This window comes from Bicyclus anynana, chromosome 3 (genome assembly GCF_947172395.1).
Source record: "Bicyclus anynana chromosome 3, ilBicAnyn1.1, whole genome shotgun sequence".
In the NCBI taxonomy this organism is placed as follows: domain Eukaryota; kingdom Metazoa; phylum Arthropoda; class Insecta; order Lepidoptera; family Nymphalidae; genus Bicyclus; species Bicyclus anynana.
Window position 1 is genome coordinate 720,527 of NC_069085.1, and position 278,916 is coordinate 999,442.

At 36.7% G+C, this 278,916-nt stretch overlaps 9 protein-coding genes across 17 annotated transcripts; 3 read left to right on the forward strand and 6 right to left on the reverse strand.

The window, feature by feature from the left end:
• Positions 1–8,090: 8,090 nt before the first annotated feature.
• LOC112050882 (uncharacterized) lies at positions 8,091–20,875 on the reverse strand. The gene is made up of 5 exons (XM_024089283.2): positions 20,620–20,875; positions 16,494–16,694; positions 15,415–15,607; positions 13,718–13,951; positions 8,091–11,136 (listed from the first exon to the last, which is right to left on the reverse strand). Exons 1-5 carry the CDS (start codon positions 20,725–20,727, stop codon positions 11,009–11,011), a joined length of 864 nt encoding a protein of 287 aa, XP_023945051.2. The 5' UTR covers positions 20,728–20,875; the 3' UTR covers positions 8,091–11,008.
• A 245-nt stretch (positions 20,876–21,120) lies between these two features.
• LOC112050881 (importin subunit alpha-4) lies at positions 21,121–27,895 on the forward strand. The gene is made up of 6 exons (XM_024089282.2): positions 21,121–21,419; positions 21,510–22,208; positions 22,955–23,197; positions 23,666–23,938; positions 24,422–24,598; positions 25,609–27,895. Exons 1-6 carry the CDS (start codon positions 21,357–21,359, stop codon positions 25,696–25,698), a joined length of 1,545 nt encoding a protein of 514 aa, XP_023945050.1. The 5' UTR covers positions 21,121–21,356; the 3' UTR covers positions 25,699–27,895.
• Positions 27,581–31,486, reverse strand: LOC112050884 (uncharacterized). Its single transcript, XM_024089284.2, has 4 exons — positions 31,289–31,486; positions 30,402–30,598; positions 29,705–29,834; positions 27,581–28,096 (listed from the first exon to the last, which is right to left on the reverse strand). Exons 1-4 carry the CDS (start codon positions 31,358–31,360, stop codon positions 28,019–28,021), a joined length of 477 nt encoding a protein of 158 aa, XP_023945052.1. The 5' UTR covers positions 31,361–31,486; the 3' UTR covers positions 27,581–28,018.
• A 732-nt stretch (positions 31,487–32,218) lies between these two features.
• On the reverse strand, positions 32,219–49,937 carry LOC112050880 (cytoplasmic protein NCK1). 2 transcript variants are annotated; one of them, XM_052891393.1, is made up of 7 exons: positions 49,435–49,937; positions 46,317–46,510; positions 45,360–45,620; positions 44,614–44,701; positions 43,684–43,874; positions 42,692–42,869; positions 32,219–41,783 (listed from the first exon to the last, which is right to left on the reverse strand). In XM_052891393.1, exons 1-7 carry the CDS (start codon positions 49,537–49,539, stop codon positions 41,571–41,573), a joined length of 1,230 nt encoding a protein of 409 aa, XP_052747353.1. In that variant the 5' UTR covers positions 49,540–49,937; the 3' UTR covers positions 32,219–41,570. The 2 variants fall into 2 exon arrangements, with proteins under 2 accessions (XP_052747353.1, XP_052747352.1); XM_052891392.1 differs by having other exon boundaries at positions 44,608–44,701.
• A 933-nt stretch (positions 49,938–50,870) lies between these two features.
• Positions 50,871–59,735, forward strand: LOC112050876 (transcription elongation factor SPT5). Its single transcript, XM_024089263.2, has 5 exons — positions 50,871–51,494; positions 51,718–51,802; positions 54,771–54,902; positions 55,170–57,794; positions 58,135–59,735. The coding sequence occupies exons 1-5, from the start codon at positions 51,226–51,228 to the stop codon at positions 58,267–58,269; spliced, it is 3,246 nt and encodes a 1,081-aa protein (XP_023945031.2). The 5' UTR covers positions 50,871–51,225; the 3' UTR covers positions 58,270–59,735.
• Positions 59,736–60,270: 535 nt separating this feature from the next.
• LOC112050886 (long-chain-fatty-acid--CoA ligase 4) lies at positions 60,271–109,169 on the reverse strand. 3 transcript variants are annotated; one of them, XM_024089288.2, is made up of 14 exons: positions 109,032–109,169; positions 81,780–81,819; positions 73,025–73,160; positions 72,557–72,772; positions 71,670–71,847; positions 70,560–70,811; positions 69,888–70,106; positions 69,182–69,297; positions 68,483–68,626; positions 67,765–67,943; positions 67,184–67,283; positions 66,797–66,950; positions 65,709–65,984; positions 60,271–65,485 (listed from the first exon to the last, which is right to left on the reverse strand). In XM_024089288.2, the coding sequence occupies exons 2-14, from the start codon at positions 81,800–81,802 to the stop codon at positions 65,331–65,333; spliced, it is 2,148 nt and encodes a 715-aa protein (XP_023945056.2). In that variant the 5' UTR covers positions 81,803–81,819; positions 109,032–109,169; the 3' UTR covers positions 60,271–65,330. The 3 variants fall into 3 exon arrangements, with proteins under 3 accessions (XP_023945056.2, XP_023945055.2, XP_023945057.2); XM_024089287.2 differs by lacking the exon at positions 109,032–109,169 and adding an exon at positions 98,276–98,433; XM_024089289.2 differs by lacking the exons at positions 81,780–81,819; positions 109,032–109,169 and adding an exon at positions 81,102–81,190.
• Positions 109,170–111,305: 2,136 nt separating this feature from the next.
• On the reverse strand, positions 111,306–124,164 carry LOC112050875 (sentrin-specific protease 1). 2 transcript variants are annotated; one of them, XM_052891086.1, is made up of 8 exons: positions 123,941–124,164; positions 123,626–123,720; positions 121,409–121,641; positions 119,781–120,832; positions 119,400–119,586; positions 118,278–118,502; positions 116,984–117,647; positions 111,306–116,480 (listed from the first exon to the last, which is right to left on the reverse strand). In XM_052891086.1, the coding sequence occupies exons 1-7, from the start codon at positions 124,036–124,038 to the stop codon at positions 117,486–117,488; spliced, it is 2,052 nt and encodes a 683-aa protein (XP_052747046.1). In that variant the 5' UTR covers positions 124,039–124,164; the 3' UTR covers positions 111,306–116,480; positions 116,984–117,485. The 2 variants fall into 2 exon arrangements, with proteins under 2 accessions (XP_052747046.1, XP_052747047.1); XM_052891087.1 differs by lacking the exon at positions 123,941–124,164 and adding an exon at positions 123,796–123,931.
• Positions 124,165–162,732: 38,568 nt separating this feature from the next.
• LOC112050877 (uncharacterized) lies at positions 162,733–234,876 on the forward strand. Its single transcript, XM_024089264.2, has 5 exons — positions 162,733–162,939; positions 194,009–194,158; positions 229,143–229,399; positions 232,596–232,773; positions 233,085–234,876. The coding sequence occupies exons 2-5, from the start codon at positions 194,024–194,026 to the stop codon at positions 233,409–233,411; spliced, it is 897 nt and encodes a 298-aa protein (XP_023945032.1). The 5' UTR covers positions 162,733–162,939; positions 194,009–194,023; the 3' UTR covers positions 233,412–234,876.
• Positions 234,877–237,144: 2,268 nt separating this feature from the next.
• LOC112050878 (voltage-dependent L-type calcium channel subunit beta-2) lies at positions 237,145–261,361 on the reverse strand. Of its 5 annotated transcripts, none has more exons than XM_052890628.1 (11): positions 261,201–261,361; positions 256,651–256,767; positions 255,472–255,591; positions 254,412–254,595; positions 251,505–251,730; positions 250,494–250,617; positions 249,200–249,340; positions 247,852–248,019; positions 246,732–246,852; positions 245,959–246,024; positions 237,145–243,767 (listed from the first exon to the last, which is right to left on the reverse strand). In XM_052890628.1, exons 1-11 carry the CDS (start codon positions 261,219–261,221, stop codon positions 243,457–243,459), a joined length of 1,599 nt encoding a protein of 532 aa, XP_052746588.1. In that variant the 5' UTR covers positions 261,222–261,361; the 3' UTR covers positions 237,145–243,456. The 5 variants fall into 5 exon arrangements, with proteins under 5 accessions (XP_052746588.1, XP_052746595.1, XP_052746599.1 ...); XM_052890639.1 differs by lacking the exon at positions 245,959–246,024 and adding an exon at positions 244,361–244,462 and having other exon boundaries at positions 243,631–243,767; XM_052890642.1 differs by lacking the exon at positions 245,959–246,024 and adding an exon at positions 244,365–244,462 and having other exon boundaries at positions 243,643–243,767.
• Between the last annotated feature and the right edge of the window lie 17,555 nt (positions 261,362–278,916).

Genomic DNA, 278,916 nt, shown 5'->3' on the forward strand with positions numbered 1-278,916 from the left:
ATAGGTATCATCATCATCATCATCATTATCAACCCATATTCGGCTCAATGCTGAGCTCGAGTCTCCTCTCAGAATGAGAGGGGTTAGGCCAATAATCGACCACGGTGGCCCAATGCGGATTGGCAGACTTCACGCACGCAGAGAAATTTCTTAAAATGCACACAACTGAAAAGTTGTGTGCATTTTAAATAAAGTGCATGCCCCGGACCGGACTCGAACCTACGCTATTACGATAGGTATATTAAGTATCAATTCTCGGAATGCAGGAGTTTTATTTTTCAATTAATTTGAGTGTTACCCGTAATGATCGATCTGAGACTCAGAATGACCTATGTCAAATGATAATGATGATATGAGTAATTAAATCATCCGAGCTGTCAACAATCTTCCTGATACTCTGAGGCGGTTGTAGCAGCGCCGCAGAAGGTTTGATGCAATTTGCATATCTTAATCCCGCCGCCGGCCGGTGATTGACGATGGATCGGGCCGGGATTTCTGGGCCTTTCCGAGCGTCATTGCTTTGATTCTAGATCGTGAATTATTACTGTTCTGTATTACGTATTCTGTGGCGTCATATTTCAAAGTTTCTCTTTTACCTGCTTAAAGACCTTGGCCTCACTAGAACTGCAGCAAGTTCAATATTTAAACGGGTATACAAAGCTGCTTTAGTTGGATCTTACCAAATTTGACTGGGCACACAGAACAACATGTCATAAAAGAATTTCTTAACCCCATAAATACCCGAATCACAAACCCGGGCTTTGCTCAGCGTTATTCTCTCGGTTAATAGACCCGAAATCCGCTTGGTAAATCCATAGAATGCTCATGATATTCGCTGCATTTGACTGGTGGGAGGCTTCGGTCGTGGCTAGTTACCATCCTACCGACAGACGATTTAGCGTTCCGGTACGATGTCGTGTAGAAACCGAAAGGAGTGTGGATTTTATCCTACTCCTAACAATTTAGCCCGCTTCTATTTTAGATTGCATCGTCACTTACCATCAGGTGAGATTGTATTCTAGGGCTAACTTGTAGAGAATAAAAAAAAAGTCTCTTTAACGGCAAGTTCGACATTGCCTGCGATCTCACATGAGTAGGATTCAAAGCTTTCGTCTAGAAATCAAAGTCCAATCGTGGATCCATACAAAATTACCTAGTTTAATATATTTTGTTTCGAAAACATCAAAAGGTTCAAATAGAATACAAAAAAAAAGTGTATAAGATGAAAAATTCCAAAGATTATCCACCGAAGCTCTTGATTAAAAATCACTTTCGCCTCCGCTCGTCGATGCTCTTCATTAGACGGAGCACCTCACTGAGATTAGATGTTCAGCGGCTAATGATCGCGACTGCCGGTATCTCTCATCTCCGATACAATGGCTGCTGGAGGGGACTGAGATGTTTGAGCTGTGTATTAAGAACAGAAAGGACAACAAGCTTATTTTACAAAATTAAGAAAAACATCGCAAATATGTATTTTATTCATTATATTGACAATATTTATTTGATTTGTTTGTTTGTTTGACCAACAATTAGAGAAAAGAGCTGTTTACTTTGCATGTGGTCTATGGGCTATGACCAGATCTTATTTATTTTTTATAAAGCTGAAAGTTTGTCAGCCTATACTCCTACCAAAAGCTAATAGTAGGTCTAAGTAGAAATATAGTTTGTACATTTGTTGCTTTGAGAGGTAGCAGGTTACGTAAGTATTTCTTATATTCCAATTTTTTCTTATATTTCTTTGCGCAGAGCAGTAAACACATCTTGGAAATAATAAAAACATGTCTTGAGATTGTTCTCAATAGCCGCTCTGTTTTGAACATACAGTGTTAGTCGCAGCACTCGGTCGCCGATATCGCGCGCTTCTAATAACATTTGCATATCTTAATGCGAACTCAGCGCCTCTCAAACATCGCCGGATGCGTCTCAAACTGCGACGGTGCCCGATGAACACCAAATATCATCGCGGGAATAGTATTACGGATTAATTATAATGGATCGCGTTAATTGAGTGCGGCCGCGCGGGTGCCGGGGCGCGGAATTATCCGACGAAATCCGACAAATTAATGTTTATCGACGTAATAAATGCTATAATACGTTTATAAACATGATACCCTGTTATCGCCGATCATCGTTATATTATTATGAAGTGGAAAATTCTGATTAGTTACCTTGTTAAAATGTTTACGGCCGTATTCAGGTAGCAGATTCTTTTTAATAATTACCACCACAAAATTGACCGATTCACTTTCTGTCTTTTTGCTTCATTTATCAGTAAAGATATTTGAATGACGTACTGCGCATTTTAATCAGTAGGTTAGCTAATAAAAGATTTTTCATGGAAACTTTTATATACACACAAACCTGCACACTTATAAACTTTATATTTATAAATTACTAGCAGACGCCGCGTGATTTCACCCGCGTGGTTCCCGTTAGAATACGGGGATAAAATATAGCCTATAGCACTCAAGGTATGTGTAGCTTCCCAACAGTGAAAAAATTTTTCAAATCGGTTCATTAGTTTCGGAGCCTATTTAATGCATGCCAACAAATAAACAATCAACTCAATGCTCTTTATAATATTAGTATAAGCCTGAGGTCACGATAAATATAACTTAATTCGATTGTAATAAAATGTGTATATTGTGGAACTAAATTGGATACAAATACAAATTTCATAATAGTTCGTTTTCAGGATGATAATAATTTTACACTCGAATTCTAAATTTCGCGTTCGTTCTTGAGCTCGTAGTATATCAATTTCAATGCCCTTACCAAAACTAAGTACAAATGAATTATCGTTGAATCGCTCTGTTGTCTCTGCGCTTAGAGACTTTGCTTTTATTGAAACTTCTCCACGTATTGGTATTCATTAAGAATATGAATTATTCTAGTTTAAATTATTTTCTGTAGTTTCGGTTATCTTACCAACACCGTAGATGGTCTAAATTTTAACTTTATAATGTTTAGCTCTTCACCTCTACAGTAGGTGTAGCAAGTAGGCTCTAAGCTATAAATTACCTCTTCTACAGGGATGTAAGCCTGGCCCTATAGCGAGTTAAAAATACTGACAAAGACATTGATCACTTATTAAAACAGCTCAGTGGATCAAAATGATGATTAAGGTTCATTAATTGACAGCAATAAATATAATGGAAATTATAGTTATCGTGGATCAATTATAATGGATCGCGTTAGCTGGTAATTGTGTGCGGTTGCTGCGGACTCGGTGTAACGCGCGGAATTATCTAATTAAATCCTGTCAAATTTATCGACGTAATAAATGTGATTAATTTATGATAAATATATCATATGAATCACCAGCAGTAATAAATCACAGATAATACAATGTAATAATGTTTTAGAATAACAGATATATCGATTAAAACAAGAACAGACTTAGTAAACTGATCTGAGTTGCTAATAATGGAACTCGTGATCTCTCTGTTGAGAACCACAGCCAACGGTGCCAGAGTGTGTTGTAGTACCTACTTTGCTTCAATACAAAAGATTATTAGATTAGTCCATTAACATGAGGTGAGATGGAAGTGAAACGCTAATTATCTCACTGATTGGTTAAACTGTTCGCTCGTTGAACTGAGCAAATGATTTCATTGCAGAGTTGGCTCACTTATTGTAATTAGCAGTGATTGTGTCGCTCATACTTTCAAATGAGGAAATTTGCATTCGAATGAAATTAAACCGACCCGAGGGAAATTAAGGCGAGCGAATCTGTCAATACTGTGTGTTTCATCGGAGCGGAATTCCGAATTAGGGATAATAGTTGAGTAGAGATTATTTATTATTTACTAACTGTGCCCCGCGGTTTCACCTGCGTAAATCCCGTAAGTATTTCGGGATATAGTCAGACTATGTGCTTTAACAGAATCCGTGTGCTAAAACTTCATCTAGATTCTTACAGCCATTGAGCCTTTTTTGAGTAACAAAATGTCATCTAAATTGTTGTTTAGTTTTTAATTAAATAAACAATAACGATTGTTTTTTTTGTTTCTGTTTTTGTTTTGTCAATTGTTCCAACCGTTCACGTGATGCTGTGGCGAATAAAGAAGGGAATTCATGTTTATAAAATTTAAAATTTTACAAAATGTAACACATTATTTTGTTTTCTTTTTTGTTTTATAATTGAGTATTTACTAAAGGCACCTTACTGGAGCTGCTTCAGCGTAACTCTGGGATTACAATCTGTGCCAATGTCGAGCCCTAGGATTAAAAGAACGTAGTAAGAGGTTTTGACGGGCTCGTATGCATGGTGGATTTTCAAGACCCCTGGGTGCGATCCCCGACTGGGCCAATTGAGATTTTCTTAATTGGTTCAGGTCTATCTGGTGAGAGGCATCGGCCGTGGCAGGTTCACCCTGTCAGCAAAGATGTACCGCAAAGCGATTTAGTGTTCTACTACGGTGTCGTGTAGAAACCGAAAAAGGTGTGGATTTTTATCCTACTCATACAAGTTAGCCCGCTTTCTCAGTGGTGAGACTGTAGGGATAACTTGTAAAGAACAAAAAGGAAAAAAATATCACTCCTATCACAAATCAAACACGCAGGACTGAAACTCCACGGGCAGCCCCGAGACATGTGAATTCAGATGTAAGGTGAGACTTGAAAAAGAAAAACCCAATAATTGATAGCCTAATCCATGCCTCGAACCTAGGAGCTCCATACAGCATAGATTAACCATTACACCAACGAGGCATTTAACTTACTAGAACATGTAAAAAGTTATAAATATATTTTATGTAAATTGGTTTCTCCGTGCCCGCAGGGGCAGGTCGCGGGCGGACGGTGCGCTACGGAACACTACAACGTCCCATGAATTTCGATTCCAGAGGAGATTAGGCGAAGTTCCAAATGAAATACAACATCGTGCAGCCCACAATACAATTATTATTGTAATACAAAATGGGCTAGATGCCCTACGTACAGAACAATAAGTAATAACTTCTTAAGTAGTATTGTTTCAGTGCTTACAGGCATTTTTACAAGCTTATATGTGACTGACCTTGTTCGTTTTGTTCTTTTTAGAGCATAAATATAAAAGATGTAATATTTTACTGAAAACCATTATTTATTATCTCGTGTTTCTCATATATTGAGAGGGTCGCGACCACCTCCACCATTTTCAGTTTTATTGTGTCACGCCATCGTGTTCAATCTTCGGCCACCCGAAAGTTAATTGTTTTTAAGTTTTCGAATAATTATTATCACCATTATGACGTTTCGAAAGAGCTTGTAAACTAAGCCTATTTGAAAAAAAATAATTTTGACTTTGACTTTCGACTAATTATACAAATAAAATGAAATTTGTTTACAAAATAAAAGAAAATCTTTACAAAAAAAATCACGCAGCGCAGTCACCTGACGCGTGGATCATTCACCATATTAATATTTTTTGGTGTTTAATAACTAAGGGCCCAAAGTCACTGCGAACGCCACAAAAACATAGATAGAACTTAGATTTTATTTTTATAAAAGTATTTGCTATATCTTTTAAATATGACCAATACAACTGTTCCCTCCGATTAGTCGAAAAATACTGTTATGAGTGTGTACGACAATAGACCTGCGGGCGGGGATCGAACCACCACCTCTCGGTAACGAGCTTTACCACTGAGCTGTTGAAGCTACTAATATTATTAGATATCTTTGATAGTCACATCGTGCGGGGCCCACGAAATATAAATAAAGCGTATCCGCGTGCCATAGTTGTCACGGGCTACTTGCTAACTATTTTAATCTAAGTTGCAGGCCCTTTCCGTACGCGGGCATATCTGGAACTTGTTTCACGGTTAATAAGTTTACAAGGCACAGTTTGGCCTCCTTTTGTAACTCGGAGTTTTTTGGGGGAAAACTTTTTACGGAGCAGATTTTGTTCAGGCTGTTTAAACGCGAGAATCTCTGCCAAGCACAATAATACACAAAATCTTAGAAAGTCGCGTTCACAAGAACAAACGTACCTACTTAGATTTAAAAAAAAAACGGTTGTCTGTAAAGTCGGTTTACTGACGATAGTTGAACGTGGCAACGTCATAAGAAAATACTGATGGGATGGTTGCATTTTTCAAAAGAAAATGTTCGTTTTTCTAAAATACTGTTAAAAAATTTCATAGACCAGAATATACTTTATTTCTTGTAAAAAAGTTGGCAACCCCAGAGCGATTGAACGACGCATGATGTCACCTTTTTTCGAGTGTGCAGCCGGCTCCATCGAATTATAAGACGTTGTCACATCAAAAATGAAACGTAAAAAAATATATAAAGTCAAAGTCAAAATTCATTCATATCAATAAGGCTTACTTTACATTTTTTTCGAAACGTCAAGTAATAATATTATTAGATACTAATGATAATAATTGGACGAAAACTAAAAATTAAAATTACGTGGATTGCAAACGAGCCTTGGTCCGAGAAGAGCCCAGAACAAACTCAGCCATAAAATATTATGGTCTGAACTCTGAATTCATTTTATTTCTCATTATTTCATGACGTAGGTAGTAATGTAAAAACGTAAAGGGAACGAAAGTTTACCCCGAATTTTACGCGGGGCGAAGTCGCGAGAGAGCCTAAAGAATAAACCGGTATGCTCATTTACCTACAGTTTATTCTGTATTCAACTAACTACAGTGGATAGCGGTTTTATAACTGTATTTCATCAGAAAATTCACGTAGAAAATCAAAAAATAGGCATTCATACGACAACAATGCATGCATCGTGCATGCACGTCAATGGCGCTACGACGCAGTCAATGGAGCGCGCGCTTTATATAAATTCGAAAATGGAATGCATGTTGGCGAGAAGAAAGCCCGCGTTGTAGGTATATTCTGTAGATTCTATATTCCGCCATTTTGTCATGAGATTTACAATGGAGGCTTCCCGAACATAATATCTTTACAAAAACAGAGACATCGTAAGTATTAGCCACCTATTTACTATTTTCAATCTTACTAATATTATAAATGTTAAAGATGGTACCTATCTACATCGAACGTATATTGAATATATACAAACCATACATTAAACGTATCTACATGAAAACGTTCACATAGATCAGTTATTAGAATCTACTATAGCATACCTACCGTAAAAGTCAGTAACGCCAGTCACTCACGATCAAGTTTATAGTCAAGTCTGCAGGACGCTTAGATGTGTGGGCAGCGGACAAACATGCAGGTTTGTCCTATATACCTACTCTTTGGATTTGTTCGCGCATACCGCAAAGACAGATTAAACAAAATCCACCAAAAACTTTCACCAAATAAATTCAATAGTTTTAAATTATAGAGTTAGATAATATGTCACAACATGTCTAAAATTCTTAAATACCTAAATAATCTTATTCTTTTAAGTATATATAACGTAATTAAAAAATATAGCTAAACTTAAGTACTTTATACAAGGCTTAGAAAGGAGAAATGAAAATTAATTATGTTCAAACTATTTTGAGGTCGGCCAATAACTACGAGTACCAAGTGACAATATTTATTCAAAAAGATTTTTAATGCCTCCTGAAGAAGATGTTATCTTTTTATTACGTTTTATCTTGTTATATCTTTAATAAACAAGAATTACATTATATATAGTAAAGCCATACTCGAAGAGTACTGTTTACTAACAAACAAATTAGAAATGAGGGTAGACAACGCATGTCAGTTCATAACTTTTTTATTTTAAAATATGTATAGTTGTTTTATAAAATATTATTTGAAATATATTAACTATATGTTTTAAGCTTATTCATCAAATTTATTTTCAATAATTTAAGAACAAGTTAATAATTATAATTATTATTAGGTAAATGACTAGCGATTTATATTTCATTTGTTGGTATTTGTTACTGTGTGATTAATAAATAATTTTTATTTTTATTTTTTTTTAAATAGTACTTCTCATGTATGGCTTTAGTATAGTTCGTTGTGTTCTCTCTCAATCATATTAGGCACATATAAAGATGTCGTATTACAATAACTATGAAGATATTTTCTGTAGTTCTTTTATATTTTTTGTTGTATCTTTTATATCTTAATATTTTTGCAGGACAAAGGAGGTTCGTTTTAAAATAAAACAATAATTAATATTGATATTTTATTTTATTCGGTGAGAATGGATATCACAAATGAAATAGGACTGAAATACTTAAGCGATAGGTACAGATAGAATATCATTAGGTACCTAAAACTAAATAGAAATAATAAAAATAAATTTTACCTAAAATACGATTTTAATGAGATCACAGTATATAATATAGTTATAAAAACTATTATACAATTAGTAGTATAGTTTCTTTAATTTTAATAATACTTAAATATACATATTTTGTATGATATGAAATGGTTTTGTTTAAGTTAAAAATAAACCTTTAAAACAAAATGTTTAAATATTAGGGCACATCTCTCTTAGCGACTGATACAAACTGTCACTTGGGCCACAATCTAGTGATCAAGTTGCACTAATTCCGTAGAAAAGTCTCTAAATTGACAACATTTATGTCTATCGGTTTTTCTAACGATTTTGATTTTTCAATTAGATATTACTGTACAATTAAAACTGCGCAGATAAAATTGAAGGTCTGTAGCCCGACTTATGTAAAACTAGAATTATTTCTTTAAATACTTGCCGTAGCAATATTTTTTTTAATCAATTTAGTATACATTTGAGACGTTTGACTATAAAATTAGCACCATTGTCTAAAAATTAAAAAAAAAAACTTTTAAAGGTAGAATTAGAGAAACATGTGCGTCTACCTACTTACATTTATAATAATAGGAAAATAACATAATATTATAATTATTTTTTAAATATAAAGGAACTAATTAATAGCGTCTTCTTTATAAACTAAAATATTTTAAACTATAACTAATTAAATGCATAAAATGGCACTAATCAAAAATATGAGATTTTCATCGGAACATTTGAAAAATAATTTTCCAGTACTCTTTCGAAATAAGTCATTTTGCCTTTCAGACAAAGATTACGTTGAATTTCACTCTTAACGTATTGTCCAAGATTTCATTAAACGTAGTCATATTTATAAACTACAATTCATTAGTGTAATATATTTTTATATTACTTATTTCAAAATCATCTGAATTAACTCTGACTCTATAAACATTAGAGTGATTCTTGTGATTGAAAATATTTTTCTACTTGATCCTCTTCGCATTAGTTATCAGGCCAAGCCCCGTATTTATGCCAATTTTGTTGTACCTAAATCATTAATCTAAATTGATAGATCCAACAATCGTTGTAACTTTTGACAATGCAACGTGGATGCTATTAATTGTCGAAATGCTGACAAATAATCATGGAGATTTTGGTACAACAGCATTAGCACCAATATTGACATACAAAACCTAAATTGACAGAAATATGGACACCTTTTTCTTCATCATTATCAGCCTATTTTAACGGCCCACTTAGGGGCCTAACCTTCGTCTTTATAAAGTATAGTGGGGCTTAGACCCACCACGCTGCTCCGATGTGGGTTGGCGTCTAGCGGATATCACCGGGACCGACTGCTTAATGTGCTCTTCGAGACACGTGGGTGCAACAACAAAAGCTCAATATTCCATTACCCGACCCAGGATTCGAACCCAGGACCTCGGTTTTTGCTCAGCACGCGGCAGTTACCTTCACCTTTTTCTTAATATCATCGAAATGGGACGGCTCTATTTTGTTGTCTCTTTTATTCTTATGATATTTTTTATTCATTTTACTATAATTTTCTCAAAACTTCTGTGAAAAGACAACATCCTTTTTATACCTGTCAATTTAGATTAATTTATGCATATTTATATTTTTCTTTAAATGCATTCAACCAAACAAAATATTTTGATAGATATTTTTTTGTCAGATGTACGAATATCAAAAATGTACCTTAGATAAAATAGTTATTCTATTATGAACATAATATATGTATTTTATTGCAAAAAAAACATAGTCAAAAATACAGAGAAATCTAAATAAACAATAATTTATTTGCAACTAGGTTTATAGCTGTGGGTGTGAGCAGGAGTAGATCAGATTTGAACGGATTTTTTTTACATTTTTTTCTTTTTTTTTACTTTTGTCTGCATATTGTGTCTGTTTCTTCTGTTTGATCTTAATTTAAGCTTATATACTACGTGGCTTGGATATCGCCATAAATATATTGAAGTAAGGAAACAGATGTAGTGTGTTCGAACGCTGTCTACACTACCAAACTAATTTTAATCAATTTAATTAATTTTTTCATGATTTTTTTTTTGCCTGTTAAATCTAAGATAGTGCAAGCCATTTCCAAGCGATGCTTGGTGGCTCACTTTGCCCAATAAAACTAAAAATATTACCTCTTCGTCTTATAACTAACACTAATAGAATAAAAACTTTGCTCGCCAATTGGATGTAACGTAAATTACTCCAATGTATTTGACGAGAAAGTCAAAAATACACATATAGAATATATAATCTGTGCCACAAATGGGACGTGTTAACTTCTAAGTGGCAACGTTAGTATCTTGGCCAAGGAGGCAAACATTTTGCCTGTTACAAACAAATATGTCGCATTTACGTTAACCAAATCTGATATTCTGTATTCTTACTGTATACTTAATAAAGTTTACTTTAAAGCTAAAATTGATTAATCCATGAAACTGCTAACGATCCATCCGTAAGATGATATTTGTCGGATCTAGTAGCGTCACATTGGTTCATCGCCTTGGTATACGTAGTAACATAACATTAGTACACATGTCTGTATTTGATACTAAATACAGACACAAGGCGACACTTTGTAGGAAGTGTTCCATTTATGTCCTGCAAAGTTAATAAATAAATTAATAATAATAAAAAAAATAAATAACAAAATAAATTAATAATAATAATTATACTGTTCTTGATCGACGATGTAATGTTGCATAGCCTATTATGATCATAACTTAATGAAAAAAAAAAATATCATCAGAGAAGTGTTGGTTAACGTAAAGCTGGTATCGTACTCTCCGCTACCAATTACTTGGTGTTGTTCTTCTGCTCGAGCGCGAGCAGCTCGGCCAGGTTGTCGATCTTCAGCTCGAGCACATGTTTGCCGGAGAAGTGGATGTAGTCGGCGTCCGGCTCGTCCACTGATCGCTTGCGGACTGAAACAGAATTTAAAAATATGTATGTCTTAAACCCTAAACAAAAAAAATAAACCTTAGCTAAGATTGTTGTGGGCTCTTCTCGGGCCAAGGCGGTTTGGAACCCTCGTAAGTTTAATTTTAATTTTTCGACTATTATTACCAGCATCAGATTAATTTAAATTGTGACATAACTTGACTTTTCAAAAGTGCTTGTAAACTAAGCCTAATTGAAATAAATGAATTTTGAATTTTGAAATTTTAAAGCTCGACTGGGATGTGAAATAACTAAGCTTCATCCAGTTTGGCTAAAGCACTTGTGATATATAAATTTTGCATTAATTTTATAGACAAGAGAAAAAAGCACATTTCGGTTAAAGAAGTTGAGCAGTGAGTTATTTTAGTTGAATTAACTAGTATGGAAGACAAAGGTCGGAAACTGTCTTAGAAAACCAATAACCGTTTTTTTCGTATTCCGTAAAGCAAGAAGCTTTACGGTTAATAAAAATCATAATATACCTAATCTGAATTTTGATCATTAAACAAATAGTAAATACGAAACGTGACTAAAAATTACTAGCTAGTTGGTACATTTCGTATTATGTCCACTAACATACGTCAAAGTTAATGAATTGGCTTGCCCTTCCTTGGGTCTTTAAACAGGCTGATATTGAGAAAGACAACCCTTGATAAGAATGATATGTGAAAGTCCTTGGATAGTCGGAATCGGTTTTTACTCTAGCGATGTTGATAGCTATGGGTTCAACAGGTCCTGGGTTTGATTTCTAGTTCGGGTCAGTTCAGGATTTTATCATTTGCAAATCGGCTCAGGTCTGGTCTGGTGGTAGGCCATGGCTAGTCAGTAGTGGCCACCCTACTGGCAAATACCGCCAAGCGACTTAGCGTGTCGGTACGATACTATGTAGGTAGATACCGTCAGAGGTATGGATAGAACTAACGTATACTTATACTTCCAAATAAGCCCAGTTCCATGTTAGACTCACCTAACATCAAGTGAGAGTTAAGGGACTTTTCTTTGAATAATAAAAAAACGTGCGTCTTGTAGTCCACACAATTAAAGTAAATCTTCTTTCATAAATAAAATTAAAGCGCCATCTGTGAGCCTCAAGCATAACTGCATCGCAACAAGTTCGATGTACAAAAAGGGATAAAGATAAAGATAAATATACTTTATTTGCACACCACAAAGACAAAAACAAGTGAAATAAAAAACAAATTAGGAAGAGATCAGCATACAAAAGGCGGCCTTATCGCTAAGTAGCGATTTCTTCCAGGCAACCAGGGATTGTGTCAAAGTTCTACTAACGCCATCTACTGGTAGTTTGAAACAACAAACACTGTTCCACTGTGCCTGTAGATGATGCGAAATACCGGACGTAGCACCCTCGGCGCTGGATAGCGTAGGGCACTCAACAAGCAAACTTGACTCATAGACCTAAAAGTTCCCCCATGTCTAATACTCGGGCAAAGAGGCCAAGGCTCGATGCCCGCACCCCCTCATCGATATTTCCGGGAGGAGATAACCCCACTGCTGCTGCCTGCAGATAGCATCACGCCCGCCCGGTATTTTCGAAACAAAGTGTAAGCGTGCGTACAGAATAAAGATGATATAGAATGAGTATTTTCAAGCAGCGTGGCGAAGCCTGGTAAAATCCATAAAAAAAAGTCACGCGTCTCCGTGCCATCCCAATATGCAAACTTTTATCATAATTTGTATTTCAAAATTTAACACTAACAACAATTACGTAGATTATTATAATAATTAATAATTATCAATAAATGATACTCCATCTCATTTCTTTAGTACTATAAGACATTTAAAAACTTAAGACGCCATTTTTCTTGAATAGCATTGAAAGTTACTGATGCGACGCTTCATGTCGTACTGTCTCGAGGGTGTATTCGTTTTTGAATTTTGTATTTGGAGCGGCTACGACGTCGTGTTCCGTGCGCTCTATCTGCCCATTATGTTTAATCTGTGGCGTGCGTAAATTGTCAATTGTGCGTAAGTGTCGTTTAATTTTAATTAATATAATTTTAATTTTATTATTTAACAATTGTATGCCTAATAATGGTGAAACATTGTTACCTAATACACAAGAACATCTTAACATAACATCTGCGTGATGGGCACCAAGGGCGGTAAATTTTGATAAGTATTTTTAGGTATTAGTTTTAATTTTAATTTATTTTAATTTTATAGTTGTAGTTAATGATACTAGCTGAAGCCGCGCGGTTTCACCCGCGTGGTACCTGTTGCCGTAGAAATACGGGGATATATAGCCTATAGCCTTCCTCGATAAATGGGCTATCTAACACTGAAAAAATTTTTCAAATCGGACCAGTAGTTCATGAGATTAGCGCGTTCAGTCAAACAAACAAATAAACTCTTAAGCTTTATAATATTAGTATAGATTCCTTTTATTTTATTTTTATAATAAGTTTAGCCTAGTTAAGTTTTGTAATGTAAAAATATTCAGATTCGTCAAGCAGGATATTTATAATGATGTTGATTAAATTCTTTGTATAACTAAATTTAATGTTTCTTGCAAATAAATGATTCTGATTCTGAGCCACTCACTGCTGCCCGCCGTGTCGCGCAGCATGTAGGCGGGCTTGCCGCGGCAGCTGGCGAACAGGTCGCCAGCGAAGCGCAGCATCTCGTCGGCGTTGGGCGCGCGCGCCTGCACGTTGGCGCGCAGGCGCGACACGTCGAACAGCAGCCCCTCGTCCAGCGCCGACGCGAACAGCTCCGGGGGCATCACCACGTCGTAGTCCAGCGTCATCATGAAGCAGCGCTCGTCGTCCAGGATGCCTGGATACAAATCACTATGAGAATGAGATAGACGTATCCGTCAGCGGCGGAGAGCCCATAGAAGCCGATTCCAGCCGGTACCTTTTTTTTTTATATTCTTTACAAGTTAGCCCTTGACTACAATCTCACCTGATGGTAAGTGATGATGCAGTCTAAGATGGAAGCGGGCTAACTTGTTAGGAGGAGGATGAAAATCCACACCCCTTTCGGTTTCTACACGGCATCGTACCGGAACTCTAAATCGCTTGGCGGTAGGTCTCTGCCGGTAGAGTGGTAACTAGCCACGGCCGAAGCCTCCCACCAGCCAAAATACCTTTTAAAAATCCATATTTATTATATACTAGCTGACGCCGCCGGGTTTCACCCGCGTGCTTTGCGTTCCCGTAGGAGTACGGGGATAATATATAGCCTTCCTCGATGAATGGGCTATATAACACTGAAAGAATTTTTCAATACAGACCAGTAGTTCCAGAGATTAGCGCGTTCAGTCAAACAAACTAACGCTTTAGCTTTATATATTAAAAGTCCGAATCCGGTCCGGGGCATGCACCTCCAATATCTCAGTTATGTCATCATCATTACCAACCCACCGTTGTTCCTTTACTGTTTGAGACACGTGATATTTAATTTCTTGAAATGCTCATAACTTAAAAATTGGAGGTACATGCCCCGAACCGGATTCGTACCTACGGCCTTCAAATCGAAATCAGAGGTCATATGGGCTATCACGGCTTCAGTTATGTGCATTATATGAAATTAAATATCACGCGTCTCAAACGGTGAAGGAAAAAACATCGTGAGGAAACCAGCGTACCTGAGAATGTCTCTATGAGTGTGAAGTCTACCAATCCGCACTGGGCCTGTAGCATGGTGGATTATTGGCCTAGCCCCTCTCATTCTAAGAAGGAACTCGTGCTCAGCAGTGAGCCGAATATGGGTTGATAATGATGATGACGATGAGGAGGTAATCCCTGAATCTATTTATTTTTACAAAGAAAGAAAATTAGAAAAGTGAATTAATCTAGAGGTGAGACAGCCAGCACGATGGAATGCCGCGCAATTCCGTGTTGACTCTGATGACTTAATAAAATAAAAAATCTCTGGATGTACTAAACTGATTTTGAAAATCATTTCATCATTTCATTTAGTAAGAATCATATATTATTCGAAGAGAACTACGTGCGCGGTAAAAATAAATGCAATTGAGTAGCAGGAACTCGCGACATCGTTCTGTTTTTCACAAAACGCGCTGGAACCGCAGATATTTCCGGGATAAAAAGTATCTGCTCGAATGTTCAAATCGATTCTGTGGTGTACTGGTGTAGCTATCAAAATGTAAACAGACAGCCAGACTTACTTTTACGTTAAGAAGAACTTCGTTCCTGACGCATCCCCTGATATCCCCGACTGCACAATCTCAATGAGCACTCACCAGTGGTGTTATCGTCTCAATGAGCACTCACCAGTGGTGTTATCGTTGAAGTCGTGGATGAAGTCGACGCGGCGGCCGTGGTTGCTGACGGCTATCTTCTCCAGCGCCTGCCCCAGGTCCAGCTGCTCGGTGAGCGCGTTGATGTAGTTGTCGTGTCCAGGCATCGTGTCCACCAGCTGCAACTCCGGCGAGTCGATCCATTTCAGGGGCAGCACGCGGTAGCTCTGCAATACGTTGCGTGACATATTATTGTAATTTTTCTGATTGCTTCTTAATGGCGTCATCGAGGGTTTTGAGCGAGCGCACAAGCATCGCCTAGTGGGGCCCGACTGCAGAAGAAGATACGAGCAGAACTACACTTTTTTCATTACTGACAAGTTAGCCCTTGACTGCGACGAGTAAGTGACAATGCCATCTAAAAAGGAAACCAGCTTACTTGGAAGAGGTATAAGTTTATTAGGCCCATACATCTGACGGTTGCTATGCGCCATCGTACCGGAAAGCTACATCGCTTAGAGCCAAGTCAAAGCTACGACTGGCCACGGCCGATGCCTACCACCAGACCAGACCTAATCCAATTTAGAAATCATAAAATCCTAAACTGAGCGAAGCCAGGAATCGAACCCAGGAACTCTCTGTTGAGTGCCATAGAACTACCAACTGCGCCAGAGGTCATCAAAACTCTCTAAGGGCGTCTTCTCTGAGACTCGAAAATCAGCGCTGTATGCTTGGTCATGCACCACAATTCTGAGCTGGTACCTTTTTCAAAGTTGTGCCAAACATAACAAAGTGGTGTTTGTTGTATAGTACTACATAGACTTTTTATGCTCCGCGTACCTGTGTGGTAGAGACATCAGACACTAAACGTGCTTACACTTGTGCCACACATCACAATGCTAGGATGGCGCGTTGGTACAGCAAGACTGCGTCGCTGAACAACATCAGCAACAGCGGCATCAGCAAGTGCTGAGCAGCACAATATACTCACATCGGTCATGTCGTTGATCATCGGCACGGACGAGCGATATGCGCTGATACAGCAGCACTGCGTCGCTGAACAACATCAGCAACAGCGGCATCAGCAAGTGCTGAGCAGCACAATATACTCACATCGGTCATGTCGTTGATCATCGGCACGGACACGGAGCAGAAGCCATGCAAGCGGCTCGCGGGCATGAGTGGGATTCGCTGGTATATTGTCATGATGACTCCCATCAGTATCATCGCCATCGTAAAGCTCATAAAGAGCGCGAAGCACCAGAGTTTGATGCACTCCCTCTTCGCCCAATCAGATTCGATCTCAATCTTCTCCTGTAATCATGCATTCCAACCATTACCACAGTAGATTATACTGTGCCATTACCATCTTATGTTTTAAACAAGAATGCCTATGATTAGGTTGGGTATTTAAAAATGTTTATTTTTCGAACAGTTGTTGTTAACAATTTAGTAATGTGATTTAAGTTTGTTATTGTTTTGACTGATTTTAAGAAGGCTGTTACAATAACCATAGATGATACAGTTTATGAATATTACTTAAGCATATTCATAGTTATAAGTTATAATAATTTAAGTTTAGTCACATATGTTTTCTGTGGTTTAGTTAACGTTTTGATTGATTCTAACAAGACTGTTAATATTTAAAAAAACCGGACAAGTGCGAGTTGAACTCGAGTGACGAGGGTTCCGAACATAGATGATACATTATGTTCCGAACGTTGTTAATCTATCATGTTTTTACCCGACTACGGCGAAGCCAAAAGGAAGGGTATTGATTTTGGTAGTCTATGTATGTTTAATGTTTGTATGTATGTATGTTTGTTCCACCGTAGTGAAACTACTGAACCGATTTTAATAAATGAGGTGATAAAAGATTCGTAATCATTCAAATTGAGACATAGGATACAAAAAAAAGCGGCTTTTTTGCGTCTAAAAGACGCAAAAAAACCGCTAAAAGACGCTCCGCGGTTTCACCCACTTAGTTCCTGTTCCCAAAAGAACACAGAATAATAAAATTGCCTATGACACTCGCAAATAACGTAGCTTTCTATGGGTGAAAGAATTTTCAAAATCGGTTTTGTAGATCCAGAGATTACCCCCTAAAACCACACAAACTGTACCACTTACAATCTAAATATATAAAATTCAAAGGTGACTGACTGACATAGTGATCTATCAACGAGCACAACCCAAACCACTGGAAGGATCGGGCTGAAATTTGGCATGCAGGTAGATTTTATGACGTAGGCATCCGATAAGAAAGGATTTTGATCAATTCTATCCCCAAGGGATATAATAGGGGATGAAAGTTTGCATAAAACTTTGTTAATTTTAAACCGATTTAGCTGAAATTTGGAATAGAAGTAGATTTTACTCTGGATTAACACATAGGCTACTTTTCGTGCCGGCTGCATGGTTCCCGTGGGATTTGTGAAAACTAAATTTCACGCGGACGAAGTCCGTTTACCTATATGTATATATGTATATGTATATATAATGGGTGCGACTACGACTCTGCCATGACTATTTTTGTTTCTATGCATTTCTCTATACCAATCTGAAATATTTTCTTGTAAGACACCTTTTTACGTAGTCAGGTTATAGTTTTTATCATCATCATCATCATCATGATGATGATGATGATGTTTTTATACTTAATTGAAAACTGACCTGAAATTGTAATTGTAACTTTCTGTTACATTACATTCTTCTTGGCTTATTTGTTTTGTTAAATATTTATTTAAACCTTAAATTATTATAATAGTATAGTAGCATACTAAAAAAAAATTAGTATTTAACAAAACTTAACATTAGTTTTGATGAATAGGTTTATTATATGCAAGTAGGTACAATATTAGTTGATTTACCAAGTTAGTTGAAAAAATTTAGTTTTCAAAGTTTTCCACAAATTTTCAAGTAGAATGCTAACTTATGTATTTTTATTTCAAAATTTCAGGTTTGGTTGTTCCAAAAACTATTTACTGCAAAATTACAAAAAAATATATATTTAGGATCCTCTTGCCAAGTTCGTTTGTCTGATGTATCACACGATGCATTAAAAAAGTTTTTTATTTAAATTTTCATCTTGCCCCCTAGAAGTGACTTTTATATTCAAAAAATTTATATTTCTGAGGTTTTCCGGAAATTTCCAAGTAGAAAGCTAACTTCTGTTTTTTTTTTCAAAATTTAGGTAGTTTCGGAGAAAAGGGGGGGGGGATGGTCTATTTTCTTAGATAACTTGAAAACTATTTATTTAAAATTATAAAAAAACATATTTACAATCCTCTTACCGAGCTCGTTTGTTTGATGTATCACACGATGCAGTTTAAAAAAGCTTTTTATTTGTATTTTCCATCTTGCCCCCCAAAAGTGACCTTCATATTCAAAAATATGATACTTTCAAAATTTTCCGGAAACGTTCAAGTAGAAAGCTTATTTCTGTATTTTTCTCAAAATTTTAGATACTTTCGGAGAAAAATGGCGTGGTCAATTTTCGTTTATTTGTTTAAATAACTTGAGAGGTAATTTTTTTAGAATTCTAAAAAAAAAATTTTTATAATCCTCTTTTTTTTTTATTCTTTACAAATTAGCCCTTGACTACAATCTCACTTGATGGTAAGTGATGATGCAGTCTAAGATGGAAGCGGGCTAACTTGTTAGGAGGAGGATGAAAATCCACAATCCTCCCGGTTTCTACACGACATCGTACCGGAACGCTAAATCGCTTGGCGGTACGTCTTTGCCGGTAGGGTGGTAACTAGCCACGGCAATCTGCCCAGCCGGGGATCGAACCCAGGACCTCCGATTTGTAAATCCACCGCGCATACCACTGCGCCACGGAGGCCGTCTTATTTATAGCGCAGTGTTGGTCGACCCCCCACTAGGTGGACCGAGGATATCAAGCGGGTTGCAGGGAGCCCCTGTCGGCTCGAGATCGTTGTGCTTGGAGGTCCATGCAAGAGGAATAGGTCCAGGACTTCTATCGGCTGATAAGGTAAGATAAGATATCATAATATTCATCTGTGAAGGGCAGTTTGTATCCTCTGAGCTAGACTTCTGCAAGACCCACAGACAACGCACAGTCAGTCTAACGATACCATCGACAAAAATCTCAAACCAGCTAAGGTGCGACTCATCTCCATATTTATTTCCTCTTTAACACATATACATATTTATATTTATCTATTTATTTTTAAAAAAAAAACGAGAAATTCATATTATTTATATTTCTATAGTGAAGTTTAATGTTGTGACTAGGCTTATTTATTGGAGTTTACTCCTTAAGAATCGATTTTTTATATATAAGGCGCCCGGTATGAGAAAAATCCGAGGGGTAAAACCAACTGAACTAACGAAAAAGTGTCACGTTTTTGGTGCGCAACTTTCTAATTTATTTTAATGATTATATCATTGTAAGAGTAAAATATATAATGTGAAGTATATTATAAAGTCTATTAGTTATTTTACAATTCTATAAATTTAGTCTTCTTTAACATAAGCATTACTAAAGCCCTACTCGATGTGCACTGTTTACCAACAAAAAAAAGTGTGCATGTTAAAAAGAAACAAAAAGTTACCCCGAAGCACGTCTCAATACTCGCGCCTTAAAAGTGAAAGGTGCGCAACCGAGGTGCAGCAGGCCGTGCACATGGGTGCGCAGCGTGCACATGGGTGCGCACGTATGTGCACGCTGTTGGCGGCAGCGCACGGTGAAAGGTGCGCAGAATAGGTTGCGCACAAAAAACGTAACGCATGTCATTTCATAACTTATTGGAGTTCACTCCTTAAGAATAGATTTTTCATATATAGCCTCCGTTATGAAAAAAATATGGGCAGTAAAATTCGATGAACGCATAGCGTTACCTTTTTTGTGCGCAACCTATTCTGCGCACCTTTCACCGTGCGCTGCCGCCAACAGCGTTCACATGCCTAGCGCGTCCGCACGCACGTGCACGCTGTTGGTGGGCGCGCACGCAGCGCTGCACCTCGCTTGCGCACCTTTCACTTTTCAGGCGTTGCTATTGAAAAGAGTAAACTCCATCCGTGCGTCGGAGCTGACACACACTTTTTTTTAATTAATACCCAATAAAAAAAATATATATTTAGTATTGCTATTTCCTCAACTATTTCACAATGTTCATTTATATATTTAATTTATCAAGAACAATATTTTAAGGTAGAATTTCAAGACTTTTCTGAATATTTTTTTTTTTAAATAAGTACAATGGATACTGACCTCGAGTAAAGTTGGCTTTTCATCCGGTTCGTATTCGAGCTGCGGCGATTGAGATTTTATGAAAGTCTCCTTAGAAAGTATATTATTCGGCTTCGTCAAAGCTGTCATGGTTATTATTTTTATATCACTTGTGTAAGCGATGTTAAAATAAACCAGAGAATGTGCGTCGTTATTATTCCGTGATCAAACTATTGATCCCCCAAATATCAGACGCCCACTTTGTCCTCATTCCCCTCTTAAATCCTGCCACTTGCGGTTGCGCAGTTAGACAAAGGACAGAATCACACTATCAACAATTTGTTGGGACTTACACCACCCGACATTATATGTGTTTTATTGTTTATGATTACCGTATTATTTATTTTATATTTTTGTAATAATATTTTGTAAAGAATCATAATTTACCTTCACTCGTTTTTTTTTTTAATTATAACGTCGTGTGGTCGTGTGTGTTGCACATAATTGACCATAGACAAAACTTTGTTATCGAAAGAAAAAATAACCAGAGTGTCTATGTCACTCTAAAGAAAGAATTTAAGAAGTGCGAGTGAGGAAACGGACGGTATAATTTTGTAGAATATTCTGTGGAAATTGGAAAAGGTTAATGAATCAGCAGCGCATAAAGTCGTAATAAAACATGTTCGATTAGTTTTCTACAAAGTTATTTTAAGTTAACTCTTTATTTCATTGTGTAATACGTATATTCGTCTGACCACCACGACTACTACTACATTAAAATGGCGACGGACCCAGCGAAACACCGCATGCATGTTTTCAAGAATACGGGCAAGGATGTGGACGTAAGTATATCAATTATTCATTTAAAATATACGATTAGTTGATTAAATAAGCGAATGCTCTGCAACTTATATCTGGGCGATGTATTTTAGGAAATGCGCAGGCGGAGGAACGAAGTGACAGTTGAACTGAGAAAGAATAAAAGAGAGGAGACTTTACAAAAGCGTAGAAATGTGCCAGCCAGCTACTCTACAGACGAAGATGACTTGGATAGGAACCTGGCCCCGATCGATCTCGAGGACCTGGTTATGAAAGCGGCGAACATGGAAAATCCAGAGATGCAAATAACAGCCGTGCAGCAGTGTCGGAAACTGCTGTCGTCCGACAAGAACCCGCCTATCGATGACTTGATAAAGACTGGAATCCTCCCCATACTAGTTCAGTGCCTTTCAAGGGTGGACAACCCGACACTACAGTTCGAAGCTGCGTGGGCGCTCACCAACATCGCGTCTGGCACCTCGGCACAGACCAACAAAGTCGTTCACGCGGGTGCAGTACCTCTATTCCTCCAATTGTTGATGTCTCCACATGAAAATGTGTGTGAGCAAGCTGTGTGGGCACTCGGCAACATCATTGGTGATGGCCCAGTTCTGCGTGACTTAGTTGTAGAACTGGGAGTGGTGCGACCTCTGCTTAGCTTCATAAAACCTGAGATCCCTATATCGTTCTTGCGCAACGTTACGTGGGTGATCGTGAACCTGTGTAGGAGCAAGGACCCACCACCACCAGTTAAAACCATCCAGGAGATTCTGCCTGCGCTCAATGTACTCATCACTCATTCTGACCTAAATGTGAGTATTATTTTCTTTAATTTTCAATCACATATGCATTAAACAATAACAATAATTGAACACACCAAATGGGATATGTAAAAGCTCATCAAGATTATAAAAATACATGGTCTTTTCTTTTCCTGAATATACAAAATATTTAATCATTTTATCTTAAAGGCCTTAAATTTGACCTTCAGTTGACAGTTTACAAGCAAAGTGCTGCGTTGTGTTGTGTCAATCAAAAGAAAAGGAGCTTTGAATTCATTTCAATTTTCATCATCATCTTTTGAATACTTTCCCACTCACTATGTAGAATTGCCAGTTAAATGACTTTGTGACAAAGGTAATTAATTTGTAATACAACAAAAAATATGTTAATCACTACTTAATTATCATTTCTATTTGAATGGGAAAAATTTGAATTGATAAAGGTACTGTACTCTTATTAAAAGACATCTTACTGGCATGAATCATTGTTCATGATACTCAAAAGAGCTATCTATGATTTAATATCCATGTACTTTTTATAGTAACAAATTTTGTGTCTATCAGTCCAGTTCTCCCAGGGTCAGAATCTTTTACATAAAATTGCTAGAATAAAATTATGTTATCATGTATTTTCTACTTGTTTTGACACTTGTTTTTTATTGTATGACTTTTAATTTGTTATTTTATATTTAGTTTAGACTAAGAACAACTTCTTACTTGACAATGGAATCTGCACAATTTTTTTGTTCCTAACACATAAAATTTTCACATTTCAGATATTAGTAGACACAGTATGGGCAATAAGTTATTTAACAGATGGTGGCAATGAACAAATCCAAATGGTTATAGACTCAGGCATAGTTCCCAAGCTGATTCCCCTGCTCTCACACAAGGAGGTCAAGACACAGACGGCAGCCCTGAGGGCTGTGGGCAACATTGTGACAGGGACGGACGAACAGACCCAGGTGGTGCTCAACTGTGACGCACTGTCACACTTCCCAGCACTACTGTCGCATCCAGTAAGTAATGACTTACTATTTTATTCATATAATTACAATAATATTTCAGATAACTTTCACTAATGTGCTGTACCTTGTCTTTTATTACTTCCATTAATTCCTAGATTAATCCATACATACAGAAATTTGACAATAATTTTATAGACACTTGGTTGGTGTTAAAATGTTTTCTAGTAGCAAGCAAATGCAAAAAATAAAATCGGTCTCCCTATCACTCACTCGACAAAAGGCTACGCCCAAACTGGGTATCCATAACTTGCATTATGTAATAAAATGTAACTTGTAATTATTATTATTATATTGTATAATGTAATGTATGGTATTGCTTGATATTAAATAAATAAATAAATAAATAAATGAAATTTTATTTACACCATTGCTTGTAAACATCACCACCCAACAAAAATAGTTTGCGGTGTTGAATAAATTGATAAGAAATGCCAGATTGAGTGTTTATTTGGTTATCAGAAAGAGAAGATCTGCAAAGAAGCAGTCTGGTTCTTATCCAACATCACAGCGGGCAACAAGCAACAAGTGCAAGCAGTCATTGACGCGGGCCTGCTCCCCAAGATTGTGGAGAACCTCAGCAAGGGAGAGTTCCAGACGCAGAAAGAGGCCGCGTGGGCCGTCTCCAACCTCAGCATCAGTGGCACCAAGGATCAAGTGGCCACACTCATCAACTGTGGAGTCATCCCGCCATTCTGCAACCTCCTCGCATGCAAGGATACACAAGTTATCAATGTGAGTAGTTTAACCATTATTTTTGTGTTTGTTCTCATTTTTATCTCTTTTTTTATGCATTTCTTTATAATCTTGAATTGTTACACCTGAATATTACCTTACAAGAGTAACATGTCTTCCAAATCACTCTCTTGCCATCTGAGACATGCATATTCATGATTAATTAATATATTTTCAAATAAAATTAACCCAATACATTCAGACAGACAGAAAAAGACTACATAGGTTTCTGGCTGAAATTTGGAATTGAAATGGATTTTACTCTGAATTAACACACGCTACTTTTCATCCCGGAAAAATCCATGGTTCACTAAATTTCACGCAGACGAAGTGGAGGGCGTCCGCTAGTAGAGGCATAAATGTGCTGCCTACCCTTAAGACTCGATACACACCCTCAGTTGTAGAACGAATTTCTTATTTCATTTAATTTGTATGTATAGTGCCTACCCTAGTTAACAACCTTGTGCACGCCATTGCCCGCAGGTGGTGTTGGACGGGCTCAGCAACATGCTGAAGATGGCGGGCGACAATGTGGACCAGGTGGCCAACATGATTGAGCAGTGCGGCGGCATCGACAAGATAGAGGAGCTGCAGGGCCACGAGAAGGTGGAGATCTACAAGATGGCCTATGACATCATTGAGCAATACTTTGCTGATGAGGTAATTATTCTCCAAAATCATACAATTTTGTACCAAAAAGTAAGTTTTACAAGTATTAGAGCTGTCTGGGAAAGTATTGCCGCCATGCTTATTTCTGCTGTGAAGCTTATTTATGGCTGGTGGGAGGCTTTCAGCTATGGCTAGTTGCCACCCTACCGATATAGGTGTACCGCCAAGCGATTTAGCATTTGGGTACAATGTCGTGTACAATGTCATGTGAAAGGAGTGTGGATTTTCATCCTCCTCCTAACAAGTTAGCCCGCTTCCATCTTAGATTGCATCATCACTTACCATCAGGTACAATTGTAGTCAAGGGCTCACTTATAAAAAAAAACAAGAAAACTGTTTGGGCCTGAACAGCTTGTCTGTGAAGTTATTGAACTTTTGTGTCCGATTGTAAGAAAGCAATGCTTTCTATCTGAGTGGACAGTCATAGTTCAATGGGCGATGATCACACCTAAAATCTATATTGTTGGCTGCTCAACCCTAGGGCTTAAAATAATGGATATAATGGAATTACAGACAAATAGAATTGTTTCATTAAAATTAATGTATGTTACAAAGTAATTTTGTGTCATTCAGCTCAATACTAGATAGTCAGGGATCCCCAGAATATTTTGTACACCTGATTACTAACAAGCTAATTTTTCGTGAGTAGCTTCATCTCGATGAGACAATCAACTTTTTTATATGAAAATTCTTGATTCTGGTAGTTACCAGGAAATCAAAATTTCAGTGTTGGATCGAGACAGTGGGACATTGTGCCTGTTAAGTTGTATAACTATTAATTAATTAATAGTAAAAAAAAAATCTGGTCAGTAACAACTTTTGATAATCTAACCTCCTACATGTATCAATAACGAGGTTGTAATCAGGTGTACAAAATGTTCTAGGGATCCCTGACTACAAGCTATTATTAAGGCTTGAAATAACAGATGTAATGGACATGGAAGTAGAATTGTTACATTAAAATTAATGCATATTACAAAGTAATTTTGCGTCGTTCACAGGAAGAAGACGCGACGCTAGTGCCGGCCGCCGCCGACGCCGGGTTCCAGTTCGACCCCGCGGCCGCACAGCGCGACCCCTTCCGCTTCTGAGCCGCGACCCCCTGCCGCCACGCGCACCCCTACGCTCTGTGCTACTGAGCGACTCACTACACGGACCGACTGTTGGAAAACTGACTAGAGCCTTTCGCAAAACAAATTACTATGTGGACTATTCAGAGACTATTGAAGAACCGCTCGGCAGACTGGACTATGAAATAATGTTTGAATATCGAGGGGAAAGTTGACAAAATGTGGATTATTTGGAGAAACACTCGACTGACTGAACTATAAAATAGTGTTGCTTGAGTAAATATTGATACTGATGTTTAAATTAAAAAAATTTGGAATCTTGTCTTCTATGTGTGACTGCAAACTTGACAGATACTGAAGTAGAAATACACAAGCATGGACTTATCGAAAAGATCAAGTTTAGAGACTACAAATTACATATTTGCAACTGCAATAATATTAATCATAGGCCGCTAAGTTAAGAACCTTACATATTAACAATACTTATTTTTAATGAATACTACATTTCAGAAGATGGACATTTTATGGAGCTTCCAAATGTTTTCATTTCTTACAAATATATATGGAATATTGATCTTTAACAAAAGAATTGGTTATTGAAGTAATAATAGATAACTAACCAATTTAGTTTCATGAACAAGATTACACTGAGAGATTTCTTAACGCTCAAATCTTGTTTTTGGATTAAAAATTTTTGAATTTTGATCTGTCTGCTGAGACGTACAACTTGTACAATTATTTTATTGTAAAAAAAAATTGAATGAAACCGACGAAAAGTGTACCGAAGCTTAACTAGACTTTGGTAAAGCCCCGTGCCGACTGTGCGAACTATCGTTATGTATTGTCAATTCATGTTTGAATTTTCTTTTTATTAATATTGATTGCTCCATTGTACGGTTCGTGTACTCTGCACTCGGCTTGCGTTGTTGAATATTGTCCTTTGTTTCCTGTGACATCAATGGATAATGATTTGGTGTCAAATGTAATGTCACGATGCACAGTTTCCATGTCATGGAGTTTGATTGATTACGGTCGATGAACTATACAGGATTGTCAGTATTCATGCGTGAGGTTGTTGCATACAGATTGATTTTACAGTCTGTCCGTAAGTGTTTATCGTTAATGTGGTGGTGTTTAAGGAATCATTATGTTAGGACCCGATGGATTGACGAACGAGTCTTGTTTTAAAATGTAATTGATATTTATCATTTGATGTGAAGTGTTCACGTTTGTTGATCGTTCGTCGGTCGACGGGGGACGTTAAGCAAAAAGGCTGCAGCACTGACCATGGACTGGAACGAGTCTTCAGACACTGATCCGATGATGTGGATAGGTTTTATGAATAAAATAGTATCGAATAAGATATATAAATGTATTTAGAGTACGGAATGCGTACTCAGGCTAAATTGTGCGGATCAATGTATGTTGTGTACATAATGTATAGGTGCTGCGGTTTCGTTGTGATGCAACTCTATTGTGATGTTTGAATATTTCATTTGTTTTTCGATTTCGTATAATAATTATAACGGACGAAACAAAAATTTTATAGCTTTAAAGTTAAGTGCCGCGAAATACGTGACTAGTGTACTGGGGGCCTTATATCTCTTGTCGTTTGAAAATGATTTGCGACTTGTGACGTCAGTGACTAGAGTCTCTGGTGTGTCACGATGGTGTCACATTCGTGTGACGTCAGTAACTAGAGTCTCTGGTGTGTCACGATGGTGTCACATTCGTGTGACGTCAGTAACTAGAGTCTCTGGTGTGTCACGATGGTGTCACATTCGTGTGACGTCAGTAACTAGAGTCTCTGGTGTGTCACGATGGTGTCACATTCGTGTGACGTCAGTAACTAGAGTCTCTGGTGTGTCACGATGGTGTCACATTCGTGTGACGTCAGTGACTAGAGTCTCTGGTGTGTCATGATAGTGCCACATACGTGTGACGTCAGTGACTACAGTATCTGGTGTCACGATACGGTGTTACATTCGTGTGACGTCAGTAACTAGTCTCTGGCGTGTCACGATGATGTCAGAGACGAGGGCCCAGCTTTCGATTGAAATGCTTTTTGATATAACATAGTATTTATGTTTGATTTTAACCGAAAGCGTCCACCGCCTCGTGCGGCGGGCGCCATTTTAGGAAATTATGGTTTTCAATTAAACACAATGATTTATTATTATTATATCAGTAAACAATAAATTCTGTCCAAACATTACAATGTAATGGTATTTTATTTATTACTTATCGAGCCTTAAATGCCTTAGCCTTAGTAAACAAATTGGTAGTTTTCTGTCTACCTACCTACCTCAAAGATACTAAAAGAAATTCGTTTAAAACAATTTTAATACATGTTTATTGGTGGTAAATCTATCGCGCCGTCGTCGTTTTCGAATGCCAACTCGAAGGCTTGTTTGCTTTTCTGCAACAAGAAAAGTTATGGTTACTTTAGCAATCGAGAGTGCATCCCTACGAAGTCATGTTTCTAGTTACATCGGTACCGTCGACCGCATTGTTATTTAACATCGGCTAACATTGATCTTCTACTAAAAAGTGGATGCACAGTCAACAGTCAGTGACCAAAAAATGTCCCCACTCAAGGAGTGCCAAACACAACTTCTTGGCGCTCAATTCAAGTAGTCGCATTTACAAATTGAACCTTAAACTCATTGCTTACGGTTGAATTTACTCTGAATTTGGGATTTTATTGAATATTGGACTACATTTAAAGGCCTTGTATAATTTTCTTTATCAATAATCCTAAAACTGCCAAAGCAAAATTGGCCAGTTTTTAAGTGACGTTTTCTACATGATTGTGCGTCCTTTACTAAAAGAGGTCAATGCGGCGAACACATTTTTATGACGTTCGCGTGAAATTATTTTTTCCTGCGGGTATCGGGATAAAAAATAGCCTGTGCTCTGCTCCAATATCTCTGTACCTTATCCAAATCGGTTTAATGGTTTAGCCGTGAAATGCTAACAAACTTGCTTATGCACTTATGCCTAACTAGTAGACGCCACGCGGTTTCACCCGCGTGGTTCCCGTTTCCGCATGAATATGGGAATAAAATATAGCCTATAGCCTTCCTCGATAAATGGGCTATCTAATACTTAAAGATTTTTTCAAATCGGACCAGTAGTTCTTGAGATTAGCGCGTTCAAACAAACAAACTCTTCAGCTTTATAATATTACTATAGACTAGATAGGTAGGTACGTACCTATTAGTATGGAGTTGTAGTCGAATAGAATAAATAGCCCAATTAAAGGACTTGGGGCCTTTCACATAATATATAATAACTTAATGAGCATTTTTAATGGCCCACTACAGTGCATAGGCCTCGCCTACGTCGCATAGGATAATGTTAATAGTCAGTGGCGTATCTATAGGGTGGCCGGGTGGTAAATGCTACGGGCCCCCAGAAAACCAAGATTAAGTAGGTACCTACCTAATCTAACATTTAATAAAAATACTGACGATTTTTCTGGGGATGTAATGAATTCGCCGCGTGCCGTGTTGTAGTTACGCCAATGACAATAGTAGTAACTAGAACGATCGCTATCCGATGATAATGATCGGAACTGACTTCACATGTTCTCCTAGGCACCGCCATTATCAGTCATACTTTACTACTTTCTTCGAACGAAGAAAAGCCAAATAAATTCATAGGTCCGTGATATGACTACTGGACTCAGACCAATTATTGTATAGGACCTGCCTCGCTTGACGTTACTTTTCTGTCAAAGAATATGATCAACGATCTAATGCGATTATAAAAACTGTCTCTATAGTATCGATGTTAAATAGTTGTAATCGTGTTCGTCGGTTAAAGAGCTCCGTAAAAATACCTTTCTGTGTAGTTGAATGGTGTAAAAAACGGGCAAAAACTTCTAGTTTAGTATAAGATATGTACCAAATCTAAGCTCGTTTTCCTCAGAAAATGACAGACAATTTTGTTCGTGACTATGAGTGCGATACAGGTCCTTCTATAATTGGTCTGAGCTACTGGAGCATTCAGTCAAGGATCTCACCATCTTACGGTACTCGCACGCGTAGCACCTGACGCTGCCGAGGGTCTCCGGGGGGGACAGCGGGGAGCAGGGCGGCGGCAGGCGCTGCACGGAGTCGCAGTCGAAAAACTGTCCCACTTTCTTGTGGAAACTAGAAATATAACAAATCGAAGGCCAGTAAGAACCTAAGCATATACAGTGCGACTTAAAAGAGTATCAGTACAGAACTACAGACTCGTAAATGTATGGAGGACTTAATATATTTTTGGATCTAGGTCGTTCATAAAATAAATGAGGGCGCTGTAGTCAGTGACTCATTTATTTTGTACTCTTTTGTGTCGCACTATATTTCAAAGTTTAGAACCATGAAAACGAGATAGGTACAGGCAACTTGAAAATGTGAACTATTTAACCTGAAACACTCCGAATCTTCCTCCTCAGTCACCGTTCTGTCATTGAACTGTCTGAAATTCCTTGAACGCGTACCCACTGACTAAGCGGTTACATTCCTCACCTACTCCCTAGCCATGTTTTCTGTTCTGTGTTTGGGTAGCATATGATAGGTTAGGAAAGGACAGTTAGTCCCTTATTTTGTTTTTTTATTGGCACCACCAACTTTTACATGTAGATTACCTATCCTCTTAGGCCATTAATAATAATAAGTCCTGTTACTAATGGTCTAAGCCTATCCTAGACCTACGTATGACAATGAACGTACGTGGGCAAGGGTTTCCGCCAGTGGTTGTCGAGCCGGTTGACCTTCATGATGGCGCCGAGCCGCTGCAGCAGACTGAAGTTGTCGCTCTGGATCTTGTTCTTGCGGTCCAACTCCTTCTGACACTTCTTGAGCTTCAGCGCCACGTGCGGCCGGGCCGCGGGCGCGCGGTCGTCGATGCAGGGCAGAGCTGATTTTACCTATATTACGTTTAATGGGGCGGGATATATAAATTGATAACATTAGTTACGACCTTAGACCATTAATGGTCTAAGGTTTCGACACATGAAATAGGTATTTCATACCTACATTATTGATTTTGACCCAGGACGTTACGATCCAAAACATACCAGACCTCAAACCGACCTAATATTTAAGGGTACGATTTAGATACTTTAATACAGTGGCATAACTTACTACCTACCTAAATCAGATCAGAGGCCAGTGAAAAATTCATTTTGGATGAGGCCCCAGCCAGGTAGGTATTTTCTTAATATTACATTAGGTATCTACATCCGAGTTCACGACCTCGCGGTATGCCTTTGAGCCGGGAACGCCGCGACATTTTGCCAAATAATAGTTACGGTACCGAATAATAGACTGCTTATCTAGTAGGCACACGATAATGCCAATAAGTAAAACTGTATTCGGTAGCAGCCTACTACCCATAGATTTACGAGTCGGTACAAATACCTTTAATTCTATGCCTACTACCTAATCAGTTCTCTTCAGTCTAACGACGATCATTTAATTAACCCGGGATTGTAGCAAAGCAGTGCAAAACTTGCTAAGTTTGTCTGCGCTTAAAACATTTATGAAGTTTTCGAGGTTGAATTGGACAGGTAGGCAGGTAGGTACTTATCTATATCTACCTAGGAAACTCAACTTACCTTAGATCTATGATCCTTAAACCTGCGATCTTCCCATGGTTGAATGAGTAGCTTCTCTCTTCTCGACAACATATTATTAAAACTTAAAATTAATGTCCAATTCTATTCAATAGTAGACGCCGGTGAACACATAGAAACGCGTGGTATTTGACCAATCAATGCATTGCATAGCCGTTGCTACGTAGACTTGTTTTAAGCGTGTTTCTTATACCAACCTGTAATAGGAAGCATTATTTTCGTAGCAACAGAAATCTTTGTTTATACGATAGATACTTGGGTAATACAAAATTTTAAACGAAAGAATATATCTGAGCGTAGATACGACTATATTATAGCCATGCTGGATAAAATCGCCTTTACTTAGCAATACAGCAAAACAATATAATAACAATAGCAATAGGCATTTATATATTTAAATATCATTGATTTAATGTTCTATTTTTTGACAACTATTTGGTAAATGTAATAGCGTCATGATAGCGTATAAGTAATCTATACTAATATTATAAAGCTGAAGAGTTTGTTTGCTTGAACGCGCTAATCTCAGGAACTACTTGTCCTATTTGAAAAATTCTTTCAATGTTAGATAGCCCATTATCGAGGAAGGCTATATATTATCCCCGTATTCCTACGGGAACGGGAACCACGCGGCGTCAGCTAGTAATTTAATAAAGAGGTGTACGACATTGTTTCTACATTGCTGACGATCTTTCTGTTTCACACACCGACGCTATTAGACAAGCTTCTATCGGGGACCTGGTTATAAAAAAAGCTACTGCGATCTCACTATTTGAGCTCTACTCATACCTTTAAAGTTGCGTAAAAGGTAAATAAAGATATTTAAAAAAAATCATTTTTTTAAATTATCCTCAGTATCGACTAATATGGAGGTGTTTAAGAAAGGATTATGGATACAATTAAAAACACATGTTTGCAAATTAATAAATAAATTATAATGTTAAATATTATACACCGCCCTTACATTGGTATCATAATATGCTCGTTACATCAGATATATCTATAATTATAGTTATACACCAAAAACATACAAACACATTGATTATACAAACAAATATAAAATATACCTCGTTGAGCAATATAAAAAATAAAAACTCATAATCACTCTTTTATAAACTTAAAACCTATATTAAATGACATCGTGTTGCATCAATAACTGCGTAGCCTTTACTTCAAACTGGAAATTCACATAATTATAAAAAATATTAAAGGATGTAGGTACAGTCAGCATCATAATATAAATAATTAAAAATTATTCTATGCAATATGTATTATGAATTACAATTTGGGTTTCTTCACGAATTTATTATTATTATTTGCCTATTAAATGCTTTACAGGTATAAAATACATAACTAAAATATTATAACTTCAACTTACCTATATAACTAGTCGTGAATTTTCGATATGAGTCATTACGAGAAAACAAAATGTGAATTTAAAGCAGAAAAACTCTGCACCAATGCCAGTTCGAAGTTTTAGAAAAATAACTTGAGTTACTCATTAAGGAGATTTCCATTTTTTTAAAATAAATAATCACAAATTGATGTTGACTGCACATACAAAGCGTAGGAATGTTTAATCAGCGTTAATTTTTCATTACTTTAACAATATAGCAATGCTTCCAATAAAAAATGAAAGAAATTAGTAAATACAGTTCTTAGATCTTTCATAGCATAGTAATACTGGTAGTGAATACCCAGTGGCGTAACTAACACGTAATACTCGTAATGTGGTAAACAAATCCTAATAAAACGGTGCCATATCATTATAATATAACCACAGACAATACTGAAACTAATAATGATTACGTTATTTTCAATCATAGCTTTTACGCCACGGAATCTGTCTCACAAAGATAATAATGAGAAATATGCACTACCACCACGCAAGTCTTTATGAAATAAAGCTTTATTCGACTTCGTTCGTACACATAAATCTTTTAAACAACGCAAAATTCACACACACTCGAACGTATAATAATAATAATTATTAAACTATTTTTGTATAATTTCCAATTATTATAATATGTATATACACAAAACAAATACCTCATCCACTGACCTCTCATAAGGGTATGGGTATTATACAGCGGATATAAAAAAATATAAATTAAAAAAAAGGTAACGCCCGCAATCGAGGTAAAGTAACCTCTGCAGAAAGTGCTCGTTTTACGCAGTTTGTTAGCTTCATTTTGATAATTATTCATATTAAACGTTCTCTTTACCATAAGCTATCTATCGAAAAAGAACAAATGCAGTGTCTCTACACGGCACATAATAACTGACTTTGTTAAGTTTGAACACTCTGCTCGATATGAAATTGTACAAATGTTGCACACACAATGCTTTTAAATCAGAACCCAAACCAGACTATAATTTTATTACTTACTGATGGCGTAACTACATAAAATACGTCAGAACATTAAAATGCAAATGGCCGAACGCAGAGGTCAGTGGCCTTGTCCCACGTAAAATATTTTTTTATCTCACTACTATCATACCATTACATTGTTCTTTGTATTAAATTAAAAATCGACGCGACATTTTTTTACATTTAGTTAAATTTGTTAGTGAGATGAAAAGTAGTGTTTTGCTCACGGCTGAATAATTTAATCTCATAGTGTTGAAACCACCGCAACGCTCGGGATTCTGAATTTTAAAATTCAGAATCCTTCGCTTCCTTAGTATCAATGTTAGAATCCTTCGCTTCCGTGATATTCAATATGCGCGATATAAATCAATTTTAGAGCCTAGCACTACAAATAAGTATTATTACGAGTACGATTGGGAAGACTGTTTGAATGAGAAGCGGAAGCGATATAAAAGTTGCAACGGAAGATGTTCGCTTAAGACGCTACAGCGAAGGAGCGGTATCGGCGCGGCACTCAATATTCTTCGTAGAAAATTAATAGAATAGACTGAGATTATCAAACAGTTCTATTTTCCTGAAAAACTACCTAGAGAACTTTTGGTATATATATATATATATATATATTTACACACGTTTTAAAAACGTTGTCGTGTGAACATATTCTTGGGAATGCATTTGTTGTAGGTATCTGAACGCTTTTTTTTAACGTCCGTTAAAAAACTCTCCTGAGAATGGGGGCTTTTATTTGTAGTTCAAATTAAATGTATTATTACGCGAATAAAAAAAAGATAGCTGAACTTTCTAACCAACTTCCAAAAAGAGGTTTTATTAATGTGTTGTTATAATATGATTTTATTCGTATCTATCGGCGTTTTATCATCAAAATCAGTATTGATTTAAATATTACAATGGAAAATACATAAACACAATCATAAAATTAATATAATATGTTGTTAATAAAATTATAACCCTTATATGGATTTGTCATGATACAAGCCGTTCCGCTACCGCCCCGCGTGCAGTGTGGCCCCGCCTTTACGTGTATTTCACCCTATACTACTATTTTGTTCCTAGTATATGTCTAAATTACGTGAGTTTTTATCTTTAAGGTAATCGCACACTGTGACGGACCGCAACGCATTGTAATACAAATTCATCATATTGTATCTACTTACACCCATAAATCATCATCCTTATCGCCAACTGCAGGGCTTATTCCTATAGATATGACTTAGACCCACCACGCTACTCCAATGTGGGTAGCAACAACCCTTCCAAAATGTACTCAAAGCAAAATGATTCCTTCACGTGCTCCGCCGCCAGTGTGTGCTCACCTTTATTACAACACTAATTACAATATCGAGTATAAAACGTATTAAATACATCCAAAAGATCTAGTAACTTACGATCCCTCCGCTTTGGGATATGCCTTGCAAACTTCAGTGGGGCTAATTGCGCCACGTAATTGCAATCGACTTGACGATTCGCGATTTGTGACATACGATACACACTAAACAATCTATACAAGCAGTTTCTCGACATTACAAATCAGAAATAATATGTTAGAAGATGAACGTCATACAAATCATGACAAGACCATTATTATTCATTATGTAGGACTAGATTAATTAAACTAAAATATACAAGACTTTGTTTAGAAAGAGATCATTAGTAATTTTTTATGACTAACGATTTCTTTCCTCTTCCATAGGTGTAAGGTCTAATAGCTTAAATAGATATTGCAACTGAAAGCAATTAAATGAACGACACCTTTTATCCATTAAAGCTACAATAAAACTAGCGATAACGATATAACATAGCAAATATTGAATACGATTGTAATTATGTTGCGCAATTAACCCATGAACGTACGTAAACTCAAATGTATCACATTATAATAATAATTAAAGCCTCTCCCAGACAAATGCGGAATTTCGGTATACCCACTTTTTACATATTAATTTAAAAAATCATTAAAATCCATTCACAATAACCGAGTTCAATCATTTCTTATTTACCTAATTGCACTTGACTATAATCGACCGAATTTTCGCATACATCTGGAAAAGTATCGTCGATCGTCTAGATGACGCGAAAAAAAAATGTTTAAGAAAAATATAACTTTTTTGTATCTGTAAATGCTTGCCAGTTAACAATGCTCGTATCACAAAATAAATGGATAAACCTACACGCTATTGTACAGTGTTCCATCTTAATGCTATGTCGCATACACAACATCCATGCTGCATTGCTTCTTGGTATGTTCAGACATATCAGAGTTAGACATGGAATTAGGTGTTTTTGCATTTAACATTTGAGTCAATGGGATGCTACGAAAATAGCTTCGTCAGAGAATCAATTGATTATTATTCATTGATTTAAAGTACATATATTAATTTAAAGTGAATAAATCTAACTAAATAAAAAGAAATAAATGAAATTAAAACCCAAGTATTTGAGATAAATCAAGATGGCTTCCTTAAGCAACTATGGCATGACAATTGACAACAATTAACGTCAAATCGACTACTGCATTGAAAACGTCATCAATCCGCCATTCTTACCCAATATTATTGTTGCATTTCTTGGGAGAGAATGAATATTATTTCGAAAGAATGAAAGTAAATTCGTAATTAGTATAAACAAAAATAGTTAAAAAAAATATTTTATTTTCGCAAGGGTACATGACTGATCCAATACAATTTTGGACCATCTCCTTTACAACAAACACTAAAATCATATTAAAAACGAACAGGATGTAGTTAACAGGGACTGTTTTATAGGAAAAAGAATAAAACTTTGATGATGAAACTATGTAAAAAAATCAAGAATAAAATATAAATCCTATTTCTCGGATCACAATTGAAAAGCTCCTAAAATACTTCACTTCAAATACAAGCTCCGATAGCTCTGACTCCGATATATTTGAATACACCTTTAGGATAGCCACACACTAAACATTTCAATAATAACCAAAAAGCAAGTTAATATATATTCTACCTATATTCTAAACATATTTTTCAAAATAAAGTGACGTATCAAAAGTGCTTGTAAACTGAGCCTACTTGAAATAAATGAATTTTGGAAATTTTTGAATTTTTAAGTTACAATTGGAAATGTGTGTTGACTGTCTAATACATTAAAATGAAAATACTCACACTATAGTTTCAAAATACAAAATACTTAATAATAAACATCAAAGATGGCTATCCTAATCACAATTGTCTATAGCAATCACAAAAGAAGTCATTGTAGAAAAATAAATAGTCCCATTTTGATAATACTCTTGTTACAGGGTCTCAGTCGCTTTGTGTTTTTTTTTATTATTTGTGGACGAGTTCCTATTGTAATTTTTTGGAATCACTAAAAGGCAAATTATTTATTAGACGGTTTCTTATGTTCATAAAAACCTAGCTAAAGGGATCAGAGAACTCATGTTAAAAGAAACTAAAATAACACAACCTGTATAATCTAAGAGCTGACAAAGAATTTATTCAAGTGTATATACATTCTAAAATTATACTTTTATTAATTTATTAAAATGTATGAACATTGAACAAATATTTTTGTTTTCACCAACTCTTTCAAAAAGTAAATCTTTGAAGATATTACAAAAATAACAAAATACTGCATGATTTATGTAGTTTCGGACAAATATGGCGAAAATAATCCATTATAAAATAACTACGACAAACAAAAACAACCCAATAGCTGCCAAGGGTAAATTAAATGTAAATATTAAACACTTAATATCAAAGTAGAGTTGAATTCATAAAAGCAAGTTTACAATAAAATTATGTCTTAAATAAATCATATTAAATTATAGAACACATTGGAAGAATACGCATGTTAAAATAAAACATACTGATTAATTAAATTATGGCAGATTTAAAAATAAAACAATTTAAATATTGTGTGTGTAATATTATCAACATAGTGGATATTTTGCCACTAGCTCTTAAACAATCATTACGATTAAGAGATAGAAGATATACAAACTGTTACCAATCGCTTGTTTAGTTGTAATAGTGTACGTATTTGGATTATCATGAGGAAAATTATGAAGAGTTGATGGTATATTCTAGAGAAGTGTTTGATAACAATGCTATCCAGAGTTTGTAGGACTTTACCTTCTGTTGATTCAGTCTGTACATGAATTAATTTACCTGTTATGTTTCTTAAACTAAATACCTGTCTGCTATAATGTCAGACAAAGCCATCAAAAATACCGTGTAGCACCTTGTCCACAGGTTGACAAGTCTAAAATTTATTATGAAATGAGTTTTCCTATTAATTTATTGCAAAAAAAAATATATCAAACACCTACTCGAAATTTTCCAACAGCTCTCGAGATAACTAAACACGGATATAACGAAGGGAAGGTAGTTTTGGAAAAGCGAAGATTGTGATGCAGGCGTGTTGACTAGCATCAGTCACGTGTCGAGGCTGATCTGAGATTCCAACAGGACAACAACTTTAGACTACCAGCATTATATTAAAAATAAAAAAGTAAATACATACATAATTAAAAAAAATTATCTATGTGTCAACGAATAATAAACAATAGAAAAAGATTTATTTTCCAATTATAAATTTCTTGTTTATTTTAATGTCATAAGAAATTAAATATTGCAAGTTGTGATAAAAACATATAAAAATTCCCTAAAGTTACCTGTGACAAGTTATCATTATTTGACCTCTGTCCAAACGTGGGCGTTTACAGTAATAGATAATTTTGAACTTACGGCATACATTCATTGCCATATGGGATTAGCCAACTCATTGTAAGCCCACTACACACATGTACAAATCAAATTGTAAACTCATATAGTCAAATTACATTAATCACTGCTAAATGATTTAAAATTGTAGAACATAAAAAAGGGGTACAATCAAAAAACCCATCAAGGTAACTAAATTTCATAACAATAATATAGTACATTACTTTAAAAATGATGATATTTCGTGAAAATATAGCTTTCTTTGTAAAAATTATAATTGGATTTAATGTTTTGATAGACATAATAATGAAAAATACCATGTGCTGCAAAATAAATACATAATAATACACTAAAAGTATTAATAATGTATACAAAATGTGTGACCTATGCTCTAGATAGGTACTTTACTCAATCACATGAAAATGTGTGTGATTTTATTACCTATGACATCCCATACCTTTAATAATTTACTAATAATATGAAATCCTAGTCGATCTGTAAAAAAAAAACAATTGTAATAATTAAGGTGGTATTTATTGAAATTAATTAAAAAAAATATATGCACTTAGTATTTATGTTTTATCTTCATAAATCTGTATGTTTTTTTACACTCATTTTCATGTAACTTTCTGAATAGTTATACATGGGTGTATAAATCCATAAAAATGTTCAATTATTGTGACAAATGTGATATAAAATCACATTCAAAAGTCATCTATTGTTCCTTACCAATTCCCATTTCCCATCTATTTTGTCATTTCCTATCTGTTTTCATTGAGAGTGACTTTGAAATTGTAGTCAAACATCACATTGCATTTTCACAATTACCTGTATTTCGCTTTATTTGTCTAATTGTTGGAACAGAATCTTAAGAACTAAAGTCAAAGCGTTCATGATCAATCCAAAGGTTAATTTAAATGTTTCCAGAAAATACAGATTCAAGAATTTGACAGGTAAAAACATGTTCATTTTTACCTGTATATCTGTGACAGAAGTTATTTAGTTATGTATGTATAAAAAAACAAACTGCTTAAACATTTCTGTATTACTGCTAAATCAATTATTCAAATATTTATACAGCTAGATTATAAAATTGATAGTACTGTGCATCATTATATCTAGCTTTTGCACAACCTACCAAAGTCATTCAACGTTTAAGGATTTGTGGGAACTCAAAAGAGAAACACTATGCAGAATAAAATATGTATGGAAACACTATTTATGATCCCACTGAGGTAGCCAGCTGCTTTATTAAGCAGCTAACCTGAAAGCTATTACTACTAGCCCTAGTTATTATTAGTGCTACATAAAAAAGTATGAAAATCAGCTAGAGAATGTCGGCTTTATAAACTTTAATTGACACTTTTTATGAAATAGATCATGTACGCTTGGACCAAAACCAAAAAATTGTGATTGTGCATTTGAATACAAAAATGCAATCAAGATACATTGTGCTAATTCAGTTTGTACACCAATCATTATATTTACCATTCAATGTAAATTGAATAGCAATAATGGCAATAAAAAAATCACTTTAGGATTTGTGCAAATACTGAATTAGCACCTTTTTGATTGGACAATCAAAATCTGTGTACATTTTGTGAGCTTGCTATTACTTGTTTCGTAATATAGTAATTATACATTATATTCATTGTGTACATCAGCTAAATAATGGGACCATGAGTACATTACACAAAACGCACATTAACTATAAAAAATCATTTAAAAATTACACTATGTTACTTATCAAATTATATGATATATAGAAATTGCCCTTATTATTAATAATAATTATACAATAGAGAATGCAAAGCAGATTTTTGGTTTATTATTATTATAATTATTATATTTTCGGCATTGCATCAACACCATATTAAACTACGTACATAACTATACCGGGATGCCAGCTGACTATATCCCATTTGATGAACATTTTTTTAGTAACAACTTTAAATATTTTTCAATGTTACCTGCCAATTTAGAATATGTTACATTTTACCTTCACATATGACAAGTAACAACATGGTCATTGTTACCTGTCATATCATTCACTTTTACCTGTACCTTGCAATTTCAATGTCAAAATTTTCGTTTTTACTACAATGTTTCATGTAATATAATTGACACATATTAAGTGACAGGTAACAAGACAGTCATCATTATCTGTCACAATGTTCATAACCACATCATATGAATTTTTAACCATAACTTGCTTTTCGTTGTTCGTCAAGTTTATTTACCTAATGTTAAATCACTGGTTCTCTATACTGGTTATACAGTTTCTCATGACATGCACTATCATTTACTATGTATAACATTAATATTAGCAAATTATGTCTTCAACGTCGACATACATGTCAGTTTTGTTCATAAAGTTACAGTCCTGTGATAAAGTTTCCCTACAAAATCTAAGATTTATGGATTATCCATTTATTACCTGGCGGTGAACCACTCTAAGTTCTACAAAAGTAGCAAACTTAAATGGATAAAATGGAATGAATACATCGTTTCATATATTTAAATACGATTTCCTCAAAAATTGTAGGTATATTTAATTTTAACATTAGGCCTAACTAAATTTAAATTATATATTAATATTTATTACCTAACAGTAGTTTGATTGAGTATCATTTTAAACAGAAGTGTTATGTTTATACTTATCATCTAATTATATAAATTGTAAAAAAAAATACACAAAAGACTAGAAACAATGTATTCGATTCCATTAAACCAGCATTCACTATAATTTCTTGGACAAACTTAATAAGTACCTATTTCTATAGGAAACAAAGCGCTTACCTCTCGGCTCAATATTCTATTTCATTTCCAAGAAATTGGAGCAACTGCCTATTGAAGCCCTGACCGAGTCACACCTAGAGCGTGGAGTCAGGAACAGTACTGACAGCTGTCATCACCACTGTACCAACATGTGATAGCTCCCGGCTCTTGTCCAGACACACTCCACTAGAGGACACTTCTCCTTAGCTATAGACTAGACGCGCACTGGTGATATATTTTAACACTAAACATTTATTTATTCACTGTATCCACACATTTTGAGCTTCACATAATCACGCAAACGATGTGACCGTATCACGAGTGTGCGAGATGTCTAAGGCATCCGTTCGTCCGCGTGCAGGAGGTCGTATATAAAGCCTCGCACGGTTTCCGCTCAGCAGTTCGCCGCCGCGCGCGGCAGCGGACGCACGAGGTATAGTTTCTCTCCTTGTTTGTTTGTATAAATAGGTGCTCGTTGGTAATGTGCAACTAGCTGATCTAACGTTGTGAATTTCCGCTGGCCGATGCAGTATAGGTTGCCTTCAACTTGCACGCGGAAATGCTTGTTGCGGCCTGGAGCTTTCAGTGATACGGAGAAGTCGCCCACCTATAATTTTAGAGATGATAGTTACTTTTCTAAAAACATTATTTGTTAAAACTAAGTAGGTATCCAGTCATAATTGTGTATACTACAAAGCCAAACTCGATGAGGAATCAACAAACAAATTAAAGTTAACGCGCATGTAGCATGTAGAACCTAACAGGTATGGGGTTGATGAGGACTTTTTAAATTCCATTTCTAATAATGTTTTGAACATATATACCAATTTTCAGAGTTATGGGAATTAATGTAGCTGTGCATTAAAATGACTGGGCTATATGTGAAGGTAAAATGTAATATATTCTAAATTGGCAGGTAACATCCAAAACTACTGAATATATGGAGGATATTTCCAGTTTGGTCCGTTATTGGTCGATTAATCTTTACGAAATTGTTACGAGTTCCTCGATTATGGATGGTCTTACAATTAATTATTATTTATGTTATTGTGGAGGGGAGTTATATGCACGAAGTTTGTTAGGCAGCGTGCACACCGTCACGCTGCTGATCGCGTTAGTGACTTTATGCAATAGTGTTTTGTTGTAATTATTAATAATGTTTTGTGTTGTAAGAATTGATGTTTTAATGTTGTAATTATTGATCATAAATTATTTAATGTGGGAATGGAGAACATGTCGGGCAGGGAAGGTGAGTGTCAATGAATTCTAAACCTACACCCAAGGTCACAAGTCCTGGGATCTGCTCGAGGTGTTTCCTCTACCATAAAATGATGGTACAATCTCTGTCGCTGCTCCGTCATTTCACAATATTTCATTAAATTAAATTATGGCATAACTTGACAAATAAAGAAGAAGAAGAATTTGACGTTTCAAGCTTGGTAAGCAAGATTTGCCAAGCCTAATTGAAATAAATGAATTTTGAATTTCGTCAGACTCATGTACTGAAGCACATACGTTGGTCTCGGAGTCCCGTATGAGGAAGTCCCCGTCGTGGCCGTGCTGGTTGAGCAGCGCGTCGCAGTGCGTGCGCGTGATGGCGCCGTAGTACCACGCGCGCCCCACCGCGCCGCCCCCGCGCGCGCCCGCGCCGCCGCCCGCCGCCGCGCCGCCCGACCCGCCCTCCGTCGCCTCGCTGCAACATTTTTTTTAAGTAACACTCTTTTACGCACCCTTGACTTGGTGTGTAAGGTGGTGCATACGTCACAAAATGTATAATCGGCCGAAACTTATAAGATGCGTGCTGACATCTACAGACATAGTGAAACAGTGTTTGTTATTTTAAACCACCAGTAGATGGCGTTATTAGACAACTTTGAAACAGTCCCAAATTGCACTCTTCAAGAACCTGGCGGGATACAGTTACGAACGGACGAAAGAGAGCTAATGAATTTGTACTTCAGTCGTGTGGTACATTTAAGTGACCTTAGTCTTAATACTACGAATTTAGTAGTATTCCCCGACCTTCCTTGATTATATCGGGAAAAAACCTATGGAAAAATTATACTTCCCTTCCTCATGGTTAAAACTACGAGTAGGTACATAATGTTATTGGCAAATGACCTTAACAAAAACCATGTAGATATCTATTTGCTTATTATTATCGTCGATTTTGTTGAATTATGTGCAGTGTTCATAGCTGGAGTGGAGACCTGTAGGGCTGCGTGAGGTAGTCGGCCAGCTCCTGCAGGTAAATGCGCGGCACGAGCCCGATCTGTGCAGTGTTCAGGGTACATAGCTGGAGAGGAGACCTGTATGGCTGCGTGAGGTAGTCGGCCAGCTCCTGCAGGTAGTTGCGCGGCACGAGCCCGATCTGTGCAGTGTTCAGGGTACATATCTGGAGAGGAGACCTGTATGGCTGCGTGAGGTAGTCGGCCAGCTCCTGCAGGTAGTTGCGCGGCACGAGCCCGATCTGTGCAGTGTTCAGGGTACATAGCTGGAGAGGAGACCTGTAGGGCTGCGTGAGGTAGTCGGCCAGCTCCTGCAGGTAGTTGCGCGGCACGAGCCCGATCTGGCCGCGGTTGTCGCGCGCGCGGTACCACTCGGGGTCGGAGGGCGGGCGCTCGATGATCTCCAGCCGGTCGCCCTTCTCGAACGACAGCTCCTGCTCGTTGTTGGACGTGAACGAGTACAGCGCCACCTGCGGACAGCCGCGCTTGTAGCGTGACGTCAGCGCCACAGTGTGCGCGTGACGTCACAGGCACCACGCGCACACTGTGGCAGCTGCTCAATGATCTACAGTATCGATTTCATTTAATATTATGTATGTATTAGGTATAATCTGAATTACTTTACCTATGATCTATGAACAAGACAGATAAGGTATATACTCTATAGACCCATAAAACACTGTGTAACGGCATTTATGTCAGAAAAGTGCCCAATATTTTATGAATAAAATTAACTTTGTAAGATAAAATATAATAAAAAGCCATTTAATTTTTTAATTTTAACAATAATTTTGACAATAAATGTCAACCATTTATCTGTATCAGAATCACAAAAGTTTTTGGTACATTTGTCTAAAAAAAACAACTGGTGTGCGCACTTCGTTATCTGTGCAAAAATAACAAGCATATCAAAATGTCATTATATGGAAAACAGGCAAAGATGCAAATTAGTTATCAGAAAGTGTTTCCTCGCAAATGTGCTATAAAACGTCATATGATATACGTGTGCTTTGATATTTGATAATTACTTTGATTATTTGATAATTATGAGCGCTTCTGCTTCCTTACTATAGCTCTCGCCTTTGGCTCGAGCTGCAATATCGCCTCGGCTGTATTTTCAACTTAGCGCACGTATATCATAATGTACTATTAGATGTGCAGTGTGTTGCGTGTATCTGTATCAGTAGTAGACAAGTCACTCACACTCACCACAATGTCGAGAACGTTCTCCGCCATGGCGTACGTGTGCACGGTGTCCTCGCTGTCGCCCTCTTCACTGGTGTAGTTTGACGGGAACCTTGAATACGTCACATTTAGCTTACTATAAAAGCTATATAGAACTGACCGACTCAACTCGATCCAGGAAATTCTGTTTTTCCTGAATTTCTTACCATTCTTCAGAAGTTCTGGACTTATAAAACTGAGTAAAACTTCTCGTCAAAACTGCAATAAAATCCTTACAGTGGAACTTAATATTATTGTGAACGAATAAACAGACAGACAGAAAGTAATTTCAAAATTGTATTTTAGCTTAGAAACTCAATCTATCTATCGCCAAATTAAACTTTTATATTTTTAGCCTAAAATGCGACTCACGATATTATCTCGTGAAGACAAAACGAGACATGTTGAGCGCATGCCAGACCTACCTTAGGAGCGGTAGGAACTTACTGGGCGGGGAAGAAATTCATTATCTTTTAGCGCTATGTAAAAGCGAAAAGTATTTGGTAGGGAGGTAATTCATAGTAAGTCGATGTCCACTATAAACAGATTTTGCGAGAAGGCTGGATTTAGGTGCAAGGGCGGACGAATTCGCGAGCATCCCGCTAGTGTGCAAATACACTATGCAAAGTAACTAAGTATTTGTACAGCGAGATTTATTGGGGAACGTAAAAACCGTAACAAACCTAAAAAGAGCATAATACTTCTCCTTAAAATCTGCTGAGAATGCTCACCATCCGGTATGACCCTGGTACTGCCCCCGCCACCAGCCATCGTTGCTCTTCTCCAGGATGAGGATGCGGGTGCCCTTGGTCAGCGACAGCTCGTCGGGCTGCTGGGCCTGGTAGTTGTACTTCACCACGGCCGTGCCCAGCGCCTCGGTGGGCTCCACGCGCCGCGCGCCGGGGGACTCCGGCCCGGTGCCGCCGCGCACTGGAGAACTGTTCGACGGGAGCGTCTTCGAACCGGATCCCTTTTTCACCTTCTTCTTGATACTGGTGGACAAAATGAAAGGTGTTAACAGTTATAATTAATAATTATAAAGTATAAATAAAAAAGCGTTTGTTGATTTGAGTTCAATAGTTTGTTGATCAGCGTGCACACCGTCACGCTGCTTGTCAGCTTAGTAATTTCGTGCGATAATGTTCTGTGGTGTAATTGATGTCTGTGGGCATGGAAAAAATGTGGTACAGGCGAGGTGTGTTAATGTATATTGAAAGCAAAGTGTAGGACAAAAGGAGAACCTCATATTTCATGTCTGTTTCATAGGTCTGCCTCGTTTAAGGGGACTTTTAATTAAGCAGCCTGCAAAATTTGGAATGATTTGATAATATGTATATAATTTTATTATTTAAGTACAGACAGAGTAACTTAGTAATTTAAGTAGTATCTTTAAGTGCCTTGTAAGCTCTGTTAGTTTTAGTATTAGCTTGTGATTTCTTCTTGATTTTTAATTTGTTTTTTTTTTTAGCTGAATAAAGGATTTTATTATTATTAAAAGTACCTTTAAACCTACACCCAACACACAAGTCCTGGGACCTGCTCTAGATGTTTCCTCTACAAGATGATAATGCAATCCTTGTTGCTGCCACCAGTCGTGAGTCTGGGTCTGGCACGCACCACGCACGCTGCAGTGCACCACGTTCTGCAGGTGCAGCTTATTAAAAACATTCACTCATGCACAAACTCACCTGTCGAACAGAGACGGCTTCTCCTTCTTGACATAGTTGCTGGGCACGTAGCCGGACTGGCTGCGCGCGTTCTGCACGCGCCACCAGTGCTTCGAGTCGTCGAGCAGCAGGTACCGCTCGTTCTTGCGCAGGTCCAGCTCCTGCGCGCCCTGCGCCGCGTAGTCGTACTTCGCGACTACGTAGCAGACATCGTCCTGGTGAAGAAAAATCTGAACTTACTTTCATGTTCGTCGTCACCAACCCATATTCGGCTCACTGCTGAGCTCGAGTCTCCTCTCAGAATGAGAGGGGTTAGGCCAATAATCCACCACGCTGGCCCAATGCTGATTGGTAGACTTCACACACGCAGAGAATTAAGATAATTCTCTGGTATGCAGGTTTCCTCACGATGTTTTCCTTCACCGATTGAGACACGTGATATTTAATTTCTTAAAATGCACACAACTGAAAAGTTGGAGGTTGGGAGGACCGGATTCGAACCCACACCCTCCGGAATCGGAGGCAGAGGTCATATCCACTGGGCTATCACGGCTCTCACTTTCATGTTCAACTAAGATAAATTAATTGTATTTAAGGTAGAATGACTATCATCTACAAGTACATTCTACACTAGTATCATAAAGAGGAAAGATTTGTATTTTATTTTATGGAACAAATAAACTAGAAATATTCTTTCATCAATACAAAGCTAAAGGGGGGCAACATACACTATATTTTGTCCCCCTATTCTCACATGAATGGGAATTACGCGGGTGAAACCGCAACCTTCTGCTAGTAGTGCATAAAGCTGAATGACTGCCATATTCTAAGGCAATTCAGAAAACAATGATAAATACATGCAGGGTATGGTTTAGTGTCGCAGCTATGACCTACATATATCTATTTTAATTGCTTAATACCACCACTACCACAAGCTGTTACATCTCTTTTTATTCTTTAACACAACTAAAGCTGCAAGAACTCATAACCTAGTTAAAAACCCACAACAAACTAAGAATGAAATCAAAACAGAAAGCAAATCACTATGAAATGTTTCATCATATGAACAATGGTCTATTTATTATTATTAATATCATGGAATTATTAAATGCACATCAGTGGTAAAACCATAAATAATACCATATCACTAATTCATAACAAGTTATGACTAATTAGTAAAACAATAAATTAATTATTTAGTAAGTACTATGCAGAGTAACTTTTAACCCTCATTCATCATGTTGCCTTAATCATATTAATTAAATTAAAAGCAAACATCAACTATATATCACTAACTCAAGCAAACTTTTGAACTTAGTCTTGAGACTAAAATACCAAATTCATTCAAAATGTACTTCAGTATTTTATATATATCATACTGTAAATGTGGTGTACTTTAGAATTTTTTTAAAAGGCTAGTCCTAGCAAAATCTTTGAGAGGTTCAAATTTTGACCTGTTTTGTAAAATAATCAAATAAATATAAATTTAAATAAACACAATCATGGTTCCTGTACCAATCCATATATGCCTATTATGACACATTTATCCTGCCTACAGAAATAATTGCTTAAATAATTTATTTAAAATTTAACCCATCAATTTAAATAATGTTTTTCCATTAATGAGCGTTCAGTAACACAGGCATATATAAAAATATATTAAATTATTAAAACCTTCATACCCCACCCACTCCAATATACAGTTCTACACAGAGTGCAAGGAAGTAAGGAAGGTTACTACTAAGTGAGAGCAGAGGAAATGATGCCAATTAACATTAGCATTCATTGTGTAATTACACACATACATCTGTGTGTCTTGTCTGTTTAATACAACATTCATTCATTCTCATTAAACTGTAAACTGTGTAATTAATTAAAAGTATAGTGAATGCAATGGTGTAACTATACTTTTAGAACCTTGGCAAATTCATAGGATAGGGAATCTATTTGAATTTCAATATTGGCATTGATTTTATTAATTAAGTTAAGTTTATTAATTAGTTAATTCATAGAGCAGAAGCTCTATGAATTAACAACTAAAGTGATATTAATTAAATCCAACAATCATAATATTCCATAAGTGATTTCCCATAATATTTGGTTTAAAAAATTTTAATCAAAAAAACAATCCATTAAATTATTTAAAAAATTTATTATTTAAATTTATAATTTTGTATGAATAGACAAATTTTGTGCTTTGAAAAGAATAAATAGAACAAACTGATTTTAGCTAAGTATATTTAATATATCTTTGAACTGTATATTTGTATGAATTACCTGTGGTAATGTATTTGTGGCACTAAAATTTTAAAATAAACCGTTTGACTAATTTAAATTATTACTTTAACTTTGTATAAGCTACAGACTTCTGGATGAGTGCCAACAATGCTGACTGCATTTCTACCCTAAAACTGCTCATCTTTGGTGCATAAACCATGTACTATAACAGATTTTCAACTCATGCCAGGTTATCTTACCTGATTATATAGTGATTATTTTATGTACTTAAAATGTTTTCACAGCACAAGTACTTAATAATTGTTTTAATTAAGTAAGATTAATAAAGAACACCTAAGTAGCTGACCCATGAACATTGTTTTGTCTTATAAACATTTTCAGGTCAATTTTCATCACTCAGGGTATGAAAAAATAGATGATGGCTTTTTCTCAGACCTACCTTACATTCATTACATGACATTACAGTTCATGAAAATTGGTCCAGCCATTTCCGAGGATTTTTGTAACAAACACAGTGATACAAGAATTTTATATGCCTATTAGATTTTGATAAGAGACATGTTGGTTAATTTACTAATAGGAAAGTTAGTATTTTTTCCAATAAATAGATAAAGCATAAACTTACTACATTTTCTTCCTTTTCTCTTATCTGTTTTATCATCAGATAAAATTGGTTGGGTTTGTCTGTCTAGACTAGAATATATGAATAGGAATGCAAAGTGGAAGCTATCTTAATTCTACTGACTGAATTTCTAAACAACTTGAGTGCTCTACAGCAAGATGATATCTAGTTTTATTACATCTAACATTATTTGACTCAGATAAGAGACAAATTGGCTAGGATCCGCTGTCCATCGAGATCTAGGGAGGTATAGATATCCAGATGTACAGTAAACATTACCTGGGTGTTCTTTCCGTGCCTGGAGTTGGCCATCGCGTGCGGCGCCGGCAGCGGCTTGTTCGCCCACACCGAGTCAGCGGCGCGGACCGACCGCGTCTCCAACATGACCAAACCCTGGGGCCTGGCCTCACTGATACATGTCGCGACGAACCCCGCAGTCCGTACCGCACTGCAACAGCGCTGCAGTTGCCCACAAGTCGCAACACCCAGTGCACTTGCACAACAACACAGATCGACAATCCTGCAGCAAAAACTCCCTATTGTTTGTCTGCAGGACGTGCGAAAATACGATCGAAAGCTATTTCACATCCGACGAGAAACGATGGTTGTCACTCCATCGCGCCGTACGAATAAAATATCTTTGATAAAATGGGGAACTGTATAGAAACACTATTTTTACACGTTCTGCGATTTTTATGTAATATTCAGGCAATTTTATCACATTTGTAATTTTTACAAAAAAATCACATCAGTCGGTGGGGCAGCAACGAATCAATAGACAAAAGAAAGAATAGATTTATTTTTATTGGCTGTTCCTATCATAGACTATATGATAAAATTCATTAATTTATTATCTTTTTAAATTTCACAAATAATATGGAAATGGATTCGAATAACTTACGCGTAAGCGTAATCATTGATTTTAATTTTAAATCACATTTTCATTTTATAATTAAAAAAAGTTTATTTTACCTGTGGAGCGAATGATACAATCTGTGGTTTCTGCTAGTGTTGTGATTTAGGGTGCGACTTGTTCAAAATTGGAATCGGAATAGTTGAAGCTAAAAATTGGAATTAACTCGATTAGACCTGAAGTTAACATAGACAAATCGATGATTGACTAACTTTAACTTCAAAGTTGAATCGACTTGTCCCTTGACCGCGATCTTAACTGAAGTTAACAGATTTAATAGATAGAGTTTATGCAATGCAATCATAAACGGTTATGTGATAACTTGAGACTTAAAAAATGCATGTATTGATCTACCAATACTCCTGTAATTTTTAGTTTTGTAACTAAAAGTTTCATAAGAGAGATATGTCACTAGCGCATAAAAACTGAGGCAAACAAAAGCGGCTGATTAACCACATTTTATTGAGAACAACGAAAGTTATTATAACAATTAATACCTAAATATACAGATACAAATTACAATGTCGAGTTGTGTGTTTAGGAACTTTAATAACTGTATGTACCTACTTAAATATAGAATGGAATTTAACACAAAATTGTGCATGCGTGCACTTAGTGGAGTAGCTAAATTCAGCTAAATTTTGCGGTGACATGTAACATGTAGACATGTAGTATAAAATGTCATTGCTTGTGACCCTGTTAGTGTGTGAGGATGACGAGTGCATATTTATAAGTTTTAGTAGGGCGGCAACTAGCCACGTTCTATTTTTATAGGTCATTTCGACCCAGGCAGCAGGCTGCAAATTAAACTGACAATTTTAAATTATTTTTACTCGACGTTTTACTAAAATCAATTAACATTTGAATAAAAGAAGGAACTAACTTTATTATTAAAAAAATAGTTCGTCCTATTAAATTCATTTTGAAATTCGTACTAATTCGATTTTATATCGAGCTCCAATCGGATTTAATTTTAATTTCAAATTTTCAAGTTGTCAAGTCAAGTCATAAAAAAGAAAACACCTTGTGCACAACACTATTTGTCACGTTTGCTGATATCGACGTAAAGCGGATTTCGCTGAAAATATTAATTAGTTTTTAAATATTAATGCTTCTGTAATAAACACTTATGATATCTAAATTGCAGTGAATTGATCATGTCCGATTCAGAGGGCAGCGTGTATTCCGGCAGCGGCTCTGACGCTGGCAGTGTTGCATCGAATCGCTCGAGACGAAGCGCTGGTTCGAACCGCTCGAACCGATCGAACCGCTCGGTCAGGTCGGGCTCCCGTTCTCGGTCCCGTTCGCAGTCTGGTAGTCGCGGCAGCCGGAGCCGAAGCCCCTCAAAGTCACCCTCTAGGTCACGGTCCCCATCTCGATCGCGATCGCGATCTCCATCGAAATCTCGGTCGCGATCTCGTTCAAGGTATGAACTAATTAGTATCTTAAAATCATAGTGGTTTTGGTATTGTAAGTGAATATAAAATTATATGAATTCTAATTAAAGGCCATCATGCCATCTGAGTCCTGTGGCAATAGTCATTGAATATCATCCCAGATAATTGTCATGTTATAATTTAATTTGAATATAATAAGATAACTTTAATTGTTACATTAGTTGTACCTATATTGCAATTGGTTGTGATCAGGAGCCAGTCTGTTGCATCTGACGCCAGTCGCACCAATGGGAAGGATGACGAAGCAAAGGAAGCCTCCGGGGATGAAGAAGTTGAGGTATTTCCTTCTCTCTTATATTGTATTCATTAGAGTGCACTAACTGTGCAAATTGTTGCAGTGTCAGGTCACTGCTACATGACAATAAGGTTGTGATGCTTGATATCTATAGTCAGATCGGGTAGGTATTTTAAACAATGTAAATAAACAAAAACATATGATTCAGGGGTGCTCAACATTTTACTAAAGCATTTTTCACGAATATTGTCATGAAATAAAACTTCCTTTGATAGACAATTTTTTTTATATTTTATATTCCTATAAACTGTTATTTATCGAACAGATAATGTTTCACTTATATTTAGGGTTCCGTGGTCAATAAAGAACCCTTATAGTTTTGTTTTTTTATTATGTATAAGCAAGCACCGCTTAGCTGTACGCTAGATTGTAAGCTATGAGGCAGCCTTTGGTAGAACGCGCTTGCCTAGAAGATGCCTATTCACTCTTGACTTGAAGATACCCATACGTACGTCCGTCTGTCCTTCTATCTGTAACTCAATTACTAATAGAAAACTGTAGCTTGACTATGAAAATTATGTACGCGATTATAGGCGTCAATTAAAAACTTGACAAGTAGTTTTTACTCGTTTTCTCGTAGTGTGGGTTATTGTTAGATATACGTTTTTATGTAGAATTTGATGAGTTTGTTAGGACACTACTTTTCAATTTAGGCCTCTATTTGTAAAATATTAAGATTTAAAGTGCTAATTTAATTTCGTACTAAACTAAATAAAATTAAAAACAGTAAACGAACAACAAATAACAATAATAAACAATAACAACGAAACGAGAACAAAATGAAATAACAAAAATTATAAGGGAAGAAAATACGCACAACAAACTGGATTTAGTTAACGAATACTGTGAAGTAGAAGTATTAGTCACAGACAAAAAATAAAGTAGTGTTCTGTGCTGTGAAGTGTGAACTGTCAAATCTCAAATCTTCTTTCACTTAATACAAAATCAAAACATTAATCATAGTTTAAGGTAATTCTGCAATAAATGAAATATTTTATTCACATTATAATAAAAGAAAACATCATTTGAATCTTTCTTCTTTTGATATGATAATACGATAATACGATTTATAAAATTAATTAAAGCTCTTATTTAATTTTATAAATGCATATTAATACCCATAAAACTCAATCTTTGTTTTTCAAAATGGTTTGTGACTCATGTCTGCTTGGGGTATTTAAGGTTCTTTTTATGTCGTTTGTGTTGTGTTTCTGCAAACTCTATTTAATTAACATAGAGGAATTAGACATGGAAATGCATCGCACCCAAATGCAGCAACAAAATTGTCTGTCGTTTTTAGAGGGGGACGAGGTAAACTCACACATCAATAAAATTTAACAAGAATAAATAATAATTATAATCTGTACACAGAATATTCAATTAATGGATCAATGTTTTGCTGTTCGTTCGTTCGTTAGAAGAATAGAATCGATTTTTCTTTTATATATTGTTTTAATTTATTTTTAATTATAATTATGTTTTTGACGACCTCCGTGGCGCAGTGGTATGCGCGGTGGATTTACAAGACGGAGGTCCTGGGTTGGATTCCCGGCTGGGCCGATTAAGGTTTTCTTAATTGATTCAGGTCTGGCTGGTAGAAGGCTTCGACCGCGAAGGCGTACCGACAAGCGATTTAGCGTTCCGGTACGATGTCGTGTAGAAACTGAAAGGGGTGTGGATTTTCATCCTCCTCCTAACAAGTTAGCCTGCTTCGATCTTAGATTGCATCATCAGTTACTGACTGAACATCAGTTACTGAGTGAGACTGAAATCAAGGGCTACCATGTAAAGAATAACAAAAATAAAATAGAAATATTTTCAAATTAAACGTCACGTCATCTTTTAGTGAATTAGAAGTTGTTGACCGTTTTTCATGCCATTGACTGACTGACTACTTACTACACAAACCGGAATTATTAGGGAGCTTTTTAGACGACGAAACCGATTACAACAATGAAACATCGATACAATCGATAACGCGTTAGATCGTTGGTTGTTTGACAGAGAGGTAACGTCTTGCGGGGCAGGTCTTTCTATAATTGGTCCGTGATAATTAATTTGTTGTATGTGAATCCGGACTCAAAAGGGCTAGAACCCAGAGCCGTAAAGCTTATTATTAAAAATAAAATGTATGTGAATCGAAACGAAAAGTGTCGCTTAAAAGAACCTTTTTGAGTAGTATTATTGTTGTGTAAAAAACCTAAAGTTGTGGACTATAGTTGCAATGACTTCGTGTCTACACCAAAAAACAAGCAACCAAAATTTTCCACATAGCCTGTTGTAGGACTCTCTGACTTGAATGTCAGTATGGAAAATGTTTCGAGAATTACCACAGCGTCACCAAATCAACACAACAAATGGCCAAGTTTGTGCATTCTCTATAACATGTTGTAGGTTATATTTATCATCACATAGCTCATCATGTCTTTCCTATAGGAGAGACTACTTTACTTTTATAGAGCAAGGGCTAACAAACTTTCAGCATTTAATCAAATCAAATCAAAATTCATTTATTTCAAGTAGGCTCAATTTACAAGCACTTTTGACACGTCAGTTGACTATTTGTAAAGATTCTACCACAGGTTCGGAAGGCAGGTTCTGCTGAGAAGATACAGGCAAGAAACTCAATAGTTGCTCTTTTGAAATGAAAAAGTCATACAGTATTATAATTTACAATTGATAACAATTACAATTTCTTATAGTTTTACTTCCTGTGTGAAGGTGGAAGCTGATCCAATGGCCTCCAAGCACGTTAAGGAACTCATCAATAGTAGTAACCTAAGTAAATGTTTTTTAACACATTGCTTAAAGTTGCATTGGCCACCAGGCATCATTTATTATTGTAATTTTATTGCACAGAGACAATTTGTTAATTATATTGAACATTGAATATTGGAACTTTATGTTTACTTTATAAATATAGTAAATTAAAATTAAAGAAAATCTACAGGACGAACAGGAGCCAGAAGGTGAAGAGCTAGTGGACTCTGAGGAGTATGATGAAGATGAAGAAGAGGAACGCAGAAGAAAGAAGCGCAAGAAAGACAGCCGCTATGGAGGCTTTATTATTGACGAAGCTGAGGTAAGTTCATTTGTTTGAAACACAGTAAAAAATTATAGATACTTGTATTGTAGACAAATATCTATTAAAACTCCAATCATTTATATTGATAAAATATTTGGCTTATTTTTGTGTATCTACAAGCAGACGCCTGTACCTAGTATTGGTACTTTGTAATATTAGTATATGTAGATTAAACTGAAAATTTGATAAAAGTTTCTTTTTGGCTGGAGTTTCTAACTTCTAACTAGTAACAATACATTAATACTTTTATTTCTTTTTATCAAGGTTGATGATGAAGTTGACGAAGATGACGAATGGGAAGAAGGTGCCCAGGAGATGGGTATTGTGGGCAATGAGGTTGATGAAATTGGTCCTACGGCGCGAGAAATTGAGGGTCGCCGAAGAGGTACTAACTTGTGGGACTCGCAGAAAGAAGAAGAGATTGAGGAGTACCTCAGAAATAAGTATGCAGATGAATCTGCTGCACTGAGGCATTTCGGAGAGGGTGGGGAGGAAATGTCGGATGAAATCACCCAACAGACTCTCCTCCCAGGCATAAAAGACCCCAATCTGTGGATGGTCAAGTGCAGAATCGGAGAAGAGAAAGCCACTGTGCTGCTTCTTATGAGAAAGTTCATCACTTACCAGAATTCTGAGCAACCTTTTCAAATCAAATCCGTAGTAGCGCCGGAAGGAGTGAAAGGCTACATCTACATCGAAGCCTACAAACAGACACACGTCAAGAGCATTATAGAGAACGTTGGGAATTTAAGAATGGGAATTTGGAAACAAGAAATGGTGCCTATTAAAGAAATGACAGACGTTTTGAGGGTCGTCAAAGAACAATCAGGCTTGAAACCGAAGCAGTGGGTCAGATTAAAAAGGGGTCTCTACAAAGATGACATCGCCCAAGTCGACTACGTGGACTTGGCCCAAAACCAAGTGCATCTGAAGTTGTTACCGAGAATCGATTACACGAGACTGAGAGGGGCTTTGAGAACCGTCCAGAGCGAGAGCGAGGCCGCCAAACGGAAAAAGAAGCGCAGGCCGGCGGCCAAACCCTTCGACCCTGAAGCGATCAGAGCCATCGGCGGGGAAGTCACTTCTGACGGCGACTTCTTAATTTTCGAGGGTAACAGATACTCGAGAAAGGGTTTCCTGTACAAAAACTTTACGATGTCGGCCATTTTAGCCGAAGGAGTGAAGCCCACTCTGACGGAGTTGGAGAGGTTCGAGGAGCAGCCCGAGGGGATCGACATCGAGCTGGCCGCGCCCGCCAAGGACGACCCGACGAGTTTACACTCCTTCTCGATGGGAGACAACGTCGAGGTCTGTTCCGGCGATCTGGCGAACCTGCAGGCGAGGATCATCGCCATAGACGGCTCCATGATCACGGTGATGCCGAAGCACGACGCGCTGAAGGACGCGCTCGTGTTCAAACCGAACGAATTGCGAAAGTACTTCAAGCAAGGCGACCACGTCAAGGTGCTGGCGGGCCGGTACGAGGGCGACACCGGCCTCATCGTGCGCGTGGAGCCGCACCGCGTCGTGCTGGTGTCCGACCTCACCATGCACGAGCTGGAGGTGCTGCCGCGGGACCTGCAGCTGTGCTCCGACATGGCCACCGGCGTGGACTCGCTGGGGCAGTTCCAGTGGGGCGACATGGTGCAGCTGGATCCGCAGACGGTCGGCGTCATCGTGCGCCTGGAGAAGGAGAACTTCCACGTGCTCGGCATGCAGGGGAAGGTCATCGAGTGCAAGCCTCAAGCGCTGCAGAAGCGGCGCGAGAACCGCTTCACGATGGCGCTGGACTCCGAGCAGAACACCATCCAGAAGAAGGACATAGTGAAGGTGATCGACGGGCCGCACGCGGGCCGCGAGGGCGAGATCAAGCACCTGTACCGGAACTTCGCCTTCCTGCAGTCGAGGATGTACCTGGACAACGGCGGCATATTCGTGTGCAAGACGCGCCACCTGCAGCTGGCAGGCGGCGCCAAGAACGCCGCCGCCGCCAACGGGCTGGCGCTGGGCTTCATGTCGCCGCGCATCCAGTCGCCCGCGCACCCGTCGGCGCGCGGCGGCGCGCGGGGCCGCGGGCGGGGCGCGCGGGGCGGCGCCGCGGCGCGCGACCGCGACTTCATCGGGCAGACCATCAAGATCACGGGCGGCCCCTACAAGGGCAACGTGGGCATCGTGCGCGACGCCAACGTGAGCACGGCGCGCATCGAGCTGCACACGGCGTGCCAGACCATCTCCGTGGACCGCGGCCACATCGCGGCGGCGGGCGGCGCGGGCGCGGCGCGCGGCGGCGCCTCGGCCTACGGGCGCACGCCCACGGCGCGCGCGGGCGCGCACACGCCCACGTACCGCGACGCGGGCTTCAAGACGCCGCTGCAGGGCGTGGCCACGCCCGTGTACGAGGCGGGCAGCCGCACGCCGCACTACGGCGCCAGCACGCCGGCGCACGACGGCGGGCGCACGCCGGCGCACCCCGCGTGGGACGCCGCGGCGCACACGCCGCGCCCCGACCCCGATTTGGCGCTGGGCTCGCCCGCCTACGACGCGCCGTACGCGCAGGGCCCGTTCACGCCGCAGACGCCGGGCACCATGTACGGCTCGGACCACACGTACAGCCCGTACCGGCCCAGCCCCGGCTACTCGGGCTCGCCGTCGCCGGCGCCCTACTCGCCGCGCTCGCCCGGCGCCGACGAGGACGCCGACTGGCCGGCGCCCGAGCTGGAGGTGCGCGTGCGCGCCGACGCCGAGCCGGCGCTGCGCGGGCAGGTGGGCGCGCTGCGCGGCGTGTCGGGCGCCAGCTGCAGCGTGCTGCTGGCGCACGAGGACCGCGTGGTGACGGTGCCGGCGCACCTGCTGGAGCCCGTGCTGCCGCAGAGCGGCGACCGCGTCAAGGTGACGTACTTGAACATTCGTAACATTTCGTACCATTCAGTTTGAAGTAAAACTTTTTCTGCATGCTGGACTTGGGGAGGAAGCGTTACGAAAAGTGTAATAGGGCGAAACGAACGGACGTTGAGAGCTAAAGTGCTTTAGTTGTGTGGTCACAAAAAGTAAAGCACACTCCCTTTTTTTTATTTTTTTCATTTATGTAGCATACAAAATCTATGAGATGATAGCAATTAGCAAGTAATAATAAAATATTAAATATTGTATTATCTAACTATATATGTATATTGTCGAATGCCTTTGGTAATATTAATCATGTTACAATGTATTCCTCTCTGGTGGGCAGGTGATAGCGGGCGAGGACCGCGAGGCGGTGGGGCAGCTCATCTCCATCGAGAACCAGGAGGGGCTCGTCAAGTTCGGCACCGACGACATCAAGATCATGCAACTGCGACACCTGTGCAAGATGGCGGCCACCTAGTGCACGCGACCCCTCCACTACCCCACACCACCGCGAGACTAAAGCTGAGGACACACCAACGCGTCCGCGGCGACGTGCACGATGACGATCAGAGGGCCTAGCCACACACACTTACACATTAAATCTCTTTCTACAAACGCTAACGCTTCGAAAACTAAAAAATGTATGAAAATGGCATATCGAATATGATAGCTTGATCACGTAACACATCGATAAGGAATTTGTCATATCCATTTTTATTTTTAGTTTTCGACGCCGAAGTTTACAGAAACAGAATGTATGTGTAAGTTGGCTACAGAGCCAGATGTAGCGCACGAATTCGTAGCAACGTGTTCATATCGACGCGTTCTCAGATGTCATACATTGCACTAGACGTTGGTTTAGCCTTTCGGGGAAATATCGGTAACGCCGCGTTTGTATCGCCGTATGCACCGTTTAAGTGTAGGTATTTCTCTATCAAACGAGATCATATTAAACATGTGAAGCCCTAGCATGTGTCAACGACATCTCGCGAAGAGAAAAACACATATTGTCCACCAATAGCGGCGGCATCGAAAATATTGCCCTCTTTCTCTCGTTGCGATAGGACGAAAGAGATCTCGCCGATGTGTCTTTTTTCTTCATGTGATTTGTCGTGGCGCATATTGGCGTCTTAGTATTCACGCTTTCTTATCTATGATATTACATAAGTCAAAGGTCTACGTTTTGTTGTTATACTTGCTTACAATGATACCCAACTTGCCACTGGATTGTGCAACTTTTTTCATAATTTCGAATTTTAGGTATTTTTCTCCCAGTCAAACATCACAAAATCGTTTATAACCTAAAAAATTGTGATATAATATTGAAATGTAAAAACCCATGAATTTCCCGCAAATGGAGATGGAGGGGATGAAGGTAACCACCCCTCCCCTAGCTCTCTCCCGCTTATCGAGAATAGGTAATTCAAAACCTAACCCATAATTTGAAAGTATTAAACTAAATTGAGTCTAGAAGTAGTGTATTTTTTTATCCATTGTCCGTTGTAAAAGTAGGCACTATCACAGTATACACTATATTATTTCAAAACATTGCTATCTAGCATCATAACCTGGGGCTGTCTCTTTCTACAAATGCTAACGCTTCGAAAATTATGAGAATAATGAGAAAAAATATGAGAATGACATTTGCTATAGATAGGTCACGTGATCAAGTTATCGATCCGATCCGTCAATTTCATACATTTTTTAGCTTTCGTAACGTTAGCGTTTGTAGAAAGAGAATCGACGTGCCACTTACCTATTAGCCCGATTATTTTGAAAGTTATGGGCATGTAGGTATACCGTAGAGTGGTATAGTCATTTATTCGGTTCGAATTGTATGTAGTTTATTAAACCGCGCAATAGTTAACTTGCAGCGATATGACATGGTTTGATCACTGGATGACAAGTGTTCTTATTTACCTAAATAAAATATTTTATTTTACAGTATTTTGTATTATTTGTGAAACCTATTTTAACTCGCTTATATTAGCTTAACTTATATGTATGTAAGAAAATCTTGGAATCTTAAATTGACCCACTTCCCGGTCATTAGGACGAAATTTTGCACACGTTCTGAGTTCTGATGACAATACATTACTAGCTAAGAAACGTCATTACAAATCCAAGATGGCAGACTGGCTGTTTGATATCCACCCCCATGATATAGATATCAAATGAAAGGGTTTTCGTCAGGAATACGAAAAAAAATAGTTACGTGACTTAAATCCAATATGGCGGACAGGCTATTTGAAATGCATGCAACATGATATGGGTATCAAGCGTGTTATTTACTTTTTTATAGATTTACAGCCCTCACTTGTAGTTGTAATATTATGTTGTTTTAGAATTGGGTAATGTTAGATTTTCTTTTCTGGTAATTTCAGCTCTTTTTTTTAATGTTGGTTAATAATACAATACTTTTTGGAGTAGCCAGCTGAAATGAAAAAGTATGAAACCGCAGGTAGTATTAAAAACGTCATTCTGATTTTATTAACATTTATTGAATAAATAATACAAAAATGTTTATTTTTATCAGTTGAAATTTTTAAAAATTTCAAACACAAAACAAACTGAGCAATTAATGTCTCCTACTTACAATAATTATGATAATTATGAAACATTCAAATTGTATTCGATTTAAAATGTATTAACATCGAAAAATATGACGCTAACATCGAGTGACTCTTGTCTACTGACAGCGCCTGATCGACTCCTATTCGTCATTGTACGCCTGACATACGCCTGGCCTACGCTTGTCTGCGACCACAGTAACTGCAGTCGTAGTAACTACAAGATGTGAACTCATTGGTCATGGTCAAACAAATAAAATAATTTGCTGTTCGCGAGCATACAAGCGTACGTGAAGCGTAAAATGACGATTGTTTGAAGCGACCTTTAGTTACAGTAGCTCCAATACGCAAATATTATTTGATTTATTTTATTAATATCTAATATTACGAATGCGATGTCCATTGCTGTTATGTAGAAATAGAAACGTTATTATAGTCTAAGAGTTATTGGTTTTTATTATGGATACCGTTTTACCCATATGGAATGTCAGGAATTTAAAAATGTTTGAATACATGTCAAAACAACAAAGATTTGTATCAAGAAAGTATTATTGGTAAAATATTGTTACAATAAAAAAGTAACAAATTATAAATAAGGTATCTGGACAGCATATAGCAAGGTTTGCTCAAAATCACTTGTTACATTCACAAAAGAAATCAAGTAGTCTTAAGTTTAAATACATATTACTTAGTAGTTTATTTAGATATAGATTTCAATTTGATCAAATAAAAAGTACTTAAGACTGAGCTCCTTACCAAATTAAAAAAATAAACATCTTAAATTCATAACGTATTTTTGAGAGCTCAGTGAATGTTTACTGTCCAACACAACAGCAATGGAGTCGCCGACACAGTATAAGATTGCATGATAGTTATAATATATTACAATATACCTATGTAACGGATAATATCGGGGTTTAAATGCGCGGCCAAATGCGACAAGCGCCAGTTAAATGCCATACGACAGTCGACTGTCACTGCGCTGCGAATATATTGCCACCAGCTCCTGTACTATGAGTTAGAGTGATTGTTTGTTAATTTGAGTACAGAATACAATGTTTGATTACTTATATTTAATTTATTGAACTTAAAGACGGTATAATTTTCTCATACTGATATTTATCGCCATCCAAGACCAAAAGCTTTGTGTAATTTTATTACATTTCTCACTAGACAGATATTAAATTAAAGTCAAAATTACCGCAGTACAGGCAAATGGTAGTACTACAAACAGCGCAGTCGCATTACAACACCCAGTAGCTAGATTATAGACAAATAACAACTTCCTCTCACTCGCTCATCATTAAACACATCGCAACAAAACTAATTTTCTATCGTATTCTATAAGCGTCAACCTCGCTGTCAACGTTGAGCCGTCGGCAAACTCAAACATACTCGTATTTGTCACATTGAACTTTTTATAGCAGAAAACCGATCTAGTTTAATAAAGTGCGATGAAAAAGAATTTCAATTCTAAGAATAAAAACTATGAATATAAATTTATTTGTAGTGAAATTCAAATTCTGTTACGTCAAGTGTCGTTAAACAAATATTTAAAACAAATCTGTAATGTTTTTTATTTTAAGATTTCAATTTCAACTTGCGACTTCGGCGTTGACTTTAATTTATTTTTGAAAAGATATTGTCATAGCGTTAAATTATTAGTATTTCTCCAAACATCTTAGATTAATCAACATTACCGTAAAATCTTTTACTTTAATAACAGAGTTGTTAAATTAATTTTAATTGATTGAACCAAACGGTTCAATCAATTAAAATTTCCAAAAAAAAATGAGATGAGGGTCTAAATTGAATATAGCCCAATAATCCAATAATATTATGACAAATACGATTCGTCGACGAACGCAACAGCGAGCTTAGACGTTGAGAATACATAGACACGACAAATATAGATACGAACTAAAACAGTTTGGTTAACCGATTGCGCGAATCGCCACGTAAATACAATATAACATTATAATATAATAAAAGCATAATTGCGGAATAGTTTACAACAGTGGCTCCCCTCCCTCTAAGTACTAAAAACAATAACTTAGTCTAAACAATGTTCCAATTTGTTTCTCATGTTCGCGCTACGGAACTGACTTTTAGTCCTTATTTCAGCCAAACAATTCTAACAACTGGATAAGTTATACGTCGTCTCAAAAAGAATTAGGTGTAATTGGTTTAAATAACAAGTTGTACTCACTTATTAAGATTTTATTATCAAATATTTTACTGTACTTTTCATACTAAAAAATTAAATAGATGGAAAAGTACTGAAATATCTATAGTAAAACTAAATAATATTGAAAGATTATTTCCATATTCAGCTTTATATCACACTTTGTTTTTTCAAGACGGCATATAAGCCTCCAGTATAATTATATATTTCTTAAACTTTTACAATTATATACATCACAAACATGAAAATGTTAAATCCGTTCAAGGCTCAAACAAGCGTTCCGTAACGCGAACACCGCTGCCGTCCCTATCTACAGTGTGACATTCAATTCTACAAATAATATCTATTTGCATTTATAATTTAAACGAGTTTTATACAAAAATGTCCACGAATAATCATTATAATAATAAAAACATTGCGATTGCAATTTCTTAACGTGTATTAAGGGTGCCCGCACATTTGTAGGAAGTCGCTCGCGCTACTTGCTTAAAGTTAAATTACACAAGAAGAGTTTCTCGAATGCAAGCAACACAGTATATTCCAGGCAACAAACTGATAAAAATCAATTGAAGGAAAAATGCATGAGCGACAGATGTTGTTCTGATCTATTGAAATACATTGTTCAAAAAGGAATATTTCATCTCCAATTTCTACGTAAACGTAGTAGATACAATCATTAAATATTTTACAAACAATCATTTTAAAATTTTAACGAATTAAAATTTGGAGAATGAAGACTCCTTTTTGTAAAAGTTCTAGATAATCGCTTCGTGCATTATTGACTAGACTCAGCGACTAGCGACACTGTGTATGTGCGGTCAGCTTCAACACCAGTTCATACTGAATCGAACAAGTAGACAGCGTTATATTTTATACATAACGAGTAAAATGTCGCTCGAACGACCGATCGACATCAGATCTAATTAGTTTATATTCATTTAATCATAATTTCATTCTAATTTCTGACAAGATAAGCAATCTATCGACGTTACAAGGGTCCATGACTTGAAAAATTAATTATTAACTTTTTATAACATATTTTACACTATCGTGGTGTATAGGCCGTAAAATGCATTATCAGATATAAAATCACACAATATAAATATCTGTGTTTGTGATCTGCCTTATTTTTATTCAATCAAGATATTTTAAAAAATTAATATTGATTAAAAAACATCCATTTCAATTTATAAAAAAGGAGACGTAAAGTAAAGTTAAGATGTCTACTGTAAACCATGTAGTGCTAGTATTTTTTCAATATTAAGCATTTTGTCTTTTTTGATTTTTGTAATATTAGTCATGTACCCCGTAAAATTACACGTAAAATATGATACAGACTACAAATTTTAATATAAACATAAATAAATATGTACAAGACTTATCAAAAATTTAACAAATAGAAACTGTGGACCGAAAGTAAATCATGTTTAAATTTTTCATTATTTTATTTTTAAGTTTCAAACTAACAATTATTTAAAACTAAAGTTCCGCTAGTTATAATCAGGTTCAAAATTACGTGGAGAAACTATCTAACACCTGCTTTTTCCTTTAGTAGTAATTGTCTGTATGTTGGGAAATATTTTTTTATTCAAATCTTAAAAACACCTGGTTATGAAATTTTAAAACGAAAAACATAACAAAAAAAAACCTTTAAGCTAGACCTACTTGATTTATAGTATAAATAAATCTTGATTATAAAAATTAAAAGTTTTTATTAATTACGCTATAATTAGACTTTTTACTGTTTAGTTTTTATTTTGTCATTCCCCAAATTCACAATAATAAATTTCAAAACCATTATTTCACTCCACACCATTTTGAACCGGACTATATTCAATATTAAATCTAGGAATTCTCAAAGGTTGGCATGACAGGATATTCATTAATTTCTTTATTATACAATCTCCTATTAATGTGATGTGCTCAATATACAAATAACTCTAACGAAGTGTAAACTCAGTACAATCTCGACGTTTGGTTCGGAGAAGCTAAAATTTACAGAAACATCTATCTACACGAGTAACATGCAAAACAATTGCATATGCGAATGAAACTTCACTGCCAGTAAACACTTACTTATGTAAACAATTAACTGTTAACGCAAATACGTATGTCATTACGTAAGCAAACAATTATTCACGATCACAAGTGCAACAATGAAGTTTCAATCGCACTGCGTATAAATCAAGTCACGTAAAAAGAGTACATCGAACAGTGCATTGTACGACAACACTAATTTACGAGATCGTTAGTATTTTACGAAATGTGCCGTAAACTCATACATTTTTTTAAATGTATTTTTATAGATAAAAATATAATTTGAAGAGTTTAGTAATAAAATATACAAACTTAATTTAAAAAATCAAGTTAAATAACATTCTCACCCCACACTCATTACAAAAAACGCTACAATTTTAATTACAGATGTAATGACGTTTCAAAAACACCGTTTTCCAAATTTATGAATATTATTGAGGTATACTAGTTTCCAATAAATAAATTAATAATTTAAAAAATACCTATCACTATTCACCAAATTTAATACGTTAAATTGATTTTGGCAATTCAACTATCTCTACAAGTGCACTGAAAACGCCACATAATTGCTCATCACAACCTAAAACAAACAATAAAAAATTATTATAAAGAAGATGCTCTTTTTACGTGACTCGGCCTACACTAACACGTTCGCAACTTTTTTAATCTACCCAAAAAAAAAAATATTTTTTAGGGCGCGACCTCACGGAGGCGCGCGGTGGTGGTGGTGGTGGGGGGGAGGTCAGATCACGAGGCGTACATGCGCTTGATGTCCTCCTTGTACCGCTCCTGGATGTCCTTGCGCTTGATCTTGAAGGCGGCCGTGACCAGCCCCATGTCGGGCGACCACACCTCCGTGCACAGCTTCACCGCCGCCGGCACCTCGAATTTCTCCAGCCCACCTGCGTCATACAATTCATAAATACAAAATTCATTTCTTTGAAAGAAAGAAAGATCTTTATTTTCAAGTAATGCCACAAATAACATTATTAGATTCTAAAATATGTGGCTTAACTATCCATTTAAACAGTGGAGCAATAAAAGCCAGCCGCCAGCTCGGCCAGGTGGTGCGAGTCGGGCACCAGCAGCGCCCGGGGCTCCTGTGCTGCAACACTCGGCACTCACATTTGCGCGCGTGCTCGGCCAGCTCCTTGACGACGGCCTTCTCCACGACACTGTCCTGGCACAGCTCGTCAAAGTCGGCGGGCGGCCGGCCGACGCGCGCCGCCAGCTCGGCCAGGTGGCGCGGGTTGGGCACCAGCAGCGCCACGGTGTAGGTCTTGGAGCTGTCGCCGTACACGCAGATGTTCTCCACGATGGGGCACGTCTTCAGCTCGGCCTCCACCTTGCCCAGCGACACGTACTCGCCGGCCTGCAGCTTCACCAGGTCCTTCTTGCGGTCTGCGACACACAATTATTATTATTAAAATACTAGCAGAAGCCGCGCGGTTTCATCCGCGTGGTTCCCTGTCCCGTAGGAATACGGGGTTAAGTATAGCGTATTTTTAGCAGACTCAGAAGTGGATTACAAAAATAAGAAAACCAATGTGGAACAAAGGGTCTCAACATTTGTCAGGACAATTTAATTAACAAATCAAACTGTAACCAAAATAAGACCCTAAAATGGCAGAGACCTTGAATGGAATCACGTACTTGTGAACGTTGTGTGTAGGGTTAAGGGCGCCCTTGACAGTTACCAACACTCTGCTTTTCCACTCAAGTCACTCTCCCCGCCTATGCTAAGTAACCCATAAAAAATTACACAAGAAATATGGACGGCTTTACACAGCAAGAAAAATGCAAACGTTTGAGTGGAATCACGCCTGATGGTAAGCAATGATACAGTATATGGTGAAACGCGTAAATGATGCCAATTCACTTTTGATTTAAAGATACACGGTAGTAGGGAATAGAACCTGGAAGGACATTTCAAATTTTTGTAGTGCGTTTAAGGAATGATGAACCACACCGCTTAGTGTGCGTCCAGGGGTTATCTACAACGTAGCGGTGTAGAATACTGCGATGCCTGACAGTTTATAGTGAAAGCGGCAGCTCATCACGACATTTGGAAAACCACTTGACGTACCAAGACGAAATTTAACAGGAAAGTAGTTAGTCGCCATAAACGTCTTTTAAGAACGAATTTGCATCAGGGTCGGATTGAGGGGGTTTGAGGGTTAGTAACATATACGAGGGGTACTGTCGAGCCTCACCGATGATCTTGATGCAGCCGTCGTGATGCAGCTCGGCGATGTCGCCGGAGCGGAACCAGCGCCGGCCCGCCAGGTCCACGAACTCCTCGCGCGTCTTGTCCGGGTTCTTGTAGTAGCCCTCCGCCACGCTGTCGCCGCCTATCACCACCTCGCCCTGCGGACCGACACTCGCTACAGCTTACACTCATTGTGCCGAGGAGAGAGTGAGACAACTTTTGTGGCCACGTTACTCTCCTGCCGAGAAAAGATCAAATATTCGCGTGAGTAGGGCAGTGTCACCAGTGTGAGCTCTATAAGTCATCTGTCCCGGTCGTCCATCATGAACATCTGGTAATGGAGGTCGGCCTGGCCTGTGGTGATTCATCAATAGTCTGACAATTATAGTACCTGCGGGTAGGGCTTGTTGTTGACGCGGTAGTTGCCCTCCACCCAGTTCACCAGCTTGATGTCCGTGCCCGTGGCGGGCGCGCCCACGCGCCCCGTCGACCTGCGGAGACACTCGACGTTATTGACTGATAGACATGTCGCAATGACTGCCTGCATGATATTATCATATAAAACAAACAAATATTATATAGCAAATACCAGTTAATTTCATTAGGCGGCAAATCTCAGTGTACCAAGTTTTTTTTTTATTCTTTACAAGTTAGCCCTTGACTACAATCTCACCTGATGGTAAGCGATGATGCAGTCTAAGATGGAAACGGGCTAACTTGTTAGGAGGAGGATGAAAATCCACACTCCCTTTCGGTTTCTACACGACATCGTACCGGAACGCTAAATCGCGGTACGTCTTTGTCGGTAGGGTGGTAACTAGCCACGGCCTAAGTCTCCCACCAGCCAGACCTGGACCAATTAAGAAAACCTCAATCGGCCCAGCCGGGATCGAACCCAGGACCTCCGTCTTGTAAATCCACCGCGCATACCACTACGCCACGGAGGTCGTCGTAGCAAGCACTGGAGTGTACCTGTCCAGCGGGTCCATGACGGTGGCGCAGGAGGTGGTCTCGGTGAGGCCGTAGCCCGCCACCACGTCGCAGCACAGGCACAGGCGCACCTGCGTGTGCGTGTCGGGCGCCAGCGGCGCGCCGCCCGAGATCATGAGCCGCACGCGCCCGCCCAGCAGCGCGCGCACCTTCTTGAACACCTGGTGCACACCATAACAGTCACTAATCAACAAATCTACATTAATATCATACATCAGCCAACAGGTGTCCACTGCTGGACATAGATCTTTTGTAGGAACTTCCAAAAACCACAGCCTTCAGTCGTATCTAGGTATTGAGGCAAGCAGAGACCACTTCCTTACACTTGCTACGGTCCTAGTCCTAGCTCATATTTTCCTTAGTTCTTCCATTCTTATTCCGGTTCCTTTGATACAAGTTCGTCAGTTTAGGGTGCTCTTGACCTGGCCTTTATGTAGAAAGTCCTGGATTTGATCTATGAAATTCGTTTTGAACTTGTCCATTGATTCTTATCTTATGTTAATTAGTGTCTAATTTCATTTATTTTTTCTATTCTATTTATCTACTTACACATCAATTGTCTTTTTACAAACGCATAAAAATATATGGGGATGACATTCGGATTTGTCATTAAAACATAGTTTTCGAAGCATCAGCGTTTGTAGAAAGAGAATTGATGAGTAATTTGGCTGCAGGCCCTGGCTATAGAGTGTAGACCCACCACGCGGTTGAGCACGGGCGTGTCGTAGCCGCGCCGCATCCAGCCCTGCTTGTAGGCGTAGGCCCACTTGAAGAAGGCGCTGGCGAAGGGCCCGCTGCGAGACACTTTGTCCGTTATGCCCTTGCTGATACGGTCCATTATCAACTGCAAGGCGAAACTTTACATGAACAAAATGTTATATTTTGAGAAATATCGCTCGGCATTTTACCTTGAAAAAATTTGGTATCAAAAATTATGTGTTTTGTGAAGTGAAATATATAATTAATACAATATTATTTACTTGAAAAACACATTTGTTTGGACGCGATAATTTTTTTGAAGTTAAAACAATAGCCTCTAGTAAAATAGTGTTTTTAGAGATATCACGTTATTGAAGCAAAGAAGCGTTATATTAAAATTTATTTCATCAATATGTAGACGCAATGCAATACATAGTTATAAAATATAAACTCTTGAAACATTACTTTCTAACATAGTATTAGATGTTATTCCCGTATTCCTACGGGTATAATATATAGCGAGTGAAACCGCACGGCGTCAGCTACCTGCTTATAAAAAATGTTAATGAGCATAAAAAAATGTAAATGAGTTAATAATATTAATGCCTTTTATTTATAGACACAAACAGTCTGTCCTCTTACCACTACACCCAAAGTCAATCGGACTTCCCGGAATAGATTGACTAACACAGTAACTCACCGGCACAGTGGTGATGCAGGTGGGCCTCAGTATGGTGGCGTCGCCCATCGTGCCCTTCATGATCTTGCTGGACGAGTCCAACATGGTCAGCGGAGTGGAGTAGCCGATCGGGACGCCTGCAACATCAACATACATCTAACACTTGCAAACATATTTATTTGGTAGTTTTTTTTAACTTTATAAGAGATTAGCAAACGCCCACGCCTTCGTCCATCCTTAGACCTCCTTAATCCGACCCTGTCGCAAAATCCGTTCTATAGTCTTCCAACTACAAACTATCTCGAGTTTTCGATATTTCGAGTAGACTTTCGCTTTTAACGGGCGCCAGCGACTTTATTCGCGTAAAATTCGCGAATGGTTTTTACAATTCCCGAGGATACTAGATTTTTTGACAGGGTAGGCAGAGGTATTGACTTGATATGTGAAGTTGGTAAAACATTCACAAAATTGCTCTCCTTGCTGTAGGTAGAATAAAAGCAAAATGTTTCTCATGACAACATCTCAAAACCGCTGGTCGTACAAAGATGAAATTTTACTTTTGTGTGTGACTAATATTGGTACTAAATAAATTAAAAAAAAAAAAAGAAATTTGGCAGAAACTAAGATTATGGTTAGTAGACAATAAACATCCGCTAAGAATGGATTTTGCGACAGGATTATTGAGGTGTAGGGTAGCGTCCGCTAGTGCTGCACAGCCAGTACTGACCCCCGATGAGGCAGAGGCTCTCGGCCAGCAGCTCGAACACGTGCGCCAGCGGCAGGAAGCCCATGAGCACGTCGCCCTCGCAGATGGGCATGGCGTCGGCGAAGGCCTTGAGCGTGGCCACCATGTTGCGGTGCGACAGGATCACGCCCTTCGGCACGCCGGTGGAGCCCGACGTGTACATCACTATGGCCGTGTCGCTCGGCGCCGGCGGCACGCCCTCTGCGAACGACATAGCTTCATTATCATCGTGTTAAATGGCCAATTAAACTGGAATAAATAAATTCATTTATTTATTCCAGTTACATTTCCATTATAATATTTAACACATGTCACTAAATAATTATTACAATGTAACCCTGTAAAGGTGTTGTAACTATAACTAAAGTAAATTCAGTATCTCCAGCTGGCATATTCTCTAACTTTGATTAACTTTAGTGGATATAAACACGACATTCACCTATTGTTAGTCATTGTTAAGTGAAGTGATTTCGTATTCACTATTAATTTATTGTTTACTGTTCAAATATACTAACCAGTGTGTTTGACATTGGTATTTTTGTTAACAATGGGCTATACGCAATACTAAAAATGCTTGTTGACATCGATTTAACGTCAACCAGCAGTTAGCCAACAAAATATCATTCGACAACTGAAATTATAAACTTCACTCACCAATCTTGGATTGTTTCCCCAATTCCAGCACTTCCTTGTAAGCCACGATCCGGATGCCCTCCTTGAAGCCGTCCCTCGGCGTCTCCTTGAGCTGGTCTTCCATGAAGATGATGGTGTCCACGCGGGGCGTCCGCGCCAGGATCTTCTTGAACTTGGGCAGCAGCTCGTGCGTCGTGATGACGGTGGAGACTTCGGTCTCGTTGATGCCGTGCGCGATCGCCTCGTCCCCCAGCGTGGCGTAGATCGTCACCACTGGAACAGATCACTACTGTCAACTACTTCAGCTTATGATAAGAGACACACAACTACTTGTCAAACTGTGACATATATGCAGAATACAACCCTCGTTAATGTGATAAAGTCTAACCCTATTTATGAAAATGAATCAAATGTCAACATTTGAAAATGGATGGTTAGATTCAGTGGCTAGTACTCATTGTCAAATACACCGGTCTTGCACTACTTGTAACCAGCAGCTCCCTACGACACTTTTCATGACTTCCATTCACTTGGGGCATCTAGGATCGGGGGATCCTGGGGATTCCATCAAATGAGTTGCGCAGTATGGAGGCGGATCAAGGACCTAAGAGTTTGGAATTACAAGAGGCGTATATCTAGCAAAGAACGTGCTAAATAATGGTGATGAATGGTGTAATGGTAGACTTTAAAAAGAGGCCGCAACAGACTCAGCCAGTACGTCAAAGACATAATATCTCGAATTAACGACATATTGTCGACGACGAAAACCAACATATCTCTTTATCGTCCGTGCGATATTTCAGAATCCGATGTTATATGTCGACAATCCTCTGTGGTGTTTTTGACAGTCTCCGTGGCGCCAGGGTTCGATCCCCGGCTGGGCCGATTGAGGTTTTCTTAATTGGTCCAGGTCTGGCTGGTGGGAAGCTTTGACCGTGGCTAATTACCACTCTACCGGCAAAGACGTATCGCCAAATGATTTAGCGTTCCGGTGCGATGCCGCATAGAAACCGAATTTTCATCCTCCCCCTAACAAGTTAGCCCGCTTCCATCTTAGTCTGCATCATCACTTACCTACCATCAGGTGAGATTGCAGTCAAGGGCTAAATTATAAAAAAAAAGTCGTCTCACCGGGCACGCTCTGCGTGAAGCAGCCGTGCGCCGCCAGCATCCACTCGGCGCGCGTCTCGGCGAACATGACGACGTTGCGGCGCGGCGCGGCGCCCAGCGCGCGCAGCCCGGCGCCGAACTGCCGCGCCTCGCGCTCCACGTCCGTGTACGAGCGCCACACGTACTCGCCCATGCGGTACTGCAACACCACACACCCTATTCGTTTATACATGATCAAATCACTGACCAAGTCATTCTGTAACTTCGGATCACGAGGTCGGGCTGGAACTGGAATGTTGGTGGTTTTATACACCCCTGGCAGCTTTTGTCATACTTAAGCCGTTCGTTCCGGTCATTTGTTAACATGAGAATACATGTAACATAGTCATTACAGAATCAAACATTAAGCCTTTTTTTAAATTAAACCATTAAACTTTTAATCTACTCATCGTATCATCAGTCTTTTAACTGCCAAACGAGTCATGTTAGAAGCTGCCTAGTAGTCTCGTGTAGAATTCATAACCAAGGTTTATGTAAACTAAAAAGCTACTTCTAAGGTTGTGCTGAAGACAATTTGTATTATCTTAAAACAGTAAGAACATGGGAACATTAGGATGATGTCATTTTCCACGCCTACCATTATGAAGAAGGGGAAGGATCACAAGTGAAAACTCATAGGAAGTCAAAAAGACAGCCAGGGAAATACATCATGAGCAAGTCAAGTCAGCCCTTCTACGATCCGGCCAATATGCGCACCCAAGAACGCGTTTGACGCGACGACCGGGTCATCGAAGGTGGGTTAAATCTAAGCTTCATCTTCCCTGTAGGAAGCTCTTTAGCGAACCGTTGCAAGTATCTCCTCATGATCTAGACCATATGAGGTGGGCGGGATCATCAAAGCTGGGTACCTTTTTGAAGACGCGTCCATTTGGCTGCGGCTCGTCCTCCTCACTGAGCACCGTGCGCGTGCCGAGACAGCGCCGCTCCTGCCAGCGCGCGGCCGCAGCACGCAGCATGGACTCCATGCTGTTGACGCCGTCGCGCACCAGCCGCAGGTGCAGGTCGCACGGCGCGGAGATCGAGCGCACTGTGATGCTGTCCGCGTTAGACTCTATAATGCGCGCCTGGAATAGTGTTATTTGATAATTTATAACGGTTGATGTCTTGTTGCTGGATACTGACATTTTGTAACGATTTCTCTAGTGCAGAAGATTTTGGATCTACTTCAGTTCTGGCTGAAAGCTGGTCTTTTTTTGGTATAGAATTGGTAAAATGTGCCCTTAAGTTATAAAATGTCAAGATCAATAATCAAAGACGTAGTTTTCTTTCTAAGTAGCGTTCTTTGAGCACTTGTAGAATTAAACCCTTTAGTTTACCTTGATGCGGCGCGACTGGGCGCGTTTCCTCCATGGCCGCTGCACGAGCAGGTGCAGCGGGAAGGTGAGCACGTCGAACACCAGCACCACGGCGCGGATGGTGCGCAGCGCCGCCGACACCCACCACGCGTCCGGCCTGCGACAACGACAGACGATCTTATACTTTACTATGAATATGAATACAAATGGCAGTCAAGCAGTATTTCCATCTAAAAAACCCATGCTCTGCGTTTCGAGCATTGAGATATGCTCGAAAAACGCCCAACAAGGAGCTGTAAATTGATGTTATGCGCAGCTGCATCGCATGAATCCCTCCTTGTTCGACTGAAAAGACATAATCGACAAGGCAAAGTCATTTTGCTCCACGACAACGCGAGGCCGCATGTTACACAAGTCGGCAATAAAGCACACCAAAAGCTTAAATGGGGAGTCATTTAGCACCCGCAGTTATAACCAGACATGGCGCCAACCGATTTTTACCTATTCCGCTCCACGTCGAAGCAAATAAGAGGCATCACTTTCGACAACGAAGAGGACTTCAAGAAATGGCTCAACAACTAGTTTGCCACCAGACTGGGCGATTTTTGACGGAACAGCATCAACAAATTGTTGATAGGTGAGACGAAGTCATAAACAGCAACGGAGAATACACCATCGATTAATTTATTGTTATAATTATTGCTTTTTTTCTAATAAATGTTTTATGTAAGATCTCTAGGAACTTTCTTTACAACCCAATATTTACACTCACGGTGACCGTAAAGAGTTTATAGAAACGATAACAATTTTGCGTTTGCAATTGTTTACGCTAAGCGATAAGATTAATTCATAACAAGAACCGTCGCATTCATTCAGGCATGAGACGAGACACAATATTATAATTGTACCTACCAGGTAGAACTTCGAAGAGCATTGGAGGATGCATTGTATGAGACGTCTTCTAATGTGCAAGCCCAAGCGATATACTCGTAGTGCTCATTACGGCATATCATCTATGGTCTGGTGACTAATTTTTTTTTTAAATAACGTATGCCATAGACGGAGGTCGAGATTGAAAATAATGGGTATCTGCTTGTTCCATCGACTAGTAGTGCTTAAGACGTTTGTTATTAACTGTGTAACGCATTAACGGATCAACAACAGCAAAGTTCATTGATTTACGCAGTAAATGATTATTATAGGTAAGTATACAAAGTGTGATAGATGTAATCAGCCAAGTGTTATCGCCAATAGTCGTCGAGTGTGCATGTAACTGCGCGGTGTTCGACAACAAGCAGTGTGATTGAATGAGGATAGATAGCTTTATCAGTTGCACTTGTTAAAGCTAATTATTATCTGTCTATCTACATTCTACACTTTCATATCAATTTTTATTCACTTCTTTTAATTGGTTATTGAATAGAACCGGGGTTAGAAGAATTTGTTAATTATAATCAGTTAATTTTCATTTTATATGAGAGACTAGCGGACGCCCGCGACTACGTCCGCCCTTAGACTCCCTTAATCTGGCCCTATCTCTAAATCCTGTCTTAGCGGACACCTACTAACCAAAATCTACTTCCCTGCCATATAATATTTCGCATTTCTATTTCTATATTAAGATTTAGAAAATAAATATGTACTAGTCCAGAGGGACCTTGTACTATTAGACTACATCTTTGCTTTCCATCGGGCGTTATTAGACTGGCTTAGGTATCTATACTAATATTATAAAGCTGAAGAGTTTGTTTGTTTGATTGAACGCGCTAATCTCAGGAACTATTGGTTTGATTTGAAAAATTCTTTCATTGCCCTAGCCCATTTACCGAGGAAGGCTATAGGCTATATTTTATCCTTGTATTCCTTCAGGAACGAGAACCACGCGGGTGAAACCGCGCGAAGTCAGCTAGTATATAGTAAAAAAAAAACAAAAATTGAGACATTGCAAATTTATTGCAAACAATCTATATTTTAATAGGCAAATGTATTACAGTAGTCTGGCCCTAAATTGCCGAGGAAAGCTGATCTTAGACCTTCCAAGCTGCTCTAATGCATTGCATGAGATTTCATTTGTGTGGCGAATGATCGAGACCGACAGCGCAGCGTGTTCTCCAAGGCACAGTGTCTGTTTGCCATCTCATAGCTCTGTAAGCCGGCTTGCGGTTCAGTTTAAAAGGTGACAGATAGCTAAGTCACACTTCACAGTCCACCAGCGATCGATACCGTAGCATTGGATGCATCCGCTGAATCCCACGGGTGTCCGTGACCCATTTCACTCCTATTTTGCAAAATTGCACTAAGCATTACCAACTACAACCGAGATGCAGTCAAAAGCATTTTTCCATTCAATTGAATTTTGTCCTTTGAACGTGAATATTTTGTTGTAGTAGTTTGTTATAAAAATATTGCATGTTACTCGCTGATAAAGCTTACCATTGGTGGAAAAAAAATATTTTTCAAAGGCATTGGCAAGAGAGATATTTTGATGATTAAGTTCTATACTACAGCCTTTCTTGGCGAGTACTGTTTACCAACAAAGAAATTAGAAATGAAGGTAGTAAACGAATGTCATTTCATAACTTATTTATTTTAAAACGTGTATAGGTTTGTTTATAAAATGTTATATGAAATATATTAACCATTACGGATTGTTCTGAGCTTATTAATCAAATTTATTTTCATTAATTTAAGAACAAGTGAAATATAATTATTATTAGGTGTGAAATGACTAGTGATTTATACCCTCACTTTAAATTTGTTTGTTGGTAAAGAGTACTCATCAAGAAAGGCTGCAGTAGTAATAGTAATTGTACTTGTTAAAATGTCTTTACGTTATACATAGTTGTATGATCGCCGTATAATTAATAAAAACTAGGTTCGTTACATAGTCTTAGGTACGTTAAATGTTAAAGGCAGGTGCTCGTAAACATATGTCATACAAGGCTTATTTACTAGTTTGTAACTGTGTTTTCTTGTGGAAACATCTCATTAAATGCTTTATAAGGAACACTACATCTGCATCAGGTGTTATACTGTACCTACATCGACATAAAGACCTTTAAAATGTCAATTAAAGAACTTTTAATTTATTCTCTCAGAAATGTTTCATTCGACATACGACTCGATTCTGTAGCAAAAAAAAAAATAGCGACTCCTTAGATAACGCTTAATACAAATCGACTTAATTTTTTAATGATATTAACATCGTACGATTCTGTTGTTTACATATAAACTAGATTAAATCAGTAATTTAGTAATTTACAATTAGATAAAATTCACAATTATCCAGCGATTAATGGATTATTATTAGTCATAATCAAATAATCCAAAACGTATATTTCCAAGTAATACAGAAATCTGGCGGATATTGAAGGGGAAGGGGGGATAGATTAAGGTGGATAATTTAGGCCAGGCGTTCAAAAGAAAAGATAAATATGATTTAACAAAGGCAAAGGTTCATAAAATGATTGATTTAAGTAGTTTAATCTATTATTAGCGCTTAATTTAAATAGTTTAATCCTTTATTAGCTAGCAGACTGCTGCGGCTTGACACTATAAAATTCCGTTTTCTTTCCGATAACCTAATGAAGTAGACAGATAAACATAACGAGGTTAAAGTACCTATTATGTGATATAAGCCACGTGTAGGAATACACGGAAATACAATACAGAATTGTAATTTATGCCACTGTCACGGAATAAGAGCCTTAGTAGCACGAGTGATTTTTGTGCAATAAAGCGAAGCCAATTGCACAATAAACAGCACGAGTGCTACAATAGCTAATACCGTGCAGCGGCATACAATAGTTTTTCTACGACCATGATAAAAGAAATAAAAGTATTAACGAAACTTGGTAAATATCTATACTAATATTATAAAGCTGAAGAGTTTGTGTGTTTGATTGAACTCGCTAACCTCAGGTCCGATTTGAAAAATACTTTCAGTGATAGAGAGCCCATTTATCGAGGAAGGCTATATTATATTTTTTGGTTTGAAGTTTTTATCGAAATGGTAGTAGAAAAATAATTGGATACTTCTTAACACAGAACACTCTACTGCATAAATCTATATTCAGCCGTTTTATATGTTGGAGTATCAAATATCTCAATATTTACCCGTGTATTGTATGTATAAAAATTTCAATGTTCTGTGTGTGTATGTATGTCTATATTTATATAGTCAGTAGTAGAGTTATTGGTTGTTGCTGCTGTACAGAGCTTGTCAGGGGATGTACTACAGCTATGCTAATTTCCTGTTCCGGTCTGATGGGTATAATTGCCGGTGTAATCCGAACCGATCATATCAATGTGTCTGTTTTTTACAGACACATGATTATGATCGGACCAACATCTATGCCTCAGGTTGTCGACAGACTAAAAACAGCATTTTAGGACGTGTATCTTGTGTGGTTTGAGTTTTTCTGATTCACGTAGCACCTAATAGGTATTTATTTATTTATTTATTTGCTTGTACTGCAGTAAAAAATATATTTATATTCCATCATGGGGTTACAATACTTGACTGATTTTGATGACAGTTTATTTGAATGTATTTTTATATTCCTCATATTTGAGGAAAAGGAAAACTTGTACAGAATTAAACGCGCTATTACATACTACTAATACGTCACAAGCTATGTATTCACGGTGGGACTATGTAACAAACACGGTGATTACTCGGCCGTGGTTTTTGTCGTTACACAAATTATAGCATATCCAAGGTCGGCAATTTGTATCGCAGAAGCGGTCCTGAGGATATTAATATAGGGCAAAGTCCGTCTCGAGACCAAACCCGCAAGGTCTTTGTCGGTTTTATAATTTATACGCGTGCGGTAGGTAAACAATAATTATTGGATTTTGTTGTATTCGAGTAAATTACTACTTGGCTTGTCATAAATGTTAGTTGTACATGCTTATTATTACTGTCATTTCGAAGAGCAGTGTTGTTCGAAAATATAAAAAAAGTACAGAAAAATAGTAAGAATAAATAGTAGAGAAAAGTGTAATTTTTTGTTGCTGATTACTTGTCTCGAGTGAAATTGGTGCAAGCTATTGACTCGGGGAGATGTTCATCAGTAAAGTATTTTTCATGAAAGAAGTCTTCCAGACGCGGCGCTAATGTCACTTGTATAAATATTCATGATGATCTGTTGATAGACAAACATAATTCCGCATTTATAATATTAGTACGCTTTAATGTATTGATTTATTTTTAAGACCGGTTTGATATTCATTTTTATAGATATCGTGAGACTTAGGTGATACCATACTACACTATGTAGAACCGGTTCTTGCGATTTATATGATGCAAAAATTCAGGAAATGTTATAAATTATTGTATTATAGCATAATTCATAGTATTGTTGTTGTGTGTACATATTTTAAGAGTAGGTAACAGAACAATATTCTAGGCTAGAAAAATCTGTGGTAGAAGAACTGACAAACATTCGTTGTACAAAATGACGAAGATCTGGCGATCACAGGTTCTTAGACCATACAGGATGCTCGGGAGTATTTTGCGTAACTCTAGGATTATATTCTTTATGGAGTAAAAAATATTTCCTTTGTAAATAGTTCTTAAATTGTGTTCTTTATATAGCATTCTTATATTATGACCTAGCCAAATTTATTCATTGATAAATTTCATGAAATAGCTTACTACATTACATGAATTTCATGAAGTGCCGAATGCCAGTTGCAATATCTCGCCAATATCGACAGTCCTCTACGATTAAGTATTTTAAAATGCAAGGATACATAAAGGCATGTGTTATATGGATAGTTGAAATTATTTGAATTACTTTGTATGAAAACATGAAAAGTTTTTTTTTTAGTTAAAAAGAAAAATAGTTATGTAGTTCCGGCTCCTATAAGACTTGTCAACACCTTGAAGTTATGGGAAATATTCCCTAGCACCCTGTATATCGACAATCGCGAATGTTGCAAATAAATCGCAATTCACAGTACACGAGTGAGCACCCAGTGTCAGTAGTCGGCGGCCAGTGAAAGTTGTTCCGCCCGATCGCGCGCTGTCGACGCCGTTGCATCGGTTGTATAGCAGCTACGGAACCACGTGGCACTGTGGTTCAAATGCCTGATGTATACATGACACTGTCCTGTGTACTGTATGGTCCACAATGCGTCTCTAGCTTGCCAACTTCGTTCGTAACACTCCCGATGTTTCGTGCGGGGCGGGTAGCGTGTAGCGATGCACGTCACTTCTTCACACGCACGACTTGAAACCCGCGCAGATTTCCCCCCTCGCCCGCATATCATGGGAGTGTTATCAACGTGTTATGAAGACTATAATCATAGCATATTATGATGACCAGAAAGGTTCATGGTAGAAACATAAGCTGACAAACTTTCATTTTACAAAGGAAAAACCCAGTCTCCATACAAACTCGGGCCCAAATGATGTAGACCTGAAAATTGGCCATAAATTAGGACAATTAAGGAGAACTTATGACCACTTGACCTAAAATTTTATTGCATTATCTGTGTCTCTGACAGGCGACAGTTTTATTAAGGATTTGACACTAACTTGACACATCCAATCGAAATAGGATAATAATGATATTTGAAAACAATCGCAGTACAAAGTGCATCGCAGTCGCAATCGCAGACAAGAAAGAAGAAGAAGAAAGATATTTGACAATGACATCACATTCATTGATTGACTTTGACATTGACAGCCCGCGTTTTACAAAGACAACTGACAATCAGTTAAATAAGCATCAAAGAGGATATATAAATCACTACGATCGATGTGAAAATAATGAAACTGACTCATTTTCCCTGATAATGGTAAACTAGTAAAATGTAAAACATTTTTAGTACATTTTTCATTTCTGTATCGTTCTGAAAAGTGAGCCTAATTTCGGACACCTCCTTTACGAAGGTACAATCACATTAATAGGCTGTTAACATTTTACACCGCCTTGCAAATATAAATATTCACAAATAGTGGATAGGTACTTCTAGAATACCATTGAAAATATAAGCCAAACCATATCCATAATGTGACTCCGGCTTTGGAGTTAGTTATTGACAGATGTCTAACCATATTATTGATACTACTTATCAATATGGCTACCATAGACTTTATGGAAGCGGTAACTGTTTCGCAATTAGTCTAGACCGTTATCTGACCAGACGTGGTTTAAAAGGCTTAACAGTGAGCTGATTGCACCTCGCACTGGCCGACTGGTTGCGACAAACACAAGATAAATGCCGATAATGCCGGCGTGTTGCATGGATAGCTTTATCGTAATCGTATGTCTCATTGATATTTACACGGTTGCACAATCCACAGAAACATCTACGAGTGTATCAGCATGAAACTAATCCTGACCCCTTCTTTTGAAGAAATGAAAGAAAAAAATGAAAGTCATGCTAATCTTCAGATTTTAATTCTCAATAAAAAAAAGGCGAGTTCGACTTAACTGTGTATTTTTGTCTGTGCGATCGTAGATTTGAAACTACGATTTTTGAAATGCTGATGTGATCTAGATGATTATATCGTTCGTGACGATTAGTAAATTGAATTATTCACGCATATCGTTTTGAGGATAAGATTCAAATTTTTAATTAAACTTACGAGTAATAGAGTTATTTTAATGAATTATCGTCAGTTATGAGAACTTTCTTTTAAATCCGTTTCTGATATTATCAGATATACTCTACAGATTTACATTGGTGGGAACGGTGCCTTTCTCATTCCGAGAAATTACATTTGTACAGCAAATTCAGAGCACATTTTCCGAGAAAATCTCCTTTTTTGCAACAATTGCGAAGCGCATTTTCTGGGATTTTTATGAGGCACATAAGCAGCTCTGATGTCACTAGATATTTTCAATTTACAATTTTCCAGTTATATATAAAAAGCATAAAGAAAGAGATTTTCATTTGATCATAACCTAAGATTTACTTGTACGTGAAACAAAATTACACAGACCAAAATTCCTATTTAAAATACAGACACGGCAAACTACAGCACAATATCAAATATTACTAAAGAGGGTTCAAAATGAACATCAGTTCTTAATGAATAAACGAAAACATCTTTGATTTTATCTCTTAAATCCATAAAACTTACATTTTATAAGTATAAACTCCCATATCCAAGAGGTTATTATAACTTCACAACACACTCGTAACGCGCCACGTGTGACAACAAGTGAACCGATCGCACACAGCGGTGAAACATCACTGAGAACCAGTGGTTATCATTAAAGTTATATACATTCTGATAAGCGGACTGATAGTAAACAGGATCAGCCGGACATTGCATAAATGAGAGACTTAAGGTAAACTAAATAACTATTAGCATGATATTTCGCAAATAATCCATGAGACGTCTATTACATTACTTTAACCAGATTCTATATTGATGTGGCCTACGTTAATGAGCCTTCTTTGCATAGAAGTTGTTAACTTCCCTTTTCTTACAGATAGTCAGAATTGTAATCATAGAACAAAAGAGACTTTTGAAAGGAACTTCAGATTCTTGTGTCCTCGTAAAGTTTCTAAACACTATTTCTATCATTACTCAAAGTAAGCCTACAAACCACGTGATGTTGAGTAAGATGTTTATCTAAATTGATAGAGTATTTTGAAGAGTTTCGTTCAATAGCAACTGAACCGACATCCCTAAATATTGTCTTAAGATTTGTAAATCCTATTCCACCATACAAGACACTAAGCCGCCTCCAACCTCCTCAGAGATAAACTCAAATACTATGTACTTTAATATTAAAGAAAAAGTAGCACTTACGTATCATTCTCGTCTATAAACATGTCTCTCCGTCTTCAATCTGTAACAAAATAATAATTTTTTTAACAATTGCATATTATTATGCAAAATATAAAATCATTACTAAAAAACCTTTAAAGAGAACAGTCTTGAATTCTAGCAGGAGACTAAAGATAGAGATAGAAATAGAAAAGAATTTGAAACTATCAAGTTACAAAATGCACTACTGACATTATGACTGACAAAGATATTAAGAAAAATACAAATTCCAGCGGACGTATTGTAACCGATTAAAATATAGACTTTGATTTTGGTAAGTGAATCACGCTTGAATCACTTTCAATAATTTACTGTGATTAACTGATTAAACGAAATTAATATAATTATCAACAATGTCACCGTTCTGCATGGCAACAGATTTATATCTATCAATTACCGATTATCATGTTTAATACTAAGAACTTCGTTCTGGAATCGTCGATGAAATCATGATTTCTCATATTGAATAGATCGATTAATCAGTAATATTATAGATATTAATATTTTGGAAATTCTAGCTAAAAGAGTCAAATAAGGAGTGAACGTTTGTACCTATGTGAGTCCTACAAGTAAAGTTTCAAGCATCTCAAATATTTAAAACCCAAGAGAATTAAATAGAGGATAAAGTAACCGTTTTTACGATAAACGTGTTTTATAATTTACACGATTATCATTATTTACCTTTTGAAAAAGAAAGCCGATTAGATCCCCTCGAAAGCATATTTATCATTAACAAACTCATGAACGGTATAGTAAGTAACCTCGACTTAATAAGCGTACTAACTCAGAAGTGAGAATTTACAGTTAGACTCTACAAACTCTCTGCTGTTTATAATAACTAGCGAATTCGGTGTAAGGGTTACGGTAATTGTAAACGGCAGCACGAAATATATGCATTGTGCTAAGTGCATTACTTTGATGGTTTTGTGCCATTTTAGTCAACATAGAAATCATTTACACCCAATTTATAACACGTTTTTGTGTTGGCAGGTCATATTGTACTAATCTACATTTATATTATAAGACGTATTTGCATTAGCAGGTCTATTGACTCGACGCATTGTCGGTTATCGTAACTATTTGAATCGTCAACGATAACATCTTTATTGTAAGACGTCTTTGCATTACGAGTAGGTCCATTGACTCAAAACATTGGCGGTTGTCGCGTCTATTGCCCGCCAACTATCTGGCAACATTCGCCATGCCCGCGTGTATTCCGTCTATAATTAGACGGGGGCTCGGCGACGCGTGTACGTGTAGCAAGGCGTCTAAACACTCATGGCGTAATGATGCCATCGACCTACAAGTGCTAATCTAACTTTGTACGCTGCACACGCGTTTAATGTTTATTTTGTGCCGCTACTCGATGCTCGATTATTAATCTTTTAACACGCAGTGACCGGGGAGAGTCTAGTATTTGCTTTCCAGAGGAAGATTCCATCATTTGCTTACGTTACGTCAACCATTCACGATCAAGTTTGCTGTCAAGTCAGCAGGACGCTTAGCAGGGATGTGAGCAACGAAAATATATCAAAACCATACCAATAATTTTAAACGTGAACTGCTGTAATGAGAAGGAAAATAGCATTGGGTATCTGCAAAGAGCTTTCCTCTATGATTTTCCCAAGTTGATTCTAGAAGGCAAGATACCCAGTAAATGTGCACTTGGGAGGAAATGAATGTACGACATAAGGGATTAAGATTACAGTCTGCTTAAAATATTGCACCAGAAGAGTTTTCTCTGCCTGACCGCCAAACTTCAATTTGAAGGAAGCACCCCATGATGATGACCCATAACCATATTGCGATGTTTTTCTCTGCCTACACCCCTAAGCGTCCTGCAGGCTTGATGGTAAGCTTGATCGTGAGTGGCTGGCGTTAGGCGATAAAATATAATCATAAACCTAACAAAAAATTGTCGCTTGATATCAAGAAAATATTCTAGTACAAGCTTTCACAAAAAAATATATCCTAAATTGAATTTCTCAACTGGGACTAGAACGCTGGAACTTTATAAAGCAAAGCATGCACAAGTCAGAAAGGGAAGTGCGCCAAAAATACCAAAAGTATTGTTATCAGATAAGTGGCGCTATCGGTCGGAAACTAGATTGAATGTGATTGAGACGAACACGCTTTGTCTGGCACGCTGTAAATGTTGAAATGGACATAAAGTCCACTTCAGATTAAAGGTTATTGTGACACAATTGGAATATGATAAGCCTTCTAGCTAATAATTTTCTGATAAGTCTCAACTAATATTATGAAGTAATATTTGATAGTTTGTTAGATACGATTTAACTCAAAAACTAGGACCGATTGTAGAAATTCTTTAACACGACATTTACATTCGGTAAATAAATGAGCTATTTCATCCCCGTATTCACACAGGAAGGGAAACTACGCGGACGAAACCGCCGGGCGTTGCCAGTCTTACAGCCACTGTTTACAGCCAATGTTAGTTTTGGTAGTATAGAATTGTTATACTCGCATGTAAAAATGTATAGACGTTATAAAGATTCCAACTTAACGATAATTGACCATACAGGAAACACAATAGGGGTTAACAAATGAAAACAATAATTAGGATAACAGAAAAGGAGAATATTATAGGGCTGTTGGCCCTGTTATCCTTCAGTTTTATATACTTAATCGAAATTTCACTCAAAATCATTACAAAAACTGTACAGTTTAAACTGACAGACAATGAACATGGACGATTTAACTGAACAGTACGATTGTTCAGTTAAAACTGCAGGTCTATATCTCGGGTTAGTCATGTTTAATAAATTTATATTAGTATTTGAAAAAAATACGGCATCTTAAGAGCTATTGTCACTTAACATCAGGCTAATTCACTAACTCTGACGTATGCTAGTTGACATATAAGAAATTAAAATTTCATGTAACAAATTTCATCCGGTGCCTAGTGACAACCCTTCGTGGATATCATACAGTAGGTAGATGCCATTTTTCAGTTGATTTGACGTTAATTAATTTAATAGGGCGTTATTAAAGACCAAATAAGAGAATATGACAGCAGGTGAGTAATATCGCATTAAACCGCTAACGTGTCAATTAAAAGAAGTGCGCATCTTAATAATTGATGTCCTTAATGTAACAAAGAAATATACACATCAAGCAGATGTATGATGACACAGATGTCTCGCAAGTGTAACGACCTGGATGCGCAAAGGGCGAAGTACGTAGACTGAGCACGCAGAACAAAAGGCACTTCGTTGGACAAACTTAACCTATAAAGTGTAAACAAGTTATACTTGTTATTGGAGGTAGTCTGCGATAGTGCCAAAATTAATAAAGGTTTAGTCTGCTCAGTCATGGGAGAAGTTTTTATTTCTAGATATTGTATCGTTGTAGTTCAGAGGCTTGGTCGCTAACTAAGGGCCTCTTATGAAGGCTCAGAGACACACAGCGGGCGATGGAACGAGCAATGCTCGGAGTATCTCTGCGTGATCGAATCAGAAATGAGAATTTCATTCCAAATATCTCGATCAATCAAAAAAAACCCAGCTGATCCTTATAGGTACAATCAACATCCAAGCGACAAAAGTCAAATGACACATCGAAGACTCTCTAGACTTTACCCTATAAGTGTAGGATGCCGTGTCACAGGAAAAAATAATCTTCATACAGTTGACGCTAGCACCGTCACGTTTACCAATGGAACTTTGCTTTGTTTCCCACTAATCACTGGTATAATGAACGTTGTAATTATAAAGCAATGTGATCGACTAAAGGTAAAACTTCAAGGCGATAACGACATGCTGAATGGAATAAACAATTATTATTATATAAATTTTCTCGCGATGCCATTTAATAATCTAGAATTCTAAAAGACAATAATAATAAGTTTGTTATCAAATATTAAAAACACGAATGAATAGAGATGAAGTCTAGGATGAGATAAAATCTAATACATACAGAAAACCAACGATAGGAAATATTATATAGCTAACAGACTAATAGATTTCTTGGAATTATCTTCAGAATAATTCTGTGATGATGAATAAATTTTTTTAGGTTTACGGACGGTTCTATTGACTTACGTGTATTCGACGATATTTAGCTAAATAAGGAAACGCAATAAAAGCCACTTACAGAATAATTTCCAAGATTTCACGTGTTGAAATTTCAAAATGTCCTCATATCATTATTTTTTATTTCTTTTATTAGGACAACCAACAGCTATTATTATTAGGTAGTTAGTGTCAATGCTCAGCTAATTACAGGTTATTAAAATGAAGTTTGAAATTATTGAACCCATTATGTTCATAGGATAATTCCATAATATACGTACGTCACATAAATATGACGATGTGAAAATACGGACGATCAAATGCCATTAGAAAATAAGGAAAAGTTTTCATAAAACTACCCACCAATGTCGTATTAATTATAAAGACAAGGAAATTTGAGTTATTCTAGAGATGACTTGGAATCGTACCTGTAATACGAGTAAAATGATACTCAAAACCGATTTTTAGCTGATATTATTAATAATAATAATAATTAATGAATAAACGAAAAGTTAGAGGTCTCACGTTTTTCGCTTTACCTGTTGAGCAAAATGATAAAGAACAAAAGTCTGTGTTTGCGCACTTGTGCACTGTATTATCTGAGTATTTGACTATTACAGATATTTGTGTTTGGCGGTCAAGACAATTTTAATTAATTGCAAACCCAAAAACCTGCTTCCGGTTCTTGAATTTGTGAATACGTTTAGTTTCATAATGAATAATCAAAAGTTTTACATTGATAACTAAAACGCAAATGTAATTGACAAAGCAGTTCTGCAAATGTTTATTTCATCACGCGCAAGCGACACTTCTGTAATGAGTCTGATAAGTCTCAATTAGTAGCGGAGTCTGGAGCTCGCCACAAATTGTAGCACCGCTGTTAATTAGTGAATAGCCAGTGACGTAACACTCCGAAATAATTGTGACCATGAATGATTACAACATTGTAGGAAGATAAACGACTTGAAGTGGGTCACAAACATGGTGTGTTTCTAATGATCGTTCGTCTCCATGACAACTTCGTTGTTTATGACAAAAAAAAAAGTAAATTTGAATTATGGCATCCTATAAACAAAGTTCGAATTCCAATAAGACGCGTTTTAGGCGAAAAGTTCGCGAACGAGTGTAAAATAGCGGATCACACCTCTGGGAAGACACCTAATATTGGCAAACGGTAAATAATAGAAACTGGGTGAAAAATTCCTTGATGAGCGTTACTTCAAAAAATTTTGCATGATACACTTCATGACAGTGGCGCGCACTTCATAGATGCACACTGCCCGATAATGACACAGAGTCGTAGACAGTTGGCATAGAACAGCAACAAAGGACTTTGTGTGTCTTAATGTGTTGGTATATCGACCAGCACTGGATAACATAGTGTTCTTCTTCTTCTTCTTTTTGATGTCGCGGCTCTGCAGGTCTTCTTGAGGTCCTGTATCACGTTGACCGTTACCGATCTATTGTGATCGCCACTGACTAGATATCCCCTCCAATACTGGTTGCTGCCAGGTACAGCAGCAGTTAAACGTAGTGTTGGTCAACTTAATAAGTCATTCGTTTATAGACGGCGAAAAGCTTTGTGTTTGGAAGTCGACAAAAGAACAATGACCATCAATGCAAGTCCATCGTCTCCAAAATGAAATTACGATGATGACGATAATTTATTTAGTTATTAGTCAGCCCAGTGTAGGTTCGAATTCGGTCCGGGGCAAGCACCTACAACTTTTAGTTTGTGCAAGAAATTAAATATCACGTGTCTCAAACGGTGAAGGAAAAACACAGTGAGGAAATCTGTATACAGTGAGCTGAAGTAATGATTATAGTCCAGACACCAGACATTGACGCGTTTAAACGAACTTATAGCTATTATAGACTTCGAATTTGATAGATATGCCGTAAATAAATGAAACGGCAGGCGTAAAGAAAGAACACGATATTGGAACGAGGCCAGCATACAGCATTATTGGAGTAACAAGAGACGGCTGAATCACCCGCGGAAAATGAACAAAGGGCTTATCGGCGTATTTAAATGTTAATAACACAAAGAACCATCTTCCAACGAAGTTCGCTTTATCAACACACCGCAGTTTACTAACCTTGCTTTGTTAGGTTTCTAACATAACAAAAAAGTAAACCTTCATCGGAACTTGGTTGATTTATTTGCTTTTTTATGCTAAATAATTGGAAACATCTGTGTTTTTAAATGGAAATTAACAACAAATATTATTTCGCAGGGCGCTTTTAATAATAGAGAAAACTGTCATCAGTTTTTTTAAATTGTATATAAAAAATTAAGATTATGCTAATAGTAAAGCAATTTTGTAAAATTTACAGGGTATCTGCCATCATTTCTGCATATTACTTTTTATGTATAAATTAGTTAACATTGACCTTATTAACCCGAATGTATCATAAAATCAATATATTCAAACCTAGTCATCATCCCCATTGATATCTACTGAGGATTTAGTATTCCTAGTGGTCGCCCCGTGGTCGAAGTTTTATTTGCGATCATTAATTAAAATGTATACATATTAAATAAAGAAGTGTCTGTCTGATTGTCTGACAAATTCGTTTATTTCAAGTAGACTTAGTATAAAAGTACTATATGTGAAGACTATCAAGTACCAACGGTTCTGTATCAGACATTAAAAGTTATTCCAATTGGCATTAGAGTATCTATATGGAATAGAATTTCTAAACAAAGTCCATGCGAACGTGTATTGATCCACCTCGTGTCTCTGCCCACAACACCGCGCGCCGGATGAATGGCGGTGTTTAATCAATAGAGTACAAACACGCGGTGCGACCACTTGCGGTGCAAAGTCCGTCTTTTCGTTTCAAGATCGGCTGTTCCGTGTAATCGTCAGGGTTGTCGACGCACAGAAATATAAAAGGACGTAAAAACGCTTAGTACCTAATTAATTTATAGCTTGAAACAAAAAAACACTTCCGCTATTATACTAAAAAAATTACTATAATTTTTTTAGTACCTAGCAGAGGACTCTCAGCCAATCACCGTCATTGTTCATCATACGTGACCGCAGCTAGTTCACCAATTAACTTTTTGGTTAGTTAGCATGTTGTAGTTTGATTAGAATTTGGTCAATTTGTCAACGTGTTTGGCTGGTGGATACTCAATTTCTTGTGACAATTTTACGTTATTTGTTGAAAATCTATACATTAAAAGTAAACATTATCTATGTTTAATATTAACATTAAGTATTAAAAAAAGTATAATTTTATCTTAAGTCTAAACACTACTCAGTTAAATGATCGACCATCATTCATAACCATTATAATGCTATTATTGCTATTAGTCCTATTATAATGCTATTTTTGCGGTCAGATTTCATAATGACTTAGAGTTTGTTTAAAAATAAAAAAAGTGTGTGTTAGCTCCGGGTTAGGGATAGGGGATAAGACCGGATTAAGGAGGAGCTAGTAAGTATTTAAGTAGCCCTCACCACTTCGACTTTTAGCAGGAAGTTAGCAGCTTCTAATTGTAAAAAATGCACATAATCTGGCCTCTCTCTCTCTCTCAAAAGGTTGGATATCTCTTTCCCTCAATCACAAAAAGTACGATAGTAAATTAAGTACACCACATAAGTTAAAAGGTGTGAACCCTAAAGCGACAGCGGGCGAAGTCGTGCATCCGCGATATGACAATTGCCCCGCGGACTTCGGACCTCATTGTCTGTAACTCAGTCGGTAGTAGCGGGAGCGGTCGCGGCTATCGGAGCCGCAATTATGCAACAATTACCATTACACCTCGTTATCTGGTGATTTACTCGTGTAAACGCCATGCGGGTCTTATTATTTGTAAACGTCAATAGCGATGTTTGTGTTGCAACCTTGTAATGCTGGTTTCTCCGTTTGACTCCAGTACATTTCCTTTTTTACGAGTGATGAGGGGTTGGTTATATTTGTCGAGATATTTTTAAAATTTTTGATTGTTAATAAATTATTAATGGGATATCCCCGTTTTTGACGGAGGAAATCTCTAAAGCTACTCTCAACCTTTTGAAGAAGAGATAGGGTTAGGTATGTGTCAATTTTAAAAGAACATCGTCGTCATCAACCCATATCGGCTCACTGATGAGCTCGAGTCTCTTCTCAGAATGAGAGGGGGGGTAAGGCCAATAGTCCACCACGCTGGCCCAATGCGGATTGGCAGACTTCACACACGCAGAGAATTAAGATAATTCTCTGGTATGCAGGTTTCCTCACGATGTTTTCCTACACCGATTGAGACACGTGATATTTAATTTCTTAAAATGAACACAACTGAAAAAGTTGGAGGTGCATGCCCCGGACCAGATTCGAACCCAGACCCTCCGGAATCGGAGGCAGAGGTCATATCCAAAAAAAAACTGTTCTAAGCCTCCTGGTAAAGCAAAAAAAGAACTAATAATAATTGTCTATTCAAGTATGTTTTAGTTAAAGTAATCACCACGTCTTAGTAATCAATTTGTGTCAAATGTCGCAGTATGTTTATGTTAGCAAATAAATAACGATGTAAATAACGGAAATCGGCAAAGCGATCCATCATATTAGTGGGGCAAAGGTTTATTGTTGTTGTCACACCGGGCGGACGACGTCCTTGGGCGCCGAACTTTGAACGGCCTTCGTTGATTTGTGTAGTAGAACGATATTGGTACTGTGACAGTGTGACTTCGCATGTGATTAACCACAGAACATAGAAAAGGTTTTTAACCACCGTTGCAAGTAAGGGGTGTTACCGCGTTCACCGCGTGTCTGTTACTACAGTCGATAGGTCGGTAATTTCAGCTTAGAAATGCTAATGAACCGAGATAGTTGAATTTTGGATATGACGTCTGAGGAGCCAAAAAAGTTTATCTTCTGATTGTCGACCAAGATATCTTATGTGCATTTTCTGCCATCTTGAACAAATAGTTTGTTTGTTGTAAATTTGTTTCTCCGTTGAGATACGAAAATTTCGGTTTAATATTTTGTTGCTCTGTCTACGGTCTCTAATTAATTAAGGTCATTGACATTTTTCACCTATCGCTCATCCTTATTGAGATATTCACCCACGTCATATCCAAAATTCATCTTTCTCGGTAAGATTACATTTCCAAATGTACATTGCCAAGTTGGCGTCTTGACTCTAACAGTCATTGCCATTCAATTATTTTTCTCGGTGTACGATTCTAAGCATCGTATTTTCGTTTTTACGATCCTTGATCTACAGAACCGATTTTGATCGAAAATTCTTTTACCGTTAGAAAGCCCCGTTTTCAAGGTCTTGTCGTCAAAATCATGTTGTTTTGGCGAAAAGAACTTGAAAACGGGGCTACTACAATACCACGATCTTTACCTTTAAATAGTATAGATGACAAATTTTCTCAAGAAACAATTAAAATGAAAAAAATCCGGTCTCCCCTATATATAGTAGCGCACACTTCGTAGTTGCAGATATATACTGCCTACCCTGAAGACACCTTACGAACCCGTATTGGAAAAGGAAATATACAATATGTACGTACAGTGCATACCCAGTTAAACGTCTTACGCACGCCACTGCATATACCCAGGTATTCAATACCGCCATACACGTAATTTGTCACAGTAATTGTTCCGTACACTCCTGAGACGCGCCGCCCGCCGAAGGTCACCGGCGCGCATCTAATTAGTCCCAAGATCGACTTACATCTCATTAACTCTACAAGCACTTGTGCGAAAATTAATTGCAATTTGTTCTGGAGTCACGTTATTAATCATGTTGTACAGTAGCGCTTGTAAACTGCTTCGTTCATCCAATGGTTAGCATAACTGGCTATCACGAGGTCTTGGGTTCGATCCCTGGGTAAATTGAGATACTGAGTTTTTCATCACGGGCTGCGTGTTAGAGATTGCTTATAGCAATAAGGTGCATGCTAATTTTTAGTTTTAATTATTATTATTTTTATTTATTTTATATTTTGTGTGCAACTACTAATTTCTTTTTTTCTTTCATCTAAGATTTTTTTCATATAGCTAAGTCCATGAAAGAGGCCTGTGTCCAGCAGTGGTCCATTGGCTAATGTAATGATACTTAATGATGTTTTTCAAAAAAATTATCTATACCAGGAGTAGTCACTTTCAAAGATTGACTTTTCCAAGATGTTACTACAACGCCTATTTAAAATATTGAACTGAATTGATTAAAAACTTGCTAAACTCTCAAAAGGAACAAAAAACCTAAAAAGCAAAATCCACGAACAATCCATTCCACTCAAATGCAGAACAGAAAATCGTTCAAATTATGTAACAACTCCTCATTATATAACAGTAAATAAAACAAATCTATTTGAAAGCCAACCCGAGCATGTCGCGCCGCGGAGGGCATGTTTACATTATATCTGCGTACCCTCCACTCGACCGCCCCATCACCGACCCGGCGGTTATCGTCGTCCGATAAGGCGACGCAAGTCCAATTCATCACCTACAAACGCCCGATAACCTGTGGACTATGAAGCGTATCCTATACCACTGCGTTATAGTAAGTACTATAAATTTTTATAAGTTAATTTGTAAAAAAAATCGAAATCTACTTTTTTTTCCATCACAGTCCAGACACCATAATTGATGTACTTAACTATTGCAGTAGCATAGGCTTAGGCAAACTTAACCTTCATAACATGGGGTAAGTATTTCTTGCTATCGCAGGAAGTATTTCTCGCTATCGCAGGCTGTAGTTCTAAAAACCCAAACAGACAGCCAAACCGAAACAATCGAATTTGGTACCTAATTATGCATGAGAAGTGAGAACGTTGGTTTTTTGTCAGGTGGTACGAAGTTCACAAGGCAAACTAAAGTATGGTGATCTAACATTTGATAATAATAAAAATGGATAATAGACAAGTATGACAAATGGAAAAATTGTGAGTTTTAATTCAGCCCTTTGGTACTTCAATCTTAGGTTTATTCGCCGCGACTTCCTCCGTGAGACAACCAGTGTAAGTTTAAATTTAAATTTCATTTTTTCTATGAGAACTTTCATCCCCTCTTTAACACCATGTCTGCCCATTTCCGTAAATATAACTTAAAAACTGACAGACTTTAATAAAAAATTTCACCACTATTAGGCCAGATAGGAGTGAAACTTCCAAATTTCTTGAAAGTTTAATGAGTTTAATTAACTTGTGCGTTATGTACCATTATCAAACATAATAAACATATTATTGTCTAAGAGATAAAGATATTTCGTTTCGTGTTGGAACGTATGTATTAAGCTTTGTAAAATCAAATATCTAACATCCTATTCAGTTGATATGTCAGTAATTACGAGATGTCACATTAATGACACGTTATCAAGTAATTGATGTTTAGTCTAAGTTTATTGCACCTTATCACTTATCATCGAGTGCACCAATAAATATGTCAGGATTTACATAATATTATTATTATAAAATAAACCTTACACTGTCGTTATAGGAGTAAATAAAGTCACATTATGCAGAATTATAAGAATTTAAAGGACATCTAAAGGTTATAAAATTGTGAATTAAGATCAACAGTGCATATAGATTAGATTGTTTAGTTTGATATAGATACTTTAATTGTAACCAAAAACAGTTTTTTATTGTCCTATTATTCTTGGATAAAGAAAAAAGCCGATTCTGATTTGATCAACCCATAATCGGCTCACTGCTGAGCTCGAGTCTCCTCTCGGAATGAGAGGGGCCAATAGTCCACCACGCTGGCCCAATGCGGATTGGCAGACTTCACATACGCAGAGAATTACGAAAATTCTTTGGCATGCAGGTTTCCTCACGATGTTTTTCCTTTACAGTTAGAGACACGTGATATTTAATTTCTTAAAATACACAAAACTGGAAAGTTGGAGGTGCATGCCCCGGACCGGGTTCGAACCCACACCCTCCGGAATCGGAGGCAGAGGTCGTATCCACTGGGCTATCACGGCACCAGAGTGTTTGCCAAGACAAGACAACACGATCAATTGATCGATCGATCATTATCATAGGATGAGAACTATTGCTATTACAAATAGACCAAAACGATAAAAAAATAAAATGATTCCAACCACGATACATCCGTTAGAATATTCAGAACAGAAACACAAAGGTTCAGCAAACTCAAAATACTTTTCTTTTGCGTCGTGAATAGGTAAGTTGCTTATAGTGTAAACACGAATAGCCTTAACTGAACTTAAACGGGCTTAAGCGAACTCAAGTCTGACCTCAAGAATCCTTTTAGGGTCAACAAGTATTACGTTTTTATACCGAAGGGAAGGATTTAACGATCTTGAATATTATTTTTTTTTTTGTACTTTTTGCAGGTGCACTTACTTGCAGGTACTAACCACGATCTATGTCGATGTATTGGGGCAAATATTTTTCAATGGCACAGCAAAGTTTGTCGCCCAGTTCAATTATTTTCGTACAGTTGCAGTTTTTCATACTTTATGTAATTCAGCAATGTATTTTAACAACGTCTCTATGTGTTTCTCTCTGTGGCTTTTAAAAACCCGATTATGATGCGATATTTTTGTTCGAAAACTGGCGCAATCGAGATGATTCTTAATATGCCATGAAGATTTGGTAAGCCAAACCGAACAGCTTGGTGATTTTCTATTATGATGGAAGGATAAGAGTCATTGTTCTGTGTAGAACGATTTTCAAAATATTTTTATTTAAATTCTTTATAGAATCCTCGGTTCGCGAGTTTTATACTTTGGTTTTTATAAACTTGTCTTGAAAATTGTTCAATATTGTGCAAAATTCATCGGAAATCGAATCCGAGACACGTAAATCCACGGCTAGCAATGCGCCACAAGCAGTCGACTAGTTATTATAATAGCGAGCTAGTAAACATAATGAGTGCAGTGGAGCGCAGTCGCGAGGAATTGGATCATGTGGACGTAACTAACTACTTGTTGTGTTATACTTTAACTAGTAAAATTACGATAATTGTCGGTAGGGTGGTAACTAGCCACGGCCGATGCCTCCCACCAGCCAGACCTGGGCCAATTAAGAAAATCTCAGTCGGCCCAACCGGGGATCGAACCCAGGACCTCCGTAAATGTAAATCCACCGCGCATACCACTGCGCCACAGAGGCCGTCAAAATACCTGAATATTGTTTACAATGTCGAGTTGTGTGTTCAGGAAGTGTAAAAACTACATATACATAAATATATAATGTAAGTAAACACAAAAGTTTGCATGTGTGCGCTCAGTGCAGTAGCTAAACTTTGATGACTGCGGTGATTTTGTGGGCACGTAACATGTCTAATAGTATAAAATCTTTGTAACATGTAATTTCATATAGTAGGTATATAACTATACATATAGGTAAGTGATATTAGCATACGATTCGCGGAAGTGAACGACCTGTGCCGACGTGTGATTCACACTTGAAACTGGAAATGATCAAAATACAACCTACAATGTCAACATAAAGGCCACGTCAGGATTTTATATTACGTGCAAGTATTGATATTCACACGCTGGTTATGTGCGTGTGGTGTCTGTGAAGTGCTCAGACTAAATACATAAGGACTAGTATCGCACCCAAATTCACGAACAAAATTTTCTGCCATTTTCTAAGGAAAACGAGCTTAGATTTCATACATATCTTATACTAAACTAGCAGTTTTTGTTCGTTTTTTACACCATTTAACTACACAAGAAGGAATTTTTACAGAGGTTTTTAACCGACGGACACGATTGTAAACTATGAAACATCGATTCTATAAAGACAGTGTTTATAATCGCATAAGATCGTTGATCATATACTTTGACAGAAAAATAATGTCTTGCGAGGCAGGTCTTTATCTAATTAGTCTAAGGTGAAGTGTGACACGTGACGTCACACTGAAAATATATCTTGCTCTTAATAATTGACATTGTACAGACACATTAACTGCTTTATTAGTCAAGTGGTTAGGTTCGAGTACTGGATAATCTAACCAAGTCCGCCAACCCAAATTGACGCAGCGTGGTGTATCTATGCTCTAGGTGCGGCGGTCTGGATCTGGAATGGCCCGTCAAAACTGACTGAAAAGTGTTAAACCTCATGTGCCTGTAATAACACCGGCAAGCAGGCCCTTCAGGCCCGGAGACATGCTGCAGAGATAAACATGCCGGCCGAGCTGACAGAAAAAGCTCTACTACTACTACTACTACTACCAGTAGCGTGCACTTTTTTTATTAGGGTATGGTATTATTGTACAAATTGTGTAAACTGGATAATTCCTTCCTAATACAGGTTCTTCAGTCACACAGCGGACGATGGAACGAGCTAGGAGTATCTCTGCGAGATCGAATCAGAAATGAGGAGATCCGCAGAAGAACCAAAGTCAGCGACATAACTCAACGAATCTGAAGTGGCAATGGGCGGGCACATTGAGAGCTGATGGACGTTAGGGTCCCAAAGAGCTGGAATCCCCCACCAGGTGGACTGACGACATCAAGCGAGTCGAAGGGATACGCTGGATGCAGGCGGCTCAGGATGTTTAAAAGTCCCTACAAAAGTCCCATGTCCTGCAGTGGACGTTCATCGGCTGATATGATGATGACGATGACAGATTCTTAATGAGTCATTAAGGTAGGCAGTGAGTTTTTGCAACTACCTATGTAGTGCCGGCCAATAACTACTATTAAAACAATTTAAAACGTTGTAGTAAGTACTGTAAAACTCAATAAAAAACTCTTGGTACAGATATCTAGAGTAGGAACTGGGTCGCGCCCTTGACATTGCCAATGCGGCTGCGGTGGGCTCTTTGACTATACGTATACGTGCCGTAGTTCTTAGTTGTTATGTAGCTTTGCATTGCTTCACCGTGAAACTGCGACGTTCATATTTTGTAGGTCCAATAACTCTGTGGTTAAGTATGAGGTCATGAGATTTATATAAAGTTTTTGCTTATTGGAGAAAAGAAAGAATAGGAAAGGCAAATATTATTCAAGTTTAAAATATATAATATTTTTGAAAAGAAAGTTAATAATAGCCCCAAAATATTATTTTCCAAACAGGAAGACCATAATATCTTAAAATCGAGGACAAGTCCTTGAATTTATACACTGCAAAGTCATGTATATTAATGTTAATGCCTACAGAGGCATACAACATTTTACACAATGATCATAAAAACGATTAAAACATTAAACCAATGAAATGATTTATTACATTGCGTTTAGCACAATAAAACATAAGGTAATAAAATAATATTATAGTCACTAGCGGGCGACGAATACTTTGTCCAGTTATTTTCCTATTCAAAAATGAAATTAAAATAATTTTCTTTATGTTTAACAAATACTTAGTTAATTTTAATAATTTTTATTTGGAAAAAATCTGGCGTTTTATTTTTGATAGTTTTGCAACAAAAATAAACGTAACGTTATATGTAAACTAAAAAATCATCAACATTTGTTTTATAACAGACAGAATTACCATTGCATTTATAATGTTATTATGGATAGATTCACAGTTCAACCGTTAACTATTACCTAACTTAGCTAATAGTATACTTACGTGATATTTAGTATTTACAGAGTCAACGACCTCTAAGTTAACGTTAACTGATGGAGATGATTATTATTTGTTTAAGGATCTATACAGACTGCCTTTCAATGGAAACCCACTTCATATTAAAGTTGAGCGAATTTCCAATGGCACGACATTTAAACACAGTTGTCATGTTAACTTTTTAAAAAATATTTTTTTTAAATATCGACTTTATCTGCAAGTATAAGTTTTTTTTCGCTTCATTCATCATCACGAAGGAACATACGTAAATAAAAAACATACATATACTGCTAAAATCATAACCCTAACTTCGTCAGTCAGTTAGAAAGGGTATGCTCCGAATTGATAACCATTTTCTATTTACAAGCTCGTTAAAAACTCTTATTAGAATAATAGCAAAACACTTGCTAAAACTGCTATAAACTCCCTTTGTTGTAACAAATAAAATTACATTCATAAGAAAAAAATATTATTCATGAAAAATCTATCGCATTATCGATGGATTTGCCTTAAACAATATTTTTCCTTGTCTTTTCGCATTTAAAGTCAATTGAAATTAATATATTTTCCAATTATAAATCTAAATGGATTCACAAACATTACTAAGCATCTAATATCTAATAAATAGGTTTTGTTTTTATCAAAAAGGTTAAAAACCTCATTAAAATACCATTAATATAAGTGTAATTGGTGAAGAAGCAACCGCTGTGTTTTTGTTAAGAATGCACGCAGTCATCTGGTTTTTAAACCGCCGTCGTTATATTTATTTTTAAAACATGCTGTTTTACAAACCAGATACAGTTTTTTGCATACCCGTGTGTATAAATCAAATTACGGAAGAGTAACCACAGTAGTGGGCACCACGGAATAGGCCGGTTAAACTTTGCACCTCACGTGGTCGTGAAAGGAAATTTAAAAAAAAAAAAGAAAAAACACGACTCACCTAAACGGCTCGCAGAAACGTAACTAAACTAACACCTTATAGTATATCACAGACACTTGGTAATATTTTGATAATCAAAAATAAAATTTAAATAAAAAAAAATTAAAAACGTTACACGACCAAGCCGCCCGACGGCCGTTCGGAAACTGAATAGTGAATACCGTTTTGGAAATTTCGTTCCCGCCGTTGCTCGTTCGCTCCATGGCCGTGATCCACGTCTAGGGTTGACACGTCATCGAAAGAAACCAATTTGCATTGTACAGACAGTTCGTCTACACTTGGTCAATTATTAAGACCATACGGTAACTTTAGACTAGGAAATTCCTATTCATATACTCTTTAAGATTAATTATAAGAAACAGTCTTAATAAGTACACGTGTTAGCAACACTTAGTATAAAAGTAAACTTGTTCGTCTGAACTTAGTCAACTATTAATACCACACGTCAACTCTCGATTAGGAAATTCCCAGGTACAGTGGGACTATTCTGTGAACTTCAAAAGTATTACCTGCATCTAATCTAAGGATAACTTTTTATGGATGTTGGAGGCACTAACTAGCGATGTGTATGCGTATAGTCTGAATATATTTATTTATATTTGTTTACTTTCATAAAATTCAAAATGGTGGCCGGCCATAGGTCACTATCTCCGAACCCCTTTCATCAGTTGGAACAAAGATGATAATAAGAAGCATCCTTTGTACATTAACAAAAGTCAATATGAAAATTATTTAACTACGTTGATCTAGTGACAGATCCTATTACCCGCAGAACCAAGCCACGGTTAACTAACCCACGATCATCTGTTAGTGATCGTTAAATAATCAAATATCACCCTAATCCCGCCTACCCGGATCAGCGAGGTGATTGAAAGCTCCGTGTCCTTCCTTCCTTTAAGGAGCGACGCCGCTCGAGACCTGTAGGAGGTTATTAAAATAGGCTGATAATGATGAAAAGTTTTATAAGACAGTGACAACCTTATCGATTAATTGACATAAGCGGAGTAAAGTAGCCTATTACGTGCAGAAAACAACAAAGTAGATAAACCTGCTCAAGGTGGAACAGCTGAAGCAAAAACAAAGGATGTTGCCCGCTAGTGCCTCTGTTTAAATGGCACTTTGTATTGCAACATTCCAGTAATATAGTAAACGATAAACTATATATATTTGAAAATAAATAACGGAGACAGAGGTTGGTAAACAAGTTTTATACAATCTATATTAATATTATAAAGCTGAAGAGTTTGTTGGCTTGAACGCGCTAATCTCAGGAACTACTGGTCCGATTTGAAAAATTCTTTCAGTGTTAGATAGCCTATTTATCGAGGAAGGTTATATGCTATATATTATCCCCGTATTCCTACGGGAACGGGAACCACGCGGGTAAAACTGCATTCATCAGCTAGTTAATCATATATTTATATTATATCCGATCTTTATTGCACATAGTTAAGGATCTTACTAAAAACGTCTGGTATCTATTAAAATAACCTGATCCAAATAGTCAATAAGTTTTAGAGCTACGACACCAGAGTGCCGCTGCCGCACATACCTTTATTACTACGGATCATTATGAAATTATTATGAAACAGTTCACATTTGGATGAATGGAAATAAAAAAAAAACTATAATAAAAACTGTTTCGTTAAATGTAACGGGAACCTCGGGAAAGGGCGTGATGATATTACGAGTAAAAGTTACTTGCTTATAAACTAACTAAATTTTTTTCGAACGTCTTCCAGAGCGCTCATAAAATGATTGGACTGCCAAAAATTTGCGGCTTCGACCACGACCAGCCTTAAAGCGGCCAATGTCGGGCTAATGCAGTTGTTATTCTGCGCTAGTGTAACACTGGCTGGCTGGGCCACATTACACAGAACTAGTGCGCGTGAGCCCATTGCAAACCGTACTTAGCTTAGTCGCAACTAAAAAAATCTTAGTACTCATAATAGGCTAAAAGTACTTGCATCGGGGTTCGGGTTAGATAGTGATGTTTGCATTATCGAAATATGTTCATTAATTAAAACCTAATAATATTTTTTTTTTTTTTTTTATTCTTTACAAGTTAGCCCTTGACTACAATCTCACCTGATGGTAAGTGATGATGCAGTCTAAGATGGAAGCGGGCTAACTTGTTAGGAGGAGGATGAAAATCCACACCCCTTTCGGTTTCTACACGGCATCGTACCGGAACGCTAAATCGCTTGGCGGTACGTCTTTGCCGGTAGGGTGGTAACTAGCCACGGCCGAAGCCTCCCACCAGCCAGACCTGGACAAATTAAGAAAATCTCAATCTGCCCAGCCGGGGATCGAACCCAGGACCTCCGTCTTGTAAATCCACCGCGCATACCACTGCGCCACGGAGGCCGTCAAAAATATGCATTAAATAAGATTTATATTTTGTTGATGCAAAATTGCAAGTAGATTTTGTAGTAACCGTGGTAATATTTTTCGATAAACCTTCGATAGGCATTGAAAGAAAAGTTGTTTGTTGTGATTTCATACATAGCTGTAACAGTTATGTATGAAATCACTAAATGAAAAATCCGATTTCATACCATTACTATACGATAAAACCATTAGAGACGGTATTTTATTTTAAAGATTCGAAATAATACTTGAGATTTTTAAAAACATTCCTGTATATATAAACGTAAAAAATATTATAAAGGATACCGCAAAGAATCTAATAATATTGGAAAAAAATCAGTGTGTAGAAATCCACTAACTATAGAAACTTTATTTTATGTCTGTCTGTCTGAAACTGTCAAAAAAAATTTAGATGAGGAAACCAATCGAAATATGAAGAATATTTGCCACATCTTGTCGGGAAAGACTGTATTAGGAGTAGGTACGACAATAGACCAACGGGCCGGGGATCGAACCACCACCCCTCAGTGATGAGCCCAGCCGCTCATACCGTTGAGCTATTGACATTAACATGCGATGGACCCCTGCCTCCTCAACTACTAAACCTACTAGTAAAGACAGTCACCGGTTTGGAAGCTGGTTCGGCTTAGAACAGCCGGCAGTAAACTCAACAATTCCCATTTTAAATTCAACATTCTTTATAATGTTTATATTTATTTTTATTTTATTTATTATCATTGCACCTTGAGACCCCAACATCCATTGGTTCTTCGAAGTTTAGTATTTTGTTTTTGTCTTGCATCCACAATCCGAATTGCTTCGCACGGAATTTCGTCAATTGTTTTCAGAGAAATTCTTGGCAGATTGCCAATTCTAACATGATGCAATAAACACTTTCCGTGTTAATGACCTATCAATTACTGAAGCCAGTCGGATTAGTGCCAACATTGAGTGACAAATTTCGAAAATGATGTATATCCATCACTGATAACATATAGGAAGGTATATTAGGTAGATAAACTATTGCAGGAATTTACAAATCTTATTAATCCTACTATTCTTAATCCGATTAATACGAGATTATCTACTAGCAGAGCCCCGCGACTTCGTCCACTTTTTCAGATATTTTCACCGTCCAAACTTATTGAAATAGGGGCTCTATTATGTTATTCTAAACTTAGCTTTATCTATCTGTAAAAGCCCTATTAATATCCATAGCCATAACATTCATTCGTTTATTGTTGTTTTTTTTTTACTTCATAACAATATAGAGCTGAAAAAAAATATTCCTTACAAAGGATTCTACTCAATAACACCTACTCCGACATTTTGGTATAAATATCTTCTACTTCACATAGGTCTTACTATTCTGTCAAAGTCACGAAGTTGAGCCGTTTATCGATTTCTTTATAAACGGAAACCGCTCAGGATTAAATTGTATAAATTAATAAAGCTTAAGATGACCAATAACTTCACCAGCGCCTCACATAATACCGTGCAGCTATCAAGACTTACGATATAATATCGTCTACCATACAAATGCCGTGACGGTATTAAACTCCCACGGTACAGTAAGCTACGAAATCACGGACAAAGACTAATGACATAAAACAGCATAAATACCAATAATCACAGACGGTACACGCTACGGATACGACAATCTAAGACCGTCATATCGCGTCAAGGCAGAATGATCTCTGTGCTAACGAAATAAGAGCCAATAACCGAGAACAGTGATTAAGTCTTTTTTTATCTGACAGACTCCTACACGCGTAAGACAATAGTGAAGAGTCTGAGGAATGACCTAAGCAAGGAACGTCGTGACAGGGCAACCATCATGCTTTCAATTTAAAGACGAAAACTTACTTGTTTTTTTTTTAGAAATTTATGAATTGAATTTGAATTTGCCTTTGAATTTTATTAAAATATACATATAACTATAAAATGATTTTCATGTAAGATTGTATGAATACAAATGCATATTGATTGCAGTAAAAGAACTATTTGATGATCATATTCATAAGCGTGTTCTTGCAATCTTGTTAAAATGTTTGCTTAAAGGATTTTAAGTGAAAAAAAAGATGGTAACCATAAAGGCGCATTTTCACTAGTGATATTAGATACTAGTGTGACATGTCCCAGATACCGATATACTATAGATGAATATCGCTCGACATTCACTTAGTTGACCGTGCGTATGTTGTGAGACAATGTCTCGCGACATATGACTCGTTCGAGCATCTACTAGCGACCCGCTAACGCAACTTGGGACGTCAGGCGACAGCGCGCGGGACATGTGAATTTCGTGTCGAGCGACAGTCGCGCGAACAATGTCCCCTAATTAAAATTAAAATGCTGCTTAAGACTTCAACAATAATAAAATTGCTATAAGATAACAAAGTACATAGCAAGATTGAGAAATACGAGTAAGTTCCGGTGATAGTGCAGTGAGCGATAAACAACATAATTTATCTGCAGAATAATTAATTTATAATCTTTGAACTAATGAGTTGTTTGTATTCGCGCTTGCAATTAAATTTTATAAACATTATTATCATCCGACACAAGTTACCGTTACAAGACCAATAATTAACTTAAAGACTTACTTATTCCTTGCACAAGTTTCTTTGAGACTGTATAAATTGAAGTATCCCTTTAATAACATACTTAAAAGAGGTTCTGTATTTAATCTGTATGTCTGCAATTTTTGCATAGAATTATAATGTTTTCGTTATTTAAATATACTATGCACAAAAATTAAGGGAGCAGAAAAAAAATACAAATTTTTGGGGGATTTTCAACAGGCTGTAACTTATACAAAAATGGCTTAAGCAAAAAAAAAAAGCAAATTGTAGCTCTAAGTGTTTAGTTTTTGGATCTGAGTTTGAAAATTTTTTTTTGAAAATATTTTTCGAGTAATACTAAGAAAACCACCGAAAAAAAATTTTTCGAAATTTTTTTGGTTTTTTTTTTTAATCTACGGACGTGGAAAAAATTTTTTCGACTCAACCTCCATATGGACCGGATAGCTTGTTTATTCAGATTTAATTTTGTTTTTTTTAAATCTCGATACGAGCATTTCTCGCTGAGATATCGATGTTTGAATGGAAAAAGATCATTTTAAAGTTATGTAAAGCCCGCAGCACTAATACGGCGACTTAGAAAAGTTTGTAAATAGGACTGTCCTACAAAAGCGGACAGCGTGGTGTCAGTAGGAGCGGATGGTGGATAACGGAAGGCGGCACTCGGTTGCGTGAAGCGTCGGCAGATCGGCCGCGGTGGGATAATGGACCGGGCCGAAGTCCAACGTCCCGGCCGGGAATAGACGCGGTAGCGGCTTATAGACTTGGGGAGAATGCACAGTTGCACACGTCCCATTCCACCTTTGGACATTTGCACACAGACTAGTGTTAGCTTCAATATTAATCTTGGTAGATCTTTGGAAAAAGGCGTGAGGTGTCTACTCTATGGACACCGGTCAGAACGAAGTTCCTTTCACTTTCTTTTTCGGTTTTGCGTTTGCTATACATTCACGTCGATAGAGAAAACGAACGTGAAAAATTTACGATATCATCATTCATTATCAACCCATATTCGGCTCACTGCTGAGCTCGAGTCTTCTCTCAGAATGAGAGGGGTTAGGCCAATAGTCTACCACGCTGGCCCAATGTGAATTGGCAGACTTCACACACGCAGAGAATTAACAAAATTCTCTGGTATGCAGGTTTCCTCGCGATGTTTTTCCTTCACCTTCAAAAAAATATATTTATTATGGATAAAATAAATAACGATAAATTAAACATTGAATGATCTGGAACAAACAACACGTGTTGATAAACATTGCACACCGAGTTTGGCTTTAGTATAGTGAGTTCTCTAAAACTTAACCCGTCACCGCCTATAAAAGACTCAGTAGAAGGACATAAGTTCAATTAATTAATAATAATATATAATTGTGAACAAATAAGATAAACATTAATGTTCATTGTTCAGAATGCACTTTACCCGGCGCCCGCCTCCGATAAGCAATAAAAAAGTTCGTATCTCCATCCCTTGCAGAGACAAGATTACAGCATCGCTCCAGACGCCCCTCCCAGCCTCCCGATAACGTATCTATTGACCTTCAACTGATAATTGCAGGGCTGAAGTTCACATGATACAGTGCATGTCTATACAAAAAAAGATCGTATAATTTAATGGCCCACTATAGGGCTAACGTCCTATGGAAAGGGGATATAGAGCTTATACCCATCGCGCTACTCCAATGCGAGTTGGCGGACTTATAGTGATAATGTTTCTACATCCACTGAATGTTAATGTTAATGATCCGGACAGATGGCGACGGGAAGCACAAAGTTATATTGTAGTCATCGGTTGTTCATTCAATAGTAGTATTCAAATTAAACTTATAGATACCTGTCATAAGATACAAAAGTAAATAAAATAACTACAATCGCCTCGAATCATGAATGCCCTAGGACTGATATTAAAAACCATTTCAACATTCAAAGCTTTTCGACGGCCTCCGTGGTGCAGTGGTATGCGCGGTGGATTTACAAAACGGAGGTCCTGGGTTCGATCCCCGGCTGGGTCGATTGAGATTTTCTTAATTGGTTCAGGTCTGGCTGGTGGGAGGCTTTGGCCGTGGCTAGTTACCACCCTACTGACAAAGACGTACCGCCAAGCGATTTAACGTTCCGGTACGATGTCGTGTAGAAACCGAAAAGGGGTGTGGATTTTCATCCTCCTCCTAACAAGTTAACCCGCTTCCATCTTAGACTGCATCATCACTTACCAACAGGTGAGATTGTAGTAAAGAAAAAAAGAAAAGTGATAAATAAGTACAGTGTGATGAAGGTCATGCTTAACATTTTAGGTCTGTGTCTACTCTGAGTCAAAAACCCTACTCCTTAAGTTTTAACTATTGTGGAAAATCATAATTAAAATTTCAATAATACCGATTTTTGAATAGTTATAGCTTACCAGCGGACGCCTGCGGCTTTGCTCGCCCATAGACCTACTTAATCCGGCCCTAACGCAAAATCCGTTCTTAGCGGATACCTACTATCTATAGACTACCTCCCTGCCAAATTTCAACTTTGTATGTCATGCGGTTTTCGAGATTTCCTGATGAATGACCTTCCACATTTATATGTAGGTATACATATAAATAATAAGAAGATAGGAACCCCATAATCATTTAGCAATTGAGGCGTAGTTGGCAAAAAAAATAAAAAATATACAAATAACAGGAAAGGTATGGTTGATCCCCATATTGAACTTCAATTGATTTTTTGCATGTACTCTACCTGCTCATAATTACATGCAAATAAGAGCATGCTTTGGCTATTGTTTTATAAATACATAGATTTCATGTTTATTTATACCAGTTGATTATTCATGAACTAGATAATAATTAGAGGGTTATATGCATATTGTAGGTGCAATTTGCATATTTTGCTCATTTTTACTTGTTAATGCATATTTTGTCTAAAACTAATGTAATTTATTATTTTCAAAATATAATTTAATGAACAGTTAACAGTGGCTTTAAAGTCGTGAATATAGATAAATGTATCTATATTCACCAGAATATAGATAAACATATATATACACCAGAATATAGATTAAACATATCTATATTCACCATTGGCGAAGAATGGAATTTGAAGAAGGTAAGCCGTCCCAAAGAAAAGGAAAACCATACTACAGTTTCTCACACATCCTTACATATATATTCATAACAATAACGAATATGTTTGTATGGATTTTTGAAAGGTAACAAAGGCCTTTAAGCACTCTTCGCAGCTGATATTCACGCTGTCATGATAGAATACTCCAAATAAAAACTAAGGACTTTTAGTATAGTAGCTCAAGCTCAAAAAGGATAAACTTTTAGTACAAATAAAAGAAATTTAATTTTTACAAAAGCAGTTGTAATGTTGAACCCCACAAACAAACTCTACTTAACTTATTGGTCTTAACAGCCTGGCTATGGGCTCAGAATATTGTCTCACAAAGGTCAAAGGGCCAAGGAGTTAGTTTAATGGATACTTAAGAAGAGCAGTCATAAAATCTCAGACTTAAGAGTCTTAGATACTCAATTCAATGGGCAAATAAAACATATTATACCCCTTTTTCAAACAACATAATATTTTTAGAGCTCATTGTACTGTGGGAAGCGTCAGTAAAAATAAAGAGATCACACAATTATATATCAAATAGAGATATACTTATTATGATCTAACAAAATAGATTTACAAAATATTGCTGTGATTAGTTTATATGCTGTAGATGTGAGTGCAAAATAAATACCATCGAAATGTCCGTATAACCTCACTAACTTACAACTTAAACTGAAGAAGGACAACCTGACTGCTCTGGCGTAATAAATATATAAAATAAAAATATTAAGCAAGTTATAATTTATTAAATATGTACTTAGTAAGTCAATAAATAAATGTTATTTTCATTTATTATTTTTTGTAATTCTTTATATGAACAGGTATCTAAAAGTGTTCTAGCAGATTCCTACCAAACTTAAAGCCACTGGCCCTAGAACACAGGCTCACTGCTTGTGGCAAATAGAGAGACACATCAAGGAGCAACTTATCTATGCCTGTGCAATATAATTGAAAATTTTGTGAAATCAGAATGTCATGAAATTAACTAGAATAAAGACCTTAATTACTTTTTGTCATCAAACAAAGCTAAGAACACTCTTGATTAAGTCATCAAAATTTGATTTCATTTGAGACCCCATTCAAGTATATTTGCAGACATTCAGTTATTCTTCCCCAATTTGACCCCCCACAACCTTTTAATGGCTCAACCGATTTTTATCAAACATGTCTAAGAAGTAAGAACAATTGCACGTAAGTTATAGTAACAAATACATGCATGCCCTGGGCCAGATTCAAACCTATGGCCTCTGAGTCAAAGTAGAGGTGATATTCACTGGGCTATCATATTAATCATACCCACATAAAAGCACCAAAATTTAAAAGATAATAAGCTTTACTGAATTTTAAATGAATTCCATGATTATATTGTCATCAATTAACATAAATTATCATGAATGTATTTAAAAGTTTAATTTGCTATTCACTAAAATCATCATTACAGTCACGAAGATAAATAAGAAGTAATAGTGTTTAATTATTTAAATATATTTGCTTAATGTTAATAGCTTCATATATGTGTATTAAAATTGTACAATTAGAAATATTTTAAAATTTAAACTATTAGATAAGTGTTACTAATTATAAACCACATAAAGCTGAATAATATGTATAATAACTGAGTTCTAGCTATGTTTTATATTTAATAGGTTCTAGTGGACATCTGCAATTTTGTTTATGTGAAATTTAGTAATTCACAATTACCATGATTACTGTAATCATAGATTTTTCAGGGGTTAAATAGCCTACATGTTGCTCAAAAAGCTCCTCCATCTTCCAGTGAAGGTCCCATTCGCTTCAGCCATTTCAGAGATAAGAGAGAAATTTTTCTTTAGAAATTTGATCAGTTAGTAAATAGTTTACACCACCATTATTTTGAAATAACTGACAGGCACATTAATTTTATTTATATATGTATTGATTAATTAGAAATACTAGGTTTATCTTAGTAGACACTATTAATTAATTATTTTCACAGGAATGCAACACCGAAAGTAAAGGTTTTTGTTCTCTGATGTGTTGTCCAAGTGCCTGCTTGTTACCTGAGCTTACCAAGTAGGAAAATCCAGGTGGATTTAATCATCCATCACCTATTATGCAAGAGAAGACAGAATAAAAATTAACCTAATCTGCAGTAATCAGTCTTTTAGAACAGTACATCCATGGGACATTCACTATGGTGATAAAAATAGTATTAATCTTTTGGAGGCTTAAATGGTGAGCAAAGAAACATGTGAGTAATTACTGCCGGCGTTTATGTGGTTCATTTATCAGCACCTAAAATACCATAATATTGTTTGTAGAAAGTATATAAGCAAGTTTCCAAAATACATTTTTAAATAATAGAAAGAAGGTTTGATTTACTTTAGATCCAACGTTTTCACAAAATGGTATATACAGTACGTAGTATTTTATTAAATATTACATTTCTTACGAAAAGTGGGTAGATCTACGGTGATCTAATTTAACGTATTTGAAACATTTCCTGGCTAACGAGTGAGTTATAATAATTTGTTATAACACGTTTCATATTCTTAACAAATTGTACATTTATTTAAAGTGTTGATTCAGCTCAATATTTACAAGAACCATTGAAGTAATTAACGTTTAAACTCAGGAATAGAGGTTAGAGAAATTCTTACATGAAAGTCACCCGCAATAAAGTCGTAGTTCAGAAAATATTAAATAACAAAACGTGGACTTACTGTATGGCTCGTTTCTGTCTTCGCGGAGTAAATATCACTTGTAAATTATCACCGAATTTTAAATTAAACTTGATAAACACTACCACAATGTATAAATCTTCCGCAAACCTTTTCTAACCAATCGGAACAGTTAGTGACGTCCGTCGATTGATGTTTAACTAAACGTCAAACCTCCCTCTCGATGTATCGATTCTCTTTGCTCTCGTCAATTTTAGTTTATCTTTCCTTCTTGCTACCATTTCATGTAAGCATGATTTGCATAGTTAGCTTAAGTTTCTTATGGTATTCTTTGTTAATAAACGATCGTTATTAATATTTTGTATGCCGTAGAAGAAAGTTTCTTAAGCTTATTCGTGATAGTAGGTATCACGAATAAGTTGAATCTCGCATTTATTCCCGTTTGAACTTATGTCGTTAAGTGTCGTCGTTGTGTACCATATGTAGTTAGGTATTATTTATAAATAAGTTAGCCAATATAAAATTTTTGATTTGTAATGTCTATCATCAATCTACATTTTTTTTATTCCATTCAATTTCAAAGAAAGTAAATGCTTATGAATTCAACTAAAATGTTAGTTACAATTAAAATCAACAATTTATTGAATAATTAGCTAGTATATAGTATTATTTACATTTCGTAAATTCATCTCATTTCTCTAAACCAGCATTGTAATTTCATGGAATTAAATCATCCTATGTTTGTATTGAATCGATAATAAACGCGCGATGTATTATCGATTAAAAGGCACATCACTGGACATGTTGAATGTGCCGTGTTTTCATTCGGGGTGGGGAAATCCGCCAATCAGAAAGCGGCAAGCAGTCTGAAAAGGTGGCGTGATCACTACGTCATATTCAACATACATATAAACCTACTTACTACACACTGTCGAGTATTGATCAATACCGCGCAAATAAATAGTGAAACTAATTCGAAATATTTTATTGCGGTTTTATTAATTCTAACAAAATATAACAGCAAATAAAAAGCTACATATTTCTGTATCATTTTATTATGCCAAATAGTTCATAAGCCCCTTTAATTTTAAGAAGAGAGACATCTATCATTAGCGCAGAAAACATTATGTACAAGTACCTTGGCAATAAATTATAATTATAATAATCAAGGGACCCTGTGGGCTGTGATGCCACTGCCACTGTGACGTTGGTATCTTTTTTGCTATCCTATTGTAAGCTAATCTCTCTAACCATGTAATTTATAAAAGACTGAGCATTTCATTCTACAAAGATATTCTCAGCTCAAAGTTGAGAACAGAAGTTGGTGTTGCTACACCCGTGCATTGGAAATTGGAGCCGTCTCGGTCACTACCATTGCCAACCCCCTTAGACCATTAAAACCCCGCATAGTGGCGTGGTGGGTTTAAGCTCCATAACTCCTCTTATTTATGTAAGGGACCCGGCTTCTGTAGTAGCTGTTAAAGTAGGCTGATATTGATAATGCCTAAATAACCAGATATTTTTATCTTACCTGCTTTGTAAATTCTAAAAAAAAAGTTGTACCTTCAGCTAAAGAAATATTTATGGGAAAAATACTTTAAATGTAAAAGTACAAAAAGGAGTCAAATCTTCTACTACAGTTGGAGCGAGGAAGTATTGCCACTTCCTGCTAAGGGTGCATTGAGACTGTGAACTGTTAGTTAGTGAACTCAGAACAAGTGGTGGTCATCATCGCAGTCGCACGAGCAGCTGAGTCAGCCACAGCAGTGCGACCGGGCTCGGAGATTTAGAGCAGCTCTCCGCCGATACTGCCTTACTGAGTAGAAACGGACTCCCAATTGTATGAGGGGAAACATTTCTTTATATACTTCAAATCCTAAGAAATTTCAATAGCGTGAGTTAGGATCTGTACCTATGGATAAATGGTAATAAAAGTGTGTAAATATATATATTTAAGCTACGATTGGTTACCAATGATAAAATAAAATATTTTCTTTTATTATAAACCATCTTTTAGATTAATTTCTATAGTGTATAGGTTGTTGGAATTTCAGAAATACTCAACTAAGTTTCATAACTAATAGCAGTGCCATCTGTGGGCGTCGACGTTAGACTTGACAAGCTATAGTAAAACCATGTTCACATTATTATTAAATGTCTTAATTAAAGAATATTTACTCCAAGGAGGTCATTGGAAAGCATGATAACTCTGTAATCATCAACATTTGAGTGGTCGTTCGTCCTGACAGATGGACGTGCTCTTCGTATCAACGAAATCACTTTCATGGGATTAATGATGGGAAATAATAAAAAAAATTTACAATTTTAATATTATTTTTATTGGATCGTTTATAAAAGTTAAGTAGGTACATAAATAGAAAATTAATCGTTTTGTTTAATTTAATGGACCATGACAGAAAGACTACAAAATAAAGTACATTCACAAAATAATAATTTATGACAACCACTTTTTATACATCAACTCGAACATGCAGTTCCTTGGCACAGATTTGTAGATTTTAACTATTTGTCATAATTTATTAGGTTCTTGACAAGTTTTAATTTTAAGCTAATGACTACAATTACGGCTGATGAGTGCCACTTCAAAAATTTAAACAAAATTATGCAAAATCTCTCATTTATTTTTAAGTAAAATCTCTTTTTTAGAAAAGAAACTTAATTCAAATCGTTACGACTTTACTGAGATATAATTATTATTTCTTAATTTTAAAGTTTTAATGTTTCTACAAGAATCACCAGGCCATTTGTTACATAAAAAAAACAACACAATATGTAAGACAATTAACTGTTTTAACAACTCTCTGCCAAGAATACGGGACAACATATTATTATACGCGTAGGTAATGTTATATAATATATACGTATTTATTTCACCAAATTATAACAATGTCTATAACTTATACACTATTAAGATTTACCTAAATTATTTATTATCTAGATTCTACGTAAATCTAATCACATGGAAGTAAGCCCGGAATGGGTTACACAGACGCATAGGAATACAACTTTATAGAAGTAATGAAAATTTTATCAATAGTATGCGGGGGCAAATCTCCAAAAACACTGCGCCAGTTTATTAAATACTTAGTTTAATTCACCATTTGTAATTTACATTAATTATATTATTATTATTGACTAAGGAGACAACTAAACAATAAGTTTACAATTAATACATATACTACTACATGCTTTAAAAACAACTGTTTTTTCAAGTACTATTTACGCGATACTAAAACATAATCAAGCTATTTAAAATTTTTGTATGTCTGTTTGTCTGGGTTAACCTCTAATAATAAGCTTATAACACTCAAAAAAAGAGCACAAAATATGCCTTTTAATGCCTGCATTTTTCAGTCAGATTGACAGAATAGCTTCAATAAGTTGTAAGATTTAAAGGTAAGTTACAAAATTTAAAGTAATAAAAATAGGCGCAGAGGCGAATTTCACAATGCACATAAGTTTAAGATGGTGCTGGAATGTGGACCTCACATGAAAGGCGCAGTGTTGTACGACCCCCTATTAGGTAAAATGACGACACAAGCCACGTCGCAGAGAGCCGTCGGTAAAAGGGGGGTAGGGTCGTTGTTTGGAAGACCCTACAAAATGCCAGTCTAGTGAACGTCCATCGAAGTGATGATGATGGACCGAGGTTGATGGCAGAACTCGTAATTATGTAGATCACTTAAACAAATAGCATATTACAGTGCAGCCAGCCGAAAGAATGCGTTTGTGACATCTGTCAGTATCATCAGCAAATAAAAAAGTAAACAGCTGGCCTGACCTTGTAATAGGGATGATGACAGTTTTATATATTGTATATAAATTAAGAATACGCTAATAGTAAATCAATAAGGAACAGGGTATCTGCGATCATTACTTTTGGAGCTACAGGGATTTAAAGAGTCAGATTTGCGGCGCTGCCGCGGATCCTTGAAAAACGCCCCATACAAAATGGCACGAACTAATGACGTTGTAGGCAATGTAATGATCGTTACATTTGTATGTGCGTACAAACAAAAAATATCTTTGTTATTTGTGCGTTTATTTTTATAGTTCAAATATTAAAAAATGTCACATTTAATGTAAGGAAGCTAAAACTGTATGATTTTTTATCTAATCACGATAAAAGATTTTTAATAGATTTTGAAATTTTATAATCTCATTCATTTTCCAAATATCCAGACAATCTTTGCTTTATATAAATTAGTTAACATTGACCCTATTTACCTGAATGTATCATAAAAATAAATATATTTAAACCTAGTCATCATCCCCATTGTATTAAGTGGTCCAAAACCCGTAGTTTTCTAATTAGGTAACGTTAAATTATAATTTTTACTATAACAATACCTATATACCTAACTATTCGTTAGTAAGAAATAATTACATATGTCAGAATCGCATTCTTGAAAATTGCCATACTTTATATCATACAAATCTGTAAATAACAATAATTTATACATACCTTCATCATACGTTTATACGAGACAATGTCAAGATTTTATACTATGTTTAATTTTGCTATTGGAAAAGTAAGTTCTACGAAACTATGTACACATACATTTCTTTATTATCTCAGCACGATTCTAAGGCCTTTTTGACGCTACTGATTTTATAATGAAATTATTGTGTAATTATAGTATGTATAAGAATAGATAGTTATTAATAAAATGTATAATTCTTGGAATAATAATTACATTCATGGATTTCATAAAGTATTTTTTTTGATACTTCCACAAGTGTGGGTGAGTAGTTCAATCGTGAGACTAAACGAACATTTCAGACTAGTCACTACATGTTAAACGCGTTGTAGGTGTAGGTATCTCTTAATAAATAATATTAATATAATGTACTTATTATCAATCATAAGCTGTCAAAAAGGCCTTCATATCTTGTCTATACCTTAGTATTTAGTAACTATTATACATATTATTAATCACATCTAACATTCGAATCAGTCTTGAATCATATATTTTTTTGTTCATACTATATTCTTGTTAATTTACAAGTCTGATTAGAATTGTTAGAAACTTATTATGTACTCTCATAACGCACACATGTCTCAACGTTATTTTGAAAATACTATTTAATTACTTAAAATAAATGTGTTTTGAGTAGGATTCAAATGCTATGGTTATTATCATCCCAGTAATCAACCCGCATCAAAGTAGCGTGATGGGTATATGTTGTATTTCATGGAAATACTAAAATTATACTTGTTTAGCGATAAATTAAATCAATACAAACATCCTATATACACAAAATACATTATAATATTAAACACAAGTTTTTCAAAAAACAACACTCACAAAATGCAGTATTTTTCACGACATACACAATATTATTTCATAAATAAAATGGAGTTTATCAAGTTAGTGAACTTATTAGCCATATAGGATCAATGGAAAAATGTTTGATCAATACTCTTTTAGCAAAATTAAATATGTATTAGATGTAAGAAAATAATGATCAATCGAGTCCGATCATTGCAATGATCGAACGATTGTTAAGGAGGAGGAAGGTCATTGGAATCCTCGATAGGTTTCCCCCTAGAAACACTTCATCACCACCACAGATGAAAGACTAATAGGCAGATAGAGCGCACGCAACGCGGCAGCTATTCTAAATACAAATTAAAAAACAAATACATTCTTGAGTTATAACCACACAAAGCGTCAAATCATTATTTTCAATATTATTTAAGGAAGATGGCGTCTTGTGTTTTTAAATATTTTAACAACTGCCAACAAATTTTATCTAACTCTCCGACATATATAATAGACTAATAATGAATAACTAACTATAGTTTTTTTAGTTTTTGTAAAACTAAAAAAACTATAGTTAGTTATATATATATGTCGGAGAGTTAGATAATAATAATCTTACATTAATTATAGAGTACCTAATCAGTTGACGATCTCGGAGAAAGCGAGACGCGGTAGTTCTTAGGTTTATCCAGTTGAACACTTGTGTTAGTTCGCGACGTGGTTCGAGACGGTTCGGTAGTGAGTCAGTGGTAAGTTAATACTAGTAGTAAGGCCTTTGCATTGTTTGTTACTTGGCTGGGAGCCATCACGAGCGGAGAATGGGGAGTATTAGTTAAGTGTAGAAGACGTCTTTAACCCAACTGGATCGGTTACAAGCCCGACCTTCGCTGGTGGCTGACTCCTTGCCATACGATAGTTAATCCTGGTTTACATCTGATAGTATCAGCGCTATACTTGATCAAATGTAATTAAAGGGGTCTGTAGTTGTAGGTTAAGTTATCGATTCGGTGATGATTGATAGTGTTACTTTGTGTATTTGCCCTCCCCGTATATCGTAGAACCGTAGTGCGCAGTATTCAATATCAGTCCGTGTGATTTAGTATACCTTCGATAATCAGATGTGAAATTTAGTTCTAATCCACGTCATATATATTACGTAATTGTTGTTAGAGAAATTCAAATTATGAAAACAGTTGGTATATCTATGGTAGATACTAGATAGCAACATTATGCGGATGTTAAGGAGACGCACGCGTGACGTTTGTTTTTTTTTTGGGTACACCAGCTTGTAAAGAATCATTCTGTATCATTCTCTATTCTGTGATCACAACGAAGTTTTTGCCACTAATAATACTGATGATAAAAATATTGACCAGCAGACGACCGCGACTTCGTCCGCGTGGAAAGTTCTTATCCTAAGTATTTTCAAAAACTAAGGAGGGATGCCTTGGCCCTGTAGTGGGCCATTCAAATAGATAGATAACGATAGTAATGATAGTTGAATTCACCTTGTTGAAAAGATAACTGAAAAATCCCAATTAAAGATCAAAAACTATGTCTACTAGATCTCTGAGAATATAATAAAATTCTAGTTTATAGTATTATTAAAGTTAGTAGAAAACTATTTATAAATTATTATAAGTTACTTTAATAAATTCTATACATTTAAATTAATTGTTATAAATCCGTAACTTTTATGCCGGCTTCTCAATTATGTTTATAGCCTTTTATAGACTACCTTAAGCTACACTGAATTTGCTGACTATCCACAATGTGAAACCCTTTTATTTAATTTATAATATAATAAAACACCTTAGTACACCAAAAAAAAACAAAATTTTATAATACAAATTAAGTGGAAAAAGTTTACAAAGAGATGTGGTTGATGCGCAAAAATGTCAACATAAGTGAAAATAAGTTGGATTCCAATGAGCCGGTCCTTTGCGTCAGACGGAGGATTCTATATACTGGATTCAATGTGAAACATGTGATACCTTGGGATGTTAAACTTTGATGGTTATTTTTGTTTTAAATTTTGTTCTCGATGAAAGAAGTTATAATCTACAGTAACAACAGACAATCGCAGTAGCATTACGATAGTGTTGAAGTCGGATAGTATCAATTCTCTTTGAGAGTACGAAGGAAACCTACAATTCCTCGAGAGGTGATACGCGTAGCATATTCCCAACACAAAGCGAGTTTCCTGAAACAAAATGATATTGAGGAGTAAGATGATGTTGCTGTTACGAAAAGTGTAATAGTATAATAGCGAGGCTTTTTAGATATGTGCTGCCATCTATAGGCATAGTGAAAGTGTTTGTTATATTAAACAACCAGTAGATGGCGTTCTTGGAGAACTTTGAAACAATCTTTTTGGTACATTTGTACAACCTGTTGCGATGCAGTTATGTCTGAGGCTCAGAGATGGCGCTTTGTTTTTCATTTTTGAAAGAAGTTTTACTTCAGTCGTGTGGTCTACAGCACACTCATGAACGTGCCGCAGTCGCGGGTTCGTCTGCTGCGGGGTGTCCACACGCGCACTCACCCGAGGACTCGGTGCCGGGTTAGAGCAGGAGCCTGGCCTGCAGGATCTCGAGCGCGGCCTTGCGGCGCAGGTAGGGCATGTGCGCCTGCGTGAAGCTGAAGTCGGCGAACGTGCCGCAGTCGCGGGTTCGTCTGCTGCGGGGTGTCCACACGCGCACTCACCCGAGGACCCGGTGCCGGGTTAGAGCAGGAGCCTGGCCTGCAGGATCTCGAGCGCGGCCTTGCGGCGCAGGTAGGGCATGTGCGCCTGCGTGAAGCTGTAGTCGGCGAACGTGCCGCAGTCGCGGGTTCGTCTGCTGCGGGGTGTCCACACGCGCACTCACCCGAGGACTCGGTGCCGGGTTAGAGCAGGAGCCTGGCCTGCAGGATCTCGAGCGCGGCCTTGCGGCGCAGGTAGGGCATGTGCGCCTGCGTGAAGCTGTAGTCGACGAACGTGCCGCAGTCGCGGGTTCGTCTGCTGCGGGGTGTCCACACGCGCACTCACCCGAGGACCCGGTGCCGGGTTAGAGCAGGAGCCTGGCCTGCAGGATCTCGAGCGCGGCCTTGCGGCGCAGGTAGGGCATGTGCGCCTGCGTGAAGCTGTAGTCGGCGAAAGTGCCGCAGTCGCGGGTTCGTCTGCTGCGGGGTGTCCACACGCGCACTCACCCGAGGACCCGGTGCCGGGTTAGAGCAGGAGCCTGGCCTGCAGGATCTCGAGCGCGGCCTTGCGGCGCAGGTAGGGCATGTGCGCCTGCGTGAAGCTGTAGTCGGCGCCGCGCGCGCTGAACTCGGCGAACGTGCACGCGAACATGCCGCAGTCGCTGCCGTTCATCTGCTGCGGTATGTTCTGCAAAGTACACCAGAGTTCTATTGTAACCTTTTTTTATATATTTATTTCAGACATATGAAATTTAACCAACTACTCTGCAAGGCTTCTCACAAGTGGTCCTAACCCCGCGAAGATGATACGTATCAAAATTTATCTTCACAGTCAGCTAGACACCACAGTCAGAGAGCATAGCCACGAAACTGCACCCTCAAGCCCTTCAGGATTGCAAATCCTGAGAGAAGACAAGTGACAAAGAGCACTGATTCTTGAGCGTGGGACTGTTGCTGAAGACGTGGTCTAGGACTGAGGCTGGAGTGGTTGGAGAGGGGCTGCCTACCTCGTGAGCAATGTCCTGCATCCAGGAAGAATACTAGGAGCTCTCCCCCTGAGAGGACAGCCAAGTCGCCCGCAGGAGCATCACTACTCCGTTAGAATCCGGGTCCACCGTTAAATTAACAGTAGTGTAACCGCCAAGCGATTTAACTTTCTTGTATGATGCCGTGTAGAAACCAACAGAGGTACAGGTAGAACAAACTTGTGCCTCTTCCAAGTAAGCCCACTGCTCCATCTGCACTGCATCGTCACTTAACATCAGGTTCTATCAATCAAGGGCTATCTTGTCATTGAGTAAAAAAAGTAAACACAAACCTTGAGGTTCTCTGTGACCCATCCGCTAGCGTCGAAGGGTTGCCCCTTCTTGTCCTTGTGTTCGTCGTGCAGATACATGAGCAGCGCGTCGAGGCAGGCCTGGTTGCGGCCGCCCATGCTGTCCAGGTAGCTGATCTTCTTCTCCCGGAAGTCTATGAGGCTCAGGCACCAGTGCACTCCGAGATGGACGGGCACCACCATGAGGTTATGCGCAAATATGTCCACCTGGAGAGATTATATTCATCAAACTGAGAACTTCAAAAAGCTTTCAAAAATAAATTAAGGGACTTTCTGGTCGAAAAGTGCTATTACACGGTGAATGACTACTTGAATGACAAATAAAAACAAAAAATAAAATCGGTCTCCCTATCACTCACTCGACAAAAGGCTACGCCCAAACTGGGTATCCATAACTTGCATTATGTAATAAAATGTAACTTGTAATTATTATTATTATATTGTATAATGTAATGTATGGTATTGCTTCATATTAAATAAATAAATAAATAAATAAAAGCTAACTCCCTACAGAGTACAATAAATAAAAGTGGCAATTATATTTTGTTAAGAAAGGTTGCACATTATTATTAGTCATGGGTGCAAAAACGGAGCAAATTCTTATATCGAAGCAAGTGGTTCAAACACAGCATTTTGTGTGTTATGAGGGAATCAACAATACCAGATAAATAATAATTTGATAAATGGATTTGTTTTGGAAAACACAACATTTTTGCCTGCCTGGACATGTTAATATCAGAAGCTACTAAACAGATCCTGAAGTTGTTATCACTGATAGATTAAACTAAGCCTGGAGAATCATGTGGCTTTATTTCATTAAGATCTAACGGAATGTATAATGTATGTACTAGTATGTATAATAAAAAGTATGTTGCAAGTAATATGTTGTTCCATAACCTCTTCAAACTTTCAGTGATAGTCCCATTATAATCAGTCCAGCGGTTTATAGATTAGCGATAAGAACGATAGAGAAGTCCGCGAAGAATGCTTAACTTTTTTTAGAAGAATAACCCACCGTAAGTAGTAGTTATTAGTTTAATCGAAATTAGACTAGTATAGATTAAACTACATTTTTAACCTGTTATATTATAAATCGACACTGACCTTTCGCGTCCACCTTTTTAGTCCGGCATGGCCGCTCTGCATCAGTTTGGGATAGAAGAAAGTGTTGGTGGCATACACTTTAGGTAAATCCTTCCGCTCCTCACTCCTTTGCATTAACAAGTTCATATAGAAGTTTATCACTTCGTCATTGAGCCAGTTCAGTCCTGCCAGGGTTTGGAGATCACGTCTGAAAATAATATTTGATACACAATCACTTCCCATTTTAGTTATACAGTTCACAAACAATGCATAAGTAATTGATTCAAATTGCTATTCTTGACTAGTCTGACTAGTCGTTAACTATAATTGTTTTCATAAAAAAAAACAAAACAAATTTTGAGGTACATAATCTTATTAAATTATAGAGAAAATCATACAAACCTGTGTATCCTTAAATTAAATTTCTCTACTAGAAGTTGGCCAGGAGGTCCGGGGCCGAGTGCTTTTTTGACTAATTTTTCTTGTTCAAGAGTCAACGGTGGCAACTCTACGGTGGGTTTAGGCTCCTCTATTATGCTATCTGGTAAACTTAATTCATGTTTTAACTTATATTCTAAATGTGCTATGCTCTGTTCACTATTAACTTTGGATATGATATCTGATACTCTTTTTACATCAAGCATCTCAACTTGTGTATGATTTTGTTTATTATTATACTTAGTATTTAGTTGCGAGAGCCAGTCCTTTGACACCACCGCACAGTCTTTCTGGTTATCCTTTAAAGTATTAACTCTGTCCACTTTAGTGGATGAACTTGATGTTTCAGATGGTACAAACTCCACTTCTGAATCTGATGAATTGATAGATGCCACCGTTATCGGATCATACTCTTTGGTTAAGTCAAGAGTATCCTTCACTGTCTTTAGGCCCATTTGAGATAAATTCAATTCTTTTAAGGAATTCCTTTGTGTTTTTAAAGTTGACTGGAACGATGCCAAATCTTGAGCTACATTAAAGATATCCGGTTTCTCTACACTATTCGGTTTCATACTGTTGGCCACTTTTTTAATTAGTTCTCGATAATTTCTTTTTTCGTCTAAGTTAAATAGCATTTGAGTCGTCATAGCATTTCCATTTAATGACGTCAGTCTACTCCTAGATTGTGTGACGTTTGATCGTGACTGTTGCATCCATTTTGGTAAAGGTGTCGTCGATTTTTTGTACGATTTCTTGATTCCAATAGGACCTTTCAATTTGCTATATTCCCTAGGTGAATGACTCGCTCCTCTCTCATTAATGTTTCGACATAATGTGTAATACTTGACACCTTCATCTCTCCTCTCGTTTTTATTGACATAGTTCTTTAAAGTTGTTGGCTTTGAGATTTCTTTTACAAACATGACTTCATCATCATCGTCATCACTAACGTTATCCTCGGTTATAGCTTGATAAATTTGTTGTTTTTTTTTAGGATTAGTTTTAACCATTACAACCTAAAAGGGTAAATATTGTTGGTGAAGTAAGATTGATTGTAGTAGTATTGATTGAGCAACAAGTAGGATGCTGTATCAAATACCTTTTGGAGCTCTGTTGCTGCCACAAGACATTTATCTGAGTGTATTTCATGTCACATTAAAAAAATCAAGAATAAAAGTAGCAGTGCTGTGGTTCTAAAAACAGAAGTCCTGGGTTCTCTGCAGCTCTAGCCAGTATAGGATTTTATAAGTTCTAAATTGGTTCAGGTCTGGTGTTGTGGTAGGCTTCACGTGAACATAGGTGTGGCTAGTTGCAACCCTACCAGCAAAGCCATACTGCTAATTGATTCAGCATTCCAGTATGATGCCTCACTCAGCCTGTTTCTATATAAGACTGCATGGTCACTTAACATCAAGTGAGATTGAAAACACAGGCTAACTTGATATTAAAAAAATTGTATTATTTTTAATTTATAAATTCCTAAAGTATACATCATTGAGAATCCTAAGAATACAGGATAGTGATACAAAATTATCCTTTATAATTTATTAGTCTATCTACCAGTGTACTACAGATAATAAATATAGCTTTACCTCATCCGATTCATCATCTACTTCAAGTGTCAGCACTGGCTTCACAGCCAGTACTCTTGCCTTCATTGGAGGTGACGGCCCATTGGATCTGTCAACCACCTTGACAGGAACTGCTCTCTCGGGGCTGCTATATTTTAACCGGTGGTTAGGAGTAGATGTATTGGGGTAGGCAGTTTCAACTTGAATTGGTATGTATCTTACATTTTGTCCTGTGTCTTCATCTTCCCAAATATCTGAAAATACATTTGCCTCTTTAAGTATGTATATAAGTTACGAGTATATCTTATGCAATAAAGACTTTATCTACAATACTGTGGTTTTCACAGAATGCCTATGCCCATAGGTTGATGATATTATGCTAGCAGATTCTGTATTAAGCTCATAATAATGAACCAAACAAAAATAGCATAAATAAATCAGTAATAAATTTAGATTAGTAATATAGTAACAAAATTAGGCATATTATATTTTAGTCAAGTAGCATACTGAACTACTTGTTACTGCCGAAAAATCGCACTTTGTTTGAGTACAGTTCACAAGTGGTGGTTTGCAAGATGAACAACCTACAACGCAATAAAGTACATAAACTGGTTAAGATAACCACAATGGCTATAATAGAAGAGGTGGATCAAATTTCATAGCTGTTTCTTCGCTCCAGCAAAATGTCATTTTATGATTTTAGCAGCAACTTATGAACTCGACCAATTTGCCAGATTCAGACTGTTTAGCAGGTGAGTGTGGATGGGTGGTTGGAGGCACTACTTGCCAGTTAAAATAGAGTAAAATGGATTGACTCAACTAAACTGTTTACTACTCCTACCTAGTTGACTAAATTGTTGGTATTCGGACATGTTTATCAGCAAAATTTTATGCTACTCGATGTAGCAACAAAACTGCTAAAGTTGTCCGAACAAGCCTAAATTGCCTAGAATTGAAGAACCTCAATTATAATAATAATGTCTTTATGCTGAATAATTGACTATTTACTCACTATCACTATCAATGGTTAATGACAATGACTGGGAATAGCTTAATGTGACCTCAGAAGCACGGGTGTGTGTAACTATAACACCTCAACAACTTTCCAACTCCAGGCTAAACATTTCCAATGAAAATTTCTTAGAAGAAAGAAAATACTACTACAGACTCAAACATAAAAACATATATTCTAAAACCTAGTTTGCTTGGCTACTACATTAGTTACTTAGCAACCACATACATTCATATACAATCAATATCAAATTTTCATGTCAGTGTTAGTTGTCATAGCCCTCTGAAATGGCTTGACAGATTTTGGTAAAGTTCATTATGTATATTTGGTAGGTTTGAGAAAAGGTTATAATTCGCTGGGGGTCCATATAAAGAAATTAAATGACCTTGCAATGACACATTTTATTAAAATGTACAAAGGTTAAATACCTTATCTATGAGAAAAGTGTAATTTTTTGTTGCTAATATCTATCTGAAGTTTGGAGTGAGATTGGTGCAAACTATTGACATTTAATCCTGGAAATGTATATCAGTAGGTCAAGATCGAAATTTATACTGGGGGGGATATATGCAGTCCACACACAATGGGTTGGCGGTCCACCATTTGTTAACCCCTGCTCTAAAGTGTTTAAAAGTGATTTACATTAATGAATTTATTAATTTAATAAACATGAAAATACAATTAGAAGGGAGTGAAACAGGGTAAATACTACAATTATTATTAACATGCTTAAAAATAATGATTCAACAACTTTCAAAATTCTTCTATTTAAGAGTTAAAAAGGGGTTGAATGTTTTTTCAATATAAATCATTCATGGTTTAAGCTATATTTTTGGAGTTCACGGTTTAATGTGTACATACTTAATATAAAACTTTATGTAGTTAAATAAGGAAATAAGGTTTACACAGTTTTTTACCCAAATGAAGTTACCAGCGTCCGCTAGTTTTCTATATTAAACAGTTATCTAAAGCTGCTCTGATAGAGTGAACAAAATGAGTCGATATGGAGATTGTTAGGAGTTTAGAGTTGTCCTTAACCTTACATCAGGGCACTGTTCATCTGTTTTTTGACACAATGTACCTGGCACCGCACTGAATCCATGAAATGTTTTCAATGATAAATAACGCATCCCCGAAGTCGCGGGCGTCTGATAGTGTATTAATATGTAAGTAAACTGATCTAAACGTTATTAGAAAATATGCCCAATTTATTAGTGACAATTTACCTCTCATATTGACATTGCTGGAGAAAGATGTCTTAGGGAACTTAACCCTTCTCATACTGAGGTTATCATCTTCAGACAAGGAGTCATCGTCATTTCTGTGGAAAAAAAACAAACGTTGAGATGTTAAGTTAAGCTGGGACCACTTTAACACAACATGGATCGTAACGCACTTCCATAATCTCGAAGCAAGCTTCAACGGTATCTTGATCATATTGTTTTAGTATAACTTCTAACCGTAATAACAATTTTATGCAGACTTTGCCGCCATAAATAAAAATTATTGTTCAATGTTGTAAACAAAATGTCAAACCATACCTGTCTCTTTTGAAGCTTCTGTTGATCGCGATGTCGTCGACGCTATCTGATACAAGCCGGGAAAGAAAATTGCGTATACTGGCCACAACGGACTGCATGATTTTAATGAGATTATCTTTCCATCACCTTAGATCTTGGGTATTGAATATGAAATGACGAAAATATCAAAAACAAGAAAAATACAGTTTTCGCGTTCGCATTCGCAATTATGACCACAGAGCACAGACGCCAAAATCAGAAAACCACAGATTAGGTATAATAAGTTTCCTTGGTCTTAAGCACAGATTAATAGATACTACGTTTTAGAACGATAAAGCCGCTTAGACCATATAAATAACAGGACCTGCCTCGCTAACCGTTACCCCTCTGGCAAAGATCAAAAATCTTTGATCTAACGCGTTTATAAAAACTGTTGCTATAAAAACAATTTTTGGATTTACCGCCCAAAAATCGTTCGTACGTAAGTAAGTACAACATACACAAAATAAGACAACTTCCAATGTTACTTCGCCGCCGCCGGTGTACCAAATGTACACCGGCGAACTTTCTGAGTAAGAATGAAAGCCCCGAGTACCTAATGGCCGGTGGGCATTCCCATATCATCATCATCATTATCAACCCATATTCGGCTCACGGGCAAAAGGAAGGGTAATGATTTTGGAGTCTATGTATGTATGTTTCTTCCACCGTAGCGCCGAAACTACTGAACTGATTTTAATAAGTGAGGTGTCAAAAGATTCGTAATAATTCAAATTGAAACAAAGGCTATAAAAATTTTATAAAAAAAATATATGACGGAATTTAAATCTCATATTCTAACCTCGAAAAAAATTAAATCGAGATAATCACTTTGTGTTTGGTATCAAACGAAAGGTCTTGGCGAGCACATTACAAATATGTATATACATCATATTGTTTTAGTCAAAATGTATCTTTAAAATGAGATCGTAAAGTTCTCGCGGTCCAGTTGTTTCATATCAGAATGCGACGATGTAGGTATTCGTAGTAGATAATGCAAAGCTAGGTTCAATCAGGTAACGGAAAAGTAATAAATAAAAACTAAAGTTCAAAAACTATAAGCCAACTACGTAAAAAGGGGTCTAAAAAGAACGAAACAAGAAAATATTTCACATTGAAATAGATAAATGCATAGGAACAAAATTGATCAAAGACAGCCGTGGTCGCACCTACTATAAACAGTCTATTATAATCTGACTAGCGGACGCCCGCGACTTCGTCCGCGTAAATTTCGATGTCAACTTTACTACTACCCCTACCCTACCCTACCTCTACCCTACCACTACCCCAACCCTACCCAACCCCTACATCTACCCTACCCCTACCCTACCCCTACCCTACCCTACCATACCCCTACCCCCACTCTAACCCTACCCTACCACTACCCTACCCTACCACTACCCTACCCTACCATACCCCTACCCCCACTCTAACCCTACCCTACCCCAAACCTACTCCTACCCTACCCCTACCTTACGTACCCCTATCTCACGCCTATCCTACCCCTACCCTACCACTTCCCTATCCTACCCGTACCTCTACCCTACCACTATCCTACCTCTACCCCTACCCTACCACTACCCTAAACCCGGCCCTAAACCTACCCTATCCCTACACTACCCCTACGCTTCCCTACCCGTACCCTACCCTACCCTGTAACTTCTCTATCTTACTCCTACCCTTAGCAAAATCGTTCCAGTCCTTCGAGAGTGGTGGTATGACCAAGAGAAATATTTTGTAGAGACTTCTATGCTAATAATATAAAAGGCAAAGTTCGTGTGGTTGTAGGAGGTAATCTCTGGATCTACTGGACCGATTTGGAAAATTGTTTTACCAATAGAAAGCTACGTTGTTTGCGAGTGTCATAGGCTATGTTTGATCCCCATATTCATACGGGAACGGGAACTACGTAAATGAAAGCGCCGGACGTTATATAGCGGAATTTCTGCGTCTTTTAGAAATTTTGTATTATCTCCGAAACTATTTAAGTAATTAACATACTGTAAAGGGCAAATCTTATCTCCATAATATCCTTGTGATTATTAAATAATTTATTTTAATAAGGATTAAAGTTTAGTTGTATAAATAATGACGTAAACCTAAGTATATAAAATAAATAATTTTTAAAACACAAAAGGTACTATATCTGCTAATATATAGAAGATAGATATATGGTGTCGCGGACTTTTTTGTAGAACTTTTAAAGATACATAAAGCCTCTATACATTAATTTCAATTTTACACAATAGTTAAGTCAGCGCATGCGAATAAGTCTGTTTAAGAGGATTTTCAGTCCGACCTGTATGACCAAAACTGTGATAACTCGGCTAATATATATGATACCAATATAAACTTTACCTCTTTATAATATTAGTATAGATATAGATTATGCCAGGAACACTTCTATTTTAAACATAGGTACTCGTTCGTACATGTGAGGTATATAATGGGTCCACGGGCCTACCGTGACCATTTTTGTTCCGATGAATTTCTCTTTTTCAATCTGAAATATTTTCTTGTTTCGTTCTTTTTAGACCCCTTTTTACGTAGTCGGGTTATAGTTTTTGAACTTTAGTTTTTTTTTATCATTCTTGCTCAAAAAGTTTGCCGGTGTACCAAATCGGCGAAGTAACATTTGGAGTTGTTTTATTTTTGTATTTATTTTTTTCTGTTACCAACGCTTGACAAATGAGAAAACAAACAAACCAATCATAAGTCTTCAAAAAAATGCCGTAAAATGTAGGCTGTATGGTCAACGATCTTTGCTTGTCCGTTGGGGACAAATTAAAGATGAATTAAAAACGTTGAAGCAAACTTTTTTGATAAAGTTAGATTTCATTTTTTTAGAATTAACAAGATAAAAGTAAATTGCCGGGTGGTTAAGATATGCCTAGCCCGGGGATGGGCTTTTGAACTTGGAATTCCCAACCAAAGAGGAGATATTTGACATCAAGGTGGCCAGTACGACAGAACGCCAATTTCATGTACTAATATAATAATAATAATAATTTTTGTTTTTGTAACAGACTATTAAGTGTGGCGTTAATAAAAAGCTATTGTGCGCTGTGGGAACTGCATTCAGAGATTTGCCACCTGTCCTCATCTTTCACCTCATCTTTCGCACAACGAGTTCAAACTAATTTTAATTTTTCAGTTTAAGGCCGAAGAGCTATTTTGCCTCGTAATATTTTGTTTATAGATATTTTACATCCAGCTATTCCCAAAGTTCAAGTGTCCACGATATCAATGTCATAATTTCGTCTTTGCCTTAAAGTGTTTTATATTAATTAAATTATTCAGTTGATTTCGCTATTACATAGTAAACAGAAAGACTGATAATAAAGTGGCTGTTAAATAATTTAGTTGAACAATGAATAAATGATTTGTTTTGTTAAACTTCGTGTAAAACCGACAAATCCAAACGTCAATCACATTAAGACTAAACAAAACACCCTGTCTCTCATCATCATCATAATAACAGCCGATGGGCGTCTACTGCAGGACATAGGACGGACATATATTGACGGCCTCCGTGGTGCAGTGGTATTCGCGGTGGATTTACAAAACGGAGGTCCTGGGTTCGATTCCCGGCTGGGCAGATTGAGATTTTCTTAATTGGTCTAGGTTTGGCTGGTGGGAGGCTTCGGCCGTGGCTAGTTACCAACCTAACGACAAAGACGTACCGCCAAGCGATTTAGCGTTCCGGTATCATGCCTTGTAGAAACCGAAAGGGGTGTGGATTTTCATTCTCCTCCTAACAAGTCAGCCCGCTTCCATCTTAGACTGCATCATCACAGGTGAGATTGTAGTCAAGGGCTAACTTGAGATTAAAAAAAAAATGAGCCGCCTGCACCTGGTGGGGTTGCCGGCGACCAACACTGCGACCAAAACTTTGTGATAAATCTACCTACCTACCTGTATATACCTACGCTTATTTCGAAACCGATACATCTTCAACGATGTGGTCTCTACAATGTAGGTAACAAAGTTAAATTGATTTATTTTGATTAAGTAAGTAGGTAATTAATAAAATAAGTTGTTTTACAACAATATCGGGGATCCTTTACAAACATTACGTACCCACCTGATAAAACAGTTGTACTATGGGAAACGTTTGGGAAACACTGTACGGAATGCGTGCGTACTACGCACGCCTACATTTGTGGATTCTGTGGTTTTTGGAACAAGGTCTCTAAATTAAGTATTGTGGTATTTTTTGTTCTCATGTGCTTACCGGGAGGTTTATTTTGTGTAAAGGTTCTTTTAAAGTAGGTACGATAATTATAATACTACGTACCTGATTGAGCCTTGATTGAGCATATCTACCTACTTGTAAATGATCGCTGCAGTTCATAATTTATAAACCTACCTATTTATAGTACTATTAAGTAATTACCTACCTACTAACTGCCTCGTAACTCGTTGCTGTAATGGTTAGCTTATTGTAGCTTAGGGATATGAGGTCGTGGATTCGCGATAGAAATTCCCAATGAAAATTCTCAGCTCGGAGTTGGGTAGTGTCACTCCTCCTACCTCTGAGAGTAGGTACGTCAAGAAGTCGGTTCAGACTGAGCCAAATTAGAAAATATATCTACAATACTACATGGACCCAAGCTGGAAATCGAACTGAGATCCTCTCTGTTGAAAATCACAGCTTTGCCAGCTAGAAAGGTCAAATACGTACTAAGTATTTTTAATTATGCTTAAGATACCATACCATTACCATATTTGTTTTCTCTCATTTATTTATTTGTCCTTTTCTTTTAAAATTTATAACAATATTAATAAAATACGAAATATTACAAAATATAAAATAAAAAACACTTATTAATATTTATAAAATTAGTTTAACTGCGGGACATTTGAGTGCCCAAGCAACCGGTGGTCAGAGCTCCAGAGTGAGGAACCTCCTCACATTACGCACCGCAAAAATCCACTGCCTTCTGTATCTGTTACGATGTACACACACTAATGTGGTTCCTTAAAAAAACAATAGTAATCTTACTTCCCGAAACTATAATAATACTTCCGACTGGAGCTGTAATTAAAAAAAAAATGGTTGCAAGTACAAAAAGCGGTCGGTGTGGGAACCGCGGACAGATGCGCATCTCCGCACGCAGCCTCCGCATCTCCGCGCATCCGCGACATGTGCTGATGCGATCCTCGCCCGGCTTTTACTATTACTTATAGCATTTATCGTCATTAAACTTATGCACTTTTAATAATAATATAATTCTCACCATGTCTCAAACGGTAAAAGAAAACATCGTGAGAAAACCTGCATAAATACCAGAGAATTTTCTTAAATTCTTTGCGTGTGTGAAGTCTGCCAATGCGCATTGGGCCAGCGTGGTGGACTAATGGCGTAACCCCTCTAATTCTGAGAGGAGACTCGAGCTCAGCAGTGAGCCGAATATGGGAAGATAATGATGATGAAATTTAATAATAATAAACTACATGTCTACAAGCCCTACCTACTAGTACACACGGGTTTAGTAAGGTACCTACTTAGTTATTCTGTTTTGGAAGTCCATTATTTGTTTAAAGGTCTTTTTAGTTCTTTGTTTAATTGTGTTTTTTTATTTATCTACTTTTTAAGTAGCCTAAATTTGTGTAAATATCTTTTTAAGGAGAACGGTCATCTGTGACCCAGACCCGACAGAAACGAGACATATCTCATTTTTTTTGATACATTGTGTATTATTAAATTACATATATTTTATATTGTTAAACATATGTTTTTGTTCAGGCGATACACTAAAAAAATACAAAACGCCTATATTATCTATAAATTTCGTACATGTATGTAATTAAACGACGATACAATAGCTATGGGATGTATCTAGATGCTGGATATATGTAATTAAACTCTTAATACAACAGTCAACTGGAGATATCAAGTTTATTTCAATATTGATAATATTATGGTTATGGGCGATAGTTATATACCTACTTCAAATCAGATATGATCAGAGCCTCAATAGCTCAACGGTAAGAGCGGTCGGACTCATCACCAAGGGGTGGTAGTTCGATCCTCATCTCGTTGGTCTATTGTCGTACCCACTCCTAATACATTCTTTCCCGACTTGTTGGAGGGGAATGGGAATATTGGACATATATAAAAATTAAAAAAAAAAATCAGGAGGGCCATCTGCTGAGAGCGTCAACTAGAACATAAAAAGAAAACTGTCGGCCGTACACCCACCGACACAATGTTATTAGCTTGCACGTTTAAACTTACACTAACAATCCCTATACAGTATCTACCGAATTAGACGCCTTAATGCGAGCGTTTACACTGGTCGAGTAATTTGCTCAAGTATCTGGCGTAGGTGCTTTATTATCTAACAATAATTTTATATGATACACAAGATATAAACGAAAGCCTTATTACACAGTTTGCTATGTACCAAATATGTACCAATTAATGTGACAGGTACCTTAGTCTATACTAATATTTAAAAGAGGTAAATCTCTGTATCTACTGAACCGATTCTGAAAATTCTTTTATCAGTAGAAGGCCACGTTATTTGTACGTGTAATAGAAAATCCCTGTATTTTATCCCCGTATTCTCATGTGATCGTAACTACGCGGGTAAAACGCGGAGCGTCGGCTAATGTTACGAGTAAGTATTTTAAGTATGGGTATTAGTTGAAAATAGACACTTCCACTATGTAGAAAGTTGACATAAAAAAGTACGCTGTATAAAAAAATGTTCAGGAATTCAACAAATAAAAGACGAAGTTGGTGAAAAAATAAAACACGTTCTGCTAGTGTTTCATTCGTTTACTAACATACGCCTATTACACTTATTCTATTTCTTTTTCAGATTCACATTAGATTTAGCCACTTTCTGGAAAGAGTTTATCGGTCCATAAAAACCTCCTAATAATTTAGAACAAACATACGAGTTCAATGATGATTAGACTCAGATAATAGGGAACTAATCTGTACCAAACGAAATGTGATATCTTAATGTAAGGTCGAGTTCCCACTACGCCGAATCGGCAGATTTGCCGTAATCCGGACATCGGGCAGAGAGTTCACATTACATTAGGTCTTACAACAAAGTCGTATATTCACCTCAGTTGGATTTGAAGCCGGGATAATGTGAATAGCTTCGTATAAATGTATGTACGGCCACTAGCCCTTTCGGCAGGTTTACCGGTTCAACTACTCTCTTGGTCTGGCATAGTGATATGGCGAAAACGCTTGCCCCAGTGCGTGGAGGATTAGAACGCAGCACAGCATTGCGCCCTTCTAGGAAACATTGTAACCCCTTTGGTCGTTTCCGGCGCTGCAGCTTCCGGCCGCACAGTGTCAAGTTTGCGCTCGTAAACGTAACGTAAACGATCGCGACTGCGTCACAAAACGCTGCTTCAGAGAAGGGAATTGTCTTTATGCAATGCACCCCTATTTAGCAGTTTTGCCCTTGGCTAGAATTACAGTTATAGCGCTATTTTGTAGGTACCTACCGGTAGAATTGATCGTATCAGGATGCAATTGAGCGGTTGGTAGTACAGGGCCAAGTCGATGGACGGATTTAATTGGTGGAGTGCTTCCATAACACGGCTAATCGCCAAAGGTGAAGGCGCAGTGCACAGAAAACGTCGATCATCGTTGCAATCATGACCATTCTGTCAAGAGTTATTAAACGATTAAGAAGAAGAAGAACGATGAAATACGTACTTACCGTTTATTAACTATCTACCCGTTTGAATGACCCAGACCTCCCTCCATATAATATGATACTTAGAGGAGGTGCGATTTTAAGTTTAGACTCTCTAGCAAGCACTAGCATATTAAGGGCGGCATAATGTGCTTTTCGATATACAGGATGTGACAAGTCATATTGAAAATTTCTTCAACTGAAATTTTCAATAAGGTTCGATCTTGATTTATGAATCCCTGTAATTGACTGTATTGTACTCCAATTGTACCTAAATACTGTAGGTTTCTTAACCAGGTACATTGCGTATTAGATCCTCAACTAGGTACATTGCGTATAACATTTGATTATTAGGTATTTTTGTATTTACGAGTATATCTGACGACGACGCGACGGTCAGTCTTTAAACGCATCAAATAAAAGAAATATCATCTTTAACTTAGTCCGACTGGTGTTTTGTTGAGGAAGGAGGGTAAAGCAAATATCTTTGTTATAAATTAATGTGCTGAAACTAAGAGGGCCGCGGCACGGGCTATTGAGTTAGATCTCAGGCGAAATCGACTTACTAAGAATTCTTGTGTTTTAAAGATTTAAACAGTTTAGCGTTCAGAGACCACCCAGAACTAACTTTTGTGGTGGTCTTTCATAACATAACATGTTGTACGTATATTTTCAAAAAATACTACTCATTAATTTAGCTCAAGTAAACGATAGGACAAGGAACCTACACCAGGGACAGTTAGATCTAGAAGAAGCTAGAGGAGGCTTGTATCCAAGAAGAAATTCCGATTAATGGTAATAATGACAGAATAGCAACATTTAAATTAAATACATGTATTTAATTTTCAATATTTTTTTTTTCAACTAAAAGGAATTTAAGTTTAAAAATTTGATGTAGGTACCTACCTACCTAGTTGTGATAGCTCATTGGATATAACCTGTGCCTTCGATTTGGAGCGTAGCTCCGAAGCCGCTCCAGGACATGCACCTTAAATTTTTCAGTATTGCATTAAAAAAAATTATCATGTGTCTCACGATGATCGAAAGATATCGTGAGGAAACCTGCCTGAGAATTTTCTTAATTTCCTACGTGTGTGAAGTCTGCCAATCCTCATTGGATTTTTTAAGTTTGGAAATAAATGGGCTTTCCTATTATAATTTTAGCGTAATGGACCGAGAGCCTGTGATAGCTAAACATTCGTAGAAAGCTGTTTGTCAGCCCATGGTCATTGCTTATTCTCATTAATAGATAAACGGTAGGTATCATATAGTCAAAGAGAAGAGAAGAGTTCCAAGCTTCGTGTCTGGTGACAGGGACATGATTTCTCACAATATTTATATCCCGACATAAAATACTTTGACGATTGATGGTCTCTGGATCTCTGAAACTTGCTGCCTACCGTGGCGTGACAGTGTACTGAATGGACACCCTTTGGACCACATCATACAAGTTACTTATTTTAGTTTATTGCTTAGACCATTGGTCTAAGAGTTTATTGTAACCATTGCATTAGTATGTACTATAATAATTCAATGATTGTAACTTACTTTAATTATTTGTTTTTCTCTCTTTTCTGTGTAATATGTAGGTATGTTAATAGATTTTTCTTTCTTTCTTTACTTAGGTATGGTAGGAGCATGAGCTCCTGCACATCAATGCGCAACATACAAAGGATACTAGCGGACCAGATAAAGGAGGTCTAACCTTAATAGGGCCCTCTCGCAAAATCCGTTCTTATAGCTGGGCAACTTCGTTCGTAACACTCCCGATGGTCCGCGCGGGCCGGGGGGCGGGTAGCGATGAATTAAAAACCCACAACTGATGGACCTCACTTCCCCGCATGCACGATTTCACACCCGCGCAGTAATTCCCCCAGTCGTCCGCATATCATGGGAGTGTTATCAACAAACTTACCAGACTATAGCGGACGTCTATCAACTCTAACTAAAGGATCTGATACCTTTGTGTATCAGTAGTAGGTACTATGAAGGTTTTATTCAAAATCATTATAGAAGAACTTCTGTTACTTTCTCTGCGTGGCCTTACCAATGTTGTCAGCATTGTCTTGAAGTCAATGGAACCCGGTTAAGCAGTGGAAGTTTAGCACATAATTGTAATTAAATGCTAAACGCAGTGCGCCCACTAGCCACTAGTGGGCGCGAAGGTTTCGTAAGCGGTACAAAGGGCTGAACCTTGTGTTCTGATAACGATTACCATATCGCCCACTGGGGGATTGATTGGGAGAAAGTTCATGCATGTCAATGACTACGTACGGTGTTATTATTTTTAATGTAGATTATAAGTATTGACTTATAATACTGTCTCGTTGATCCAGTTGCTATTCTATGAGCGTTCGGATCATGAGATCGTACGTTCGAGTCCCCTGTCGGGCTTTTTAATTAAGTTAATTAATTTAAATCAAGCTTTTCTTTTTTTTAGTTGGGAAGTTAATAAGCTCGGAAAGCCCGCTAAGCCTCCGTTTCGGTCATGTGGTCGTCACATATTTATTTATTTATTTACTTAAACTGTATCCGAGAAGACATTACAGTTGCCCAATTCGTCCGGGACATGCAATCCTACTGATTCTAGCATAGCAGAATTACTTATTTTGCCCTGAATTAAAATTATTATATATTTTAATAAAGCTATGTTACGCCTTAACTTCAGTTTGTCATACCCGGTCATACCAAGGAGAAACAAACTTGGGTAGGGTACCCTACTGAGTAGCCATACTGCTTCCTGTAGAGCCATCTAATATTTTTTTTTGGATCTTTTCTACCATATCTACGTATTTATGTTCAAACATACATTATCAACTTATTGAGCCCACCAACCCATATTGAAGCAGTGTGGTAGGTTTATGATATTTTATACTATTATCATTGGTGGTAGAGGTACGAGTATGTGGTGGCTTTGTTGTATTAAAGTGGACCTAATAAATATAGGCTGATAATAATAAATACATTAATGGTAATATATTTATTATTTAATCACAATTAATATATTTATTATTTAATTCTACCGCTACAGGTTAATATTGGGTAGGTAATATAACATGAAATGTTTTTCAAAATTTTTCACAAACCCACCTGGAAAAAGCTAATTTAATTGCGAACGAAGCACGGTGCCTGCTAGTTTATATCAATATAATTGCTGAAGTCACCAATCACCATTTTGTAACATAGGTAACGGTAACCTTACATAAAGTTACGTAAATTACGTAGGCATCGGTTTAGGATATTTGCCTTCGTACGGGCATGGTGGGCGGCGCCCACGACGCTATTGAAAAGTGATAATAATATCTAACTGTGGCATTGTGGGTCAAGTTGCCACACGTTTACGGTGTTTGTTTGTTTATGTATGTATAAGAGGGCACTGGGAATTCTTTTTCTTGTTCCGCAACTCGCAAAGAATCACACTAATATTATAAAAGCAAAAGTTTATGAGTAAGTAGGTATGTATGTTTGTTACGTGGTCACCCCGTAACTACATAACCGATTTGGCTGAAATTTAAATTGGATAAATATTACACCTTGAATAAAAAATATTACAATACCTAGGGTTACTTTTTTGTCTAAAAAAATCTAATTGCCGCCCGTATTTGTGGGTGTCAGCAGTTAGTTAGTAAGTAAAGTTGCTTTTATTTTAAAATACATGTACAATATACATATTTATAAACGAACTTCTAAAGAATAAGGAATGGAAATGGAAAGGATGTTGGGTTAAGGAATTCCTTAACCCTACATCCAGTAGTCACAAGTCCTGGACTTTGCTTGGTGTTTTTCTGTCTACCACTGTGCACCCGGCACCTGCACGGTGCATCCATGGAATGCTAAGATGTTTGTCTCAATAATTACCTGGTACACCTATTTAGCTATCATCATAGTAGTATGAAAGTGATTGCAACGATGTATAATTATTGTGATGGGTTCAGAAGTAGAACTGTTTAGTTTAAGATTTCCTATGACTAAAGCACAGTTAATTTTAATTGGTTAATTGGATAAAATATGTTTGGGACGTGTTTAAGTAGAGTCGAATTTGTGTGAACATAATTATTGTCAGTGAAAGTGTCTGCATTCTGCATGTATGAAATAAGGATAGAGTTAATATGATTTAATGAGCTCAAATTAATTTACTGACCTACTTATTTAAAAGGTAAAGGTTTTGAAGGTCAACACATGTTGTCCCTCCCACGGGGGAGTTCCAAATATGGCGTTGTTGACAACAATCGTAAAATATACGACCGTGATTTGTATAATTAACTTTAATATTTATTACACACTAGCAGACGCCGCGCGGTTTCACCCGCGTGGTTCCCGTCCCCCATTATACGGGGATAAAATATAGCCTACAGCATTTAGGTATAGTGTAAGGTGATGGGAGGCTTCAGCCGTGGCTGGTTACCACCCTGGATTTCACCATCACTTACCATTGTGAGTAAGTGGCGGTACGTCTTTGCCGGTAGGGTGGTAACTAGCCACGGCCGAAGCCTTCCACCAGCCAGACCTGGACAAATTAAGAAAATCTCAATCTGCCCAGCCGGGGATCGAATCCAGGACCTCCGTTTTGTAAATCCACCGCGCACACCACTGCGCCACGGAGGCCGTCAAAATGCTCCACGCTGAGAGGTCGATAATATCCCCTGCCGCTCACCTCGCCAACTTCTAAAAGTATTTATTTCTGACTAATTGGAACGGGAAAATTGGTTACATTGAATAGATTTGGCAAATATTAATAAAAATTCATTACTTATTGCACTTTTCTGTTTTCGAAAAAAATATATAGTAGCATTTCATATGTTAAAGGCTAGTTTGAAACTCTGCGGTAGGTTATTGTTATATCCAGTGACTGTAACAATAGAGCCTACAATTACAAGACGTCGATTGCGCAGTAATCGGTAAAGCCACGGCCGGGAACCGAACCCGACACCGCTCCCACACTGTTCAGTATTCCAGCGAACGTAACGCGAGCCACATTATAGCGAATGACTTGTACCCAAAGACCTTACTATAAGATCTTTGCTTGTACCTATGTTTGTGTCACGTCTGCCTTGTGGAGATCGAGTGTTTCTTATCAGTAGGGAAATATCGTTCCGCGGGAAATCGATGATTCGTTTTTAGATAAATGGCTATAGTTTATGTGACATCGCGAACTATTTTTAACCGACTTCAAAAAAGGAGGAGGTTATCAATTCGTCTGTATGTTTTTTTTTTGTATGTATGTTACCTGATTACTCGAAGACGCCTGGACCGATTTGAATAATTCTTTTTTGTTTGAAAGGGTATACTCCTGAGGTGGTCCCATTGTGACCATTTCAGGATCTGATGTTGGGATCCTGGAGAAATTGAAGGAACTTTCAAAAACCGTAGGGGCAACTACGCCTTCAAACTGATCATCAGTGAGTACATAATATGATATATAGAACTTAGTATGATGTTTTTTTTCGCGTTTTAGTTTAGTCGGTATGTTTTATATTTTTAAAGTCGGTTCAGTTTTTTTTATTAAAATTTTTTGTAGATCTTTAGATAGGGGAATATCCTACAGTTATTTTATATCTCGAAGGAATTAGGCAGAGTTCTCGATAACAGCTCTCAGGCGTCTAGAATTTTCCTGACACTTCAACAAATTATCGTCGATTTGTACAAAAACTTGACAAACTATAGTAACTAGGTACTTCATGAATCATTCTATTTTTGGGCGTCTAGATCTACAATCGGTATTTTAATTAGGGGTGTGGAAGCCTCAATCACTAGTTTGTTGGGGTGGGTAGCGGCTTTCTCAGGTCGGTGAAGGTCGTCTTATATACGGGATCTTAGATTAGACTAATAGTAATGAAGCAATAATACACGGGATGTAATGTGTAATTTATAGGTCGCGTGGTTATTTGTGTAATATACACGATAGAGTGATCATTTCTGTAATATAATATGATGTTATGCTAGGTCACAATACACGTAATTGCCGAAACCAATCGTTGCTAAACCAGAGCGGATGTTACGGATAAATTGGTAATACTTACGAGTAGGTACTTATTCTAACAAAAGCATAAATTATATTATCTGTTTACAAAGAAGTCAATATTGAGGTAAATATAATGCTGTAACCTGGAAACGAAGGAGAACCAATATTCTATCGTTATGTGGGGAAATATTAAGAAGCGAATTGACGAGAAGGAAATATGATGATCAAACAAAAGGACGAATGGAGTGGAGGAGGCGTATCAAAAATCCGTAGCTTATTAACAGTCGTCGATACACTGATACACTGAAGTTGTTATAAGAAAACGAGAGGGGCTCTAATGTGGGATGCTAAATGCGTTGATACATTAGCACCGTGTCATATCAGAGATACAGAATCAAGACCGGGAGCCGCAGCATATCTAAAAAGTTGAAACCTGACCCCTGGGCCATGGAGTCGCAGTGTCAAAAATTTCTCCGAATTGTTTCACCGCATCAGCTAGTTGCCTCGAAGCATGAAGGCCAGGCTCTTTTTTTTTGCGCAAAGGATCAGCGTAGCTGTCTAGCGCGGAAATGCAGCCAGTATTTTTGCCACTATAAGTTCCCTATTAAAAAAAAAAAACATTTTATTTATGAACCATTATAAAGAAAATAAGAAAAATATAAATGAAAATTTGATTATACAACAAAAAGCAATATTTACAAATGATAAAATATAACAATGTTAAAGATACCCATATTCATGGCCTATACATACATATAAAAAGAGTGTGTGAAAAGAATATTTTGAAATAACTTGAATTCTACAGAAATTCTGAACCTGATTTAATTCTAGCGTTATCTACTAAACATATTTTTTTCCAGTATTAATAAATATAGATTCATTACAATCTATGTCTAATAAGATGAGTATTTTAAAGTTATGTCTTTATAGGTACAATCAATATTTTACCAGTTATGTAACTGGCATCTTCTGAAAATTCAGGTTTCAATTAATTTCTGAAGGTCTACCAAATATTCATTGGTACTATTGATAAAGATTTTTCTGCTGCCATGTTTGAGCTGATAAACTATGTATAAAACAAGAAAAAAATATTATAGGTATGCTAAAGCCATACTCAGTGTGTACCGTTTACCATCAAACAAATTAAAAATGAGAGTATAAATCGCTAGTTATTTCACATCTAATAATAATTATAATTAATTTATTTCTAAATTATTGAAAATAAATTTGATTAATAAGCTTAGATCAATGTTTTATAATGTGTATTTGTTTTTGAATTTAATATCTATATTTTGTCTATGTAATATCTATTCTAACTATATTACATAAGTCTCTTTTGCTTGCCCAATAAACATGGTGTCAGAAGTGGGATTCGAATGCACAAGATATTTCGAATAACATTATATAAAAAAAAATATAACAATATCATTTAAAATAAGTAAGCTATAAAATGGCATGCATTTTCTACCTTCATTTCTAATTTGTTTCCTGGTAAACAGTGCACATCGAGTATTGCTTTAGTACAGATATTTTAGTTTCATAAAACTTTTGGCATTGTCGTATATGTTGTTGTACACCTTAACACTTATATTATATTATAGCTGACGCCGCGCGGTATCACCCGCGTGGTTCCCGTTCCCGTCGGAATATGGGGATAATATATAGCCTATAGCCTTCCTCAATAAATAGGCTATCTAACAGTGAAAGAATTGTTCAAATCGGACCAGTAGTTCCTGAGATTAACGCGGTCAACCAACCAAACAAACAAATTCTTCAGCTTTATAATATTAGTATAGATTTATATTAGTTTTTTATTGTGAGCACTTTTATTTGTCTTTTAAAGATGGGCATATGTGCCACCAGCAACAACAAGTGTTTCACCGGTCATGTAACTGGCGTCTTCTGATACCAAAAATGCAACTGCACTGGCAATTTCTGAAGGTTTACCAAATCTCTTCATTGGTACTATTGATAACGTTTTCTCTGCTGCCATGTCTGAACTGGTAATTGCAGAAGCGAACTTCGTTCTATTGTATTTCTCTTTTTCATTCCTCCTTTCTCAATACATAGTAACACTGATAAAAGAATATGGCGATACAACCCCCCTTGCCCATCTTGGATCATAATAGTATTACGTAGTGGCATCACACACGTTACGTAAGAGGTATCGAGACGGGACAGTTACGCGACCGGTCCCCAGCGAGCGTGGTGTGAGCCGCATTTACACCGACACCGAACAGTGGGCCAGTTACACTGCAATAGTAAGTACACTTGTGATAAGAACTTTTGAATTTTCCATGCTTAGGTACAGTAGAAGTAAAGGTGGTATTCCGTATCGTAATAAGGCACTTAGGTGGCGGTATACCTAAGAAGTCTGACTGTCCTATAATAAAATAGTGAAGGAGGACTTAGATCGAAGAGTTGAGCGATTGTGTGTACTGTGATCGCGATCTTAAACAGTAGCGGTATTCTGTAACGAAGTTTGACGACAATGTGACTTTCGAACTGTTATCTAGGGAGAAATTAAGTCGAAACTCACCCTACAGTTAAAAACATTGTCACAGAATAGTGCTGCTACATTAAATTAAACTCTTTACTATAAGAAACGAAACTAAAATAACTGATGTCACATACTGCATTAAAAAGCTGAAATGGAAGTGGGCAGGACGTATGATTCGAAGTAAGAAGGATAAATGGTCAAGAGACATAACAGCCTGGTGCCCAAGGCACCAGAAAAGAAACAGAGGAAGACAGCGTCGTAGATGGGAGGACGATGTCAGCAAAATAGCAGGTGTCACTTGGAATAGACAGGCAAATAACCGATTAGTGTGGCGGGCTCTAGGGGAGGCCTATGCTGTAAAGCACAACAATCTCAACACGCCGGTGTCAATCAAATAAATTTGTAAATAATTTTAAGATTTGTGATTGTTTAATAAAGGCTATTATTGTTACAGAATAGCACTACTTACAATGATATGTTCGATGAGATTATTTGTTCGTTGGCAAAAAGTTCGTTGCTATGACATTCGCATCGGTGTGAAGGCATCATCTTTCGACCTCGCAAGGCCACGCATCCGGCGTCACCCAATACAGCCGACAGCCGTGCGAGCTGTTTTTGTGGCGGTTTTTTAGCACATTCCAACAGCTAGCGGTATCTCTGCCACCTTTATTAGGTTTCCCAGGCGTTCCTAGCTTCTACGTCAGGTCGTTGGTCGCACGTTGATTATGTCATTAGGAAGTGGGTTTGATTACACAGTTTTTTTCGTATAGTTTTATTAGTTAAGTAAAAAATCTGGTGGGTTTTTAAGGCAATAATGAATATGCATGTTTTATGTCATAGTCACGGATTATAACGCTTTATGTTCTGTGATAGTCGTCGTTATCAATCCATGTTCGGCGGTTTGAGATCCATTTTTCAGACCCTTAAGTGAATAATTTGGTAAGGGAAAACAACGTTTGCCGGGTCAGCTAGTTGAAAGATAGAAGGACAAAAAACGAGATTTAGACGGAAGAAGAGACAGGAGTGTGTGAATTTGTGACAACAGGTAGGTCGGGACAGGGAAATGCTTGTGCTTTTGTTATCCAAAAACTAAAACGATTTCCATGCGGAAAAAGTCGTACCAAGTAACACATACTTCTGGCACCTTTAAGTTAATATAATGTTATAGGTACTTACATACCAATATAACGCCTACTTATCACCTATGGTATTTAAGCCAGGAAATATTTTTACTTGATTATAATATTTAAAACTACGGCGTAGGTGGTTAAGGTAAAACAACCCACTGTGACACATGGGTTTTTAAGATTGTAAAAAATGTAACGAGAATTCGATCGATTGAGATTTGATAAAAAATTTAGTACCTAGTGAGTACCCGCTACTATGTCCTGTTGATAATCGAACTTAGTTTTAACTGTTTACGAGTATATGCAGGATGCTCCCGAGCAAAGAGCACCATTTTGCTCAAACTGGTTTTGTTAAAATTTCGTCTTAAATTAGATATATAAGCGTGAGAAAATATGCAAATGATGCTGTGTGTATAGAAACAGGTAGGAATACGAATGATGTTTCTTGTATGGCTAGAGTAATGTCTACCGACGGCGTTTTTTATTTCGCTTGGAGGGTTTACCGAGACATAGAAAACTTGTTTGTTAACTCTAAGCTAATTAATTAATAATTTATTTTAATCGACTTCAAAAACTGATAAAATGTTTGTTGATGGCCCAAGTACCTAAATAATTTAAAGACTCTTTGTTTTAGCTCTCTGTTTGTGAAAACTCCACTAAAACGAGTATCTGAAATTCAGTAATTTTTGGGACTAAGCAGAACAGGCAAACACAACAACGTGATGGGGAACTTCGATTCATCGGCTCTACACCATCGAATGTGATGGATGACCAGTGGCGTGCACAGTGCACTTAATAGATGCGAAAAAGCTCTGCTTATTCTGATGATTTTTTTTGTACAATTTCGACGAAATTTGACGACGCACACCATACAATGGTGCATATTGTCAGTATCAACCTTTCGCTGTACCTATACTTGATTATACCTACCTACAGTCGTGATACTCATGTGCTCATCTCTGTCGAATTTCATTAGAAGTTGCGTTGATTACGGTTGATAGTTATTAGTTACCAACCATGGAGAAAGCAGAAAACGCATTGTTGGTCGACCCTCCACTAGGTGAACTGCGGACATCAAGCGGGTTGCAGGGATCCGCTGGATGCTGGCGGCTCGAGACTGTTATGTTTGAAATTCCATGCAAGAGGCCTATGTCCAGCAGTGGATGTCCATCGGCAGTTAATGATGATAGTGATGATGATGATGATGATGAATCACGGAGGTTGTCGGCTATCTCTATACACTTGGGATCGTTAGTATTAGTCCTTCGAGACCGGCATCGTTGTGTAGAGAGACCTTAGCATGTCTGTACTGCAAAGCAGTGGCAAAAGATGAAATTTTGACGAAAGTAAGCCGTCCAAATGAAAAGGTAATTCATATCGCTTGATAAAAGCTCCGCTTTCGCATACATACAGCCGAACGTAGAACCTCCTCCTTTTTGGAAGTCGGTTAAAAATATATGTGTGTTTAAAGGGTAACCCGGCGAGAGTCTTCGCCACTGCTGCAAAGTGATGATCAATCGTCGGTATCAACCCATATACGGCTCACTGCTGAGCTCGAGTCTCCTCTCAGCATGAGAGGGGTTAGGCCAATAGTCCACCACGCTGGCCCAATGCCGATTGGCAGACTTCACACACGCAGAGAATTAAGTAATTCTCTGGTATGCAGGTTTCCTCACGATGTTTTCCTTCACCGATTGAGACACGTGATATTTAATTTCTTAAAATGCACACAACTGAAAAGTTGGAGGTGCATGCCCCGGACCGGATTCGAACCCACACCCTCCGAAATCGGATGATCAATAGGTTATGTTTTTCATGAGTTTAACAATGATTTGCTTATAAGAGGCTTGTATTTATCCAGTAGTAGAGATCTACCAGTTCAGATGTTAATATCGAAATACTTATAAACATACTTTATTGCAAGCGTAATTAAAATCCGACAATAAGGTGGATAAATCATAACTATTAAGACTACTTGTTTCCCTTGATCTTTTTATTGAATTTAACGTCTTCCATCGGATGACCAAATTGAGTTGGCATCCCATCAGCTGCGAAATAACTGGAACCACAGCATGTCGTCAGCGAAATTGTTGTGAAACATACATTTTGATTAAAAACGTTGTAAATTGTGTGGAAGTAGCCAGTTTTGCGCAATTTAAAACAGTTTCGCGTAATCGATGAAGTCATGTTTTTACGCGTTCGTAGGTGAGTTTTCTTTATTTACATTCACGCTGGCATAAGAGAAAAAAAAACTAATTTCAAACTGAGGCGGCTTCTACGATATTGCAGTTTTAGGAAGCACCTTAATTTTTAAAATATACTAAAGTCATACAGACTAGCGTACCTGCTAGGTAGCCTATTCGTATTTGCAATGTGTTGATGTGAATATTTTCCAAGATTCATTACTAATAAAAAACAACAACAACAACAAATAAATAACAACAACAATATGTGGGGAATAAACTAATATATTTCATAAGCCGGACCTTAGACCATAAATCGACTAAATCGATATGGTACAATGTCATGTAGAAACCGAAAGGGGAAAAAGAATAAAAAAAACGGTCTGGGCTGTTAGTATAGGCTGGTAATACTGAGTACTAGTTGGTTTTTCTGCACGTTCCCTAAAAATTAAACCTAGTTAGATTGATTTTTCGCCCCCGAAATTACCTTCATACTTTCAAATATTTCATGAAATTCGTTGCCGTTTAAAAATAAAAAGATAAACTTTATCCTTTGTAACGTAATCTAATTCGATACAAAATCAAAGGCAAGAAAGTATTTAAGCTCGCAATTCTATGAAAGCTTCTGTACAGCGGATGTGTGTAGTTAGTGTTAGGGACATCACACATCAGTGGAATATATTTGGACACGTCGAGTGATGGGTTCCTGCGATACGATTGAGAACTAAATCTGTCCTTTTCAACAGATTATGCTAGAAACACGTATTAAACTATGATAAGGTTTTTCTTACGATCAATATTTTATCGTTCTAGTAGGTAGGTATTACCTAGGTAAAGGTTTAAACTGAGACTTAGAGGTAGTTCCAGACTTCTCATCCGGTCTCATCCGGGAACAAACCGCAGCCATGGTTATTGCTAGATGTTCGTAATGTCCTTTAATTTATTTAAATCCAAGATACGAAGATTTAGGGTCCGATGCCACCACAGGTTATAAACATTGGAGGTAAAGTTTGTGGGATTGTAGAGGTTAATACGCCGATTTTGATAATTCTTTTATCAATAAAATGCCACGTTATTGTCTTGGGCTATCATACTTTGCTCACGAGACCGGGAACCACGCAGTTAAAACCGCGGGCGGGGGTGGGCGTATTAGTACACTATAATATTTATAACATTACTTCCAATCTATTACTTAAAATTAATCTTCCAAAATTCAGAGTATTTTGACAAATATTAATAAAAAAATTAATATTTGTCAAAATACCCTAAATTAGGTTATTTAATTTTTAGTATAAGTAGGTATAGTAGCATGGATTAATTACCTATTATTGTTAGTTAGCTTTTAGCGTTTTCTGTTCTGTGAGTAGTAGATACCTATCCTTAAATTAGAGCGTACGTATTATCTTCATGTAAACTCTTCAACGTTAAAAGAATAGGCAGATTTTGAAGTGCGAACCTTATCTGCGGCCGAATCAACCCCCGTCCATTGTCCGCACAAGGCACAAGGTCCATTCGACCGTGGCGTTAACCGGCCTCGCGGTAATGGCTCATTACCGGCCGCGAATCATCGCTATTGTGTGCGCCGCGCGACCCGCCGTGTGCTTATGGGAAAAGATTAGGAGATTGCTTGCAAATAATGTGAATTTCAAGTTTAATTGGTTTATTTAAAGAATATCTTTGGGACTTACTCCTTAAGCTTGATAGTCAATATGGATAACAGAATAAAACGTTACATAAAATTAACAAACATTTTTTTTTATGTATGCTCATCATCATTGAAGCAGGTGTAGTGTATATGTTAGTCTGATGATTTTAATTGTGTAACATACTTTGGTTTAACTATAAAAATGAATTGCAATTATTGCTAGATAAAAATAGCTAAAACAGAAAAATACCTTGAATAATTTGCTTAATCCTTCTTGTTTGGTATCTGAAATTTAGGTGGTACGAAGTTCATCGGGTCAGTTTGTGTAGTATATGCAATAAAACTATGGGCAGTAGATAATTCTCAGTATTATAACAAAATATATTATATTTATAAGATGTATTGTACCTGAACAGCAAATGCGCGTCAAGTTGACACACATTTTTTATACTTTATGAAATCCGACGTTAAAATCTGATTGTAAATCATCAGGAGGTATTTATGTGGTTCCCAGTGACACAACCTACTTCCAGAAGTGTGTTAATTAACTGCGGCACTTGTATTATGAGATATTCGATAAATAATCCCACAATAGGCTATAATATTTTATATTAGAAAAGAAACGTTTATTTTCACATTTATTAATACAATGGTTGCTAGTCGACTGTCTTCGTAATTATGTACCTACTACCTACCTACTCGTATACTTCTAAGTTAAAGTAAAGCGATGAGATATGAATCTATCATATAGGTATTTCTATCCTTTTTCAGACAAGATATTTAAAGTTCAAATTAAAGCTGTAGGTACAAATTCTGATTTTCTTAATTACGAGCCATATTCACAAGTAGGTACGTGATTATTTTATTTCCCGTAACTCATAACTACGTGAAAAGCATTTTATTTAATTGATCTAAGTAAACAAACAATAATTATTTTGCTTATTTCCAGTGAATACCCAAGTGACATGTACTCCTGCGTATGAAAAAAAATATATCTATTACGTCTCGTATAGACTCTGATGAGAGACTTCTGATGGCCTTCGTGGCAGAGTTGTATGCGCATTTGATTTACAAGAAGGAGGTCCTGGGTTCGATCCCCGGCTAGACCGATTGAGGTTTTCTTAATTGGCTAGAGATTAGTTTCGTCCGTGGCTCAAGACAAAGACTTGTCGCCAAGCGATTTATCGTTCCGGTACGATGTTTTGTAGAAACCGAAAGGGGTGTGAATTATTATCCAAGTTACTCCTAACACGATAGCTCGCTTTCATTTTAAATTGTATCATCATTCAGCATCAGGTTACAAATTTAGTAATTATTCATTCATATTACATTTTTATATAAATATTCTTTTTCTTTATTATTTATTTATTATGTAGTTATAGTAAGTAAATATAATAATAATAGTATAGTAGGTGAATTTAAACTTGGGAATAAATTTGATTGTTGGTTTTAATACTGTAGGTACTTTAATGTTATATAATTTTTCTTTTTGTTCTTTTTTATATTTTTTAAACTAGTTATAAGTTTTAATTTGGTTTTGCTTTTAATATAGGTTTATGTTGCCTGTTTTCGTGGTGGCACTTAGAACTGGGTCCTAGCTGAAAATCAGCGCTGTATGTTCTTTGTTTATGGGGAGCATACAGCAATATGCTGAGCTAGGACCTTTTTCTAGGTTATGCCACATATCGCAGGGTATTATTCTTAAATAATTGTGATGTGTGGCATAATGTAGTAATAAATATATTTTCTTTCTTTCTTCTTTCAGGTAAGATTGTAGGGCTAACCTTTAAAGAAGAAAAAAAGTCAAAACATTTCAAATTAATATACCAACCGACTTTATCTAATATGACATCAAAAATAAATTGCAAAGTTGTGGACATTGTTGTAATAAATTCCCACGGGCGCGCGTGTCTCCCAGGCGTATCGCTGACAGGTTTCCCCGCGCCCCACAGTGGGCCACAGTCCCACAGGTGTGGCCCGGCACTTGACACCTCCCGGCCGCATTCCCGGCCGTCCGTGCGAAACGTTGATTGGGGTCGATGCGACCGCGTGTTGCGGTTTGGTCATCGGTAACACTCGGCGCTCCCACGGGTTAACATACTAACCCTTTTGTTTTATTATAATTGCTTACAAAAGTATTATCTTCATCTTCATTGGTAATAGACGATCAAAAATTTCAATTATTATTTGCAAGTTTTTATTATTTTATTTTATTTATTTATTTATTTAGATATACCAACAATGACAACCAAAATCATTCATAAATTATACACGTGAAAATCTTAATGCTAGTGCTACAGGAAGCCATCTTTTAAAAGTATATACAGCATTGTTTTCCGTTTTATTGTTGTATTACTGTTACGCATAGACCTCCTCTTTGAAGCTTAGACTCACCACGCTATTCCAAAGCTTATTGGCGGCTTTAGCCTTAACTTTATTACTCTAACTAAGCCTTAACTATCTGTTTGTCAATGATTACAATATATTCATAATCCACAGATTATAATAATCATAATCCACATACTCACAGATTATAAATACTTTCATAACATCAAAAGGATTTTGCTGACATTCGATATTCTACTACCGTTTCCCTCCATATTATAATGATTTACTGCGGGCGATATTTTTCAATATCGTAAATACACCGTTAAATAGGTCTGAAATAGACGAACAGACCGGTGTAGGGAGTTAATATTATATTTATAGCGTTCAGTTGTTGCAGGGGGTCTGTGGAGTATGATTTTATTGTTTACTGCGCTGCGGTGACCATCAGTCTTAGCGGATAGGGGGACAGTCTCTACAAGCAATGATGGTCGCTGCATACGGACCGAGGTTAGGTCGTGTAAATTTAACGGCCGTGATTGGTCCCATAACGTACCTACATTTTCTGTGTATTTTGTGTGAAACGATCTGTTTGTAACACAAAGAACAAGCTAGGCATAAGGCAAGCTAAGCTAGCAATTAACACTACCAACATGTGGTAATACTGAGCTTCCCAACACAGGATTGACGTTTGTTATTTAGAGAAAACCAATATTTCATAGCCCGCCTCGTACCTAGAACCTTAAGATCCCAAGCGAAATGGTGGTGATTGACGTCCAGACAACTCGCATCAAACGTTTAGCTTTAACGTTGCCAATACGTAATGCTAAAATGTGCAAAGTCCTTAAAACGTATGTATTTCATGCCACCAACAATCTAGCACGTTCAAAAGCAAGAGTGATTAGGCACTTTATCATTGTATAAATTGATTGTGTTACTATTCAATTACTTTCCAAATCCAAAATATCTAGAGTTTTAGACTTTATTTATAATCGTAGTTATATATCGGCTGACAAGAATCATGGTCTCCCTACTCCCAGGTGGCGTTTCAGCGAAGCGCGCGCGTGGTCTATTTTCAGCGCAATTAGAAAAAGCGCGCGACTCGCATTTCAAACGCGCCGTAGTTCAAATATCGAATGCCGCAACTAAATAACGTCATCTTTGACGCGTCGGCGCGCGTCACGTGACTAATGAACATATTCTCTATACTTTTTCATTTGACGTCATAGTAGAGCTTCCGGTCTTCATCATTACATAGTATAAAATGAAATAGCTTCCGCTGTATTTTGACTTAGATCTTTTAAACTGCTGATCGGATTTCAGCAATAGATAGTGGTTCAAGAGGAAGGTTTATAATTTACTAGCTTTTGCCGCGCTAAACTCGGGGTAACACGGTTTAGAGCACAGAAGAGAACTCGGAACAGAATATTATTTTCATTGTAGACGATAAAAACAGGTATTTTTCGTTGGTAACAAAAAGTCTGTGTACCTATTGATTTTTAGCTTTCTACCTTGAAAATTGCAGAATGCTCCATATAAACTTCTACCCCCCATTTTAGAAAAGTGGTGGGTTAGAAAGAGACAAAAAATATCCTGTAATATAGACTATTCATAATATTAGTATCTACACAGAACCCGTGCGAAGCCGGGACGGGTTGCTAGTACCTGATACATTATTGTTGGTAAACATGTCTGTAAGCGAGTTGCTGTCAAGGGTCCATCCCACGCTGAATGTGCAGATGGCGCCATTATCGCCTACGTAACAACGTGTCGTGTTGCATTTTTAAACAACAAATTATATCACGATAGCTCTCATATACTAGCAGTTGCCTGTGACTTTGTTTAGTTTTTTTTTATGTTAGACAAGGTTTGCGTTTGGCGTAGCGTACCTTGGAGGCGCCCTGTATCTACATTAGTTGGGGGGTAAAGATATCTCACAAAAGAAACCAAAATGCTTGCTTAAAATAAATAATATGACAGTGACTTAACCTATGTAGGATGTTCCTACCTTTTGGGCCCACGCATAACCAGGAAAAAAGGATTGCTTTTTTTTTGTTTTGTCATTTGCACCGGTTTAAGTGAGATTGTGGATTACATTTTACTAATTTTTGGTTTCACAAGTACCATAAACACACGATCAAGCTTACCGTCAAATCGTGCAGCATGGTCAGGGGATGCGGTCAGTAAAAAATATCGAAATAAGGTTATAGTAATGTCGTTATCTTTTGCACAGCCAACTTTCTGAAGCGTCATGCAAACTTGACAGTAGACTTGAGCCTGAGTGGCTGGAGTTGTGGTGTTTTCATACCCACGAAGGTTAATCTTTGTGTAACCGAAGTCACGTGCTATAATTAATATGACACATAGGTATTATTTTATTGCGGTCATTATGGCAGAAATGAAAACATTGCCTTGACACAATATTTTGCTTTCGTCTCGACATGTACTTTATTATTTTTATTGCTTACAGATGTTCGTCGTATGAGCAGAGTACCTATAGATGTCGAATATTCTTTCAATAATGCCCTACTTTATGACTGACCACGGTTATTTTGACAAAAGATTCTCGAATTTTGGACTCTTACGTTCGAAATTCTGGACAGTCCTTAGTTTTTTGGTTTCGTTTTATTACTATTTCCTTTTCTTCGCCTTTTTACCATCGGACCGCAAGACATCGGGTGGGTTTTCATCCCTATGTTGTAGATGTCCCTAGGACCCACACAAAACGCTTTGCGTCTTCTTTTCTCATACGCTCGGCTAAGATTTGGAATACCCTTCCCAAGTCTGTGATTCCTGAATATTATAACTTGTTTATCTTCAAAACAAGAGTGAATAGGCATCTTTTAGGCAAGCGTGTCCCATCTAAGACTGTATCTACACTTACCATCAGGTTAGATCATGGTCAAACGCGAGCCTATTTGCATTAAAAAAAAAATATATTTAATGGTTATGTTTTATAAGTTGATGGCAGTGTAGTCTAATGAGCCCACCACACTATGTTCTTTGTGCTGCCGCGATGTTGTCCTTATTGCTTACTCAGTGCTCGCGCTCAAAATACCTACCGGCATATTGACATGCAGCAGAACGAGTAATGTTCCCATACCTACATCTCTGCCTTCTTTCCTCGTTACTTCCTGACCCATAGTTGAGTGTGTGGCACGCCCATAAGATGTTTGTTGGTAGGTATCGCGATACTATTTATCACTATACTATCTTAAAGTGTAACACTAACCATGGCTTAGGCTGCCTGTCCACCAGAGCGGATCGAGGAAGCGTACGGGAGAAACGGACTGCGGAGCGGAGTTGCGTACTGTGTCTGTCCACCGGAGCGAGGTGCGGAGCGGAGTTGCAGACTATGTTTAATAAATACATTTTAAATTAATTTATTTAACCCCGTTCCGCTTACGAGTTTCATATAAATTTTTAAACTAGCTCGCAAATTCACTAAAGAGGAGCGGAGATTTTGTGCAATTCTATTGGTTTATTTCTCCGTTTCTAGCGCCGCTGCCTCGCTCCGCTTCGGTGGACTGGCAGCCTTAGAATACTTGGATAGTAGACAATACTAAGTATATTATAGTACACTTGCCAACATTGTTACGAGGTGGATATTTATTGTTAGTCGTGCTTAGGATCAAATCCTGCGAGGCAAACAGCGGAAAGTGCAGGGAAAACAACTGAATGAGAGTGTGAAAACACGCGGCATACGCTAGTGGAGCACAACTTCCTGTGTGCGGAGCTTCCTGTGGCCATTGTTGTGCATTTATTGGCTATTTGTTCACTCCTGAATATGTATACATGGATTGCTTTACTCCGGTTTCCGCTTCATACGTGTACTGCAGTCTACAATGTAGTTGTACGCTGTTGAAAGTACGAAATCGGTCATAATAAGTGGTATTTTAGTTTTGGATTTTACTATGTTATAGTTTAAGGTGCCCGGTATAAACATTCGAGTAAAATTTGTTCAAATGTTAACAAACGGTGAATAGTCGCGGCTTATAATTACCTATGCATAACACATTTTCGGAAGTTTGCGACGTACGAACGAGTTATAATAACACTTGAGGACATTATAATCGCGTATGACATTTTCAATTATTTGTCATCTTTTTTTGTACATAAAACAAGTAACTTGCCGGAGTATAGATCCCGACAAGTAACTTGTTTTTTGATGCCCCCGTTTCTCTACACAGCATCATCATAGTGGGATATGTTATTACTTGAAGAGTTACTTCAGTAGTGCGTCGAAACTGACTGACACGCACACTTTTCTACGTGTTTTACTACACTCTTGAATGAAACTCAGAAAAACTGATCAGCGCGTTGCCAGGCGTCCGGTAAAACCGGACATGGTTAAGCTTTTTGATTGCTTGTCCGACCAAAACAAATAGCGTCCGTCTTTTGCTAGGCTTTTTATATTACATTTCTGATTCTGAATAACTAACTAACGTACTAAAAACCAGTTCGATTTTATTTGTATTTAGTTAGAAATTAACATTATTTATAATAATAGACAAAAAAGTTATTTTACACATTTTTCTGTCGAACAGAGACACGAAATCCTCAATAATGTGTCCGTATGAGAGTGTCCAGCCTTTGCAGCCTGTCCGGCTGTAAAACTTACTAGTCTGTCCTGTATTGGGCTTGGCGACCTGGCAACACTAAGCGCGGCAGAGTCATAAGATGAATAAATTATCAGTTGATTTTATTGACTAATAAGTCACACGCGACTCTCCTAATTGAAGATGAACTTCGGCCATTTTGTCCGCACGAACTCCGTGCCCCAGGCAAGGTATAAACCAATTGACCGGCAAACGCGGTTAATGTTTGGCACAATAAACTCGTACTGCAGTTTGATACAAATCACGGATTCTGTACACTCTCCCTCTGCACCTTGTTCAGGTTCGCGAAAGTTTATACTAAACAGTAACAGGTCCGCATGAAATAAATGTTTATAATATAAATTAATTCACTTTATTACCTAGAATTATATTTTAAGCTAAACTAATTCGACAAGAAAGTTCGAGGTTCATTACAAAAATTCACATATACCTATAATGATAACAAAAAAGCTTTTTCTGTACCTGTATAATATGTAGGTTACCTATCTACATATTATATACTCGTATCTGTATATATCTGTGTGTGTAAGTAGGTACCTAGTAGAGTATGAAATGGGACATCAAGTAGGTAGTTATGGTTTAAAAGCTCTTGTTCTATAGTACTTTAGAGTTGCATATAAAAATCTACTTTGACTGGGTGTCCAGGTAAGTACACTCGATTTCTAAAAACGCTTATTAAGTAATAGTTTCATAATATCTTAGTTATTATAGGTATACCTACTTTTGATAAATAGGTAGGTTCTTATGTTTTGTATCAGGTCACTGTATATCACAAAAATCATATCACAATAATTTTGATAGACTTCTATTCACGTATGAAGGCAACTTTCGCGGAATTTTTCAAGATTTACAACACGACGTGCTCATCGACGTTTTCTCGTCGTAAATCAACCCGCGGCGTCTGTCCGTTTGCGTTGGAAACTCTAAGGGCGCGATCACACGTGACGAGAAGGCTAGTCACACAGTCCTGCTGACCGGCGCGGTCGCGACAATCGCGTCTAGAAACGCGCCAGTCGTCAAGGCGGGTCTAAAACTATAAAAGGTCCTAGAACCTCCTAAATAGCTTACCAACTGCACTGATAAACCGCATACAGGCTCATTTCCTTTTTTATTATGAGACAAGATAACTTTAAGTTTGATTAAAATTTTTGATGGCGATAAGCGATGCAACCTACTGTGAAACGCTAGAAGCTACATATTTACACATGACTTGAAGATAGTGATGCACCATGTAAGTGTTAAATTAATCTTTGCACTGGTATACGAAATGAGGAACATCCAGGGGATATCGGCTACGTAGCGATGTATCGGTATATCGTTAATGCCTGATTCTCATCTGATAAAAAGTTAAACTAACGTATTTGAAAAAAATCTGACCTTACTCACGTGAATATGGCAAAATATGCCCGAATAGCTTCAAACTCAGCCAGGGTTCTAAGCGTTAATTTGTTGGTGAACGTAAAATAAATAAATTTAAATTGATTCTGATAGTCAACGATTGTCTTCACGTCACGTGTGGTCTCCCCCTTACTCCACTGTAAAATGTAAAACTGTTCCAATTCATCATAACACGCTTGGATGATAGGAGCTCGTAAACAACGTCTTGTTGGACATAAAAACTGTAAAATAATTACTTGTGAAACATCACGATCTTTATCTCTTTTATATTTAATCGGTTGATAGTAAATTATGAAATATTCTTTCATATCAACTTTAATTAATAATAAATTGTAATAAACTTTCGTTTAATCTGATTTACGAAATTTATATATAAATACATTTCATTGTTATACAAATACCTACAAATAATTTATTTAAATCTCATATTGCATCAACAGATAGATAGGTACTTAAAACTAAATTATTATGCATTAACATCTCAAATTCAATTATTTTTTCGAAAGTTCCTTTCTTGATTTTGAATCGAGTCCCGGGTCGCGCTATGAAATACTTGGTTTTTCATTATTCTCAGTAATTTTCAGTAAAAATTCTCAGCTCGTAGTTGAAAAGTTTGTCGTGGCACACCTCTGTGCCTCAGAGAGCACGTTAGGTCGCAGTTATCATCATCATCATCATCATATCAGCCGATGGACGTCCACTGCAGGACATAGGTCTTTTGTAAAGAATTTCCTAATTTTGTAGAGTAGTTATTATCAATAACAACCCAATAGTGCGGTTGTTAAAGAATTTAATATTATCAATCTATGCCCGCCAACTCGCATTGGGGCAGCGTGGTGGGTCTAAGCTCCATATCCTCGCTTCTATAAAGAGAAATGCCTGATTCTGATGATAATAATGTTGACTAGAGACCCGAGTCTCCCTCTGCTACATAGGATCATTTCACAGTACCTTGGATATCCCGGAAAATAGATGACGTCACTAATAGCTCAGAGTAAAGGTAGAGTCAGTCGGCCGCGCCTCGTCACGCGCCGTGCACTCCTTAACGATACCGACCACTACTACTAGATTCGTGATCGTAAACCTAATTTTAAAAGTGAGTTTTATTTGTTTCATACGCTCTCAATAACTTCTCAATCGATCATAATGCCAATTTAACCTACATGGTTAAAAAACGCATGAGTGCCTAGATATTAAATTATTTATTGAGGAAGATATTTTCGCATCGTACCGAGGCGTCAAGGTTGTAATTAGTCAAGGCCGTTGCACCAGCCTGAGCCGGTTTCGAAATTATAAAACCCCAAAATGACCCGTACAGGCTATGTAGTCTCAGGACCTTTTTTGACAACCACAGCACTACCAACAGTGCCAGAAAGGTCGCGCATGGCTGTAACACTTCCCCAGATTCGCTTTTTCTCAAAGAACTACTGCTACTTCATTTAACCAATATCCTATAATCAAAATTCTCATTTGTAGTGAGTATCGTGTGAGTTAATAACCATTAGTAAAGCTTTAACTCCTACTCAGTACTTTGTTCCGTGTTGTTATTGTTGGAATGGACTCAGAAGCGCTCGCGGCGCGAAGTTCAAGGGAACACGACATTGTTACTGTGATGATCTGAGGAAATCATCTTCAGTAATGGCGTACTTATGATGTTAGATTACCTCTCTTGATAAATATGTTCATTTTGCAATGATTGCGAACCATTGTTTTATAAAAAAATGTTATTTAAGACATTTCAAAAGATGATTGTTAGTTGGTCTAGTGGCTCTGTGGCTTCGGAGCACAAGGTTCTGGGTTCGAGTCCTGGGTCAAGCTATGAAATATTGAGCTTTTTTTTCTTCAAAGATTCTCAGCCCGGAGTATAGGAAAGTTGGTAGGGAACATTGAGTAAGCACTAAGCAGTCAGACCAGGTCATTATTACTAAAGTCAAAATTTATTTATTTCAATTAGACTTTCTAGAGTTTAGAAGCACTTTTGTAACGTCAAGTTAATTAAAGTCGAAAACTTAAAATTAAAGTTACGCGAGTTCCAAATGGGTTTGTCCCGAGAAGAGCCCGCTACAAATTCAGCCAGAGTTCATTTAAATATTAACAACTAATAGTTATCATTACAAAGTCAAAAAATGTCAGTCTAAGCCAACGATATTATATTTATTAAATTAAGCTTTTGAGCCTTGATAGCCCAGTGAATATGACCTCTGCCTCCGATTCCGGAAGGCGTGGGTTCGAACCGGTTCGAGGTATGCACCTCCAACATTTTTGTTGTGTGCATTTTAAGAAATTAAATATCACGTGTCTCAAACGGTGAAGGAAAAACATCATGAGGAAACATGCATACCAGAGATTTTTTTTTGAATTTCTGCGTGTGTGAAGTCTGCCAATCCGCATTGGGCCAACATGGTGGTCAATTGGCCAAACCTGATCATTCTGAGAGAAGACTCGAGGTCAGCAGTGAGCCGAATATGGGTTGATGATAATAATAAGCCCACCTACTGCAATTTAAGCGGTAGGCAGGCCTGAGAGATGATTTCCTTATCACCTCTCCTTACTCCTATAAGGTTGCCTGAAATGATGATACGTACGATTCCTTCTGCTAGTTACGAGTAACTGAGTATGTTATAGTTTGGTGTAAATTGAGCTTCTTTGTCTTCGTGTCGAAGTACAGCCGCCATTGTTGTGGATTGATGAATTATAACTCTTTACGCGCACTAACCGTGAAGGCAACTGAATAATTTGGCGTCTTTTGTTGAGTACGGAGTTACATGAACTGTTCTTTTGCAAGTTATATTGTTATTTCAGTTATATAACGTATGGTGAATTTTGTAAGTTCTTTTTATAATCATATATTAGATCCAGTATCATTCCAAACAGCAAACTGCATTGTCAAATTTCAGTCAAGTATTAAAACAATATCTATCAACGCGTCAATGAATAAAAATACAATAATTTAGTTAGAACATGCTTGGTTGATGTAACTTTATAAATATACTACAGACGACGACATAAGATAGTTCGTGGTTATATGAAATTCAACTTTGAGTTTGACTTTTGGCCTTTGGTTTGGCAACTCAACCCATCTCTTGGACAAAGAGATTGTCCTCTGAAGTCACTTGAAAATGGATTCCAATCTGACTACGGGCGACTAACCCCCCTACCGGCAAAGTCGTACCGCCAATCGATTTAGCATTCCGGTACGATGTCGTGTAGAAACCGAAAAATTGTGGATTTTCGTCCTCCTCTCCTCCTAACAAGTTAGCCCCCCTTCCGTCTTAGTTTGCATCATCACCTATCATCAGGTGAGATTGTTGTCAAGGGCTAACTTGTAAAGAATAAATACACAACACATGAAGTCTGCAACATTAATATGTTTATCTATTAACGTTACCTCACTATAACCTTTTTATGGTAATTAAAGGTTTTCAGGCGGACTAAGTCGCGGGACTCCGCTAATTTATTGCAATCAAAAGAAAACTGACTAAACTATGAGCACAAACGTAAAAAAATAGTTATTATATTAGTACTATGAAGGTACAGGTCAGTTTAGTCGGTCAACCCGGCAGACTATGCAATCAGTAGATATCTGCTCGTACACGTACTATGTATCTATTTATTCGGAACGCTGACCTCATTGTTTCGAATAGGGCGAGCGAAGTAGCTTCTTCTGTACTCCACTGCAAGCGAATTATTGTTTTTGAGAATACCTATGTATATAGTTATTCTTTGTAATTTATTTGGCAGATTTCAAATTAAAACGATGTAATTACAATTATTTTATATTTTTCATTTTTCATATTATTCAAACTTGAAGTTAAATGTGAAAAAAGAGTTAAATCCTTTTGCCATCAACGTTAAAAAAAAGCATAGGAGCAATTTACATCAGGCTGAATGTGCATGAGCTTAATACTCGTACTAAACTTAATCTTCTAGTATACTAATATTATAAAGCTAAAGAGTTTGTTTGTTTGTTTGAACGCACCAATCTCACGAACTATTGGTCCAATTTAAAAAATTCTTTCAGTATTAGATAGCCCATTTATCGAAGAAGGCTATATATTATCCCCGTATTCCAACGGGAACGTGAACCACTAATACATAATATACCCAAACCCAAGGACGGGCATTCCAAATTTTGTTTTGTTTTCTTCATTGTTGTTTTGATTATTTTATATGATTATGTACATCAAGCTATAGAATTATATAGCAAAACACTTTTAGCTATCACTGGTTGATCGACTCTATGGTAATATTATAATAGCACATGTGATAGTGTTTATTGACACAACTGCGCACAAAATGATGCGGCTCGGTGTTCACACGACGTTCAAAGCGGAGTAGGAATGTTTACGATAAATTGTTGACCTGGATTTCGTGTTACTTTTCAGATCTTTTGTAGAAACAATCATATAATGTACCACAGGGTACCTGCTGGAATTCGAAAGATCGTATGTTTATTTATACTTGCTTATTTTATTTCAATTTTAACGTTTCGTACCCCAAAAGGAATGAATGGACATTTGTTGTTCATCTGTCTGTCTGTCCGTCTATTACTTTTGGTTGTCATAAGACTTTTTCTCAAGAGCGCGTTGTTTAAATAAAAAGAACGTCAAATGGATACTTTCAGAGGACACGGTTGTATAAGTCGTATTTAATTATAGTTTTACCACAGTGTATATATTCTATACTTAAATAATTTCTTCCTCAGTTCCTTACATTTTCAGCCAGTTTCTTCATGTAAAGCTAAAGTAACAGTAAAAGTAGAAAGTAGTAAAGAAGACTTTATTTTTCAGTGAATGAGATCGTCACTTTTGATTTATGACGTTACTTTGACTGTTACTGGCGATGAAGAAACTGGCCGTTAATCACCAATTTGGACGAACCAAGAAACTTCTCGAATTCTTACTAGATATCTTAATAATTACACAAATACAATCCAAAATTCTATTCGTGTGGGAATATCTCCATCACACAGAATAGATGATAGTAAGTGTAGTATATGAAGCGGATGACCTACCAGGTAGTAAGTGGCCATATCGCTTATAACAGAGCAGGACATTCAAGAAACACGTCTTAAAGTAACTGAACGAAATAGTTTTTAATTAAATTAGAACTAAAACACAGTTACAAAATGTATAAATACACAGGTACATGTAGGTACAAGGCTTATAATCAAAGGCATTTACAGCAAAAAAATATTACAGATATAAAAACTCCTGCTCTTACAACTACTGTAAAACTGTATATCTGAAAACAGGGAAAACATCGAAAGACAATCGACTTGCAATCTAAGACATGATAAGTGTTAAGCCTATATTAACCGCAACCTAGAGATTCCAATCCAACACACAGTGGAGAAGTAAAGTCACTAATGTTTGGTAGCAGTACTTCCCCACTCGATTTTCTTCACAAACAGCACAAAGAGCTACTACTAAAGTACTAAATATACTTATAGTGTTATACTGAAGTTGTAATCGTAGGTGCTTTGTTTTCTCTCCTAGCTTTCGATTTTCCAGTATTTTCCTCTGATTCACAATATTGGCTCCGCGGTTGGTTATTTACGCATTATTTGCTAATGCGGTTGATGCAGTTAGCATGACGAAGCAAAGATTATTGTGTTTTTACTGATTAAGTGACTGTTATTCCCCGTGTAGTAAAATACTTAGGTCACGTATTGGTCAATATTAGTAAATTCGTAGATAAATATAGCTCGACGTTTATGAAGATGGACTTAACCCCGTAAGTTCTTGAGTTCGATCTTCGCCCGTTGGACTATTAATTTTCAAATTCAAAAATCATTTATCTAGAGCTGGCAAAGAATACGAGAGCATCGTTTGAAAGATCTTTATGAGCCTGTGTTAGTCATATTAATGTTCTAAGTATTTTCGTGATTTATAAAAATCTGTGACGTTTGTGTCATACCATAGGTATTGAATTTGAACGACTGGGGATGTGATTGTTTTCATATACGAGTACTGAGGAGAAGCGACGTTTATAGTTGTTTTGTACTTGAACATTTGAAGGGCTGGAGTCTGAACTCCTGAAATCTGCTTACTACAAGTCACTGCTACTCTATGTTCCAGTGGCTAGCTTTAGCTTCTAGGTTCGAATGGGTAGTGTCGGGTGTTGGGTCATGGAATACCTACTGGGCTTTAATTCTTCTATGAAATTTTCAGTAAAAATCTCAGCTCGAAATTGGGAAGTGTTACGTGAACACTGTGCCTCGGAGAGCACGTTAAGCCATCGGTCCCGGTCATTACCATCTACATCAACATAGTTGTTTATTATATTAATATTAGCATACTACCCGCCAATCCGCATTGGAGCAGCGTGGTGGGTCTAAGTTCCATATCCTCTCTTCAATAAGGAGGCCTGGCCCTGTAGTGACCCATTAAAATAAGCTGATAATGACATGTAACTACAATATCACTATTCACTGTAAACTAACTTAGGTATACTTTTTGCCCTTATCACGTGTATAAAATCTTAACAACTTTTTTGTTTAAGCCTTTCTAATTGACCGCCCCTGAAGCAGTTGATGATTCAGTGGCTGGCTAGTTCTCTAAAAAAATTATAAAGAAACTAATTTACTTCAACAACTTTTTCGAGAACAAAAAAAAAACAATTTTAAAAATTCGACTGGATTTTCTATTTATTGTTGAATTTGATTAAGAGTTAACCAGATTTCGTCTTCGGTCTATAAAAGCGCGAGGGGAAGCAGGAACATGTATTTTTTTTCTGATTGTGTAAGTGCCGTAGGCTCCTTAAGGGACCTCAGCGGCGTCACTGGAGGGTTTGGGCGAGCGCAGAAGCATCGCCTGATGGGGTCCGAAGGCAGAAGCAGAGTAGTAGTATTCGCAGTTGCGTTGACTGCGTCGCTTGAACCCAAGGTCAGAGTCTCAGAAAACGTTTCGTTCTTTTCGTTCTTCTCAGTCAGGCTGGTTGAAATAGATCCTCAGGTGTCGCTACTGCAGTTCCATATATGAGCACAGTAAATACACCATCAGAAAAAAACATTTATCATGCCAAGCGGCGCGTGCGTATGTCAGCACTCAAAGACGTAAGCGATGACTCAGTGCCATGGTCCGCTGCCTCTCGAAGTGTACTCCTCACTAGGTATAGGTACCTACAGTTCAGCGGCCTTGTGATTTACTAAATCACCTCTTAAACGTTGGACCTGCAAAAAATATATTAAAGTTTTAAGTGAACACTTCTTTACGCATCGAGAGATTGTTCCAGAATGTTTTGTGGCGTCACACTGCAATTTGTAAATAAATTGTTGTGTTAACTGTATGTAAAAAATCGTTGGGGATACATAACTTTGGACGGACCTACCTACTGGTTTCAGTCATCAAAAATGGCACACCTTTCACGCAGTGCCGAAATAGAACGGCATCTCTAATAGAAGAGGAGGAAAATAGCATTGTTGTGTTTTAATGATAGCTTTAGGTTCATAGTTTTATGTTTGTTTCCAAAAATGTAATGAAAAATTAACGCTGAGAGATTTTGTGTTTTATGAAAATCTGTCTAAGATCGGTCGATTTTCTTCAAACACAGCTAAGAAGTCTCCCAACTAATTTATTCATTTTTTAAACAATAAACAAGCAAAATCAGTTCATCCGTTCGGTAGCAACAATGCCACACACCCCTTCGTTTTTGCGTTGAGGGTTAATTAGTTCAGACCAGTCTGTATGTTCCGTATGTTATTGCTTCAAACGTTAGAAGAAACTTCTTCTGATAAATAAAAAAGTAAAAACTTCAGATTTACAAGTTGGGCCCGTTTGCTACTAAAAATGTAATAGGTAGAGCAATTAATTCGAATTGCACGAATATGGTGGTCGCATTGCCCGTGACTGTTGTTATTATAAAATAATGGCTTTGTTATTTGTTATAGCTATCGGTCAGCGATCACGTGCGCGATAGACTTGCTCGCGTGCGCCGTGAACACCTTTTTGTTCGTAAAGTTAGCGCTTGACTGCGGTCTCATCTGATTTTAAGTGATCAGGGATGCAATTCCGCTATTTTACACTCGTCGACGAACTTATCGCCTATAACACTTGTTATCTTCGCATCTATGAACTTCGCAATTCAATCTATGAACTGCACGCCACAGGGCCTAGGTTAAATAATTAATTCTGGTCCGAAACCCTGTAACCAGTTTGCGTCACCACAAAGACTTAGCATCAGTAATGTCAATAATGCAATTTGTATCTAAAAATACAGTACAAAGCTAATTAAACACTTCCCCCTTTGGGTGGGGTCATCGACCCCGGTCGGGCCACACACGGCGACATTGTTATGAGGACGTCCGTCCACTCGTCCGCTCGTCCGCTCGTCCGCTGATGCCTGATTACCATCTCGTCATAGGAGTTATTCGGAAATCACTATGCGGAATACATTGCGCATGTAAATGTAGCGGTATAGCTAAACAACATCAGAAGGATTTTAATATACCGATACGATAGGCAGTGGCGTGCATAAGTTTTTTAACTAGGGTATGCCTTATGTGTACAAATTGTACAGAATGGATTTCTTCTCCAATACAGGGTCCTCATAACGGTCTCGTTGGTGTCCCAAGTTGCTGGAATGGCGACCCTTCACCGGAAAGCGCATTGTTTGTCACCCCCACTGGGTGGACCGATGACATCAAGCAAGTTAGTATTAGGACGACATTTTTTTTCTCTTCATACAAGAACTGACTGTTGAGAATGAGTCTCCACTCTGCCTTGAGCCCTCTCAACCTGAAAGGAGAGTGGTTTTTTAACATAAGCTTAACCCCTGTTAAGACTAGGTAAAAAAAAAAAAAACTCCATCACGTCGACCCAATGCGGATTGACAGACTTCAAACAGTAATTCTGTGTGAAGTCAGGTAAGTTCTAAATTAATTCTCATAACTTTAATGTTGAAGGTGCATGCCCCGGACCGGATTTGAACCCACGCCCTCCGAATCGAAGGCAGAGGTCATATTCACTGGGGTATCACGTTTATAAAGCGTTTCATCATCATCACCATATCAGCCGATGGTGTCCACTGCAGGACATAGGATTTTTGTAGGGGCTTCCAAACATCACGATCCTGAGCCTGAGCATCCAGCGAATCCCTGCGACTCGCTTGATGTCGTCAGTCCACCTTGATGGAGGGTCGACCAACACGGCGTTGTCTAGTGCGAGGTCAACATTCCAGCACCTTGGGACCACAATCACAGAATACATTTATTTATGTTTAAAATAAAGCGTTTATATCTTGTTAATATTATGTTAGCAGTACCATGTTAATATTATTCTACGTTTCTTTTCATTTTCAGCGCACGCGCAGGCTCTGGCGGGGAAGGGTCGGGCGCCGCGCCGCGCGATGCTCGCTCATTTCGCGCCGAACCTCCGCGCGCGACGGACGTGTCGCGTCGCTTGCAGTGCTGAGCGCGTCTCCGATGTTTTCGTGCTGGTTGTGCTTCTATTGACATATCTGTGTGAATTGTGCTATGGAATCTGTTTGTGTGTTTAGGTCGCCCTGAAGGGCTGGTTTTTGTGTGATCTGCCACTGGGATTATAGTTATCGGTAAGTTTTAGTATTTTTTAAAATGAACTAATTTTAGGAAATAATCGATTCTTTTACCAACACAGAATTAACTTTTAGTTGTTTTTTATATTCTTTATCGCTTGAAAATGTTTAAGCAGATTTTTATGTATTTTTTAAATATTAATTATGTATTTTAACATAATTAGAAGATTTGTTTTAAGAGTCGCTTCTGATACGTCATATTTATCTACTCCTATCGAGAAGCCGGTAAGATATTCCGTAGCTTCTTTTAACAACAACTTAGTAGGGCTAAAAATTTCATTTCATTTTTGATAATATTTCAGAATATGTTAATATAGATAATAATAAAGAGCTTCGTGAATTTAGTGTAAACCAAATGGTAAACAGGTAATATGTAAGTAGCCTTCAACGAATCTTTAATAATGTGTAAGTAATTGTAATCTTTAATACTAAGTAATAGATGTTTAAGTTTAAAGTTAATCTTCTTTGTGTAATTTATTCTCCTCATTCGTAAGTGTCTGGTCTTACAAACTACAGTCCATTTCGTATGAAGCTTCACGAATCTTAAGTGAACTATTAAATTTAATTGCTTCAAGTATTTTAGTTTAGTCTTGACCTTCATGCTGTACCATAAAATGTTTTAGACCGTGGAGTTCCGTTTAGTTACAGTTAATAAATTTAATAAAATAAGAGAGTTTGATATTATATTCTTATTTATATTTGTTGTTGTTACCTAGTTTAAAAGTAGTTTTATCTAGATATTAAGTATTTATTATGTCATTTTAATCTTTTAGTTCGTATTAATGATGAAAATATTTACTTAGCGTTTAGAAGTTTTCACAGTAATACAACAAAAATAACTAACCGATTATGAATTTATAATAAAAGCAAAAGTAACTTCGTCAGTTTTCACGTTTATTTCTTACTTAGATAGATTTGACTTGGAGAAGAAGGCTACATTTGCCTAAAACATAAAACTAGATAGGGGTGTAATGGAAGTTAATTTGAATATAAACCACATATTGTTTTAAAACTCTGGTTCTAAAATACCATTTATAAAGGAGAAAAGACCATACAGACAAGTTGTTAAAAGCGAAGGCTTATATAGGTAGTATGATTATTTTTCGTTTCGTTATTGTAAGGTTGGTAGCTACATTTTCTTTATTCCAAATGAAGTTTTATGCTAATCTCCTCTACAAACATACGGGCCTCGCTTATTTAGCTTAGCAACAGTTCAACAGTACGAACACGATGTGCAGTGCATTGTTCTGTTCCTGGAAACAACTGAACTGGTGTTTAGACAAATAAACATTTAAATACATATATTTATCAAGATACCAAAAATTTAAGATGCCTTTTGCAAAAACAAAGAAAGATGTGTGGAACAGATAATTTCGTTCAATTGATCAATCAATTAGGTACCTACCTTACACAGTTTAATAAAAATGCTATTTTAGAATTTAGAATTACCCTATTTAATCAAATAATATTTAAGTAATATAACTAATAATACAGAAATTTTGTTTACGAGGTTTGAACAGCGCTATTCGATTAAGCTGGTTAAGGAAATTGTTAATAAAGTAGGTAATAGATAGATCCTATTTGGAGCGCAAAATTTTGTGGTTTTCTTGATACTATTTTGGATAATCAAACTAACTATGATCCAAATAAACAAATTAATATTTTAGCAAAACTAATTAATATTATTTTAGTAACATAATTAACCTTATTTATAATATATTCACTTAGTAACTATCATACTGTACAGTAAATGAATCATTTACTAGTGAATATGACATATTTGTAACAACAAGGTGTTGCACTAAGTGGTGTGATTCACCTTTTTATTTCTTGGGTATTTTAAGTTTCTTTTCGCGAACAATAAAGATTAAGTGGAATAACTTTACTACTTCGCCATGTTAGAATGATACTGTATTATGATATAACGAATTAATAGTATTACAAACTTCGGCAACAATACTCATTATCATTCCAGCAGTGACCGACAGTACTTTATACGCATCCCTGTGAAGACAATAAAACTATACGCATTCCAAATGTTTATAGCATCTTTGTCGGCAATATAATTGCTGAGAGAAATGAATACAATCTCTGAAGTGACTATAAAGTTAGAGACATAATAACTATATGCAACGTGTCTTTTACGACGCAATAGTTATCAGACGTCACGATCTTTGATCCGGTCGAAGAGATTATGGTTGGAGATAAAATCTTCTTCAAAACTTTTCTGTACTAGGGACTTGAATAAAAAAACCAACATATGCATTATTTTTTATATTTTATACGTAACAGTCGCCATGTGATTTTAAGTTTCATAATTAACACCTAATTGCTCGTCGTCTTTAGGCTATAATTTGTCATATTATTTTATTTTCGACGTTATAATGCACGTAAATAATAGTTTGCCTGTTCGCCTCAGTAGAGAGCGCTCGAATTCAATATTTGTAAAAGTAAATAGGTGTGTTGGTCGATATTTTTCTTCATCTTTCTATATATTTAAAAAAAATATCAAAAATTCAAAATTCATTTATTTTAAGTAAGCTCAGTGAAACGTCAGTTGACTATTTGTGAAGATTCTACCGCCAGTTCGGAAGGCAGTTCTGCCGTACTATTTAATTTGAAACACTAACAAAAGTTCAACCGAGAGAATAGTGTCTTATTATATTCTAGTTGCGTCAAAAAGCAGGTTTTTGCATACACATGCAATAACGTCCGCTTTGTCTGTTATAAGTGTGTTTCCATCCTAACCGTCAGTTATTTAGTGTGAACTCGAGAGCACATCACGGAGATCCAACATCTACAGTACCACTTTGAGGTGATTGTTTACGTCTACAAATGTACTTACTACTGATGCTTTGTTTTAAAAGAAAATTTTCCTCTCTGAAGAATGGTGAATTATGTTTAGTCTTTTCATCTCTTCAAATATTTAAATAACACCTAAAGGTATGCCTGGTATGCCAATGACACGTTTAAACCTATGTTTGGTCTTATTGGTGAATCTAGAAAGTGTTAAAATTAGTGCCACAAATCGTATAGTGTTTCAGATAGTTAATATGTAGAGTCTGGTAAACACTAATAGTGAAGTAGAAGACTGAGTTGCACATATCTATTCATATATTACGAGTATATTTAACATTATGATTGCGTATGTTTGATTTAATGGTTAGATGTTTGTTTTATTCACAGTTCATAGGCTGAATGGATTTGGATGAAGTTTTTCACAAACTATACTCGAAAACCTTATTATGATGTTGTTACGAGATCTACCAGGAGAAACAGTGGGGCACTGCTAATCTATTTACAGATGTATAACACAAGATTTTGACGAAGTCTTATCAATAGATACCCATAGTAATACCTGTTTGAAATTAAAAAGAAGAAAAACAATTTAACGCATTAGGACAACAAATTGAAAGTTATAGTTGGACGTTGGTATAGACACTATAGATCCAATTAAAATAACAAGGAATATCACAAGCTCTCTAGAATAGTTAAAGTGTAAACTTTACACTTGGAAGTTAAAGTAAATTAGAATGGTTTTCAATTTGCGTATACCTGATAGGACGTGTAACTGGAGGTCGTAATACAAATCCGTATAATTGAAATCAAATCGTCGAAGTAGGAGGTCTCGTAATTATACGACGATATAAGCAAAACATAGGATTAAACTAAATAATCTAAAAGTAAGTCTTTGAACTTGGCGAGTTTTTTATGTTATATACAATTAAATGTAAAGCAACAAAAACAAATCATTTCTTGTAAATGTAAGTTAATAAAATCAAATGAATAGAAATAAAAAAAATATTGTCATCTCTGCCAGAGTAAATAGTGTCTCTGCAATTTAACTAAAACCGATTGAAATATTGTTTTAAATAGACTTAATTATGATATCACTCTGTAGTTATTGTATAAAGGATTTAAAATCTGCTTAAATAAGACCATTGGGTCAGTTTGCGTTTAAAAAAATAATATTAAAATATTTTTAATAATACTTTCAGATAACCGAAAAGTCCCAACCTTAAGTTATCGAAACTGTATAAGTAAGAATAACCTTTACTTTAATGAGACAAGAAAACCTCGAGGATAATTTTTATCAATTGAAAAATACCTTGCGCTCAATTCCAATAAACGTGCATTTTGTCACTGTCAATTAAAAATATATAAAATCAGATATCTGTCACATCGTCTGTATAATAATGCGATCATTCTTTTAAACAAATGATTTCTTTTTTAGAATTGCTAAAATATGTCTGTGTTTAATTGTCCAAATCGGTTGAATGCGTATTGTTTGTAATCATAAAAATTAAAATTCGTATATTACAGCAATGTTCGATTTGACTGAGCAATAATATCAGCTTCACCGGTCATGCCGGTTCAATCGCCAATACATACTTACTTGTGGTTGCAATTGAGCAATTGATCGACTTATTTAGTACTTAAATAATTCCATTGGATTTGGTAGTGCAAGCATAAGTATTTGTCAGTTTGCTGTAAAGTGAGCAAACGCTCATTAATAGCTAAGATTTAGTATTTTCAGCTTATAAGTTTAACTATTGAATACTTTAACTACTTATTATGATAGATTATACCTTCTTTACGTGTTTGCGTTGCAGTTGACCGCATTTTTATCTGTCTACCACTTATAACAAGTTTACCTTCAAGATTGTCAGTAAGTTTACATTATTTTGCATCGTGCACAGAGTCTGGTTTTTATATCGGCCTATCGGCCTGTAGGTATGTGGTACGTGCGTGCAAATTTCTATTTCACGGTATAGCAGCGTGTTTAATTATATTAATCAAAGATATTTATTGTTATTTTTAACGATGTTTGTTAACATCTATATTATTATTTTTTTGACTGATTTATGTTTTTATTTCTAATTACAACAGCGGTAATTTTATACACTAGATACTATGCTACACAAGATTTTTGGGTAGTGTACAATTTCTTTTATAACATTTTGCATTGAGTCATCAATATATTTAAATACTACGCTACGTTGATAGTACTAGGTGAAGTTTTGCCTCCTACCAAGTTCTCGTGTAATGTTTTCAGGAAGATTGAAGTAGGTAATCATGTAAAAGAAAATATGAAATGTGTGAAGTTGATGAAAGAGATAATTTTTGTCATAATAAGAACGTTGTCGTCGTCGATTGAATAGTGAATAGTAATTGTACAGCGGTGCGGTGCCCCATTTTCTATGGGAGCGAAGAAACTGAGATAAGAAAAGCAATTATTACTGTTTCACTTATTCATTAGACGTGTGACTGCTTGACGATTTTGTAATAGATAACATAGTGACAAGTGCAGGTTGACTAGTGTAATATTTAGCGTAGACTTCAAGAAGATAAACACATGATATAAAGAATATTGAAATCGATGAAACCTTTCTTTATTTCTATCCAGAATCGAGCAAGCAATAGGTCAACAATTCCAGTATAGAATTATTATACGTATTTAAGTTTAATCCGCATAGTTCCCGTTTTTGTGGAAGCACAGGAATTAAAATTATATGTATTCCAAGCTGATAATGTAGCTTTAAAATAACTGTAGTGGACAGCGTAACAAACTGGCGAAGTCATATTTGCATATGGTTAGGATTGTTGTTTAATTGATTAGATATTTTCTTACAGTGTCCTATTGTTTAGTTAGGATGTATATTGTATACCTACCAGAGCTGCTTCTCAAGTAGTAGTGTGTAGCGAGGTTGTTTGTTCGATCTCGCTTGTTGCTGCAGGTTAAATATTAACTCGTTTTATTACTGAATTCCATCCCAAGCTTTTAAACTCTAGGAATTTGTTAACTATAAAACTCATTTATCCGTATTTTACTGATGTTTTATCGCATCGATATGTTATTTCATTTATTACTTATTTTGTTAACACGATTTACTAATACATTTGTAAATTGAGCGTTTTATGTAAGTCTGTTAAGTACTATTCTGCTATATGCATTAGAAATCAAAAATTAAACGAGAAAAAATCTATACTTAATATTATAAAGCTGAAGAGTTTGTTTGTTTGATTGAACGCGTTAATCTCAGGAACTACTGGTCCGATTTGAAAAATTCTTTCAGTGATAGATAGCCCATTTAATGAGGAAGGGTATAGGCTATATATTATCTCCGTATTCTTTTGGAAACCACGCGGGTGAAACCGTGCGGCGTCAGCTAGTATAATAATAAAGACCATGACCTGCGGCCTACAGAAAGTGATAAGTAATATTATTTAATATTAAGACTTCATACCAATACCACAAAGGCGAGTGACACGCCGCCAACCCGAGTAACTGTCGCAAGAACCACCCAAGAGAGCGTGAGAGCCTTCGACGACCATTGTGAGTACAGTTCTCACACAAAAATGTGCAACGCATCTGTAATAGTGGAGCAAAATGCAGAAACCGCGAGAATTGCTGCCACTTGCTCAAGAACAAACAATATTATTTTTTTCGAGAAACAAGATTACGGAGACGCTGGTCAATGAACACTACTACTAGTTTTTGTGTGAGGCTGTGAGAGCTCTCCTTGCTTGACGGCTTTATGTAATATTGATGATCCATGGGAACATAAACTTAGAAGTAAAACAAATTATTAAAGACTAATAATTAAAAATAATTCTTATCTGTTACTTCAAACCAATATTCTAATAGTAAACCCGATTTTCTCTAGTATATTCTAACTAGTTAGTTAGTCTGTTTTGTTTGTTTGATTTAAATATAGGTATTCGGAATTTAATAAATAAAGTTGAGCTTCAACTTTGTAATCGAATTACTTTATTAACTAAAGTAAGCGTTGTAGGAATGTTGGGGAATCAGAGCCAAAAGCCAGTTTAAATATTATAAGCGCTTGTTTATTTTGTGAGATCAAATAAGATTAAAAGGCAAAATAAATACTACCAAGTAAACTGAAGGGTGGCAAGAAAAAACGATTAGGAGCCGAGATAAAACTGGTTATGGAGACCCATTTTTTAATCTTGTTGCATAAAAACTTACCACATTAAAGTATCAGTAACGTTATCTAATAATATGACAGGCGAGACGTAACTGAATAGCTGATAGATCATTGGATCTATTGCCTTATTGATATTAATCATTTCGATGACGGGCTGTGAAGAGTTCGAATCATTAATAGCTTGATTTATTTTAGTTGTACTCACTGATGTCAAATCAGTGACGCTTACGATATACGTTAATTGATGTTGTTACTATCAATAATGATTTTATAGGATATAATTCAATTTAAGTTACATTTAACAGTTACCTATGTGTTTTTAATTTTTAATTTCTCGTATTTTATTATTCGATACCGCATTTATCTTTAACAAATTGTATATTTTGTAACGATTGTTTTTTGGAAAAATACCCTATTAGCGGAATATAAATCTTATTGATTCTTAGAACTTACACTCCAGCATCATCAATGATCGATGATTCATGATTGCAAATCATCAGTGATTCATTGGCGCGACCTTTGCATATTAGCTGCACGGTCTCTCGTAAAATTTAACACGACATTGCGTTATTGTATTGTGGTATTTTGTATATACTTTTAAGATTATGTCTTAGAAAGTCAAATATTTCATCTTGGTATTTATTTTGTGTAGTTTATATTAACGAACTATTATAGAACCATTTCTACAAGAGTTAGTTACAATAAACTTACAAGGTTTATGGCCTTGTAAGTTTATTGTAACTAACTCTTGTAAGTTTATTGTAACTAACTATAGGACATCATATGATTACAAACTGATTACAATGATGATACAATTGATTATTATAATGACCTTATTAAATCGTTAAATGCTTAGACAAAATGTTTTGTATCTCTATAATCAGACCGTTTTCATGCAAAAAGCTATTCTCGTAGAGAGGCTATAACTGTTTCGAAATGAAGCTAAAAATATCTAATTCATTTGTCTAAAATTTTTCCTTGATCTTGAAATAGTTGACAATAGATAGGATGTTTTTATTTTGCCACTAAAATGGTTGTACATTTGAGGTAAATTTATACCGAAAGGAGATTTTTTTTGTTGTGGCACGACATGGACCTTGTGGTATCGATTATATTATTATTAGATGTTCGTCGGAGCGTAACAACTATTTCACGCTATTGTAAATTTCCACTACAATTTATTACTCTGATTTTTTATGCAAGATAGGCTTGCGCTTGACAACATTATATTGTATCAGTAATGTGTACGAAATGACTCTTGGAATTACGGGAACTTGATTGATTTTTAAATCTGTGAACACTCACAAAAGTATATCCAGCTAAACCAATGAAAAGGTAACAAAAGTTCACCAACTTTTCACGGAAGATACCTTTAGATACTTACTTTAGCACGCTGATTAGGAGTTAGTATGCTCAGTAATTTAGGATGTTTATCACATTTCCTTCAAAATTTACATGTTTTAGAAGCGTATGTACTAGCATATTGCAATCATGGTATTCACTAGTTATCATTGGATGATATACGTTTTCATAAAATGTTGTTTTTAAGACAGTGACCAACAAAATGACAGTGTTGCAATTATGCAACAAACAAATTGGTCCGCCGAGATGTGATAATTGACATCTTTGTATTTTCTAGTGTTTTAAATATCTGATTTCGTAACTGGTTCATACGATATAAAAGTATCTTCAGTCGAGCGTATAGCAGTTTTAAAATGCGATCATGTTACTATAGGAGTATCATTTGTTTGGGAGAAAGCCTATATTCGACAACAGAAACTGCATTACTCATGCTTCACGAGGTGTCGCGTGTTCACTGCTTTATTAGTATTCTGGAATTTAGCACTTTGTTTAATTAAGTACATTTAATTAAACTGTTGATCTGTAAAGTATTTTATGTATCGTGCTCTGTTTCATTATGAATTATTCTTTAAAAGTCAAATAATAAATGAATAGTCTAAAGGTTTGTTATTGTTGTTTAAAAATAAACTTATTTATATTACGGTTCTAGGTAACTTCGTAAATAAGTATTTTTTGTCCTTAACTTTAAAGTTAAATAATGAAAATTATCTTTTCATATAATGGACTGAAAATGTTAAAGGTTAATCTTTTTGTGATTATTAACAATGGCTTAGTTTTTATATCAAGATTTAAGTCTAAATATAGACAAAAATACGCTAGACATAATTTGTTTCTTTGGTTTATTCTAAGGTTAACATTCAGCTTTCAGAAATTTTCGAGATATAAATTAATAGTTTAATTTGGAGCATCGGTTTTACCGTAGAAACATATTTTTATCCAGATTATTTTAATTATTAGTTATTAGATTTATTTTAGCTCGTTGATAACTCTAGCAATTCAGGTTTTAAAGGAATTAGACCGGCAATGATAGTTGATGATAGAATTTTGTACCCGAACTATGTCAGTACTTTCATGAGCACCAAAATTGAGTGTATAGTTACCATTGAGGTTACACAAACAACTATTTACAAAAGTGGAACAGTTAAAGACCTGATTATTATTAACGTTAAATTGAACATTCCGACGTGTTAGTAGGCGAGATTGTAAGTTTGGTACTTATCGAATCCGGCCCCTAGCTTTAACTTGACGATTGCTAGAAGAAATGTGCACGATTATTAAAATAAATTAATACACAAATAAGCACGAATTTAATTTTACTTACTGCACAAAAAGAAGTTTTCAAACATGAAACTAATATTTGTTTGCAACTAAATTGAGGATATTCTCAAACACACTACTAGCGGACGCCCGTGACTTGATCCGCGTGTAATTCAGTTCTTCACGAATCCCGCAGGAACCGGGATGAAAAGTAGCCTATAGGTTAATCCAGAATAAAATCTACTTACATTTCAAATTTCAGACAAATCGCTTCAGTTGACGCTGCACAAAGGAGGAACAAAAATACACACTTACACAAACTTTCGCATTTATATATTAGTGTGATGTGATTTAATAATACCTTTTTTTATAAATATTTGCTCGATCTTGTACGCTTTACTATTAAAGATGCTTTGTTCTTTGTAAAAAATACTGTTGTCCCAAATAACGTCTCTATCTTCTATAGGTGTAATGATAAAAGGTTTTTAGTCGTGCAACATAAATCGTATCGTGAGTTGACGATTTTCTTGCGGGCCCGCGAGTACTTGACCATTGTTCGCTCTCGGCAGTCGGTGTCGGTCTCGAGTGGCATTCCTCCCGTGGCCGTTGCCCTTGCCAGCTGCATTCATTACTGAAATCAAAATATGATGAAAAATCTTTTATTCACCTCATGTCACCATTGTCTGGTGAAATACGAAATCATGGACTGCTTTACTTTAAAAATGACGCATCATCCAATGGTGTTGGTGTCTTGGATAGTAATGAAACAAATCTTTAGGATATTCGTGTTTTGTGGTAAATATTATTGCGATATCCTCCTCGAATTTTCTTAATTAGGAGTAGGACTCCTTACTTTATATTATATCTATATTTCCTCTACATTGAATTTATGCATTGTTTGACATAATTTTTGATGATCATTCCTTGATAATTTTCGGAGTAAACCCGACTTTATTCGAACCCATACAGTACCCTCAGTCATCAGCTTGTGCATGCAACGTGGCACGAGTGATCAATATCATCAAAAGTTCAATACCAAGCTTTGGCATAGTAATAAAATGTATAAGTCCGTTTATAAATACATGGTTCTTATCAGGATCAACACCCAAAATAACCCACTTCTGGTTACTACTCACAGCTTTCCAGCTAATAACATAGCGATGCTTATCACAACGCAGCCTCGCCGGGCGGAAGCGTCGATAGCTAAATACTAACCGAATGTTCGTCAAGGCCGGCGATGTTGGCGGAAACCTTCCGAATCCGAAATATTATATAATTTTCATTTTATTCTTCATTGTTCTTGTTTAAGTTACATTCGTAGAGGATTATCATTTAAGAGAGTATTTTAAAATCTCAAGTCGGTGTTATTTTTGTCAGTCATTGGCATAATATAACGTGTCGTACCTACGTCCTTTGTACGTCCTACATTACTCGTACTTGCTATAATTCCTAAATCTTATTTGTCTTTTATTATTATTATTATTATTTATTTTGATATTTAAATGGATAGATTTTGCTCCTCAAATACAATCACAGGAACAGGCTGAATGGATTACACGCGAACAAACCAGTCAGTAAAGAATACAATTCGTAAATAGCTCATCTGAAATCCGAGAGGTTTTAAGTTCAAATCTCAATCTCTTATGTCTACTTTTAGCACGGCTTCTTTCTTCGCTTAGTAAATTTTAGAACAAATTTTACTAAAAAATCTTCAAATATGTTTAAATGTTTTATTACTTTGTTATGTACACTTACTGTCTCCTCTGTACCTACTGATACCACTTCTGTCCTGGTAGTCTTCTCTTTACTAATTCTTACAACTAGTTGTACGGTACTGAATCTGTAGGTTGAAATATGATGAAATAATTGTGTTGATACAAATAGTTGAAACAAAGATCTATTTTGAAGCGGCAATAGTGTAGAGATTAGACAAAACGAGTGTCGGCCGATGAGTAAGACGGGGGGCGGCAGCTGGCGGCAATTGAACAAATGAACTCGGCGCCATGACTGAAGTACTAGCGTAGCAGTTAGGTAAATTCAATTAGGCCTCGTTCATACGTCACGATTGCAGTTTCTACTAATCATAGAGTATTGTGATTTAAAATGTAGCGCTTTGGTTGGTAGAAATGATAATGATAAAAGGAATGCTTCGCATGTGGTTTCAGATTTTAGAAACGAACGAAGAGCAAATGTTTGATATAAAGTTTTACCCACCTAATCATAAATGGATAAACAACACATTATGATGATAATGAGGAAGTATTTTGTGAGCTGCCTTGAGTAGGTCATTCAAAGGCATAATTAAAAATAATTATATTAAAGCTCATGCAAATTGAGCACGAGTTTAAAAGTTTAGGGTTGTCGCATTCCTACGTAATAGTTAAAGCGGTTGGATTTGGTTTTGCCTAGTTACCATCCTATCGTTTTAGCTATTAACGTTTGCATCATATCAATAAAATAGATCCACAGCACGAAAAGAGAATGCTGCTTATATCCTTATCAACTTACTGATGACAAACTGTCTCAAAACTCATCAGCAAAAATACGCTAAGCAATATTAATAACAAAAATATAAAATCTGATAAATGTGCTCTACCGTAAACAGTAGATGCCATAAAACCTTTATCTGCCTTGATGTTTACACATTTAATTATTATGTAAACTTTCTTGTAAAGTTACGCAATAAATGGTTATGGAAAAAGTTTACGGTCTCCTATCTATAGTTTATCGTCAGTGTCGGACAAACACACAGTTTATCAGTGCTATCGTCCGCTGCATAGTCGCGCGTTAGGTGCATCCCGCGCGTTTTGAATATTGATGATTTATTATAACTGGATAGTTATCCGCCTCTCACTCTATAACAGAACGTTGCTGCGAAGCCTTTTACAACAAGAGGTAGATTTTCAACTGTGTCTCGAAAGCAGAAAGGTTCACTTCACTCATTCTGTACAGAATTTTGCTGCGTCCCTGTTAAATATCTAAGGTCTGCTGCTATTATTTTCTCAATTGCCCAATTTAATAGTTAGAATTTTATAAACATTTTCCAAACATGAAATCTTAGAGAGTTGCTGTCTGTTTTTGCGGTTTCTAATAGTCTTTTTATCTCTATCTCTAATCACTTCCTTGTTAAACTTCCATTAGTTTCGCCAAACTTTAGTATGAAGGAGATACTTTATTTTCTTGCGCGTAACACATATACTCGTAATTAATACCAAAGCTACAACCAATACAAGCATTAGCGTTGGCCCCCTTTATGCCTATCTTATCTGGTTTCGATTACAAGGCACGCTGTACAAAAACAATGGGCAGTTTATCTAAGCCCTGTTCTGGTGCGAGTAAGCGTTACTTATTTGGAGCGTAACGCGAATAAGCATTAATAAGATCTGTAAGTTAGCTGTACTCTGCAGTTTCGAGTTCGTGTGTTTGGTCTGTTTTTGTTTGTTAGACCGAGTAATTAACGCAGTTAAAATCAGTGCAGTTCTTGTCTGTTGTTTATAAGATATGTAATTTTTTTTTACATTACGAGTTACTGGTGTAATATATAGGCACCTTTGACTTAACACCTTAGGCTAATGGATGCCGGGCAATTATGGAATACTGTGTTCCATGTACTACGAAGTGTTTGTATATAACAGAGAATTTTTAAATTTTTATGAAATGGCTTGGTTTGTCAATAATTATAAAGATAAGGGATAATACTATAATATAATACCTACTAAAAGGATAAGTAATCATTTCATTTATTTTTGTTTATTGTTGTGCTAAAGGCCCGATAGGGTATTATCGCGAAAAGGTAAGTTTGCTTCATTTAAACATGGTTAAGTCGATGTAAGTAAATTAATTCACGTATTGAGTTCAATTATTTTCTAGAGGTGCAAATAGGTCTCGTCACAAAAAAGCAATCTATAACTTGTATGTATTTAAGCAATAACTCAGCTTCTTTAACTTCAACCCACATCATATTGTCGTCAAATTGCATCAATTATCTCAGTTTCGGAATAATTCCCAACTAACCGTCGGGCGGGCAGTGGGAAGCGGTCGAGGAGTGTTAATTGTGCTTTAATTGAATGGAATTAGCCGACAGCGCGATAGCCTCGCTGATATCTTGTTTGAACTAAGAAATGGCTTTAAATGGTGCTGATATGGCATCATCTTGCTCTCGTATTTACTCATACTGCGCAAATATTTAAATTTGGTGTTAAAAAATTTGCTCGCTTGACCCATTGGTATGCTATGAGACGGGACCTTTGTGATGAAAATTTAACTAAGTTTAAAGAATGCATGACTAATCTCACATTTTCAGACATTTATGAAACTTCAGAACCGAACGAAGCATTTAATATTTTCTTTGAATTGTTTCACCTTTTTTATGTGCTATGCTTTCCATATATTAAAATAAAAAGAGATTTAAATAAAAAACCAAAATGGATGTCAAAAGGCATAAGGAGGTGTTGCAAAAGAAAGCGTGAATTGTTATGGCAGTACAGGAAAAAACCGAATTATGATAATAAGCAAAAATATAAAATATATGGCAAAAGAGTCAAACATATAATTAAAATGACGCAAAAATCACAAAATAACTATAAAATAAAAAACTCACAGAATAAGTCGAAGGCTACGTGGGCCATTATTAATGATTATAAGGCTAAAGCTTATGACGATAAAGTAATTAAGATTAAAAAAGGTAATTTAATAATTAGTAATCCCAGAGAAATAGCACAAGAGTTTAATGAACATTTCCTTAAACATAAAAATATAAATTTAAATATGCCAAAAACATGTATTGTATGGAATAAATCGAACTCAATTTTTATGAAACCTACATCACCCATAGAAATATATAATATTATAAAACTATTAAAGAACACATACAGTTGCGGGTATGATGAAATTAGTACAAAAGTCATTAAAACGGTGTCAAATATAATATCGCCCGTTTTAAGCCATATTACAAATCTTTGTGCTGAATGTGGCGTTTTTCCAGAAAAGTTAAAAATCTCTGTTGTAAAACCAATCTTTAAAAAACAAAATAGAGAAGTAATGGACTGTTACCGTCCAATCTCACTTATACCTATATTCTCTAAAATAATTGAAAAATATATGTACAATAACTTAAACGAATATTTTGAAAAAAATGGCATTTTCACGGAACAGCAAATGGGTTTCAGGAAGAATAAATCAATAAATTTAGCTATATACAAATTTTTAAAGGAAGTCATGGACAACGTGGATAAAAGGAAAAACGTGTGTGCTCTTTTTATGGATCTCACCAAGGCGTTTGATTATGTGGACCACTCTATAATGATAGATAAACTAAGTAGATATGGTATTAGAGGGAATGCTTTAAAACTCGTAAATTCATATTTATCGGGTAGGAAACAGATGACTGAAATAACTAATATAACTGACCATATAGAAACAAAATATATATCAGACCAAAAAACTGTGTCATATGGAGTTCCACAAGGGAGTATACTCGGGCCACTGCTATTTATAACTTACATAAACGACTTACCATCTGTTACTAACTATCAAACATTCTTATTCGCTGATGACAGTACAGTTGTTTTTGTAGGTGACTCTAAAGATTCATTTGAAAATGACATAAATAATACAATTATAAATATTATTCATTGGTTGACAGTAAATAATCTAATTATAAATCTTGACAAGACTAAAATAATGACATTTGGAAATAAATATAATAAATTGACATTGAATATAAATTACTTGGGGGAAAATATAGCAGAGACTACAAGCACAAAGTTTTTAGGTCTTTATATAGATGACTGCTTGAATTGGAGAACCCATATTGAAGACTTGTGTACAAAATTAAATAGATTTTCCTTTGCTCTGTATATGCTCTCAAAAGTAGTGAATCAGTCAGCTGTTTTAATTGCTTTTAATGCATATGTTACAGCAAATATACGCTACGGTATCATATTCTGGGGAAATTCATTTGACCGTGATAAAGTTTTCAAGGCACAAAAGAAGTGTATTAGATCCATTTGTCATTTAAGTCCTACAGTTTCATGTAAACCATATTTTGAAAAATTTAAAATTATGACTTGCCCATGCCTATATATTTATGAGGTACTAGTTTTTATGAAAACGAATAGTCAATTGTTTCAATATTCAGATAGTGAACGTAGGAAAAATAAAATCTGTTATACATGGCATAAAACATCATTATATAATAATAGCATATTTCACATGGCACCTAAATTGTACAATAAACTGCCTCCAGCGTTAGCCGACAGAAACTTGAGTGCTGCCGTATTTAAGAATAAAATCAAAGAATTACTGCTCAAGAAATGTTACTATTCTATAAAAGATTATTTAATTGACATTTTTTAATAACTTTGACATAATTCATTGACACTTTAGAGAATAAGACATTTGGAATTATATAAATACTGCGCATAAGATATTGTTAAAAACTAATTTAAATTTTATTATACTTATATTGTCTGTAGTGTTTTTATTTTGTGTGTAGTGTTTTAAGAAATTTGCATGCCAGTATATGGCGAATTGTATAATGCATCTACTTCAACATTTATTGTATACCAGCTAATGTACCTAACTATACAATTGCAAATAAATAAATTGAATTGAATTGAATTCATTTACAACATATAAATTGCGACTTACGAGCTGAAGTACTAAAACATACCTTTTAAGGTCTTTATTTTGATTAATAGACGTCCACGACTTCATCCGCGTAAAAGTAACTTAACTCACTAACTTTTTTCTTTAAATTCTGTATAATTGAAGTGCTGAACTATGTTTTGGTAGAGTTTCTATAATTTACCATGTGTATCTGCTTTTCTGTTTGTCTGTATCATTGTAGTTACCAAAGGAGTAGATTTTTGGCGGAAAGCTAATTTTCGGACAATCCGAAGATATTCGACGATATTTCTGACACGATAGCCGTCGTTTTAGTTAAAACATTGAATTTAGTATACCTACATGAAGATGTGTTTGGAATATAATTGGATCGTTTAGCTTAATAAATAACTTTTGGTATTTAATAAAGTTCATTTTAAAGACAGTCGTGTCATATTACAACCAATGAAAGTATACCCATAACACTCATTGAAGTTAAAAAACTCGACATCTTGAACTAGATACGCGTGTAACTAGCCCAACCGCAACCGTTGAGGCATCATTGAAGATCATAAGTAAACATATTGATTTATCATTTCTTAACCACAAGTATGTTAATAAATAGTTAATAAATATAAGGCGCCTAGCCCATGTTTACCTTACGTATTAATACCTGAGAGAGAAAAAGTGGTAAGAAATTTGGCAGTTGTTATTTATGAAACATAATTACTTATGATAACAAGCAAGAAAGGAACATTTTTATAAATCGAAAAAAAGAATAATACTAATTATGATTAAATAATAAGAGTAACAACAAAGTAAAAATTAAATCATGATGATGTCGCTATAAAACAAAGGATAAAAAACAGAAAGGTAGAAAAGGCAATACATGACATTATCAGTACATAAGAATGCATTAGACTAACGTGTTAATAGAATATATTTATATTTTATAATCTCTTTGTAAGTTATGAGGAATTATTATTATTTGTTTAGTTTAACTATCTTAATATTTATTACGTACATTAAACCTCGAAAGAATGAAGTGTTCGGAAGTACTAGTATGAGGTGTAGAGTTATCTAAGGTTATCTAAAATTGTTTGATGTCAGTTACAGAGAACATTGAATATGGTAACAGTGTGTTAAGATTTGATTAAAAATGTTATGCTTATTAAGCGCTATTGAATTATGTTAAACTCGTAAACAAATCTTGCTTGATGTAATGTCACAGATAACATATAGATCATCATGGCAGACAACGTTTTCGAACGTTTAATTTCAAATTAAAATTTGGGAGTATATTAAAGTGTCAACTAGCATATTATTATCAATATCAGTCTATTGTAAGGCTTCTCGCCTTTTAAAGCTTAGATTCATCAAAGTGTTGATGATGATCAAATGAGGGTTGATGCTGATAATGTTTTGAATTGGTTAACGATAACAATACGATTTAGTAATAGTGTTAATGCAGACAGCTTAACGTACTCTACAAGGTAAGGGTGTATACATCACCATCACCAACTTCTTGGAATAAGGAAAAGCTCAATATTTTTGACGTCTCATTATCTGGAGCCATATAGGTTAACCATTGAAAAACAGTTAATTTAAAATTTAATTACACAAAATCTGCATTTCAAGTCTTCTTAAAATTGTATTATCCTCCCTTACGTTTTTCATAGGTCCTTAAATGCGCTCTCTCTTCATTTCCTATGCTATTTTTGTCAGTTATGTGAATCAATATGTGAAGTATGTTTTTTATGTAAAATGGGTATTTAGAAATTAATTTGTACGCATTGCATGATTATTCAGAAGTGTGCCGTGTACATAAAAAAACAGCATTATTCCAAGATTTCGTGACCGAGCTACGAACAAATGACAAATAGTGACAAATATTCCTTTGTAGAAAGTTAATCGGCAAAATGGCACCGTTTAGCTAAATTTAGCCGAATCATACGCACGCGATGATAATAGCTCTGTGGTATGGCTAATTGCATTGTCTTGTTTAATCCGTTTCTATTTTTGTTTATTTACTTTTTCTTTTAAATTGGGTAATGCGTGACAGAATAAATAGCTGTCCTTATTAAGTGGTAACCATCTCGAAGTTATTAGAACTAAGTATAAGTAACTACAGTCGCAGGGATTCGCTGGATGCAGGTGGCTCAGTATTGTGATGTTTGGAAGTCCCTACAAAAGGCCTATGTCCTGCAGTGGACGTCCATCGGCTGATATGATGATGATGATGATGATGAGTAACTAATAATAATTAAGGATTATTAAGATAGAAGATATTATGTAGTTATGATAAAGATTAATACTAATAAAAAGATGTAGACATACGGGAGATGATTGATAAAATTTGAAAAAATAAACTAGTTGCGTTTACGAATAGGTTAATTTTAAGGTTTCAATAGGTTTATAAAAGCTTGCCTTGGAATATAGAGCTTTTTGACTTAAACATAAAGAAAATTGTAATAAAAAGGTAATAGAACAAGCTTATGTACAGGTTTTAAAACATTTTTACCGTAACAGAGTCCATAAAACACTCGTTATAAAGCGATTATCTTAATCAGAGCCTATAATTAGTTGTGTATGCCGCGGTGAGCCTGCACCGGAGCGTCTAGCAGGAATGCTGCGATGTTCCGTTGGACGAACCAACAATATCTTGCAAGGATAATAAATATGTCCGTAGATACTATATTACTATATTATTAAGTATAAACTCCGAAGTAGGGCTTGCTTAATCTCTACTGTACTAAAGTAAAATACGATTATTTATGTAAACGTTTATTTTTGTAACAAATAGATCAAGAACTAAAGAACTTCATACGTTTTAATTTCACTAGTAAACCAGACTTACTTTTACAAATACGATTCATAGATCATCTTGAAAATATTATTCGTTTAAATAAAGATATTTTTTTTCAAGAATTTTTTTATATACATTTTTGCATAAGTATAATCAGAGTGTAATTATTTTACACATAAAATTCACAACTGATTTTGAACTTTTCGACTCTCGTTATCGCATGAGAATTACAAATGAAATAAAAGTGCGGTGTCTGTATGAATTATTTATTATTCTTTGCCATTCATGTGTAGTAGATAGTTTGTGACGCACAGCTTGTCTTAACATTTTTATACACCGATTAAGCCGTGCCGTGGGAGCGTTGCGGTTTTGCGACAGTTGTCATTGTCTGATAGATTGAGGGTGGCGGCTAAACTATGCGATCGGCATTTATTACAGGTGAAACATGAACAGGTAGAACAGTTAATAGGTAGAACAATAATTTCCTGGTTCTGGAAATGATTAGGTATGATATAATATAATATCTTTCATTAAGTTGTATGTTTACTTCACTCAAGTTGTGTTAACTGTTGAACCAGGTTTCATTATAATTATGACTATAACTCCCTTGAAGACCTTCCTTTATCGTGATATTTCGTAAAAATCTTAAAACTATGTTGACGTATTAAAATTAGGTGTTCATTTATGTGTGTATTTATATGTAGAGTCGAAGTTCTATCAAAAAGCATTACCCTGTACTGGTTTGAAGGACACTTTTGTAGCGTTTTCAGTTGAAGTTATTTATGAAGTGTATTAGAAAAACGCTAGTATAACGCTGTTGTTAAAGTTATCATCTGTCAATATTCGTTATAATAATATTCGTCATGAATCCGGACATTAACATCAACTAAAATAGAAAAAAAGTAAATCAAAAATAGAAAAAAAATTAATTAATCCGAACTACTGTATACCGGAAAACTCCACATAACTAATCATGCCAATAATAATAATCTTTGACATATCTATCACATCTGAATGAGTTATTTAATCTTTGTTCTTCATATAATCCAGTGTTTCATTTTTATGTTCAGCGATGAAGCGTACTTACTCGATGCCGTGGGAGCGTAGTTGTGCGACACTGCGCATTGTTGACAGATTGAGGGTAGTGTAATTATACGATCAGCTTCGAAAGCAGACACTTTACGGCGCGCCGGTGAAAACCGCTGGCTGACTTTCGCAAGGCTTATGTTACATTGTCTTGTTTTGAGGGTTCCGTAAGAAAAAAAAGAAAGACGTAAAGGATAGGTTTGTTGTCTGTCCGTCTGTTTGAAGTCCCTTTGTCCAGGAAACGCAGAAAAATGGTTTATGTTGCACTTTCGTTATGTTTGATTTGATGCGATTTCGCGATGAAATGTTAGAACAAATAAAAGCTTTGTCTATTAGCGTCTTAGATAATGTAGAGAATCTATCATTTATTATTGAATAATAAATAAATAACAAACTCTACATGAATAGAGTTATTGTTTACAGTCAGTATGTACAGCAAAAAAAATTAATACACATATATAATGAATACTAAAGGAGTTAATACATAGGTAATTGAATGACGTGCCCTAATTACTGAATATTGTAACTTACTAACTGATTGGCACTAATTTGAAAGAATTTCGATTCGATTAATCAATTGTAATTGCTTCCTAGTGCGCTTAGTTTATTGCATTATACTACGTAGGTGTAGTTAGTAAGCACCTAACTATACGCCAGATGAATTTATCAAACAAACATTTATTTACGTATAAATACTTATATGATGGCAGGGGTTAACCATTAAATACCAATTAACTACATGTAAAAATACTTTTACAATAATTTGGTATTCCAAATAACAAACATAATATCATTAAAATTTCATAATTTAAAATTGTTGATTATTGAAGTTACATAAAAGTTTTGTTAGTGAACACAAATCAGTGTCTCCAGTCTACTGTCTTTTCAGTTTATAATATAGCTTATGTTCCTTTGGTTTGAATACATACTTTTGTCTAAGTATCTCTATCTATCTGTCTAGATATATATCTAGAAGTCAATACTACACATCAATGAGTCACTGTCACACTAAATCACTTGTTTATTATTCGGGTCCCGTTGCGTGTGATTGGTATGTGGCGTTGGTTTTGGTGTTTTTTGCGAACGAACGTTCGGACGGACGGCGCTTCCGGCCGCGGACCGAATTAGCCTTAATACCGTGGACACATCGTGGTATTTTACTTACTAGAAAAAAATAATGAGCTACTGGGTTCCTACAGTTATTCAATTATGTATCAAGTTATTATGAAAAATTTCATGAACTACTTAGAGATTTTTTTTCAGTTATATTTAACAGTACCCTTTTATGAAGTAGGTAATACTCGTAATTTACATACCAAGCACAAGGTAAATCTATTACTATCTTCTATAATGTAGAGCAACACTTTACAAGGCATTCAAAGGACCTTTATCCACGATCCATCAATTAGCTCATGGCAGATGACGCACCTGGTGGTAAGGTGGTAAGTGCCCTTCTCCTTGCGTCGTATTCCTCATTACTGAGGGTCGTGACCCCTAACACAAGCTTGCTTCTTAACGATGTCGCGCCATGTGACTCGGCTTCTCGCGACTTCTCCTACTACTACTTCGGCTACTCGAGCTTCCTGTACCTTGGTGTGGAGAGTGGCGCAGATTTGGTCTAACCAATATATCGGGCTATATCCTCGGGGTCTCTTTCCTTCCACTGCCAGAGATCACTAGTTTCTCTAAGTTATCTCCTTCTCTCCTGGCAATGTGACACGAGGATCCTCTGAAGACTGGTGGTAGACAGTCTCTTTAAAATGTATAAGTTATTTCAACACCGATGCATTGGTTCTATGTGCTTTCCACGAGACGTAGCACCTTATTACATTTTATTTAGATGTTGAACATCCATCGCGGAGCATGATTCATTTTTTGTACCAGGCTTTTCCAGATAGTTTAGTCTAAAGCCTCTGAAATGTTGAATTACAGTACAGCAAATCATATTTTTACGATTGAAAGACTCCAAAGACTTGATTAATATTCTTATTGTGTGGAAAATCTTACTGATATAAAGGTGTTCGCAGACGGAATATTAATTAATATGTCCTCAGTTATTCTCTACTGGACTACGAAAAGATTTTTTGGAATCGGGATCATTCTATCTCAAAATAAATAGTATACTCGAAAATACGCTGGATTAAATTCATTAATTACTGTTTTTACTCCAATTTCTGTGAATCCAATTATTGTCCATTGTAGTAAAGAAAGGTTAAATCAGAAGTAGGATAAACAAAAAGTTTTAGTATTTTTACAGTCATTAGCACCCATTCGCACGAGCGTCCAAATATAACAAATGCATTTCCAAGTATATGTCAGCGTTTTAAAAACGCGACGCTTTTTATTCGAGCAGTGTTGCATTTTCAATTTTGGCCGTTGAAAATAGACCTTCATTTAACTTCATACTGTATTTGAACGCTTTTTAACGCCCGTTAAAAAAATGCTCGTGCGAATGGAGGCCAAGGATCGAATACAGAGCTTATACATTTTTTTAATCAATTAAAAATACAGTATTTTTATTCGCGTGTAAAACAGCCTTAAAGCTGAGAATGTACAAAGCCACATGGGAATTTAAGCCATCCGACCTTCACCTTGGCGCCTGTTATCCCTTGTGCAACTCAGCCGTAGTATGCAAAGGGCAATATCTATTGTTCGCGATGTCACGTACGCCGTCTGAAGCGAAGGATTGAATATCGAATACGAAGTACATAATACCTATATCTGGTTTCATAAGTTTAGCTGCGTTTGTTTCTTGGAACGATTCGCTGAGATGTTTCTATACGATTTTCTCACGTTCAATGTCTATTTTTGCATAACAAATAATTATAAGTAATTATCATATTAATTTGCAAACGTTAACTTACATAGTAGGCAGGTTGGATAAATGTTATTTTCGGGTTTTTGACATCAATATCTATAACATAAATATGCAGGAACTACATATATAGCCGTATTGCATTTTGTGTAGGTACTAGTTGAAAAAAAAAATCTACACAGGTTAGAATCTTTATTTTCTGAAGACTATGTGATTTTGGTTGTAATAGTAAAGTGCTTGTTTGTGTGCGAAACTGAAGAAGCGTCAGCAAAGCAGAGACAAATTGTTTAGTAGTTATCATTTGTTGTGTTGTGATTACACTCAAAACCTACTGCACCACCAGAAAAAAATTATAAATTCCCAAATCCACTTAGTTGGGAATCTAACCTGAGACTCAAGACTTAAGGTCAGTAGTCACTGCTGCTAAAGGTCGTCAAACTTTGATAACTGAGAAAGCTCTCTCACGGCGTCGATGAAATAGCGGCAGTAACCCGAACCTTTGATACGGTTTGTGTTTTGTAGCATGACCGCGCATCGCGTTACGTGTGTACTCGCCCTAACGCGAGCGATGACCCGGGGAAACTAATTAATATATAAAATTACCACGTACGGTTATCTTATTACGGAGTATCTAAAGCGAACCTAGGGTTTGGTCAGGTTCAAGATTTAACATTGTTATGTAAATAAAGGTGTGTCGTTTGTAAGCACAAATAATAAGTTTTACATACATTGTACCTACGTCTACTTGCTTGATTGCTAATAGTTACCACTTAACTTCAGGTGCGTCATCCTCCTAATAAATGTTTGTTTCATCAACTCTTCCAATAAAAAATACCTCGAAACCGTAGATAAATATTTGTATTGAATATACTTCAAGATTGTAATTTTTATTTGTCCTTGTTGCTACATAGGGTCTTTGATGATTAATGCCTAGGTCTTGCGGGTAATTCCCGTGTTTATCAATTACGAGCTGACCTGGATGCAACTAATCAGAGGAACAAGCCACTTTAAGACGTACCACTACCGACTACCAACTCGTATCTACCTTTGTATATGCTCCGGCTTGTTAGCACATCGTAGGTATTATAAAAACACACATACCTACATGTGTGTTTTTAAGGCACTATAGAGTGACCTAAGTAAAGTATGAATTACTTTATCTCTGACGTCATCATTTTATTAATTCATTGTTAGACTTAATAAAAACACTATATTTTTACAGAAATAAAAGCAATTTTTAAACCAAAAGGGTTAAGACGTATCAAGACTTGCAACCTCAATAGGTACAAAAAATCAGTGCTAGGACACTGAGAATAGAGATCAACTAAACCCCCCTCCCCCCCTCTATATATTAAAAAACATACATACAGCCGAACGTAGAACCTCCTCCTTTTTGGAAGTCGGTTAAAAAGAATAACAAAGAAACCGAAGTCCAAAGGCCATTAAATTAATCTGTCTTGCAATAAGAAGCGCCGTATAGATGTTAGATTCGCTACAGTGTAAAGTTTTACATGCTTTAACCTGTACGTACAATGGATATTTTATTCATCCACCATAATATTATCAATTAAGATCTCTTTCCTGAGCTGTGAGAGCCCAGTGGGCATGACCTCTGCCTTCGATATCGGAGTGCATAGATTCGAATCAAGTCCGGCACCTCCTTTTTCAGTTATGTGCATTTACAGAACTTAAATATCACGTGTGTCAACAGTAATATAAGTGTTGGTAATAATGATGGTAATGAGATCTCCCCCTAGAGTCTAGGGGGAGATCTCATTACCATCATTAGGGCCTAGACTATGGGTAGGAGACCTTCTCTACTACTCATCCATACTACTAACCGTTAGCTACTCTCGTAACTCTAGTAGCTAATGGATTCAGCCGTGAGCCACGCCGCCCAATCGCGTTTATAATTTCGTAAACATGCGCCACATCCCGTCGCCGTTTATGGTTTCCTCAACAAATTCCATTAATTAGCAACGTGTTTGGACTATTAATACTTTAATACACTGTCTGGCCATTTTTGGAACGCATTTAGTTGTTTAGTAGAGGTATCGGATATGTTATAGGGTTTATTACTTCAGTAGATTGCCTTGTATGTTGACCTGTCAATCAACTATGGATCAGTATGGTAGGTCTGAGTTCTTAAACTTCGTCTATGAGAAAAGAGACCCTGTAAATGTATTATGTTTTTTATTGGGATTTTTCCACAGAACTATCACAGCTATTACTTATGTTTTAGATTGCAACTTCATCAAGCTTTAGAAAAAAAAAATATTTCGTAGAATAAATCTTCCATGGAAAATCATTCAATTTATTGAATTGTAAAAATATTGCTTTGTTTGAGACTTTTTTGGCTTTAGGTGCTTATTTAATACGCCATCCTTCTAAATCAAAATTCATTCATTACAAGGTAACACCAAAGGTTCAAATGGCAGGTTCTATATTTTATGATCAATGTTTATAATAAGCTCAAAAATCTAGTCCTATTCGTTAAAGTCATCATTATACTTCTCCTTTCATTTCCATATTTTGACGTCAGTTTCCGATCTCCGAGCCAATATCAACTGTTTAGATTGGAAGCTATAAAGCGTCAGCATTCCGCATATAGCATATTTGCTCTTTCCTTTGTTTGTGTTTGGAAATACGTCTCCGAAACGGATTAATGCGAATTTATTAGCATGGGAGCCATGTTCCATTGGATTTACTGTTGAAGTATGCTAATGCGTTTCTTGTTTTGGCGTGGTGGAAATAGGCAGCGGATTGTAGCAGCTCGCTATTTGCATCAAACACTGAATTAACCATAAAAGTAAATAAGTCTTCTAACTTAATTCTTTAACTAGCGGTCTGTTCAAAAACTACAAAACGTTAACATTCTCTTCATATTTAGCGGCTAGTGTGCCAGCTTCTGACATTGGATCATTAGATCATGAGTTCGAGTCTTGGGTCGGACTTTAAAAAAATTCTCATTTTAAGTTCAGAATTGGGTAATAATAATAATAATAATAATAATAATAATTTATTTATTTGCTTTAAACATGGGTTACACTTGTTATAAAATTAAATATACAATTAATTATTAGGTAGTTATAAATATACAATTATTTATTAGGTAGTTGGTTGTGTTACGCCTTCATGTCTCGGAGCGCTCGTAAGACTAGAGTAAGAAGCTATTTATTTAATATATGTGTATCTTACACCCATCATGTGGCTCCAAAGCCGTTTGTCAGGAATGAGACATCATCATCATCAATCATCATCAGTATCAGCCTGTTTTAACAGCCCACTACAGCGCCAGACTCCCTTCCATATCAAGAGAGGATATTACGAATACAATACAGAATGAGACATAATATTGTTTCATTTAATTAAATCAATCTACGGAACAGTTTATACAAAGTTATGATTAATTTAAATTAGTAAGCAAAACTACAAGTTGTAAAACAGGTACGATATAAACAATTAATCGAATGTATCATCATTAACAGTGTGCCAATCAGTAGGAAGAATGGTATTATATGGTACACGGACTTCCTGTAGTGATGTAAACCGACACGCAACGCACGCACCGAGCAGTTCCCAGGGAAGCGTTTGTTACGTATCGACGAAGCTGCTGATGCATTCGACTAGCATGCAACATCTTATCTGACTAAACTAAAAATGCCAAAGTTGGGGTGGATGGTTGGATATTCCTTCAAAGTCGGCATAATGACTTTCTGGTTCTGTATGGCACAGAGATTATAGCCTGGACAAAACGTTAGCTCTGTTAGCGTTAGGTCTGGAACGGATTATAGCATGCCCACAGACTGAGAAGTAAATAATGAATCGATTTGGAGAATTGTAAAAGTTATCACAATATTCTGATGATTCTGCGGGAAACAGCTAAGACGCTATAAAATTTATGATCATATGGAAGATAACGTGAAACTCACAAAAGCAGATTATTTAAATAAGTATAATAACGTAACTTTGTTAGAAAATTATTTCTTAATAATTATCAAATACTAACATATTCCGATTGGTTCACAAATTTTCAACATGTTATTTATAGATTTTAGCTCCCTCCTCTTCTCTCTCAGTCCTACTTTCTTAAGCAATTCCATTCGTTTGGTCTTCGAACCTACTCCAATATAGGGAAAAATAAATGCCTGCACCTAATCTCCGTTTCGGTGCTTTGGGTACTTTACTGGTACCAGTAGACAATCAGAAAAAGGAAATAGGAAAAAAATCCATAAGTTACATATTATGCCTATATTTACATTATAACTCTATGCAAATGATGTATGACAGTCTATAAAATTAGTAACGGCTCATAAATTAATTTGGTCTTGACCAGCTATGCTTTATTTGGTCATCACAAAAATGGCTCTCAATGAAAAGAGTTAATCATTGATTAAAGACAACAGTAGTGTATTGCATCATTGATTGAACCAGAAAAGTTGGGCAATATTAGAGAGATAGAGACACATTGCGAAATATTAATTATAATTTACAGTTAAAATTAAGATAATGGCTCTTAATCAGTAAATTACTTTAGTTGAAAGCAATCTATTTGTTAACTCACCAATGCAGATAATATAAAACGATTTGTTTGTATGATGCTTATTCACTGCAGTTTTTAACAAGATCAAGTCATACAAATCGCGAAACATACATTTAGAAAGGGCGTTCAATACTGTCATTAATAATTGTGTTTAGGAGAAAGAAAAAGCAAATGGTTTTAATATTATCGGTGATACATGACAATAACTAACTATGATATTCTACTAAAACTTTGTAAATGAGAACCCATTTTTTTTGGTCACGCTCCATAATCTCTAAAATAACTTAACTACTCGTATGTCCAGGAAAAATAATCGATGATATTTTCATCGATTAGTTATCATATCGCAATGACTGCCATCGATTTTATGCAAATTGATTTAAACGAGCGTGCAGCAATGATGAACAATATATTTGTAAGTAATGTGTTGATATGCAACACGTACGGTTTTTATGAAACATTAAAACGATTGAAAGAAACTGTGAAAATGTTGCATGCTTAAATAGAAACTTAAGTAGACGAAGTAACAACAATTACATTCAGAAGTTGATTTAAATATACATACTTAGAAACAAATAGTAAAATAGTTTATGTAACAAAACGCTTCTGAATATTATTGCTTCTGAAGCGACTGTCTAATTGAACGAAATATAAATAACCAATTAATTCGTTCCAATAAAAAAACCAATTTCTTCCTTGAGGACTTGAAATTCCTTAGTGAGGACTTGACGTAAAAAATTAATTTAATTGGCTCTGAGACGCAAATTCAACCCAATACGACCGTATTCAAAAATATTAATAATATATTAAAACACTGAGGCGTTAAGTTGTATAATCATAGAATTAATCAATTAAAGAAATAAAGATTAGTGTTAGTTAGAAAAAAATCCCGTGTCTTATAAAAGAATAGGTCTGGCCCAGTAGGGAGACGATGATTAGGATTAATTAGAAGTACAAGTAGAACCAACCGATATGTTGTGCTAATTAAATAGTAATAGAATACATTCTGAAGCTATGCCAACATAACATAAAACAGACAAATCGGCAAATGTATATTTAATTTCCACATTACCAAACACGGTGCACCCGTATTTCATCGTATCAGTGCGTCGTGTCTGAACCAGTGGGCGTGTCCTATTGTTCAGAGTTTTGCAACTGCCGAACTTACAACTGTAAATGTTAATGACTTGTTGATATGTTATGTTATGTTGATATGTTATGGTTGTGGTTTAGTATAGGTCATATTGTGATATATTACAATATTGAGGTCTTCAGAGTTTTAGTTTTTAGTAGGGATTATAATTTATTCGTTTATGTAAACTTAAATTGTTTTATTAACCTGATCAGTTTTTTTAACATTGTCAAAACATATTGTTACACTTTATTTTAAAACTAGCAGACGCCGCGCGGCTTCACCCGCGTGGTTCCCGTTCCCGTAGTAATATGGAGATAATATATAGCCTACAGGCTTCCTCGATAAATGGGCTATCTAACACTGAAAGAATTTTTGAAATCGGACCAGTAGATTATCGCGTTCAATCAAACAAACAAACTCTTCAGCTTTATAATGTTAGTATAGATTATGCTTTATCTTATTTAATATTATTTTTAGTGAAGGAATAATTTTATTGGTAAATCAATTGGTTGTTAACATTAACAAATAAAGGTAACATAAATAAAATACGCGAGTAAAAGTAATGAGAAAAGAAGAAGTAAATTTCCATCTAATTATCTTAGTTAGATATTCATTAAATTCAAATTCTATTCACTTATACCATGTTATAGTTCCCAGTTCAAAAAAAGTATAACAGCAATACCAATTAAGATTCCGCATCAGATAAAGTCTATCATCGATGTCATGCATATCGAACTAACACAGACAAAACAGACACACGTCATAACTCAGGATACAAATACGAGATGTCGAAAGATCCCGTCGGTCAATGACAAACGAAAGTGATATTGATGGTAAATGTATTAAAACCTACGGATTCCGAGCGTGTGAACCATGAGCGACGTTTATTGATCCGGTGTGGGTTACTAAATAGTGGGACATTATTTTTGTTGCAAATATTGTATACACTTCGATGTGTTACTTCATATTTGTCGGAAATTGTCTAACACCAGTAATCCAATTAGCGATGAAATCGGTTGGACTGACTTTTTGAAATTGGTACATAATTTATATCTAAGACTAAAGTTATATAAAATAATTTCGTTAAAACAGACAGAAAATGATTAACAACAACTGACAGTTTTTAACGCAACTTTGATAGCTGGATTACGTTGCAGGCATTTTACGAACAAACTTTGGTACACTGTTTTGTATTTCTCCTAAGATATTGTGATTGAAATAATTGTCAAATACCATATGTGGTGATGTTTTGTTCTTTTTTTGGATATGTCAATATTATTGCATATCGTATGAAGTTATTTTCACGTGTATATGTATAGTTGATGTTTGAATCTATACGGTCAAGTTTTATTGCTATTTGAGCTTTACAATTACAACACTGAATCAAAGGCAGATGCTGCGGATGTTCATAAACTCCAATCGACTCTGTGACCTTTACAAGTACAGTATTACAGTGATTTATTGCTGTTAGCTGTTCATAATTATATACTACATTTTTTACTGCTGCGTAAACATTACTATTATTTCCGTTAAGTTATTATTGATTGCTAGTTTTGCTCTATCATTAATATTTTTTATACAACAGTTAACCTATTATAAAACAGTTTTCAATTCAGCAATTTGATTAATTTACTGGATGATAAACCACAGTTATTTGGAAAGTGGCTACTAATAAATTTAACGCTACGTTGCTTTATTGAATATTATAAATTAAAAAAATATTATATATTATATTTATAGCTTTAATCATTTAGCGTTTGTCGTCTTCTTGTATTGCTGTAGTTATAGTTCTGGGAACAAAGTTGTGGTGATTGATTTTACGGCTATCAGGTAGTCATTTCTCAGAAAACTTGTCTCAGTCGTCTGGCGAGTGGCCTAAACAAACACAATTGGGAAGTGTGAGGCACGGCTCTTCAATGGACCGCACGTGCTTAGGTTTATTATTGTTATTCTATTATAATTATTTAAGTATTTTATTACTGGCAATGAATGTACGAATATTAACAGTAAGTCCACGAAACATAGATTCGTATTTTGTTTAGTTTTCTTTTGATCTGTCCTCGATCTTTTTAACAGTTATGGCTTTACAACTTAAGGCTGTAGTACAACATCACTTTCGATTCAAAACATATTTAGTTAAAATGTGTGCTTTTTTGCTGTACTTTTTGTTGTTGTCTATTCTATCTGTTTTCTTGTTTGGATGTTCCATATTTTTTGATAGATGAGATACAATATCTAACAATATTTTACCCGGTTAAGTTGATCGTAAACTTTTTTTATAGATGAAGGTGCAATTGAAAGCCTCATAATAAGAAGTTTTATATTCTATAGGTGAATATGTAGTCACTTCTAATAACTTTGTTAACTGCCATAAATAAAAGAGTTTCTTTTAGTAGGTATATCATCACCATCAAGGGGCTGGCTTCCCTCTTAAAGAATATGGAATTTAGATGTAAGCAAGTAGAGCTGTAAGTACATACTAATAGTAAGTTGTCGTTGTCCGCAGGTACAGCCAGTAGGAATGCTGAAACACGTGGCGGTGTCGCCGCACCGAGCGCGCGCCGACTCCGTCAGCCTCTCCTCCTCTGCCTCGTGCTGCAGTCTCGGCAGCCTCGAGAACCGACACGACTCTGTCACCGACCTCTCGCATCGCACGGTGAGTCATCATTATCAGCCGATGGACGTCAACTGCTGGACATAGGCGTCTTGTGTAGATTTCCAAACATCACGGCCTCGCGTCGCCAGCAAATCGCAGGGATTCCCTGCGACTAGCTTGATGTCATCAGTCAACCTGGTGAGGGGTAAAGCGCGGGGTCGCCATTCCAGCACCTTGAGACCTGAACGTCCCTCGGCTATTCGAAATAAATGCCCCGCGCATTTCCTTCAGTATATCTCCCTCGGATGCTTCGACAAAGCCCTCGAGGAAGTAAGCTGAAGATCGTTGCTAAGTCTAAACTAAGAAGTCAAAGTCCGTGATCTAGGCATTATGGACGTTCAAGTAACAGCTGATGTTGCATTTTAAAGTCCCCACATTTCATTTTAAACTTCAGAATGCTCCGAGTCTTTTGACTTGGGCGCAAAAACCGACAACGATCGGAAATTAAGCGAGGCGAGGCTAAGTGAAGTTTATAGACTCAACTTCGCGAGAGAGTATATTTGAGCTATTACTATTACCCCATACTATACATCGCTTTTTAGACTTTAACTTTTTTGACAGCGGCTGTGCCGCTGTCAAATAAGTTAACCAAGTCACCGACTGCTGACTGCTTAGCTGCCACCTAGATTCAATCGTGCAGGTTTGTGTTAATTTGGCTATATATTTGGCATTGTGAAAAGTATTAGCTATTGCTAGTCACTACTTACAACACACACCATACCACATAATGGATAATACATTTTGCAGAATTCAGATAATAATTGCACGATATATTTCACACATAAATTTTGGAAAGGAAACATGATTTAATGAGATAAATTTCAACGAAACAATAGCATTTTCATGAGGATAACAATGCATTGGCTAAGCGGTCAGTGTTCACCGGTTCAGACTCTAGTAATTGTGTTCGAGGGCTCGTTTGTCCGTGTAGCGCTGTAACCCACGCTCTTAAGAAATCTCCGCTATGTGGGTTTCAAAATCGAGTACTTGTTATATACGGGCATTATTAAATTTAATGGTATCATTTATGTACCGGCAAGATATTTGCAGTACTAGTAAACGCACGTTTTTCTATTATATCCGTCCAGTATCTCATAATAGAGAGGTGCGGTGAGTCAAATGCTTATCCCATTTCCACACTCGCATAAAACCATTCACATTACAGATTAATAACGTGATAATAATATGGCATCATAAAATTTTTGTAATCTGCTTAGTTCACGAGGGTTATGTCATTCTGCTCAATTCTATTACAACTATATATATAAGATGTGTAACTTCCCCATTATGTTATTTATTTTATACTTCGTGCATGCCACTACATAAGGTTGTTCTTTTTGTACTTTGTATTTTATCTAATCAACGCAGCGTGTGGTTATGTTGCAATCTCTCTTCCTTATTTCAAGGAACTTCCCTTTTTCTTCTGCTTCCGTTCTCTAATGATTATTACTTTGTTCGCTACGCACAGGCCTGTACTTTGTTTATTCGTGCGTGTTATGGCGGAAATTAGAAAACTGATCTATTTCTTTATTATTTTATAATAATTCAGTCTTGAACTTTATATGTAGCTACAGTTGGTTGTAAGTTGTTTAGTTCCCGGACGACGATTTGCTGTTGACAGCAATAACGAATATACGTATGTAACCTTAAGAGAAGTCAACAACAGCAGAAACGCTTTGATCAATTATTTATAGTGATACAGAAGGCGTCTGATATGGAAATTTGTTAAAAAACCGTTATTTAGCCACTTTTCACAGGAGGATGATAAAAATATAACTGCATTGCTGATGCACCTTCAGTTTTACGCACAAATAAAAGCTTGTCTGTAATAGAGTACATTCAAAACCAAACAGTCTGGAAATTTAAAAACGTAACTTGTAAAAAAGAAATATTACATAGCTCAAAGTCCCCAGTTTCAATTACACCACTCAGCTATAGGTTAGATTGTATATAATCAAGTTCATTAGTGATTGCGTCATAATGACCTGGGCATAAACAAACTGCGACTAGACCTTACAATCAGAACATGTGGACATTACCTGGCGATGAGAGCGAAAGTTCAACTTTCGCGTAGTTAATGACTGAATTTTCTCTATTCTTTACTGGCAATAATTATATTCGTGAGAAATGCGAGTAGTCCGGGGTACAGTGTCACTTACCAGTAATAGACGCATATTAAATTATTTTTTACAATCAAGAATTATCTTTTATTGAATTACGAATAATATTGAATTACTTTAGACAAGATAGTTATAATAAGTTAAATTAAATAGCCCAGTTATATTAAGAACTTAGTAAAACTAAATGTTAATGTTATTTGTTGTGTTTTTCTAAGAATACATAATTAATCTTTATAAGAACATAGAAGTGGTGTTAAGGTCAGACTGATGTTGATATTATATTGATAGATCTAGGTTAAGCATAGGTATCAATATTAACATGAATAATAATAATAATTAGCAAGCATCCAGTAAATTTCGAGAAAAATACCTGCGAGTCGTGACAGGAAGCATTTATTTACTTATTGATAAACCAGCCCAATTGCTTTTAGTTACATATTTGCTTTATTTATCAGTTTTCGATACATGTTCTTAGACGTTGTGTATGATTCCATATTTACATAAAATGTGATATTTAACTTGATAATAAAATATCGTTTTCATATTTTTTGCAAGTTCATCTGATGCTTATGCATTTTGTAGATCTAAATCTTCAAATATAGTAGGTATCTAACGACGCAATTCATGATATCTAGTAATCGTAATAAATTAGTGGCATGGCGATCCATAGTTTATTTTATGTATTATGACAACAATTCCAGAAATTGTAAAATAGACTATTATTTTTATGCGTCTGGATGATTTTAATGTTTATCTTGATCACAACTGTTCACTGTTCATTTTGCTCCGTCATTTTATTGCCAACATGTGCTATCATATAAATACATATAACTTGAGTTAGTCATCGTATACAGGCAGTAATTTGTCTGTTACACACGTTCTTTTAATTTTTGTATTGCTATATCATTTCTTTATTCTTTAGTTCCATTCTTCTTTTGTTTCATTTACGATACCGTTTGTATGTGGAGTTCACTAGCTCTACTTTTGGGCTTGGGTAGCCTTAGATAATTACTTAAATAAACAAAACCTCAATGTTTGTCTTCTTTTTAATACTAGCGTATGCGCATCTTTAGCGGATAAAGTAATTATAAAAATATACTTACTGTTTATCAATAGTTTTATAAATTACTGATTGGGAATTTGTTAATTAAATTGAATAAAAATTAAATATTTTTTAGATCTCCTTTTGAATCTCAGAACACTAGGATTGTCATACCTACTTTTGTTTTTCGAGGTTAGTCAAACGGTCCTCGTTTAGGGCAATGTTTTAGAAGCTGAAGAAGGCAGACCAACATTCTGAAGGATGTCAGCAATTGACGCGTCACATCCTTACGAATTCCATGTTATTACGGGTTTCCGTTTTCTACGTTCGTAAACTGTTAAGAGCTATGTTTTCGCGCACTTCCCGCAATTCTGTCTATTTACCTTTACAACCTTTACTTACATTAATTGGGACATACATAATTGGTGCAGAGTTGTTTGCTTGCAGCATTGCCGTAGTAAATTCTTAATAAACACACCTAAGGTTGTTTGAAACTGATACATCTTATATCTTAAAGCTCAACAATCAATGGGAACATAAGACCAACAATGAGACAATTTTGGCATTGTTCGCCGATACGCGGTTACATACACTAGGCTTATAAATAAGATGACCGACATGATAGCTATTGAGTGCAGTCAAGGGCTAACCCAAAAGATAATCACACAGTAGATAAGATAGGAGTAGTATTCCCTTACTCTATTCATTAGTCTATTCATCAGTCGTCAGGATCGATGGCTTGATGTGATCTCCAAGGAATTGGAGCAAGCTATTGAGGCATAATAGAGCTCAGCCAAGGGCTATCCCAAGTAGAGATTAAAGTCAATCACACTGGAAATAAGGCAGGAGTAGGATTCGTTTACTCTATTCGTCAGTCGTCAGGATCGACGACTTCATGTGACCTCCGACGAATTGGAGCAAGCTATTGATATTTTTAATGAAATATCTATTAACTTATTTTCTGTCGACCCGTCACTTGAATCAAACAGTTAACCTTAAAGAGGCAGTTAAACAGCTCGACTATAAAGGTTGTAAAGCTCAACAATCAATGGGAACATAACGCCGACAATGAAACAATTTCGGCATTGTTCGTCGACACACGGACATATTAGCGGGGCTTATTAATAAGATGGCCGACATGATAGCTGATGATTTCGCGATTGTCTGCACAGTGCACAGTGCACAGCTGGGAACCGTACCGGTCGGCGCATGTGGCTGTGAAAGTAGACTCATACTTGCTCTTTCCCGACTTATAAATTTCATTATTGTTGTTTTTCAAACGCCTTTCATAAGCAGGAGGTTTTAATTTAATGTGCATGTTTTTATTACACTTTTATTACCAGAACTCAGATTGTAATCTGACTTAAAATATTGTTTTTTTTATGAAACTACCTAGAGCCGTGATAGCCCAGTGGCTATGACCTCTGCCTCTGATTCGGAAGGGTGTGGGTTCGAATCCGGTCCGGGGCATGCACCTCCAATATTTCAATTGTGTGCATTTTAAGAAATTAAATATCACGTGTCTCTTATCTGAGAATTCTCTTAATTCTCTACGTTTTGTGAAGTATCAAAAGTACCGATCCGTATTAGGTCAGCGTGGTGGACTATTGGCCTAACTCCTCTCATTCTGCGAGGAGACTCGAGCTCAGCAGTGAGCCGATAATGGGTTGGTAATGATGATGAATCTACCTGTTATTCACAACTTCTTCAGTATGCATTTCCGTCGTTGTCGTCATCATTGAGAGACCAAGCAAATGCCCACCATCAGCATCATGGCAACCCATCGTCTATAAACAGCAACACTGCGTAGGACATACAAGAAACATGTCTTCCAGTGTTATCAGTCACAAGACAGCACGTTGACATCTGAGGTGTAGGTGTTAAGTCCATCTGCCTGTCACCGGCAATCGTGCCCTTCAGACTAGAACAACGAGACAACTCAAAACATAGACAAACTTTCGCAGCTATTTAAGTATGGATTATAAGCTTTTATTTCTATTGATATGCAAAGCTTGTATTAGTAGTGTATAAAACCTACAATATGATGATTACCTATGCTCGACCAGTTTCGAATATATTCAGGGTTCTTAATCGTGAGTTTGAAACTGAGTATTTTCTATTTCATTATGTCAAGATAAGTAACACGCTATTTTCACCTTGAAGCTAATTTCTTCTTCTTTCCTCCTCGAATGCACGGGAACAATTAGTGCGATTATGGATGTAATTTGTATCGCAATTACATTGATATTGACGTGAAAGCGACATGTAATAAAGGCCGGAAGTGACGTCAGCTTCCGTTGCCGCTCCGTGATGTACTGGAGCGACGCCGTCCCATCCTAGCGCCACTCTACTGATCATATCTCTGATACGTGTACGTATGTACTAATTACAATCCTAACATTTTAAATGTGTTAAAATGTTTATTTTTTATGCATTAGAACCCAACCGATCACGATGGTGCATGTGTCTATGTACTGTTTCAATAAAGATAAAGCACACAACATCTTTTATTCAGGAAAAACGATTGTTTTCGAGGATTAAAAAAATGCTTTCAAATGTTTTGAAATTAAATTGCATCATGTTTTCACCTAGGTACTATAAATAAAATGAAATCACGGGATAAAATTATTACGATGAACATAAATATATTAGGTAGGGAGTGTCTGTGCCGAAGTATCTATAAAGCAGGAATATGAATAAATCAGTTAATATTTTGCAATTCAAATTAACCTAGTTAACGATACTCTCCCATCGAATTAAAAGAATACAATGTCTATTTATTCTTATGTCTACACACTATATGAATCTCTATCGTCTGCAAGACTCGCTAAGACATAATTACTTCCAAGAAAACACGGTACTAAATTACATACAAACAGTAGCTATGCCATAGAATAAATATGCTCCGTTTAATTTGCGAAAAGTAATCTTAATCATATTGCAATAGGGTTTTTAATTCAATGATTTGTTTTGTAATTGTCATTGATATAGGTACTATAACAGATAGACACACAACATAGAACGTGCTTATATAGGCGTATGAAAATCAAGGCTCTCTAAACATTTTTAGCTGCTTAAATGAAGTAAAATGGGAAATGTATCATACGCAAGTGATAATAGATGTAAAAATGAAAATGTAATTTTAAAGTAAGTGCAAAATTCATTTTTTTTAAACATTACAAGAGTTATGAGAGAACATTACAAGGCCAATACACTTTGCCGAAATTCGTTTTGACCAGTAATTGATATATTTTTCTTATATATATGAAATATTAATGTATTCATGCAGCGACATCATCCAAAATCTAGAAAAAACTCTACCTAATATATGTACTCAAATTATTGTAAAGTTGTAAAATATAATCTAACATTGTATACTCAACATCTCCTTATGTTTTTAAATTATAGGCTGTAGTAACACTGTCATAGATAAACGGGTAAATACGAGATTACTGACATTAGTCTAATTTACAAAAAAAAACAGTGAAGTGTATCTTTGACTATGTCATTCTATATCAACGGGCACTCCGTCGTACTGGAGACAAATGGGGCTCATTACTGTAGTAGCTGCTCGTAAGAACAATGCAATATCTCGGGTGCACATGTCAATGTTGCCGTGGGAAACGCAGCACTCCGACGCTTTTACATCTTGCGATTTGTCGGCCACGACCGTACGATTTGCTGACATTTAGCGTGTTTTCGTCTGTACTTCCATCGCGACTGATATTAACGATCCATATTCGGTTTACTGTCGAGCACGAGTTTTGAATGAGATATCTCAGAATGAGAGGGTTAGTTACGCACGTAGAGAACTAAAAAATTCTCAGGTATGCAGGTTTTCTCATTATGTTTTTCCTTCATCGTTTGAGACAAGCGATAATTAATTTCCTAAAAGACACGTAACGTAACATAAAATTTGAAAGGGGCATGCACCTCCAAGTTTTATGTTACGTTACGTGTCTTTTAGTCAGGAAAGTATTCGAAGCTACGCCCACAGAATCGAAGATAGAGGTCCGCTGGGATATCACAGTACTTAAGGCGTAGATAGGTGCCTGTTAATTTGGAAACCAACCAGATGTTCGATCATTGGTCATCACAACTGTTTCACAAATTGTAGTTGATGTATTCTAGCTTCCAGTTATTCAGTTTTACGATTCGTCGTACCGATATCGTGTCTTACACGCCACATCTAAAATATTTGGAACGCACATGCTTCCGTCATGCATAAAGCGCCTCATTTTTTTTGTAAATAATAAAAGTTTTTTCTCTATGAATTAAAATCTGAATTATTTAATTTTTTTTGTCTCACTTTTTTCACAAGCTTAGCCATTCTTAAAAAAAATCTTTTGTACTATGAAGTTGGAGAATTTTTTATGTGACAACAATTCCAGTGCAATTTTCAGCTAAAATTGAGATAACTTTACAACTTGATAATTGAAAAAGTGCTTGTAATGTAAGTAAAAATATAGTAGGTACCTACGTATTTGAATAAAAACGTATTTAAGCATAAACTGTAATCATTATCAGGTAATTGGATAAGAAATAAAAAAAATCGTTAAATTCTGCATCGTTTCAGAATGTTGATTATTATCAGAAGTAATGCAAAAATCTTGTTAATTACTCCTAACGAATGCCGTTAAATGCATTACAACTTACAAGGCGAGGGCCAGGCAATAAAATACTACATTCTTTTGAAGGAACGGTCGAAAGAAAGTTTATTCGCTCCCATTTATGTATAAAAAATATATATATAGATAGAATAATGAAATATAAATACTGCTAAAGTCACGTGATTATTGTCAGAGTATGTATGGATTCGTGAATTTTTAACGTGACTTTTAAATTTCATAATTTTATACAAGATTGTTTTGAATAATTCTTTCAATCCCAAGTTCCCAAGCCTCTATACCTCGATGTTCATGGAGTCGTAAGCCACCAACTCCAAAGCTAGCTCTTGGTTGGACTCATGTGGTAGGATTCCTAACACAGTAATTACGACTCGTTAGAGATACTTGATCATAATAAAAAACATAGGTATCGGTAGTTTTTTTTTTACAAAAAAAATAATGAAATCAGTTTTATCGACTTCCGATGCGTGGACTCTAGTGAACCTCAAAATATTCAAATCAAAAGTTCGAAAGAAGCCACGGGATTTATTAGCCTTATTATGTAAGAGTACGTGACCGGAAAGATTCTTGTTGACCGAAGATAAAAGGGCGGGACAATACGCGGCTCGCAAGTGTTTGTATGTAGCGCCTGTGGTAGCGCTCCATCACTGTTTATCAAGTAGATTGATGTTTTAAAAACGTTTAGAAAATCTCTAGTAAAGATGGCAAATACATTCCATAGTGATGTGGTAAATCATAACAAGGCTCCGGCCGTGGGTAGCTTACAAACTATAGTCCAGCGATTTAGCGTAAAGCCAATGAGGTTGGTTAAAATCGTCACATAAAAATAACTGCTTTAAACCCCTATAGAACAGAGTTCCTCAGACTGAGGTCCGTACGTCAGTTATTCCCAAAGTAATGCTGGTCAGTCCCAGAAGTAAGCCGGTCAATCACAGAACAACGCCAGTCAATCTCAGTACTACACCAGTCAATCTCTGAATTACACTAGTCAATCTCAGAACTACGTCAGTCAATCTAAAAACTACACCAGTCAATGCCAAAACTACACAAGTTAAATAAAATAAAGAAAGAAAGAAAGAAAAAAACATTTATTTAAAAAAATGTGCCATACACCACAATGCCTAAGTATGCACTATTGATCAGGTGGTTGAAGCATCAGACACTGATGCTTCAACCACCTGATCAATTGAAAATCAAAACTAAAGTAGTTGAAGCATCAAAAACCACTTCGTCATGTTTGGCACAACCTTGAAAAAAGGTAACAGCTCAATAAGGATTGAGCACCATTTTTTAATGTTCAGGTTGAAAGTTGAAAAAAAGACGACCTATTAGCCACAATTATATTCCCCTATTTCTTTTAATTTAGCGTCCCAGTACGCTAATGCTAAAAGTTTAATGGAAGTTAATAAAATTGTTAAAGAAAATGGTCATCATTGGATATGGACCTTAACGCAAAATGTTGAGCGCACTGTAAATAGTGCGTCAAGCCGTGGCGTCATCCGCCGAGTGACGTCATGACGTGTCACATGTGAGCGACAGTATCCGTCATACATTGCGCTGGCCTGGAGATAACATATTGGTCCTCACTATAATGATGTTGCGGACACAAGGACTTACAGGTTTATTTCTTTGACATCAGATTGATGGATTCTCACGATACCCCAAGTGGACAACGTCGAGAGAGTCCACTTGTAGCTCATCGTATGAGTTACACGTAGCTCATAATGGATTAAGAACCTGTAATAGACATCCCGAACTCATTTTATGAAAGCTGAAAGTTTCTGTACTTCTACGACTATCATAGGTAAGCACAGTACCCAATTAAGGAGTTTCGACTGAAGTAGCTTTGGAAGGTAGCAGATTTCAAGAGTCCAGATACTGAACTGTCGTAGGAACCATAGGAACCATGATTATTTTCATTAATAATTCCCATACAGCGGTGTATTAGATATTCAACGCAAGCTTCTTTTGTCAATAATGCTTCTACAGGTGCCACATCCGTGTGATGCGATGATGTATTCCGCGCGTGTCCGGGACGCGGCACTCAAGGCTGTTGCGGGAATGGATAATACCATTCTTTCAATATCCAGAGATTTAGAGCTTAGACACACAACCATAAGGTTGTATACTAGGGTTGATGAGTGCCTTAATGAAAAAGGTGCTTGGAGACCATTGGATCCGCTTCCATCTTCACACACGAAGTAAAACTATAAGAAATTGTAATGTTATCATTTGTAAATTATAATATTGTGTGATTTGTTTTTAAAAAGAGCAACTGTTGAGTTTCCTGCCGGTTGTTCTCAGCAGAACCTGCTTTCCGAACCGGTGGTAGAATCTTTACAAATAGTCAACTGACGTTTCGAAAGTGTTTCAGAATAGGACTATTGATTTTAACAACAATAAGCGGAACCGATAGCATAAGGTACTCTCTGAGACATGGGACACCATGAGCTTCCTAACTCCAGACTACTATTGAAAATTTCTTGGAAGAGATAAAAGATCAACATTTTATAGCACGACTTGAACCCAAGACCTCATGATACGAATTTAACTAACATCTAGATCAACGAGACAGTTAAAAACTCTTTGCACTATAATGTTTATAGGGTTACAATTAATTCTACACTTTACAATGAATAGACATCTCCGTTCCGTGCTCGATCCAATTAAAGTTCATTAATAACGTGCTCGCAGGAACAGTGTCGTAACAGAGATAAGTTATCTGGCGCCTGTGCGTACGCACTAGCTGTTTGTTCTAAGAACTGTGGTCACTACTAAAGTTTGCTGACCGCACCATATGACGTCAGGAGACTTTAAGTAGAAGCACATTTTATAATAGTTCGGGGATGTACTGCCACGTTTATTTATGTTGCTAAACATTATGGACGCCTACGATTTCGTTGACGCTTTTTTTAGAACCTTTAAATGGCCTCAATTCCGTCATACATATCATACGAATCTATCTTTGCATCGTAAATGCAACGCTTGCAACGGAAGCTCGTAAAAGCTCGCTTATATTCGCCACATGTTTTATTTATTCTAGTAGGTCGTAGCGATTAATGACTATCCAAAACAAAAGGTATTTTTTTTTTCAATTAAATCCAATTTAGAACTACCGGTCGCCTGCGAATTTCTCCGCGTGGAATTCAGTTTTTTACAAATCCCGAGGGAACCATGAATGTTTACAGGATGAAAGTAGCCTATGTGTTAATCCCGAGTAAAATCTATTTCCATTCCAAATTTCAGCCAAATCGCTTCAGTAGACGCAGCGCAAAAGAGGAATAAAAATACAAACTTACACCCAAACTTTCGCCTTTAAAATATTAGTGTGATATTTCGTCGTTATCGTTATATTCGGCTCACTGCTGAGCTCGAATCTCCTCTCAGAATGAAAGGGGTTAGGGCCCAATAGTCCACCACGCTGGCCCAATGCGGATTGGCAGACATCACACAGAGAATTTAAAAAAAATGTCTGTTAAGCAGGTTTCTTCACGATGTTTTCCTTCACCGTTTGAGACACGTGATATTATAATTTCTTAAAATGCACACACCTGAAAAGTTGGAGAAAAGAAAATCGCAAAAAGCACATTTTATTCGCAAAAGTAACTTTAAGAGGTCATCCGGTGGTGAGTGCGATCGAATTCGCGAGCAATATATTGTTTTAAATAATAAAGTATTATATATATCAATTACATAATAATATTAATGTTAATAATAGTAATTATTGTACCACGAGAGCTTCGCAGATAACCTTTGCTCGCGGCGTCGTTTGCGCTTACACTTATTACGATATCGGAAGTCTATTATTTAACTTAACTATGAATAGTGGCGCGCGTATTGTCGATACATTTTTATCGATAAAATGTTGCTTTTATACAAAAAAAATCTTTAAAGGTAATTATTAAAATTTTATCAATATCTATAAATATTTTCTAAAATTAAAGAAATCACAAAAAAGCTCTTTACAGAAAAATAGCAGACGATAGACAGGTAAATCTGAACTAAAAATTGTAATTAAGCCTATAATGTTGATTAAGCTAGCTTGTTTCAATGGTGGGCCAGAAATAAGCTAACAAATTTTTGATTGTTAAATAAAGAAAGATAAATTGTTGTTTAATAAGACATGAATCTTTTAAAAGTTTTTATTTCTTAAATATGATGATAATAGTGGAGCGATAAACTATAATATCATGCACCAGTTTACCTTCTCAAACAGTATATTTTATGGCATCTAAAGAAGTCAATTAAAACACAATAAATTATATGAAACCGTCAACATCCCGTATCAAATGTGCTAAAAAGTTTATTTTTCTAAAATAACTACCGAAAGTTCCGTTACAGTGTAATTGGTAAAGGCATCCTGTTACACATTGCCTCCAGATAGTTTACTTTCACCGCAGGAAGCGATTGCAAATTTTACGCCGAATGCTTTCGATTGTAGGCTTTAAGAATTATACGCCTAATTAAACTTTAGATAATTGTGTATAGTTACTTATTCAATTAATGTACATATTAATTAGGGAATAAATTATTGCTGCAATCTACACATATTATAATTAAACCGCATGTAAGCCCAAGTTTATTAAAAACACATAACTTCTTACCTATATGCTACCTTCTGATCAGTTTGAAGGCGGTGCCAAGCCAGTGATGTTTTAATTCAAGCCGTTTAAATTACAACGTTTCTGTGCTTCCTTCAGAAACGACTTTAATTAAAACATGACACTGGATTGGCACCGCCTTCAAACTGATCAGAAGGTAGCATATAGGTAAGAAGTTATTTCTTGCTTTTTAGTTTAGGTTAATTTTTGAGTTGGAAGGCGGTTGAATTTTTTTTATTAAAATTTTTATTTTTTCATTTTTAGTGTTAGCATACCTATTGAGTGTGAACAAAAAATAATTAGCTAAAACGTTATTTTCTTATGATAAGTACCTAAGTCAATTTTATAAATACTGCCTTAACTCATATACAAAATTTCACTCCCCCTTTACCCGCACCTAATATGAATATCCAGAAGAACGTGAAAGGTATCATAACTAATGAGAAGAGGTCTTAACTGTCCTCCGTCTTCATCATCAGACCCCCTATGTAGTCACAATCCTTCTCATCAATATAAAATTAATCTAGTCCAAATACAAGGTAGCTACACTGTAAACTGTCGAGGAGTTCCCTTAACTCTCCTTTATCTTCATCACCAGACCTCTATTACAGTCACAACCTATCCAAGTGGAAAGTTCTCATCAATACAAAATTATCAAGTCAAAACACAAGGTAGCTACTGTGAACCATCGAGGAGTTCCCTTAACTGTCGTTCGTCTCCATCATCAGACCCTTAATACAGTCACAAGCCATCTAGGTCGAAAGTTCTCAGCAATACAAATTAATCAAGTCCAAACACAAGGTATCGACTGTGAACCGTCGAGGAGTTCCCTTATCTCTCGTTCGTCTCCATCATCAGACCCTTAATACAGTCACAAACCATCTAGGTGGAAAGTTCTCAGCAATACAAATTAATCAAGTCCAAACACAAGGTATCGACTGTGAACCGCCGAGGAGTTCCCTTATCTCTCGTTCGTCTCCATCATCAGACCCTTAATACAATCACAAACCATCTAGGTGGAAAGTTCTCATCAATACAAATTAATCAAGCACAAAGAAAAGGTAACTGCTGTCCATCGTCTGTGTTTCGGCTCCATCATCAGACCAACTCCAGACCTTCATAAAATTGTAGTGGCTTAAAATACCTTATGGAAACACTAACAAATGCTCTAGCCGTCTCTACGATTTTCGAAAGTTCCCCTCGATTTCTCCAGGATGCCATCATCAGATCCTGACATGAAAAAAATGGGACCACCCTGGAATCAAACCCTTCAAAACGAAAAAAAAAATTTTAAAATCGGTCCATAAATGGCGGAATTATCGCTGGACATACATAAAAAAAAAAAAAAAAAAAAAAAAAAACATACATACAGCCGAACGTAGAACCTCCTCCTTTTTGGAAGTCGGTTAAAAAGGCTTCATATACGCTATACAAACTCCAAGACAGTAAACAACACTAGAGGATCGTTACAAAATTTTAGAATTTTACATAATATGAAATAAACATTTTATGAATATGTATGTCCAATATATCCAAAAATAGTGTTATTGAACTGTTTTAAGCATTGTCAAAGAAGCAAACCAACTTTTATAGAGTTTTGTCGTGTAGATTAAGCTAAGTTTGGAGCAGATATTGCCCTTCGTTTTATTATACAAAGTTATCCAAACACAACAACATAATACTTGAGCTAAAATAGATTTCTGTGAGCTTTTGAGTCGCTAAGGAGTTTACCTCAAACTAGATATTTCCTCACATACCTAGGTATTTATTCAATAATTGTATTATCGAACCTTAAAATAGTAACTGTTTGTTTGTGTTCATTTCAAAACATGTTTTGTTATAATATGCATTATCTATTTGTGGTGTTGTAATGACAAGTGTAATTGTAAATGTTGTGATTAATTTCATTCTATTTTAATCTCGTACAATGTTTAACGTATAGTTTTGGCGATATTTAGGTATCCCCAAATATAATAATTTGTGGTTTTTCTATGATTTTCATAGAAAAACCTATACTGGTACTAATAATTTGTGGTTTTTCTATGATTTTCATATAAAAATTATACTGCTATATAAGCAGTAGAAATCGAGTGTTAGTATAGAATACAACTCTTGAAGTGAACATCGATTAATAGTAACAGAGCTTGTGACAGGGTTGGTTTTGAGATTGCCTTATTGCTTGCTTCTGGTGAAATTACAGAATATAGATCAAATGCTAAAACTAGAGCTCAAATTGTAGATATAGGTCATGAATCTTAATATATTTCGTGAGAGGGCGTGTTTCATGAAGTGTTACTATATAAAATATATCGATACAGTCAGTCATATAAGCTCATCACTAACCCGGATGAGCGTCGAGTGCGTTGGGCCCTACGCGAGCGGTCAATTGGTAGCACGGGCCCTGCGCCGCCCTGCGCCGCCCGGATGTGCCATTGTTGTGCCGCCCGGATACTCTGACGCGCATTACCTCCTAATATATAATAATGAGAGCATAGATATGCTGCGCTGTGCAATATATGCAACGCGTGATGTGCAGTTGAAACTGCCTCGTTGGTCTAGTTAGCCCTAGCTAGTGCATTTCTGTTCTGAGTACTTTTCGGATTCTATTAGACCGGTGACAGGTAAATAATATGTATTGAGTCATCAAGAGCCGTGATAGCCCAGTGGATATGACCTCTGCCTCTGATTTCTGAGGGTGTGGGTTCGAATCCGGTCCGGGGCATGCACCTCCAACTTTTCAGTTGTGTGCATTTTAAGAAATTATATATCACGTGTCTTAATCGGTGAAGGAAAACATCGTGAGGAAACCTGCATACCAGAGAATTTCTTAATTCTCTGCGTGTGTGAAGTCTGCCAATCCGCATTGGGCCAGCGTGGTGGACTATTGGCCTAACCCCTCTCATTCTGAGAGGAGACTCGAGCACAGCAGTGAGCCGTATATGGGTTGATAACGAGTCATCAAAGTCAAGTACCTAGGTATTAACCCATACATATCTTAATTTTTTTTAAATTTATTTTTTACATTTATTTAATTTACTTTAAATATATCTGCACTAAAAGTATATAGAGTTTTTTTTGTTTGTACCGAAAAACCTCTGAAAGTAGGTATTGGACCGATTTTAGCTAATTATTTCACAAATGAAAAAATCTACGTTATCAGCGAGTAACATAATTGCGTAATATTTTATACCTGTATTTACACGGGAACGAGTTACGAGGGGGTAAGTGTATGATAACTGCGAGTTAGCTAGTTAGTGATAAAGCTCTTAAGAATGTAAACAATTGAATAAAATTATTCGGCTAGGAAAACTCGGAAAAATGAACAGATTTAGAGCATATACACAAATAAAACTGCGAAAAGTGAGATCGCAACTTTGTCACGCAAAGACATGCCTAACATTCTTTAAAAAAATGAAAAACCCAGTGTCACAGTGTTAATTAAGTTTAAATTAGTTTGTCACTTATGCAAATACAGTAATTTAATCACGAAATTAAACCCGTCCTTGTGTCTACGATGTGAGTCACTGCTTTTATTTTCCTTATATAGTAATGGGTAAGTGACGTCACTTAATTCACTAGTAGTCCAGCTACGTCTGAAGTGGTCATTAGTTACTCAATATGGTGTTTATAACGAGCTGATAGTGCTAACTTGGTTGTAAGTACATGTTTTTATAGTCCAAATTAACATGCACATCAAATAAATTAAATTAAAATATTGAAGTACTTGTAGTAGAGTGAGTAGAGAGAAGTCGTACAACCGCCATGCCTAATTATGCCCCAAGAAGCAATGCTGTCTTCCTTTTAGAGGGGTATGGTGGACCTACGCTGCTTGGTTCTAGATGCAAGCGGCTCAAGTAGAAGCTTTACGCCTCAATAGCTCAATGGTAAAAAGGCCTGACTCATCACCGAGAGGTCGAGCAGTCACCTGTGTTGCAATTATAGGCAGTAACGTGGACTTCATACATGCATTAGCCAACGCCCCGCGGTTTCATCAGAGTTCGTGTTTACAACTCACAAATAACGCAGCTTTCTAGTGGTAAAAGAATTTTCAAAATCGGTTTAGTAGATCCAGAGATTATCCCTACAATGTAATATCGCAAACTTTAACTCTTTATTAGTATAGACTAGCGGACGCCCGCGACTTCGTCCACGTGTAATTCCTTTTTTTTTACAAATCCCACGAGAACCATGGCTTTTTTCCGGGATGAAAAGTAGCCTATGTATTAATCCAAAGTAAAATCTATTTCCATTCCAAATTTTAGCCAAATCGCTTCAGTAGCCGCAGCGTAATGGAGGAACAAACATACTTACACACTTTCACACTTACACACCAACTTTCGCCTTTATAATATTAGTATGATTAGAGCACTGCTCACACTAAAAGATGTTTTTCTGAAATCTTATAAAATGCATATTTACCCATTTCGGTTAATTTGTTGTACTAGTGCATACCCTGATCGACAACCTTATGCACGCCACTGACTATAGGCAGTTTTGTACGTCGAAACAAATGTTTCCTTTTATAGGCTCAGATATAATCTTTGCCAGCACAGTGCGTTTGTATGTGTGTGTGTTTAGTACAATGAAAGTGCACCAACCGTACAGAAGCAAGGCCATGTTTACGATACGATCTTGACATCTCACTAGTTCACTACTACCTACACGTACCAGTACGTATTGACGTGTCTCGTGAACAATGTCTAGTTTTACCTACATCCGGATTCTGGTTATACAGATACTATGTGATAGGAATATTAAGAAGTACTTTTGTTATAAAAACAATAGCATTTTAGTACACTCGATCTTTTAGGTATAAAATCCAATAGAGTATTTTGACAACTTGCTGTGACGTCATGAGAGTGTTTGTTGTCCATTATTATCATCGTTAACCTATTGTTTTTTTTTTAATTTACAAGAGGGTCATTGGAACTTAGACCCATCACGCTGCTTCGGGTTATAAATGCGTTTAACTTTTTAAGGATCACTATCAGATTATAATACTCGTAATAATCACTGGTATGAATGGTTTAACGTGCAACTGCTAGGCTAAAATTACCAACTTCTGACCGATATTAAGAATTCTTAGTAGAAAGTGAAATCTAATATTTCATAGACTGGCTTAGGATTTGAACCCAGGACTTCATGATGTGTCACCGCAGAGGCTAACTACTGGACTGACATGGCAGTTTTTGTCACTGGTATTACCTACTTAATATTCAGGCGACGTAACGACGAATGTATTAAGGTGGTGTTCACACTGAGGTGGTATTAGATTGTCAGCTGACATTCATGATTCATCATTATGAGCTAACTTTTAAAATTACCGTGAACTTAGAAAAAATTCAGCTTACGTTCACTATACGTCACAACGCATTTACATCAGCGTAATATCAGCCACTGACGGTCAAGTAAGCTCACACGCCTGCAGCGCTGAGCGTGGCTTAACGTCTGAAAAAGCTCGTGTTGGAAGCTCTGTCCTGCACCTGAGACATATGTCGTCGTTATCAACCCATATACGGCTCACTGCTGAGCTCAAGTCTCCTCTCAGAATGAGAGGGGTTAGGCCAATAGTCCACCACGCTAGTCCAATGCGGATTGGCAGACTTCACACACGCAGAGAATTAAGAAATTCTCTGGTATGCAGGTTTCCTCACGATGTTTTCCTTCACCGTTTGAGACACGTGATATTTAATTTCTTAAAAGCCTTATTTGTCTACTGATCACACTAGCAGTCATACAGTCATACAATTCAGACAGGACCACAATATTACTGCTTGGCGGCAGACATAAATAACCACAAAAACTGTTCGACCGCAAGTCCGCATATTTGAACACGGCTTAAGAGAGGTGGCACGCGTTCGCCGCGACCTCGGCGTTCTGGGAAATGTCCAGTTGTCGGCGTAACACGAATTGCACAATTTGCCGGTTTACCTGCGACATTGCGGGGAATTTCGCTTGTTTGGAAGGTGTTAGATGATTGAAATTATTGTATACTAGCTTGTTGCCACGACTTTGTTACCTGGAATTCCGATGTCCAATCTCAAACCATGTACGAGTATTTATACATATGTTTCTTAAAATTTAGATCTCAAAATCAGCTCTGCAGCTTGCTATGGCATAATGTGAAGTGATAGAGATATTTAGTCTGTTTATGTTTTAATTTCCTTTATTGTTATTTATATCTTAATGTTTTCTGACCGAATAATATCACGTTTTTTCTTTCTATTTTCTAAAAAAAATAGCGTTAATGCAGATCGATATCTAATGGGGTTTTATTGAATAGTATTTATTAATGAAGATAATACTTAAATTAGCTAAACTTATTATAAAAATAAAATATAAGGAAATATAACTACAACTACAAAATTAAAATAAATTAAAATTAAAACTAATACCTAGAAATAATTATCGAAATTTGCCGCCCTTGGTAGGGTGCCCATCACGCAGGCAGCATTCCCGCGCTGAATTGCGATTGAAATTCTTTGCGCGAGAAAGCTGCCCGCCCGAGGGTCGCCTGTTGAGGTTTTATTTATTTTGTACCTAAGCAGAAGCCATTGCGTGAAAAAATAGGAAATGTATGAGTTAATCTTTTATTTCCCTTTATTCTTCCAACTAAGCTTTTTAAACCAATGGTTAAAAAGTCCAACGGGCAGGAATCGAAGCCTAGTCCTCTCAAATTTCCTCATAATCGTGTATCTATTGCACAATATTTTCCCGATACAGTTACGAGTACTGTCGATCCGTTCACCGTGAATCAAAGTCGAAAGCTTTGCGACACGACACTTCTCGGAATATTGCGGAGCTGGTCGATCGCAACGCGGAACTACGGGTATACCTGCCATGTCTCAGCCTCGATAGCTCAGCAGTACAGGGGATGGAATTAAATCCTCGGTCCATGGTTCGAAAAACACTTGGGGTAAATCATTATTGAAGACCAGCTGACATCGCGAGGTTTCACCCGCGTGATTCCCGTTCCCGTAGAAATACGGAAATAATTTACCTATAGCCTTCCTCGATAAATGGGCTATCTAACACTGAAAGAATTTTTTAAATCTGACCAGTAGTTTCTGAGATAAGCGCGTTCAACCAACCAAACAAAAAAAACGCTTCAGCTTTATAATATAAGTATAGATTAAGATTAAGAGGAATTAAAAAATATTACTCTCAGTAACTCATCGGGTCAGGAGGGGATACTGAATGGTCTAGAATCAATTTCCACCTATGTTAGTGTCACATAAAGGTCAAGTTATTTTTGTAAATATGGTAAGTGTGAGAATAGATCGCAAAACATTTATCACCCTCCTACTTTAATCACAAAGACGATGAGCCATGATATTGATAGCCCAGTGGATATAACTCGATAACCGCTATCGATAATAGCCTTCGATTTGCAGCCCATAGGTTGGAATCGGGTCTGGGGTGCGCACTGCTACCTTTTTTTAATTATGTGCATTTTAAGAAATTAAATATCATGCGTCTCTCATGATGACGAAAAATCATCGTGAAGAAACCTGCATACCTGAGAACTTTTAAAATTCTCTACATGTATGAAGTCTGCCGATCCGCATTGTGCCAGCGTAGTGGACTATTAGCCTAACCTCTGAGAGGAGATTGATTAATAGTGAACCAAATACTTAAGATGCTTTATAGTCTTAAATATTTACAGTCGTTGGAGTATGAGGTGTCATTAGTTTCGTCTTCATTTCGATCAACGAGCTACAAGAATCGATACAAATCAATACGTTTTGCAAGAGCGTCGTACGCCCAACGCAGTGGTCACGGTGCCGCTCGTCGGCAGTGGACCGTGACACTTTCACTCACACCACTACACACTGGGTGCGGCTCTGCACCCCTTTATATTTTCAACAAAGAAACAGTTTCATGAAACATGTGAAGATAATAATATTGTAGTTGAAATACATCATGCAGTTGTAGAGCTTCCAATTAATGAGATCTACCTACCTACATAATATGTATAGAGTTTTATATTACTTTGTGACATCGTCGTTAATAGCAGCGACATTATAGGAACAATATAATATGTAGTTGGTTATCAGCCCGTTCGCTACAGAATCTGGGTATTTGTCACCCATCACGCTGTATCAATGCGGGATAGCGGCTAATATAACAGGGGTGCGTTTCGTCTAGAACACATCTTATTCGAATTTGAATTTTGGCATTCTATACACGTAAGTGTATAGAATGCCAAAATTAAAACGTCACTAACAACGAAGTTGCCGTGGAAACGACCGATGTCACAGCGATGTAACTTTACAGAATGCACGGGCATAAATTTTTGATTATTGACGAACACTATCAGATGTTAATGATGACCGGGACCAACAACGCAACATGTTTACTGAGACACAGGGGTGAAACACCAAACCAAGAGACGAAAAACATATTTGGCGACAAACATTCCATAGAAGAAGAAAGGCTCATAGTATGTCTAGCCTGACCAACGAACTTGTACCTTAAGATCCGAAACCACACAGCCTAATCATTGGTCCAAAGAGGCAGTTTATTCCATATAATTCCAGATTAGTTCCAAAAAGCAAATTCTTCCGGCCATAGTATCGCATTCGGGTTGGGTTACTAACTAGTAGGAACGGTCACGGTCGGAGGGCTGCCCGGAATGTGGCGCGCCGACCGTGACCGACAGCGTCTTCGTGTCCGACAAAATACGGAACCATTTGAACTCTTGGGAACATTAACTGAAGCTGCGCAGACATTCCAAGAAACACTCCGTTTTCAAAGTCCTGTTGTTAATATAGAATACATACAGTCATTAAAACAACATCGACTGATGACTGACTTAGCTCTTGGTTCTTAGTTATAGTCTTTGTTTGCTCGGTATTTACTACTTGCTGAACCATTTCGTTGCCATACATAATAAATTAATTATAAATAAATAAAACAACAGTACCACCATGCTATTTAGGGCCAAGTAGCATAGTTTCTGTTTGGCGATGTGCTAAATGTTTTCTTTCTTTTTATCTTTCTTGCTGCCTAGAAACTATCTATCTATAATTTAAAGTACTTTATCATCAACATAATACCATCGACAATAATCTAAACTAATAATCGAAAAAATAACACCAATTTAACATAATTAAAGATACATAGTAATTAATTAATTATCATCACGCCTCATTTCCGTAGAGGTGGATAGAGATCACGTCCTTCCACTCGCTACGAACCTTGCTCCATTGCTTTTCCATTGTAATTAATGTCTCTCTGTCATAAAAGTTCATCGGTTTAAGGTACTCTTTATGCCTTTACCGTTGGCTCCTGTATTTGGCACAGGAACGTTTACCTTGGCCTTCCTCATCCGACATTTTCATCCACCCTCGCTTTATAACTCGATTTTAGGCTCTGCTTACACCTGTAATAGGATTCATATAATATACGTATTAGGTACCTATATTGTATGTCTTAAATATTTCTCGAAGTAGGCCATCAGCACTACCGCCCCGCCCACTGCGTCGCCGACGTAAGATCTTAACTGCCCCAACGTGAGTAACTGCCCCAACGTGAACACAGTTACCTACAGATGTATTGCTCAAAGATTATAGAGCCAGTAAACAAATAACTACAAATAAATCCTACCAAAACGCCTACAAGTGCCCCAGAGCTGTGAGATTTAAGTCATAGTTATGAGATTGTGCTGTAAGCGTAATATTTGGAAATGTTCCACTTTACTTTTATTTTTTAAGATTATTTGCTATGGTTTTTAACATTATTGACATTCACTTGTTTCTTGTCTAACTGAGCATAATAGTACCAGTACAAGATATTTTGTTTTAAAAATTATGGTGAAAGTCAGGTAATCCCAGGTTCTGACTCATTTGCCATTATAATTATTACCTCCACTAGAATGTAAAATCGAGACCTTTTTGGGAGATTCATTAAAGTCTTTAAATAAGGAGGTAGCGTTTTACAAACAAAAAACGAAACAAAACGTGTAGTAGTAAAACTTATAAGTAGTGATGTGTTCTCGGAACAGAGGGTCGAGTGTCCACGCGGTTTGTATCTCTTTTTCTGGGTATCTTCAGACACATTGCGGTCTCTTTGTATTGCTAGGGTTGTCACTAGAATGACTTGAATATAGAGAAACTTTTGTTTGGCTTAGAAAAGATATTTAATCCAAGAAGAGTAAACATACCTAGATTATTCGCCAAAGGCGTGTACTTCATACACCCGGCCAAGGCGCATTTGGAATCCTCGTAACTTTAATTTTAAGTTAAATTCTACTTTAATTATGCCATTAAATCATGACATAACTTGTCGTTTCAAAAGGTTTGCAAATAAAGCTTAATTGAAATAAATGAATTTAGAATTTGATAAAAAAAGCACTGTCTACCCCGAAGACTAATTACGAACCTGTACGAACGAGAATGGAAAATGCATCCTCTTAAGAAGGCATTTTCTAGTCTCTACACAATAATATTAATGCTTGTTCGCTCTAGTTAAAAGAGACGCACGCTGTGCTCGTCACTGATCTTTTAAATAGTGTTAATATTATTAACACTGTTTGATTTTGTATTTAGTTAGTATTATTAACTAAAATGTCGTACTGTATAAAGTTTAGAAAATGATAGATAGCCCCACATAAATCGTTGTTAGTCAAGAGTAGGAAATTGGTGGATTTACTCGTTCACGCACGTTAAGACTTTAGAAAACGGGGATTCTTTATGTTTTAATCGTTACTATCCAAAGCTTTGAACCATGTGCTACTAATAAGTAACTAATGTCAGGCCAATAATCTATATTGCAGCGTCATTAGTCTAAACTCAAAAAACTCACTTTTAAAAAGCCATTTTAGGCTTTATGAGATTTATATTAATGGATGGTATATAATTGTAACTAAAAAAGTTTTTATGCGTTTTAATAATTCTCTCATTTTATCGTTGGCAACCCTAATTATTAAAAACTCAATGATCTTGTCTGTGGTGTCGGACATGGCAGCTCTCGGGTTTCCCGCCGTTGCGCTCTCGACCTTTGAGCTTCGAAATTCAAATATTAATAACATTTTAGTGTCAGATTGCATCAAATTCGGTTCGAGCCTTTTCGGAAGCCGTCTTGAGTCTGTTGACTTTATCTGTCAAATTACTGTTAAATTGTAATGTTTAAATATTGTTCGTAGTATGCATAAATTTCTTATATTTGTTCTTGGTACCTATTGTATAAAAGAGTAAAAAAGGCTGTGCGTTGAGAAGATAAATTACAAAATATTTTTAAAATTTTTATATTTATGTTTGATTTCCTTTATTTCTTGAAAATTCACATTAGGCTTCAGAATATTTTATCTAATTAACAAATAGCATTGTTATTATTCTTTGTTCAATATATTATATAAAAAAAACATACATGAACGTAGAACCTCCTCCTTTTTGGAAGTCGGTTAAAAATATCAATTTAAATTTCAGGGAAATCGTTATCAAACTCCAACAACTGCCTCTTGTTCACGCTACAACGCGCTATTTTGACCTAAATTATTTTCTCAACAGTGATAGTGTGATGAATGACCAAGTTGTGCCAATGTTAAGGTCACACATCCTGTGATAAGACGCTAAACGGAAGTTTATTTTATCCATCACTACTTTTTATGACAATTTGCTAGGTATCAGGATAAGGGATAAACCCGTTATCATGAGTATTATAGGAAATGGATAGTACGAACACATTTGTGTACCAATAAATTAGTCATCATCAAAACCCTTTTATGAATAAGTCATTGGTGCAGTTGGAAAACTTTATATCGATTTTTACCTTGAATCAAATCAGATTTTAGAAAACCTAATTTATTATTTTTTTTATGAACACACACCTCGTTAGTAAAGAGCTAATAGAGGGTTTTGTATTGCTCTCTCCTAACAAGGGTATATACCACTCAGTCAAGTTTATTGATATTGAAAATTATCACAACAAGAAATTGGTGCATCTGAAAAAGTGGAAAACTATTGTATCAAAAAAATATATTATTGAACATTTATGGCCCTGATTCCTAACTTTTGTCACTGTATATTTTTACAGTGGGTAGAAGTCTGGCTTAATGGGAGTCAACTTGTCATGCCTAAGAACGACAATTTGTCATGAAGTGAAGGAAAACATTTAGGAAATATTCGGAATTCAACAAAAAATACTAAATTGAAGATCAGTGTTGGTGATAAGATTGCTTTTAATTGTTATGTTGCTTTCAATTGAACATGAACTTCATTGCATAATAGAATCGATTGTGTAGGTATGACACAATAAATCTGTTTAAATAAATTAAGCTTCTTTAAGCTTAGCTTAGCTTATTGACCAATGAAGAAGATAATAATGATACGCTTGTTACCTATATACAAGTACCTAATGGCCCTATTTATATTAACATAAAAACATTGCGCGGTCCGACCGTACGTTTCGCAACCCAGCGTGACGGACCGACCGGCCCATAATTCCGGTTAAAAGTCAATAAATTACCTCCGCGGTTCCCACTTGACTCGACTCGTAATTGGGACACTGGAGTGGATGTCATTTCTCTGTAATCTATTCATATTTTCTCCCCAATAGCTCACCATTAAAGGTCCGGATTCAATCTCAGTCCTTGGGTGTTATTGTACGTCTCAGATACTGTTACTGATCGTAGTTTTTGTCAGTCAACAGTATGATATTTTTCGAGATATTATTTTACGACTTTGTCGTGTTTATACTGTATTAAATGACAACCTTCCAGTACTAATAGTGCCTGAGCTTAATTGCGGATAGACAGATATACTGACATGAAACTGAAAAGGTACATAACCCTAAAAAACATTTATTCATATCTTTATACCTATAACCTAGTCTATGAAATAGTTGATGAAAACCAATTTTATTTCTCTTGCGGTGTGTGTGTACATGCGGTGATGTGCGGTTGAAGCCTCAGAGAAACACTAGTGTACTAAGATATCCTCATTAAGTTACTGTAATTAATGGTCGAATAGTCATTACGTAATGTTGTTAACATGATGCCGATCGGCGCAACTTAATCGCGTGCTGTAACCGAAGACAAATCGGAGATACGTCATTGCGTACAATAACTAAACGTAAACTAATTCTATTATGGCTATACGGTAATAATGGAGTATGGAAGAGAATAGCATCATTTGTCGTCATCAAGATTATAGAAGATTATTAAAATCTAATATTATAACCCTCAGTTCGCTACCGTAGTCATGGTACATGATTATAAATCCTGATAATCACTCTACTAATAAGGAAGGCTGGGCCTGTGATGGGCTATTCAAATACACAGATAATGATAGTATATTTTGCTTTAGGTTCCAGTTGACCTAACTTGAAAACTCGTTTAGTGAGTGTCATAGTGGAATCTCCTCTTTTATTATAGTACCTGTTTACAGATGGTGTTGTTACCTTTACTATACTATCATTAAGTCTCCATAACAATTGCTTGATAGGTTTTAAACTACGTAATTACATAAAACACTTGGATCTTCAAAACGAACCCAGCATCCTGTACACCTGGCCGAGCCAGTAGCACGTGCTCTCAACCCTGTGGTTAAGTTTTTGCTGCACTCGTCGAGTGCGCGCCGTATTTGTGTTGCTAGCATGTGCTGCTGAGACAGGGGTTAGGAACTTTTGGTCCAAACATAAGCACTACATAAGTTATTACAAAAATATAGCACTTCAACCTTATTGTTTCGTTTCTAAGTTTTAATAGGTCTTTATGTTTAACTTCAGTTACATTTCCCGTTATTTAGAGGGCTAACTTTAAGTTTTAAGTGCTTATTTTATGTGCTTTGGAATGGTGTAGCTTTAATATTTATTATCTTAAACATTTATACAAACTGTAAGACACTTTAAGTTTAAGTTCTTCATAAAAAAGAATTAACTTTGATTTATTAATTACACTTAGTATCTAGTAAGAATCGGCAATTAGTTTACCGACAAGGCAAGCTATTTATATGTATATCTCTTTCTGAAAGAATTGTTTTTTTGAATCTTAAATTTAGTTATTACTCAAACTGGTGATCAATACCCATCATATCCCTTAACTAAAACTAAGCTCAGTACACTCTACGACAGTAATCCTACCGTCATGGTTTGTTATTTCTTAGTTGACAACTGAACGGTTTGTTACCCCTGTCTAAATACGTACCTAATACTTTTTACTCTTAGCTCTACCAGGTGATGCCGACAGCTGAATAATTAAGTTTTAATCTTTTTGTTCTAATTACGTTTGTGCCTAAGTATTGCCTTATTCATAGCGTCAGACTCGTAAATCTATTTTCGGATTACTTTTCTTTTCCTTTTGTATTAGATGTCCCGCTATGGTGTACGATGTGGCTTCTTTATGGTGATTCCGAGGAAGACCAGCACTATTAATTTTAAGAAAATACAGTTTTCAAAATATTTCAGATATTTTCACTTAAAGTATGTATGTATAATCTACAAGCAATGTCTCATGATTAAGTTAATTAACAATTTTTTACAGTGTTTGTAAGTAGGTTATAATATTACATTCATGCAAAAATTGTAAAGAGCATTTTTAATAATACACAATGAATTAATTAGTATTTAGATAGGATTATAACAATTTGGTGAAAATAGAATACTTGAAACAGTTAAAACAAGCCATTAAAGAACTTACAAAGAGTGTTTTAAAAATACGTATTTTACTATCTCAGTAACAAGTGGATACAACTGGTTAAACATCAGATGACTCAACACCATTAAACGCTGGTGGCTATACCATCAAACGTTTTTGAAAACCGTCGTTATGCAGAGGGTTCACAATCTAATTCTTATCTGAACTTTTAATATCTCAAGGGTATCACATATTAAATAACAATTGCTTTTGAAAGAGGAAAGAAGTAAGGAAGAATAGAGAACAAATTATAAAGCTTATTGGAAATCACGTTAATGAATCCTAATTACTTAATAAAGAATTTAAGAATGACAATATAGAAGAGTAAATTCTACTACATACATGTAAAGGATGTATGTGTTTTATGGGAAATTGGATACTAGACATCAGATTTTTAATTGACTACTATTTCAATTAGATGAATAGGCATGCACGCAGTTAATCATTACACGAATGATATTATACCCATAGAGAATTTCCTTTCAAGTCAACATAAAAAGGATTCGATAGGAAATGTGATTTCTTGGTTTTTCTTTACCAACTAATCACAAATGATCGTACACAGATCGTGTCCGGATGCACAAATTAAGCCAAACTCTTTCGGCTGTGTTCTATTAAAAACGTAATATTTATTAAATTGTGACCTTTATTTCTATTAGCATAGGGTTGGAGATTGTTATTTTTATTTCCCGTTTCCTAATTTCCTATAGTCGGTTGCCGTCACACCTCATTCGCCCAATTTAGGGCGTCCTGTCGCTTGTGTTTTGTATTTTTATAAATATAACCAATTCTAATTGTATTAAACGGATATTAAAATTACTAAAACCTTGGACAACTGTTTTTAAAACATTATAATCCAGAACTTTTGTGATCTCGCAGAATCTTGTGAATTTTGATTGTTTCATGTTTTTTTTGTCGATCTTCAAGATCAACATTACCTTAAATTACATTACATTTATTCTTCTTTGCTATAACTTTTCAGATTATCTTTAGGTACAGAACTAATATTCAACACATTAAAATATATATTTCACAAATGATATAAACCTTAAACAAAAATTATAGTCAGTCCACAAAATTAAAATCAAATCGATTGTCTAAAATTTTTAATCATTTCTAGGTTATAAAGTTAAATAAACTCTAGCAAATCAAATTATTCAAGCAGTATTCAATTACTAAACCAATTTTTCTGTGAAGCACGATTATAGATCCCACTGCAATGTAATAAGAACTACAAAAAGGCGTCATGCACAGACGCATAATCGTTTGGATTCGATTAGAGCTAATTGATTTAGCATGCTCATAGTTTATGAGTCAGATGAGAATCTGATCCAAGCCTGAGTTATTATGAACTTTGTATTGTTTAACTTTTGGAGTTTGTTATCTATATGAAATAGGTCGAGGACGGTTAGAGATCAGTGTATGTTATCTAAAATGATAATTAATTGCTCAATATAAATTTCATCACTTATTAATTATTATGTATCTAAAACGGGAATCATCCTAACTGATCGACGAATATTTGTGGATATAGTGAAGTGTTTTTTACGAATATCTGCTGTTTTAATGATAAAAACATTTTACGTACCTCTGATCAAATAGCTATTTGATCAGAGGTAAATACGACAATATCATTAACAATATGTTAAGAACTTTATTTTTCTTTGATAAATTAAGTTACAAAAAAAACAATATATTTAATATAATGAATTAATTATATTATGATAAATATAAAATATCCTATAAATGCATTTCGCCCTGCTATAGTAATAGTAATGAAAATTCATTGTTGTAGCGCCATCTATGTGGTACACTGTGAACTAAGTTGAGAAAAGGTCAAAGGTGTGTGTAGCTGCGTGCACGTGCGAATATTGCTTCTGACGGTCGCACATAAAGACGATTAGCAAACTTTTAGCTCCAATAATAAGACTTTAGAGCGTTAACAATATGTGTTAGCAATAGTGCTTTGTTTTGCTTTTCTGCTTTATCACTCAACGGTATTTGGTTAATACTGTTTTGCCTTTCTTATAACTTTAAATAAAATAATTAATATTTTTCGGATTTACAAATCTCGTTTTCAAATCTTCTTTTTTTAAAAATATATCTTAAAATTAAATTAATCCTAATCTTCGGTATAATTTGTTAGTGTTGCACGCTTGCTGAATTCTTTTGTATTTTCGGATCGTCTGATAAAAATAAAAATAAATTTTCTAGGTAAGTGCGCTCCAACTTAGCTACATTAAATTATTACTTTCCATCAGCAATAAATGGTCAAGCGCGAATCTATCTTTATTAAAAATATCGCACATAATTTAGGTTATCTACCTTCTTTAATATTAATTTTATGAACACTTTTAATGACGTGTTTCTTATTTTCTCATAGATAGATAGAGGTGATGTTTTTTTCGTATCGTCATTCTGATTTATTTCCTTACCCATGTTGTTTCTTTTTACTAGCCATACAAATTTGTACTTATATCTATGTTTATAAATAATAGGCGCCACTTACATTTACTTTAGTATTATAATATATTCAGAAGTGCTCTCAATACTTGATTGATGTTATGAAATAACAAGGCTCAAGGAATATAAACCAGCGTAAGATTATCTTTTACTTTCTCAATCATAACTTTCTTCAATATTACAATTACTTACTATGTTATATGAATATTTAGATATTGTTTTCATTTTATTACGGAAAAGTTTTAATGATTTACATAAATAGATTAATTTTCCTACGATACAAACCTGTTGCACAGTAAAAGATTCACGTCTGTCGTTGTCATCCGCTGACACTTTTTCTACTTCCTCCGAGACGAGTCCGCAACCTTCACTAGATGACCAGTGACCACTTTTACCGGCACTTTCTTTCGTTTATGTTATGCTTCAGTGGTACAAAAAACTAATCTTGAATCAGAGCTTAGATACTTTAAGTTTTTATGACATCGGTAAAAATATTTTCAAGACAATTCGTTACTACACTACTGCAGGAAAAAATACAAAGCTGCCTTAACATTTTGAAGAAGAAAATAATAGTTAAAATACATATAAAGAAAACTTGGCTAGGCTAACTTAACTAATTTTTATAGCAAGTTTTGAATTTGATGTAGCATGTCGAATTTTTGGATGGTTATGATTCTTACATAATATTTATTTGCTACAACTAATTGAAAATCGGATACAAGTTCTTATATCATATCCATTATTGTTACCTTACAATAGTTTATTTTATAAACCACTCTTATTTTTTAATAGTACATTTAACCCACAGATATAAGAATTTAACGCTTTATCTATATTCTGTGTATAAGTCAATATTTCTATTCCTTGCAACACATGTCCGGGATATCCGAACGTTTGTTTTTATCTAAATCTCGAGATACTTTCAAATGCTAGGTAGGCACAAATCATTTTTTGCGATCGATCGTCCTTCAATTGAATAACAATCACATGTTTCCTGTGACAACAGGTGGGCCCTTACCCCCTGAATAGGGCGGAGTACTTCCGCGCCCATCGCCCGTAGTTCCCATGCAGTTCATAGTGTCTGTCCCAACTCCCAATACTTAAAACCATAGTCCGACCGTAGTCAGTGTTGTTCACGCGTTTCGAACGCACGCGTCATGTCTGTGCCAGTGCCGGCTCCGCGAATGCGTTTAGCTTTCCATCCTCATAATATTCACGTAAGTTCGTCTTCATCACTGAAACTAATCAGTTTTAACTCTCTACATACCTCTAATTTTAGTTGTGATTCAATTTATGTCATTCTTAGTGAGTATTTTAATTCATTGCCTTAGGAAAAGGTAAGTTTTTTTCAAGTTCACAATCCCGGCGCGTGGGAACCTGATTTTCTGCATTGCATTCTGATACGTTGAGTAATAATGGCTTTATAAACGAAGTGGCTGTAGCTGAGTGGTGTTTTTGAAACTGTGTCGTGGAATTTTGAGTGAATTTCCGGCGAGTTTGAGCTTTTATCGTGTATTTTCTTTTTCTACCAAACATTTTGCGATTCCAAGAAAAAAATCTTGTTAATTCTAGGTTGATAAAATTACCAAATAACTTCAGCTTCTCTCTGTTAAATTAGTTATCGATAATATTAATATCCATGTTTTTTTCGGTCCATCTGAATAATTGTCCGACTACCATGGACTAGTGTTCGTTCATTCGTTATCAACCCATATTCGGCTCACTGCTGAGCTCGAGTCTTCTCTAAGAATGAGAGGGGTTAGACCAGTAGTCCACCACGCTGGCCAAATGCGGATTGGCAGACTTCACACACGCTAAGAATTAAAAAAAATCTCTGGTATGCAGGTTTCCTCAGGTTTCCTTCACCGTTTGAGACGCGTAATATCTAATTTCTTAAAATGCTGACAACTGAAAAGTTGGAGGTGCATGCCCCGGACCGGATTCGAACCCACACTCTCCGAAATCGGAGGCAGAGGTCATATATTTGTGTCCTATGAAGCACAATACATAACAACCAACAATCGAACATTAATTACGAGTACTTGACAATGATGATGCAGTTTTGTCCTTTAGATTGCAACTGCTTCAAACTGCAATACAGACTTTGCAAAAGAGTATCCATTTGAACTTTATTCTGTTCTTTGTTTCGAATCTGGTTTCTGGTTATTGATTTCCTGGGATATTGTGTTGAGTTGGTTGCGTTGCGGTCGGTCAATCCTGCTGCACAGGAAGCGTGTGCAACCGGATAGGTGGGGTAACATCTGTTCATTCTATACGAATTTTCATAAAATCACAACTAAGAGAATCCGAATTACCCTTAAACGCAAACACGTAAGGACCATGTAATATAAAGATCAGGATATGTGACAACTTTATTTATCCGGTTACGCATATGCTAAATGCTGACCAAACATTCACTTAACCGATGAGATATATTATGATTGTGAATTTGTGAGTCATTGAACATGACTCTATCCATTAGACTTTGCATAGATATTCAATCATAGAGTAATTATTCAATATTATATCGATGATCTATTGAATATCTAATAACAATAAATTATCCTCTGCTATTCGACACGTCGGTACGTGGAAACGAGTTAAGACAATACAGTATTTAATTGTATAGTCATGGACATAATAGTCCAGGATCTGAGGAGCATTTTCACAATTTATTACTATCCTATCCTAGATAGTCATCTAGCTGAAATCACCGAATTTGTTGTTTGCTGCACATCGTAACTTCAGCAAAGTAAGGCTCCGTTCTATTCAGAGTTGCGTGTTAAGGTCTCTTTATATTAAAATTAGTTAAATGTCTTAATATTTCAAACAATGTAAACTGGTCTCCAAGTCTACTAAGCAATTTTAAAGCAGTCAGTGCCTCAAAATGACTTAATAAACTTGGAAAGTTTTAACCATTACTTTCATGTCGATGATTCAAAATTAGCTTAGCCTTTCCTATTTTATAATAACTGTAAAAACGCGTATCTAACATTTCATCTCTGCAGATTTATTTAGAACAATGGAAACTGTTTTACAATTTCACATAGGCAGATGATTTGCGTGCACTTGACTGAATTTTATGGCTAACCTTTCGCTTGCTAACATTACAAGCTTATTCGTATAACGCCAGACATTGAGAGAAATTCTCATGTAATGTTAAATGTTGTTTAAACGATTCTAATGTATCTTTTGTAGTAAACAGTCAAATTTGGTGTACAAATGATAAAAGAATCTGGTGGAATAATAATAATAATAATAATAATAATAAGACAGACACAATCAAGTAGCCAAGATAATCCACCAACAGCTTGCTCTTCAATATGACCTTATCGATTTTGAGATGCCTTACTATAGGTACGACCCAGCGTCAGTTCTTGAAAATAGCAGTGCATTGCTCTACTGGGACCGAACGATTATCACTGACAGGTATATTGTAGCCAATAGACCTGATATAGTGCTAGTCGATCGGTCAGTGCGTCGTGCAATAATTGTTGATATTACAGTTCCACATGACGATAATCTGGTTAAAGCCGAAAAGGAAAAAGTATCAAAATACTTGGACCTTGCTCACGAGATTACCGCCATGTGGAATGTTGAGTCAACTATTATTGTTCCGATAGTTGTTTCAGTCAATGGTCTTATAGCGAAAAGCTTCGACCAACACCTTAAGAAGCTTTCGCTTAACTGTTGGATCAAGAGTCGGATACAAAAGGCAGTGATTCTTGAGACGGCGCGTATTGTGAGGAGGTTCCTCACTCTGGAGCCCTGACCACCGGTTGCTTGGGCACTCAAATGTCCCGCAGCGGGAGGGTGAATTTTTTTTATAAATTTTTAATAATGTTTTGTATTTTATACTTATATTGTTAAAAATTTAAAAAAAAAGAAGTAATAAATAAATGAGAGAAAAAAATAATAATAATAATAATATATGAAGATGAAATGTAGGTATTTAAGATATGGATGTGAAATAGATCAAAACAATCATAATTATCACAGAAATTCAAAGGATTATTGCCAGATAAACAGATCACAATTGAAGGCTGACTAAGCACCAGCTGTTGCTTACGCATATACGAGTATTTGGTATTCATAAGAATCTCTGCATTTCATTTCAATACTTTTTCCATATTCTTCCTTTTGCTCACGATTCATGATCCGACAGATCGATGGAAGCTTTCGTTCGGAAAGACAACTATTAAATAGTTGCCCCACGTAGCGATAATTTGTTTTTTGATACTTTATTTTTCAGTATTATAACATTAACAATTGATTGATACAGTAATTAATCGACTGGCACTAATATTACTAGCATCAGGTTTATTTGCCTGTGTTTAACCAATCCCGCGATCATTCATGATTACATTCTCATTATTACGAGTATTATGTGTAAATGATTTACCATCACCTGATTATTTCTATCGCATTATATTTATTATTCACGCATATTTGAAAGCAGATATGGACATGCACAGATTACGACGAAAGTGCTGTTATCATTGTTATGCTCGTACGTTGGAATCGATTGTGTCCGCTTCCCGTAACAGATGGCTAACCATCTACATTACGAATGCGAAAGGTAATGCGTAATATTACCATATGCATTATTACATTTTGATATAATGTCATGCAAAATAGTAACTGTAGTAGTATTTTAATTGAATGTCACTAAAAGCAGAACGCATTGTACAAACATTAAATCACTCGCGTGTCTGTCGCATTCAATTATTTTTTTTGTTTTTGCATATTTCGCGAATGTCTGCCAAATTTCACTAAATACTTTGGATACTTATTTCACTATTTAATTGAAATTCTGTTTTTACAAATCCCACTGGAATCATGGATTATTCCGAGATAGTAAAAAGTTCTCTATGTTGTGCTCCAAGGTCCTATTTATGTCTGTACCAAATTACATCCCAATCAGTTTTAATAACTTAAGCCTCTTACATTTTTTACTTCCAATTGGTATTGGTACGGTTCACAGCTGTTGCCATTCTCTGCTCTCGTATGCATCCTTATGGGATCCCGTTTCCTTTAAAGGATTTCTACAGGAACTCTTACTTTGCTCTTTTTTTTGCTTCAATATCTGGAAAGATTTTATTTTATGCATCCCAGATTTTAATTTTGTTTTGTTTTTACTACTTGTCCATTTCTTTATTTAAATGAAAACTTAATTGAACTTTATTTTCTGACAATAACCTTGATTGTTGTAAAAAGTATATATTTTTGGAAATTGTAAACTGCTGACCGTGTAGATCCGAACTGGTGAAACGTTTTTTGCCTAGATTACACCTATAAACTCCTAATAAAGACTTCGCCAGGGAATTTCATAGTGAAAGAGTTCTAGGGATATCAATGCAATGACATAGGAATGCGAACTCATCCAGTGTCTAAGAATACGGTGGTAAATTCAACATTATAAAAGAGAATTTCTTGCGTAGTTTTCTAATGTCTTGAAAACTTCTTTACTCATTTCTCCATTTTCTTTTTTGCAGACAACGATAAAAGTGTTCGCGCGGTGCCTCCGACCAGACATCGAGTACAAAACTCTGTCCGTCACTTGGGGGACGAGAGCCAAGGAGGTGGTGGCCACACTCCTGGGGAAGTTCCGCATGAGGCATCGGGACCCGCGGCTCTTCTACCTCAGCATGGAGGTGCGGGTGCGCGCGGCGGGCCTGAGGACCACTCTCGTGTTGGATGACGACGCCAGGCCGGCGGCCTTGCAGGCGTGCCATCCTAAGGGATACTCTAAGTAAGTTTGATTTATTTATTACTAGCTGACGCCCGTCCGTTATTAGGTAATATGGTGTTAATGAACTGTGCGCCCCGCCCAATGACTTAGCTTCGAGACTTGTTCAGCTTTGTCAGTGACCAGCGGGCGATGGAGCTAACTATGCTCAGAGCGTGATTGAATGAGAAATGAAGAGATCTGCAAAATAACTAAAGTCATCGACAAAGCTCAACGAATTACGAAGCTAAAGTATCAATGGGTGGGAAACATAGTCGGAACAGCAGATGGATATTAGGGTGGGACCCTAAGGTGCTGGAAAGTACGCATGTAGATAAACCTCCACCTTGTTGGAGGACAGGGAGCCGGCTAGAGACCGTGGAGTTTGAAAGCCCATGTCCATCAGTGGTCATCATCGGCTGATAATGATGAAAACGATGATTATTATAATTATGTTGGGGAAACAAATATATAGTCGGTTATCCCCGTCAACATATAGTTAATCAAAACAGAACGGCATATATCTCAGCGAGACAACAACAAAGCGTCTGAAAACCCGTTAGCTCAGCGCCGGCGGACCACCGGCCGGTGTTCTGAAAAAAGACGCGCTTTTGTGCCTTTTTCCGTCCCCTTTCCGGCGTCTATTCCCGGCCGACGCGAACACGCGCTACCACTCATAAAAAAAAAACTCTCTTAAAAACGCCATGGCCCTTTATTGACCAAATGGATCACGTTACGACCGAACGATGCTCTACGATGACACTTCGTCTTGTTTACGTTGTACTAAGTTACACTTGGCTAGTGTTGGGGTGTTGCAATTGATGGATTTATCGATTGAGTTCTAAGAACAATTCGATCTTTTTCACGTTACCTTTTATGTTATTTAAGATCTATGATCTAAGAAAATATCTTCGAAAGAAAGAAAATAGCCTACCTATTTAAATTATCATCACAATTGAAAGACATGACAAGACATGCGTAATAATTAAGAAAAATTTAAATTACAGAAAATCATTATACATACATAACATATGCAGGACGGAAAATTTAACAGAAAATAAATACCTACTTAATATTAGCATGAGGCAAATAGCTGCAATATTTTTAAAATTAAAATTTATTGTAGCTCAAGTAGAAACATCGCTAATTTTTTGTAGATTATAGAATTTTATATAGAATCAATAAATCTTTTATTATCATCATCAACAACTCTCATAATTCTCATAGATATGTACTTCAAATATTTTATATTAAAATGTATGTAAAATAATATATAATATAAGTACCTACTTACCGAAAGTAAAATATATGTATATCTATTTACTTAAATCTATTATATTTAAAACACTAATACGCTTAATAATATCAAGCATACGTAAAAATATTTAGCGTACCTACTGTGTACAGTTATTTTTTGCATTCCCAAGGCAAACAGGTTTTTGTGGAAGTCCATTTCCTGGAGCTAAGATGGTCTTTCGGTATAAATAATCGAATTTAATTATAACGAGGCGATTAATCTACGCACAAAAAGAACCTTTTACATGCTATAGGATTACATTTTGACGCGCCGTTTTTTTATTTATGTATCTAATTAGCATTGAATTAAGATGGGATTAATCAGGGGAAAGAGGTACTATTTCTCGATTGGAATGTCAGATAGAAAAATATGTCCCACAATCCATCATGCGAATAACATTTTCTAATTAGATATTTTATCGATGTAATTCTTGTATAATACAACTAGTATAAAGGTCTTCAAGTGATGGATCAAAGTATGAAAGCTGAAAGTTTATAAGTCTATACCTCTTTCAATAAGTAAATAGGCTAGCTAATAAAGTTTATGCAGCTTTGGAAGGTAGTGGCTTTCAAGGATCAAGATTCTCAACCGTCCAAACCTTAGATCATCTAAAATACTGTTAATTAAAAAAGTGTGAAGTCAAAATTCATTTATTTCAATTAGGCTTAGTTTACAATCACTTTCAAAACGTCAGGTTATTATATTATCAGATAATAATGACAATAACTAGTCGAAAACTTAAAATTAAAATTACGAGGGTTCCAGAGGGAAAATATCGTCATCAACATCGACAGCGATAACATCACTACAAAATTAAAAATAGTGATGTAGAACTACAAAACATTTATAAATGCAAGTTCGGAGTTAATCGGCAATCTGCGTAATCCGTTACAGAGTTACGAGTCAAAACATCGTGCAAACAAACACATATTTTATCTAAACAAGCTTTCGAAATAGACTAAAGTATTAAGTGTTGGGGCTACACAATATTAGTTCTGCTTATTAACATTTAAGTTTGTAACACGGATTTATAAACTCGATTTGTGATTTACTAAACCCTTCTAATGCCTTGACGATTTCGTTGGTATTCGCTGTGCTTTTGAGATTATGGACAATCCCACTTAATTTTATTATTTTATTTATTTTAATTTGTTCGTTATTAGCTACTTTCATATGGCTCATGCAGGACAAGCCTAGGAGAAATTTTCAAAGAAAGAAAAGCTGGACACCGTTTTTAATGATTCATTTCGTCAAAAATGTTTGTTTCATTAATTAGCACGTAATTATTAAATGAACAAGTGGCAAATTCTGAATTAAAAAATTAAACCAAATTTTCATTGTTGGTAACCAGAACAAACCAGCTTCTGAAAATTGCCTTTCGCTGTCAACGCTACTGTCAGGTGCTGAATGAAAAATTCTGGCAAAGTTTTTGCTTTCCTGGACAACTGCGGGTACTGAGTCAAACTATACTATTAACTGACCACCAAATGTATTAACTGACCACCAAATGTATTAACTGACCGTGATTGCGATCGACTCGAGATGTCCGTTTTTCTGTTCATTGACAAGTTAGCCCTTAACCTTATGTTAAATAATGATGCAGTCAAGATCCATCTTAGACTGCATGAAGTCTTAAAGCTTGCTTACTTAGAAGTGACAGAAGTTTAATCTACCCATACCTCTGACGGTTTCTACCCGGCATCGTACCGGAATGCAAAATAGCTTGGTGATGCTGCTGCATTGCTGGTAATTAACCACGGACGATCCCTACCACCAGACCAGATCTGAGGCAATTTAGAAATTATAAAACCCTAAAATGTCCCGAGCTGGGAATGCACTCTGGACACAGCACTGCCAGCTGAGAGAAATTGCCATGTTTATTGTATTATTTATTTTACTGATGAGGTCATTCCTTCGTTGCAGGTTCTCGCTCCAAATGCGTCCAGGCGGGCTGGTGAAGATCTACGACTCGGCGCTGATGTCGTCGTCGCAGTACAAGTGCCTGCTCACCAGCGAGCGCACCACGGCGGACGAGCTGCTGGCCATCCTGCTGCACTGCTACGACTCCACGGAGGGCGTCGAGAGGTTCTCGCTGTATGAGGTAATCCTCTCCATTTCTTTTCATATTTATCAGCCTGTAATAACGACCAAAAGAGCCAGGTCAGTCACAGTTTAAGCCTATAGGATATCACGCTGATCCAATACAGGTATATTGTGTATATTGTGTCTTTAACGACCACTATCAGAAGTTAATCATAGTGAAAACCAAGACCCACTTTTTAACGTGCAATATTGGATCTACAGCACTATTGTAGGAATTTTAGGAAAGTTACAATTTGTCGCTATTAGTAATATCTTATGTCTTTGTGCCTTTTTTGACCATATCTTACAAAATCCGTTCCCTTATTCCAGGTATGCCCATCCCAAGAGTACGAGCGTAAACTGCACCCGGACGACTTGCCGTTATTGGTGCAGCGCTCTTGGCCCCAGGACACCGACTGCCACTTCCGCGTAAGAAGAAACCCGAGGGCACCGCCTCTCCCTCCGAGAACCAACCTCCCTTCTCTGCCTCTCCCCTTACCTCTTCCTTCCCCTACAGACTCACAAGAAGACGACGAACCTTCTAGAGCCCTATCAGCCTTATCCTTAGAAGCAGACGATAAAAGATATAGCCCAGTATACAAGTTCCCCAGCATAAGCTATTGCAGGGAAACAAAAAACGATTACCTTTACATCTGACTAGCGATCAATCTGATCAGAATGAAAGGTCTCAAGTATCGGAAGCGGACAGTGAAAAAGATACTCTTGTGATGTGTAAATAGAGAACAGTTTCGTGTAAAGTGTAAATAGGGATTGGTGCGGTCAAACCAAAGAGGTTTATGTGTAGGATGCCTTGCTCAGGGCTTGATGATTACCGTGGGTAGAATGATACGTTTTGTATAAATGAATATATTTTGAGAAGATTTTAAGCAAGAACATGTGTCGAAAAATTTTACAGGAGGCTATTTTTTATTCAAATCAAAATTAATGTGTTTTCCAAGAAAATTTGAAATTATAATACCTACTTGTAATGGATTCAGATTGTTTTCAGTAATTTTTTGTAATGTAATCTAGTCTTCTCAAATCTGTACCATCAAATCATCTAATGAACTGTGTAAATGAGATGCGATCTCGAATCTAAACAAAGCTATACGCACTTAGCATATTATATGTGTCTTTTGCGCTACTTCATTTAAATAAGCCGTTTATGATTATCCAGTGTATGTAACCTATCTTTAGTAGGTAAATTATGTTTGTGTGACATTGTTACATTGTTCCACACAAAATTAACGTGACAGTCAAACGCGTGTTTAGTAAAACTTTATGGTTTTGTATGACAATATGACAAGTGACTGCTGACATATCATGACTTTTGTGAAGTGCAATCCACACGAGCATATGAACATCGCTTACGTACACTTTATGAAATCTAATGCGATTGTCAATTCACAGGTCATGTAAACATGAACTTTATACTTAAAAAGTGCACGGTATTTTAGACAGTATTGCTTTACATTAGATTATAAATTACTGTGCACCTTTGAAGGTGACCACAGCATAAATATTGTACATAGAATTATTTTAATTTTTAGCTAGTAGACACCAAAGAGGCAAGCGAGTTAAAATGACGTATATTGTACTATTCTTTACTTGACTTGGTTTTTTAGCGATTGCGGATCACTAGATTCTAGACCTGGAAGATTTATCTTGGTTTTATATAAAATAAATTAATATTGAAAAATAATAAATAACATAAAATGCTATACCATACAAAGGCAAACTCTTTGGAGGTACAATGCCTCAATAGCTCAACGGTAAGAGCGGTTGGAATCATCACCGAGAGGTGGTGGTTCGATCCCCGCCCCGTTGGTCTATTGTCGTACCCACTCCTAGCACAGTCTTTCCCGACTAGTTGGAGGTGAATTGGGAATGTTGGTCATATTATAAAAAAATGGCAAATATTCTTTTTCTTTTTTTAAAAAAAGGGTAATTTCTCGGTACTATATTAATAAACCAATGTTAAGTAAAGAATAGCATAGTATATTGGGTTATAGATTTATTTATCTGTTATGTATTGTGATGTTTAATTTATTTATGGAAGTCGTGTCGACTCAAATACTTTATCACGTATGTAATGAAATATATGAAGTTTCCTTCTAATTATCGTGCTTTTGTTTTATTTATTTTAGAAACATAAAACCTTAAACCTAAGAAATACTTGGTATATGAAATGAGCCCTAATTTTGAAATTCTGGAACTTTTATGTCCACCTACCATCTGACTCCATCATATAATTTTTGAACGGCCTTTAAGCTCAATCGAATATTTTGATTTAGTTTTGATCCAAAAAAATGTTCAAAACTACCTGGAAACACTTCGTCTCGAACTTCAGTTTTAAAAAGAGCCAATAGTGACCGGAACCTCATACTTCTATTCGTTCGTATACCTTCGTTCGAAAAGGAAAATTGCATTTTTCGGGCATCTGCAAAGGGGATCCCTCTATGAGTTTCCTAGGTTGACCCTAGAAGGTACGATGGCCCAAAAAAAGTGCTCCAGGAAAGAAAGTGGATAGACGATGTCAAAGAGTGGACCAAGTTAACATACACACAGCTTAAAAATATTGCAAAAGACCGGAAGAGTTTTCTACACATGATCGCCAAACTTCAGCTGGAAGAAGACACCTAATGATGATGATTTGATCCACACCTATTGAAACTAACAGAGTAGGTATAAGAATCCATGACATACATGCCAGGTAACCGAAGACGCTGTTTCTGGTGGAACGCGCTTACTTCGAAAGAGATTATTCAGTTTTGACTAGGAGATACAAACGTTGGAGGTTGGAGATGGTAAGGGAAACGGTAGGGAAAAGTCTGTGATAGTTTCGTTGTAAAAAACCGAAAGTCCATCAGTCCATGCTTCAACCATAGGTATTCACAATAGGCAATTATCACAGTAATTATCGAATTGCAATGACAATAATGGCGGCTCGAGACCGTTGTATTTGGAAGTCCACGTAAGAGGCCTATGTCCAGCAGTGGACTTCAATCGGCTTAGGATGATGATGAATTATGGAGTTTGGCTCAAGGTGGGTTTAGGCAGTAGGTAACAAAGATGTAGATACATGTGAAAAGTATTAGGTACTTATAAAAATAGTACCTACTCGTAATTATCATCAATTTGATAAAATTAGATCTCAGAATACAGAAACAGTCGATAATCTAAAAGTGCTGATAGATTTGAGAATTCACTTCACAGACCATCGAGCATTCGCTGTTTTTATACCTATTTGTCGAACTGAACAACGAGCTGAGGCAAGCGTAGAGTCAAATATTGCTACGAACATCCTGAGAATACTAGCGAACGCTCTATTCGATATTAAAGACATTCTTCATGAAGATGTCAGACTTGTCGGTCGCGTGTGCTGCAATAATTGGTTATGTTTGAAAAAAAAAAGAAAAAGAAAAAGACAGAAAGTTCCAAGTAACATTCGCACGAATGCTCATTACAAGTGAATGCTCAAGTCTATAAGTCCAACATAATTATCTACCCACGCCTGAATATTATATATTAGCAATGACGCCTATTCAAAAATTATATGAAAATTTTATTAATTCCGCTTACTTCCGCTTCAGCAAACAGGCGATTTCCGCTTTCACGTTCCCTTTAACATTTTAAATTTAGTTTTTCCGTACATAAAGGATAAAGCGGGACCCTATCACTAAGACTTCGCTGTCCGTCTGTCTGTCACCGGGCTGTAACTCATGAACCGTAATAGTTAGACAGTATAAGTATAAGGCGACTCCCATATATCAAACGTGACTTATTATGCTGTTTAAATAATGGTACGGAATCCTTCGTGGGCAATACCGACTCGCACTTGGCTGGTTATTAAAAAATCGTAGCTTGTAGCTCGAGTTACAGGATCACACTTAACCGTTAATGAGTGGTAATTATAAAATTACGGAATGACCGTACTAAGCCGTAACCGTGACTGTAATGAACATTAACATAATACTTAAACCTACTGAGATAATAACGTCTGTGGGTTCAACATGAGTTAGGGCACGTAAACTGCTTGTAGTTAACCTAATAACGGTTACACAATATCACATAGTTAAATTAAAACTGTTTTAAATGTAAAGCCGGAACCTTCTTTTGACACTTGCCACAAACAGCAAACAAAGAGTCTTTTTTTGAAAAAAATTAACATCGCAAACCAAGTAAAATGCATACACTTTGACGGTCTCCGTAGCGTGCGCATGCGCGGTGAATTTACAAGTCGGAGGTCCTGAGTTCGAACCCCGTCTGGGTTTTTCTTAATTGGTCCAGGTCTGGCTGGTGGGAGGCGGGAGGTACATAGTTTCGTGATGTACTTGTGAATGGGTACAGGTTTAGGGTTATATATCTTATTGTGAATGAAACACCTAAATAGATATATAAAGTATTTTTTATTTACAAATGATTGCAACAATGTAGTACAGACGATGCATTATAATTACAAGAGTATGTAGTTGTTCGAAAAATGGGGAACTGATAATATCTAACGGCGCTAAAATTACAAATAATGATATTATCCATACAAACATGAAAACATACAATTTGACGAGTTAACGTATCGGTGACGCTCTGTGTATCGAGTGAGGTCATCTTTGATGTAACGAACGCGCTTGCAACATTTCGTATGCACGGAAAATATATACTAATAGGCACTGTTATCCGCCAACTTTAATATACTCGCGTCATTTTAAAGAGGACGGATAAGTGTGCCTCTGGGTATATTTTATTTGAAACTTATTTTTATGTCAATATAAAATTGAGACAATTTTTAAATAAAGTAATTTTACTATATTTTGATGTAAGTACAGTTCAAATCCTGATAAAAGAAACACGACTTTAAAAGTAACTGTTTTGGAAAGGTTCCGCTCTGAATTTGTAGCTTAAAGCTTTAAGCTTTAGAAAGCTGCACACTTTCTGGTTGTTATATCAGCCATACTCATTGTGGTGTTACAGTATAGGTATTTCCGAATATGGGTTAGGATAAAAATAACACCATAGTATTTTATTCTTTACATAGAACCTCTAAGCTCAATTTGTACTTGACAAAAGCTGTAATTGTGTTTTCACTTTAGGTAACAGAATTACCACATATTGCAGAAAACTACCACCAATATGCTTCCACCAATATTCAGCTAAGCCGCCAAACAACTGTATAGACATATTATCCAGTTAGGCAATTCAAATTTACTCCCATATTCATAAACATTAATTAAGATTTAAAGCTCTATTTACTTCAAAGTAAAGTGGACCTAATAACTACTGCTTAAAGTTCACTTTACTTTGAATAAATTTGAGGTTTAAATCCTAATCTATGTTTAATAAGGACCATTAAGGTCACACTCGAGACACAGATCACGTCACATTCCCGCCCTTGCATAAACAAAACCCTAAACTCATTTCACACCTGACCGAGCTGTAGAATTGAAGCTCCCTATTTTGTTAATTAATAAAAGTTACAGAATTATTACCAATCTTCGTCCGTAAACTTAAAAATAAATACCACAGAATTAAAATTCAACTCAATAATAATTTTTTGTCAGAAAATTAAACTTCATATATGTTACAAATAATCTATTTAACTACGACGAATTGAAAACGTTCATTCTAATGAACTTCTGAAGTATGAACTTGAAGTTTTGAATTCGAAGTTTGATAGTTGATAAATAAATTGGAAGTTATTTATCATTATCATATTAAATATGATCATCATCATCATCATATTAAATGTCAATTTGTTTGTTCATAATAAAATAATAAAAAATAGGTCTTAGTACAAGTTTCCTTAAATCGTTTGAATATCGAAAGTAGTTCTAGTAAGGACACTCGTATTAAGTTCTAATGTTGCAGAACCTACTCTTAATTCTACAGCCAGGTCGGGATTTACACAATATTTGACATAATATTTGTGACATCATATCGCTAAACACGATTGCGAAAATGTCAAAGGCATGAATTACGTCACAGTTCCATTCCTCCTTAAACTTTACAAGTAGGTAAATTGAAAACGTCTTTTTCGTTTTAAATGGAAAGTTGAAAAATAAAATTAAAAAACGCACAGAGTAATAGAAATAATTATATTATACAATAGTTTTGGTGTTTTGGGCCGAAACATATGATATCGAAATCACAACGATGTGCAAAATGTAATTGGCAATCACCAAGACTTCTTGCAAGAGATAAGTATTCAGACATTAAAGTTATACTATTAAGAATATGACCTTATTCTTTCTTTCAAAGACAAATTCTTTTTATTTTTTATAAAGTAGATGTTCATTTTCAATCATACATACATTTGAAACTTGTCGATGAATTTTTGTACTAAACAAAAACAGTAAGAATGTCCACAATAATCATTGCTTTAATCCTAATCATAATGGTGTCGATGTAGTTTCGTTTGCTACATGGTTTGATTAAACGTGAAAACCACGAAGCGAAGGGTCATGTCAACGTAATTTAGACATTGTGGTAATTTTTCAGTAAATGGCATTTTTTATCTGTAGACTTTTACTATATTAAGCCATAAAACACAAACAACATTAAAATCTAAATTGTCATCTCTTGGGTGAAGTCGTATTCATAGCACATTTTACATAAGTTGTGACAGATCGACAGACAATCAAGGCCCAGTTACTCTAGTACGAGTTCGCATATCTCGATAACTTATTTCGATTTGTTTTAAATTAGGTTAATCTGCACTGAATACAGTTTAAACATAAAAAAGAGAATAAAGAATTTTTTTTTTATTTTGAATTACGAACTCGACATCAACCTGTCGTTGTCGAAGTCTACAAACTCGTACTGGAGTTAATAATTTTTTGGCTAAAGTTTCATATAAGGCAAGTAGGTACGATGTTATAATCATGGAGACACCACAGTGGAGTTATATTTTGAACGATATCCGTGACTGAGGCAAAGCGGAAAGTGAAAATTTTCTATACTATGGTGCTTTTAGAAAATTGGATTATCATTCGGACTGACTTCGGATGATCTTTGTCAAACTAAGTTGGTACTTAATTTTTATTAAACGAACCGAATTTACCAATATTTTTTTTCTCATCTGAGTGTGGTGTGTCCATTAAGAAATAGTGTTTAGAACAATAATTGATACCTTACCCTCTTTTACCGAATAAGTTCAATACTCAAGTTACAGGCTGAAAATTTTTGTATCTTTTTTATTGCATACAACTTAAGCTCTATTTTATACTTTTCAAAAAAATTACCCGTCTTTACGTGTAGCCCGAGGCCTCCTTCACATAGCGTGCTAAGTTCGAAAGGTATTTAGTTGCTTTACGCGTTACAAGAACACATAATTATGATCAATAACCCCGAACGGTTAACAAACTATTACTAAACTATAGGCGTATTTAGACTTTTTCACTTGTATTAAGCCGTTAACTTATTTCATCATAAAAATCGCATGTTAGTTAGGTAGTTAAAAAAAACTTGGTTGATCTTTCCAGCGTCACCTTTTTTTTTAAATAATAAAAACATACACAAATACCATTTCATGACCATTAAAAAGTCGTAAAACTTGACACATCAAAGCATTTGTACAAATTCTCGCTATAAAAGCTTTCAATCATGGTACCTTCTTACTCTGATAAATGCTTCCCTAAATAATAATACATGGAAAGTGGCCTTTTATACTCTTATTAACCGTGTTGGGAGGCTCTATACCAAGTAGGTATGCTAAAAAACTCTTTTCTTCTTGGGCAAATGGGCAAATGGGCAAAAGTCGCCAAAGAGTGCGTTGTATGCAATAAAATCCCCACCAAAAATATAGATATCATTATTATTTCCCAACAAACTGCTACCGAGTGTCCGAAGTACATCGGTCAAACATCAACAGGTCAATCGGAATAGAGACAATATTAATTCTTATAACCCTAATAAAGAAACTCAAGCAGACCATCCATATACAATAATTTATACACCGCTCTCCGCAGAAGCGTGCCGATAAGCTCAGCAAATAGAAACAATTTATAGAAAAGCTGCGAACGCGTCGCTGCTAATAACGCTCGGACTGCACGTTCCGGTTGCACTCCGGTCCGGTTTTTTGCGCTAAAATATTTATAACTTACTGTTTCTTTAAATTTAAACTATGTAAATCTCTTCTAGTTCACACATTTTAATTGATTGAACGCTTGACGTAAAAGTGTGGTGATATAAGCATAGTACCGGAGTCAAAGCAAATTCATCCGAAGCAGAAACTAAAATCTGTATGTCATCTACGTTAGAGATGGTTGCAGGCTTTCCAAAATATTTTAATTCTAATTATATAAGATTAAACGGACATAGTGAAGTTCGACCATTATTAAATGAGTCGCTTCATTCGAAGATTCGAATAACTTTATTGATTTTAAATTGAATTACTAAATTATAATCGCCCGTTCATTCAGTTATGAAAGATGGTACAAGCTTACTTTGTAAAGCAAGCACAATAAATAACTTTCGAATAAACTTAATAAGATGTAGGTATGTAATGTAACAGATTTTCGCGCATTGCCCATGTGTACTGCACATAATCAAACCGGGGTGTCACCTGAGCGTATAGTCCGAGCTTTATGAGATATACGAAAAAACCGCAAAACAATCCGTCACCGAAGCACCACGTGCGTACCGGTCCGCAATGTATCCCACCGATACGATCACAATCTCTACATCGTATGTACATTCAACACTTATACAATCACATCACGACATGCAATAATTGTTGAAAGCGATTCCGATTGATAACGCTATTTTATCCGCGATCGACAATAAGAAACTGGAGGGACTATTCTGTAACGATGTTCTGTATAACTCGAAAGTTAGAGTTTCAAATTCATATATTTTATCTTTAACTTTCAAAACTCACACTTGCAAGCTCTATGAAACATCGTTACAAAATAGCCCTGCTGAAGTAGGAAAGTTTAGATCATTTAAAATTTGAATTGATAACTCTGCAGTAGAAGTATTAGAGAAAAGAAGCAATTTTGTTTATTATGTTTCTCAATTACCCCGATCCCTTGTTGTATGTCCATATGACCACGGTTTATGTTATCTACTACTTCTAAGATTCTTTTAATTTGTTTTTCTGAGCATCTAATTTTTTATTTCACAATTCCATAGCATTAGCATAGCATTAGGATTATTATGGGATGAATCAGAATCGCTTTCAAAAGTAAACATATCGTAGTAGTCAGAAAATAAACAGTCAATCCAACGGTACACTAGAGAGCGTCAGCAAACGCGTGAGTACACGGAAACAACAATTATATCAACTCGACTTCTATTGGATTTTGGTGCCCTGATGCCAGTTACTAAAACGTCACTAATGTGGTCTGGCAACGTCTTTACCCTGGAGCCACCAGTGCTCCGTCAATTGTACACAAACCATAAAGCCTAGCCGCGCAGACTTTGCGTTGAGACCTGTCAGAAACGCAAACTCTGAACGACCGGGCTTTAGTCTGTCTGATCTATCATTGTTTCCATCCCCATCTTACTGTACCCAGTTGTAGAGGATAGAACTACATTTACTCGTGTCAATTTAATTTTGTGTACAATCGATTAAGCACCTCTGTATAACCAAGCTGTAATGTCTATCTTAAATTCCTTGAGTGCAATATGTTTTTGGTTTTTTGATGTAGCACAAACCAATAACAAACCAAACACGACGCAAGGAGCCAATAAGTACTCACTTGTTCTAAATAAAAAACTTCCCATTCGGTATGGAACTAGATAAAACTTCATGGACACCCGCTTACGAATTGTGAACCCTCATTTGTTGCCACGTCAATTAGACCATTGGGAGTCTTGATTGGATCAAGTTGGGAAAAAATGGTTTAAATTAACTTCAATGGCAAAGCTTGCTTCTTTTAGTAACACAAAGTCACAAGCTTGGTAATACAGTGCGCAAGGGTCCTACAGTGACGCAGCCACCCCTCTCACTAGCTTCACTGGCGATAAAATCAAAGCAACAGCGCTATAACACGGAAATACTGACAAAACCGGGTAGAGATACATTGCGGAGCTGAAAGAAAAGTGTTATAGTATCAACAGACAATTCCGACCAGTTAGTAGTTGGTAATCAGACTAAAGACAAAATATCTATGTAGATTGTAGATATAGAACTGTGGATCTATTTCGGACAAATTGAAATGATCCTAATTATTGATGTTTTGCAAATTGCGTACAGTTGTTACTATCCTGAACCGACTCTGAATTATTATGTCATAATAATGGCCCTATTTAATCTATCTTTCCTTAACTAAAATATCAGGTGGACGAAAAAGAAATCCATTATTTTTACGTTAACTTCAAGATTTTATTTAACTTGGTTTAGATTGTCCGATCAAATATCCTACATCATTTTGTTTCCTAACCTAATTAAGACAGCAAAGAATTTTTCAGGGAGAAACCCTGATGGATGATGGATTCTTTGCGAGATATAGACATTACTTACATTACAGCCATCTACCGTAAGTCAATGCATTACTTTTCCCCTACTTGATATAGGTACGAGTTATATCATTAGGTATCAGGTTAAACAAACCATCTTGTGAATAGAAAATTGTGAACCGGAGAAGTTATCGGTGTAGACATAATGCAAATAACTTTCAATTGGGTTAAAATCTCAACCATTAGGTTGTCCGAATTAGAGCCGACAAATAAGCGGTCGCGAGATCGATGTCTGTTGGTACCATTACACGGCGTTGAGCGCGCGGCGGGACGCGCCATACTCTTCCGAAGTCTCCCGGTCCCGCGGCCTCGCCCCGCGTTCCTCCCGCGGGTACTCCCTCTCCCGGGGATAGTCTCGCGGGTAGTCCCGCGGGTAGTCCCTCGTGTAGTCGTGCCCGTACGCTTCCCGCTCTCTCTCATACGGGTCTCCGTGCGGGTAGTCGTGGGCGTACCCCTCGTGGTACTCCCGGGGGTAGTCGCGAGGATACCGCTGGTAGTGGTCCCGCGGGTAGTATTCCTCCTCCAGTCTCTCCGGTCGTGGGACTCGTGCTCTACCTATAACACAGTGTTAGATGTTCGGTGTGTGCTCTTTGAAGGTTTTACTTGGAACAATAAGTGCCCATGCAGGCAGAAAGCGTTTAGGCATTTTGCGTTTCGTGGTCTTTGTAAAGTGTGCAGCTAAGAAGTACACAGTTATCAGGCAACGTGTTCTGCTTGCTATCTGCTCGATGTTATAAAGTTATAAACGTTGCACAGAGCGCAGAACTCCGAAAACCAGAACAGTTTGTATTTGCGTGGGCCCATAATCAAATGTATAAGACCACACTATCCAACGTGGTCCATTTCTGAGATTAGGAAACTGCAGCCAAGGATTTATAAATAACTGGTAGATGCCTAGATGGATAAATCATTAGTAGATATGTCATTAGGATTGTGATAAAGATTTCATTGTTCCTTGTAAAACCTATCATAAATTACTTTCGTAGGTTTCTCTTTCATGCATTGCTAGTTAATTTTGATTATGATGGAAAGCATAGTTAGGTATCTGTTTTAAAGTCATGTTTCATAATGATTTGAACACACAACACAGCACACGGGGTGGGTGTTAACACTTGCACAAGACCGCCTGAAGATGCTCTTGCACGCACTTACGAAACCCGGGACAACTCAAGGCTGAGGGCCTCCCCAATTGCGTACTTTCCCGGGGCAAGGCACCACCTCGACCTCCGGCGAGGGTGGAGCGGGTGTGGCTGCGGAGAAGCAAACCCGTTGAAGATGCTTCACAAAGAAGCAGAGTTAACAGACAGAATATTGACAGATTGTTGTCAGTGTCTAGATATTGTGTTAGAGAACTAGGAAGAATTAAAGTTGAATCACAGATCGATATGATTAGTGATACATCGGCTGAAACAAAATATGTGGCTCTTTCTGTTAGTATGAATGGTAATATTAAATGATTTTAGATCTGCCAAACGAGCAGGATTAAATTAAAGTTACCAGCGCACTAAAAGTGATGCAGTAACTTGTTATTTATTCAATATCAATATCTAAAACGTGACAATCTTTTAATAAATGGTATAATTTAATCAAACTTCATTATGAGATTATCACATTTCGGTGGGAGATGGATACAGTATAGAAGGCTTAGATATTAACAATGCTTTTTGTTAGTAAAAGCGAACACTCATGTTAGAGGAAGCGTCAGTACGGGGAGCTGATAAAATGGTTGGAACCTGAAAGGGCTTCGCCGATGCCGCTAAAATGTAACTGGAATTTATGGTCTTCGACGTGGCTAATGCGCTTGTCCAGAGGCTTGTACTGCAATGAACAGGGTGAGGTTACGCCTAACATGCGACCAACGACATACACCTCATGGAGAGAAATAGACTAAATTTCAACCACTGGCGGCTGAGTAGTCCCAGACCCATCTCTTTCGTCCCAACGCCATGAGATAGCGATATTTCCGTTTGCGTCATAAGTGGTTTACTTTTGTCTATTTGTCTTTGCGATATACGTCTTTTGGTCGTATGAGGCGTACGGTGCGCTGTGGAGTGGCTCGTGGGCGTCAAACATTACACCATAGCTTAGCAATTGTTCGGTCGGAAACACTCATTACTTGACTGCAAATTTTTAATAAAAGCATGGAGTTAGATATTTAAGATTTTATAGATACTAAACAACGCGATCATCATCAAGTTTACTTTCCTTTGTTTAAGTATTGCTAAACTTTGATGAAACTATCTACTAAGCTCTTAGGCCCATATTAATAGATGTTTCACAATATCGAACTTGAAGTTCAAGCAACTTGAGATCATAATAATTGTGATGTTTATATGAGAGATGAGGAAGTCCAAAATGGAACTCAAGTAGTAGAACTATCAATATGGACCTTAATCTAAATGATAATAATCTAGCATCTTTTGACATGAATGAATTGTTTATTTACGCAACAAAAATGAGTGTAACCTAATTTCATGTCTCAAATTATGATAATAGTACTAATAAAAATAATATTACAAAACATATCGGCTAAGTAAATCTAATCATTATAGCGAAATTTATAATTAAGTGACATTTAATAATTATGTATAGAACATAAATACAGGAAAAAAAAGAAAATAATGCAGTGATTTTAGATAACAATTTTTAATAAGTTTAAATTACGAAAAATTGTTATCGTCAAAAAAATTTATGGCTATTTTCCTATCTTTACCATTTACAGCAATCAGGCTATGTTTGTAATTACCTCTCCCTCTCTCATAGCTGTAAGAGTCGGACCTCTCGCGGTGTCCTCCGGAATGCGATGAGGGTTCAAAAGAGGGAAATATTTGGTTACGCACTGCGTTGTCATTTAGTTGATTTTGTTAAAATTTGGAATGGAAATAGATTACACCTTATATAACCATAATGGTTTGTCCTGAAAATTTCCGTGGTTCCCGCGGGATTTGTGAAAAACAGAATTTCAGGCAAACGAAGACGCTAGATAGATTGGTATAACATCCGTATAACAATGAAGCAGGTAGTCTCCAATATTTAAATAATAACTGCCACGGTGGTCTAAATGATGATCCTATGTGGTTTCGGATCATGTTATCTAATACTGGGTCGGGCAATATAAGACATTGAGTTTTTATTTTTTCTAATGAGATATTTTCAATTTAAATTCACAGTCCAGAGTTCTAAAATTGGTGGTGATACACTCCCTACCTTAAGCACATTAACCATCGGCTCCAGTCATTACCATTAACATCTGATAGTGGTCGTTAATGAAGTCATCAACATTACCATAAGATCTACCATAAGATCTAGCGTGGTGAGTGACACATATTAGGGAATTCTGTAGTCCACTGTTTGAGTGGACTGTTAAGCCATATTATAATTTAGATTTAATGTGATATGTGGCATTGCTATGCCCAATATCCCCTCTCCTGTAAAGAGCGAGGTCTGGTCCTCCAGTGGGCCGTAGAGATAATGAATAGAGAGTAGGTAGGGTAGAGAGGTTGATAATGAAGTAGTCACCAGGTTGCGCCTGCTGCGAGTGCGGGTGCGGAGCGGCGTGCGGATGCGCGTGCGGCAGCGGCGCGTGCGGCGTACGCGCGCTCGGCGCCACCACCGGGGGATGCGTCGCCGCCCAGTATTTCTGCAGATAGTAATATTTTTTTTTATTCAATGACAAGTTAACCCTTGAGTGCAGGCTGATGTTAAGTGACGATGCAGTCCAAGATTGAAGCGGGCTTAAAGTTCCTTCAGACAAATCGCTTGGTGTTCTGGTAAAGCCTCAATAGCTCAACGGTAAGAGCGGTCGGACTCATCACCGAAGGGTGGTGGTTCGATCCCCGCCCCGTTGGTCTATTGTCGTACCCACTCCTAGCACAGTCTTTCCCGACTAGTTGGAGGGGAATGGGAATATTGGTCATATTATAAAAAAATATGGCAAATATTCTTTTAAAAAAAAAAAAAATATATAGCCATGACCGATAGTTACTACCAGACAAGTCACCAGCATTAACATCACCATATCCTTGATGTTATCCCAATTAATTCGTCAACTTATCAATATAGCCTCCTGTAATATTTTACAGGTGGCTAGAAAGCGCAGTGTTGATCCCCAGGGAGCCGCTGGATACTGGCGGCTCGAGACACTTGTGCTTGGAGGTCCATGCAAGAGGCCTATGTCCAGCAGTAGATGTCTATCGGCTGATAATGATGATGATGAATATTTACATACTTATGTATTTTTTTTAATTATCGATGCGAAGTAGTAGGTGCGAGAGGATTATCAGCAAAATCTCTCTATAACTTGCTTAAAGGCCTTGGCCTCTCTATAAGTGCAGCTAGTTCATATAGATATAGAGTATATCATATAGAGTTCATATCATATAGAGTAGCATATTAGAACGAGTATCCAAAGCTACTCTAATAGGATCTTACCAAATTTGGATAGATAGGGAGAACAACACAAGCAGAGAAGGGGAGTGTTGATCGATCGTCAAGCAATACCCTAACCCTACATCCAGTAGTCACAAGTCCTGGACTTTGCTTGGTGTTTTTCTCTCTACCTCTCTACGCCATGGACCCGGCACCTGCACCATGGAATGCTAAGATATTCCTCTCTGTTCTTTCGCTTCGGCAGCAATACCTCCAAATGCTCAGCGATGCGGCTGCACGCCTCCTCCAGCTGGTTCTCGTCCAGCACGATGTCGAACATCTCGTTGGGGCACTGCGCCAGCTTCTCCGCCGCCACCATCTGCACCGACAGGTTCTTGCTCTGCCCCTTGCCGCGCGACTTTATCAGCCGCTGCAGCACCTGCGGGCACAGACTTCTGCCTGAACTTCTCCCCCTTGTGACGGCCTTTGTGGCGCAGTGGTGTGCGTGGTGGATTTACAAGACGGAGGTCCTGGGTTCGATCCCCAGCTGGGCCGATTGAGGTTTCCTTAATTGGTCCAGGTCTTGCTGGTGGGAGGCTTTGGCCGTGGCTAGTTACCATCCTACCGACAAAGACGTACCGCCAACCGATTTAGCGTTCCGGTACGATGTCGCGTAGAAACCGGAAGGGGTGTGGATTTTCATCCTCCTCCTAACAAGTTAGCCCGCTTCCATCTTAGATTGCATCATCACTTACCATCAGGTGAGATTGTAATCAAGGGCTAACTTGTAAAGAATAAAACTTCTGCTTCTATATCCACGACGGTACGTATAACTTGGCAAAGTCAAAGTCAATTCATTTATTTTAAATAGGCTTAGTTTACAAGCTCTTTCGAAATGTTAAACTTAAGATAATGGTGATAATAATCATTCGAAAACTTAAAATTAAAGTTACGAGGGACCCAAACGCGCCTTGGTCCGAGAAGAGGCCACAACAAACTCAGCCAGGTTTATCCTTATTTGGTTTATCACCATTTAACAATAGGTATATAAGTAGCCTGTCATGTAATACATTTCCAAGCAATTTTGTCGTTTACGTAATCATTAACGCTATAATACGACGTATTCGTCTACAAATTCGTTCGTAACACTCCCGATGGTCCGTGCGGGCCGGGAGGGGGGTAGCGATGCCCACCGCGCACGACTTTATACTCTCACAGTCCTTCCTTCTGCCCCGCGCGCTCGACTTCACACCCGCGCAGACCTTCCCCCCGTCGCCCGCATATCATGGGAGTGTCATCAATGAACTTCCCAAAGTATAGTAGCGGTAGTAATATACCAGAGAGGTACAGCTCGTATATGAATTTGGAGTGAAAGAATGATTGTACAAACCAATGTCGCCAATTATCTCCTTGCTCGGATCTTGCTCCCCCGGTCATGATCTTGCAGTCCCTTTCTTATTTGTCCGTCTGTTTGTCTGAGATAATATCTGGAACGGCTGAACCTTCCATGAAATGTTATGGGACTTTCACTGATAGATAATCCATGGCTCCCGCGGGATTTGTGAAAACCCGAATTTCCCGCCCACGAAAGTGGGCTAGTAGTAAGAAAGTAAGCTTACTTTTGGACTAGAAATCTTCAAATAGACAATCGTGGGCGCCAGTGAGGTCTTGGCCAGCTGCGACGGGTGGTTGATGGTGTCACAGTCCAGCACCACGAGCTGAAGCGTCCGCGCCAGGTCGAATATCCGCTCGATTTCTGTCTGTTTTGAAAAAAAAATGGTGATACAATCTCGCCATGAGTCAATCTCCGCAAATGTTTGGTGCTAATTCAGTCGTGCACAAACCTATAGAATAAATTAAAAGGTCAGGTCAAGGTCCGGGTCAGGTTGAAGCACTGGAGTTCAGTTTCTGGAGGGTCAGATTAAAACAAACAAAATTATCAAATAGCATGACCTTCTTTTAATTGTCATATTCTTAAAATTTATTCTAATGATAATCTAGATAAACATTTTGTCGTAGTTAATAAGGAAAAATATGTTTTGATCTTTACCAATTTAGTCAGGAGATTTATGTAGGTAAATCTGAATTAGCACCTTATTAGAATTTTAAAGCATTTTGTTAATCCTCAACCACTAGGACAGTTTAGTAATTATTCTCTGAATCCGTAGTTATTGGCTAATCACGAGACATCACGGGCTACTAAAGTTAACAGACTGGTCATCAAACTACAAAATAACAAATAAGAAATTACGAATATTACGGCAATGTATTATACGTATGTATGCGTCAAACTTGGAGTCCGCTCTGAACAGAGGCGCAAGTACCAAAACATATTCCAACGAGGTTATAATAGCTGCGCAGTTCGACGTGTTCCAACTTCGGAACGGACTCGAAACTTGGCGCATTATATACCAAATTCGTTTGAGTGGTTAAGGATTTAATATGAATTTAGGTATTGGTGAATAAAATAGTTAATAATAGAAGCAGCTGTAAATTACCGACTAAAGCGTTTTGTTAGGAAATTAAATTTAACAAAGCATGATGAAAAGGCGAACGTATGTTTTGAAATTTGCCTGTCAATTTATTAATGGACTTTACAATTGTTAATTTAATAATATTCTTGAATAGGGCTGATCAAATATTAACAAAAAATATTATTATTATGTTTATATTTCAGTTTAAATATTAGTATTATGCAAATTTCAACAATCAACCAACTCCACCGCAACTGTATACTGGATATGATCATCCATTTATGATATGCTCGTTAGAACAAAATAAAAGCCACGTTTCATGAAGCGACTAAACACATAGGAATAGACACTCAGAATGGTGTTATGCGATGGTTAACATCAATCATTCGTGCGTACGACATGTCAGTACAACAATAGGTTAGTACAGACGTGCACGAACCTGCACTTCGGCCAGGCAATTGGTTCTCGAATTGGTTCGGTCCATAATAGGTTTCTTTGGCGGGTTATTGAGCAAGGAGCGCTTCGCCAGCGATATATCCGCGGTCACCCGGGTGATGATGATCCTGGAAAATGCACAACGTTCTAATGAGTGTACCTGGACTTCGGCGAGGCAAGTGGATCGCGAGTTGGAACGCTCAACGATCGCTCGCTTCGAAGGGTTGTTGAGGAGCGACCGCTTCGCTAGAGATATGTCCGCCATCACACGAGTTATTATTATCCTGAAATGCCAGTTTATATCAACTTCAGTAGAAAACAATGTAAGTAATAGAACCACAGAACAGAGATCGCTAAAGTTAACGCTCAGAACAAACGCTGAAATATAAAACAAGAAGAATCGTATAATATTTTTGATGTCCAAAAATACCAGACGTTTCTGGTCGATGTATGCGCAAAAAAATGCCACTATGTTAGTTATGATTGTTCTGTTGTTCTTCTTTCAGAAGACGGTTTGAATGTAGTTGTAAGGTACTAGCGCAAACGCGTGTGTAGGTATGTGTAAACTAAAAAGAGCTCAGCAAGACACGCAACAATTGTTAAATTACTTAATCTATCTATATTCTTCTATATGCTTATAATAAAACTGTAACAGGTCAAATTCTGTATTTAGAAGATGTTTATTGGATTTTATTGGGCATTATACAATCTATACTGAAGCCTAAAGTATTTTTTTTCGATTTCTGTCTGTCTGTTCGTTGGTCCATGTTGTTTATGAGCCATTCGTAGACAGATAATTTATAAACATTTGTCTTCTGTGCTGAAAGAATTTCTCTTCTATTCTTCAAAGGTATATAAACGCCATTCACTTTATAGGTACCTTATCACAACCAAGCCAAACCGAACCTTCTGAAAATAGAATTATTATCTATAACAAACACTATCCAAGATAAGGTAAGTTCAATTTCGTAAAACCTACCCGGTCTTATTTTAATAGTCATTAAAGCTGTCTCACCTGCCCTCAAAGCGTCTCTTAAGAAAGTCAAACAATGCCTTCTGCATCATGTCTGTGACCTCATAACCTTTGAGCGAGGGTCCCACAAGGACCACGGGTCGCATCGAAGGCACCACGTCGTACGGCGTGCAAGCCTCCTGCTTTTTGAAAAACGGTTTTCTTTTTTCTTTACTGGCAGGTAACGCCCCTGCGCCGCGACCTCTACCGGCTGAATCTGAATCCTCACCTGAAAAGAAAATATAACATTACTTATCCATTCACTTTTTGAAGAAATTACGGGAATCGAACCCGAATTTATTTTTTTAATTGCGATCTAGAACCTAAACTGCACTCTCGAAATTTGCTGCCAAAATTACTGATTGTACCAATCGCACTAAAATAATTTCATTGACGTACTTTACGATTATAGAATCTTTTATATTTTTAAAGAAATATGGTGTTGGTCATCGCAGTCTTCTGAAACGGCTTGACCGATTTGAGTGATATTTTGAATATCTGACAAGCAGGTACAAGAATAACACGTACCTAAAGTATTTTTTCACCCACCAACCCTACCCCTAATATTTTAAATTGCGATTTTAGTATTTGTGTACCTACGAAAAAAAAATCAACAGAAAAACTTTTACCCGGTCAGCTATATTATAATTAACTGTCATATTTAGTTATTCAAAATTTAACAAATTTTGGGGAGATGCACAAATGTAGGTATATAAATACAAATAAAATGATTTACTTCAACAACAACCAGGACAGCATGCTTTTTATTAAGCTTAATTTTAAAAAATATATTACTAATTCCATTGCCACAGCGAAGGACGTAAGGGTCTTATGAATAGGAATTCAACTACTTCACAAGGACATTTTTCTTTAAAGACAACAAGAAATACCTTAACATTACCAATACGTTAATACAAAGAGACAAAACGTTTGACGACATCAACATCCATGTAATAGAAATACATACCAGAACAGCAAAATTTCAATAAAATAGTTCGAAACATTTAAATGCCAAACTTTTTGATTTATAAGAGATTCTATTGAAACTTTGTCCGTAAAAAAAAGAAGTAAACAGATAAAATGTATAAAAAGAACACAATTTATACTTCCCAAGATGAAAGCATAAACCGGGTTCCTTCAGACGTCAAAGGGACAGAAAGAGCAATGGAGCATGATATTATGGAAGATGCGAGCAAAATATATAAAGTAGAACAAAATATATATTTTTAGATAATTATAATTAACATTCAAGAATAAATTCGACAAAACCAAGGCCAAATTAATAATCAATACAATATTCGGGTGAAAATTGGTAACATTTCCTGGTCAATGGATGGAGTGGTCTTACCTCGGTCAAACGTGGGTACATCTGAAATAACGTCAATAATAAAATGAGTGTAAAATATCAGACCAAGGAAATAGACAACTTTCCCCGATTTTCATATGCGTGAGTGAATTATGGGTTTAGTATGATTACATTGATTTGTACAAAGCAGTCAGGCAGTCCATTGTAAGAAAATAGAAATAAAATATGTTAAAAATTAATCAACACTGACACTACTATTACTATTATTTATTTGGTTAAATATTTGCTTTTACCGAGATAGTCCATTAATAAAGCATATTCTTAAGCACTAACTTAAGTGCTGTCTTGCTGTTTTGTGGTTTTAACAATAAGGTTACAAAAATCGTCATTGTTTGTTCCTTAAGGTACGTTCATAAGTTTTCATTTCAGGTAATTATTATAAATTCTTAGCAAAAAAATCTAATTACCCGTATTTTTTTTCGTACACAGTTATTATAATAATCTGATCTGTTTCTTGTTTATGAACTGCTTAAAAGAAATTCGCCCTTTCAACTGCGTTGTACATTTTTAGCACAAGTAGAAATTTACGCTGAACTAAATGCTTGTTAGCAGTTATATTATTTAACTTTTTTAAATATTTCTTCCCATGCTAAAACGATGCCATCAGCAAATATCAACAATAACATCCAGAAGATTTTTAATGATAATAAGTATAGTATAGTCTTTATTATTTCCAAAGCTTGATTTTTCATATCAAATTATGATTTCCTATCAAGAGCAGAATAGGCAGCAGTTTTGGCTTTATACTCGTATATTGACATGCAATAAATAAGAACATTGTCGATATTTTTAGAAGAATGACAACTCAACTTATACCATACTCGGTGTCTCAATATTTCTAAAACTTATTTGATTACAGTAATTCCAGTCTTAAGAGAAGGTTACTGTTGACTCTTATTCACAATTACAACACTTATTTTATGTTGCTAAATTTGCCCCTTGTATGGACTTCCAAACTAAACGGTTTCAAGTCGCTAGCATTATAACCATCCTCGATAAATGGACTATTTAAAACAAAAATAATTTCTACTACTAATAGTTCCTGAAATGACTAATAGTTCCGTTCAAACAATCACACAAAGTCACCTGCTTTATATCATACTAGCGGACCCGGCCAAGCTTCGCTTTGACTTATGTGCACTTCATCCCTATCCCTACCCTACACTACCCTACTCCTACCCCTACCCCTACCCCTACCCTACCCTGACCCAACCCCTACCCTACCCCCACCCTACTGAATTAATTTGTTACAAAAAATGTGATAAATAAAGAACCGCTCGGCCGATTTTGTGCACACTTCACACAAACCTTTTAATAAATAGTTCGAACAAAATAAATAGTCCTAAACATTTGGTTTGGATAGGCGAGCCCGTTCTATAAAATTACAACAAAAAAAGGCATTGATTTTTATATACGAGTATATAGATTTTATAGTATAGTGTAGAAAATAAACAGTTGAGTGGTCATTCTCCTAGGTCTCGCGTGGCGTGTGGCACGTGGCGTGTGGCGTGTGGCGAGGCAGCAGCGCTCGTGGCGTGACGTACCGGGCGTGGGAGGGGTGCTACCTCGGCTGGGGAGCGGCTGGCCGGCCGACTGCGGGCGCTGGTAGCGGCCGCGCGCCTGCAGCCCCGTGCGCACCGCCTCCAGCTTCACGGGCGACGGGATGAAGCCCACGTCCTCGCCCTCCTTCACCAGCCGCCCGATCCACCAGTTGTTGTCGTACTTCTCCTGCAACGATCGATGCGCATCCGTCAACATCATTAACAACCGATGAACGTCCACAGTTGGACATAAACCTCTTGCATGAACTTCCAAACACCAAGATCTCGAGCCGCAAGCATCCAGTGGCTCCTTATATCTCGCTTGATTTCTCCGGTCCACCTAGTGGGGTCGACCAACACTACGCTTTCCTTTACAGGGTCGCCATTCTAGCAACGTCCATCAGTTCTTCAAACTATAGGCCCTGCCCATTGCTACTTCAGCTTCACGACTCGCTGAGCTATTCCAGTGACTTTGGTTCTTCTGCGGATCTCCTCATTTCTGATTCGATCATACAGAGAAACTCCAAGCATAATTCACTCCATCGCCCATTGAGTGATTTTGAACCTTTTTATGAGGGCTATAGTAAGAAAACAAGTCTCGAATATGTAAGTAATCAACGTTTTCGTATTCTTCAACGTTTTCAATTAATAATGACATGATTAGAGGTCACTTCACAAATGATGTTTAAAGGGATTCTACGCTGGTCTAATTAGGAAGTAAAGCACGTCCGTCATGATACTTGGGTTATGTAGCAGTACTACAGGTAGCGGTTTTAAAACTGAACGGTTTGTCATTTTACACGCATTCACCAGATTGTACACACGTTACATACCTTGATGTGCAGGAAGTCGCGCTCGTTAAAGGAGATGGCGCTGCCGTGCACGGGCGAGTCGTCGTCCAGCGTGCCATCGTACGCGACGTTTGTGCGGACTGCAAACGTTACATACCTTGATGTGCAGGAAGTCGCGCTCGTTGAAGGAGATGGCGTTGCCGTGCACGGGCGAGTCGTCGTCCAGCGTGCCATCGTACGCGACGTTTGTGCGGAATGCAAACGTTACATACCTTGATGTGCAGGAAGTCGCGCTCGTTGAAGGAGATGGCGCTGCCGTGCACGGGCGAGTCGTCGTCCAGCGTGCCATCGTACGCGACGTTTGTGCGGACTGCAAACGCCACCGGCTTCGACTGGAAACATTACATTCTTTGTTTTAATATTATTCTGGACTAGCGGATGCCCGTGACATCGTCCGCGTTAATCTCGATGTAAACTTTCAACTACCCCTACACCTACCCTACCCTACCTTGCCCCTACCCTGCCCCTACCCCGACCCTACCCTGCCCCTAGCCTGCACCTACCCTATCTCTACCCTGCCCCTACCCTACCCCGACTCTGCCCCTACCCTACCACTACCCTACCCCTACCCTACCCCTACCCTACCCCTACCCCTACCCCACCCCTACCCTACCCCTACCCTACCCCTACCCTACCCCTACCCTACCCCTACCCTACCCCTACCCTACACCTACCCTACCCCTACCCTACCCCTACCCTACCCCTACCCTACCCCTACCCTACCCTATCCCTACCCTATCCCTACCCTACCCCTACCCTACCCCTACCCTACCCCTACCCTATCCCTACCCTACACCTACCCTACCCTTACCCTACCCCTACCCTACCCCTACCCTACCCCTACCCTACCCCTACACTACCCTACCCCTACCCTACCCCTACCCTACCCCTACCCTACCCCTACCCTACCCCTACCCTAAGCCTACCCTACCCTACCCCTACCCTACCCTTACCCCACCCCTGCGTCACCCCTGCCCCTATATAGACTGAGGAGGATAAGGACAACACATTTTTATTCTGGAAAAGCCCTTTGTTCCCGCGGGATTTGTGAAAAACTGAATTTTATGCGTACGAAGTAGCGGGCGCCATCAAGTAATAAGTAATTATAACAAAAACGTGTCCGTTAAATCCTTAGATAGGTACTTCAAGATACCGAACCTATTTTCGTAAGGGGTTTCCTTTTCCAGGTTATTCAACTGTACAAAAAGGGTTGGTTTCAAAGTTCTCTAATAACGCCATCTACTGGTACTTACACAACAAACACTGTTTTACTGATTCTATAGATGGCAGAACGCATCGCCCGATTACAATTTTCGTAGCACATTGAATTTTTTCTTCAAATCAAGCATGCGTAAGGTCTTACTTCAAAAATGGAGGAAAAGAAAACTCACTCGGGCCTTATCCAGCTGTAAGAGAGCCTGCGCTTCCTTCTCGCGGCGCAGAGCCTCCTTGTCTTCGTCCAGCGACAGCTCCGAGGATGGCTGCGAGTAGTTGGAATCTGCCGAGCCCTGGAACCACAAGCGTCTCGTCATCATCTGTATTCAACATAATCAGTCGAGTCATAATAGTAATATACTCCGGCCACGAAACAAGTCACGTAGCGGCGCTAGATGGCGCTCATTGTCATTTGGTAATGGCGGTCTTATATTTGTGTAAGGCGCTGTCAATTTTAGTTCAGATTTTAACCGCAGGCCTCCTTTCGTGGCCTCCTCTACATTTTTTTCAGATCAGGTGGCCAAAACTGGGACTAACGTCGCGGCGGTCGCCATATTGTAAAACATTAAAAAAAAAGCTCGACAACACCGATACCCTCACCGGGCCACAATATTAAACTACAATCCCAACACGGCATTTTTCCACAAAAAACAGCTATGCTATGTGTATTTAAAACAAGTTGTCTCCAACCTTACGTCAACAACCTTTAAACCAATTTAAAAAATAATATATTCTCGGGCTTGTTAGATAAATGCTTTTTTTATTCAGTAAGTAAATGATTTTTTATAGTAATATAGATGTTATTTGTTCCTAGACTAACCGACCCGTGGTACACGGGACGGGGGTACGGGCCACGAGGCAATGCCTCCTTTCCCGGGCATGTCGCGGGGTAACTTTCTCCCCCGGTGATTTCTTCCAACCCCTCCCGGGGTTGAGGCTTTTCAGCCTAGGGGATTGGGCTTTGAACCCGTTGGCCCCGCGCGGACTGCGATTCCTCGCTATCCTGCGTCGGGGCAGCGCCGGGTTCAATGGGACGAAAACGCGAATGTAAATGTTATTGAAACAGTTGTGCAGTAGTGCCACTAGATGGCGTTGTTTCAATTATTTACAAATTCGCGTTTACGTTAACGCCATAATAACTTTACCTCTATAATATTAGTATTTATATAGATAAGATGTGATATTTTTCAAAAATAGATTATAAAAGTTTTCACCCCTCCACTCATTTTCACTATACGTAATTTTCCAGCGCCGCGACGTCGGCATCAAAGAAGTTAATTATGCATGCCGCTGGACAGCGGACAGTGGGGCTCGACTAAATAGGTCATTTGATACACCCTGGCGAAGGGTAGCCCGACATAATGATAATTATAATCGCCTCGGGTAGAAAATATTTTTAACCTGAAACTTTGGGATAATTTTGGACAGTATTTTATTTTTACAAGCTACGTGTATAGTTAAAATTTTGTAATCTTTTAGGCAGTTTTAGCTTTACTAGCTCGTTGTCAGAAGCCTACAGGTTTATTAAACATCTCGGTTTACCATTTAAATAATGAGTCAATACATCGTTTTTTTTTTTTTTTTTATTCTTTACAAGTTAGCCCTTGACTACAATCTCACCTGATGGTAAGTGATGATGCAGTCTAAGATGGAAGCGGGCTAACTTGTTAGGAGGAGGATGAAAATCCACACCCCTTTCGGTTTCTACACGGCATCCGGTACCGGAACGCTAAATCGCTTGGCGGTACGTCTTTGCCGGTAGGGTGGTAACTAGCCACGGTCGAAGCCCCCCACCAGCCAGACCTGGACAAATTAAGAAAATCTCAATCTGCCCAGCCGGGGATCGAACCCAGGACCTCCGCGCATACCACTGCGCCACGGAGGCCGTCATTCGTTTTTCATTCTATTTGCGTTTTTGCAATCATCTAACATTGTGTTTTCAACGAAGTTACATAGTCATCTTTATTTTATGCAAAGTTTTACGCAGGCAATTAATTATGGCATTAGTATTATGTCATACTTAGTGGTAGTAGCAAGTAGTAATGGGATTTGAACAAATAACCAAACGCCAAACAGCTTTCCTATAATAAAGCCTTTTTGTGCGTACTGTTAAACAACAAATAAATTAGAAATGAAGGTAGAGAACGCCTGCCATTTCATAACTTATTTATTTTAAATAATGTATGGTTTGTTTGTAAAATGTTGTATAAAATATATTAACCATAACTAATTGTTCTAAGCTTATTAATCTTTATTTTCATGAATATAAGAGTCAATTATAATTATTATTAGGTGTGAAATGACTAGTGATTTTGACCCTCATTTTCAATTTATTTGTTGGTAAACAGTACTCATCAAGAAAGGCTGTAGTAGTGTTTTAATTTTAGGGGCAGCCTAAAAGTCCCCTGGATAAATGTTAATACAGGGCTCAATCTATCTCACTATTGAGATATGAAGAATTAAGAAACATACCTACTCATACACAATCACACATTAACTGTCGCTTTCATAATAATTTAGTGTGGCGTAACCTAAAATGTAAGTGTCAGTTGCATCACAGGCTAATTCTGCTGGAATCCGGTCCCGATAATCCAATTACAGCAATTGGATTATCGGGACCGGATTCCATACACTATTCCAATAGGCTTACACTTTTACGATTTACAGCGCGTTTGTTCGGTGTATAAAGTAGGATTTTACATTGTTTGCGTTTACCCTGGGTGTTCAATTCATTCTTCATCACAGCATCTAACTAAATCAGTTATCTACGGCCTCCGTGGCGCAGTGGTATGCGCGGTGGATTTAAAAGACGGAGGTCATGGGTTTAAGCCCCGTATGGGCCGTTTGAGGTTTTCTTGATTGGTCCAGGTCTGGCTGGTGAGAGGCTTCGGCCATGGCTAGTTACCACCCTACCGGCAAAGATGTACCGACAAGCGATTTAGCGTTCCGGTACGATGTCGTGTAGAAACCGAAAGGGGTGTGGATTTTCATTATTCTCCTAACAAGTTAGCCCGCTTCCATCTAAGATTGCATCATCACTTACCTACCATCAGGTGAGATTGTAGTCAAGGCCTAACTTGTAAAAAATAAAAAAAAAAAAAACAAAAAACTACAGACAGACGACAAGTTACCTCTCAAAATAAAATAGTTAATGTCTCTCCCTTCTGTTAGAGAGTTATTCTTTAACGATGTTTTTATAAATCATAATTGAGAATTTTGAAAAGACATAGATGTCTTCGTGTCACTCTGTCGACAAACCCGGAAGGTCCAAGTGTTAATTCCGAAATTGTTAGATTATACTATCCACTCTCAGCACAGGCATTTTTTGAATTACAATGGCAAGGAGAATTTCGCTACTAAAATTAAATATTTTTTTTTTTTTTTTTTTTTTTAATATAATGATTTTGAATGAATTTTTTTTTTTTTAATAAAAATATGCTAGTATTGCTATAGCTGGGTATATCTTTAAACCTGTATCTTCATAGGCAGCAATGAAACGCAAATCGCACCAGTAACGGTCATAAAATATATTTCCGCTGCTTTGAAGGATATTTTTAGTTCAAAATCAATAGCCAACAAACCTATTTTATTTACGAGTGCTCGCTGCATGCGGCGCTCGGCTCTTTGCGAACAAGTGAAACAACGTTTGAGAGAATGTAAAGCTGCATTGATTGAAATGAAATGAAACCGAAAGGGGTGTGGATTTTCATCCTCCTCCTAACAAGTTAGCCCGCTTCCATCTTAGACTGCATCATCACTTACCATCAGGTGAGATTGTAGTCAAGGGCTAACTTGTAAAAAATAAAAAATAAAATGAAATGAAATGAAAGCTGCATGAATGAGATGAACCGCGGACGTGTGGATAAGTATACTAAGCCTAAAATCGAAGTGGAATGTCCATCAACAAATAAATCCTAATATTAAAAAACGCGAAAGTTTATATGGTTATGGATGTTTGTTTGGATTTTTTTTTATTCTTTACATGTTAGCCCTTGACTGCAATCTCACCTGTTGGTAAGTGATGATGCACTCTAAGATGAAAGCGGACTAACTTGTTAGGAGGAAGATGACAATCGACACCCCTTTCGGTTTCTACACAACATCGTACCGGAACGCTAAATTGCTTGACGGTACGTCTTTGTTGGTAGGGTGGTAACTAGCCACGGCCGAATCCTCCCACCAGCCAGACCGGGACCAATTAAGAAAACCTCAATCGGTCCAGCCGGGGATCGAACCCAGGACCTCCATCTTGTAAAACCACTGCACATACCACTGCGCCATGGAGGTCGTCTAAATGTGGATGTGGTAAAAGGTGGATGTTTGTTACACTTAAACGCCGGAACAACTGAACCATTTTGGCTGTAATTTAAAATGGATATAGATTTTACTCTGGATTAACACATAGGCTATTTTTCATCACGGAAAAATGTATGGTTCCCGAGCGATTTGTGAAAAACTAAACTTCACGCCAACGAAGTCGCGGTCGTCCGCTAGTTGAAAATTGCATTTAGCACGTATCATGCGTGCGAGTTAGTAATTAAAACGATTTTTAGGTCCCTAAGCTATCTTGTAAGTTGTAACCTTCTTTTTCTTAATCATTTTGTAAAGCTGAATGAAATTGTATTTAAATTACGAAATTTTTATAACACATGCACAAAAAATAGACGAACAAATTAAAAATATTACATAAAAGAAAGAAAGTAAAAATAAAAAGCAGTAAACTCACCAAGGGCTGGTAGTGTTTCATAGACCGGTGCCGCGGAGTCTTGCTGACTGCATGCAGAGCACAACACACACAAACATACAAGTAATCAGACAAACATGCTTTGACAACGTTTAGAATAAATAGGTAATGCACTAACGTTCAAAATCTAAACATTCATAGTGACATTCTAAAAACATAACATTCCTAAAAATAATTTTTGCAAACAGAAAAAGTGAATTATCCAAAATAGAGATAGGATGAAAAAAAGGCAATGAAAATAACATAACACAAAATAGTGATGTAACCAAAAAAATTTCATTTTGTCTGTGTTTCAGTTCGCATTCCTCCAGTAATATAAAAAGGATTTCACATGTAAGTAATGTAATGTTAAGAGCAACGTATAGGCTTTGTTTCTTGCTGTAATTAAAAAGAAAATAACCAGTCAAGTGCGAGTCAAACTCTCGCACGAAGGGTTCCGTAACATATCCATAAAAACGGCTAGAATATCACGTTTATGGGTGCACTTTTAAATATTTCTTTTTTCTTTTTATTGGTTGCTATAGGTAGTAGCAACAGAATAACATCATAATGTAAAAATTTCAACTGTCTCATGGTTCGAGAGATACAGTCTGGTGACAATCGGTTGGATGGACGGTCGGCGGAAAGCGAAGTCTTATTAATAGGGTCCCGTTTTACCATTTAGGTACGGAACTCTAAAAAGCAATAGTGTCAAAAGGAGAACACACTAAAACAAAAAAGTTTAATATTTATAAAGAAAATCTACCACTCTAATAGTAACAAATAAGCATAACAAAACAAACAGAACGTGAATCCACAAAACCTTAATGTACTTCATATGGCTTTGCCAAAATCAATGGCGTAACAATGGCGTAGAACTGGCATACTGCCAAAACCCTGGAGCCTTGGGCTTTCGAAAACATAGGGTCCTTGAAACTTGTTACTACTTATAATATTTGTAAAATTTTAATTAATAAAAGATACTTTTAGATTTTTAATAATATTCGAGACAAAAATTATTATAGTATTTTTACTAAAATTTGAATCATTCAAATTAGTAATACAGAATAAATGAATAATTGCAGGCACTGGAATAAAATAAGAGCAATAATAATTAACATAAAATCAAAACTAAATAAGTATCTATGTAAACAAATATGAAATTTTTATAAACATACCTTAATATTTTGCAATACAAGAAAACTATTTAGCTAAAACCACTAAAATACTCTAATTTAGCTAAAATCTACTATGCATAACTATGCATAAAAGTACTAAGATTTGGTAAATAAGGAAATACCAAATCAAGCAATACAAAATGCTGCAATTGTAAAGCAGATTAAAATCTATGAGATACGCGCGGACAAACATACACTTATGAAACTTAGTACACATGTATAAATGGCTGGTACAATATGTGATATATACAAAAACTGTGCAATTCTGACAATATTACATAGGAACATACGAGTCAAATTGACAACCTTCTTTTTTTGAAGTTGGTTAGTTATGTTAGAACGCAGACGTCCAGAGTTATTTCATAAAAGTCACCTAAAGCTTAGCAACTGTTTCTTTTCTTTTCATTCTCACACAGAACCTAATACTTTTTATCTAAACTTCTGAAACTTAGTGATAGTAATAAAAAATATTATATTTCAACATTCATCATCATCAATACATATAAATAAAATTTAATATCTGTCTGTGTTTTCAAAATAACTGTTTCAAGTTACCTATAGAGAATCATATAATAAAAAGCTATTTTAAATGTTTTGTCTGTCTGTCTGTTCGTCAGTTCTAATCTCTTGAATAGTAATTCGAAATCGAAATTTAATGTGACTTTCATTAGAAGAAAGAGGCGGCTGTTGAGCAATATATAAATTTTGAAAAACCTTTTTTGCAGCATTTATAATTTAGTAGGTGTATTAAATATTTTAATGATTCCGTAACCTTTGCTATAAAATATTATCTCAATATTCTTACAAGAACGGGAAGCGCTGGGCGTCTGCTAGTGTTTCAATGTAGCGAAAGTACTAGGAATTTAAAACTTTATACTAAAGAATTCTAGGAAATTTACAAAGAAGAAACACTTTAAAGGAATTTTAAAAAGGAAATTTCTTTGATAGAATTTTCCGCAAAGTATTCCGGTTCTTTGAGGGCACGAAATGTTATGTATCTGGCGTATAAAAATGCATTAACAAAATATAAAATACCTACTTACTCTGCATTGAAATTGTTTTTCATTTATCTAGTATTCTATTAATTCGCAAAATTATAACTGTGGTCAGCCATTAAAAATGAATATAACAACTTATATTTGAAATATGTAAGTAATTTTATTTTGATCAACTATCATTGATCGTCGTCATCAACCCATATTCGGCTCACTGCTGAGCTCGAGCCTCCTCTCAGAATGAGAGGGGTTAGGCCAATAGTCCACCACGCTGGCCCAATGCCTATTAGCAGACTTCACACACGCAGAGAATTAAGATAATTCTCTGGTATGCAGGTTTCCTCACGATGTATTCCTTCACCGATTGAGACACGTGATATTTAATTTCTTAAAATGCACACAACTGAAAAGTTGGAGGTGCATGCCCCGGACCGGATTCGAACCCACACCCTCCGGAATCGGAGGCAGAGGTCAAATCCACTGGGCTATCACGGCTCTCACTGCGCTATCACAGCTCTCACTGGGCTATCACAGCTCTCTCTATTATTGATCAGTTAACTGCAAAAAGGATCTATCAATAAGTCTGAGTGATAGTTATTAGCGCGCTTAAAGAAACTTTTAGTTTGGTCTTTCATTTTAGCATATCACATATCGGCAACTGAATTTACGTTCCAGTGACCGATTATTATTGACACAATAACGGGGTAGAATAGACTACATGTTTTTATTCTTCCTAATTCTCGTCTATTCTTTTTTTTTATTCTTTACAAGTTAGCCCTTGACTACAATCTCACCTGATGGTAAGTGATGATGCAGTCTAAGATGGAAGCGGGCTAACTTGTTAGGAGGAGGATGAAAATCCACACCCCTTTCGGTTTCTACACGGCATCGTACCGGAACGCTAAATCGCTTGGCGGTACGTCTTTGCCGGCAGGGTGGTAACTAGCCACGGCCGAAGCCTCCCATCAGCCAAAACATGCACTTACTGTCTAAGTTAGCGCACTACCTCAATGTACTACATCATCACATATCATCAGATAGCACTCGAAATATTTTGTGATTTGCAAAATTTGTAAACATAATTTTTAATAAAAAAAAATACCAATTAAAAGTTTACTTTGAGCAGACTTCTAAAAATTCCATTTCAATGTATTTTTTTTTGCATGAAAAATAAATTTCTAAATTGGATTAAGTAGATTACAGTTATAAAAAGCTTAAAGCATGTTAAAAAGCTTTTATAAAACAGCTGTTAAATCTCTATTAAATTTCAATTTAATTATCGTTCGTTATTCGGCTCACTGCTCAGCTCGAGTCTCCTCTCAGTATGAGAGGGGTTAGGCCAATAGTCCACCACGCTAGCCCAATGCGGATTGGCAGACTTCACACACGCAGAGAATTAGAAAATTCTCTGGTATGCAGGTTTCCTCACGATGTTTTCCTTCACCGTTTGAGACACGTGATATTTAATTTCTTAAAAATATATTGAAAAAAAAGCTTAATAATAATATATTGAAACAAAAGCTTAATGTTTACTAAAATTCACCACCAGTTAAACTTGTTTCAGCGTTCGCGTCCAAAATAAACAGTTCGTCACAATTATTGACTTCCAATTGTTTATAATTTGTCACAAACATTATGTTTATTGTTACTTTCATGTACTTTTGTAACATGTTACATGCCGCTTCGCTCGTCGCTCCGCCCGCATTGGACTCGCGGCCTTATTCAACACGTGTACGTAACTGGAACGCTGATTCGGCAAATCGCACGGGTGCATAGTGACATGGAAATTTACCACACTTCTTCACTTACGCTCGAAGACGTCGTTAGTTTAATTAGTTTGTAATTTTTATATTAATAAATTCATTTTAAGAACCATTAACTCTTTCTTCTGGACACTCCTGCATCGGCGAACGTAAATGGCGCAGTTACGGTAGAATCTCGGGTCGAGTCGTGAGAAATAGTGCCAACTTCGCATCGTCTTTTCACCTCGATAGACTTTCAAGTTTCACCGAGAACGAACGTGTAGCCACGCAGTGAGGATTCCAGAAACAGAATCGAGTCAGCAAGAAAGAATGTTCACGTAAGTACGCTGAATTTTCCAGTGTCCTACATCCTTTATTAAACACCTAAGTAGTAATAGTATTTTTTTTTTAGTAGATTAAATTATTATTCAAAATTTTCCACTCAAGGAAAGAACCAAAACCTAGCGTTAGTAGTAGGCTTAAAGACCAGGACTCTAGGCGTAAAATAGATAATAATATGTCCGACTTAGAGAATATATATAAAGCTCTCCGCTTAGTCCCGGACTTTGACGGGAACCCGAATACTCTAACTAGATTTATTAAATTATGCGACCAGCTCGTCGTGCAGTATGGCAGCGGGCTCGAATTAAATAATTTAGGATTAATTAACGGTATTCTTAATAAGATATCGGGTCCGGCCGCTCGACTGATTAATACGAACGGGATACCTACCGATTGGGCAGGTATTCGCAAAGCGCTTATTAATAACTTTAGTGATCAAAGAAATGAAATAGCGTTATATAATGATTTATCTCTACTCAGTCAGGGTTCTAAAACACCTCAGGAATTTTACGAATCCTGCCAAAACCTTTTTAGTACGATAATGACATATGTATCTTTACACGACACATTGCAAACTACCATAGAAGCTAAGAGAGATTTGTATAAAAAGCTCACCCTTCAGGCCTACCTAAGAGGTCTAAAGGATCCGCTGGGCTCACGCATTAGATGCATGCGCCCTGATACGATCGAAAAAGCTCTCGAGTTTGTCCACGAGGAAACTAATACGATATATTTGCAAAGTAGAAGTAGCCATATGCCAGATAAGAAATTTTCACCGCAAGCACCATTAAATTACAATCATCAGCCTATCCGTAATTTCAATATTCCGTTCAGTAATAACCCTTTACCACATTTTAATAAACCTATGAACTTTAACATGCCCGGTCCGTCTAGACCGCAGCAACAGGGTTATCATGCACCCCCACAATTTAGCCAGTTTAGGTCACCTATGACACGTACGCAGCAAATGTTCAGCGCGCCGCTGCCTGGCAACAACCAGCGTAGCGCAGTGTTCAAATTGCCGCCAAAGCACAATACCTCTACGCCAATGAGCGGTGTCAGCCGCTTCGCTAGCAGACCATTGCCACCGTCCGGCTGGAATTGGGCGAGACAAGGTAATCCACCACCTACTAATTATTTTAAATCTAGAGATGTCAATCTGAATGAATGTTCGAATTATGATGACTATTACAATTACTATCCCGACTGTGACGAATATTACTATGACTCTAACAATGACGTAGATTACTATAACTACCAGCAGTATGACCAATATCCTTATGACTACAACACCCCTCATGACATGACCAACGATTGCAATGCCCAGATTACTGACGAACAACCGCAGACGTCCAACGATCAGGATTTTCAGGGAGTTTCGAAACCCAGCAAATTAAAATAGAACTTAATTTGCAGACTCATAGACAATTACCTTATATACGAATTTCCGATCCACCTTTGAATTTTCTTATAGATACAGGGGCCAATCAGTCTTTTATCAGCCCCGAGGCAGTTGAAAATTATTTTTATAATGTTCCACTAAATTACGATCCGTTTGAAGTTACAAATGTTCACGCTACAACTAAAAATGATTTTTCCATAATTTTACCATGTTTTCCAGAAGTTAATGATAATGACACTATGAAGTTATTCGTGTATAAATTTCACGATCATTTTGACGGTTTAATAGGTATGGATTTACTTACAAAATGGGAAGCTAAATTAGATCTTAAAGAACTAAGCTTAATTACTAAGTTCGCAGTTAATCCAATACAAATGTATAATTCTCGGAATTTAAATCTCTATGAAGATATAATTCCTGCTGAAAGTTCTAAGTTACTTAGGTTACCAATTAATGCATCCGACGGTGATGTATTAATTGAAGAACAGATTGTCTGTAACTGTATAATAAGCGAATGCTTCGCTACAGTTGAAAACTGTCGTGGTATCATTGAAGTCGTGAATCCAACTAAGAACGACATTATATTTTCATTAGATCAAGCTACGCAAGCAACCGTATTCAATGTTGAGTGTGCTCGTACTGAATACTTATCGCCGCGTGCTAAAGATATCATATCGCGAATACGAATGAACCATTTGAATAAAGAGGAAAAAGCTAATTTAACAACTCTTTGCTCAAAGTATGAAGACGTATTTTATGTTGAAGGTGAAGCGTTAACATTCACGAATAAGATTAAACATAGCATTAGAACAACCGACGAAATTCCTATTCACACTAAGAGTTATCGATATCCTTTTGTACATCGTGATGAAGTTCGAAGTCAGATTAGTAAGATGTTAGAACAGGGTATTATAAGACCTTCTGAGTCAGCTTGGAGCTCACCAATTTGGGTTGTACCAAAAAAGGTTGACGCATCTGGAAAAAAGAAATGGCGTCTGGTCGTTGACTTTCGAAAGCTTAACGAAAAGACAATCGACGACAAATACCCCATTCCCAATATTACAGACGTTCTAGACAAGTTAGGCAAATGTCAGTACTTTACCACCCTTGACCTTGCATCTGGATTTTACCAAGTGGAATTGAATCCTTCAGATATCCCAAAATCAGGCTTCCAAGTCGAAAATGGAAAATTTGAGTTCTTAAGAATGCCAATGGGATTGAAGAATTCCCCCTCTACTTTCCAACGCGTTATGGATAATGTTCTTAGAGGACTTCAAAACGTTATTTGTCTGGTATACTTGGACGACATAATTGTCTTCAGTACAAGTCTCCAGGAGCACATGGTTAACCTGGAAAAGGTATTCCAAAGATTGCGAGAGTCTAACTTTAAAATTCAATTAGACAAGTCTGAGTTCTTAAAACTCGAGACGGCTTATTTAGGACATATTATAAGTAGTGAAGGTATAAAACCTAACCCAGATAAAATTGCTGCTATTCAAAAGTATCCTATGCCTAAGACCCCCAAGGAAATAAAACAGTTCCTAGGACTCTTAGGGTATTATCGAAAATTCATACCTGATTTTGCTCGAATCACCAAACCAATGACAAAGTGTCTTAAAAAAGGAACTAAAATTACTTTTGATTCTAATTACGTTAATAGTTTTGAAAAGTGTAAAACTCTACTTACTAATGATCCCATCCTTAAATACCCAGACTTTGACAAGGACTTTCTGACTACAGACGCATCGAATTTTGCAATAGGTGCAATACTCTCACAAGGGACAATTGGTTCCGACAAACCTATATCGTACGCTTCACGTACGTTGAATGATAGCGAAATAAATTACAGCACTATAGAAAAAGAATTATTAGCAATAGTATGGGCAACGAAATACTTTCGACCTTATCTTTTCGGTAGAAAATTCAAGATAGTAACTGATCATAAACCTTTGCAGTGGGTTATGAACCTTAAGGAACCGAACTCAAGACTTACGAGATGGCGACTGAAATTAAGCGAATATGATTTTACTGTAATTTATAAAAAAGGTAAGAATAACACTAATGCAGATGCACTATCACGCATTGAGATCTGTAACGAAGAAGTTAGTTCAATAGTAGCGAACCCCACCGAACGACCACCATCCTTAAATGACTCTGAAACCCTTACAGCACATACGGCAGACGAGAATCCTATACTTGAAATTCCTATAACGGACGATCCCTTAAATAAATTCCCTCGACAATTGTGTTTGAATATTGTAGGTGACATAAAAAAACGTACAACTGTGACTAAACCTTTTGACACTCATACTCGAACATCTGTTCAGTTATCTAGGTCAAATTTGGTGGAAGATCTTGTGAACGCAATCAAAGAATACGTGCAACCTAAAATTAAAACAGCCCTTTCTATAAATCCACCCCTTGCAATGTATGATATTATTCCAATTATACAGGATAACTTCAGAAGTTCGTCAATGAATTTAGTTTTGGCAAAAAAGGAGCTTGAGAACGTTAAAGAATTTTTAAAACAGCAAGACATCATTCGTCACTATCACGAAGGTAAAACGAACCATCGTGGTATAAACGAATGTTACCTATCTCTTTCCGCTAGATATTACTGGCCTAAGATGAAAGACCACATAAGTAAATTTATCAATGATTGTTCAATTTGTGGGCAAGCCAAGTACGATAGAAATCCAATAAGACCCCAACTTCAGTTAGTACCACCTGCAACTAGGCCTTTCGAAATAGTGCATATGGATAGTTTTACGGCGCAAAGTGAAAAATACGTAACTTTTATCGATGTATTTTCGAAATATGGTCAAGCATACTTACTTAGAGATGGCACAGCGGTTAGTGTTATACAAGCTCTGTTAACTTTTAGTACTCATCATAATTTACCTCTTACTATAATTACAGACCAAGGTACAGAATTCACTAATCAGATCTTCTCAGAATTTTGCAAAGTACATAAAATTACACATCATAAGACTTTAGCTCACTCTCCGAATGCTAACGGTAATATTGAACGTTTTCATTCGACAATATTAGAACATCTCCGCATTTTGAAATTACAGCACAAAGATGAATCCGTAATTAACTTAATGCCATATGCTATACTTGCATATAATAGTTCAGTTCATAGTTTTACTAAATGCAAACCATACGATATTATATTGGGACATACTGACCCTAGGGACCCAACTGACATTGACTTGACCCCACATTTACTCCAACAGTATATAGAAAACCATAAGAATAAAATGACGCAAGTTTATGACATAATCAATGACTCATCTTTAGCAAATCGATCCGCACTCATGGAAAATCGCAATAAAACTCGCGAACCCGAAGTTGAATATCAACCCGAGCAGCAAGTATTCATTAATAACCCTTACGCTAGTAGATCGAAACTTGCACCTCGTTTCACACATGATACCGTATTGGCTAACTCACCCATTCACATATACACTTCTAGGAAAAAGGGGCCTGTAGCTAAAGCTCGACTAAAACGTACCCCTAAAACGACCAAATTGTTACAGAATACTCGTGATGCTGCCCTTCGTTCAGACCATGGGACACGAGATAAAACTTGAAAGACTAGAAGATGGACCAGGACTTTTACCTTTCAAACTGGGACCAATGAGACTTACAACTGACCATCATATACTTTTACAATACGTAGACCTGACCGACATTCAGACCAATATCAATTTAATAGAAACTCAACTGACTAATATTAAAGACAAACTGGACAATGATACATACGCATTATATGAATTTCAGATTGATCATCTTGCAACTAAATTAGATAAAGCCACATCCCGCTTGTTAACTTTTCAGCCTAATCGTTCTAAAAGAGGTTTAATAGATGGTTTAGGCTCAGTAATAAAAAGTATTACAGGTAATCTAGACTATAAAGATGCTTTAAAGTACGAAAACGCTATTCAAGTTCTTAAAGAAAATCAGAATAAAATGATATCTGAACAAAATCGTCATAATAAAGAGCTGATGAACGAACATACATCTATTTTAACGAAACTTGTTAATAACCAGGTTCAATTAAATGAAAGCATGCATGTTCTACTTAATTCTAACAAATATAGAACATATTCTCTGTTGAAATTCGCTAAATTCGGACAAGTTCTTTCAATTATTAATGATAATTTAGATAGTTTATTAGATGAGATAAGTAGGTTAGAAAACGCATTAGCATTTTGCAGTGAATCGCGCACTCATCATTCAATGCTTAGTATAGATATGATAAATAGTACTTTAGTTAGAATTAAAGCTCTATATAGTAGGGATCAAATATTAGATTTAGACTTTAGAAATTATTATGACGTCGTAAAATCAGGTTCATACTTTAGTGGAAATCGCATAGTTTTCATATTTAAATTTCCAATAGTATCTCCACTTACCTTTTTCCTATACAAATTAGTCGTAGTACCAAATAAGTTTAATCAGGTTATTATTCCTCCTTTTCCTTACCTTGCCTTAACTGGAAATATTCACGTGTACATTGAGGCTGAATGCCCGAAGGTAGAAACACAGTTTATCTGTGAGAAAGAAATCAATCATCAACTGAGATCCACTCCAGACTGCATCAGCAATATAATCGAAGGAAAACCGACGGACACCTGCAAGAAAATCATCATCAACCTGACGAGGCCAGCAATGGAAAAATTGGACGATCGTCACTACGCAGTTGTATTCTCAAACCCAACTCGAATACGACTTACCTGTGAAAGAGATGAACTTAACACTGTATCCGGAAGTTTCTTAGCTACCATACCACACAACTGTGTACTTCACACAGATGAATTCACCTTAGCCAATGTTAACGACCGAATAAGAGGACATCCGCTAAAGATAGCTAACTTTACTGTCAAACCTGAAGAGGATCCTGCTATTCCACTCTTGAATATTAACTCGATAGATTTGAAGAAACTTCATGAAGTCCAAGATAGAGCAAATTCGCAAGAACCCATCCAAATTCAAGAAACTTCGATATTGTACCACACAACCATTCCATTCTACGGATTGCTACTGGGAGCGCTGATACTTACCTGCATATTAACATCTCTATCATACTACCGCCGAACAAGAGGCAAGCCTAAGATAGAAACATTTCACGTCTACACTGAACCGAAGACATCCGAAGATCGTCAGAAGCAAGAAGCATCCCACGAACAACTGTCAGCAACTTTTCCCTTAAACTTCAAGAAATAGTTGCTGATTCGAAGGGGGAGGTGTTACATGCCGCTTCGCTCGTCGCTCCGCCCGCATTGGACTCGCGGCCTTATTCAACACGTGTACGTAACTGGAACGCTGATTCGGCAAATCGCACGGGTGCATAGTGACATGGAAATTTACCACACTTCTTCACTTACGCTCGAAGACGTCGTTAGTTTAATTAGTTTGTAATTTTTATATTAATAAATTCATTTTAAGAACCATTAACTCTTTCTTCTGGACACTCCTGCATCGGCGAACGTAAATAACAAGTATGTTTATAAACGGAAGTTTTTGTACTTTAGTGCCAGGAACCGCGGTGGTTCGGGATGTACTCTTGCTTTACGACTGTAGGAAGATTTGGGCCGACGGGCGGCGGATCGAAGTGGTGACGTCATCCGCATTCCTTCAGAACCTACGTAATATGGAAGTGGAGCTTAATGGTGTTTCTGTGGTGTTATGTCCTTGTCCTTGCGTTACGTTTCATATTATGCTGATTTAGTACTTGAAAGAATTTCTTTTAAGTATGGACCTACAACATAATGACGTCACCCAGACTCGAAAATGCGAAGCATAGTAATAGGCTAGTTGGCACTTTTTTAATAGCTTATTAAGCTTAAATTGTTCATTATCGTTCTACTAAATTGAAAAAAAAGACAGACATGATTGGGTACTTGAAAATTTTAGTTTTTAAATATGCTTTTGATAATACTAGCCAAAACGCCTGTCGGCCATAAAGGTCTATATTTCAATTGTTTCATGACGTCACTATTATAAATCCCTTACAAACGGAGCGTTTGTCAAAAATATTAGTTTGACGTCACAAAATAGACGACAGCGTTTTTGACGTTTGAAAAGTTTCAAAAAATACGTGATATTTAAATTAAGTTTTTTATGAAATCCTTAACTTTTATTAATTGACATCGATATATTTGGGACCCTTATTCCATGTACTACACAAATTAATATTGTTTATATTAAATTTGATATGAGTGAACTACCCTATTGCACATTATCTGTTTTAAGATCTTTATTTTCTCAAAAGAGTTACATAAAATTCGCATACATGAGAGAATACCAAGGTAATTATTCACTTGTGTACATACTAATTAGACTTAAATCCTACATACAAAAAATCAAAATAAATAATTGCTAAAAAAATGCGGGTAGATTTTAAATTACATGTTTGTAACCTACTTCTTACCTAGTATACTTGACTAGTTTTAATAAAACAAAGATTATAGCTTACTGGATGCGGCATGTGTTACAATGACATGTTATTCAATAAATAAAATTGAATCAACATCTCCTGAAGATAGTCCGGTTTTGGTGTGTACATACTCGTAGATGATTTCTGTCGGATTTGGGTGACGTTGTATTGAGTTATGAGGATGTACCGGTTTCACTATGAAACGTATCTAAAGAATTTTAGTCGCATCTGGGAAACGCTGTCGCTTGAATTCGTCGTTTTTCGCGGAAAAGTAATCGGTCCGAGAGGAGACTTGTGTTCAACAGTGAGCCGAATGCAAGCTGTTAATGATGAATAGGAAAGTTGGTGTCTACAACAGTTAGTAGGTCGAATGAATGACGTCACCGAGCCTACGAAAACTTGCCTCTGAATATTTGGCATCTTTTTGCATGGGCGCCTCGCTGATTTATTGTTATTTTATACGTAATAACGTGGAACTGAGGCCTGAGGGGCGGGGGCGGACAAGTGACGTCACACTACGAAGCTCTATATTAGAATACAAAGGGACATTTTCATAGAACGACGATTATATAGGTATACTAGCTACACAAAAATATTAAAACCTTGATATGAAAATAAGGTAGATAGATACGCATAGTAAGACGGCTTGATTTTCTCTGCAAAGTGAAAAAAAAAAGTGTGTTGCCGTTAGGTGCACAATGTTTTTCCACTGAATCACATTAATAATTCGCATCAAATTGAGCATCTGCTGGTTGGCTTTCGGCTCACTATTGAGCACGAGTCTCCTCTCATAATGAGAGGAGTTAAGCTATTAGTCCACCATGCTGGCCCAATACGGATTGGCAGACTTCACACACGTAGAGAATTAAGAAAATTCACAGATATCACGATGTTTCTCCTTCACAGATTTAATTTCTAAAAATGCACATAACTGAAAAGTTGGAGGTTCATACCCCGGGCCCTAGGTTACAGCTCCGTTATCCGTTAATTGTTACTAAAAAAATCTCGAGCAACTTTTCATTAATCATCGTTACCAAAGATTTCATAATATTAGATTTGATTTATCTTAATTAAGGCTATTACCGTATCATTTCACCGCGGCTAGTTGCCTCGACTGGTGACAGAAGGGCTGGCTCATTTTTTGCGCAAAGGATCAGCCTGGCTGTCCAGCGCGGAAATGCAGCCAGTATTCTTGCCACCCTTCCACGTGGGCATGATTTGTATAGTTATTAGGATAAGTTAGCTTAAGTTCCTTATTGTATTCTTTCTCAATAAAAAAAAAAATAAATTAGGCTTAATTTGATTGTGTTTCATAGTAAACAATGAAAGTTATTTAATCAAATAATACCTAAATATTCTCATTATCAACCCATATTCGGCTCACTGCTGAGTGAGAGGGGTTAGGCCAATAGTCCACCACGCTGGCCCAATGCGGATGCCGGAAAATGCACACAACTGAAAAGTTGGAGGTGCATGCCCCGGACCGGATTCGAACTCACACCCTCCGGAATCGGAGGCTGATGTCATTTCCTTTGGGCTATCACGCAAAATATTGTCTACAATGTTTTAAATAAATGTCGAGTTGTGTGTTCAGGATGTGTAAAAACTATATAATATACACATTAATATATAATGTAAGTAAACACGAAATTGTGTATTTGTGCTCTAAGTGGAGTAAATAAATTCGGATCACTTTCTGCGGTGATTTTGTTGGCACGTAACATATCTAATAGTGTAAAATCGTTAATTATTGTTACAATAAAACATGGCAGATGTATATAAACAATAGTAGACGCCGCGCGGTTTCACCCGCGTGGTTTCCGTTCCCGTAGGAATACAGAGTTAAAATATAGCCTATAGCCTTCTTCGATAAATGGGCTATCTAACACTGAAAGAATTTTTCAAATCGGACCAGTAATTCCTGAGATTAGAGCGTTCCATCAAACAAACAAACAAACTCTTCAGCTTAAGTATATACGAGTATATGAACATTGCAGAACAAATGTAACTCCACCGACTCAAATCAAATCAATGTAATGTTTGTATTATTGATTCTCTGCCAAAAGCTGAGTAAACGCGGCCTCTTGCAGTATCGATTGCGTCTATCATAAAGTACAATCTTAAATTCAATTTGAATTCATTTATATCAAAAGACTGAATTTACTTACGATTTTAAAGTTTGCATTTGTCATGGCAAATTTTAATAGTATAAGCATTTTTAAATAAAAATATTTCTAAAGATTAGGTATACTCACAGCACGTGCTCAAGACTTTGGGTACCTATCTGGTGATCGGATACCAAAAATATAAATAGTGATGTCTCTTAAGATATAATCTATGCATCTGGTGAGCCAACAAGATTTATTTGGCCTAATAAGCCTCGAAGAGACGTGATATGAACTCTGTCTTCAATTCGGAGGGCGTATGATTCGAATCCGGTGCTAGGCACCTAATACTTTTTTTAAGATAATAAATATCACTTTTTTTTTAAGATAATAAATATCACGTGTCGAAATGGTGAAGGAAACACAGATATACTAAAAGCGTTTTTAGCGATGTCTGTTCTATGAGAAAAAACAACATCGTGAGGAAACCTGCATACCTGAGAATTTTCTCAATTCTTTATGTGTGTGAAGTCTGCCAATCCGCATTTTGTCAGCATGGTGGACTAAAGCCTCACCCCTCTCATTCTAAGAACGAATACTTTTTTATATCCACACGGTTTTTTGGATGAATTCAAAATTGTATATTCTTAACGTGCTGCCTTGTCACTTGGCACCTCGCCTATAGGTGAGACGGCGTATCCTGTGCCTCTTGCTTAATTTTATATTTTTTTCATTAATTCAGTATTATAGCTTTTTGGAATATAAATGATTAGTATAGAAATACAAATTAAGCCGCTAAACAAATAAATCTACAATAAAAAATGCTAATATATATAAAGTATTCATAAACTCACAATAAGTAACCAAAGCGTGGTCATGTCCTTAATTTATAAGTGATCTGATAAAATGACCTCCTCGAGTTCTCTGACCGGCGCAGGCCGTACTATATAATTGGATGCCGATACTCCCCTGACACAGCCTTGTGTAGGATTACGAGAGAAAAACTAAATAACTAAGGCTTAGTTTCCAATACGCCGGTCCGGACGGATAAGTGTTTAGTTTTTGGATCTGAGTTTGAAAATTTTTTTTTGAAAATATTTTTCGAGTAATCATAAGAAAACCACAATGGGTTTTTTTTTTAATCTACGGACGTGGAAAAAATTTTTTCGACTCAACCTCCATATGGACCGGATAGCTTGTTTATTCAGATTTAATTTCGTTTTTTTTAAATCTCGATACGAGCATTTCTCGCTTTGATTACGAAAATTAAGAATTTCGCTCTGAAAATGTCATAATTTTTATCAAAAATGAAAAAAAATTTTTTTTTTAATTTTTCTCTCAATTCTTAGTGACTTGAAAAATTAAAGAAAAAAAAAATTATGACATTTTCAGAGCGAAATTCTTGCTCCTTTAATTTTTTAAAAAATTCGATCAAGTGGGAAAAAAAAACGGTTGGCTGGATTGAATTGAAACTTTGTAGGGTTTTTGTGGGTATATTGAACAGTAAAAGGCACGCAATATTTTTGATTGGGCGCTTGATTTTCCAAAAAACGACAAAAAGCCCTTTTTTGGATGCTTTTTCAAATTCATGTAATGATAGAAAAGAAATTTTTTTTCAAAATTCAATTGCCAATCCTTGTAGAGAATTTATTCAAGTTTTTAAAACCAACCTCAAAATTTCTGTGCGATCATTGGTTGCTGAGATATTGGTAATCAAAGACAAAATGATCTTTTTCCATTCAAACATCGATATCTCAGCGAGAAATGCTCGTATCGAGATTTAAAAAAAACTAAATTAAATCTGAATAAACAAGCTATCCGGTCCATATGGAGGTTGAGTCGAAAAAATTTTTTCCACGTCCGTAGATTAAAAAAAAAAAACCCAAAAAAATTTCGAAAATTTTTTTTTCGTTGGTTTTCTTATGATTACTCGAAAAATATTTTCAAAAACAAATTTTCAAACTCAGATCCAAAAACTAAACACTTAGAGCTACAATTTGCTTTTTATTTTTTTGCTGTACGACCATTTTTGTATAAGTTACAGCCTGTTGAATATCCCCCAAAAATTTGGATTTTTTTTCTGCTCCCTTAATTTTTGTGCATAGTATATAATAACTAAGAGTTACTTTAATATAGAAACAAATCCATTGGTTAGATTATAAATGCGGAAGCCTGTCTTACACCTTTTCACACTAAAACCGCAGGGATATATTAATGTAAGATGTATACCTACTCTAGTATATGTATCCTCAGCTGTGGTATCTAAAAAGGACTTTATATTCCATTAGATTATTATCATAATAGTCACCTAAAGCGAGTAATTAAGCTAATTGCAGCGCAGCATTATCATATACAACTTTAGTAGGGTGACCACATCACACTGAAAGCTTAGTACAAGTATACATGTGTGTGAGATATGTAGTAAATCGGTTGCAAGTCGCGTATGTCTACAAAATTATTCTAAACAAATTTCCATAAGGTTTTCACCTTATCATCGGACATGTTTTAAACTCCAGATTATACAACAACGTATAATGGGTTTTTCGTTAATAAAATGCATATTTTTCTGCTTTAGACAATAATGCAACGAACATAGATGAACGCCTGGACTTAAACCATGCAATACGAATATAATGTTGAATGTGATAGTACATTTAAAAGCTACTGAACCAATCATGGAATTTTGTAGACAAGTTGATAAAGCAAAGAAAACTCATAGGGGTACTTTTCATCTAGAAAAATGAATATGTTTCCGTGAAATAGAAATTTTTAGACGAAGTGAGCAGCGGATAAAACTTAGTTTGTACCAATATAACAATCAATACTTCCAAAAAATATACATAGAATTGATATTCATTAACGATAGGTCGCGTGATCAACCTATCAATCGGATTTGTCATTTTCATATATAATTTTATTGTTTTTTAAACGTTAGCGATTGCAGAAAGAGAATTAATATGTAAAATTGCTATACCGGTATCTCATAGTCTGAAGTCACATATACCAACTTCTAGATATTATACCAGACATAATTCCTGCGCAATCAAGCAAGTGCGTGGTGCTCCTACGATGTTTCCACGGAGCCATTATCGCTGGCTCGCTCATTAAACGCGCTGACAGCAGAAACAAACCAGACGCTCGCTGAATACGCCCCACACGGAAATAGCCCAAATAGCCCGCTGTTCAAACAACGGTAAATCTGACAGCGAATTCTGATGCACGACTCATACAAACAAACTGTGTTGTAAAAGTCTTTGAACACAATAGACATTGCGAAATTAGATTTGCAAACAAAACAGGCTGAAGTATCCGAATTAAACTTTACAATTGACCATTGTCTAGTCCACTTCGCATGAGGGTGTTCTGGATTTGGAATGAAACATAATTTCTTTTTTTTATTAAATATATGGAAAGAACAAATTTCTGGATATTTCGGTCTTAAGACTGGTCATCTAAGGAAGAGATTCTTGAAATGTTTAATTCTTACTCCTAACTGTAGTAACTGCCGTT

What these genes read in the sequence shown, in the direction of transcription:
- LOC112050882 (XM_024089283.2), bottom strand. Translation starts at nt 20,727, where the DNA reads ATGACAGCTTTGACGAAGCCGAATAATATACTTTCTAAGGAGACTTTC. An exon ending in AAAAGCCAACTTTACTCGAG is followed by an intron (nt 16,695 to 20,619) that starts GTCAGTATCCAT and finishes GCATGATTACAG; the next exon opens with GAGAAGATTGAGATCGAATC. An exon ending in CTTCAACGATAACACCACTG is followed by an intron (nt 13,952 to 15,414) that starts GTGAGTGCTCAT and finishes ATTTGTATCCAG; the next exon opens with GCATCCTGGACGACGAGCGC.
- LOC112050881 (XM_024089282.2), top strand. Translation starts at nt 21,357, where the DNA reads ATGGCGACGGACCCAGCGAAACACCGCATGCATGTTTTCAAGAATACG. An exon ending in ATACGGGCAAGGATGTGGAC is followed by an intron (nt 21,420 to 21,509) that starts GTAAGTATATCA and finishes GATGTATTTTAG; the next exon opens with GAAATGCGCAGGCGGAGGAA. An exon ending in CAGCACTACTGTCGCATCCA is followed by an intron (nt 23,198 to 23,665) that starts GTAAGTAATGAC and finishes TTTGGTTATCAG; the next exon opens with AAAGAGAAGATCTGCAAAGA.
- LOC112050884 (XM_024089284.2), bottom strand. Translation starts at nt 31,360, where the DNA reads ATGTTGTCGAGAAGAGAGAAGCTACTCATTCAACCATGGGAAGATCGC. An exon ending in TGGCGGAAACCCTTGCCCAC is followed by an intron (nt 29,835 to 30,401) that starts GTACGTTCATTG and finishes TTATATTTCTAG; the next exon opens with TTTCCACAAGAAAGTGGGAC. An exon ending in CGTGCGAGTACCGTAAGATG is followed by an intron (nt 28,097 to 29,704) that starts GTGAGATCCTTG and finishes TTCTTGTTGCAG; the next exon opens with AAAAGCAAACAAGCCTTCGA.
- LOC112050880 (XM_052891392.1), bottom strand. Translation starts at nt 49,539, where the DNA reads ATGTTGGAGACGCGGTCGGTCCGCGCCGCTGACTCGGTGTGGGCGAAC. An exon ending in GGCACGGAAAGAACACCCAG is followed by an intron (nt 46,511 to 49,434) that starts GTAATGTTTACT and finishes TTTCTTCACCAG; the next exon opens with GACGATGTCTGCTACGTAGT. An exon ending in AAGCCGTCTCTGTTCGACAG is followed by an intron (nt 45,621 to 46,316) that starts GTGAGTTTGTGC and finishes TTTGTCCACCAG; the next exon opens with TATCAAGAAGAAGGTGAAAA.
- LOC112050876 (XM_024089263.2), top strand. Translation starts at nt 51,226, where the DNA reads ATGTCCGATTCAGAGGGCAGCGTGTATTCCGGCAGCGGCTCTGACGCT. An exon ending in CCGGGGATGAAGAAGTTGAG is followed by an intron (nt 51,803 to 54,770) that starts GTATTTCCTTCT and finishes GAAAATCTACAG; the next exon opens with GACGAACAGGAGCCAGAAGG. An exon ending in AGAGCGGCGACCGCGTCAAG is followed by an intron (nt 57,795 to 58,134) that starts GTGACGTACTTG and finishes TCTGGTGGGCAG; the next exon opens with GTGATAGCGGGCGAGGACCG.
- LOC112050886 (XM_024089288.2), bottom strand. Translation starts at nt 81,802, where the DNA reads ATGTTTATAGACGAGAATGATAC. An exon ending in TTTATAGACGAGAATGATAC is followed by an intron (nt 73,161 to 81,779) that starts GTAAGTGCTACT and finishes TCGTTGTCGCAG; the next exon opens with GCCGGACGCGTGGTGGGTGT. An exon ending in GGCCGAGCACGCGCGCAAAT is followed by an intron (nt 65,486 to 65,708) that starts GTGAGTGCCGAG and finishes TGTATGACGCAG; the next exon opens with GTGGGCTGGAGAAATTCGAG.
- LOC112050875 (XM_052891086.1), bottom strand. Translation starts at nt 124,038, where the DNA reads ATGCAGTCCGTTGTGGCCAGTATACGCAATTTTCTTTCCCGGCTTGTA. An exon ending in AGAAGCTTCAAAAGAGACAG is followed by an intron (nt 123,721 to 123,940) that starts GTATGGTTTGAC and finishes TTTTTTCCACAG; the next exon opens with AAATGACGATGACTCCTTGT. An exon ending in TAGATGATGAATCGGATGAG is followed by an intron (nt 120,833 to 121,408) that starts GTAAAGCTATAT and finishes TTACCCTTTTAG; the next exon opens with GTTGTAATGGTTAAAACTAA.
- LOC112050877 (XM_024089264.2), top strand. Translation starts at nt 194,024, where the DNA reads ATGCTGAAACACGTGGCGGTGTCGCCGCACCGAGCGCGCGCCGACTCC. An exon ending in CCGACCTCTCGCATCGCACG is followed by an intron (nt 194,159 to 229,142) that starts GTGAGTCATCAT and finishes TCTTTTTTGCAG; the next exon opens with ACAACGATAAAAGTGTTCGC. An exon ending in AGAGGTTCTCGCTGTATGAG is followed by an intron (nt 232,774 to 233,084) that starts GTAATCCTCTCC and finishes CCCTTATTCCAG; the next exon opens with GTATGCCCATCCCAAGAGTA.
- LOC112050878 (XM_052890628.1), bottom strand. Translation starts at nt 261,221, where the DNA reads ATGAAACACTACCAGCCCTTG. An exon ending in ATTGCCTGGCCGAAGTGCAG is followed by an intron (nt 249,341 to 250,493) that starts GTTCGTGCACGT and finishes TTTTCAAAACAG; the next exon opens with ACAGAAATCGAGCGGATATT. An exon ending in GCATCGCTGAGCATTTGGAG is followed by an intron (nt 246,853 to 247,851) that starts GTATTGCTGCCG and finishes TACTATCTGCAG; the next exon opens with AAATACTGGGCGGCGACGCA.